The sequence below is a fragment of the Streptopelia decaocto genome (assembly GCF_964273445.1).
Source record: "Streptopelia decaocto genome assembly, chromosome: 5".
Classification (NCBI taxonomy): domain Eukaryota; kingdom Metazoa; phylum Chordata; class Aves; order Columbiformes; family Columbidae; genus Streptopelia; species Streptopelia decaocto.
This window is the reverse complement of record NC_138659.1, coordinates 8322700-8546770: the sequence shown is the minus strand read 5'-3', so window position 1 is coordinate 8546770 and position 224071 is coordinate 8322700. Positions and strand designations below refer to the sequence as shown.

The window sequence follows — 224071 nt, the reverse complement described above, 5'->3', positions numbered from 1 at the left end:
CAAGCATAAGAAGGTGAATAATATCTTATCTTGGAGATCGCACCAGATTCTTGTCTCCATTCCTCCGAGTAGCCATGTGTTGGTCATGAAAAGGTTTTATCTTGTCAGCTGTAGACCTCCTAGACACTAATGTGGAGGCTGATGTGCTTGCCTGGTTGACATGTATAAGTTCACAGACTGAAGATGAGTGTATCCAACTGCAAACCATGTCAAAACACTCCAAGTGATCAAACACCGACAGCACTTTCAGTGAAGACCAGATTCCCACTGCCTCAGGCCCTCTGAGCTGCTGTTTCAGAGAGGAGATCAGATTTCTTCTCTGACCCTGAGAACAGGGGGCTCATTCAGAGGGATGCTCGGTGGGTTGAATCATGGTCTCAGGGCAGAGTAAATCTGTAGCAGGAGGCAGGCAGAGCCTGTGGCACAGGGGTGGGAGCTGGTGGTGAACCTCAGCAGACAGTGCTCTAGGGTCCTTATCAATGTGGCTTCAAGTGGGGTGAAGAGTCAATGACCCTTTCCTGACCAGTCTCATTTAGGACTTTTGAAGAGCCCAGACACGGTTTGTGCTCCAGAGAACTGAGCTCGGGCATCTCACACCAGTGCTCTGAAACTGGCTGGAGCCCAACAGCTCTGGCTCTCCTCTTTCCTCTGTTCCTTTTGGCTGAGATGCAATATTTGCCTTGGGGAGAAGGGGCTGTGAAGGGAGGTATCCGCAGAACCTCAGGCTTCTCTGTGCTTTCCCGAGAGCATCTGTGAGGAAACAAGTTGGTGCTTAATACAAGCTCACAATAATATGTGAGCATGAAGAGCCCCGAGGCTGCACAGAAAGTGAGGAGGAGATAGGAAACATGGAACAACCACCCATTTGCTGGATGAGGCAGGGACTATATGGAAAATATAGCATGAGATCATGGAACTAGAGATGTAGTGTAATGCCTGTGCCTTGGGTGGCTGATTATGTTGCCCTGACAACCTTGTGCTGGTGTCCCAGAGTTGGAGGATTTGGCTCTGCAGCTGAGTGCATGTAGGTATTTGGGAAGTAACTGGAGAGCCCCTGAGGAGTTTGGGGAGAGGAGACTGGTGAAACTCTTCCAAAAGGATTAGCTGCAGCCTGCCAGAAGTTATAACCGAATGCTGGCTGCTTTTTTTCCTCCTGGAGTAGGCGGAGGGGTGAGGAAGGAGCGGTGACATCCCACCAGAAGACCTGGGGGCTGAGGCATGTGAAGCCTCGTCCCATGGGGCAAAGACTGCCTTTGCCAGGAGCTCTTCAACAAAGAGCTGGAGATGGGGTGAGAAGCTCAGGCAGGACACAGTGGTTCAAGGACAGTAGCAAATGTGGCAGAGCAGCTCATCTAAAAGAGGGGATGTTAGCTGCAAGTGGGACCAGGATGGTTGGGGAGGATGGAGCTGTCACTTCCCTGTTAGGACAAAAGGAGCAGCCCTGCCATGGATGACCAGGAGGCATAAAGAGACACTGTGAACTGTCTGAAAGCCTGTTTTGATCCTCAAAGTTAAGGTATGAGAAATGGGGCAAATTTTCAGCACCAGCTGGCTGCTGAAGCCTGTGGCAGGGAAGGGGAACAGCATGGCTGGTGTTTGACTGGTGGCTTTCCTACGTCATGCTGCATTACCTGGGAATGTAAGATGGGGAGGGGATGCTGAATTCAGGGAAAAGAATCAATGAGTCTTTGACAAGGGGGTAGACCCATGAAGAAGCCCAAAGGTAGATGCTACCCTCGAAGGCATTGAGATGTGTTGGGCAGCAGTGGTTGGACCCATAGCCCATGCTGTGCCTCAGAAATGGTTGTACAAACTGAGCTGCTTTGCCTCTTTCCTGGGCTTTACAGTTCCAATCAATTATAGGCTAATCACTTGTGTCAGAAAGCTTTTTAAGTGCAAGCAAGCTTATTCAAGATGATGAAATTGCCTCCTAATTGATTATTCCTGCAGTTTAACAGCTGTTTCCCTGACTTGCTTATTTTATTTCCTTTCCTCAGACTAAAAATCTGCTGTTGATATGACCAGCTCACCTCCAGCCAGGAGCTCACAAATGTTTGTGGCAGTGCTGGCTTCTGCAAAATGCCTGGTGCAGCATGTATTAACCAGGGCTGGGCTGGTGGGGAAGAGCTTTCCTGTGAAATATGACTAAGCAGAGAAGATGCTACATTTTCAGTCCTCCCCATGATGGCCTCAAAGCTTGTGGTGTGCTAGGGGAGGAGGAAGAGTCTTGTTTCACCCCACAGCCCTGGGCCACCCGAGCTAAGGTGCTGCCTGACCGCGTGCACCCGGCCGATAGCATCGGGGTGAATACAGTAGGTGCTTTGTGGCTGGAGGGGATCTGGTTACCTGGGAGCAACTCTGCTCCTGGGGAAGATGATGACAACGTGCTGGGGGAAAGCGGGGGCTGGAAAAAAGAATAAAAATTACGATGCCGGTTTTTTAATTCCTCTGGGATTGTTTAAAGGTGCTTCCTAAGGAAGAAGTCTGTGTGCTCCCTACATGCAAGGGCTTTATAGTGGTTTACCTGGTCTGCATCTACACACTTTCACTGACATCGTTAATGCTGTGTTGAGTTTGCTGTGCTATATGACAGCCCCTTCCCCTCTAGGACATGTACTCTCTTTTTAGCTGCTATTACAGGTCCCACTCTCCATTCCAAGCAAGGCTGGGTCTTCTTTCTTTCTTTCTTTGCGAATGTTTCTACCTTGCTTTTCTGCTCAGACATGGCTTATGAAATTGCCTGGCCAGTCACCTCCTTGCCCAAATAATTTTGTGGGCTGTTGTCTAATTTCTGACATTTTTTATGAATTAAATAATAGGTTTCTGTGGGTCTTGCATAAAAGGATGCTGAAGAGATCTATAAATCTGTCCACTACTTCTCTTGCCCTCCATGGGGAGATTTCGGTGTGAGTACGGCCTTGCTGGAGTTCAGGAATTGCACTGGTGAGCACTGCTAGCCCTGACACCCGCAGCTGAGGTGTGAGGCAGGGGTCATGGCTGCCCACCAAAGGGGTGCACAAAGCCATTGGAGAACAGGCTTCCAAATGGCTGGGCTGCTACTGAGTTCTTCTAGCCAACAGGTTTCTCTGCCTAGGAAACCCCATGCCTTTTGCTTGGCTGCAATGAGACCCGTGAGTACACTTGATGTACTGGAGTGTTGGAGGGGATGTGTCACTGCTACTGGTTCATTCTTTCCCTCTGTTGGGAGACCTGGCCAAAGTGGGTTAGGGATATGTTATTTATGGGCCTCTGATCCAGGTGGCTGGTGACTTGGCAAGGTCATAAGAGAAAGTGCTTTACTCTTTCTTTCTAGCTGAATGTTTTGCTCTCCACCCCTCTTTTGGCAGCAAGCTCTAGTGAATGTGAGGCTGAAAGTATTCTGGAGTCTCTCACTGAAAGTTTAATGGTGTGTGAGCTTCTTTCTGTGTAGATGTCTTGAGTCTCCCTAATGATTCCTGTGCTCCTGGTGGGGCTTTCTGCTGTGTGGGATGCTTCAGTGAGGGAGCAGGATCCTGAGCTAAAAGGCAAAAACCTTGGGAAGCCTGTGGGAAACAGAGCAGTGAAATACAGAGATGGTGATGAAACTTTGCCATCTGCTCCAAAGCAAACTGACTGTGGGGAATATTCAGAGCAGTGCCAATGAACACAAATTTGTTCCTGCAATGTGTTTGCAGTCCTGCTGGTGTGGGAACCCCCTGGAAGTGACATCTCAGCTGCTGGTCCCTAATGAAACCTACAGTGCACCTGGAAGCCTCACCTTTATGTTGGAGAGGGATGGGAAGCTGTCCTTCTGTGCTGGGCAGGTTGCAGTCCTCTTAGTCTGAGCTGTGCTTTTGGTGTAACTGGTGGGTAACTGGTGTGCCACGCTTGTGCTGCTGGCTGTCCCAAGACAGACCCTCTGAACTGCTTTTCCCAGGAGCGTGCACCTGGTTCTCCTGTCTGTTAACGTCCATGGGCTGGAGGACACAAAATGCTGTTCTTGACACACCACCTGCATGACGCAGCCCCGACTGAGGGCTCTGTGATAACCAGCTGATAAAACCCTCCTCGAAACTGCAGCGATGCACAGACTTGGGCAAACTTCCCTCACAGGGTGAAGGGGATCCAGTTTCAGTGCTAATGGGTTTCCCAGGATTTGCAGATGTGAATTATTAGCATTCTTGACTCCAAGGTGAGTGCAGGTGCATCAGATGGTCCCCACGAGCACCCCTGGGCAAGCACACAGAGCTGCTATTGTGCATCGCTGCCTCCGCACCAGCTGCCTGCGGGACAGCCCATCGGGTGCTTGTGGTGTTGCTCAGTGCTGTCAGGGTGATGGTGCTTTCTAAAGGTGTCTCTCCTTTTTCTCCTCCCGGAGAGAAGCTGCTTGCAGAATCAAACCCTGAGCTGGCCCTTGGGCTCTTTGGTCAGAGGTCCAAGGCAAAAACAGCCTTTGCTTTAAACCACCCTCCTTCCATTTTCTCTGCTTAAACTCCGGGACTATTTAACACGCTTCAGCTTCTTATAAAGTTTCTGTCAAGACGGATTAGCAGCAGGCTGACAGATTGCTATTACAGCCCCAGTGAACTTTTAATACCTGCCAGTAAGTTCTGCAGGTCCCCTAAATCCTCCTGTGGATGCTTGGGTTGAGGAGCAAAGGCTGCTGCTTATGGGGCTGGTATTCAGGGAAACTCTGCTTTCCTGAGCTGTCAGCATTAAGAAATGACCTTTAGGGATTTCTGACAATAATATGTTCCCCGAGGCCTCAAAATGTCTTCCTTGATGTGAATTGCATCCCCTCACCCCACGGGATGAGGTGATGCTGAGTGGGGGTTTGGGGCTGGAGGCAGAGGAGAGGCGGCAGCACGTCTCATCTCCTGTGTTGGAGTGTGAGCAGAAGCTGAGGTGATGTGGGGGGACCCTCAGGGGCTGCTGCCTGTGCAGTCTGATGGCTAGGATCAGAGCATCACTCAGGTGAGACAAGCTGTTTAGCTGCCCTTCAGGCAGGCTTGGTTTGATCCAGAGAAGCTGTGGCCTGCAGTCCATGCACCCTGAGTTAAGGGTCAGCAGGCTGGTGGGTCTAGAGTGCATATGATTTATTTTTTTTTCTTCCTTATAATGAATTTTACATCTTTTTTATTTGAATTTTGATGTACCTTTTCCTACTACTGTCACTAAAACCAAAACAACATCAATGTAGAGGTAAGCCAAGGAATAGCCACCAAATGTCAATGTGGTGAAGTGGCTGCTATTTGAAGGGATGGTGAATTAGCAGTGGGTGTGCTGATGTGGGGAACTATGGTGGTGCAATTCGAACAGCTTCTCTCCAGGATTCCTGGGCCCCTGCAGGGTCCCAGCACACCTCCCACTCCTCCTTTCTTCCCACAGTTTGCTTTTTCAACTTCTAAATCCCCAGCTTCTGGAAGCATGGTATGTGCAGGAAGATATCTGCTACACTGCATAGCTTGCAGTTGTGGAAAAAAGATTGAAACTGCCTTTGCCAAACTCTCTAAACTCAAAACCCAGAAGTTAACCAGTACTTAACGGAGGGTACATGAGTTTTTGCATGCTTAGGACAAAAACTGTAAATGGCTTTTGGCCAGAGTTTTTCTCCTAGGCTGTATCTGAATACATTCTGCTCTTTAGGTTTTGCTTACTGGGATGCACGTTCTCCCAGTAGGCAATTTGGATCCAGAGTCTTATTAGCCTTTTGAAATGCCATCTTTCTCTTGTGCAGTGTTGGACAAGTTTGTGTAGCTTGGCAGAGATACAGTTGTTCAACAAGAGGCTGCAGCTGAGCAAGATGTCTTGTCTTGGCATGGCCAACTCATCATGGCTGGTGTTTTGGCCTCCTGCCTGCAGGACATGCCTCAAGGCACCCAGCAAGTGCTGCGGAGGTGGATGCTGTGCACCCTGCTGCCATGGGGATACCAAGGTGGCGTTCAGTGTGGTTCAAGGAGGGCTTTACAGTTGCCCTAGGAACTCTAGCCAGAACTAGACCTCTGCTTGGGACTGCACGTGTGGTTGGCAGGAACCATGACACAGAATTTCCACGTAACAAGTGTATGGTGGAAGTAGAGACAAGGAGGACTCCTTTGTCAATGCAGGAGGATTTGGGGTGCTGGGGAGCCAGGGTAGGCACGGATTTGCTGCTGCTTGTAGAGAGCTTGAGCATGAAAGTGAGCGACATTTGTTTCCCATTGCTTGTCCCAGCCCTGTCCTGCTTGAACTGGATTACCTGGGGCAGCTGCTCTTTAAGCTTTTATTTTTTTTTATTGCACAGCAAAATGCTTTTTGGAAAGCTGGCCCATTATCCCTCCCATAGCAAAATCCAAACCCAGAAGAGAGAAAGGGGTGGTGGGAGGGAGTGGAGCCTGAGAAAGGGGGCCTTTGAAGTGAGCTGCCCAAATGAAACGTGTGACATCAGAGAGATGGCAGATACCTGGCAGAACAAGGCTGCCTTTGAGCCTGCCTCGGGCCTGGCCAACGCACACTTTACACCCCACCTCCCAAAGTCAGAGATGAAAGATGCCCCAGGCAGCCTGCCTGACCCCATTGCCTCTGCTATCTCCACTTGATTGCACAGTGTTTTGCTCCAAACAATTCTGCACTGTCTGGGCCGCACAGGTGAATCTCCCGGCTTGGCTCGCGAGCGGGGATGCCGAGCATAGCAGGGCTGCTTTGTTGTGATCGCTCACCTGCTTGTGGGGTGGTTTTCTTAGGACGAGCATTGTTTAACAACAGGGTATGAAGGAATGGTGGAGAGGAAAGGGTGGGGAAAGGACTGGGCAGAGTGGGGACAGGGAAAGTTCTGGGAGGGATATGGAGTCATGGAGCATCCTTAGGGATGGATGCACAGAGTGATACAGAGTCAAGGACCACCCTTGACCAGCAGACTGGTGATCCCACCAGCTTATGTTAAATGCTCCAAGAAGTGATCCAGGCTGGATTTGAAAATAATCTGCTTCTTCATTTGTTACTGGATTCAACCTGCTTTTGTGTCTAAAGCACTCTGGGGTCCTTGCTTTCAGAAAGGGCTGGTGGAGGGAGGACATCTGCATGCATGTCTTTGCTAAGAAGAAAATGCCTTTTCAAGAAGCTGTTCTGTCTCAAACATGATGGATTTGTGTAGAAAATGAGATGTGGGGAAATGGCTGCAACTAAGGCACACACTCAACAGGCTAAGAGGGCAATGAGGCTCTGAGAGACTAGATGGGAATTTGGGAAATCAGGTGGTGGGGGGGTTGTGTGTTTGGGTTGTCCTAACAAGTGTCCATGCTGGGCTCACAGAAAGGAAGGCTGGAGAAATACAGGTCATGAATACTGTGTTTATGGGGAAGGTGCATCAGATGTCCAGATTGCCATCGGAGGGGCTGAGGCTGTAAACTGTGTGGACCTTAGTTGCTTCTCTGTCCTTGCTTTCTTTGAAGCTGGGATATACTTATCTGACATGAACCATGAAATCAAGCTTCATAGGCTGCTCTGGCAGCATTTTACATTCTCCACCCTCTCATTGAACATAATGGGCCTGTGGAGATCTCTCCCTGGAGAAAAGTCAGACCAGATTCCAAACTGGATGCCCAAATCTTACAGCAGGAACAAAATGGAGCCAGCCACCCTGAGTCCCTGGTTAGATCAAGGTGGAAAAGCTTCGAGTGCTAGAGCCTTAGAAGATAATAGCCAGTGAAACTCAATGTCTACATGTGCTCTGTAGGCAGGCTCAGGTGAATTTGGAGTGTTCAAATAATACCACAGATGTGTCCACACAACCTTCTCAGTGGGTCCTCCCAAAGCAAATGCGGTCAGTGGCAGTTCCTGGGTTAATGTCAGTGGGGCAGACTTCAAAACCCTGAAGGGCATTTGAACAGTGCGAAGATCTGAGCACCCTTTTGACCTTTACTGAGACAATCAGAGCCAAGTTTTCCCTTGCGTTCAGTGACTTGTAAAGACTGAATGCCCTAAAATCAATGTTACTAGTGGGAACATGAAAATTAATTGTGTCAATCTATCACTCATCTTGCCCTATTACATTCAGTGATTAGAACTTGGCCTCAAATACATGAACAAAGTCTCTTCTGTGACAACTAACTGCTCCACAGGACATGGCAGTGCATGACTTAAAGTGGTCGAAAACAGAGAACAGAAGTTTGGGTCCAGCACTGTGTGGTTTGTGTGGGGTGTTTGTGTTTGTTTTAGTCTGCTACAATGCTTTCCTTGCTTGTGTCTATTCAAGCCATCTTGGGAACAAAAGATTAAGTACATTCTTGCAGAATTCCCAGTTGCAAAGGAAGCAAAGTCTTCCCTTATTCCCAAAGTATTCCCTTACTGTCTCTGCTGATGGACAATGAGTAACTTCCAGAAATTTGCTTAGTAAGGACTTGTGAAATGTTAAAGGTAGTAAAAAAAGCTATTATAGTATAGTCCATGGATAAGGTAAGCATTCTGTTTGTGGACTGTCTTGGAGAAGTGCTAAGGAATAACACACCAGGCTGACTGGTCATCTGGAAGTAGACCCTTGGGGCCAAGGGAGATGACTTGCAGGACTCTGTACAGGCATTATGCAGTGACCTCCCAAAAACTGTTTAGGTTCAGGCTGTTTGAAGGTGTGAACAACACCGGTGCTGTGGGCATTTTTGTATCTCCAGCTACTCTATCACCCTGCCCAAATCTGGCCTCAGGGAGCAAATGGTGTTGATGGTGACCTCTCTGCCACATCCTCATGCATAGACAGCTTGGAGGCTGGGTGAAATGGTCAGGTTGCAGTCATGCCTGTGAAACACAGCTGAGGTTCCTGATGGCTGGAGGGTAGATATGACTGAGCTGACTTCAAGAGAGACTAGCTGGGTAGCAATAAACAGGTATGGCAACACAGAGCCCAGAATTGGGCTGAAATTACTCCACCTGTTTTTAAGTTCAATTCATGTCAAGCTTAGCTTTAGAGTAAGTATAAGTACTAGGCAGAAATCGCAGTTTTGCTGTGCACACAACATGCCTGAACAGCTTTGATCTTGCTGGAGTTGTGGTGGTGGCTGGAGGGTCCAGGAAGATGTTTCCCCCTCTTCATTGGGATCTGGCTCTGGGCACAACCAGGGGTTTGCAGCACTGGTGAAGAGCCAGATGCTGAGCCCACAGTCCTGAAAAACCCACAGCCCTGGGTTTTTCCAGCCTCTCTGTGCACCTTTGCCATGAGGATGGGGCCACAACTGTCCCTCCCCATGGGACCTCCTCCTCAGAGGTGGATGTGGCAGCTTGGTACCCACGTGTCCCCTTCCTCCCTTGCCTTCATTAAGGCACTGATCTCTTCCCAATAGCAAGGGGGCTTCTGTTTGACAAAATCTGCCAATTAGTCATTCTGGCTGGGTATAAACGTGGCACTTGAACAGCTGAGGGGACGGCAGGCAGTCCTGCCCCTTCTCATGGCATTGCCAAGCTTGCCATTAACACAATGTGACAACTAATCTCTCTACAGCATCTGACTGAGCAATTTTAATTAATAGCTCTGTACGCTTGCACACACACCCCTACCCCCTCCGCTTTGCACAGGTACCACATGCCTTTAAAGCTCCTTACCTTTCATCGCAGCCTGCCTGGACAAAAGGAGGAAAAAAGCTCTCTCCTGCCGCAGTTAATGGGAAATGCTGCTTGTCTGGGCCTCTGGACCTTGGGCTGAGCCACGGCTTGCCGTCCCCATTACCCCTCCCTCTCTGGGGTTGAGGACCTCAGTAAATGTGGTGACTCTGACATGGAGGTGTTTCTCAGCTCTACTGGTGGTTGGGGCATCCCTGTGGTGGCCTGTGGGAGGTCAGGGGCTGGCATGGCTGTGCCCACTTTGTGGGCTGGATGTGGGGGAATTGGAGGGCACTGAGGGGGCATTTGTGCTGCTCCTTTGAAAAAAAAAAAAAAAAGTTCCCTGGTTTTATTCAAGTGCATGATAAAGTCAGAAAAAAATGTCCCGTTTCCAGATTCTCCCCTGATGTGAACAGCTACAGCTTTGTGCATGACTGCTGTGGTTTTGGTACAGAGGTGTCCCTGTTTTCTTTAAGACAGCTGGGAGGGCTCATCTGTGATTGGCTTGGATGCTACGTTAGGCAAATGTTAGCTTGAGGATGCCTGTTTTGGGCCACACTCTCCATGGAGACACCAATGCTGGTGCAGCTAGAGCAGAGCCAGCCCCTGGTGTGGCTGTGGGGGTTGCAGGAGCTGGGGAAGCTGTGCTGGGCTGCGTGGGTTGCTGCAGCAGGAGCAGCGTACAGATTCCTCATGGAGTGAGATAAATTGTCATTGCCACAAAGAGACTTGGACCTTTCTCTTAATGACTGGCAGAAAAAGCTGGATGCAGGAGAAGGTAGGAAGTGCAGCAGAGTGCAAGGATGTGGAGGGGTCCCCTTTAATTCAATATTTTGTTGCTTCTGAATCAGGCTGTGCTGGGTAGCTGAGAGCGAAGGTAGTATCAGGGTGGCTGAATATCCTGAATGTGATAAAATCGCTCAGGCTTTGGACTCTTGAATAAGAGGAATATATGAGAGCATCTCTTCCCATGGCGACGTGACTCCACCATCACCCTCCTGCAGCTCCCTCCTGCCCAGAGGCTGCTCAGCACTCTTCGGATCATCAGTGCAAGTCCCCACTGTCAGTGAAGAAGCACCATGGGGTGCTTAGGCTTGCCAGAATGTCCAGGTTTTCAGCATATTCTCATTCCCATGGCACATGAGTCTGTAGGTCTTACACTGTCACCTTGGCAGAACAGCTGCAGTGAGTGATGCTATGGCATAGGGAGCCCATAGCCTTGAACCATGTAAGAAGCAGGGAGCAGAAACTGCTGCTGGTGGTGCTCCTGCCTGATCTGTCCTGCTGGAGATGCTTAAAGAATTGAATACTTGGGTACTAAATAGGGGGACCCCTTGCTCTCAAGAGAGGGCTATATCATTGCACTACTGTTGGATAGCACATTACTAGCTGGGGATATCCATCCAGCCTGGAAACATTGCTCATTATGGACAAATGCAGGTGCTTGTGCTTTGTTTTGTTCTTATGGAAAGCACAGGCTTCTGTCCCCAGGAGATGTGTGTCTCACTCTGGAAGGATAGGAAGTGTGTGGGACACAGGTGGTGTGTAGGATCCCCTTACCTGGAGATGGGATCTAGGGGGAACTGACCAACTGGTCTCACATCCCTTTCCCTCTTCTTGTGCTCATCCTTTCTGGTTTGGTCCTTGCTGGTGACTCCTGGTTTGGGCTCATCCTTCTTTTGGTCCTCCTCCTGCCTTTGGGGCTGCCCAGGCTGTATCCTGGAGGTCCAGCTGCTGTTGCTGGAGGATGTCTCTGTCTTGCTCTGGCAGGGAATGCATCCTGCACATGGCAGGGCTTGGGACTACCCAAGAGCATCCTTGACCCCTAAGGTGATTTGTTGTGCTCAACACCTTTGGGTACTCAAAGCAAGGGGTGGGTGGTGCAGCACCGGCATGTCCCCTGGTCCTATGGCATGGCTGCCCCACACCGGGTGAAGCTGCCTGGGCCCCTTGAGCAACTTGGCCCTGCAAGGATCACTTAACTTTCCTGCTTCTGGATTGCACACTGGGATGCAGTGGAGTGAGCTTGACCAGGCAGCTGGTGAGCACAGCCACCCATCTGCAACCTGGGAAGTATGATGTGGACCAGCCATGTCCCCATTGGCCCCAGGAAGACCATCTCTGCCCTTCAGTGGGGACTGAGGAGACATGGTGGGGAACAGTACAGGAGCCAGTGCTCCTCAGCATCCCCCCAGCATGGCGGTGGCAGGCGGATGTGGGACCTGCCCCATCTGCCTGCTCGGCAGCACGGCGGGGAGCTAATGAGAAGCAAGGTGAGAGGCAGAAGACGGTCTGACAACTTACTGGCTCCGCAAGCTGCCGGTGGTGTGCGGGCGGCAGAAGGATGGCATCTGCCCCTCGCCCCCCCAGCTTCTCCAGCCTCATAATGAGGTTATTACTGGCCTGCTGCTTGACGGCCGGCACCAACATCTCTTGCCTCTTCACCCTCACAGGTCCCACTTGTGGCTATGAGACTGGTAAGGAAGGATTCACCCTGCTCTCACGTTTGGGTTTGGCCCAGGGCTTCACTGGGAGGGAGGTGTGGTTTTGACCTTGCTTGTGGGAGGAGATGGTGCTTCCATGCTCACGGCCTGTCTTTCCCCTTTATTATCTCTTGAAGGTTTCTGGCTCGTTGCAGCCTGGTTTGACAGGGGGAGAAGTCTCAGAGATAATTAAGTTCCTACAAGTTTTGTGAAAATAGACAGGCGAAGGAAAGGGATGTGATGAGGGCTTCTGTGGTGGGGAGGGCTCCTGATGGGGATGCTGAGCAGGTTGTGGAGCTCATGGGAAGCCCTTGCTGAAACCTGACTTGGGAAACTGGGGAATGATGCTTAACTGGGGTTTTTTTCCTATTTTAGGTCTGCTGGAGGAAGGATGAGATTTCATGAAGTATGGCCAGGAGTGTTGACATCCCAATGCATCCCACAAAGGAACTCACATGGGGATAATGAAGGACTTGTCCCATCAGCTCCTTAAAAATTTCTTAAGGATAAAAAGCCTGCATGTGTGCTCATTACCAGTACAGCACGGTGTGTGCCAGCTGTCTCTCTGCCTGCAGAGCACTGACTAAAAGGCTCCAAATGCTTTTCATTGTCCCACCCTGTCTAACAGCAGCTGTAAACGGCTTTGCTGGGCCACTCAACCCCAGCACGCTATTAACGTTTGTAATAATCACTAATGCAGCATGAGAAACCAGCGTGTTACCAAATCCTCTGACATACGAAGGTTTGCAAACTGGGCTTTGGAATGACTGATGCTCCCCTGGCTCTGCTCCCCCTCCTGCCTTGGCATAAGGGACCAGGTGGGAGGGACACGTAGGTGCCACTGCTTGTTGTCCCTGACCCGACAGCTGACCACGGGGACCCACTTCCAGGCACTCAGCACTGTGGCAGGAGCTGCCTGCGGTTGAGTTGCTGGGCAGGAACTGGCCGGTGTTTTTGCCTCTCAGAGCAGCTGGTGTGGATGTCGCAGCCGATTACGTCGAGGAAGGAGGTGAGTGGGAAAGCGGTGACACCTCGCTTATGGTGCCCTGCTGTTGAGGGGCAGATGTGGAGGCCGACACATGTTCACCACTACGCTGATAATAAATCACCTCTGCCACGGGGCTGTGATGGCACCCTGCCCCTTGCAAGGGGTGCAGTGGCCCCACTGGTGTGGCGCTGGGTGTTTGTCCCCCATGCTGTCCCTTTGAGCCACATTGTCCCATCCGGGGGGTGGCAGGATGGTGAGTCACTTGGCCAACAAGCTTCAATGCTGTTGGGTAAGAAAGAGTTTGGAAAGGCAGAATGCTTCATCATTTTTTGCAGAAATATGTTGATGAAAGTGGGAAAGTGGAGGTGTTTTCCTGTTTGCTCTGGCATGTGTGGCAGAAGCTGGGGCAGGAATAGAAAGCACCTGCCCAGACTTCTTTTTCCCAGTTTTCCCGCTAGCCAGCCCCAGAAAATCCCAAATGGAGAGTGTCACAATTTTCCTGAAACCTGATTTTTTTTTTCTGGGAATATCTCACTAAAAGTCCTGATAATTTTCTCCCAGCCAAAAGCATCTCGCAGGGGGTTGGCCACACCAGTTCTCTTTGGCTACCCAACCTGTCCCCAGGCTCTTGAGGGGGACAGCAGAGCTGGGGAGGGAGGGAGCCACCTCCTATCTGTTTATTCCAGCTTTCCCCCTAGTCAAACACCCAGATTTTGCAGAAAACACCTGTGGTGGCCTGGCTTTGGGGATAGAGGACGAGGAGTCAGCGGTCACCTTTAGGGGTGCTCTGGGGCTGGGTCCCAACCCATCTCCGAATCACCGCAGTGCCCAGGCAGCCCTGGCGTGTCCCCAGATGAGAGGGGACAGCAGCTGGAGACCCCACAACTGGCTGGGGACAACTCTGAAGCTCCTCTCTGCGGGCAGAAGCCTCCATCTCGTGGCCGAGCCCCGAATGACAGACAGACTGCAGGACAGGAGGGACGGAAGGGACGGGGTGCTGTGTCCTCACCTCGGGGACTGTGACAGGAGCCCCACGAACTCACAGCACTTTTCTTCATCGCTGATCATACAATTAGCTTTCCTTTGCTGCAAATTTGAGTTCCCCCTTTCTTTTGAGCTGGTTATTTTCATTTATTACTCTTGATCTCTTCTGTGCATGCATTATTTCAGCTGTCAAAAGTTTTCCGCAAGGTTACAAAGTCTTGTCTATTTTTATTATTATTATTTAGGTTTTTCTCTTCCCCTTCCCCCCGCCCCATTTTTACTTCTGAAGCTGGGCTCAAGGCAACCAACCCTGTCCCCCTGGGCTCTGCCGGCCCTTGCTGTGGGCTTTGGGAACCAGGATCTGCCCATCACATTTGACAGCTCGGTCTCCTGCAACTTTAGTGTTTCTGGTCTCTCACCCCTTCAATGTGAATGTGAGCAGGGTGTGGGATGTTAACCCTGGTTAGCCCAGGGTGAGACAGGCCTGTGTGCCTCAGTTTCCCTATTTCACATGACCTTGCTCTGCCTTTGCTTCTCTCCCAGTCTAGCTTCTATTCTAACCCCTTTAATTAATACAGGGGATAGCTCTGCCTTACACCATCCAGCAGGTTTTTCACCTAAAATCCTCAGCTCACTTAAGTAATGAGCTCTGTAGTTTTGGTGGGTTTTTTTGTTTTTTTCTTTTTAAGGAAGAAGTCTGACCACACTTGCAGGGGAGACTGTGATACTACCCACATTTTAGCCTAATTCTCCCCTGGGAGGGATTTTGCATGGATTTCCTCCAGATTTGGCAAACCTGGTTACATAGGGGACACCTCCATGGCCCCTGTGTTAACCTCAGCAGCTGCCTTCTGCTTTCCCTCTTCTTTTAAGCTAAATACAGAAAACTAGGAGGGGTGATCCAGGTTTTGTGGTGCTCTCATGAAGAAGCAGCACCTCCTGCTTCTCACTTTCCCCCATCTGTTATCACTGGCGCAGGTACGGCACGTCTGCCCAGGTGCTTCCAGGGTGTCACTTCATTTAAACAATTCCCAACTACAGCTCATCACTTTACTTGCTGTCATCTGGAGATGGCTGCCCGAGACAGCATTTGGCTGTGAAGTCTGTTTTGTACAGATCAAAGACAAAGTTTGACAAAAACCCAAAGAGACAAACAGCAGCAAAAAAGCAAAGCCTGGTGACCAGGGCTGGGCGGCTCTACCACCCATTAATTAAAACCGTGGGGTTTGGGGGGCTTGGGAATTAACCTTTCCGTAGCCGGCAAGGACCATGGGGTGACTTACAACAGGCCAGGTACCGCATTGCGATGGGAAACCTCTTGTATGTGTCCTCATGGTCCATACTCTGCCCCAGGGTGGAGGTCCCACCAGCCTTGTCCCCACCACCACTGCAGGGGCTCCATCCAGCAGTGCCTGTCCCACACCTGGAGATCCCCCTGGCTGCATCTCCCCAGAGAAGTATGCAAACCAAAGGCATTTCACCCTTTTTTTAAAAAAAAAAAAAAAAAAAAAATCTTGCTTTTCAAAAATTAAGACCTTATTTCAGCATCAGGGCAGGATTTTTTTCCCTTTCCAGAAATTCCACAGGGAATTTCAAGAAAAATGGAAACATTTGTAACATGCCCCAAGACAGAGAATTGGGTTGTGAGCAGCTTTCATCTGGTGCAGCCTTTACTTCCTGCCCTTTGGGACAAAAGTCACAGCAGAAGTGACAAAGACTCATAAATTCTGCAGAACAATTTCATTCTTTCTGGAAAAAATCTGGTTGTTCCTTGAAGTGGGACTGAGAGCTGGGTGTGATGTGGGGTAAAGAAAGTTTCTGCAAATGTCTGTCTCTTAATTAATATTAATATCTCTCCAGCTTTTTATCTCTGCTTTAAATAAAAGGAATCCAGCAATGGCAGAGTTCCCACCACATTAAGAAACTCATGAAAGCGGAGTGATGGATGCATTGGAAGATGGCTCTCATTAATGTCTAATCCTTTCCATCAGCCCCACTTGTCCCTGACACTTACAGCTTGTTAACCATTTTTGCAATTGTTTTCAGGGACTTCTGAAACCAGGGAGAAATTTCATTGCTTCCTTCCCTTGTCATTTGGGTTACGATGCAGAGAAGAAGAGCATCAAAAAGAAGTTTCTGGTTTGGGTGCAACCGGCTGCTGCTCTTTCCATCTGTCTGTCCCATGGTTTGTTGCAAGAGGTGTCTCCCAAAGCTGTGAGGCCAGAGCTTGCTGGAGGTACTGAAAAAATGTTTCTGTTTCTTTGAGGGTGATAGCTGTAATCAGAAAGGCTGTGTGTATGTACAGCAGTTGTTTCTGGGTGCAGGTGGTAGGGAGGCTCAGGAGCGGGGCCCCTGCTTGGGCTGTAGCTGCCACGTCCTGTCGCTGGTTTGCTGTTGTTAAGGGCAGTCAATTTGGGATCCCTTGGAAAGTGCCAACTCCTGGATTCATGTGAATAAGTAACTTTGCTTTCTTTCTAGAAATAAGATTGTTTTAGTCATTATGGCAGTAGAGGTGCATGTGGAAAACACAGTAGGTTTTGAAGCTAGAAGGGAGGAACAAGCTGGTTATCATAGAATGTCTTAAGTTGGAAAGGACCCACAAGGATCATCAAGTCCACCTACTGTCTCTGCACAGGACAACCCCATAATTCACACCATGTCTCTGAGGCTGCTGTCTAATAGTTTCTTGAACACTGTCAGGCTTGGGGCCATGACACCTCCCTGGGGAGCCTGTTCCAGAGCTCCAGCACCCTCTGGGTGAAGAACCTTTTCCTAAAGTCCAACCTAAACCTCTCCTGGCACATCTTCCTGCCATTCTATGAACAAGCTGGTTAGGTCTCCCATGGGGTTACACTGAGAAAAATCCAGTGAAGGGGCCTCTCCCATGGCTGCTGGGAGACATCCCAGACACGTTCCATCACCGGAGCACTTTGCTAGCAGAGGAAAGCTTGTTATGCTCATTGCACTTTTTTTTCTTTCGTCAGCTCTTTGCAGCTGTGCACCTCTGCAGCATGAGTGTGCTCACTGCAGTGGTGATGATAGTGAAGGTTCCTCCACACAACACCATTTTTCCTCCTTTATATCCATGTTGCAATGCAACAGTGGCTATCAGTGGCTGGTGATAGAACAACATGCTCAAGGAGAAAGGTACATGTCCGTTTTGCCCAGTCTCACTGAGTGTCTTTACTGGGAGGTCACAGAGGTCTGCCAGACCTCAAGGGATCGAGTCACCCATGTCCCATGCCAGGAAAATGGGCTTGTGATCCTGCTTGCGGCTTGCAAAAACCCTTGACTGCTCTGCTGAGGAGCTACTGGAGATGCTGAGGCTGTCAGGAGCAGCTCTTCTTTGGTCTTAAACAATATGGAGGTTCTGGACCCATCCTGACCACGTGGGAAAAAATGTGTCCTGATGTTTCTCTTCCACAGCAGTCACCCAAAATAAAAAAAAAAAATTGCTAGGCTTAGTCACATACATCTGTGTTTGACATGAGAGTGATGGGTTTCAGTGTTTCTCACAGCTAAATATTTGCAACCAGGTTTCTAAGGAGGTGGATACAAAGCCCCTTGAAGTAAATCAAGCTCTTGACGTGGAAGCCGTGCAGCCAAGGGCAGCCGCTTCTGTCTGCTTTCCACTAGAGGTAGCTGGAGCCACACACAACCCATCCAACAGCCTGGGATTTCCACATCCGCAGCCCTAAATCAGCATCGATATAAGTGATTAACCTGCCATTAAAGGCATATATCCCAACATAGGAGGTTGTTCTCCATCAGCTCTCCCCTGCATGGCTTCTCTCCCCACTGGGCATCCCCTGGACCACGAGAGCTGTGTCGGTGAAGGCTGTGTCAGCAGTTTCTTGGTGTAAACCCTGTAGTTTGGGGGCTTTTAAAGAGCAGAGGCAAAAATCGCTTCTGCTGCTGGAATTCATCATGCAGCTTCTCAGCCCTAGGGACAGATGTTTGCAGCACTGGAGAACAGAAGAGTAAACCGCTTTTAGCTGTTTATTCTGCAGAGGAGGAATAGGATAGAAGTTTGGTGGTTTAAGGCAATTTTTTCCTTTTTTTTCTCCCTCCTCCCTTCTATTGCCCTTCTAGCAGGTTTAAGATGTATATTGCCAGCTGACTCTATAGCTGCTGTTTATGGAGGGGCAAGGAATAACCACTCGGGCTGGCTGGGTGATGGGCTGCTGGGGGCAGTTGGCTCTGGCTGCAGGGACCCTCCTGGCTGAAGGGATCCTGGGGTGCAACTGTCTTTTTTTTTTGAGAGAGAGGTAGGAGTATATAATGTAGAGCAGCTGATCCTGGGGAATTGCAATAACCTTGCAAAGAGAGGAGGGAAAGAAGGTCAGGAGGAGCAGGGATTATCTTCCTTCCTCACTCCCAAAGGGATTTTAGCCCTGACTTTTAATAACAGGCAGGAAAGAAGCAGACTTTGTGCTTACCCAGAGGAAAAGGCCCTAATAGCATAAAAGATCAACTAGAAAAAACCCTTTTTATCTCGCTTTGCCATCTACATGGAGGCTGCCATGTCAGAGACTGCAGCCCCCACTCCGAGCCTGCCCTGGACTCTCTGTGGTGGGTTTGGGTCCTGGCTGGCACAGGGGATGCTCATGCCACTTGTCTGGGTGTGATTTGCTGATGGTGTGTCTCAGAACAAGCGAGGTCTCATGAAGCCGGAGGTATTGGGGAAGAATAAATTTGGGTTGCACGACTGGGCCCATCTGCAGCTCTTCAAAACTCTCTCAGACATGTAGCATGCCACATGAAGAAGGGGTTCCTTGTCTTTTCCTGATGCCACTTCATAGATGGCTGCAGGTACTTAGCTGCATTGCCACCTTTGATCTGGTCTTCTGATCATCAAGTATCAGCCTTGTTTGGTCTGGCCAACATCAGCAGCCACCTTGATCATTTCTTGGTCCATCAGGTGGGAGGAGGCTAATGAGTTGAAAGAAACGAGCCTTTCTGAACAGGGGGCTGGAACCTTCTTGTGTTTTGGTCTAATCCCTAAACTGGTTTCTTCTCCAGAGGGTTTCCTGAGGGCTGTCAGGTGGCATTTGGGGACGGCGAAGTGCATGCCCAGCTCCACAGGATGGGGATGGGCACACGCCATCAAGCTTTGACGGATGAAGACTGTTAATATTGAACATATAATTACGCTGGCCAAGACCGAGAGTCCTTCTGCGGTGATGCATATGGAGGGCATCAATATTAAGGCAAGTTTCTAAAAGTATCTGGAAGGTGAACTGAAAGACATTTTGGAGGTCCAAGGCTGAATTTTGGGACTGTGCTGTGCCACAGCTGGTGCCAAGAAGGTTCTTGCTGGCAGCACAGCAAAGAAGAGAGCTGCATTCCCTGAGCCTTTCAAGATGTCTTCATTCCTGATGGTTAAACAAGGAGACAGGCACAGCCACCCTGTGCTGCTGAACATAGCGTTTCCAAAATCAGCAGGCAGCCCTTCACGAAATCAGGGGGTTTCTAATGCAAGTTATTCTCACCTAAGCCCTCAGTTCCTACAGCTGGGACTTTAAAAGGTACTTTTGGTACCATGGGGTGAAGCTGGGGGACCTGGAAATTGTGCTGGGAACACCCAGATCACTAGCGGGAACTTTCTTTCATGGAGGAAAAGGAATAATTTCTCACTATCAAAAATTAATGAAAACTTGAAAAATCTCTACCAGATTTATTTATTGCCTCATCTATTAAAATAGCCACATATCTATTCAAGTGTGGGGGTTGTACTTTGTCTTACCTTTTCCATGAGTTACAAACTACATTTCTTTTTTCAGGGGAAAGATATTGCTGAGTTTCTCACAAGGGGAAAATGTGCTGGAGGAGGCTGAGGACACAAGTTGTTATTGCAGCAGCCGAGCAGCACAACCATCCTCTTGCCAGCACCGTCCTCTGGCCCTGCCAATGTCTTGATGGCAAATGCCAACTGACAACCCATTCCCGTCACTGCTGGTGAGCCAAACCTAGGGCTTTCCCCACCTCTAAACAAGGAGAACATCCACTGCTGGTGAGTGCTGGTTGGGTTAAAAATGGTCAGAGGTGCTCTGGGATCCCTGAGACACCAGCAGACCTGCCTGCACTGAACCTCTCAAGGGACCGATGGGCTGTTTCTAGCAGGTTTTTCCAGGATTTGTGCCCGTGTTTCTGTGCTGTGGCATAAAGGAGCCACACGTACACACATGCACATACAACCTCCTGTACCTTTCTTGCTTTGCATTCAGTGAAACTGCTCATATTAAACATAAGCTTCAAGTTTCTGCTAAGCTAGCCCAGTGCAGGAGCTTATCTGTTTGTGATGTGACATACTTTGCTATTTGAACACCAGATGCCCCAAAACATGTTAATTCAAACCCCAGAACAGAAACCACCTCTATTTTTCCTTTCACTTTGTCTCACACTAAGTTGCAAACTCAGAGCAGGACAAGAAATTAAACCTGCTTCCCACACCTGTAGCCCTGTGTGTGAGTGTACCTGGGACTTTGGCACACACCTTGGCTACAGCCTGGGGTTTCCCTCTGTTCCCGGGAGACATCAGACCGAACAAATGTCACAGGCTTGCAGGTGCTTGCTGAAAAAACCTGTCATGGGAGCTGCCATCAAACCAGAAACCTCATGACTGTGTTTAACCTGGTGGGGGCAAGGAGGGGCAGCCCCCAGGACTCTCACTGTGGGAGCCCCCTGGGATGCTCTACCCAGGCCTTGCCATTCCATGCCCCACTCCAAACAGGCAGGGATATCTTAGTGAGGGAGACCAGCAGATTTATTGTGAATAAGCTTCATTTAGAAGTTAACCATAACAGTGCAAATACTATTTGCTGAGCTTGATATTACTCACAGCCACTTCTGCATACAGTAAGTGCCAGTTTTGCTAGAGCTGCATGTGCCCTGTGAAACCACAGGGAGCTGGTACCTTTGTCCACAACACAGGGCTGGTTTTAACTTTCTGCAGTGTTTTTTTCTCTGCGTGAATCAAGCGGAGGATGGTTAGAGCCGTGGGCACAGCTTGGTACCATTGGGGCCAGCAAGCGAGTGGGGCTCTGCTGTGGCTGGAGGTAAACCAGTGTCCCACTGCTGGGGACTCTCTTCCTCAGGGAATGGCAGGAGGGGAGGTGTGGGGGGCAAAAGTCATCATTTTATTATTTTTTATTTGTAAACTCATCAGCCCACGGCCACTAAAGGGCCCAGTTCGGCAGGCGGGTACTTTCTCCTCTGCATCCCATGGGTGGTTATTTTCCTGTGGGAGCCCCAAGACCTCTACACCTCTCCTGCCCCCTCCCCACTACAGCTCAGAAAAAGCTTTATTTATACTCATTTAGCTGCTTCCCTTCTCCCTAATAGAAATCATTAACCTTCTTGCTTAATGAAGAAGAGAACTGGGGGGGAAGGTTGGGAGGTGCTGGGGCTGGCAGACCCCCTCCCGGGCTGCTCTGCTGACTCCCTCAACTGGCTGAAAATGTGATTTTGAATTTGGCCACCGGGAGTTTAAAAAAAAACAAAAAGAAAAAAAAACCCTGAACAACTGTGTCTTGGTTGGGGGGCTGGCGGGGTACGATTCCTCGTGCCCCCCGGGGCCATGGTGGGGCTGACGCCGGCATTTCATCTCGGCAGAGAAGTCATCGGCTCTGACCATGGGGAGGGCTTTGCCCGCCAGGTCCCACTTTGCTCCCCTATATTTAGCCCATTATGAATATGGAAGAGCATTGAAAATGATTCGCCCAGACATCCCTCTGTCCAGCCAAATAACGTCAAAGGCGGGAGCGGGGATGGGAGCTGCTCACCCTGACAGGGGCCCTGGCCTTGTGGGTTGCAGAGTGGGGTCCCTGCAACTATGTCGGGGGGTAAAAAAATCACACTCTTGGCTTTAGAGCCCCCCATCATGTGTGTTTAGGGGGTGCTTTTGATGGGTGTTGTGGGAAGCTGGCTGGGGAAGTGCTCCCCCTGCTGCAGTGTGCCAAGCAGGCGCCCGGGGTCTCAGCTGGCTCTGGAACGGGCTGCAGTGAGGATGCTGCGTGGTACCCAGCTGCACGCCGCGTTCTATCAACACAAGGGCACAGCGGCCACATCCCTCCCTCCCACCGGCTGACACCGCCCGCCTGGCTGGGCATGGCCCCAGTGAAGGGACACGCAGCCTGGGAACCGCTGGCCCTCGCTGCTGCGCACCCAGCTCCCTCCTCTCTCTGGCAGAGGGGAAGAGGGATGCCGTGGTCCTGGCTGGGTTTGCTGATGCTGAGCTCAGGCTCTGGCATCAAACGTGTGCTGAACATCTTGGGTGTGGGACCTGACAGCACCTGGCTGTTCCTCTGCCACGCTTTCCTGGGCCGCGCTGAGCATTGAGCACCTTTTCCCAAGGTGAGCTGCTCTCCCTCCCTTCTGGGAGGCCAAACTTGCCCCAAAAGCATTTGGGCATCCTCCTATCTCTCCCTCCATGGGTGTCTGCCCCTTTTCACCCACTATTTTCCTCCCCTTTGTAAGGAGTGTCGCTCCATCCCGACAGCCACACACTGGGGGGAGATAGGATGAGGGGGCAAGCCCCTCTCAGAAGAGCCCCCCCAGCTCAGTTGGGTTGGGGTTTGAAGAGTGCTTTGCGCAAAAGATTACTATTGCTTTTGGGCATAGCGGAAAAGAGGGAAAACAGCTTTATTCAAGCTGTTAATGAAATGTCATTTGCAATTCACTTCCACGGCCTTCACATGGCAGATCCACAGCACCCCCGGGTTGCACCGGCTCATGGGGTGGGGTGTGGGGGCAGTGTTGTTTTGGGGGAGACATTTTTGGAAGGGGAGAAAATGCACAAAAGCATTGAAACACAACTGCTGTGTCCCCAGGGCTTGGGGACTGTTTGCCATGGCTGCTGCTGCCAGGTGAGGTGGCTCGGTGTCCCCTCCCAGCTCAGGGGACACAGTGGGGGTCAGCAGAGACCTGGCAGAGCAACACACCTTTTCTGTGGGGTCTGACCCCAGAAACCCTCTTAGGTTTTATTTTTCCCTTCATTTTGTTGCACATCTACTTCCCTTGCTTTGCATGGGGGCAGCTGAAGGAGTCCCCCTGCCTTTCCTCTCCCCACAAGGCTTGATGACAGGGTTTGGAGCCCCCTTTTCCATCCTCCCCCCTGCCCGCTCATCCACCCTTTCCCAATTTCTGAGTGATCCGCTGCAGCCGTGAGCAGGTTTAACTAATCTTTCTGTCAGTGGGGTACTTTATGGAAATTGAAAACTAATTAACGTTCATCTCGGCAGCTAATCGCATAAAAAACCTACTGCGTTGGCCTCCCTGGTCTTAAAATAATGACGGCACGTGAGCAGGAGCGGGAAGATCTCAGTCAAGCCCACCAGAATGGGATGTTCGTGGAGACAGAGCTGAGATGCCCCTGAAATCACGTACCTGGGGATGGGCCACCTTCTGCTGGTGCTGGACCTGGCTCCTGACCCACGGAACCCATCTTGCCCATCTGACAGCTCTTCCCTCTGGCTACCTGAACCCAAGAGGTGAGGAAAAGGCATTTTAGGGTGGTTTGGGGTGGTGTGGGGCTGGGAGGGTGGTGGTGATATGTGGGCAAAGAGGCTCTTGCCTGCAGTGACTCATTCGGCTTTAATTGCTCCCTGATGTCCCCGGCTGCTGGCGGCACTGCATCAGAGATGTCACGTTACAGTCATGCGTGAAGAACTAATGGTCAAGGGTGACACCACCAACAAAACATCCTCGGGGAAGCGGTCAGTGGTGGGGGGGTATCAAAGGGCAGGAAGAGGGGCTGGGGGCTGTCCCCTATATCATAGGGAGGTAGCCCAGGTGTGACAAACTAGGGTCTGAAGGACACTCTTGGGTGCACAGCTCCCATGACAGCTGTGGGGGCACCAACCTGTCCCCTTGGGCATCTGTATCCTTCTGCACCCTGTCCGGGATGCTGCTGTGCCTGGGCTGGTTGGCATCTACCAAGAGTTGAAGGGAAGACCTGGATGTGCCCCCATGCCGGTGCAAGAGGTTAACTGGAACAGCGTGGGGAAGTTGCTTTTTTGGATGCTGCCAACAAGATTTACCCCAGCACATGCATTTGCAGGCTGTTCTGCACTGAGACTGGCATGGTGCAAGGTGCCCTTTCCAGATGTCCTTGTCCCCGGGTACCGCGGCAGTACACAAGCTCCTCTTCTGCTCTCCAGCAGCATCAGCATGATCCCAGTTTGCATTTGGCTCAGTGCTCCTGTTTCCAGTTGCTTCCCACCATGCTGCTGCTGGGTGCAGCATCTCTCCCCCACACCGCTGCTCTAGTGGGATGGGGCAGCAGCTCCCTACCCTCCATCAGTGGAAGAGGCCTGGGGACAGCCAAGCAAGGTGGCCACACTGCTGGGACATGGATCAGCCTACCGGAGAAGCAGCTCTGGCCACAGTCATCCTGCCGAGAGACACAGGGAGGGAGGAAGAGTTATTGCTGCAGTCACACACCAGCTATTACCTCCCAACAAAAGGCAGCGTCTGCAGAGCCGGGAGAGAGCCTGAGGACAGGGACAGCCCTGATGACCTTCAGAGGACGTGCAGCAGACAGGCCCAAGCCCTGATCGCCCCAGACAGGTATGCCCCTGGGCACCCCTCCACCTGGCCTGCGCAGCGGGGGCCTCCTGGGATGCTCCCCACAAGCCTTCAGCCGAGATCAGCTTCAAAACCTCTTCACTAGCCCCTGGCTCGGGTGTTGTGTGGTTGTTTTTTTCTCTTTTTTTTTCCCCTTCCAGCTCACATCAAGCTTTCAGGTTTCTGCAAGGAGGAAGAGGCGATTTTGTCGGCGCTTAGCTGCTGTGAGGTGCCAGTACCAAGTCTCACGTTGGAATTTGGATACATTCCTGCAAAGCATCATTTTCCAGCCCAACCCTGGCAGCCAGAGCAAGGAACCTGCTTATAATAAGTGGGGATCAAGGAAAGGTGACAGCACCAAAGACCTGGGCAGCAAGCTGGGGCTCTCACCTTGAGGCTGTGGGGTCAGGGTCTGGTGTCGCACACCAACATGATGCCAGCACAACTTTGGGACATTCAGACCCAAGGAGCAAACATTGTGATGTCTTCGTGCTGCCTCTCATCCCAGAAGCAAAGGTAGTCAAGGGTATCCCTGTGCCATGGTGAGAAACCACCTGTAGACAGAAATTACAGCCTAGCTGGGTCTCTGGCCCAAATTTACCCTGGCGAGGTGTTGGGGTGTGTCTGGAGAGCAGGGGAAGCACCATCATCCCCATGAAGAGCTGGAGAGGAGCAAGTGGACGGGCTAAATGAAGGTGGGAAGTGAGATGTCAGCAAATGCTAAAAAGTAAAAAACAAACTGGACTTCAGAGCCAATTAAGTTTGTATAATGTGAAAGAAGTGCTGGTTAAAGACATGGTAGCAGCTGAATTGTGTATCCATTTATTTAAATGCAGTTTTTCTTGGGAGCAGAGTACATGCATATCATTAGCGCCAAATACCTTTGATAAGCTGTCTCCACTAATATGCCAAAAAGAACTTAAGTAACTTTGCTTTGTAGTGAGCCAGGGAAGTTCTCAAAGCCTTTTCCTCCAACCGGCAGGAAAATAGGTCTTGAGACACAGGTACAAATATGGGTGGGTGTGCAGGCGGGGATAGCATGGCTGGATTGTCCCATGCAGGGAAGTGCCACCAAACGGTGTGTGACCTTGGAGGGATCCATCCAACCATGATGTCTGACACCACTTAGCTGGTGGGGAGGAACTTTCAAAGCACATTGTGTGCCCGAGCTCCATGTGAAGCACCACAGGAGCATCAGGGCTTTCCAGAGCTAGAGGGTGGCTGCCTCCCCAGGACACATGTGCCCATTGTCACAGCGGCTTCAAATCCCACGGGTTTTGTAGGTCCTGGGAGTAAGCACACTACCCTTCTGCCTATATACATACACAGGTATGTATGTAAAAACATTCTATAGATTATTATATTTATGTCTTCTGTTTCAAAGAGGGATCACAGCTGTGTAGCTGATGGCCCTTTTGCACAGCAGACTTTTCCATGCTGGAAACAGAAGTGATTTATCAAAGACCTCTGCTCAGCACTGGGCAGCTGGCAGCAGCCAAGCCTGGGACCCTCTGTCCCCATGCTATCCCCCAGCTTCCCTCACAAACCTCTTAGTCCCAGGTTAATTAATCATCACCAAATAACCTGCATGGCTGCAGCTGGGCTGGCAGCTTCACCTTCACTCCTGCCATGCTGGGCTCTGTCCTGGGAGGGCTGCTGCCCAAATGCAGCCCCTGGGGAGGGGGAGTGGCCAGGAGATGAGGGAAATTGATAAGAGACGGATCTCGATAGGAGAGGGGTCTTGACAGGAGCAGGGTCTCATTAGCACGGCCCTTTTTGTTTAACTGGGACAAGTGTTATGTGCAGTGGCTGCACATGGCCCAAAGGATGAGGTTTTTGGGGTATCCTGATGGGATCTACCCACTTAATGCCCCAGTCAGGCTCTGGAAATGCTGCAACACATTTCAGGAGCTGAAATTTCCTCGTGTTTTGCAGCATCTCCCTGGGGGCTTCGCATTGGCTATGCACTGGCAGGCACTGGTGGGGACCCTCCATAGGGTGTCCCCTATAGCAGCACGGGCTGCCTGCATCTACCTGCACTGGGCCAGCCTAAACAGGTGCTTCTGCGCCACAATAAAAGGTTAAATATTTTAATAACCATTAGCCACATGTTGAAGGTAAAATGAGCTGCTTGCTTTCACTTTTTTTTTTTTTGGTATGTAAATGAACTGGAAGCTTATTAACGAGATGAGAGGCTGGAGCCTAATTAGCAGCAGGACGAGGGAGCTGCACTGGAGCTGAGTCAGCGAGTGGGAGAATCGTTGGTGCGGCCCTCGGCAAACGCCGCAGCCGTCCCTGCCATCGCTGCTTGCCGCTTCCACTTTGCCCCAAAAAACAGGAGAATTGGGCAAAACCCAAATTCCGGGAGGACCAGGGGAAACAGCTTTGTTCAGGGTCTTGCTGAGGTTGTCCTGAGGGAGATGGAGGCTGTGTGGGTCACTCCAAAGTCACCAGCCTCAGTTTCCTCTCCATCCTGATTGCATTGCAGCTGGGATTTTATGGGTTGAGCTGGAGTATGTTTCCAGGTAGATACTGAATATTTAGGGTGAGCACCACCCAGCCCTGTAGAGATGGACAGGGCAGTATTTGTGGTCTGGGCTACTTTAATCCCTATATGATTTGTTTTAGTGAGTATTTGCCTCTGATTATGTTTCTTTTCTCCTTTTGTAGCATCCTTTCCCCACAAACAGCTGAGAAGAAAACATAGGGGAAAAAAGCGCAAAATCAGGGTAATGATATTATTATGTTTTTTAAAAATCATCTTTATTTTCTCCCATACTTTCTTGTATCACCTTTTCCACTCTCAAGAAGCTACTTGAAGCTGAGGAAAGGCCAAATGTGCCAGGGTGCAGGCAGGGGGACGGGGACTCGCCTCCAAATGCAGAGCTGCCAATAAACCCCTCCTGTAATTTGCACCTTCAGAAGGCGACAGCAGCCGTGCGGCCCCATCTTTCATTTGCATTTTTAATTAGCTGGGCTCTCAGCTGCCCTGCCCTGGGGCCAGCAATGGCTCTATGCAAATGGGGGTTGAATTTGGGGGTGGATGAAGGGTTTTAGTGTTTTAGTGGCCCACAGGACGGGAGACCTGGCAAGGAGGTGATGATATTCCTCCTTCTTTTTCTTTTTTTGCTATGCATTTCTTCTGCTTTGTCTTGCTCCAGCCCTGTCTCTGTGCCCACAGCACCCATGGCCGTGCAGAGCCAGCGCCCACCCATCTTCCCCTCCTCTGGGCTCCTTCCTCACCATCCTCCTCCTCCTCTCCTGACACTGAGCACCCCCAGGGTCCCCTTTCCTGCTCAGCCCCAGAGCAGTGCTGCCGCATCAGCACCTTGAACAGCCAACACGCACTAGGATGCTGCGAATTCTCATATAAAGCTATTAAAACTCTACTTCATTAGCAATAATTAAAAAGTGTAGTGCATATTCCCAATAGCTCATGCCTGCAGGCAGGGATTTTATTTCATTTTATTTTATTTATTTTAATATTTTATTTTATTTTAATATTTTATTTTATTTTTTATTTATTTTATTTTAATTTTATTATTTTATTTTAATTTTTTATTATTTTTATTTTTAAAAATTGAAATTTATTTTATTTTTGTTATTTTAATTTTTTATTGTATTTTATTTACTGTATTTTTTATCATTCCATTTTATTTTCCAGGCTCCTACACCCACCACGAGCAGCATCGCCCCTCCATACCGTCCCCACAGTGCCAGCAGAGAAGGGACCTGGGGACGGCCACCACCCCCCTGCCCACCCTGCCTGCATCCAAGGCACCATAAAATATTTTACTACAAAGCAGAATTACTCCAAAGACTGATGGGCTGACTTGCGAGACCCACTCACATTTATGGAGGTCGTAAGTTATAGACTCCCGGTGAACTGGAGGAAAACATAACCCTCGCCTTTTATTGGCGAAACTTCCTGCTGTATATTAAACTCTCCAGCAAACAGACGGGGGCTTTACTGCAAACTATAACTTTAATGCCTCCCAACCCTTCGGTTAGTTTGGAAGGTTTATTAATAACCGGGGTGCGCTGCGCCCTTCCCTGCCGGCGCTTTGCCACGGTGATGGTGATGATGATGGTGATGGTGGTGGCTCTTGGCTGGAGCTCCCAGTGTGGGGATGGGGAGAAAAAAATCTGCATTGTTCAGGCTGGGACTTGGGAGGAGCTTGGGAGGGACCTGGTGCATCCCAGGGCACCACCGAGCTGCAGGTTTCTCTGCTCACCAAAAGTCTTTAGAAGCTTCTGCCTTGGGCCCCTACAAGCCCTGGTGCATGATGTGTCTTCCCCCCCACTCCCTTTTTGGCTTAAAATATTATTAGGTTGGTGCAAAAAGAATTGCAGTTTTTGCATTGTTGAAATTTGCTGTTTGATATGGGAATACATCCTTAAATGTGGTTATGTTATACATTATTTTAATGTACTTTTTGCCTCTTATGTTTTTTTTTGCTACTGACTTATTACTTGCTGTTCAGTTTATATTTATTTTAGACCACGGAAATGATGTTAGACAAAAGCAAATTTGAGCAATTTTCTTATATGAGTTCAAAATGGGTCGTAAAGCAGCAGAGACAACTCACAACATCAACAACGTGGTTGGCCCAGGAACTGCTACTGAATGTGAAGTGCAGTGGTGGGTCAAGATGTTTCACAAAGGAGACAAGAGCCTTGAAGATGAGGAGCGCAGTGGTGGCCATCAGAAGGTGACAATGACCAATGAGAGCAATCATCAAAGCTGATCCTCTTACAACTACACAAGAAGTTGCCAAGGAACTAAATGTCAACCATTCTACAGTTGTTTGGCATTTGAGGCAAATTGAACAGGTGAAAAAGCTCAATAAGTGGGTGCCTCATGAGCTGACCAAAAATTAAAAGCGTCACTTTGAAGTGTCATCTTCACTTATTCTACCTTTCTTGATCAGATTGTGATGCATGAAGAAAAGTGGATTTTATACGACAACTGGTGACAACCCACTCAGCAGTTGGACCAAGAAGAACCCCCAAAGCCAAACTTGCACCAAAAAAGGTCCCAGTTTATTGATCTGCTGCCGGTCTGATCCACTCCAGCTTTCTGAATCCCAGTGAAACCGCTACACCTGAGAAGGGTGCTCAGCAAATTGATGAGATGCACCGAAACCTGCAACACCTGCACCCAGCATCAGTCAACAGAAAGGGCCCAATTCTTCTCCACGACGCCTGATGACACGACAGACAATCGATGCTTCAAAAGTTGAACGACTTGGGCTACAAAATTTTGCCTCATCCGCCGTATTCACCTGACCTCTCCCCAACTGACGGCCACTTCTTCAAGCATCTTGACAACTTTTTTGCAGGGAAAACGCTTCCACAATCAGAAGGACGCAGAAAATGCTTTGCAAGAATTTGTCGAATCCCAAAGCACGGATTTTTACACTACAGGAATAAACAAACTTATTTCTTATTGGCAAAAATTTGTTGAATTGTAATGGCTCCTGTTTTGATGAATAAAGGTGTGTTTGAGCCTGCTTATAATGATTTAAAATTCATGGTCCCAAACTGCAATTACTTTTTTGCCAACCTAATATAATGTGAAGTGGAAAAAGTGCAGGTGCCTGCCTTCAGGGTTTGCTTTGTTGCCTAAATGGGAAGAAATGGGGGGAAAAAAAAATCCCATTGATGACTGCGTGTCAGGGGGCAAAAGATGAGCAGCATTAGCAGAAAAAAATGGGGTGTGTGTGTGGGGGGGAATGAAAGCAAGGAAAATGCAAACAATCCAGTTTGGTTCATGCGAGTTTTGTTTTAGCCACAAGCAGCTAGCAAGCAAGGGATGATGCTGCACCCAGCACAGCTCCTCCACCCACCCCCAAACATTCTGAGAGGCTTCATGTGCCCTTTTCCCACCTTAAAAATAATCTCTTCTTTGCAGGAGGTGGGAAAGACCGGAGCTGGGAGAGGTGCGAGATGCTACACACCAGGATCCCCCAGCCAGGGATCACATCACCTCCTCCCACCTGCCTTCTTTTTGCTCATCGGGGCCCAGTGAGACTTAGCATTTCTCTGTTTGGAGCCAGGATGAACGTTTATTAGAATTAAACAGCTGGGAGCAAGATGATATTTAAACTGGTGTTAGGAGAGCAGCGTTGGAAGGAGATAATTCCTGGGGCGGGCTGGCAGCGCGGCGGCCGGGGGCTCGGCGGGGCTCCTGCCGGAGAGCGATACAGTTAATTCACAGCCGGAGCTGGAGGCTGGTCCGCGCTGATATTGCCGTGTTATTTAGCAGAGAAAGGTCAGGCTGGAGATTGAATAATCATTGACAAGAAATCCATGGAGGAGCGCAGGCGGCAGCTCCAGCATCCCCGGGGGGTTTGTTCCCTCCGCTTTGGTCCCTGAGGGGTGTCAGGGGGTTTGTAGCCCCGATCCTGCCTCTTTTCCACAGCTCGGGACTTGGGGAATCACAGCCCCTCTCTCCACACACGCCCTTTTTCATCTGTAGCTCCTTTTCATCTGTATCAGCTACGTCTCATGCCCCCATCTCTGGGGACTGGGCAGAGCTGTGCTGGTTTTTGTCCCATGTACAGACTCTTTTTTAAAACTGCATATTATTCTTAAAAAAACCCAAATAAATTGAAAACGTTTCTGAGCAAGAAACAATTTAGGGATTTTAGTTTAAAAAAAAAAAAAAAACCCAAACAAACAAACAATAAAAAACACATAAGAAACCAGCCACCCTTCCCCTGCTCCCCAGCCACCCTTCTCCTGCTCCCCAGCCCTGCTCCATCCCTGGGTGCGATAAAGGAAAATCCTCCCCATTCCAGGGTTTGTTTGGAAGTAAGTCCACTAAAAAGTCCAAAAAAGCAATGAATTAAAACTGTAAAATGAAAGATCATAAATGCTTTTTTTAATGGAGAAATCGGTGTGGCCAGGAGCACCCCCCCCCAGCACTGCACCCCAAGTCCCTCCTGCCCCTGCATCCCCACGGGGGAACCCCCAGAGCATCGCGGGTTCCTTCCAAAGAAACACAACAGGATTGGTTTCAATTTTTTTTGGTTTTTTTTTTTTTGTTTTTTTTTTGCAACAAAAGAAACTATTTATTTGGAATATGCATTACCAGTACAAATCAGAAACTGTAAAACCTACACCTTGTTAGTATCGTCATAGAACATAAAAGTCTCAATTGGGATCAGAAAGACAGAGGCCTCTTTTTCTTTACAGAAGCAGAAAAGCTTAAATTTTCAAACCCAGGTCGGAACAGAGAGTCTTTTTTTTTTTAAATTTTTTTAGGGTTTTCTCCTTTTTTTTTTGTCCTTTTTTTTTTTCTTTAATATTTGGAATCCAATAGGAAGAAGAAGAAGAAAAAAAAGAGATGGGGGGGGGAAACAGAAAAGAAAAAGCAACTCAGAACAGCTGGATCATTTTTACAAGAGATAGAAAGGGCTTTGCAAGAACAAAAATAAAACAAGGCAAACCGACAAAACCAACCCCCCAGGCAACGTCTGATTTACATCGTCTTAATAATAATAATAATAATAAAGGTGTACAAAAACAAAAGGACTCCACGAAACCTTGGGATTAAAAAAAATAACAGCCCAAACCCTAAAAAGTTCAGTGATGTGCAAAGTGGTTTTTATTTGGGAAGGGGGAGGAGGAAAACGGTTTTAAGACTGAAGCGATGCCAAGTGGCATCTGCCTCAGTGCTTCTCCTTGAACCCCACGGCATCTCCTCCCCCAAAACCCCACGGCAGTCAGCCAAGGATCTGGGGCTGGGTCTTCAAATGGGTGGGGGACGCCCCCTCCCCCCAAAAAACCCCAAATTAAAACAAAAACAACAAAAAAAAATCACTTTCCACATCACTTGGGTCACAGCTCAAAAGCGCAGGGGAAGCGGCAACGCCAAGGTCCAAATCAACTCAGCATCATCATCATCATCATCATCATCATCATCAAAGCCCCCCTCCCAAATAATGCAAAAAAAAAGTGAAATAAAAGGTAATTTCTGGGTCTCAACATTAAGAAAAGTAAGTGTTAGACTGTACCTATTAATGCTCGCTATTCCAACCATTTTTTTCCTTTTTAAAGTCTTACAAAATGAATTACTGTCACTTTTTTAAACATTGTGTAAGAAGAAATGAGTGTGCACAACTCTACACTTTTCTAGCATTCTTGAACTAATTCACAAATGCGAGAAAATGGAAAAAAAACCCCAACCAAACCATGGGAAAAACAAACAAAACAAAAAGAAGATGAATGTAGGTAGTTTGATGTTATAAACTATACAGGAATGAAGCGCATGTTGCCACAGAAAGAACAGGGATGGGACCATCCCCCTGTTCAATTTTGCGTCATTTTTTATTCTTTTATTATAAACACTATTAAATTCCAACTGCGTTTTTGGTTTTTTTTTTCTCCTTTATCTGAATATACAAGAACATTCATTATCAAATGTTCGTTATCATCAATACTACAAAGAACGAGACACAAATCGCAAGAAACAATGGAAAATGTTAATAAAGCTGAAAGAATCGTCGAGTTTTTTTGTTTTTGTTTTGTTGTGTTTCTTATTATTTTAGTTTCTGCAGGGTTTTTTTGTTTTTGTTTTTTTTTTTTTGATTTATTTTTTGTTTGTTTTGTTGTGTTTTTTTTTTTTCTTTTTTTTTTTTTGGTATCGAAGTCAGGATTTTCTGGGCAGAAAAACAAAAAAAATACAACAAAAAGAAGAAGGAAAAAAAAAATCCCACAACACTCAGGATTGGGGAGGGAGAAACAGGAGGAGAAACAAACCCCCCAAATTTAAAAGAAATAAACAAACCAAAGGAAAAGGCAAGTGAGCGGCTCCGGCAACGCGAACCGCAGGGACCAACCGGGAAACCCAAGAGGTGGTTTGCAAAGCACCGCGGAGGAGCGAGGGCCCTGCCCGGGCAGGGGCGCAGGGCAGGGGGACGCGCCCCCAGCACGGGCCGGCTCTGGTGAACGGGTGGTTTTGGGTCGTTCTGGTAAGGTGGCGTTCCCGCCGGAACGGCACTGCTGCCGCTTCCGCCACCCTGGCAACGGTTTCGTGTAAAAGGAGCTGGAAATGGTTCGAAGGCTGCACTGGGGGAGGAGGAGGAGAGCGGGAAGGCGCACGGCTCGGGAAGATGGGCAGCACTGTCCTTGCGGGGAACCAACCTTCTCATTGCTCTGGGAGCAGCTGGGAGGGTCCCTCGACTGCACGTGTCACATCATGTCTGCAGCATCGTCCCCATCCCCAGGAAGGGATGCACAAGGAGGAGTAGAAAGGGTCTCACCGCTGGAGAATTAAGGACTAAGCAAGGAGCAGCGTGTGTTGTTTCTCATCCACCTTTCGTGTCCTACTCTGATCCCACCAGCTCAGAAACAGAAAATACACCATATGAGGACTTTAGGTATTTAGGGTAAGGTCAGAAATTTCAGAGCAAGTGTTTTGGAGCCTTCTGGGCTTGTTTCCCAACAAAAGGCAGGCTTCACCTTCACTTTGGGTGAGTCATGCTGCAAGGTGACAGCAAAAAGGTGGAAATTTTTCTGGCAGAGCTTTAACTTTAAATTGTTCTGCTTAACGCTGCTCTGAGCTGGCAGTTCCCATCTCCAGATGGTTGGTACCTGCACAGGCAGAGTGGGCATGGACATACAAGAGTGTGAGATGTTGTCAAGAGGTATTAGGGTCCATCACAAGGTGCCAGACACGCTGCACTCACCCCGGTCCCCAGGACACCCAGGGTCTTGCCATGGGCCACCTCAGCCTCCTCGCACCTGCTGGAAGAACTGGTGGCCAAAAGTATTGCCCAGGCATGAAGCTCAGCCCGTTGCTTGGGGCAAACCAGTCCCTCTGCACCCTGCTCCTCAACCAAAGCCATGTCCTCCCAGTTGTCAGCTGCTTGAAAGGGTGTTTCAGCACCACCCATCACCATTTGTCCAAAAAGTGAACTAGAAAAGCCACGCAGAAAATCCCATGAGTGCTCCCGTGACTTGGGATACTGCTCCCAGGATAAAACCAGCACCTTCAGTTGAACAACATCCCTGAGTGGGGCATCAACCCATCTCATAGAGCCTTCACCCTCAAGCAAACCTGTTGCATTAACCAAAAGCACCCAATGTGCTCACCCCACCATATCCAGCCTCCGGGATCCCACTGCCCATCCCTCACTGCCTGGCAGGGCTTTGGGATGGCAGCGGGTGGCACCACCCTCTGTGGGTCCTGCCTGCACTGGGGATCACACCTCCTCCAGCTTCTGCAGCGCAGCGTACTCCCGAAAACACGAGTCAACACCCCGTGACGCTCTCCTCACCAGAAAAACACTCCACCGCCAGCCTCCCTAGCTGCTGTGAGGTCTGCTGGGCTCCCATCAATCCATGCCCAATCCCGTAGAACACCGCAGAGGTGCTCAGCGCCTTCATCGTCAGCGATGCCCAGTTCCCACCTGCCTCTGTCTCCCTTCTTTCCCTCCTGTCCTGCCCTCCAACGGCGGGCAGGGAGCACAGAGGGGTTTCACGGCTCATCCAGCTTTGGGATGCACGGTAGAGCAGGGCAGGGACCAGGAGGAGTCACCAGTGTCCCCGGAGTGGGAATGGGCCGGTACCTTTTTGAAGTGAAGGGCAGCATGCTGGCTCCCTCTCCTACATGCACAGGTGCCCGTGTCCACCCGCCCTGTCACCGGCAGAGCCTGAGGGACAGCTCACCGAGGCAGGGCTGGGCACGGAGAGGTGATGTGCTGCATGCGGCCAGCCCAGCGGTGATGACGTGGCAGCGAGGCTGCGGTGACAATTCCCTAGGGAGAGGTAGCGTGAGAGACGAGAGAGGCTGCCTGCGAGTAAAGGGGTGAGATGCGACTGAGGTATGTTTGTGGCTCCTCAGAAAGATGCCCAGTGCGAGGCCGCACACTGCTTTGGGGCTGTTTTGTGTCACGGTGGTTGATTTTTGCTTTTCCTCCTTAAAAATCCTTCTACGTGTTGGCATATCCTTCGGTGGGAAGGGGTTGAGGGGAAGGGAGCGGTGTTGTGGTGGTGGCAGGGATGGGGGGAGAGCGACTTCTACCCAGAAAAGAAAGGGAAGAGAGTATAAAGAAGTGTCCAGATTGGCTGAAAAAAAGCATCCCGACGAAGAGCAGAGAAGAGAAGGAGTCTTCTTGTGTGTGCTGATTGGGTTCACCTCCAGTCTGACTGCTGCAGTGTTAGGAGAGGCGCCCTCCCCTCCTGCCCCCGCCGGGGCTGGCTCAGCCAGGGATGCAATTTGCTGGGAGATCAGTTGGAGGTATCAGAGTGAACGCTGCCAGGGCCTTCTGTGGGGGAGGTCACCGACGATGGGGTAGTAGCGTCTTGCCAACCTCCATTAGCCTATGGGGAGGGAGACACAGAAATGTCAGTCACCCAAGAGCAGAGCTGGCCCTACCCAAGCCACCCATCCACCTTGGATCCCCTGCTTCTCCCTTGGCAGAGGCAAACATCATAGAATCATTTTGGTTGGAGGAGACCCTCAACATCATCGAGTCCAACCATTAACCCAACACTGGCATTAAACCATGTCCCTAAGGACCATGACCCTAAGACCCTTCCCCTTGGTGGGAGGTGAAAAATAGCAAACACCTCACTTGAGAAACCCCATCCTGGGACATTATGCAGCCCCAGGTGCTATGAAGACGCAGAACAACGAATGGGTCCCCAAGAACCACTGAGCTGTGCCATGTCCCCCCTTGCTGCCTTCCTGACCACTCTGTCCCCTGTGTGGTCATACTGCCCACACGCTTCTGCTGCTTTCGGGGATTTGGGCCACCTCTCTGCTCCCGCTACAAGAGCCTTCCCCTCTTCTCTTTGTAGTAAACCCACAAATTTCTGCCAACCCGGGGCTGCTCCTCCACACTCCCCATCAGCACAATCCACAGTGTAACAGAGATGCCACCACCATCCCAACCCTCCGAGGGCTTGTACGGCAAAGCAGGGTGGGCAACTTGTTTCTCCTCCTAAAAAGAGCTGCAGAAGTGAATTCTGCAGCCTCGAGAACAGAGCTACCGGAGGGTCCTGACTGATGCAGGCAGGATCCGGCAGCACACAGAAGCTGCTCCTCTGTGGCTGCCATCCCCTTTGTGGAGGAGCAGATGTTGCACCCACCCTCCTCTGCTCACTCTGACATTGATCCAGTGCTTGGCTAATTAATCCTTCCCAACCACTGCCCGAGCGAGTCGGTAGCAGTAGCTGTCCCACTTGAGACACACCCAGGCTGTTCTGCCCTCTCTGGCTGTCCCTCCTGGCACAGGGCATCCATCACTGGCCCTGACAGCTGGGACCCCAAAAACTCCCAAAGTGAAGTAAGGGCAGGAAAATCCTCAACGCCCCAAGCATCTGGGACTTGCGGGTGGGTTGTCCATGCTGCCAATCAGCTCCTGCCTGCCCATGAGGCAGCTGAGATGGGAGCAAAGAGCTGACCCCCATTCTGAGCGGTGAAACCACCTCGCAGAGGGACACACAGAAAAAAAAAGACAGAGGCATGCACAGACAGAATGGGAAACATTAAGAGACCTCCCCATGCCCACCATCCCCACCAGCCTCTGTCCGCAGCGGGTCCCCGCGCTCCCCGAGATGCAATATCCACCCTTATGTGTCTTGGGCCGCTGCAAGAGGCAGCAATTACTGTAGATTATCAGCCCAACAATGACAGGCCACGTAAAAAGAGACACAGAGCCAACTCCGCCGCCCCGAGACTGGCATATTCAAGTACACTTAGGACATTAATAGCAATTTACGTGCCATCAGTGAGAGAGAACCACAATAGCTGTGCTGGCAGCCTCTTATTACCAAGCCTGTTATTTGTTGGAGTTACAAGCTATAATCACAACAGAAACTTTCAAAACCCTTATCTTCCGTGACGCACCAAATCTATTTCAGAGCCGTAATTGCTATGTCACTGGAGAGTTTGCTGCTTAATGCACTCAGATGCCATTTAGTGTTTGCAGGGTCATTACGGCAAGCAGGAGTGGGGGAGCGGAGGGAGCCGCACCGAGCAGGGCTCCGTCCCCATTGTGCTCCACTATTTTTAGCGAGGCTTTTGCGTGCCAGCTGCGGCTGGAAGGAGCGAGAGAAAGAACATCTTGCAGACCTATTGCAGTGCCTTGGTGTTTAGCGCTCTGCCCCCCCCAAAATGCTGGGGAGCCCCACGGTACTGCAGACTGGGAATCAGCCTTCGTGTGTTGTAGGAGTTCGTGCTGCCCGTGACCACCTCGGTCACATCCATGGGAAGCCAAGAGGACGCTGAGGAGAGGCAGACAGGGATCCCACACCCTCCTGCCCCCCCAGCCTGGGGAGGCCCCAAGTTATGGGTCAAGAGATGGAAAGGAGTCCTCAAAGTTGGCCGTGACTTTATCATCTTGACACCATCCTTTGATATGGACAAGCCTTCCATGAGGAGGCCGGATCCTTCTCCAACCACACTCATCCCTCCTCTCCTGGAGTTCACCCTGTTGCTGCACAGACCACGCCATGTGCAGGACATATCTGATTCTACCCATTCTGCATCATATCCACTCAGGCCAGCCCTGCCTCCTTCCAAAGCCAGGATATGCCTTGAGATCTGACTGTAATAAATACCCTGGGGTCTCCCTCATAGACAGAGTCTTCAGAGGAGGTTGCTGCTCCTCGCAGGACCTCTTGAGGAGACCCTGCACACAGCTGTGACTTGTTCTGGAGGGGCAGAAGCTAAAGACAGAGCAATAATCTCCAGGACATCTCTTCAAATGTCATCTCCTGGTGCCAGAGCATCAGCAAGTCCTTGGTGGCTGTCCAAGTGGTGGAGCACCAGTGACGGACCACTGAAACAACTGGTTTTGGTGCCTGTTTCTCGGGTCTTAGAATTTTTGTAACCTCCAGTAAGTCTGGTTGGCTCTCTGCCTAGCCTCCTACGTGGGGCTGGGAGATGACATTCTGCCTATTTTTAACGGAGCCCCCTGCTTTGCATGGAGGCTGTCACGATGTCCCACCTTCTGTGACCAAATCATTGTCCCACCATTGACGAGGCAGGGTGTCAGGTCAGCTTCCCAACACACCAGAAAACAGCAAGTCTGACAGGCAGGGAGCAGCCTCAAAGAGGTTTCACACCTCTGAACTTTTAAGAGCTTTTATTGGGGTCTCCTCATAAGATGCACTGAAGCTCTTATTACACACCAGAGAATCCAGCCTTGTCTGGCCATTGTGTTCCAAGGGTCAGGGCAGCAGTCTTGAGGACACACCAAGGCATGTCTGACAGATGGAGCTCAGGCAATGAAGCCTGCCATATCCCAGCTCATGATCATGATGATGAACCATAGCTTGATCATGATGGTGAACCACAGCTTGCTGAGGAGCAGAGCAACTTCCAAGACCTGAATTCTTGGAGAAAGGGGTCTGAGCACAAGCAAGGAGGTCTCAACTCCTACATGTACGAGTGCTCAGTGGTCCTTGCTGATGGGAGTGGATGCAAAACTCAACAGCACAACCTGCCAGTGACTGCTGCCATCACGGTCACACAAACCACTCTGTAAATAGGCACAACTCTGCACAACAGAGCTTTAAATCAAAAACCTTGCACTCTGATGAACTTTACAGCCCCTCATTTTAGACTTTTTAAAGTTTCAAATTATCTATAAATTAAATTAAGACATTTCTGAAATGTTTTTCCTTTAAGATGACTATAGCTCATTCATTAATTAGCAGACAGGGGACCTAAAACACTTTGTGGATTTAGGGCACATGGCAGCAGCAGGAAGGGTGATGTTTTGAGTTGGGACCTTCCAAAGGATTATGGCAATAAGGACCCAACTTCTACTAGAACCCACCAGAACCAAATGCTTCAAAACCCCGAGCCTTGGGGACCTCCAGCTGGGGACACACATCCATGTACACAAACAAGCACTGTCCAGAGAGACCAGACACCTCTCACTTCACAGTGCAAAACCCCCAACCTCAAAGCCTGCAAAAAGGGCTGGCTCAGGCCCCAAACACCCCCTCCATTCAGGTGTGGGGGGGTGCCTCCTTCCTCTCAGTGCTACCCAAGGCTGGGTATCCTCAAAACAGCTTCTGCTTCTACCATCCCTCCATCACCAAGAGCATCCCTGATCCTCAACAGGACCAGCCCTGCCTAATGCCATCTCCACCTGCAGAGGAGAAGGCGGCTGTTCCCATTCTGCCTCAGCCATCAACGCCAGTCACGGAGACGGGACATCGCCCATTATCCTGCTAACGATGCAGAACTGACTCCAGCCCTTTCAGGCCCGCGGAGCGGCCTGTCAGACATCGAGCAGCAGGGCCACAGAGGGAACGAGGCTTTGGGAAGATTCCCGTCCTCAGCTGTCATGACTTACACGCGTTTAAAAATTCATCCTCCACCAAGGAAGGCAAACCTCGAGCGCTGTCTCCCCCGCCAAGGTTTGCAGCGGTGGAGCTGGGCAACCTGCTGCTGACTTCCCAGCCCTGACAGGCTCCGGGGATGACTTAACCTCAGCCCCGTGCAGACATCTTTGTGACAGGGCTCTTGACTAGGTTTCGGCTCATCTCCTTCCAGCAGCTCACGGGGATGCTGGGGTGACGCGGGGACGGCAGCTTTCCGTGTCACTAGCAGCTTTCCTCCGCATTGCGCTGCCCTTCCTTGGCATTAAAGGATTCAGGGGAGAGGCAGGGAAGCCCTGCCTGCTACGAGACAGCCACCCTGCCTGCGCTTGAGCAGCTCTCCAGGACCTTGCCCAGGACCAACACTTCCCAGAGGGCAGCCACGCTTCAGGGTGGACAAAGTGGAGTCCATCAAGGGACCTAGCTGGATGGGAAGACACTAAGTGACAATAAAAGATACAGGCAGGAGCATGCGGCCTGGGATATGGAGGAAACAAAACATTTGGGGACAGAAAGACAACCCAGAAGATGCTTCCCAAACTATCTGCTCAGCTATGGACTCCCTGCCTTGCTCCCTGTGCCTACCAGGAGCTTTATGAAGAAACAAGGAGTCACTCCCCAAGCCCAGGTGGTCACTCTGCCCACTTGCCACCCTGCCCCTCTCTGAACAACATCCAGTTTGGGCTCCTGTCCTCCCCAGAAACCAGCCTGAGGAGCCATTAGATGCCACCATGCTGGGTCCTCATTTGGGAGGTGCAGGGGGCAGCGCTCAGCCCCTGCCACTCTCAGCTCACCAATTCTCAGTGCTGCTCATGGTGACACTGGCTCTCCCAGTACCCCAGCCAGAAATGCCCAGCGCTCCTTGTCCTATTTGGCTTTCGAGTTTCCACTACTTCTTTCTTCTCCTCTCCCCCATTGCCCCTTCCCTGCCTCATAATCCCCAGTAGCAACCCTCCCCCCCAAATTTTGGCTTAACCCAGCTCACTGTTATTTTCCAAGCCAACTGCAACCATAATCAGCTCAGCCTCTTTCCTTGGGGGTATTTTAATTTATACAAAAGTATCATCTCTTATCATGATCAGCCTGCGACTCATTTACTCTCTAAGTATTAAAAAGCCAGAAAGGGAATAAATTCAAGCGCGCGGAGAAATTAATGCGGAACGATAGGCTCTTTCATGTGGCATTTCCAAGTGCCGTTTTTGCAACGGGCTTATGTAATGAGACATAATTATCTGCACATGTTCAATTACATTACTTCACAAATCCTCCCTGCCCCTGTCTCTGCCTCCTGACGTCAAGCGCGGTGCCCGCAGGAGAGGGGAGCGCAGCCCCCCGTCCTGCCGCACCCCTCTCCCCGTGCCAGCCCAAAGATTCTCACACACAACGTGACAACCGGCACAAGCCTTGGATGGGAGGGTGATGGGACCGGACAGTGCACCATGCCGGGGTGCTCCACCACGGGACCACCATCCCACCCAGAGAGCCACCCCACCTCAACCTTCAGCCTCCTCGATGGGGATCGCGGCAACCAGCCACGTCCAAGGCCACCCACCCCCTCCTCTGTGCCACCTCGGACACCACCGCCACCACCCACTCAGCGCTCACAGCCTCCTTTTCCAGGCTGCCCTCTTCTCCCAGCTTGCTGTCACTGCCGCTGAGATGGTGGACGATTGATCTGAGAAATGAAGTTGGATTGCTGTCCCGAATCTACACTGGGTTCTCCTTGTGTGTGTCTGATCGATTTCCCCCTGTGCGACACAGCTTGTCGCTACGAATTTTCATGCTAGTCAGAACCCGCCAGCGCACCCAAGAACAAGGAGAAGATGCTCCAGAGACCGCCCTCCCCCTCGCATCCTCCTCCAGCCTGGTTGGGCGAGGTTTTCTTGGGTTGACGTTGGTTGGCTTTGTTTATTTTTATTTTTTTCTCTTTTTATTTGCAAGCGTTATTGCCGCCAACCCCGTCGCTTTCGGATGCCGGCCAGGGATGGGTTATTTTTAGATGGTCGCTCCAGGATGGTGCCATTGGCCTCCATGTGGAGCCACCTCTGGACCGGGGTGTTTGTGGTGACATTCCCCACCGCGGTGACGCGAGGTGTCACCTGTTTAGCAGCTCCTCTCGGCCGAGCGCGTGTGGCCGCAGGTGCCGGGCAAACGCTGATCGGCTGTGACAGTCCTAGACGCCAGCTGCCTGCACAAAGCCTGCCCGGTCGCCACTTTTTTTGTGGGCAAAGCTCTGCCGTTGGCGTGACCGATACAGAAGCAATAAACTAGGTGACCGTAAAAGCAAAGACAAGTCCTACTAAGTGGCATTCTGAGCCCTATGGCTTTGAAATAATTGGTAGTGAGAGAACAAAAAGGAAAAAAATAAAAACAAGAACCCAAGCCTATTTTTTTTTCTTACACTGATGCCCTGCGGACTATACATCTGACTTGCTGCGAGTCCATCACTGTATCCTCCTGTCTGGCTGATAACATGGCGAAGGGTATCCACCTAAACAGACCAACGACAACAAAGACACAAATTAGCGTGAATGAAAGGTTAGTGGGCAAAAAACCCACTTTGGTTTATCTTTGGCAAGGTAAAAACAAACAGTAATAATAATAATAGAAATAATAATAATGGTATGCATTTAAAGAGGGGGAAAAGAGAACTGCAGTTGATCTCGTGGTGAGAGCCGAGCAGAGGAACACTCCTGCCTCCCTTGCCACCCCCCGCCTGCCCCATCACACTCTCCTTGGTCCCAAGTCTTGCAACGAAGAGCGGAGAAGGAGAAAGGGGATGGCAAGTGTGGGGTGGCACCTCCTGGAGAACATCACTGCCGCCAGCTCCACCACCGCGCTCCAGGACCCACCTTCCTATCCCCTTCCACCCTTCAGCCCCAAGCACCGGGATGCTCGCGGCAGTGGAAGGAGATCCTCCGAGCCAGCCAAGTGCCTTCATTTTGGAGGGCCCAGGAGGAGAACATACCTACCATGGCAAAGGCACCGGCAGCTCCCGTTCCTCTCCCTCCACTCCCCCAGCCCAGCCCTGGCAATGGGACGCACGGTCAGCACGTCCCGTTGCCCACAGATGGCATCCAGCACGGCCAGGGGAGCAGCCTCGGCTTTCGAGAGCTCTCCTTGCCCGATGCAGAAGTGTCAGAGTGGCTGTTGTCTCTCAACACAGTACAGAGCCTTAGATGCCAGAGATCGGACTCATGGCACATCTGGACGCCAGATGGGAGGTGGGAGATCTGAATGAATTCCTGGCTATTTTAACTTTTTTCTTTTTTGCCAAAAGCACAGGTTGACGTTTCAGTAATGCTACTCAAAGCTCCCTTGCTCTATCTTGCTGGTGTGTACATGGGTGCTGTGAGTGCCTGTGCTTTGGAGATGATGAGGGGTGGCTTTTAATTACCAAAAAAAAAGAAAAATCTAGCTGTGTATTTGAGCATTTCTCGCCTTTCAGCAGACACGTGGTTTGGCATCACAAGAGTAAGTGGAAGCCTTGTAAAACGAGACACCAGTCCAAACATCTGGCCCCTTCCCTTGGAATAAAGCAAGTAGAACCTAAACCTCAGCTGCTTTTGTTTGAGGTCACGCCTGTTCTCCTAAACCTCCTCTCCTCCTAGTACGACTATCAAGCCAGAGCCAAATGCATTCACAAAGTGTGGGCAACTCTCCTCAAGACCATGGTTGTTGGTTTGTTTGGGTGTTTGGTTTTCGTTTCTTTTGGATTGAATTTTTGGCGGTTGTTGCTGTTGCTTTTTTTTGGTTGGTTGGTTGGTTGGTTGGTTTTTCGGTTTGGTTTGCCTTTTTTAAGTGTTGGTTGGTTTGTTTGTGCTGGTTGAGATTTGCTCTTTTTCGGACGGGAAGGAGAAGTGCCAATACAATCAAAGGCTCCTCCAACACTAATGCATTCACTGGCAGTACATCGGATGGGTCCCTACCTGTGACTGCACGTTGGCTCCAACCTGGGCCCCTTGGTAAGAATCCCCATTGAGAGACTGCACGCTCATGAACAAATCTCCAGAGTTTGACATGTTAAAAGAACTGGAAGAACCTGGAAAGGAAAGAGTGAGGCACCTGAATCACAGAAAGGAAAAAGATCCACCCCATGACTCTCAGCCAAGAGGAAGGAACAACATGCAAAGCAACCACAAAAACAAAACACACAGTCATGTTAGTAGTATAAAGAACAGAGCAAGCAAAACAAAAAAAAATAAAAGGATGCACTCTTGAGGTTATTCAAAGCCACATGTTGTTACAGCTCAATGCCAAGAACATTCTTCAACAGCTCCTCAGCTGGAGGAAGGATTCTTCATGCTCTGGACTGAGACAAACAAAACCCAGCCTGGAGGACTTAGACAGCCCTTTCCCTTCATTTCAGGGCATCAAAATCCTTCAGGTAGCTTTGAAAATCTCGGTTGTTGGAGGTGTTCACCCATCAGACTGCACTGGAGAAGAGAATTACCCAAACAAGCCTCGCTGCCGAGAGCAGAAGCCTTTTTGGGTCCACACTACTGTTTCTGAGAAGCTCAGATCAGGGGGGTAAGTCTACACCAGGCTGCTCTCTGCAGGGTGAGTACGTCCAGACCCCCATCCAGTTCCACGGCCGGAGCCCCGGGGAGCTCAGCGAGGGAGCAGCGCATGGGCTTTGCCTTCAGGACATCAGGAACCCAGCACTGGAAGGACATGGAGAACATCGGGAGCGAAGGCTTGCAAAAAACGTGAAGGAACTTGGGCTAGACTCCCAGCACCTGTCACGTTGGCAAGTGACTTTCATCATGACGGGCCATGAGAGAACGCAAGGGTGTCACAGCCCTCCTGGGCCAGCTGCCCCAGAAGAACAAGCTCAATAAGCGAATTTCCCACCGCATGCATCAGTCGCCCATGTTACGCTAAAAGATTTTAAAGGTGAAGACAACTGGGTGGGATCAGGAGAAGAAAAAACACAAATGAAAAAAAAATTCCGCCTTCGCAGAAACAAGAGTTTCTGCTTTCAGCTTTGAGATAACTGAGCACCTCCTCAGCTACTGAATGAGAGACACAAACCCATTATGTAACTGGAAGGTGGTGAAGGAGGGAAGGGGGTTAAAAAAAAATAAAAAGGTTTTATGGGATTATTTCAGAACTTGTCGTGCAAGATCAGCGCGTTAAGTGTGAGACAGCTCAACGTGCAAGGTTTGGTTATACACATGACGTTAGCCTTGGAAAGGAGAGACTTCAGGGGCCCAGGTCAGCTACGCTTTCAGCTCCAACCCCAGAAACACTCTCATATCTCCACTGCCATTTCCAACTTGGAAGAACTGGCAACCACAGTCCTGGTGGAATTGCCCAACTATGGCTCATGCGTACGCTCTGAGAAACACCTGGCAATCCCTCTCCCTTCGCTGGAGAGAGAAGAAACAACTCTGGACAGACCCCAGCTCTGCCTTGGAGGTGGACCAGGAAGGCTCCTCTGAAGGAAGCCACCTCCAAGAAAGGTCACAGACCAGGTGGCAGGTCTATGCTGGAGACTTCACGTTCACTAAACTCTCTGCTGCTCTCTTTGCAACTGGCTCTTTTGTCAGGTGCTGGCAATTCTCAGATTTGAAGGCAAGCAGAAACGTCACTGCTAGATACAATGCCCACGACAGTCAAGAGAAAGACTCATCTGGAGCACAGCGAGTCCTGGATCAGGAATAGCTCATTGTCTGCGCTCACTGTCATCCCTGCCCAACCCGTTCCAGACGGCAATCCCACACCGCGGCGTAAAGTCACCCGGACTCGGCAGGAGGCAGCTGTAACCATCACCTCCTCTGCTCAGCTGGCAAAGGGCTCCTGTCACTTCCCGACCTCTCAGGTTACTCGCTGTTTTAAAGGCAAAAAAACTATGGAAAGGAGCTGACAGACTGAGGAGAGCCCACCCTGAAACTGCTCAACCTTAAGCATGAAGTCGGGCACTTTTCACAGACACAATGATGCTTCCAACTGGGTTTTCTGAACAATCGCTTTGGCCATCGGCATAAAAGCACAAAGCAATAACATGCTTTTGTACTCCAGAGTGGCTGAGAACCAAGGGACTTTGCAGTTACTGCTCACAAGAAGCAGAGAATATTCTCCTGTTCTTTTAAGGTGAGCAGAAATCTTTGAGATCACACAAATACTCAGTGGCAGAGGAGGGAAGAGACTCAGGAATCCCTGAGCACCTGACAGGACTCTGCTGCAGCTCTGCCCCCAGCAGAGCAAGATTTCATCCCACCTTCCCCTGCCAAAATAAAATTATAACAATAATAACAAATAAAAATGCCATTAACTTAACTGATATTTTATAGAAACTTAACAAACTTGACCATAAAATTGAGACTGGGAGGAAGGAAATGAAAATAAACAAACAGCCAAAAACTCTAGTTCTGAAGAGCACCGGTGTCTTGGAAATCACGAGGAGTGCTGGAGATGTCACTAACAAGATATATACTGTTATTGGCACAGGGTATTTTTACAATATATGTGCATATCTAAACGGTAAACATGTCTTGCTGCTGATGCGGATGCAAAGATTAAATATGCGCATACCAATGGCCCTGCATGTATGGATGAGTTTGTATTGGAGGCGTAATTGCAGAGAGCCCTTTGCGCTGCCGCTCTGCTGCTTCAGCACTCTGCTGTCTATGTACGGGCCATGTATGAAAATTACGATGGCCCAAAGTCTCAGAGACACGGCTACGAGGGGCTGATGCACTGGGGTGGGAGAAGGGCAGGAACGTGAAGAGCGCTGCAAATTAAGACTCTGGTATCCTCCACGGAGGCAAGATCTGAGAATGCAAGTCAAATCCTTCCACTAGAGGAGGCTCCATCATAAATCTAATCCGTCCCTCTGAAAGGCTCTGTTATGAACACACCAAAGTCTTCAGTGGTCACAATTTGATCTGAGGCTCCTCAAGAACTGAGAAGTAACAACCATATTTGACTTATGAGCCCAGGAGGAAAGGGCTATGACCTCAGCATGGCAGTCCCTTGATGCTATTGTGTATAGACCAAAAAAAAAACCAACCCACACCAGAAAAAACAACACTTTTCCTGACTTGTAGCAGCGTGGAACAGTGGTTCACCTTCAGTATCTAGACATGTCATCAAATCCAAGACCTATCACCACTATGCCTTAGTGCTGAGTTTCTATCAGTTCATCACCAGCTTTAGAAAGAGCACTGGAAATGTTTAAACAAGGTATGGCACTTCAATCTTGCCACTGGGTGAAAGCCTACATCAAAACAACACCCACACAGAGACCTCTGCCACTCCTAACATTTCTAATGAGCAAAACCCACTTCAAGTTTGCCTCCAATTCAGGCACCTTGCCAAGCTTGATTGCTGGTATTTCTTACACCACTTCTCCAGTTCTTCAGAGAGCTTCTTCTCCAGCTTCTCTAATGTATTCTTTAATATTTTCAGTCTCAACTTCCACGTCTAAAAAGTCCTTTTCTCTAAAGTATCCAACAATTCAAACAGCATCAAGAATAAACAAACATAGTAATGGTGTTCATTGGAGCTGAAATCAAGCTGTCCTCATCTGCTGCCTCCATCACCTACCACCAATGAGACAGAGATCCAGCACACTGAACCACTGAAGTCAACTTTGGTCATGTATACATATTGAAGTCAACGACACACACACATTGAGAGCACAGAATTTACCCTCCCTGTAACTTTTGCTTGTGTTCCTACCATGGCCAAAGATGAGGGAAGAACACGATGGACCATGCAGCTCCTCAGCTGGACAAAGCCACTGAGTTTGACAGGTCTAGAAGCCTGGGATGACCCAGCAGGACTCTTATTCTTTTGCACTTGCTAACCAACACTGAAGACAGTGAGACCATGACCAGAGCAGCAGGGTCCTCTCCAGCGCTGTGTTCTAGACAAGTGATTGCAACAAATGGAGAAAGGCAGAGAAGATACAGCAATCAGGCCTGTGCCTGATGTAGTACATCACCGGACAGCACTGTACCCTCCATCAGCAGCTTTGTAACAAGATTTTTACAAAACAAGAGAGTGAGCAGGAATAAAAAACATCAGTTCAGGACAATTTTGGCTGCTCTGCGTGGAAGACTTCACTGGATGTCATCACCTGTGTGTGGCCCTTGAGGACTCTGTTTGGCAAAAGGGTCTGCCCACATAAAATAGCTTTCATTTGCCATGTGTTTTTTGTGCTGAGACTGTCTGGGCAATCAAAGTGAGGATGGGGAGTTGTTAGCCCAAATACACCAGGCATCTCAGCTTATTTGAACATCTGGCTGATAAAGCCCAACTGTGCGTATTCAGGATGAAAAGGTGTTTGACATTCAGGCCTGGGTGACCGAGGATGGGGGACCCTGCTCTGAACGTGCCAGATGGCCAGACAGATGCAATCCTTGCCCTTGTCAACGTGTGGCCAATCTCTTTGACTGACTGTAGCCATTCACTGATCTCCGGTAACATGGGCATCAATGCAGAGAACAGATGGGCCTGCGTAGCCACAGCAGAAATGAATTTAGCTCCTGTCCCAGGTCCCAGTGCATCCAGTTCCATCTCCTCTTCCAACACCACGGCTCTCCAGGGACAGTGTTGCAGGTCACTTATTTCTCATGACCTGTCCTTTGCCTACCCTCTTTCTTTCCACATGCCCTACAATGTATTTAAACCAGAAGATCCCAAAAATTCCCTGCAAATCCAGCCTTTGCTCAGCCTCCTTCTTCATGAAAGTCTCAGCCAATGATCTAAAACCAAAAAAATGTCCATGGTGTAAAAGGATGGGCATCAGCCATCTTAGTCCTTCACCTCTTCATCCACTTTGATGTTCCTCCCAGGGCAATTCAGCACATCCAGATGGCTCATGGCCCTTGATACCATCCTCCAAACCTTTCACAGGCAGGTTATTTCAGACCCAGTGTGTACAGGTGTGCTTCTTGCTGCTAGCACCTCCAGGACAACCTGAAGCAGGAGAAGTCACACACCTTCAGATGTCCTCAGGATGGGCTTTGCCCCACAATGTGGCGATGCAAGGATGCTTGATTGAGCTGTTACATCCCCATGGTTCAGCTGGGGAGATCTTCCCTTGCTATTCTGGACCTTTGGATCTGACTCCAGTTGAAGAAAAGAGGAAAAGAAGGAGAAGCTGTGTCGCTTTGGTCCAGGCTGATGTGGACTGCAGTAGGCATCTCCCTCAACACCTCCCTCTGCTCTCTGCCTTCCAGCCTTTTCTACAAGGGGGTGTTAAAGTCAAGAGACCCCACATGACCAGGTATTTTGAGTGAACTGTCTGGAAAGGATGATGACATTTTTAAAACTATCTGAATCTTCAGCAGTTCAAACAATAGAAGGAAAAGGGGAAAAAAACCCTAAACAAACAAAAAAGTATCAAACAACGTTCCTGCAAACCATCAGTTCCTGCAAAACTCTGCCGTATCTACCTGAGCCCTCTGAGCACATCAACCGAGCCCAAGCAGGTGGCAGAGCTCGCTCATAGGCAGCCCTGGGCGAGGAGGAGGAGGGAGAGGTGCCCCCCAGCAGTATTTCTGACCTGCGACATCTCTGCTCTAGGTAGCTCTGTGGGCAGACCCCTAGCAAGCAACACCTCCTCTGGAAAGCAGGGGGTTATGTGTAGGGACTTCTCTCCACTGCCCAACTGAATAAGCCTTCTACCACTCGCTTCTGTGCCAGCACCCAGGTGAGTCCCTGCAAGGCGTGCACCAGCTCCCCAGCACAGAGCAGGGCTGCTTTGGGAGACCAGCCAGAGACACACGCCACTGGCTTCTCCTCTTGTTTGACCCCTGGCTCTCCACTTTCCACTCAAATCCTCCAGATCTGGGGCTGCTTCTGGGGTGTGACTCCTCCGATACCTGTCACAGGCAGGGCTGAAGCAGGTCCTCACTACAGAAGCGGGTCCTGATAGCAACCAGTGTTTGCATGGTGAACCACGGGTGGTCTGCTTAACATCCAGTTTCTCCTGCTGCCCACATAATTTCCTTCCTCTAAGCTGCCTACCTGACAACAGCGAGCATCACCCCCTGGTGAAAGGGCACCACGAGCAGACACCGAGCTCTAAGGCACAAAAGTGACACATTCCCACTCACCCTCCCGCCTCTAAAAAGAAAAGCAGCACACAGATATTTGTATGGGTAACGAAGTAAATGGCACGCATGAAGATCACTTTTTTCCCCCCCTCCTTTTAACCAAATCCTAATTTTCCATCGCTCTTGGGAGCGGAGCACGAGCAGTCAGCTGAGGCCTGGGAGCATTGTTGGGTTGGTCGTCCTCGTGGTAGGGACCACACATGAACTAAAGCATCGTTCTCTAGCAGAGGAGTTGAAATCTGGGCAAAGTGCTCTGTGCCTTTGACCCTCAAAACAAACAAATGGAAACCACAGCAAATGGGCAGGGACAGGGGAAAGGGAAGGACCCATGGACTTCCCTGGATTGCACTGACACAAAGGGAAAATAAAATTCACACAGAGCACACTCTTGCAGGTGATCCAGACATTGCCATGTAAGCATTTAATGGCAACCACAACAGAAGGAAAAATCAAAGGGTAAAAATCTACCCAAAACAACCCCCAAAATGTTGTGAGTTAGGACATCCCAGAAATATTCAGTTTTATCCATTAAGGTCACTCATGCTTTCATCATTACGCAATGACATTTTTATCATATTTTTTTCTCCCCACGAAGTGCGAGCAATCCCAGCAATTTTTTTTTCACATCATTTTTCTGATTTTGTGTTTACCATCTATGCATAAAACCCCCAACCCGGCAATGTCAGTCACAAGGTCTGATCACATCATTTTTCCAACAAAAACAGAACAGGGAAGGGGAAGAGATAAAAAAGAGAAAAGAGAAAAGAGGAAAAAAGAGAGAAAAGAGAGAAAAAAGGTGTGCGTGTATGTGTAAGCAAATAAACTACCCCCTCCCCCCCACCAAACAACCCCCAAAACCAAACTCATCTCTCTTTTATTATTTTTTGAGACCACAAAAGTAAGCCAACCAAAACCAGAAAATCAAAATTGAAATAACCAGAAGGAGAGAATAAAGAGTTTAGAGGAAGGGAGGAAACAAACAAAATACGAACACTAACAACCCAAAACAAAGAAAATAAACCAACAAAAACTAACCAGCTGAATTGGGAGTTGAGGGCGAGTTAGCCTGGCTTCCATGTGCTGACACGTTGGTAGCCGTGACAGCCGTTTTGGCAGCATAAATATTGGCTTCTTCTTGGAATTTACCTATGTTCTTCTTGTACCGGATTCTCTTATTTCCAAACCAGTTTGATACCTAGAGTGAGTTCAAGAGAAGACAAAGACATTAACGCTTCGGCTCTGGCAAGTGCAGCTGGTGTGGAAGGTGGATTAGCTCAGGTTAATAGTGCATATTCTTTTTTCCCTCTTTCCCCCCATTTTCTTAGCTGTGGAAGGAAGCACCTTCTAACTGTGCATGCCATACCAGGCCCAGGAAAGGTGGTGGGAACTGGGTTTGTGCAGATACATCTGGCTGGATGGGTCATACACTATGGGGATGCTCCACAGGAACCACTATACCCACCCCATGAAAACGTCAGATGGGTTTAAAAAAATCTGAGAAAGTCAAAGGACCCTGAAATTGCACAATTTGAAAACGGGTACGTGTCATTTTGGAAATTTTTATTTGCTCCATCTCGGTCTCCCTTTGATGGGGACAGATGCCTTGGTTCCCTGACGTCTTTTCTCCTGTCTTTGGAGACGCCAGTGTGGCTTTCAGGGAAAAGATCTAACAAATTTACTCAGGCCAGGCTGACACACAAAATTGCCTTGGTAGCACTGAAGCTCTGCTTCTGATCCATCTGTGTGAAATCAGTGCAAAAGGGCAGAAGTGGGTGCTTTTCATCCAGCTGAACTCGGCTTTGTAGGGTTTAGCATGAGCTGCTACATAAACCGGGAGCTTCGGGGGTAGTATCTGGCCAGAACTGCTTCTCATGGAAAACGTCACGGTACCTCCCGAAACACCATGAACTCAGCATTCCCGAAATTCCGCTCAGTACTTTGCTGATGATAACCCTGTTCACTTGTGGGCACTGTGAACAATTTCAGAGATGACATGGGAAATATTCAACCTGCAATTTGGGAAGTAGTTCTCAGCTTCTCCTTTGACAACACTGAACACAGAGAATCAGAGGAATGTTTTCCTATGTGCAGATATCTAAGCAGAAGACAACTTCCAGCCACTGCTGACCTTGTTTGAGAAAGCTCATCAGGATGAAGAGAATGGGCAAATGTCAGAGGATGCTGCAGAGCTCCAACACCCCAAGTATTGCTTGGAGCTGCAATCTTGAGCTAGCAGATCGACCCCTTTGGTGGGACTCCAAGGACATTCTCCCTTTGCTTGCTGGTGAGAGCAAGTACATCAGCGCTCCCCCTTCCGAAAGGCCTGTCTGAGCACCAAGACGCAGAAGACCATGCTAGATGTTCATCCTGGGAAGCTCATGATTTTTCCCTCATCTTAGGGAAATTGTTTTGGCTTGGGTGTTGACAACTGAAATCCATATGCTATTATTCCTACAATGCTTTCTATCTGCACTGCTATCAGCAGCTTCTACACAGAAGTGGCTTCATCCACCAATTTGCCTGCTACTGAACTGCAGGTTTGCAACCCTGCGCTGCTGCAGAGCAGGAAAAAAAGAAAATATAACCTGCAGAAATTCCTGGGAGGCAAAAGGTAGTAACTCAGATCAGCAGCCAACCCAGATCTGGGAGAGAACATTTTGATGGCACCAGAAGCAGGTGCTGTTTGTGAGAAGCTCCATTCCACTTCTTGGGTCAACTTTCTCACTGATGACAACGTGCTCCTTCCTGGTCTTCCTACTTGGTCCTCTCTCTACAACAGCTCTTGGGCTTCAAATGCTGGAGGCAGCGGATGAACTCTGAGCGTCACTGGGAAGGAAATGGGGATCAACAGCCACCAAAATCTATCTCCATCTTAAAACTTGTGAAGCAAAGAACCTGCCTACACCTGGTCAGCCTTTGAGTTCAAATTAACTCTGCTCATGGCTTGCAGAGATTCATGCTGTCCTGTGTTCCCACTCAGCCTCAGCAAAACCAGAGACCTGGATGTGTGTTTGTTTCTGCCTTCTCTGGACGAAGATGGGAGGGAGATCCTGGAGACAGGCACAAGCAGCCTTGATGCAGCACAGGCGAAAAACATCCTATGTGCAGCACTTCTCCTGGGCATTTTCTCTTTGTGAAGGTGAAGTTGCAAGTGTGAACAGATGAATTAAAAGTGAGAGGGGAAGCATCAGGACAGCTGTAATTTTACGTAAGTGAATATGTGCTCTCATAGGTAACTCTGGGAAGAATCAACGTGTGGGTCTTCTGACCCATGGGATGCAATCAGAGTCACTCAGCAGGCGTTCAACACGGTGTCGACACCTACCCTTGGATGCTGTTGCTCCTGCTGAAGGCAGACATGCTCTCACAAGGACACCAGACGCTATCACTGTCTTCAGTTTACTCAAGTGACAAAGAGGCATGTGCCTGGCGCTGGGATGTGGCCCAAGATGGGGAATGGAATGCAGTGGGAGCTTAGAGGGAGTGCTAAGCTCACAGGAGGACAAGACTACCAGAGGCCATATAGATTGGCTTTTGGTCAGGCAGTTTGCTCCAAAAAGAGAGGAAATAAAGAAGGGCAGGCCTGAGCAGGGTATGGCTGAACGCTCCAAGGACTGACTGTGCTCCTCACAAATCCCAGCAGCACCCAGGTCAAAGCTACAGACTCCAGGAACTACGTGGCCACCTTGAATGTATGGAAATAATTCAATTTGTCTTTATTGATCAACTTTCTTTGAGAGATAAGCAAGTCAGGGAGATGTCATGCCCCGCAGTACAAGAGTAATGACAAATGACCCCGAGAAAGCCCACCCTCCTCGGGCACAAACTGTAATCATTAGCCTGCCTGTCCCAAACCCTTCTATTCCCATCAGGACCTCATCCATTCTACCTTACCAAACAAACTCTTTGCAACTCTTCCTAATGCCTTTCAATCCCTGGGCTTTAAGAATGGACTTTCAGCTCAAATGAGCTCTTCTTGTAAGCCAGCCTGGCACTAATTCCTTGAGGAGAAGACTTTGCCTCCGTGAGTCACGCCACATCATTTCTGTGTTGTTAATACCTTCAGTGCACACACAGCTGTGGTTCCATGAAGTCTTCATCCCTTCTAAATCCTCTCCCAAACTGTCCTTTTCCATCCATAGCTTCAATCTGCAAGTCTGCCATCTGCTCTCCCATCCATTTAAGCTAACTTTCACTAAACTCATTTAGTAATTAGATGCTCAACACCAGGACACGACTGACTTGTCTGAGGTCTGCAGTGCTCTTCACCACACTAAGGTTTCCTGCTGGCAGTACCCGTCTTGCCGTATTTCTGAGCTCTCTCACCTGTGAGACTGTGATGCCGCATTTCTTGGCTAGCTCTTCTTTGGCTTCCTCACTGGGGTAAGGGTTGCTGAGATGGGAATAGAAATACTCATTCAGGATTTCCGTAGCCTGTTTGTTGAAGTTTCGTCTCTTCCGCCTTAGCATGAAGAAAGAGGGGGAAACAGAAGGAAAAGGAAAGGGAATCAGTGCCAGGGATCCAGGAATAGGAATGCATATTTAGATACCCTGACTTTCCCCACTTCTCTCCCTCCTTCTCCTGCTCCTGGGAGAATGAGGTGCAAGAGACTCATGGCCAGGAAGCTCCTCATCTGCACCTTGCTGGCAACTCCTCTCTCAGCACCTCCCAAAGCAAGTTAAGTCTCCTTCTCAAATGATCCCTGCACCCTCCAGCTCACCGAAGAGTCTTAAAACTGGCACCAAGCTCTTCCACATGGGAAGGTGACTCCTGACACCTGGCTGCCCTGGCTACTGCTGCTCACTGCAAAGCCCTGTGCTGAGAAAGCAGCCACAGATATATCCTTGGGGAGGTTTGTTCCATTTACAGCTGGGCACTCTCTGTCTGCTACCTCTTCCCTCGTACCCCAGTGCAGCTGTCTCTCCTCCCCATCCCAAGCCACAGCCTCCCTGTAACCAGCTGGGGAAGTGAAATATATCTACTACGCCCTGAAAATCTGGGACAATGGAAACAGAAGGAGAAGAATAGGAACCTAGAGGGGACAGGACGGGCTGGAGGGTTAACTTTCATTCCTAAGTGAAGCGCACATTTTCACCACAAAGGTTTGCTGGAAAAAGCCACAGAATTTCCTTCTGCCAGAGCAAAGCCAGCAATGTGCAGTTCTCAAGGTACAGCTGGGAGTCTCCCCAAGCCTGAGGCTGGATGTCTTGAATTGCTGTCCCCTCCCTTGCTGAGCCACAGACAACTGAACTGTAAGGAAGGTAAATAGCCTCTGCAGCTCAATACCAGGAGACGCTGCCCTTTAGAAGGACCTGGATTCACTCCAGAACCTCAAAACACCTCTCCCAGGCTTGAGCAATACTGCACGGTGGGTGGGGAGAAAAGTTTGTGGGGGATGAACTCACCGTGCGTCCAGAAATCGGGAGCGCAGGATCATGACGGCTTCACACGTGCTTTGCTTCAACTGCATCTGGATGGAGCTGAACTTGCGGTGGATGATGCTCACCATCCGCTCTATCTCCTTTGGCGAGATAGGTCGGGTCCGGCTCTGCTCACGCAGCAGGTTCATCACGTGGGTGGTGAATTCGTTGCATGCCTGGGATGGCAAGAAAAGCAAAAGAAGCCCCAGGATCGGAAGGTCATTCGATGGTGTCAAGGACAGTACAGGGACAACGCTGCTAAGGAAGGGGACGCAAGTGGAGGCCTCAATGGCTGGGGCTTTTTCAGGCAGACCCAGAGCAAGGGTATGCTGGCTCTCGAGGAAGAGAGAAATTTCTCCCATCTGCCAAGCACAGAGCATGAGAGACTCCCAAGAAACACGTTTGAGAAAAGCAGGAGCCAATTTCTTTGCTCTCAGGTATCATGGATGGAGCTGGGGCAGCCCTAGAACTCATGTTTTTCTGGATGGGACTGTAGAAGCTATAGATGTATCTGAGGAGGACCATGAACCTTTTGACCCTCTGTCCTTCCTCCAACTGTCCCAGCTGGACCCCAGCACCACGTGTCCTGCAGAACCCCGTGTGTTTCACAGGCACAGCTCCCAGATTGACACAGCCCTGCTCCGCACTGTTAGCACATCAGTTAAGAAGTAAATAACGATAATAATTAAAGCCTGAGTGAGGTAGGAGCCCTGACAAGTAAGGGCAAGCAGGTAATAATCCCAATTAGTTTGCTGCTGGCACAGCACTGTCTGGCTGCTCCTGCTGTCCCCATGCTGTGCTGTGAGGACAGGGCAGTGAGGGGAGCTGGGGGAGAAGGGAGGGATTTTGAGGCTGGATAAAGTTCACTTCATTGCTCTATCCCCCATCCCCATGAGCATCTTGCAGGCACGACAGGATCCTCTGATTTCCAGAATAAATCCCTGAAAACCAGGTTGAGAAGAGCACTGGGGCACTGATGGCTCAAGAAGCTTTGGTGCTCCTGGGACACGAGCAGATGCTCAGGGACAATGTCCTCAGGTCCCACCCCATAATGGGGAAAAAGGGGCTAGCATGGGAAAGAAACACAGATTTTGTGGACTGGCAACATGGGCATGATTTACTATCTCCCACCCCAGCGTTCCAAGCTGAATCCCCACCCATGAACCAACAAGAAGCCCCTCCGACTGCCCATCTCCAACTGACAGCTCCATCTCCCAGGGTGAGCAGTGGCTACGGGAGCTCTCAGCCGGGCGCCTCTTTGTTCCCAGATACCCAAGCAATTTCAAGTCGTCTTCTCTTGGCGTGAAATAAAGAGCATTAAAGGAAAAATTGCCAGTGAGCTGCCACAGCAGCGGCCAGATGCCATGAGAAGGCAACCACTGAATTCCCCCAGCCACCAAAGGCTAAACCTTAAACCAGAGACCTGAAACCCTGCCTGGTTCCTGGCCACAGAGCCCATCCTACACCCAAAAAGGAAGGGATGCTTTCTTGCTCGCACTCTACAAACCACAACCTTGGGGTAGAAACCACGTTCATCACACGGGCAGGCCGCATGGTGGCCAAGAGAGGTCTGCAAAATATCTGGGAGTGTTCGAAAGAAACTGGTTTTGAGTGTTGGTCTGTGAAGCTTTTAATGCAATTGTCAGTGTTGCCAATAGCTGAATTCATGACACAAATAGTTTTTCCTTTTATAAGAATAATTTACCACAAGAAAAAAAGACATTTGTTTCTTTATGTTTTCTGGTAAAAGAACTTTTCAAGCAGAAAAAATATTAAAGGAAGATTTTGATTCAAGCCTTGCTTAGAAAACTGCCTGCACTGAGGCCAGCACCTCAAAGAGGACTCCCTGTTCATAGCACAAATTTTTGGCACTATATGAGGGGAGGAGCAAAAAGCAAAAATCAAAAGGCAACCCACGCTGAGCCTATTCTCGCGGCACATTCCACCGCAAAGCCCCAACCCTCCCAACCCTCGAAAAAGCACGTTTCCATTCCAACACCAAGCAACAGTTTGCACTTGCCTGTACGCTCCTAACAATAGATGTCAGTAGCGACCCAGGCTGTGCACATCCCCGCGATGCTGGCACCGGACCGCGGCTCTCCCGGCTGCTCCGGCTCCCACCAAACCACCACCACTGTCACCCTCGGGCGAGCCATGCCCTCCGCCACGAAGGAGCCTGTTACCTGCTCGTACTTCTCCAGCTCCGTGTGGTAGATCTGCCGGATCTGGGAGAGTTTGGCTCTGTAGTCCGAGTGCTCCACCGAGTTGTCGGAGCCGGCTCCTCCCGATGCGGCGGCAGCGGCAGCAGCGGCGGCCGAGCCGCCTCCTTTTTCGGGGCCCGCTACCCCCTCGGCCAGGAGCATGTTGTCTAACCGCATCAGCTGGGGGTCCGTGGGCTCCTCCTCTTGTGCTCCCCGGATGCTCAGCACTGCAGGAGAGACAAAAGAGGAAAGGCTGAGTCGGACCCGGGGTTCAACTCAGGGAAGGGGATGCTCATCCCAAGGTTGGATTGTGGGGGCTCAGTCCCCATCATTGGGGTTTTTCCTCCTTTCCGAAGGGAACCCCAACAGGCAGGCAGCATCCTGGTGCTCCACGTGCTCGGCACCAAGCGCAACTCCTCTCCAGCTCCCCTCCTTCCCGTGGGGAAGAAGTAGGGCAGAACCAGCAGAGAGCTCGCCCCAGAGGTAACCCAGAATGCCACACTTTGCATGCAAATACACAGCAAAACTGCTAGAAACACCAACCGAAAAATCAATAAATGCACCCATTCTTGCTGCCAGAAGTGAAACAGACCAAATCCTGATTCGAGCACCGGATGGGAAGTCCAAAGTCTCTAGCCCAGACCTCAGCTTGCCCAGGGGTCCTCTCATGTCACCTAACATGTCATTTATGGCCTAATCTTGCACCATTGGCATCAGTCATAAAGTCCAGATGGCAAAGGCAGATGAAAAGAGTACAGGGCTGACTGTGCCTCAGTTTCCCCATATTTAAAGACAGACAGAGAGGGCTTGCAAGGCCACTCTTTCAGCCATGCAGTGGACAAACAAGCCAACAATAAAGTATGAAATAAAATTTATTCTTTAGAAAATGCCTTTTTTTTTTCTTTTTAAGAATCCAGTCATTCCAGTGAAGTCTAAACCATACCAAGAAAAGGCACGACAATAAATCAATCCTCCCGGAATGACTTGCCAAGGAGAGAATTTTCCTCCCCTCTTTGTACTCCCCGCCTCAATTATTGCATCGAGTAAAAGCTCTTCTCCTGCAAGGGCTCTCCTGGAAAAAACACATGGCAGGGAGCATCCTGACCACTCCGGGCTGGTTTGGCAAAGGGGCACATCCCAGGTGTGAAGGATGGAGGTGCCTTATGTGCCCCCCCAAGGTCTGTGTTTGAACACAGAAGCGTAACCCAAGATTTCTGCATGCACAAACACAGGTGTGCACAGCTGCAAAATAAACAAAACAAAACAAAATAAAATACCACCCCTGCCTCCAAGCACACACTCATGCATTCCTAGAGCTGGGTAATGTTGTGTGGACTTTAATAAAGCTGTAACCGCTTGCACCCAAGATGAATTTGACTCCCCAAATCCGCAGCGCAAACGAGAGTAAGTGATTTTCCCCATCATTAAAAAAAAAAAAAATCTAAAACGAGTTAGCATTAAGAAGTAAAACCAGAGCAGCTAAAAAACCACAGAGTATAGTCTTCTTCATCCTGAAATATGATAGAGAAGGATATAGCTGTCATCAGTATAGAACTGACGTTAAAGACCCTGTTGAGAGGTTTGGCTAACACTAAAAAGAGCCTTTTTTTCTTTTAAGCCTCAAACTCTACCGAAATCATTAGCTTCAGGACTCTGGCATTTATTGGCATTTTTGTGATTAAAACATTCACTGCCAACACAGGTGGGAAGGTCAGGGGGGCAGAAAACATAGAAAACAGAAAATTTGTCAGTAAGATGAGATAACAATAAATAATTCCACGCCAGGGAGGTTCGTTTCTGTACGGAGGGATGGGGGCACGGTGCCAAATTTGGAGCCGGGTGCCAGTCGCCGAGCCCTGAGGAGATGGGTCCGGCGTCCCCCCCACCGTGGGCGGCTCCCACGGCTCAGGCTTCACCCAGAGAACAGCTTGGGATCACAGACTGAAATAAGAGGGTAAAAGTAGCCACAATCCTTACAAGAGAAGAGGAAAGGGGGAGAAACAGGGGAGAAACTTGCTATATAAAAAAAAAAAAAAATAAAGATAATAAATTCTTGTTCTTCCAGGAAAAACAAACAAACAAAATCCCCCAACGCAACAAAACCAACAGAAACCAAACCAAAAAAACAAGACTACATTAAAGCACATCAAAAGCTCAAATACAAATGGAAAGCAACACAGGTAAGAAAAAAAAAAAACCACAACAAAAACACAAACAACAAACTCTAAAAAACACGTGCACTAAAACCCAAAAATGACAAAAACAACCCTAAATAAATAAATCAAAAGCAGAGTTGCCAAAACAGGTGCATCTGGATTTCAAAAGGGAAATATTTTTAGATTAAGAATCTCAGGAATCATTGACCTGACAGGTAGGCACAAGTGATTAATTAGTTGATGTTTAGAAAGCTGCTTCCCAATGAAGAGCACTGTATAGCCTGTGAGCTTTGCGATGGTGCGACACGCAGGGCCCAGCGCCCGCTGGGCGCATTCGCATCCCGAGCATCTGATGGACGGACACGTGTCCCCGCATGAGAGACCTGAAACCAGCCGGGGTCCATGTGGAGACGGCCCGGGCTCAGCATAACGCTAGGGAGTAAATAAATGGAAAGGCCAACGTGTCTAAGCAGAACTGATGCTGCCTGTTTATCCCTGGAAGGCTGCGCTCAGCCCAAGAGAAGATAAAATGGTTATTTTAAAGCTCCTTTTTTATCTTCCTAGTGCCGTCCCCAGCTCCATCCTGCCAGGACGCCTGGGGTGCCAGGCTCCTTGGTGGCTCCGACACCCCAAAACATCCCCTTTGATGGGATGTGGCCCCTGCTCCGATGGCCGGGGGGCGTGGGGTGAGCCGGTACAAGCCGCAGTGCTGGGGCAGCTGATGGTGAAAGGCCCCTGCTCTCCCCGGGCTGCCAGCTTTCCCACCAAATTAAAATAAAATAAATCCAGCAGAATGATCCTCAGTGGTCCAGCCATAAGCTGGAGCCAAGGGGCTGCGGGCACCCTCCCTCCCGTGTCCTGGCATCCCCAGGACCCGCCATTTGCTGCTCCTGATTAAAGAGAGAAAAAATAAAAAGCAAGAACAAAAAGCAAGATAGCGGCTGGCAGCTGGGGGGAGGAAAATTCATGCAAGACTTTCTGTCCTTGGCCGCTTTCCTGCTGGCTCGGCAGCTCCCGGAGCCGCAGCAAATGCCGCTAGAGGGTGCTCGGCCCTCACTGCCTCAAAATGCATTTTAATATATAAATATATATATGCACACATGCAAATATATAAATATGGATGTGTTTTAAAAGCAAGGCCAAGCCATGTGCCTCATCCCTGCTCCAAAATGCTGCCTGGCTGACCATGGAGGGGGACAGAGGAGCACGGCTGCCCCACAGCTTGTGGCTGTGGCAGGGTCACCATCACCAACGCCAGCAGCAGGAGCAGCTGGGGACCGCCGAGCCACCAGCCTGCGGTCTGGTCACAGATGCCACCAGGGTCATGGAGACCTGTTCTAGCAGCTGGGAAACGGCTCCCAGCTCACATGCTCGCTCCTTCTCCCTCCTGAGCGAGGTGTCACAGTCACAGTGTGCAGAGGACATCTCTAAGTCCTGCTCTGGCTGTGGTGCAGGACACGGGGAGGTGGTGGTGGGACTGGCCTCAGAGAACAAGGTGGGTAGACTAAGCTGAAAATATCTCCCTGGCTCCTTACATGCCCTTTCTATTCAGGGATGCAGGATGGAAAATGGTATCGAGTTGACAAAGCTCTCAGGTGCTCCAAGATGTCTCCCACCTAGCTGGGTGTCTCCGAGGAGCTCCTGCAGAGCAGCCACCCCATGCTCACGCGAGACAGCCAGCACCCCACACGTCTGTGTCCCCACACCATGGTAACTGTGCCTGATGTCCCCACGAGGTGGGGGAGCCACGCAGCCTGATGTACAGCCAGAGTGGGGGGCAGGGGCAGCAGAAACAGCCCTTGCTGGACACGGTGCTGCCATATGCCTTCAAAAGGTGGGTAACCAGTCTCCTCCTGGTCCTCTATGCCACCATCCCCTCCCCTATTTACTACATTTTCCTGGAAGCATTTTTCCAAAGGGACCTGTGGAGCCAGCTCAGCACAAGAGCTGAGCACACAGTCATCTCTCTTCTTCACCACGGCCATCCCAAAACACTTCAGCAACAATTTGCTCTCCACCCCTTCCAAACCCTACAGATCAGAGGTGTGCAGGCAACACAGGCAGAACAACATCATGAAGGCAATCAAACACAATGAGGGTGATGGCAGCAGCTTAGCAGGAGACTGTGGCTCAGCAGCGACAGCAGAAAAGGATGGTCAAACCTCCAAGCTTCTTCTAGAAAGGGCAATTTATCCTATTGCAGTCAGGGTCTGCAAGCTGGAGTTGTGGGAAGCAGGAGCCTGTCCCAGCCAGACTCCAGCATGGGATATATCCACTCACACGGGACATAGGCTGCCATGGTACAGCACTCCCCACCGATCCTTATCCTTTTATCTCCCCTCGGATGCTGCTGCATGTGTGTGTGCTCATCCCCAGTTAGGTGCCGCCAGGACTTCTGGGGTGGAAGTCACAGATCAAGCAGGAGACACTGGAGGAGGGTATGGCCAAGCAGAAGACACTGGAGAAGCTAAGGCAAGGTGGGAACTGCCCATCCAGGGATGCAATGGGGACATCTCGGAGGAAGAAGACGCAGTGAATGACATGAAGCCAATCCAGGTTGCAATGATGAAAAGAGAGGTCCCCAGAGGCAGCACAGCCGCTCATGAGGCTTTGCTGCACAGAACCGGCGTTCCTTGACTCTCTGCTGACTTCAGTGGCCAAAACCACAGTCCTGTGAAATTTGCTGTGACCGGCTGGTTAAGATCCTGTCCAACTACACAAGCTGACAGTTCCTCTCCAGCTCCATTTGCTGACACCACCAGCCAAGGGTCCGTCTGGATGTTCAAACAAACCCACCCTCCTAAAGAGAAAACTGCTGCGTGGTTTTGGTGAGTACAGGAGGAACGCTGCCCTCCCGCCCGAGCGGGGCTGCTTCAGGACGGGTTTCCTCCTGGTTGTTTCTGCCCATTCCCAACTTGCCGAATTGCCTTTCCAGGGGGACATTTTAAAGGAGAAGGAGATTTCAAGTAAATGATTGCAACTTATCGAAAATAATGTGCTACTTAGCATCGGAGACAAGCATCCTGGCAGGCAGAAATGGGAAGCAGTGCCGGAGCAGATGGGAGTAATTAGGTTGTGATTTTCAGAAGGGTTTTCTTTCCTGCCTCCACTGTGCCGAAGATATACTGGGGAGGGGGAGGAACAACCCACCCAACAGCAGTTTTAAGAGAGGTGGACGATTGCTCTGCCACGGCGGTCGGGCAGTGAGCTGCCTTTGGTGTGAGTTTCCCGCGGGGAAATCGGAGATGTCTGGCGTGGCAATGCAGCTGGTGGAGCTCTGCGGCTGCTCCGGCTGTCCCCTCCCACAGACACAAGCAGGACAAGATGCCTCTTTCCCCAGCAAGGCTCATCTGCCACCAAAGCACGGACACCTCACCCAAAGTCCCAGACAAATCCCTTCCTGGACCTGTCATGGACAACAAGGGGATGGCAGCTCCTCCTTGGGAACCCCGAGACTCCTGTACAGACCCACGCAAGGCACAGCCAGGCCCTGAAACACACGCTGAACATCAGTTTTCTTCTGATCTTTTGAAATTTAACCACCATCCGCAATGATCGCTTGAGCTCATGCAGTCCTGGCGCCAGGAGCTCACCAGTTTTCTTTAAACACAATTTTTTTACATCTCCAGGTCTAAAAATACAGCCAGGAGGCCAGCAAGTGTCCCTGCTAACAAAACCAGTAACTAATCACCTTATTTTAAGCCGATCTCCATATTCCGTCCGAGTCTACATTTGTGAATGCTGAAGATCAACAGCACTGAACCTGGTATAAAAATATTCCTATCTGCCTTATATCAAAGGACAGCTCTGCATTAAGTGGCTTGTGGCTGGCTGGCTGCATCCTCCTCGTGCTTACACGTGTAGTCACAACCAAATCATGAGAGTAAGGGTTTGCTTCCTTGGCTGATCCACGATGGCATGGATTCGAGCTGCTCTTCCCAGACTTTGGGCAGAAAAGCCTCGTGCTCCTACCTAAACTCCTGGGTGTTTTTTTCCATGCAAGTATATTTACAGCCTAGTTGCTCCTGCAACAGCAAACCCCAGACACAAAGGAAAAATCCAGTGTCTTGGATCTGCTCTTTAAACACAAAGTCACCTTCAAGACCCTGTGTGCTCAGAAGGAATAAATGAACTCACAGAGCTTTATGGAGGATCCTAAAGCACCTCCGGCTGGGTCTTCACACTGCCAGTCCAAGGGCCCACCTGACAGACGGCAACAGAAATGTCTTCTTGGCAAAGCATATGGTGTCCACCTTCAATGGGTATCAACAGCCTCAGCAGCCAAGGTGGAAGACTCCAGTATTAAGTAATCACAGGGGAGTTTTAAACCTCCCTTGGATATATTCACCATGTTTACATAAATCAACATCAAAACACAAACACCTATTTCCAACATAAACGGAAACTGGCATTTCCAAATACACCAACACACACCCTTCCAGGAAAAGGGAATTAAGAGAAGTTGTTGTTTTTTTTTTTCTTACAACTGACATAAAAGTTCCCCTCCTTGCTCCAACCTTTCCAAAACTTACAAATGGATGAACAGATTTTTGCTCAGATTTTCCAAAACAGGCTGCCATGAGATGAGGCATGGAAAATTTCAGCTGGCAAAACGGCTTTTTGTGCATCTAACTTATTTATTTCTCAGAAAAAGGAGGAACATCATGAAACCGATGGGCCACTTCTGTCACAAATCTTCACAGTCTAAAGCCATAGAACAAAACAAAAATCCCAGCAACAGATAAAGACAGAGGCTTGTACGCATAGGCAATGCAAGCCCATCTTGGACACTTGCAAACCCATCTCCTCTCCCAACACAGGAGTGTCCATCCAAGTTGCTTGGAAACGAAGCACTTAAACAATCTTGTGAGAGATGCTGTAGAAGGTGAAGAAGTGTTCCTTCAGTCCATAAAGCACACAAAATTGTGGTAAAATACATAATCTCACAGAGACGGGGAGCAAGTCACATCAGTTCAGAGTAATGGTCCATCTGGCCCCAGAGGCCAACTCCAGCCATGGTCAACAAGCCCTACTGGAGACCCAGCCAAGGCCATGATCAACAGCAGAAGTATCAGATGCTCAGGGCAGTGACACCTCCGCCAAGACCCTCCTACCTACCACCAGTGCTGGGAACATGCATTGCAATCCAGAATCAGATCAATTCAAAATGTTTCCCGAATCAAAAATGAAATTTTCTCCTCCCATTTCATGTTACTGTTTCCCCCTTCCTGCTTTTTTTTCTTTTTTACATCAAAATTTGGTTTCACTTCAAAACAACCCAACTGCTTTAGAAAACACTAACTTCCCAACATGCTAGAGCAGAAAAAGCTAAACTATTTGCTGAATCCACCCCCCAAAACAGTCTGAACTGCCTTCAAACTGTAATTTTGGGGTGTGAGGAACAGGAGAAGGGACTTTATCACATGCCAAGAAGTTTCTCAGTTCCCAGCAGCAGCTCTCCATCACTTGGGGGGGATGCAGCTCGCATGTGCCACGGAAGCTGCAGAAGAGAGACACATATTTCATAGAGCTGGCAAACACTTTGCACCAGTTTTCTCCTAACCCCATCCCAAATGCCAAACGGGTTGCCATAGCAAGTGAGGATCTGGCAGCAAAATGCTCAAAAGGTCTGGAAAATTATCACTAACACATTGTGGGGGAAAAAACAAAAATCCCACCCCTAAGCTGGAAAAGGATCTAAAATAGCCTTTTCCACAAAAATAAGGCATAGTGTTGCGGTGATTACTGAAAACCAGATTCCCCGAGAAATGTGACTCTCTGGGAAGCTGAATGAACACAGATGAGCTCATCTTTCCAGTCCTTCCCCATGTCTTCCTCCTGCTGATCAGTTTTAGCTCCTAGCTAATAGCCAAGCCAGGTATGGACACTTTTGACGCCACCCCTGCATGCTCAGTTATTGATGTGTTGCGGTCGAAGGAAGCACTGCGGATCAAATTTAAATATTTTCTATTTTTGTCTTTACAGTCCTGATGCCACAAGCCGTGTCTACTCGCGGATGCTTCACCGCAGGTTGGTGATCAACTCCCATCGGCTTCGGCAGCAAAACTCCCAGCTGTAATTTTCACACCTGAAATTTGGGGGCAGGTAGCGCTCAGAAGCCAGAGCCAATGCAACCTCTTGCACCATGAACCCTTGCAGATCACTAAACAGGGGCAGCTTAGCAGCAGAAAGCAGGCTGGAACTGCTTGGAAATTTTAAAAACAAGCCAACCACCCTGCCGGTGGACAAACCACCCCCTCCTCTTCCAGCTACAGCAGCTTCAAACACACCTTTGCCACGTCCCATGGAGCAGGAAACCCTCACAACTCCCCCTAATTAAGGAAATCAACTTTAATGCCCCCTAATAACACTCTGCAAACAACCTATCACCCCAGAGCCAAACTCTGGGCATGGAGGGTTCAACCCTGTCTTACTGCCACCCTTCCCTTGGAAGAACATGGATAAATTTTGTCCGCACACCGGTCCCCTCACCATCCCTCTGAGCACCCCACACAGCCCCAGGCCAGGCTCACAGTTTGGCCACGAAGCAGGCTGATGCTGGGGAGCGATGCTGGAGCAATCCCACCAATCCCACGCTTGGCTTATCTCACTAAGCAGTTTTCCCCTTCCTAAGCAGGGCAGGATTAGCAGGCTCCAGTTACTGCTGTGAGGAGTAATCAGTCCCTTATCTGCATAGGCAAACCCAGCACATCTCAAATTCTCCTGCTGCACTGATCACATGGTAAGGGAGAGACTGTTCGCAGCCACCCAGCCTTCTCCATCCCACCCCAGCCCCTGCCATGGGCAGGGGGACGGGGGCAAGGACTGACCTCCAGCTGCTCACAGCAGCAGAAGATAAAGGAAAGCAGGGCAAGATTCAGCGCTGCTCGGTTGCTGGCTCTGATTTAAGCAGAAGATGTAACCCAGCTAATTGACCACGAGCTGGCCTGGCTCAGGGGAGCAGCATCTGCCATGGAGAAAAGCCGGTGGCTGGGATGGTAAATTGGCATTACAGGCAGCAGAGGGGAGAAGGATCACACAAACACACACGTGTTCCTTCTCACACCTCCTGGAGTGCATTTGGGATTTTTTTTCCAACACTAGGTTACAACATAAAGCAAAGAAATCACATTTTGCTGTTGTGATGAGAACAACAGGAGGTTAAACACAGGGCTCAGCCTTGGTATCTCCAACAGCAGCACCTGCCATGCTGGGACCTCACCTTCTGCTTGCTGGAGTTTAATGGACCAGAGACCCTTCTGCAGCATCAAGAGAGCAAATTGTCACTGAGGGACAGAGTAAACCATTGAATCCATCCTGGGAGGTGGCTCGGACCTGGCGCTGGTCAGGCCAGGAGACAAGTCCCAGCTCAGAGCATGGAGTGGAGGTGGGGCTCCCTAAGCCTTGCAGGAACAAATCAGCAAACAAAAGATGGGATTGCTCCTAGGACAGGTCCAGCCATAAAAAAAAAACCTGAACGCCAGTTGGGCTGGGATCTGCCTCCTGCTCCTGCGAGGTGTTTTGCATATGAATTCTCCTTGCTGAAAAGAAATGGGTCCTTTGAATGAGCTGAATCTGCTAATGAGAAGCTGGGGGCCTCCAGAGCCCCTCTTGAGGACAAGGGTCCCATTTCAACTGCCCCAGGCCAAGCCCTGAAATCGCAGAACAAACAAAGAGAGGTTTTCCCCAGAAGGAAGCTGCTTTTCCAGCCGGCTCCCCTCTCCGAAAGGTCATCTCCCCTGGACACGAATGGCTGCTTGGTGCACAAAGCAGCCAGGGCAGGAAAGTCATAGGTGAAAAAAAACCTGGCAAGAGCCCAAGCTGAAAAGCTGCATTTCAGATTCCCTTCTCCTGCCATCCTTCAAAAAAGATGATCGTAAGACTCCATCCAACAAGAGCTGGCTTGGAGTGCATTGATGGCAATGTCCCATTCAAGTCCTGGGTTTGCTAAGTGATTTGAAGATACTCGCTGCCCATCGCATGACTGACAGCGTTGTCGCTCTCTCTCCAAGTTGATGGCCTTACCATGGGCTAGATTTGGGATTCTGTGCAATACAGGACAGAGATTCCAAGTCTTGCATCCAGGTCATTGCAGGAAATACCCTGATTTTTCCCTCCCTTTCTCTCTCACAAAGCACGCAGTGTAGAACCATAATAGACATCTACCAAAAGCCAGGGACAGACACCTAACAGCCTCCCACTGCAGAGCACCCTGGGGCCATATCCTCTCCCTCCACTGCCAAGGGACCTCCCCACCTCCTGCTTAGTGGTCTGTGCCCAGAACTAAGTTCTCATTTCCAGCAGTGACTTTCTGATGCAACCCAAGAGCCAAGCACGGCACTTCTCACTGCTGCTGACCTGAAGGCAGCCTCATCTCTCTATGCTTGGAGAAGGTGGCTGCAGGAATAGTATATCCTTTATTTTTGGTGCATGCAGATAAGGGAGAAGCAAAAAACAAGGAAGAAGCAAGTCTTAAGCAAGGACTCTCCACACAGGGTAAAACCTCAAGGATGGGCTTTAAAGCAGGAAACCTACTGCCCTGGCAAAGGGGAGAGCACAGCCACTGCCAAGCACAGGCAGATCAGAAGTGCCTACCATGTGTGATCGTATTCTCTGAGACCAGCCATGGCCCAGGGTCTCTGCCTAGTGGAGGATCGGCACTGCTCTTCCCTGAGAGACAGGGTCTCCAGTGCCTGATGGATCAGACACCATCTCTCTCTCCATATATGCTTCTCTCCCAGCCATGGTACCAGGCAACCCCAAGCCTCTTCCATGAAAAATCTGAAAGTAAGCTATATGCCTATGAGGATAGGTCAAGTCCAAAGTACTAGAAACAACCGTAACCAAAGATGCTGGAAATCCCACGCCAGCTCTTGCAGTGTAGCCACCATTTAGATGCTACGTATCAGTCCCTGGACCATCTCAGGCACCTGCTTTCGGTGGCGGCCCATACTGGGACAATATCAGGCCACTTCACATTGTTACAGACGTCACCTAGAACACAGGACCAGAACCAGCCACCCTGGAGCCTGTATCCACATTGCCCCTGTGCGTTTCTGAAGTACCACAGCTCTTGAGGACTCAATGTTCCTCCAGCTCCTTGCAGGCTTCCCTTACACACAAGGTCTCTCTATACTACACAAAGGTCACACCAAAGCCGACCTGAACGCTCCTCTTCCATTTGCTTGGTTTCCAAGCTGGTCCCACTCACACCACCACAGAGAGATCAAGTTTACCTGAGTCTAGACAGTCCATCAAGCTCCCACATCTAAGACATGCTATCTTGAACCCAGCTTTGCTGAGATTCAGTGATCTCGGGCAAATAAGCAAGCACATTTTTTACACGATGCTCAGTCCCTCGCACCTCCGTGAGGACCTGCTGAGCCCGGCGTCAAACCCGGTCCTTGAGTGCGCCAGACAAAGCCTGACTCTTTGAAAGGCAACAGCCGGTCGGCAGTGTTTTAAGGCCAAAAACCAGCTCTGAACGTTCAGTTCCTTCTTTAAATAGAGGCCCCTTCTGTAAACGATCTGTTTGGACAGGAGGGAGAGTGCTGCAAGAGTCCAAGTGCTTGTGAAATAGGATCAGCTGCCTTCGCTCCCGCTCCATTCAAAACATGTGGGGGGAAGAAAGAAACCCAAATCTGGCAAGGCAAGAGGGGAGGAAAGAGTCCCCCTACACCTCTGTGCTGCTGGAAAGGTGCGAGACACCAGTAAAACGAGGAAAAATAATTAAAAAGGATCAATTAGTGGCATTTCTGTTTCGAGGCGCCTGCGTGTGTTTAATTATATTCCATGCAAGAGGTTGTTGACGCTGATTTCTGTGCTGCGGGGCAGTGGGGTAGCAGGACCCGGGTCTGCCTTCTACCCGAGACAACCCCGTTTGGGGCTTTACCCCCAAGCCCACCCATCCGCATGGTTCAGCAGCACCCTTGGGCAGAGGGGGGCTGACACCCAGCCCCGTGGCATGCTGGCCAGACAGACAGACGCACAGCTCTCCCCTGCTCCTGCGAGAGGCCCCTGCCATAAACACAGAGGAGATTAAAAAAAAAACATCTTTGCCCAACTCCGGCTGCGTCCCAGATCAAAGATCATCTCCAGCGAGGCCATCTGGTCCTTGTAAATGTAAAACCAAATTGAAAGCCCTGCCCTCACCTCCTCTGACTCCCTCGGCAATATTGCTTTTACCGGCCGGGGACGGAGCTCGCGAAAGGCATCTGTATGTAATATAGAGCCCCCGTGCAGCTGGGCTATAGGTTTGCGACCCCCCTTTTTGTTAATCATGAAGCAGAGGTGAACGTTTTCTTTGGATCTTCAGGGGCCCTATTATTCCCAGGGGCTTTGGGAAGAGCCCACGGCGCCAACCCTGGGATGGAGGAGGGCTGCTCTGTATCCCCATCGCTTCTTTCCAGCCGAGGACTGGCTTGTTGTCCCCATCCCTGTTTAAAAAGGGCCATGCCAGGAGGAGCAAATGTCCCCACTATCCCAAAAGTGTCCCCACCATCACAAAAGCCATGCAGCACCCTCCTTCCAGCCCAAGCGGGTTTCTCCTACCATTGCTCCCCACCTGGAGGGATGCGGGGGACGGCAAATAAACAGAGAAAGAGAACGACTGAACTGAGCACTTCCAAAAAGGGGATAAAATGCATCTGAGCCAAAAACGACTTGTGAAAACCCTGGCCACTGCCAACCCAAATACTCCGGGCTCGACTTGAAAGGCAAGTGGGATCTGCTATCAAGAAGAGAGAGCTACACGGGAGATGTCGGAGGCAAAGAGGAGGCAGCTTGAGGAATTCCTACCCATCAAGCTTTATTGTGTTATTCCAACTAAGCAGAGACAAAAAGACAAATCTCAGCTCCCTACTTTCATTTATAATTGAACCCAGTCCAGAAGGATGGAGCAAGTACCATCTGTAATGCAGAGTGCATTAGCAGCCGGCAGAATGAAATATTCAAATTACTGTAGGCTACCTCGCATTTTAATGACAGGGTTACAAAAACCTGACTTGTAAGTGGAGATTGGACTGGAAGAACAGAAAGTTTGTTTTTTCAGTGCATGAATTAACCTAACAAAATATTACTTTCAGGGAAAAAAAAAAAAAAGCATTTGCATGGGTAATTCTGCAACATATCCCAACAGGCTCACAAGAAAAAGAAAATTATTCCATTTAGCTATCCTAATTGATATATTGTCCAGGGAGATTAAAAGACTCAGGGAAAAAAAGGGCAAGGCTTTTTCCTTTTGGCTGAAGATACTAAATAAATATACGTAGGTGTGCACAAACCTTACCAGCACATACAGGTCCCATACACAGGGCAGCCCATACGTGCATCCATGGGGTGTGTTGGTGCAATACCTGCACGAGACGCAGCTTTTCGATGCTGTGCACAATTTGAATATGCAAATCACCCCTTGATTTCTGTGCTTGTGCCTGCGACGGGGATCCATTCGTTTTGATATCGTTAATCAGGGCTGCCGAAAAGCCTGACACAGTAAGTGGCTGTAGCCCCTAGCAGTAGTCAAGATGGAGTGACAGGCTCCATTTAAGATGTCACAGCATATAATAAAGTGTAAAACTATACTTAAAATAAACGAGATAGAAACAATAAACTTGACTGTGGGTTTGAACTTTCTGGGAGAGCAGCAGGGAGACACGAGCGTGTGCAAGCGGGCACGGGGCTGGGGCAGCTGGAGAGGACGGTCCCCCCAGCACATGGGTGACAGCCAGGAGGGCTCCCTCCCATGTCCTCCCAAGGAGCTGAACTTCTCAGCAACTCTACAGTAGCAACCAGTCTGCATGTGGGACATCTCTGGAGCTTCTGGAGGTGGATGTGGAGGAGGAAGAGAAGGGGTCATAACCAGGATGTGCTGGGGGCTGAGGGGATGGCCAAGCCATGACAGGCATCAAAATTCAGGTGAGGAGCCCATCAAAGGGGCTGTGCCTTGCTTCCAGCAGCTCAGCAGAGCAGAAGGGATTTACCCACTGCAGGTGTCACCTCTGGGCACCTGGATAGAGGTGGGGACAACGCAGTCCAAACCACCCTTCCCTCCTGGGCACCCAGGGAGTGTCAATGGCTCCCAGTCACGTTTCTGGGGTATCCCTTCCCTTCCATCCCTGGGTAGCAGTGCTGGGATGGGATGGAGGCAGTGACGTCCTCTGCATCTCCAGCCTGGGCTTGGCCACGTGCCCTGGGACCAGGAGCCACAGCAGAAGCTGGAGCCCTTCTCTGGCAAGATAAGGATCAGGATCAGGCCCATGTGGGGGTGGAGCGGGGGCACAGTAACAAGTCCAAAAGCCCCATTTTGCTCCCCAAACCACCCCTCCACACCCCAAGAGCTCCAGAGCGCCCGATGGCAGCTCTATGCGCTGAGAAAAACCAGTCGCTCTCCCTCCTGCTAAGCAGTTAAATTAGAGAGTATTCAATTAATAACAGCTGAATATTCTGTCACATTTAGGAAGATGTATGGTAAGACAAGCGAGTTGTGATGTCTGTGACAGAAATGATAAAAGTTCTCCCGACACAGCCTGGCAGATACTTGGCTGGAGGAACCGCTTGCTCTCATGGACTCCAACGTCAGCACAGACACCAGGCCCAGTGCCGCCTTCAAAGGAGAGATGCTCCAAATTGCAGGGGAGAACCATTGCCAAAATCGTTTTCAGGCAGCTCCCGCCTGCTCTCCTTCTGGGATCCATCTGAGATGCAGGGATGAGACCCTGGAGAAGACCTTGGCCAAAAGAGGACTGAGACAGCGCCTGCCAGCCACCACATGGCAAGTGTCAGCCAGTACAAGCTCAAACCCTCCTATGTCACCTAAAGGTCATCCCATGACACTCTTCCCCCGCCCTGGTTGCCTCAGTTTACCCATCTGCAAAAAGGACAGTGAATGCATCCCAAGCAACCCACCCCAGAGGTGACCAGGGCAGGGCTGGCACAGCACTACAACCATGGGCAAGCGCCTGCCATCCGGTGAGACGTTCCCCACCTTGTTTATGGACATGGTGTGGCCAGGGGACACGTGGGAGCAGTGCTCTTGAGGCCACCGCCTCCTCTTCTTCCGGGGGGGTTGTTTTTCACCAGCGTTGTTTGCGAACACAGTTTTGTTGCTAAGAAACTACCTTCATATTGCTCGGAGAGCAAAGACAAAGCAACCGTCAAAATAACACTGTATTTTGACAGTAGCCAGATCATAACCACAAATGATCCATTTTCCTTTCTCTCCCATATGCTCATTAATGTGGTCTAAATACCATACTCCCATATATAACCCACACCATACACGTACACACGCACGGCACGTGCAGGCACTGGGGACCTGTGTGCGGGGGCTCCATTGCATCCGTTCATCCCCCAAGCAAAAGCTGAAGGAATCAGACCTGGGAAGAGCAGAGAGGTCCCCAAGGAGGCCCCAGGGCTCCCTTCTAGGCAGGAAGGTGGCACAAGGTCTTTTAGCAAGATATACATGAGAAATAAGAGGGAGAAGGTAAGACCTCTGCTCATGGCCACAGCAGCTGGCTCTGCACGTTGGCCCTGGTTTGGGGAGAAATGTAATTATCTGTTGGCTTATTGGGTGAGTTGGGGTTGTTTGTTATGGGTTTGGTTTTTTTTAAAGTGCTAGGGGAGAAAAAGTGTGAGAAAAACTAAAACCCATTCGCTGCTCAGTTTCTTAACTGGTCTGTGCCTCTTTCTGCTTTCAGGATGGGGAGATCCTTGCACACAGGGACGATCAGAGCACCCCCTCGCCATCACCTTGGCACAGATATGTTCCCAAGCCATGTCCTCATGATCCTGAAAACCCGTTTGCTAATTAACCCACCTCCTAGGGCAGGAGGACACCTCTACCTTTCCTGCTGGAGCATCTCTGGCCCCTCTTTGCTGATGCCACTGCAACTGGGAGGGCCTGGATGGATGCCAGAAAAGATGTGAAAAGCAATGCATCTGCTCCTCAAAAAAAACCACAGGAAACAGGTAAAAGAACCACGGACCCACTGCCGTCAATTTACGGGGAGGGGAAAGGCAGGTAAAAAGCAAGGCTGAAACTAAAACCTGTTGTGACAAGACAGCCCAAAGGACCATGCATTTCTGCCAGTCCCGAGTACAAAAAAGGCTGCCCAGAGTCTCAGCACAACCGCAGCAGTTCTCACCACCCTGGCCGGACAGCAAACACTGACCTGCTGTTCTTGACCACTACCCGCAGCGATCACCAGCTTGAAAGCCGACCAAGAGCACCGACTGGCTGCTGGTGAGGGATTGCGCCGATCCGCTTTGCACCCCGTGGCACGCACTGGTGCAGAAGCAGCGCCTACAGGCAGCGGCCGACAGCGCTTTGGAGAGCAGCACCCTGCTTTGGATGCTTTTTAGGGAGAAAGAGGCAGAGAACTGAAGCTGTGGGAAGCAATCCTGCAATATCTGGGTTGTCTGACTCTTCCCCGGGGCCAGCTGGAGCGTGGCTCTGGCTGATCCCTTGCTCAAGTGCAAGACGCTTCTGCACGTACCCGAAAGCCCAGCCCAGCCCCGAACGGCCCATCTCCTGCAGAGCAGCAGCTTGTGCTGCCAAAACCTCACAGTAGGAGAAAAAGGGAAGGGTGAGAAAAGCTCTGTCGAAACCCACCAAACCCCAAACAACATTTTTCCGCAGCAGAACAAAGCCCTTGGAAATCTCTTCTCTGCTTGGGTCCCCCGACCCACATGAAAGCGGCATTTTTCTGGGCTAATTACACAGGCTGCTCTGAGCCTCCTGGCAGAATACGAGCTGCAGAGGCAGACTTCAAAGGGCTCCCAAATTTAAAATAAATAGAGAGCAAAGACAGCGCGGTCCATGGGAGATCTCTCCCCATCGCCTGCACTGGCCGCCTGGGTTGAATGTTGGAGGTGACTCGGTTCACGAGACTCCTGGCAAGGAAAGCCACGGGAAGAGGGGGTCAGCTAGATTTTATTTGCATGGCACATTCTCAACAGGCACAGAGGGAGGGTTTGGTCCTTGCAGGACCAGCCATGGTTGCAGCAAAGCCTTCTGAGGCCTCCATCCAAGGGAAGGACCAACTATGGAGCCTGTCTGCTAGCTTGGGTGGGCCAAGGTCAGGTTGTGGCAGAGGATGGGACAGGAGTCATTACCACATACCAGGGAGTGGTGGCCGCCATCACAGCTGGTCTAAGCACTGTGTACCTCAGTTTCCCCAGAGCTGAATGCATCCATTGCACCCAGAGCTCCTGAGATGGGATTTTCCAAACTGGTCCATCACCCTAAAGAGCAGCCTTCCACAGAAAGCCTCGGCCCTTCTTCGGCCAAGTCACAGCCTGCACCCACAGCTCTTGATGGACAAGAAACCCAAGATCTGCTGCTTCCCATTCATCTGGGAGAGAGAGAAGTTGCCTCTGCTGTCCCCTCCAGGAACAAAGCACCAGCCCCAAACACCCAGCACCCCATGGCCATATGTCCACCCTCCTGGCCCAGAAAGCAGCAGACTCTCCTGGCTTTCAGAAGGACACTCTGATGTGCCGGGTACAATTTACACCGGAGATGACTGGGGAAGATGAAGCCATCCGGCCAGCTCCTCCGCCCCCCCCTTTTCACCCTCCCCTTTGGGCTTTATAGGGCCTTGCAGCATGGCCAGTACCCTCGCTCCTCACTGATGAGCATGGAGAGATGCCTCCAAAACTGCAAGGCATGACCAGAAATCCCACGGGTCTCCAGGCTCTGGTCCTTCCATGGGCAGCAATTACCCAGGAGTGCTGCCACAAAACATTTTTGCAGAGCCTTGGAAAAGGACATGGGAGAGGAAATCCACACAGGATGCTCTAACGTTTAGGAAGATCAGCACACACAAAACCATCCTGTGAGGGATACCAGCCGTGCTCCTGAACCCAGCCAGCTCCAGCCCTTGGTCTCGCTGCTTTTCCCCCAGCCTTGAGGCAAGGAGGAGGGCTGGACTGCACCCTGCGTCTTCCCAGGGAGAAGGAAGAGGAGAGGAAGGATGAGGCTGGGACGGCCGAGCGTGGGTGGGATGTGGGGGGAAGGTGTCAATTAAAGCAATGAGGCCCTCTGCATCCCCGTGCCTGACAGCCGGGCTGAGCCGAGCTGACAGCCGCAGCGCCGGCTGCCTTCCCCGTCTCGCTCACCGGAGCGCGCCCCCCCGCGCACCCCCGGCTCCAAACCAGCAAGGCCAGCGTAGGCGGACACCGGCAGCGGCGTGGTGTCCCTTCCCCTGCCCCCGGAGAAGCTCCTAATAATGGGAATTAACATGACTTGGGACTTCGGCAGGCCACGGCCAGCCTGCGGGTGGGTGGCAGTGGGGCCAGGTGGGAAGGCAGAGAGAGACACTGGATCGTACAGAAATAATCAATGAGTGCTGCAAGGCCTCAACTTCCATGCAGGACAGCATCAACCAGGTGCCGGGATGCAGGGAAGATGGCAATCCAGCAAGATATGGGCTGGCAAGTCACCCTCCAAACTGCCCCCGGGCAGTCAGCCTGCATCCCTGCTCCCCCTCGCATCCCCCCGGGAATCACATCCTGGGAGCCCCCGCTTCAACCCCCTGCGTGCCCTCCCCACAGGTTCAATCCGATTACTGCCGATACACATCTCCTCCAAGGGCTCAGAAACACACCCTTCCCAGCTGAAGGATTCGCAGGGACACGGAAAACTTGTCCTGATTGCGGCATTAATGGTCGTGTGGCCCATGTCATCACCGAAATGGCCTTAGGGGGAGAGTTGATGGGTCTCTGCAGTCATCAGGACTACCCCACCTCATCTTGCTCCCCTTATTAAAACCATTCATCCTGGGAGCTAAATGAATATGTTTCATCTTCAAATGCTGAGACACAACAGCAAGCAGGCAGAGATCTAATAGAACAATACCCGTCTAATCATGCCGATTTTTCTCTCCCCATCCTGCCTTCATATTACACGCGCGGCCACGAGACCAAGCCAGGGCCGCAGGCGATGGGTGAGGATGGGGCACAGTCCGCTCCTGGCTTTGCCTCCGCTGCTGCACCTCGTCCCCCCACACTAGGGTCTTCCTCCCTTTGCTAAGGTGGAAAAAAAAAAAGCCCCAGGACTTTTAAAACTAATAAGCCAAATAGATACTGAGCCTAACAAGTCTAAGGGAGCCAGTGAAGCAGGGCAGACCCCCCGCCACCGGCAGACCCCTGCTTCCCACAGGAATCCTGCACGTTGCACCATCCATGAATCATTTTGGCTCTCCTTCCTGCAACCCACTGCAGGTTTTCCCAGCTCCCGTTCCCTTAGATACAGGGTTGATATTTTTTTTCCCTTATTTGCTAAAGCACTTTTTTGCACGCATGACATCAGAGGAAGCAAAACAATTTTGTGTCTCTCACATATTAAGTGCCTCCAGTGAGGTCCCCAGCTGTGGACAGGGTGGCAGAAGATGCGGTGGATGGGAGCATCGGGAAGAGCTGGGAATGGGAAAGGTGGTTAATCCATCGCATCTTTGAAGAGCCTGCCGGAGATGCTGCCGGCCTCCCATTCCTAACCAGGGTTTGCACAGCAAATCCCTGCTCTATCTAATTATTAACAATAATAACGGCGCCTGGCTCGCTGGATGCCATCTGGAGCCCTGCCACGCGTGCCCGCTGGCCCCGGGAGGGCCGGGAAGGGGGTGACCCCGCGGGGCGAGGGCCGGGGCCGGGGCTGGCCGGGCAGCGGGTACCAGCTCGGGATGGCCCCCAGGACCCGGCGGGCCCACCCAGGCTGCCGTGCTTGTGTTCGCTGCTGTGGCAGGCTTCATAAGGCTCCGCTCTTTGACTGGCGTTGAGTTTATGTGAAAGTAATTAACAGTAATTAATCCTTAATTACAGTAATTAGCCAAGTCGCAGTAAATTAAACCACATCTGGAGCAGATGAGGGCTTCCGAACGGGAGGCTAGTGCAGGCGACAATCGGAGAGATGCTGAATTCATCTGACAGCATCTGATTAAGGCTACCTGTTGCAAGCGGCTCATTTACATCATGTTTTTGTTTGCGTTTGGCAGTAACCCTTTTCAGCCGGGCTCCCACCCCCAACCTCCACCTCCCCATTTCCCCAACAAGAGCTTCGGTGATCTGCAAGGAGCAGGGAACAGCTCCAACCCAAGAGCCAAGGGTCTCCCCACCATGCCCCCTGACCAGGCTACCCCAGGGTGGTGGGGATGAGCTGGCACGGGGCCGGGGAGCTGCCAGGCCCCTTCGCACCCTCCAGAGAGCCAGAGCTGCTCAGCGAATGGCATATAAACCCCCCACCCTGGGGTGACCGGGCAGGACAGAGGCAGAGCGATGGAGGCAGCCAGCTTCGCTCCTCAGCATCCCCACGTCCCGCCTCCTAACAGCTACAATAATCATCATCATAAAAGATGTGGACTCCAAAGGGGAGCATATTAGCAAAAGGGGGCAGGTTATTATTAACAGCACTGAGCATTTACCCAGCACTGTGCAACCTCGGAGACCATTGGTGATGTTTAGCTACGTTCACAGGGAGGGGGAAATCCTTCCCTTCCCTTTCTTCCTATAATGGAAAAACCACAAGACAGAGAGGTAAAACAGGATACGAGAGGCTCGGCTATGGCTTGTCATGTTTGAATACTGAAAGAAAGAGCTCGGGAAGCAAACTGCACCGTTCTGACTCGGTTTCATGCTTTCATCCCACGTGGCCAGGATGTGTGGCTGGCTCTCAGTTATTATAAAAATCTGGGAATAATTCACAAAAATATCTTGCACTCTTCTGGTCCTCAAACCACGCCACTCACCAGCACCCCAAAACCTGGGACAAGGATTTCCATCAAGGCAGGGAGATGCCAACGGGATTTCAAGAGCGGAACTGCAACCCTGATGGTCCAAACGCAATTGTCCGATTTCAGTAGTTATCACAAAAGCTTCAGGGCTTAACCACACAAAATTAATCAGCATGAGGGTCCTGTGTATTTTGCCTTTTCATCATACGGTACAGGGTGGATGGGTGGCTCCCAAAGCCTAGGCAGGGAGTGTTAAAAAACCCTTTGATACTGAAATATTGTCTCTCCTCTGGAACTAAAACCATGCAGGACTGCCAAAGCCAACAGCTGCAGCAGGCCCTGGAAACGATCAGAAGAACCTTGCCTTATGAAACACGGAAAAGAGCTACATTTGCCCTTGATTACAAAATAAAAAGCAATGTTTTGAATTTCCTGTGCACAAAAGAGCCCCGCAGAAAAAATGTGGTTTCCCAACCTCCACTTTGACCCCGTATCAGGCAGGACTCCCCCGAACCCTAAAATGCAACCAAGTGCTGAAACAGCCATGACCAGCTTATGTCCAACATCTGCCGCACCAGAAACACACTTTACAATCTACAGTTTGGTGGGAGACACGCAAATCCACATCTTGTCTCTCCTACCAAGGAGAAACATGGTGTCCCTCAGTCACCAAACACACCAGGAAAAATGAAGCAGACTGAAGTGATGCTCCACCAAATGTGACCTTCTGAGCTAGGCAGGTCTCTGAACATCAATGCTACCTCAACATGGCTCCACTGGTGCAAGAACAGCATGTGCCCGATGGGGGGGAAAAGGATTTTTCAGTCAAGTTAAAACAGCGGGGAGGGTTCCTGATCCACAGCCCCAAAATGAACTCACACTGTCCTTTCACTGCAATTTTACTTCAAATCAATAGTTTTCTAAATGGATATTCCATCAGCTTTGTACTTGAGATCCTTCACAGCTCTGGCATTTACAGCAAATCACATTATCTTGCTGCAGCCAGATTTTTGGCTTAAAAAAAAGTAACTAAAATTCATATGAATAAAAGATTCCCTTAAATATGTCTTCTAGAAACACACCCCCTAAATCCACAATGCCAGCATTTTGCTTCGCACAAAGGTAACATAAATGGGGAAGCTGTAACCAAATGGGCAAAGCCTGCTCCAGCCAGGCAGAAGGAGCGCAGGACACCACTCTGCTACAGAGGCAGCAATGACCTCAGATGGTTCAACGGTGGAGGCAGGAGAGCCTGGTTGGCTCTACTTCTCCGCTGCCAGTATTGGCCAACAGCTATCTGCACACACTGTAGATGCTAAAGCTTTGTCCTTCGAAGTTGCAAAATATGCAACATCTCAACTTGGGTAAATAAACAAGCTTTCGGTGCGTGGGCAACTCAACACTCTTGGGAAAATGGTTGTTCTGGATCCAAGCAGATGTTTCATTTTGGCTTGTGCTTGTCTTTGTATCTGAATTTCCTCCAACCCCACCTGGCTACAAAGCCTGATCTCTGCACACACAAGGAAGCCCCTTCCCTGTGCATTGAGAGGCTCAAGAGAAACAGCTCCCAAGACAGGTCCCAGCTGTCCCACCCTGGATTGGGATGTGATGAGACCCTTCTCCCCGAGAGACAGCACAGGTGAAGTGGTGCAACCTCCTCTACCCACCTGCCCACTGCTCCTCTCAATGCTGGCAAAGACTTGCAGGAATACGAGGACTGAGTCAGTGCCTCCTACAAGATGGATCAATGATGTTGCTGCTGGGTCCAACCAGACCCAAATCTAAAAGCTCTCTAAACCTCCAGTGTTGCTCAGCCCAGTTGCCTTTTCAAGCCCAAATAGGCCCTCAGGACTTCTCATTGCAAAAGTCCTACAAAGAGCAACCCAGTGGTTGCTCCATTTCCAGTAGTTTTGTACCAGGTCAAATGAGAAAACAAACACAACCACAAAAAAACTAATGATTCCATGACGAGGGGAGGCACATCTTGCTTCTCCTCTCCAGGGGAAGGGAGATGTGGCCGGACCCAGCGACTCGGCCAGGTGGCCCTTCCCCAGCCATCAAATATCACCATTTTTGGACCAAACACTAGTGTAACAATTTTAACCCAAAACCAGTATGTGTACATATGGAAGTTTCCAAATAAAACTAACTAAATCTAAGCCTCTAGGACTTACAGTCCAGGACAGGAACACGGCCTAAGGGCCTCGGGAGGCAAGAGGCAGCAGATCTGCCCAGCTCAGCCACGGACCCAGTGGGAATGTCCCCATCATCGCAGATGGACACGCGCACGCACAGACACGTGTGCGCTCCTTTCAGGCTGAAGACTCGGGTCCCTCCTCATCTGCATGGTTCGAATTAATTATACACTTTAATTTCATGAATTATTAATTTGATTCTGACTCGGCAGCTTACGATTATCCAGTGCTACAGACTATGCAATTCCAGCTTCATTAAAACATCACCAGCTGCCTGAGAGACAGACATTAAATAGCAGAGAGTAATAATAAAATTAAGCTCCCTGCACATAGCAACAGAGTCTTCCCCAGCCGCACGCGGCCAGGGCCCAACTGGTAAATAGGTCCCTTCCAGGAGCTTTATTCCCTTCCCGAGGCTGGTCCCTCCCTCACTGGGAAGATGCTGCTCCCAGGATGTAGGAGCAGGGGTCTGCAGGAGCATCCCTGGCATAGGGGGCATAGCCGGGTGACGAGGGTGAGCAGCACCCCCCTCCCAGTGCACTCAGCAAGGATGGGGAAGGCTCCGGGGCTAACGTCCACTCCAAATAAATAAAGCCAGAGCGCTGCCTCCCAGCGTCTCCCTGGCAAAACAATTTATAGAGGGAAAATGTCGGAATTTAGACATTCCATTTAGCTGCTTCAGAAATCTAAGGACCCCAAACCTTGTGGGATTTGAGAAATCGATGGAATTAATTAAGGGAGATGTCCAGCGGTCTCCGCTAAGTAATCAGCAGGTACAGTAGACCTGAAATTCTATAAAGAAAAATGGGAAGGGATGACATTGAAGGAGGCAGTGGGGATTAAAAAATGAGCATCCGAGTGGTAAAGGCGCATACCCATTGATCGCTGCATTACGGATTAAGGCTTCAACGAGCAGCCAGAAGATTCTGTAGCAGAAAATGGTTACAGAGGATGAGCATGAGCAGAGCAGATATATATAACCTCTGACAGCCGGGAACAACTGAGACAGAGGACAGCGCTGCGGCGAACCCCAGAGCAAGAAAGTTTTGGGGAGGGGGGAGGAGGGGGAGGTGAGGGGAGCCGGGAAGGAGCCATTTTGTGCAAGGGAGACCTGCCCAGGAGGACAGAGCCGTGTCCCCTGCCCACCCCAAGGAGGAAGGTGGAGGGGACACCCGGTGCCACATGGGGGGACACAGGGTTGGGCAGCGAGGTGGGGAGGGAGCACTTGCATCAGCAAATAGCTGATGCCTGGCTGTAAGGCGCAGCCCAAGCAGACACGTAGGCACAGATTAGACCTGCCTGTCACAGGGACATTTCACCTCTGTGCCCTGTCACGGGCTCTTAAGGTCACCGCTGTCTTTAATCCTGTGCCCCTTCACGGTCCTGTGCTTTGGTTTCCCAGCCGTCGCACCTCCCATGGGATGACTGCGTCCAAGCCCAGGAAAATCACCACTTGGACCATGTCTGCACGGCAACAGCTTCCCGAAGTCACTCTGCCCACAGCGTAGCCCCGGGATGTGAAGGTACCTGTCCCCAAAAGCCACGCTGGACACTACTCACAGAGGCAACGCTGTGTTCAGGGGCAGGCCGATGGTAAGCGCCATCCACCCTTGGGAATTAAGAAAGTAGCACAATCCTGTCTTCAGGCACTCTGAGTATGCACAGGAGGGGATTAAAACAAGATCACCCGGGAGGTGCCACCCTGAAGCCCCCCAGCCCGCAGCCACTCACCCACCCAGCGTTAGCACTGCGTTTGCACCACCATTTGGGACCAACCCCAGGCAGAGGTGCTTCTCCAAAGCTCCCAAGCATCGCCCAGACCACAGTACCCAACAGTGTCACATGGCAGCTGGTTCAGACAAGACTTCAGTGATGTGGTGAACTCAATTTTCTGTGCTTAAAACAGATCCTCCCGGGGAACGTTAGAGCTACATCCAACACCTCATGCAAACAGAGGAGGAAACCCTTGGGAAGCAGCATCCCACCCGGCCATCCCGTCTGCTGCAGAGGGAGGGGGAGAAGGCAGCAAAACTGAACTTGGATTGCTGGAACATTTCGATGAAAAACCTCAAAAAATACAACCGAACCCCTGGAGCCGCGTGTGGCGGCAGCTCCGTGTCTGCGGAGGTCACAGGGCCAGGCCAACCCCCGCTGCCCTCCCTCCTCATACATATGCATCATTGCACACGCTGAATGTCAGTGGTGCCAGCAGCCAGAGGGGACCCTCGCTTCCCAGGACAAAGACAGGTGCTCTGGGGTACAGGAGGCACAGACCGGCGGGGTGCAAGGGGGAAAAGGGCTCACTCCACGCACAACCGTGGCTGTGGGCACCCAGCTGCTTCAGGAGGCGGCTGCAAGGCAGTGAGGATGGTGAGGCCGAAGCACGCTTAGCAAAAGGCTGTCTGCAGTCCGCTGTGCCCTGTGGGTGCCTGGACAGGTCCAGCAGCCCCTGTGCCCACCACCACTCACACACACACACACACACACACACACACAGAGGATTATCTCCATCCTTCATCCCTTAAATATCTTTCAAAAATCTGGGACCAAAAAAGCATGCGTGAAGGTCATGGGTGTTTTCAGCCAAACACAGTGAGAGCATCCTGGCTGGGGAGAGGTCTCCAAAACATCTTCCCTCCCCAGTGTGAGCTGGGCCACCTTCCTATCCTGCAGAAAACACTGAGGGAACCTCCACGGGGCATCAGGATGTCCCCTCTTGGGTGGCGCTGAGAGACAGAGCAGGACACCAACTGGACCGTGTCCCCTCCATCATCCAGGAAGACAGCATCACCTTCCCCAGTGCTGCGGAGGGACGCAGAAACCCCGGTCTCTATGCCAGGCAAGCCACAGTGACGAGGGGACAGGATGGCAGAAGTGAGATGCTCCTACGTGCAGAAGGCTGAACACCGTGTCCCCAGACCCAGCACAACAAGACGCTAGTGTAACGAGGCCATGACATTATGAGAATGACGGGTCTAGCAGATGCAGTGGCACAAACACAGCTCAACCTTTCTCCCCAGAAAGGCTTCTCCTGTGTCCAGGCTGGACTACAAAGGCTCTCTGACCCCACCTCTCTGCACATACATCCTTGCATCCAGCCCCTCTGGCTCCAGCCCCAGGTGCCCTCAAGCCAAGCCCAACCTGTCCCCAGGCAGGAGCTGCTAATCCCACCACCCCAGCCAACAGCGACGCCTTCAAATCACACTTGGGAGGCCTTACGGGTGCCCAGCGACACGCCAGGCGGTGCGTGTTTTACAATCCATGTGTCGAAGAGCCCTGAGCAAAGGCTGTAGCAGATGCAGAGCGTTCAGCAGATTCCCTCCCCTGGCTGCATGACAGCGGGAGGAGGCAGCGAGCAGCCCAGCCCTCTGCCCCCCGCCTCCCCGGCCCCCAGCAGGCATCTGGCATCCAGCACCGCGAGCTCCCGGGGCAGGCGCGCTCCTCGCCACAAACATCCTCCCTCCGAGCAGGACGCCTTCTCCCATGGGGCAAACATTAGTGGGACAACTGGAAACGTTCAACTTGATTATAATGCTTTAAGAAAAGGTCACGGTGAAATTTCAGCGCTTTACCTTGAGCTCTGTTTGTTCTCCACGGGATGAGATGGGAAGAGTCAGCTTGCCCTGGCTCGTGGCAGCCGCGGAGCTCTGATTGCATTTCACGGGCCGGCAGCGGGCTGTCGAGCCGCAGCGAGCCCCCCAGCCCAGGGGACTGAGATAAGACACCATGGACATGCTTGTGGGGGCACACGCTGGACCACCACGCCACAGCTGGAACACCACACCATAGCTAGACCACGTTTATCCTCCGAAAGTTGCCCAACCCCTAGATGATCTTGCACTCTGCTTGCACCAAAAAGCATGGAAAAGCAGCCAGCAATTCCTAGATAGCATCTCCCTCAGAGTCAGGAAGGTTTTCCAGCACACCATTTGGCTTCATCTTTTCGGGCCTCGAAAAGAGCTGCGGCCAAAACTGCAGTAAGGCAGCGGCACTGAGGGACTGGAGCATGATTTAAGCATCACCCAGCCCACAGGTGACCCTCGGCCACCACACCAGGCCCACCGGCACTTTCCCCTGCTCCCAGGGCAGGAGGGCAAAGCAAGGACAGCCAGTACTGAAGGGCATGGCTTCTGCCAGCACTACAAGCAGGACCAGGTCTCAGCCCTCACTGAGTAGTATGAAGCTCAGGAGCACCCTATTTTCCCCAGCTCCTATCCCTGTACTCCAGCACGATTGCTTCTGGACTCATTAACAAGCCATTTTGCTATCCAAGCTGAGGTGTACAAGGATGACCCACTGAAAGGGCAACAACTGGTGCAGAAGGTGGCCAGAGCTCCCCAAACCGCATGAGTGCAGGACAGCAGCAGCCCAGCAGCGCTCCCCTTCTGCACATTGAAGTGAGAGAAGCTCTGACGCGCAGCAAAGGGTTCGCTACCAGTTGGGTGAGAGGAAAACCAGGGTCAGTTTTGTCTGTGGCCAAGTGAAGGATGCTCTGCCCCCAGCAACGTTCCTGCTGCAGTAATTAAATCTGTCGTCCACCAATTTGCTGCTAGGGGAGTTCTCAAAAGGTCTCCAAGCAGAGCCAGGAGATGAGTGCTTAGTGGAGATGGAGCCTTCTGCAGCCGCTGGGGTCTGGGCTGCCAGGCCCAGGTGACAGGAGGAGGAAAAGCCCGTGGGAGCTGCCTCCAGCTGGGACAACTCCCCAGGAAAGGGCAGGCAGCAGAAGGTTTGGGGGAAGATTTTAAAAATAGCCAGTTCCAGCAAACTGGACTGAAAACCCGAGGTGCCGAGTGCTCTTGCAGCACCTGGGTAGCTGGGAAGGGCTCAGCATCCTTCCCCTTCCTTTGCAGTCCAGCCTGCAAAGCCTTGCCCAAAGGGGAAAAAGTTCGAGATGCTACCACAGCACAAATGATTATTTCCTGACGCCTGCCGATGCAGCCAGAGCACAGGCGTGATACTCCTCGAAAAGCCAGGACGCAGCTGGCGGGTCCCCTCAGCAGCATCCTTCCACCAAAAGCCCACCTTGGAGAAGGCAATTCCTGTTCCAAAGACGGGATCAATACCTCGGCTTGTTGGCGGGGCTGCAGCAGACCCAGGAGGACGGAGACCCTGATCCCCACAGTGCTTGCTCTTGCTTTTCCGGAACATGCAGACACACCTGCCCGCGGAGCCAGGATGCTGTATTCCCACCACTCCGGCACTGCCGCTCGCAGCAACTCCCAGCTGCTGCCAAAAGGTATTTTTAGCTGCATTATTTATTTGAACACCTGCCTGAGATTTCAAGGCAGAGTACGGAGCCTGAGCAGCGGAGAGAGGGAGGGAGGAGCGGCACTGGGAGATCTGGACCATTTCCACTGGAAGATTCGAGAGTGGAGACACAGGCACAATGGACCAAGACTTGGGCTATGCTGAGGAAGAGGATGGTGCGGCCGCGATCACACACCTGCACCACAAACAGCACCAGGTTAACCCTGCTGTACCAGTGGGACGGAACAGCCGAGTACCAGTGCAGACTGGGAAGATGCTCAAGCCACCCTCATGGAGAGGCTGTTTTCAGGGAAATGAGGCTCGTTAAGTAGCCAGCCACACATGGTTTCAAAATGCTCAGGCCCGATGTGGTGCCTGCAGCAGGAATGCCTCAGGTCTCACTGCTGTATATCATAACCCCATTTTGGGAAGAAAAAACCATAAAACTGCTCTCTTTCCTTTACACAAAACCAATTCCACCTCAAAAGCAGCCTGTTGACCGTTTTGGAGAGACAGCCCCAGAGGAAAGATGATAAGGTCAGCAGAAAGTGAGGGAAGGACAGACACTGAGAGGGAGGACAGACATACTTCACACTTCTTCCCAAAGATGGAGATGCCCACACATACCTTGGGGTTTTGGGGAGCCATGGGTTAATTGAAGGACCAGGCAGTGGGGACACAGAATACAATACAATACACCTGCATTATTTTTGAAAGGTTTTCTTGCCACCCCATTTACTGATGTGAACAAAACCTGCTGCCTCCCTCTCGGTTGTGCTGAAATAATCCCCCCTCTCTTTGAAATCAGCCAGGAAAAGGAGAAAAAAAAAAGAAAGAATGTAAAAAAGAAAAGAGCATCTAAAAATAAAGGCCAGGCCAGAGTATGTGCCTCTTGGTTGGGCTCCTGTGCTCACAGATCTGCTTATTTTGGCCTATCTCTCCCCAGCGATAAGGCAGCTAACAGCCCGTTATCAGCCAGTCGGTGAAAATGTGCTCCAGCCTGATTAGGGCTCAGTCTTTGCCAAGGTTATAAACAGCCGTTATCGTTCTCCCAAACAGAATAATCCGGACAGTATCAGCTCAGAAACATATGGGCCACACAGCGAAGATAGCCGCTGACGGACACTTCATTTTAATTGTAACGAGTGGTTAGCAGCAGCCTCCAGACAACAGACACAACTGCCCAATTGGCAGCGGGTTCGCATCTCCTGCATCCCTCCTCCCTCCCGCTCGCTGTCGCTTTTCTCCTCTCCTCGGTTTTGCAGACCCTTGGGTGAACACCCCGTGACGCTGGGGGAGCCCAGCCTGGTCCCTGGGGGGCAGCGAGCACGTAGCCCCCTCCCCATCTCTGCAGGTGGGTAGCAGTGGCACAAGCATGGCCATGTCACACCTCATGTCATTACGGCCAGGCTGGTGTGAGCGGGGAGCAAGAGGCCGCTGGGATGGTGGGGAAGGACCTGTGCCCATCTCTCCACAGGGCAGAGTGATGGTCCCCACTGGACAGAGCATCGCCCTGGTCCCCGCAGCATCCCGCAGCCCCTCGCTGCCTGCCCGTGTGCCAGCTCGGCAGCAGGCAGGCTGCGGGAGGAGCGGCAGCAAACCCTCATTTTACATTCTCCCAGTGTCCCTTCTGTGTCATACTTCTTTTTTTCCCCTTCCACCCCTCCCTCTTCCCAAAAGGGGTGGTTTAGCTCATAGAGTCTTAAACACATTTGCATTCCCGAGACAAGCTCAGGCATAAATTCATCTCAGTGCAGGGGTCTTTTTTTATTTTTTTTTTCTTTCCTCCCCATCCTCCCTCTTTTCCTCCCTTACCCTTTTCTCTCCAAACCCGAAATGAATTCAGTGAGAACCCTTGCAATTCTAGCCCTGTCACACTGCACAACGCAGGATTACAAGGGATCGACAGCTTTCCTTTTCTTCAGACTCACGGCGTGCAGTATTGCTGCTTGGTTTTGTTATTAACAATACGCAGGGATAAGGCTCTTAGCCCTATTAGCTGCACTAACCTTCTTCCTACTTTCTTGTCCAGCCAGCTCCAGTCTCCCAGAAATTGCACCTGAGCTCCATCCGCCCCGCAGGGAAAAAGCATAATAAAAAGGGGAACGCCCCTCCAAAAAAACACCAAGACAGCAAAATGTTGATATGAGGAGTCAAGCTAAAAACCTTAAGAAGACCCAGGACTGAGCTTCAAGTCACGGATGCTTTCTCAGATCATCTGTATTCCTATCTCGGTGCCAGCGGAGCTGTGATCAGAATATCCAAGGTCTCATAAAAGATTCAGGGCTTATTGACTTCCTTGCCTACGCTGGCGGCTCGTGATGCTCCTGCTCTCGCTCAGCCTCCGAAGCACCCGCTGCCCTTTGCAATGTGCCACCGTGGATGCCAAACTTGAAGACATCAACTTCTGTGGCTGTGCTGGCTCGGCAGAGCAGGGCTCCTCCAGAGCTGGGGGATGTTTTCCCGTCCCCCAGCCACGGCAAGAGGTGATTCAAGAGACCTTCCACCCCAAAGACATCCCCACCCCAAAACAAACCCCTCTTAGATGTCCCCACTGCCACTCCGGCAGCACCAGCCACCACGACGGGTGGACAATGTTGCAGGCACAGTGGGCAGAAAAGTGGATTTATGAGTTATTCTAGTTCGAGTCACACATTTAGATGAAATCAGCCCCGAGCTGGAGAAAGAAAATTTACATAAGGGACCCCGTGAGAGCGGGTTTCCCCCCGGATCGTATGTGGGATGAGCTCTCTGAGGGCTGTCTCTAGCAGCACTGCAGCCCGGTTTTGCTGCATAAGCAGCTTTGAGCAAATGTGCCGACCAGAGAATCCAGTCCCTGCAAATTTATGATCGGTGTTACTCAGCTGCAGCCCTGAGGAGAAGATGGGATACGGGCAGACCCCCAGCCCTTGGAACACACCATCCCACCATCACTCATCTACTCACTGGTTTTAGCCACAAAATACCAGGTGCATGGTGAACGTGGTATAAATTGTGTAGTCTACACACTGGAGGGTTTCATACACGAGTTATACAGAGATATCCATGAACAACACATAAAACCAATCACGATATAACCATCAAATCCACCCAAGCATCCTATCAATTGTATTTCTGCATCACCTTTTAGCCTTACATGTGCACCAAGACTCCGTACTAGAAGACACCACACCATACAGGAAATAAATCCATATTAAAAGAAAATACTGCACAGGAGCACATAAATTTATATATACATACATGCTCAAACACACACGTGCATCTGTTTGTTTACACATCGTATGTGCACGCACCCTCACACAGCACGTGCATATACACCCCCGCACAGCATTACCAGACACACACGTATATACATATCCGCACAGTCTATAGACTATTTATACATACACAAACTATACAAATGCTCTATGCAGCCTGCTCGGTGACAGCTCAGATTTTCAGTAATATCATAATATTATTTTTTAGATCAGTTAAGGTATAAAATGTGCGCTCTCTCAGTCTTTAATATTAATAAGTCTTGTAACTAGCAGTTTCTCGTAGCTCCGAATTCTTGAGCACAACTAGAAAGGGCACTTATCCTGAAAAATCTAATAAATTTACAGTTTTATATACTTCCTTCAATTGTAAAAGTCTTGTTCAATAAACTTTAAAATGCCACTATAGAGCAATAACACAGACAGTATAAACCCAGCCCTGGGAAAGCTGTGCAACCAGAAATTGTTCCCCTTTCTGCTACAGCAATAAAGTTTTATATGTTTGAACTGACTGTAAAAAGGTTTGAATGTTGGCAACTGGGGAATAATCTGTCTTCTTTATAGTTATTATCATATTTCCCACAAGACCCTTTGGTCTGTGTCAATCCTTCTCGTATATGACACCTTTGTACTGTCAGCGAAAGCAAGAATACTTAACTTTTTGCGTGTGTGCGCGGCTGTGACTGGAGGTCCTTTGCTCTGCTTTTCTTCAGATTACAGCACCCGGGAATAAATTACCTGTGACGTGCTGCAATGGAAGCCTTTTACCAAATCAAGCTGATTTGGAGCGCAAAGCTCCATTAAAAAAACATTTAAAAAATAAACGGATTTGTGGACCAGTTCTCAAGAAGTAAGAGTGGTTGTCACCGAAAAGGAACGCTGCTGCCACCAGATGGGGATGCTACTGACCCCACAGGTCCCCAGGACACCGTGGCTGCACCCCCAGGGCAGGTGGCATCCCCCAATGGTGTCATCTCCCCATTATTCTTTTACAAGGAAGAGATTTTCGGTTGAGATCATCTCCTCTTGCATCTCTGACACCATCTGAAGGCACAGGCAGGTCCAGCGCCAGCATCCCCAGGTTTGGTGGGTGGAACCAGAGTACCCAGAAGCCTCCTAGACAGAAACATTTTGGGGATTCTCACTGAATCCCAAAGAAATCTGACCCAGATCCCAGAGAAGCAGCAGGTAAATACAAGGAAATTCCTCAAACTCATCCATTTCACAAATGGATGATGCTCTAAATTGGTTGCAATTTTTAACTAGCAGGGAGCTCATAAACCAAAATGGGGATGAATTTTGTCACAAGACCTACAGCAAGCCTGGGCCTTGGTATCATCTCTTGGCTGATCTCCGGAGGATCCGCTGTGGCTGTGGGGTGCGAGGATGCAGGAGAACCCAGTCCTCAGCCTTCAGCCACCCAACGCCACGCGATCCCCAACCACGGGCTGTCTTTCAGATGGAAAAGATGAGGCTCAATCAGAGATTGAGATGTCAGGAGAAGTGATGTTAAAGCACGCTTGAAAAATGAAAAATGAGGAGTCACCAAGACCAGATAATACCTGCCTAAGAGTTCTGCAGGGACTCAAATAAAATGATTGCATATTTTCATTAGCAGCTCAATCTCTCATTACACTAGAGGACACCAAGTGTCATACCCTATTTTTAAAAAATGGAGTGAGATGAGCCACAGATTCACCGACTTGTGAGTCTCCCTTCAGTACCGGCTAAGATGATAAATAGAGAGGATAAAGCCTTGAGATGGACACGATACCACCGAGATTAACTAGCAGTGCCCATAAAGAAGAAGAAAACGTACCTCGCTAATCTATTACAATTGCTGCACACCCAGCCACAGAAGACACGAAGCACAGTCGGTGTTGTTTGGACTCCCTCAAAGTTTCCTTAGTGGACAAATTTAACTCTTCTCCCAGCAAAAGCAAGGACTAAAGGGTTGGTTAAGAGGTGGAAGAGAGCAGAAATAAACAGCTTTTTCAACAAGGCCATAGGCGTAGGTGGTTTGCCCACTGCTGCTCAATATGACTATGGCCAGGAGAGGAGCATAAGCAGCAGTAGGTCTGAGAACATGAACAACGCAGGTTAGTAAGGACTCATCGAGGCTGAGGTACTCCTCCAAGGATGTGTGAACGAAGCTCCATGAGCTGGAGATAAGATGGTGGGTAAAAGTCAGCGAGGGTAAAATGCACAAGGAAGTAATTTAATTACTCACGCACACTGGCTACGACAAACTTTGCGCGGTCAGGCCGGAGGCCAAGCGAAGCGTGAAGGGAAGGGGCGGTGAGAGCTGCCAGGGCTGCAGGAGGCCCCGCATCCAGGCTGCCCCCCACCCCCTGCAAACCCATCATCTTTGTAAGAAACACGGAGGGAGACTTTTTACCAGGGCCTGTAGTGCTAGGACAAGGGATCATGGGTTTAAACTAAAAGAGGATAGAGTTAGATTAGACATAAGGATGAAAAGCTTTATGAAGAGAGTGGTGAGATGCTGGAAGAGGTGGATGCCTCATCATTGGAACTGTTCAAGGCCAGGCTGGAGGGGGGCACTAGGTCATCTTTGAAGCTCTCTTCTCTAAACCAAACCACTCTGTGGTCCTGTAGGCAGGGGATAGTGGCACCCACGGGGTTTCCTCATGGGCGAGCTATGGAGAGACTCTATAAAGAGGAGAGATGGAAACAAGCACCAAACCCTCATTAACCTTCAAAATACAATTTGACAGTCAAGTGGAAAACTGGAAAAGCCGTTGATGTGAACCAGAAGAAGAGGTCAGAGGCCCATGCAGCCTGCCCTCCCCAGGCGTAACCACAGAGATGGAGAGGCAACAACCACCACGTCTTCTCTCCACCCAACCCGTCCCTCCAGACGTGAGAAATGACATTTGAAACACAAACTGAGCACCAGAACCATGAGGTTTCAGTTCTGGACCCAAGCTTAGCACTTTGCACAATCAGCCATGAATGAAGGCAAAGCTCCTCAGCTTCCCAGCACCTCTGTCACTGATGAAAGAAAAAAGCCAAATTGAGGGGCACCTCTTCTCCTGCTCTGTGCTCCTCTCCTCACTGTCTGCGCCCCCAAGATCTCCACACCCACCCTCAGCAGGACCCCAAAACCAGAGCCATCCTGAGTGAGCCATCAGGCCGCTTGCCAACAGCTGCATCCCTTTGCACCTCCCAAGCAGCACAAGCCCCTTCGCTAATGAGCAAGGAATAAATCTCTTGGTGCTCACCATGAAGATGCTCCATCCCAGGCTTGTGGCAAGTGCTGCTGTGTGTGATAGGACCTCTGCAGCACTCCCCTCCACAGGGACAACCTGGCTCTTCCCCCCGCATCTCAGCATCCCAGCATCTTCCCCCCGCATCTCAGCATCCCAGCATCTTCCCACCGCATCTCAGCATCCCAGCGTCTTCCCACCGCATCTCAGCATCCCAGTGTCTTCCCACCGCATCTCAGCATCCCAGCATCTTCCCACCACACCTCAGCATCCCAGCATCTTCCCACTGCACCTCAGCATCCCAGCATCTTCCCACCACATCTCAGCATCCCAGCATCTTCCCACCACACCTCAGCATCCCAGCATCTTCCCACTGCACCTCAGCATCCCAGCAACTTCCCACCGCACCTCAGCATCCCAGCAACTTCCCACCGCACCTCAGCATCCCAGCCCTGAACCTGATGGATCTCAGTGCCTCGGGCGAGCAGGTCATGCGCCCTCCATCCCACCCACGGAGCAGCAAGGGTTAAGTCCAGCCAGCAAGGCGCATCTCTGTTGCAAGAGTCCATTACCTCCCGCCACATTACCTCATTCATTTCTTATATGCGGATGGTTTATTCTCCCATGAGCACCCTCGCTGGCAGACATGGCTAGTGTAAAGTCCCCTCCCTCCCCTGTATTTCTCTATCCATCACATTTAACACTCTGACAGTAACAGTCTATAATGTTTCTATTCTACAAAACCGCTCTGTCAACTCCGGGCTTCCAGAGCAGCAACTGAGGAAAATAAATAACATCAACGCCAAGCCCGACAGTATCACAGCTTGCTTTCTGCTGGGGGTTTATTTTTTTCTTTTTTCTTTTTTTTATTTTTTTTGAGAAAGGGAAAAAAAGAAAGGAGATAGGGGAAAAAGTGCAGGCATGTAACATGCGGGCGTTTCCACCGCAGCCAAACGAAGGCCTGGGAGACCCTTGGAGATGCATTTCCAATGCAGAAGAAAGGGGAAACCGCTGATTCTCTCACACTGTGCCCGTATTCCTTAGGGACACGGTACCCCGGCTCTCCGTCAACACTGGCTCTGCCTCCACCAGCCAAGGGCAGGAACAGGCTGGGCAGGGGCTACCTGGGGGAAAGGGGCTGCAGCTCCTGGAGATGGAGGATTCAACCTGCTCCACACCAGCCCCTGGTCAGAAATCACTAATCCACTCAAATAATCCACTCTGCCTCATGGCTTAGTGGCCTCACAGTGTTTCCCACCTCCTTTCGCTCCTGTGAAATTCCCCGGAGCTGAAATCCGGCATACAAGATTCACCTGCTCTGTTCTGCAGCTGCATGGGTGACCCCAGCACCCAGCCATAGGGAGGGCGAGGGGAACTGCAACCAAAAAAGTATCGCCAGCAAACAGTAATAACAATAATAATAATAGTAAACACCATAAGAAATTACCTGGCGCTTTAGAAAGTAAAAATCAAGCAGAAAAACTCCACTTCTGTCAATACTTTTGCTTTTCTTTGAGAGGACTATATTGGTGTTTAAGTCGCTGTCTGCAAACTCGTCTGCCTTCTGCATGAGCAGCGCAGGCTTGACAGAGACCTGCTCAGGTGGTGTTTTTCACGGGGGAAAAAAAAAATACATGCACAAGAACTTTTCCAATCAATTGGAGAGAGACACAGCCCTTGACAGCCCTGCGGATGTGGAAGCTGTGCTCACCAGGCAGCGACGCATCTGCCTGCAGCACAAAAACGAGGAGAAAACGCGTGTGAGGGCCAGAGGGATTGCTGAGAGGAGAGGTTTGGAGAACTCGGAAGGCACGGGGAGCGGGTAACTGTCCTCACAGCCCCCCGGTCATTGGCTTCCCCAGTCCCTTTGTGTCAAGTGGCTCTGAAATCCAGCTTGAAACCCTCCAGCTCATCAGCAGCAGGGCCTCTGCCAGCCCTGGATGGGGACGTGCATGGGGCTCGATGACTCCTTCAAGTGAAAAAAAACAACAAAAAAAGAAAAAATATAAAAGCAAAGAAAAAAGAGAGAGAGAACAAGCAGAAAACGGTTCCCTCCTTTGTTTACATACCTGCCAAGGGCTGAGGCTGGCTGCTGTCAGTCATTTGTATGAGCTGAGGGTTTTCTAGCCGAAAGCAACGCAAGCAATAGCAAGGCAAGCAATAAAGGGATGGATCCTGCTCTGAGAGCCCCACGCCATCCCCAGCTCACCCGGCAAAATCTGCTCTGGGAGGAAAACACACCGAGCAACCAGAAAGGCTTTGGGTTTGGAAAATGAACTGTGTGTTCTGACTCCTCACAAAGGACAGCACCACCATGGCAGGAGGGACCTCTGAGCAACACCAGCACCGAACTCTGCTGAGCATCCGAAATTTGGAGAACTCGGCCAGAGATGGACAACGTTTGGACCTCAGCATCCTCTCTGGGACTCTGAGAGGAGCAGCTCGTGTGGCACCCTCCACAGTTCAGGTTTCTGCCTGGACCCTGCCTGCCCTCCCACGAGCTGGGCTTTGCTGCAAAGCCCCTGCAGCCGCTCAGAAAACCCTGAGCCAAGAAAGATGCTCGTGGGATCTGAGCCACAGCTGCGCTAAAGGATCAGAGCTCCAGAAGCGACTTTCTTTGCCACAGACTCCCGGTTCTCTGCCTGGAATGGCCTTTATTCTGCTGCGAAAAGAAACTTCCCACTTGCAAAAGCAAGAATAAAGCTTCCCGCAGAGGTCTGACAGCATAATGTTCACACAGGCCCACGTGTACGCACACCCCCCTACACAGGCACACTCGCTCGGGGAACATGCAAGAGAAACACAAAGAATTAAGGAGCAATGAAAGGCGAAAACCAAACTCCGAGCTTTGACGTGAAAAAAAAATGCGCAAAGGCTCTTTTTTTTTGGTCGAGCTGTATTATTTTCCATTCATAAATATCGCCCTCAATAGCTATATACGTACCAAGATAAAATTTGTATTTAGCTAAGCCCTGTCACCAGGAAGCGTGTTATTTACTCTTTGATCGCTGTTGTTATTTGGTTTATAAAAAAACCCTCTCTCTGCCCAATGTGAGAGCAGAAAGCAGGCAGAGGGACCGCTCACAGCGCGACCGGAGAGCAGCCCTTGGAGAGAAATGTTTGCAAACAAGTCCACAGGCTGAGATTTGTTTCTGGAACCCAATCATGTTTATATAATGAATCCATTTCCTATTTACTTTTGCATCAGGATTTGCTGACAAACAGTTCACAAAGCTATAAAATAAAAACAGTGGGTTTGGGAGCAGTGGGGAGGACTCACAACTTGTTTTATTTACTCCTCGAACTCCAGGGAGATAGATACAGAAAGTTTAGCTGTGGAACAGCTGAACCTTCCAGGTTTGCTGCTGCCAAAATTCAAAGCTGGAGACTCACTTGTAGGACCAGCGCATCTTCTGCTTGTGCCTGCAGCTCTGATGGCCAGAAATGATGGAAGTGGTGGTGCAGGGTGGGCAGGGAAATCCATCCTTTCTAGCTCCAAGAAACCTGAGATTTGGGCAGGTTTTTTTGCAGGGCAGAAGGGAACTGAAGAAGCAGAAAATCGTCTGGTTTCAGCAGTTCCCCCAGCAGCCCATGCTCAGTGCTCCCCGGGCAGTGTGCGCACCAGAGGGCAGCAGTACCAAAGCCACCCACCGTCACCCTGCAACCCCAACCTCCCGGCAGAGACCAAAATGCCCAGTTCCTATCAAGACATCCCTCACCAGGCACTCACTTTGCTCTGAGAAAGAGGAGGCAGGAAAATAAAATCACTGGCCATTTGATCATTTTCCTTTACAGAAAGCTCGGTGCTGCTTACAAGAGTCAGGAGCAGCCATGTACCAAACCAAAATTAAGACCTTTTCGGCTGCTGCTTTGAAGACGACCTCAAACACTGTGAGCTTCACCCACGTGTGGACAGCAGCTTGCGAGGGGCTGCGATGCCGCAGCACTACCCATCAAAGCACACCCGGCTGGGGCTTGGTGGATGGTCCCCACGCTCGGATGTCTCTGAGCCTGGAAAAACCGAGGAGCTACTGCTGAGGAAAGGGTGAAGAGGGTCGTGATGGAAAGCCAGCAGAGAGGCCCAGTGTGCAAGCAATGCATCGCCATAGGCATCCCTGCGTTGTCGCGAGCATCCCTGCATTGCCGTAACCTTCCCTCCCACAGCCCACCCGCAAGAAGCCACAGGGCCAGCTCAGACCTGGGCAGTACGACGCAACCCACAGGTCATGGCCTCATCCTGCACACCCTCCTCTTGCCGTTTTCCAGCCCACAGCCCACCTCTGGAGACGATAACAGCTAATGAAACCCGCGGCCCGCTGATAACGGGAGATCAGGCAAAGCAGCGGCGGTGGCGGCAGCAGCCAGGCTGCCGAGCGGGCTGGGATGCATGTAATCAGAAGGGTTATCTAATGCTAGTTTCATTCTAATTGAGTCACTACCATATGTCACCCTGCAATAACAACGCAAGCAGCATGCAACTGAATACATATTTAATTCACATAATGGGTACAACAGTAGAAGTAATCAAGGCAGTTTGCCATAAGCCATAAAGAAGTGTAGCGTGTTCCTATCGAGGAGCAGCCTGCGCTCAGGGAGAAGGGGATGGCGGGGGCATCGTGCCGCTGTGGAAGCGGCAAAAGAAGGAGGGAATCCCCCCAAAATGTGCCCCACCGTGGACCAAAAGCAAGGCAGCCATTCTACGTGAATGGAAACCGATGGGGGAATATTGTCAACAGATCGTTAGCCCCTTCAATATAATTAACAGTAATGGATTTATTGGTGGAAACTTAATGATTTGAATGTTAAATACCGGCCTGGAATTGCAACGCACAATCCAGCCGAGGGGTGGGCACTTTGTTTCCGGTTTCAAAAAGGACCAAAAAACTGGAAAAAAAATCAACCCGAGCCAGGAAAAGTGCAAGCCCGGAGGCAGGACAAGGCGGTGGTGGCCGTCCCTGTTCCCAGCTCACCCTCCTCTCCCACTGGCACCCGATGGACCCATGCGCCACCTTAATTTCCTCCCGCAATGAGAAGATTAATACGATTGAGGACCACTCATCAATATCTTTGGACAGATCAACCGGAGTTTTCATTAAAGCCATATTAATGCTTATGGATACACAGCTGCAGATGGGTTAGCCTTCAAAAATAAAGCCCAGAGAGGAAAGAAAAGAGGAGAGGAGCAGCGTCCGCTCCCAGCCAGGAATTAATGGAGAACCAGCCCGTTACCTCATTAGTGGCCTCTCCCACCACCATGTTTTGATGTATATTTCATGAGGATAAACAAACATTCATTTCACTTTGGGAAGGTGCTTGCTGTAATGTATTGGCAACCTCACCAGCAATGAGGGGACATTAATTTCAATTCTGGTGTTTAAACACTTTGTTGAGTCCCAATCATTCATCCCTGGCTCAGCGCAGCCTGGGCGTGAGGACAAGCAGAGCCCCAGCCTTGTCCTCCTGCATGGCCTGACCGAGTTTATTTGCTATGCAAGTGACTTAAGAAGGACAAGATGTTAGGAACGAGGTGGCTCTACCTAGTTGCTGGCCTTGGGGTGCAGCCTTCAGCTGTATCATCAGAGAAAGGCTCCCAGCCTATGTGGGGAAATACCAGCCCTGAAGAACAGGCTCCAATGAGTATCTGCAGCTACACTGAAGCACAGAACATGCAGAGATGGAAGAGGTGGAAGCAGGACATCTGTCCTGGGTCTTCCAGGACTTCTGAGGCCTCTGCTTGTGCCCTCCACCTCTGTATCCTCATGAAGCGTGAACGGCAGCAGTGCTTTGCCCAAGGGACTGCTGCAGAGCTGTCTCTTAAAGACAGGGAATTCTCAGTCCTGTATGCAAAGCCAGACCTTGCTTCAGAAAACAGACTGCTCCATCCATAGAGCTTGCCTGGCAGGGACAGGAGACCAGATGTTCTGGTGAGGACCCATCTCACGTACATCAGCACAAACCAAACACTGTTCTGGGATAACACCTGCAGCCAGCTCCCGGCTTCAACTGTTCGGGCAATTTGCTCATCAACAGGATTTTGGAGACGCACAGGGAATGTCCACAGCATTCCCCAGGGAAATGCAGGTAAGGATGTGTCTTCCCTCCATTCGTGGCCCTTGGGTCCTCACATGCACCGCTAAATACATGGAGCTGGCAGAAACCAAGCAGTGGAGGGAGCAAGGGGAGCTGGGGCATGAGACTGGGAATTGAGGAACAAGGACGCCCTGGGAAAGGACAAAGGGAGCTGATGCACGGTGGTGGAGAGCAGGACAGGCTGAAGAAAGAGTGGCTGGAAAGACAGCACCTCTTTTATTACTCTCACGTGTCTGTAAGAGGTGACGCAGATTGCAGAAAGGCTTTTCACAAATAATCTGTGGGTTAAGATGCATGGACACAGCAAAATAGGAAAATGATGCCTTTTTGAAATAGTGACACATCGTTTATTTGAATGCCAAGGGTTTTGCTTATCCCCACCTGCCGTGAACGCTCTCACCACCACCCAAAAGAAAGAAGGGAGCTCCAGTACAGCTCCCACCTTCCAAAAGAGAGAGAGGACCCATCAAAAGACTGACAAATATTCACCTACAGAGCCAAGGCAGGTGAGGGCAGGGACAGAGACACCGCACACCTGGACAGTCAGAGCTGCCCTCTTGTTTTTCCTCTCATTTTTATTCTCCTGCTTCTTTTTCCGATCACCAAATGTGCAAGATACCCTCCCCATAAGGCTGACTTAAAAGAAGTTACAGTATCTGACAACGCATCAACAGCTCTCTGGGAACGCCGTGGAGACATTGCAGTTGCTTTATATTATAAAGCGCACACAAAGAGACACAGACACGCACACACGCTCCTATCGAGCTCACATAAATGCAGGCAATGCCATAAAAACATTCCTCCTTTCACTTCATTTTGTGTGATCTGCTTTGTGGGGATGTTGTAGAGGCAGCAGCACTGTCTCCCTTCTCATCTACGCATCTCCTTGTTTTTAAGGGTAAAAAGCCGCTTTAAGAAGAAAACACATTAATGCCTAGAAAGGAGCTTACAACAGGAGAGCTGCCACGATTAGGGTTGCAAGGCAACCAAGCACTGAGGGACACAAAGCATCTTGTCTCCAAACACCTTCTAGGGTATGACCCCAATAAAAGGGTCTTCATCAACATGGTTGCTTCAGGAAGCAGGACTGGTACTGAATGGTACTTGGTACTGAATGGCCAATCCAGCCCCACCAGAAGTCTCTTCCTCGCCATTCAAAGGCTGACGAGGGTCTATGTCCCCCCCAGGAATTCTACCCATGTCTCTGTCTTGACTTCTCCAAAGACAGATGTTTCCAGTAGTGTTGCAATGGACACAACTGACCTGCTGGCAGCCCCCCTGGAAACACAGCTGGACTTTGTGCTGTTGGCTGGATAAATTATCTATTTCTTTGTGCCTGGGTTAAAAAGTGCCAAATTTCCAGTTTCAGACGCCCATACCATCAGGCATGGTCTCTACCCAAAAGAGCTCCTCGTCTAACCAAGCTGGCCAGAGAAGGGCAATGGAGGGATGGACCAGGGGAGATGTCCATGACCCCAACTGTCCCCCTGCAGCTCAGCTGTTGACACCAAAGCAAAGCCACCCTGGCTCCTGAAGCTTCCCCACCCTGCTGGGGCCACTGGAAAAGCCAGGTCCATGGTCTGAAGTTGTATGGAAAATCCCAGAGCCTTCTCTCTCCCTGTCCCCCTCCCATGTTCAATAATCCTGTTAAACTGAACCCTGGCTGGATTAATCTCTTTCCCCAGACAAATGGGCGATTATTCAGGCATCACATTGGGATTTTTAGGGTTTGTGTGCATTTCTACTGATCTTCTCTTGGCTTCTTTTGTAAATGGCTTTTACTGCTCCCCCGACAGCACGCACGATTCAATTCAGTCTCTCTATTAACATTTCAGATACAAATACCTGCTCCCCAGGGCTCCCCGCAACAAATATCACCAAAGCTTTGGGGAGTCTTTCCCTACTTCCCCACCCGTTTGGTGGCCAGAAAAACCTATAGCTACTTGTATTTGTCCTGAACGTCCTCTCCTCTCTAAAGCTGGCTGAGACAACCTCTGTAAATACTCAACACACAGAGAGCCTAAGGCCAGAGCATCCGGAAACCAAAGAGTGGCAAATCCACCACATGCCTCGGGCAGCCTTGGATAAGGAAGATCCTGGTGAAGTCAACTGAATCTGGCACCCAAACGCCTGGTTGTAAACACATAACTTGGCCAGGAAACAGTTGGGCAGGAACATCAGGTGGCTCTTGTATCTCCTGCCCGAGAGAATAAACTGAGACCCACTAGGAAAAGCAAGAAGGAAAGCTGAAGTGACCTCGAAGACATTGCTTGAGTTTCATGCCTGGATAACGGGAGACAACCACCCGTGACACCAGGAAACTGGTCCTGGGTCTCACGTGGCCACAGGTCCAGCAAGGTCAGTCTGCTTTTTCAAAAACTGAAGAAAGGATTTGGGATTGGGACACGTGATCCCTACCTTGCACAGAGAGATTTAACTGTGGGGCTCTTCTACCCTGAAGCACCTCTACGACACAGCCTGTATCTACCAGGCCAGCAGCTCAGACTCCCATCATCCCGCGTTTGCATTTCTACACATGCGATTTTGTGTGTGCATATACAGATATATGCATACACGCACTTTTACATAAACGTGTATTTTTGTAAACAGCATGGAACTAGGCAGCGCTGGAAAACCTTTTTATTCTTAAAAAAAAAAAAAAAAGAAAAGAAAAAATCTGCTGTTAAGGTTTTTTACTCCCAGCCTCAAATATCACCATCAAGCCATCAAATATCACCATAAAAGCCAACAAGCCCTTTTGTGCTGCCCAGACGTTTTCCCTGCATGTCCTCAGCTATATTTTTATACTTCAGTGGCTACAGTAAGGTGAAACTAATTTATACTCTGGCTAGCCTTGCCAAGGTGAGCTGGCTATGAGGAGCCAGCTGGACCGGGGGGCGACGCGACTGTTTCCCAGCCCAAGCCCAGCAAAGACACGGGTATGCAAAGGAACTCATCAGCAGGACCCATCAGCTGCTAGCAAAGAGAAAGGGAAGAAACCAGAAGATATCTCAGCTCTGCAGCTGGGAAGGAAGAGCTCACTGGCACTGGTGGGATACTCACATTTTTTGGTTATTTTTTCCCCTCAAAGCTCCAGGAGACTTGGGAGAGATGAGACTCACAGCATTCGGTATCAGAAAATAAAGCGCCACACAAAGTAACACCGGTCCTCGGGAAAAAACAAGCCTTAACAGGGATGTTTCCCCCATCGCTTAAGACATCCTTAGAAAACATAAATCAGCATTTCCAACCACATGCTTCTTGACACTGCCAGGGACGGCGGATGCTCTGCCAATTCCTGCCCGCATCACGTCAGCCTCGATCGGGAGAACAGGGATCCTGGGGATGGACCTGGAGCTCCGGAGGAAAGCGATGCTCTGCGACTCCAAAGAAATCCTTCCCATTCCCTTTGGCAGCAAAGGACAACCTGGGGCACCAAAAGGACCAAAAAGCCACAAAATCCACACCCCCCCAGCCTTTCTTCCCTAATCAGGGCTGAAATAAGCCAGGCAAAATTCCCATTAACCAGCTAATGTGCATAGCAGTGTTTCCCAGCCAGGGCTCCTTGTGGCTAAATAACAGTCTTTATCCCCCAATTTCCCTTCATCATTTGTCATCTTCTTTCAAATCAACTCAGTATTTCCTGAATCCTCAAGTACCAACAGACTTGAAAAAAACACAAAAAAACACGAACCCACAACCCAAGGAGGAAAGTGCTTGTGACCTGCTAGAGAACTGGTTAATTTTCTCAAACTCCCCTTTTTCCACCCTGGGCCTCCAAACACTTCCCCAGCAGCCATGGATCAGCACCGACACGCTGGCCTGGGGGAGGAAAGGCAAATGGATCACAGTGCTGGGGAGAAAGAAGCATAAAGCACCGGGATGTCCAGCAGACACATTTCCAGGTTCCCCATCACAGCCCAAATCAGCTCAGCATCCTCGGGATAAACCCAACCCTGCACCCAGCGGTGCCAGGACCTTTCCCAAAGGACAAGGGCAAGGAATGCTCTAGGGATCACAATGCTGGAGCATCCTCTGAGCAGGACGGGTGGCACGTGTGTCCCCCTCTGCCAGCAGCCCCCTTAAAGCTGATGTGAACAGGCAGCGACCTGAGTTTCTGCAGCAAAAATGAGTCTAAGAGAGCACAGAGAAGATGGAGAGGGGGCCACATTGAGGGCTTAGCAGATGTACATGGAAATAGAGTCCAGAAAACAGAGCACAGCAAGTTCTTCATGCTCAGAGCATCTTTCCCCCTCTGCATGCACCCATGGGCACGGTGGCAGGGGGACAGTATGGGTGGCCAGGGCATGGCCAAGGGGCTGAAGGTGACCCCACCTGCAGTTCCATCAGAGATGGAGACCTCCAGCTCCAGCAGAAGGCACCCTGACCCCAGCCATTGCCGGACACAGCCACGCTTCTCGCCTCCCGAGCACAGCCCACCCTGCAGCCCCCAAAGCAAAACACTAAGAAATGGATAATTTTTCACCCCCCTTTTAATGCTTCCCATCCCCAAGCTCCCCTCCCTGCCTTTGCTTTTTAACGCACCACCACATCCCCAGATAAATCGGGTAAGGGCAATTCAGGGGCAACCCCAAAGCAAAGCAGAACGGCTGCAGAGGAGGGAAACAATGAAAAAACAAAAAACAACAACAAAAAAAACCAACACGAAAAAAACACCACACCAAGCACAAAAACAAAATAAAAAATGAGAAAGGGATTTTTAAAAAGAGACAGGACTCGGGGAAAAAGCAACGGCAGCACAAGGGAAGGGGAAGGGGGGAGGAATTCCTCTGGAAATCATTAATACTCCAGGAACCTTCAGGACTAAACCTGAATACAGACACTTAAGCTCTCAGCTCTGCCATTAACGCTAGGGCCTAAATTATTGATCTTTTGCCTTTATCAGCATAACAGTCACGTCCCGGTATCAAGATCTAACTACACTGCGGTCCCTGTGCTGCAGCCACTGAAATAATTAGGAGAAATTCTCATTAAAGGAGAGTGAAAGGTTCAGAGATGGAGACAGAGAAAAGGGTCTGGGAGGGTGTTTAATGTCTTCCACGGGGTCGAGAGAGCACTCTGATCAAATCCCCGTGCAGGGCCGGGGGATGACAGCTTATCAAAAGGAGAAGTCCAAAGCCTGGGCTGTGCCGTACCGGCGCCCACAGCCGCCATGTGAGCGGTGGAATAGAAGGTAGGGGGAAAATGCATGAAAAATAAATAAAAAGAGGAAAAAAAAATAAAAAAAAAAATAATGATGGAAGGTCTGCTGTGGGCTCGTTCGGAGTGTAAGACATTCAGTGTGGGGAAAGGGAAGGGGTGCAGGGCACGAGAGCCGGAGGAGCCCAGCCTGCTCCCCATGGCTCTTCGCTATCGATTTCACTGCGGACTGAGCTGCTTGGGACACCGAAAGGAAAATGCAAAGGAAAAAGGGAGAGCAGCAAAAACAAAGCGTGAGGCCGAGAGGATGGAGGGAAGAAGCCAGGAGGATGGGGGGGAGAAGCCCAGCCTGGCAGCAGCACCGGTCCCAGCCCAAAATGCCACGGGAAACAAAACATTAAAACAATAAATTTCTAAAAGAGGGGAAAAATGCACCCCCACTGGCATGGAAACCCCAGGAAACACTTCACAAAGCCCAGGGAGAAAAAAAAAAAAGGCAAAAAATCCTAGTCTGGTGGGCAGCAGAAAGAAGTCACTGGAGATTTTGGTGAGACTGGGGAGGGGGTGATAGAAAGATAAGGGGAGTGATAGACAGGGAGGGAGAAGGACAGGGATGAATGTAAAAAGCTTGTCCCCTCCCCCCCGCGCACACAAAGTTTGCCTATATTTAATGTCAACGCACTGTAATTTAAAAGAAAAATTCCATTTCACTCGGCTAATCAGAATGGTTAGAGAGACCATTACCACAAACACTGGGAACATCTGAAATTGATTATTTTTTACTTCGTGCAGTTAATGAAATCCTCCAGCCACCGCGGCGGAGGGGTCTGGGGATGGGGAGGGGAATTGCCACGCTGCTGCCACCATCACTGACCTTTGTGCCCGGGGCTGGGGGGGACGATGCAGGGCCCCCGGCGCCGGGCTGGGCTCTCTGCCCACCATTTTGTGAAGGCTGGAGATATTTAGCATGGGCGGCACATCCCGTAAGGAGCACCACATCATTAAATGTCTTGGGCTGGTGCGGCAGGGAAGAGAAATGCAGGATGTCACTGCCTGATAGGGAGAAGACTCGGAGGTTATTTATTAGCGGACACTTACCACAAACTGCATTTTCTCCATTTGCATTCGATATGCTGCAGCTGGCTTAGCGCTGCGAAAAGGCGGGTGGGATGGGGAGGTCAGCACCCTCACCCTTTCCCCGCTCTCCCCTCCTGCCCCCCACCCATTTCAACCCCTCGAGAGCCCCCTCGCTCTTGCCAGTCCCACCAGAGCCACTTGTCTATCTGCTTGACACAACTTGGTCACACCAACTTTCCCAAAGAAGCTGTGAGGCTCCACATTGATGCTCTCCATTGCTGCGGTTCAAGCAACCAAGCCCTGGGGTTCTGCCAAGGTCCTTCAGCCACCGATACAGGACATATCCCTTCTGCAAGACCATCCAAAGCAACACACCAAAGATCCCACAAGACGGTTGGACACTCAGCCCATCACAACCAGGTACCAAATCCCTACCAAGAGCATCGCAAGGGCATCCTGATGCATCCCTGCCTGAGACGCAGGCACAGGTGGGGGGCTGATCTCCCCTCCATCCCATGGCCACAGCGTCTCCCCCACCTCCGAAAAGTGGCCGAGTGTAATTACGCAGAAAGCTCCTCTGGAGCTATATCAATAAGACAGACGTCTGTTGTATCATTCTCTCTCAGTAAGGCATTTCTTCTCCCCAATTGCTCATATAGAATCATAGCCTAATAGCATGCTATTAACATAATTGCCAACACAACTAGTGTTCCGTGTCTCACAGCCATTTGCTTATTTTGCCATAAAGAATATCAAAAACCAGCCCGAAAACCCGCAGCCGGGCCGTGCGGCCAAGGGGACCGTCCGTTCGGCTCCACCAGCGGTTTCGGGACCTGTCTGGGAGCGGAGCGGCACCGGCGGCCGGCCCCAGCTGCAGACCGCGGCACCGGCAGCGCGCTCCGACCGGGCTCCGAGCAGACGTGTGTGAAGATCTAAACGGATTCTGCCAGGCGAAATGAAATTCCCATTATTTTTAATTAATCCTTAATTAAAATATATTACTCCGCAGATTCTGCAAATCTCTCTTAATATGCAAATGCGGCCCATTCAAGGATATTTACATATCATTAATTAAAACGGCACATTCTTTCAGTCTAACAAGCTGGGAGCTGTGGCTGTTGCCACACTGGCGAGAAAGCCCAGCCTGGCACTGCCAAATTCATCTGCGAGAAAGATGTTAAGTGTCATGACAGGGAGAGTGCGGGATGGGGCTGGGAAAAGGAGAGGGCTCTGGAGGTTCTCACCCATCACCAGATGAGAAGGTGAGTTGGGGAGATCCCGATCTGTGGTGGGCGAGCACCCGGAGCCTGGCTGGAGCGGTGATGGGGACGCACGACAGCATCCAGGGAGGAAGGAAATCCGCCGGCTTCAAAACTATGGGACACATCATCTGCAACAGTGGAGTGTCCAGCACCAAATTCACTCTGGACCACTTCACATCGAGCAAGACAAACCACCCCATCAGAAGGGTCAGACCCTACAAGACAAGCCAGTGCTACAGCCCTTCAACAGGGTGAAAGCACAGAGGTGACAAGCAGGAATGCAAGCTTGCTGCCCTCCAGTAATTTTCCCCTCTGTGGCTCTCCACACCAAGCCTGTGCCTCCTTCCCCAGGTTGTAAGGGACAGGCTCTTTGGGCAGCATCACAGGGACACATTTCCCAGCAGCAAGCTCCTCACATCCCAGCCTGACCGCAGCCACAGACCCCGAGATGAGTGTGAATCAAACCAGAGCACGAGGCAGCTGAGAGGTTAATCACAGCTCCAGCACGGGTTCAATACCTGCAGAGAAACTCGTGGTTTAGTACTGTGGAGAGACTTATCAGGTAACTGAGGCTGGGTGCTAGTCAGGCACAAACCCATCACCCCAAAGAGCCACCAGTTCTGCAGGAGCAATGCAACTCCCTGTTACTGTCAACTGACTCGCGTCTTTTAAGCCTCCCATGGGTTGGTGTCAAGAGGAATGCTGAGCACCCAAAACCCAGGTAGCAGCTCCTTCCCAAAAAAGGAAGGCCACCAACAACCAAACAGCGTCTACGTGTTTGTGGCTCCCCCCGTGTCCAAAAGCAAAGGCTGGCCAGGTCTCCACAGGGACACCCCTGGACAGAGCCGTATCTCCCATCACAACCTGCATATACTGCTCCTACAAAGCTGGAAGTTTTCAGCCCACAGGAATGATTTCCATGAGAATGACAGCCCCATTCCCCTTGTCTCAATTCTGTCACTATCTTCTAGACAGAGCAGACAGCAGAAATGCAGCCAGCAGCTCCTCACGTGGGATTGACAGATATTCTCAACAACAATTAATAAGCCTCTGTCCTTCTCCAGTGCTTTTCATCAGAGGACTTCAAAGTGCTTGAATGAACTTGTCTCCACCGCACTCCAGAGCAGGAGAAAATGCTCATCAACCTCTCTGTCCAGATAGGGAAACTGAGGCACGACGCAGGGAGACCTGTCCCCTGCCACACAAGTAGCTTTACACACAGAGCAAAAGAAAAGCCACCCAGCTGGGTGAGGAACCTTGTGCTGAAGTGTCGCCAGGTCTATCGCTGCCCGTTGCTGCGTTTGAGAGACATGCCAGAGAAGGGGCACTTCACTCTTTGTCCCTTTTTGCTCCTTCCCCTGGCAGTCGCCACCAATTGGCAAGGAAGGCAGCGTGGCCAGGTGCACCTTCAGCCTGGCCTGGCACAGCCGCCCTAAAACCCCCAAAGAAACCCACATCACACAGGTGCTCACCACACAACACCTCCATCCTTTCCCAATAAACGAGGCTGTTGGGGTCACACAAGCCTCCAGGGGAGGAAGACACAGTCACATCATTCCCAGCCAGCTGAGAGGACACGATACAAACTACTCAAATCAAGATCACTTGGCTGCATTTCAATGCCTCCCATGGTCAGGAAAAGCAGTGATATCTCCATGTACCAGGCTGATACTCGCGCTGAGCCTATTTTAGGCCACACTTACCTCTTTTTGCTGCACAGGGAGTCGTTCATTCTTGCAGCGGTCTCAGTCGTTAACCAGAGAGGCGTAGCAGAGGGGATACTTGCTTTTCTTTCTCTCTTGCCTTTTTTCAGGACAGCGCAAGGGAAATAACTTTTCTTTATTGCAGGCTGCCCCTTCAGCAAGCTTTCATGTCACTTAACTCCTCTTCAGATCTTCCCTGCCACACGGGTCCAGGGAGCTCACTGAGGCTGTGCAAAACACAGCAGCCAGCAAGTCATCCACCTCCTTCTCAAAAAGGAAGCAGGGCCAGGCAAGGGAGACGTTTGGACCGGGCTTGAAGCATCCATTCAACCCTTTGCCAGCCTGCTGAGGAAGCAGCTGATGCACCAAGAGGCGCAGACAAAACCCACCAGGTTTCCCTTCCTCACCTGCAGACAGGTGGTTTTGGAGATCCTTCCACTCACCCCCAGCACCGCACCGCAGCCTCAGGAGCTGCCCAGGCCAGCAGCTTTCACCCGCTCTCCAGAAAAGCCTCGAAGCTCCCCCAAATTCCCCTGGTCTGCAGCATCAGGACATTGCGCAGACAACACACTGTGAGGTGCCAAACAGTTGACGAATTATGCCAATTAATACTCCCCCGGCATCTCTTGCGACGGAGAGGTGTTTGAACCTTGGTGGTCTTGGCCCAGGGCCAGACGAGGTGATTAAATTGTGCCTCCCTCCGCTCTCCCTTTGCAGTTCCAATTGCACGTGAAATTGCTCCTCACCTCCTGGCGCACCCAGCTGCATCCCGGCCGCCCGCACAGGGTTAAAAGCCACCATCACAAGCCACAGCTCCAGGTCACCGATCCACAGTGTGACCCTGTCTGCTCAAGCAGCCCCACGAGCTGTGAGGAGGAGGGGACAGTCCCATCTGGCTTCTCCCTCCTCTACACCACCTTCCTTTTACCCAAAATTTGCTGGTGTGGGCAGTGGAGCAGGAGGCAGGAGCAGGTCTGGGGTCCTCACTCTGCTCCTCAGGCTGAGGGACCGAGACCCAGGTCCCCCAGACATGCAGTGACACAGGCCCACCCCACACAGAGGGACAAGCGCCTGTCCCCTGCTTCTCACTGTGTGTCCCCTGACAGCAAACAAGGCAAAACAAAACCAAAACAGATTCACACCCAGCACGAGCTACAGGACAGGTCACCAGAGGGACCCCAGGGCCACCTTGTCACCCAGGCTGGTGCTCTCCAAACCAAATCCTCCTGGCTGCACCTACTAACAGCCCCTAGATGCCAAACCTGGTATGCAAAAGGGTCCCAAGGTCCTAGAAAGGCTGATCCCTGTCCCCAGGGCAGCCCTTGGCTCCTGCTCTGCTCCTGTGTCCAGTCACCTCAGTTCAGGGGACGGCAGAATAGCCACCGGTGGGGGCAGCTGTCCCTCCCTCCCCGCCACGGACACACGCTCTGCCGTGGCACTAATCCCACATTAATATGCTCACCACAACTGAAACAGCCGACGTAATGAAAAAGCCCATCCACGAGGAGATAATTATATTACAAAACTATTTTAAATCAAGGAGAGCCAAGACGGATGGGGTGGCGGGGTGCTGGGGACAGGCTGCTGTCACTCCGGGTGTCCTGCCATTGTCCAGCCACCTCCAAGGGTTGGACAACCTGGCTCTGGAGGGAAGGGAACCTCCAAGCCTCATGCACCAGGGGCTGGGCAAAGCGTGCATGAGAATTACTAAAGAAAAGCAAAACGTGGCCCAGAAGAACATGGCCTCAGAGCCAGCAGGGGACCATCAGTGTGGCTTTTGCTGGCCCAGCTCTCAAGACGGGTGGCAGCTCACCCCAAATTCACCAGCTCACAGACACGAGGGATGGCAGCTTTCAGCTAAAACCACTCGCAAAACTCATCCCAGCTTGAGGTCACAACCCAGGAGGTGGACTAGGAGCTGAGAAACAGCCACAGGGTTTTTAAAAGGGCACTTTCCCACCCACCACTGTGTCTTCTGTGGCCACGCAGCATGGACAAGACCAAGCAAGGGCAGGGGATGCCAAAATGTGCTCTGCAGTGAGGACAAAAAAAAGAGGACATCCGTCCTCCCGCCTCAACAGAAGAGGACCAAGGGCCAGGGACAAGGTCACCATCTCCGGTGCAACAACATGTCCAGCCTCAGAGAGAAACCCCAGCTGCAAAGGAAACAGCTTAAAAGGAAAAAATAGCTGGAAAAGGGGAAACCCTAGAACCAAAGGAACCCCTGCAACACACCTCCTCCCCCTCCTCGCCTCCTTTTGCGCCTTGTTCTCTCTCTCCTTTCCCCGGCCGGGTTTAATTTGACACCTTGAGCTTTGGTAACGAGGTGGGGAGAGAAGAGCCACAGCGGAATTCATTAGGCTGAGCACTGCAGGGCCCGCTCTCGGCACGCTAATGACATCGGAGGATAGGGAAACGAGACAGCCGCCACGCCGGATGAAAGAAACATGAGCACTGTCAGCCCTGACAGCAAAAGGGACAAAATAAGGCAGGTAGAGACCTTTCCCCAGCCGCGCAATGCAAAGCGACAGCTTCCAAAGGCCCCTGCCCGCCGATCCCCTCTGCCTGGGAAAGGGGAGGGCAGCCGAGGAGATGGAGAAGAAAAGCAGGGATTAAACCACTCTTCTCAGGATTAAACCACCCTTCCCCAGGCACCCACACTCCTCCGGTCCCCTTCCAACAAACCTGGCGCTGTGGCCCTGGCACAACTTCTGCCAATGTTCACCATGCTGCTTGATTCTAGAAATAGCAAGGCACCCAGCAACGCTCTGCTCTCTTGGTAGGACTGATGTACCTGGGTACTCATGGACCTGGGGTGAAGGTTTGCAAATGAACAATGTTTAAATGGCAAGATGCAAGTTGCAAAGAGCAAGGAAAACTGCAGACCCTGGGAAAAAACATGTTTGTTCACATCATCTCACCAGTTTTGATGCTGAGCTGCAGAGACACCAGGCCAGGATGGTCCCAGCCTGCTTCCCTCGCATGATCTGGGCCTGCAGGGCCATCAGGAGATGCTGAGGTCTTCCACTGAGTCTAAAACATGAGAGGATGTTTGCAGGACTGCTGCCCAACAGCAAGGAGCAACTGGCATCGTAAGCAGACTCCTTTCCTCCAAAACATCCATTCCTCTATCCCTCCACTAAGGGAAGATCCTTCTTCCCACGTGCACCAACACAGGGCACAAGAGCTCATCTGCTCGATGACTGCTTGGGTCTCTTCTCATGCTCGCTTCTCATCAGGAATCCAAATTTTCTTGCTTGGGTTTGGGGGCAAGTTTTTCTGGCTGGGCAAAGTTTCCAGAAGGCTCTTTTACAGCATCTTCACTCCAGTGCTCTCAGTGCTCCCAGTTGTTGACTGTGCTCCCAAGACACAGCAACATGAAGGAGGGAAGGGTACACGAGGGATAAAAGGCAAACTTGTGGAGCACAAGAGCCCCAAGCACTACTCCTGTACCAGCCCCCGGCCTGTATCCGATCTGAACAAGTCACACATACACACCTACCTCAGTTTCCCCACTTATTCCAACAGCCGAGTCCTCAGCTGGCCCTTTTCTCCTCCTATTCTGAGCAAAGGGTGGCACTCACTGACAGACGTGCTGTTAGATTTGCTTCATCTTTACCACCCTGATTTTCACCCCAGCAAAGAACCCCACACGTTGATGGGAATATGGGACCCATCATATGGTTTAAATGACCCAGTGCTGTTTCCCAAAGTCCACTCAAAGGCCAGGAACACCTCCAGGCTCAGCCATTCACCCTCTGCTCCATCCTCAGCTTTTATTCCCTCCCCCACTCACCCAAGCATCCCTTGAAAGCAAATGGCAATTGAGTTTGCAAGTCCCTATTCATCAAGGAAATTAATTCCTTATGCATAATTCATCTCTTTTGTCAACTTTTTTTTTTTCCCCCAAATGCTCCCGAATGCATCAGGAGTGGAAGCAGCAATGGGAGAGTGGGAACACAAGAGGCTGAGGGGAGAAGAAACAGCCTCACTATAAGCTGACCAGTCCATGCCCCGAACCAGCCCATCACTCCAGCCCCTGGCTCACAAGGTGTCCCACAAAACGTTTGAGGAGGACGATGGCCACCACAAAGTCTGAGCTGCCAAGAAGCAGAGAGTTTGCTGGCGGGACAGAGAAGATCTCAGATTTTGTACTACATCTATGTTGTTGCCTATGCCTGACTGAGGACGGTCTCGCTACAGTTGAGCGTCATCTTAAATGACAACTGGGAGCCCTAAGAGTGGACCGGGGCTGGCACAGAACAGAAGCACCTGTTCAGGTCCAGAAGACCAAAGATGGAGGAAGCTCTGAAGGTGTGAAATCACAGTGCTCTTGTCCCTGAATCAAAGTGGGTGTCTGCCTCTGATCAGGCTTTCTGTCCTACTCATAGCAGGATGGATGGATATGTCCTTCAACAGCTACCCTCTCTGGGTCCAGAGCAAGCGTTCCAGCCTTCACCATATGTCTTGTCTGTAAGGAGGCATCCACCCGTCTGGGTTATTTATGGAGGAGAGCTCTGGGGTCGGGTCAGAGCCCTGTTGGCTGCAGCTTTGCAGAAAGGTTTACCTCGTTGCAAGCACAAATCTGGAAGGAAGCCTGGAGGTAACACTCACATCTTGTCATATCTTGGAAGGACGATCCAGGAAGATAAACCCAGTTGCAGGAGGAAGTGTTGTCTGGAGATGAGCCATGTCTGCACTAGGAGAGAACTCCAAAACTCCAGTTTGTCCCAGTGTCAGGATGGACCTGTGCCACCTGCAGCACCCACTCTTCTATTTTCCCACAGCTCTCATAGCATGGCAGGAATGGAGCAACTCTCCTTGCAGCTCCACTCACCCCCTCCTGAGGCAAGGAGATCCCAGTTTGCCTCAGCATCAGCCCAGCCAAGCTCAGACACAGGAACACCATCACTGAAACCCAGACTGGAAGCGCTGGGGCCACATGTAACACCGTCACCCCAGCAGAACGCTGCTGGTCCCAGCGGGGCCGGGTACAACGGTGGTTTGAGTTACAGGGCTCGGTTTACCGCTGACCTATTGACATTTACACTCGCATGCAGTCACTAAACAGCCTGCAGATACCTGACCAAAAAAGACTGCGGTGCTTGGCCCGTGCTGCTAATCCCCAAACTTGAGGAGAAGTTCACAGGCAGTGCTCACACCCACGTACCGTCACTTCCCACCCTGCAAGCTGGGAAAGCCCATATAAATAAAGCTTAATTGCTGCTCCTCCGACACAGCACACGCAGGCAAAATGTGCGGTAGCCAAGCAAACAGCAAAGCCCTGGGATTTCCTGAGTCCTCCTCTGCAGACCAGACCCTCCAGCTGACGTCCAACTAAAATCAAGAGGACCAGCACCTTACCTGCAACCCTGGCATCTTTCATGACCGAATTCTCCCTCTGCAAGGGAGAGGAAGGCATTCGTATAGCGAAGTTCAATTCATTTAGTGCTTTCTGCACTCATGAATCTCAGTGGCACTAAAGGGGGAAAAGGAAGCAACATGTTGAGATGCCACGACCACCTCCAACTCTCCACAGCCCTGGCTGCATCCCACCCCAGCCCACAGAGCAAGAAGCAGAGGTTTGTGCTTTCCCGGTACTAAATTTGGACAGTAAGTAACGCCACCTTGTCACGGGGGTACAGAGAGCGTTTGCAACGCCCCATTTAACTGCACTGTACTCCAATCCACAGGCTTCATCAGCATATTTCAACGGCGCCTTGATGGATGAAGATAGATGGGAGAACATCATCCTTGGTGAAATCACTGTTTTATCAAGGTTAAACTATCCTCACGCTGCACCACCTCCCTTTGTTGCTTTGTTTACAATCACAAAATTAGCAGCAGATGTAACACGCGTTTGCACGGACCCTGTTTCTCTCTCCACGTGGATTTCGTGAAGGTGTCTCTGTGGCGTGCAGGGCTGGTGAAAGCACCGCTCCATCATCCATTGGGGCTCTCCAACAGCTGCCGCTAAAGCCAAAGGACCATCAGCCCCTCTCCTTTCGCCTCAGCACACCGCATCTGCTGGCACATTTCTGGGGGCTGAGAGCTGAAGTCATGGTGAGCAGAGGACAAGGAAGGAAAGCAGGAGGTAGGTAGGCTTTTGGTGGAGCCAGATGGTCTCATGGTGAAGGTACCAAGGGGAAGGGGATGCAGAAAGGCAGCAGCACAATAAATGACCTTTCTGCATTGTGAACCTGGACGAACACGGGTAGGAAAGCCTGAGCAAGGAAAAGGGCACCAGAGCTGGGGAGGGAGGAGAAAGGCTTTTATCTCCAGGTCAGAAGTTCAACCCCAGCTCAGGTCAGCAGTGACAGAAAGCTGTCACCTTCTGACACCCCTCCAGCAGCCAGCTGGGCAGGTTGATGGATGTCCCCACTGCTCCCAGCCCTGGCACTCCCCATGTCCCCACCTGGTAGGCTGGACACATCTTCCAGCTCCTCCTGCTAGCTGTCTCCTCCAGACTCAGGGGGCATGGCCCACAGCAGCTGTGCTGGGTCACCGGGCAGAGACAGGTTCTTCAGCAAAGCCCAAGCTCTAACAAACCCTTCTCACAGAGCCCCTCTGCTGAGGAAGGCTTGTCCCTTGCCCTGTTTTTAAAGAAAGGAGAAATACATGGCCTTGAGCACCATCCCTGGTGGATCACCGTGAATCACCCCATTCTTCCAGGATTAGACATGGCATGCTTGCCATGCAAAAGATCTCATGCGGGGTGAACAAAGCCCCCATGTGTCTTAGGCAAAATCATTGCCAAGGAGCCCCTGTGACTCGGAGCACCCATCCTGTTGGAAACCGTAGACTGCAGGCTCCCAAGTCACTTTAACCCAAATTTCAGAGACCTTTGGGGGCTGAGTCAGCCCCTGCCCAGAGGCAAGGCCCCAGCAGGGGAGAGCACCTGTTACCCCACGGCCTCCAGCCAGGCACTCACTGGAGGAACATGATCCCTGTGGCTTGGGAATACACGAGGACAGATGACCAAGGTGGGTAGCACACAGCTTTTAAATGGTCTGCAGGACCCCTCTTGTGTAGCCCCGGGCTCCTAAATACCTTTTAAAATATCCGTACCCCCTTTATAGCACTGCTTGTCTCTGTAGGGTGCTATTAAGTTACAAGAATATCTCCTGGCCTGGGGCCAGCTGCCTTGTTGTGTGGTCCCCATTAAGTACAGATGGGTTGGACTGACTCCTGCGGGGAGACCTGTTCCAGTCGTGGCTTTGCATCCTTGTCATCAAAAAGCCGGCCTTGGCAGCTAGGCTTTCTGTCTAGCCCATCACTTGTTCCCTACCTGTTGCATAGACCCCCTTGGCACCTTTCAACCAAGGCTCAATGGCATTTTGCGCAAAAAAAAAAAAAAAAGAAGGGTAAGATGGTTTGTAACATCATTTGCTTTACAACTGGGGAAACCAAGGCACAGGCAACCCTGGGAGGCCAGCTCAGGCTTGTGAAATGCAGCACTGATCAGCCTGATTGCTGCATAGCCACCCCCTTCCCCGACTCCTCCTGCACCTCCTTCAGACCAGCTCCAGACACAGCCAGCCCAGCAGGTCAGGTCCTGCCAGCTCTCCCCTCCTCCTCCTGCAGCGGGATCTCTGCTTTGCTCTTTCACCACCAGGGAAAAGCATCCCCGATATGCAGCTAAGCAGCCAACTGACCCTGGCAGGCAGTGACTCAGGAGAAGGTCACTTAAAGTCCTGCTGCGCTATCTCCTGCCTCCCCAAACTCACCCCAGCTGCATCACAACAAGGATGGAGAAGGATCTCAGGATGAGATGCTCACAGAGAGGTTTCTTTGGAGCCCAGTAATCAGCTGTTGGCTTGCACTCCAAAGCATCGTGGTTTATAGCCCTTATAAAAACATTTATATAGAAACTGCCTGTTCCTATGCATATAAGGCCAATGCCTTCAGACTTGGGCAGGGCCCAACACCATATTCAGGCGTAAGGAATAACCCAGCTTCCCAGTGAGCTGAGCACATCCAAAGCTGGACAGAAACCAGCCAGCATCTCAGAAAACCTCTCCAAGAGCTATATATGGATTTTGGAGCCCCATCACGGTTTACCCTGGGAGAAGAGGCCAGGAGGGCTGTGCTGACCAGCACTCTTGAGACATGGGTACAGAAACGCATTACCAGAAAACTAAATCAAGGGTTTACAGCAGGAAAAAGTGAAGCAAAAGGTGGAAGTCTTCTTCAGTTCAACCTCATCCTCAACACAGCAAGGTAAATGAGAGCACAGATTAAATGCAGACAGCTTACACCAGGCCCTCAAAAGAAAAGTAAGATTTTCTGCAGTTTAAGTATGTCACTAAAATGCACAGCCTCAGCAACGGTACTGCAGCAGCAGACGTTCACAACAGCCCACATCTGGCTTAACGCGAGATATTCAGGTCAGAAAACACTCAGCTTCTGAACCTTTCGGTTCTGCAAGGATCCCAATCTACACCTGGTAGAGAGGACCAGTTCCCATTTCACACTGGCTGCCTCCAAAACTCCTTGGGTATCCCACCAGGGAGAGTGAAAACATCTCACAGCTGCTACTTCATACACGACCACCATGGAGATGCTGTCTTCCTCCGCTTCCCCAGGACCCAAACAAAGCGCTCACTCCCGTGGCCATTCCCAGCTGGCACAGAGCCATCTCCATGGCAAACTTGCCTTCTCCTCCCAGTAACAACCAGTTTGTTCCAGATCCGTGCGGCTTTCATTAAAAGCTCACGGATCATACTCGCCCCAAACTTGTCCTCCATCCCTGACCTGTGCCACAGAGGTGGCAGCACCTTAACCATAGGGCAGTTGGCCATCAGTCCAAAGCAAGGACACTGCAAAGCTTTGCTGTCTCACAGGCACATCCATGTCCAAGACTCAGGGACATTTGGACTTCAGTGCCTGGAGAGACAATTAAGAGAAATAAATCTGGTTGCTTTAGCACCGGCACTGGAGGGGGAACGATTTTCCCTAGCGCTAATGGAGGTGCTTTTCCTTACATATATATCAGCAGAGACGATGTCCAGCCAGAACATTAAATTAGCCAACCTCTATTAATTACAGCACTTCTATAGCTCTTCCCATCTTCCAAGTGCTTTACAAACAGCATTAATTCCTGCGCATGTTATCTGCTTTCCAAAAACCTCCCTGAAGAGCTGGCAAAGTCCCGCAGCCCGGAGCAGCCTTGGAGCGAGCAGTCCCCCCCCAGCCTCGTGGTCCCCCACACGTGTCCCGGCTCCCACCATGCCTTTGGCCTTTGCTCAAGACCATTGTTTGGAGCGAGAACCCAGCTAATTTACGAGTCACCAAAACGGCCAGGACTCCTGGTGAGGTCGGTCCCCAGCTGGTCTCCCACAGGCTGGGACTTACTGCTGTCCTTCCATCCCTGAGGGCTGCGAGCACTCCAACTTCAGCATCCCTCCCTGGCTGGAGAATTTCTCCCACCATTAAAATTAATGAGGTAGGTTTGCAGGTACAAGCTTGCTACAGAGCCCCTCCTTATTCCCTGAGTTTGGGGTTGTTTTCAAATTGAGTCGCAGCCCTGTGGAAGTGCAAAGTTATACCAAGCGTCTGTACTGTAGCGGTGAGCTGGGGGGATGGAAGCAGGGCGCTCCCCTCCCAGCACACGCAGACGCTGCCCACCGCTCCCCTCTGCTCCCTGTGCCAAGAGCTACAGCCTGGAAAATGGCACTTGTGCTAAAGTGCCCACATTAATCAAATCTTCATTCACACCAGCAGAGAGAGAGAGAGAGGGAGAGAGAGAGAGAGAAAGGCAGAGGGAGATTCCACCAGCTCCCCGAGCCCAACCTGCAGTCTACCCAGGCTGGGAAGAAGCACGCTCCAGTACAGAAGAGGACCACGGGGTTCCCAGCAAAATCACCAAACTGTGCTTGACTTAAGAGACTGACAGCATGCTAAGGAGACAAGTTTAGCAATCACAATGGGGACACCACGTGTTGGACCCCTCAAGGGCAGTGAACCCATGAGAGCGACCGCTAGACTTAGGGCTACCCAAATACAGGCCAACCTCAGCTTCTTAGCCATGATCGGCATGAGCACAGATGTTAACCACATCAGCACCGAGCTCACACTGTGAAACCCAACACCAGACTGGCCCCTCACACCTGAAATCAGCAGCAGAAGGGGTGGGTGGACATGTATGGACTGACCCTTCTCCAACACCGTAACAAGAACATCCTTGACAGGTATCCTTCCAGCCTGTTCTTGGACACTCATCAGAACGGTGAGTCTATCACCTCCCCAGATGGGTTTACAGTTGTACATGCAACCTGTAGAAGAGGTTGCTTGAACGTTGTGTTTGTTACTACTTCTAATGTGGCTTTTGGTCTATTCCTTCAGCCTGCGAAGCTGCTGTCCTCTATGGACTAAGGAGAGCAAGAACCACCTTGATTTTATTCTGCCCAAGAGCCTAACTCCTGTACACTCCCATTTAGGAGACCGTAAGACAAAGTCTTGTCCAAGCTTACGCAGTTATCTGTGGCACTGGAAAAAAGTCAAATATAGACCATCCAAACCCCAAGCGAGTGCTCTGCCAGGTAAATCAGGGGAAAAAAGCTTTGAACACAAAATGCAAAAATGGGAAGGTGGAGGAGGGATTCTCCTCCCTCCCATTTTAATAACCAAAGGTTGCAAGGACAGGAAGAGCTCTTCAAACTACACCGAGCTGAGCACAGCAGCATTATGACCTTCACCAGTTTTCCGCTCATCGGAGAGGAAACGAACACAACACGCTCCAGTTTCTTCCACTCTTCTGCCTTTTTCTGTTCCCCACAGACCCTCTGGACAACCAGACAAGGCAGACCTAATGCTCAAAGGGAAAGTCAGCCGGTGCGCAGCCCTGTCAAGATCTCGAGAAATCTTCCAGGCAGGCTTTAGATCAGACCTATCCCTTCCCTGCCGCGAAGGTACCCTGGCCACCAGAAATGAACTGTGGATCTCAGCAAAAACCAGCCACCCTACACATGTCTGACTCGCGGCTGCACCGTGCCTGCACGAGAAATGGGAAGATGGCACTACCGGTGCATTGGGACCTTGTCCTCCCAACATCAACCAGCCTTGATAAGTTAACGTAGAAATCTTCCCAAAGAGCCTGGCTACAGGAGACACTGGTCTCCACTGAATCAAGATCTGTTATGTTGTAATATAATAGATGTAAATTAAAACAGAAAATCTATCATGCCTCTAATGTAGCCTGATAGCTGAGCGTGTGGATCCGTACAAGCAGAAGCACAGAGAGGAAGGGTGATATATGGCGAAGCTGGATGGAGGGTGAAAAGCGTGGCGAGACGAGCCGGAGAATGGCACAGCCCGCTCTACGCTCCTCAGACCCAAGGGCAAGAGAGGAATAAATGTTGATTAGTGTTGATTTTGTCCGACGAACGCTTGTCGAGTGACAGTTGGACTAAGCTGCTCTGAAAGAGAAGCATTAATCTTGGTCTGGTTTAAGTAGAGTATATTAATTTGTGTCATTTTTACTAAGTCGTACTGAGAAAGGCTTCTTACTGCTTTGCATCTGACTGCTTTGCTGGTTTAGCCTACTTTATTTTTTTTTCCTCCCTTTTTCCCTCCTTCCCCCTTTTAAACAGATACGGCGGCAGCAGCAACATATTCAAATAGCTCAGCAGGAGAGCGGGGGACCAAACGCTTCGCTCCTGGATTAAGAAAATAAACTCCCAGGGTGTTGGCATAGCAACAGCATTTCAGATGAACTGCTATATATTCCGTGATTAATAAATTAACATTTTTTTCATATGGTTGTTCCTCCTTTTCTTTTTCTCCTTCCGACGGCAGGAAGAAGAGCGAGAGGCGGGGTGAGCAGCAGACAGGGGAGGTCGGCATTGATGTCCCCAGGGGCTGGGAATAGGGTGGCAGGTTCTCCTTCCCCCTGCGTGCACCCAGACGCAGCATGGAGCCTTCTGCACCCTACAGAAAATACAAGAGGGACACAACACTGAGCTGGGCCTCAGGTGGATGGGGATGGCGATGGGGCACAGCCGAGGAGGCAGAGCTGGAGGTGCTACGAGTGCTGGGATGAGGCTGGTTTTAACTCCCCTTTCAGGGCTGAATAACCCTGGTGGGCCAAGGAGTCTATGCCCCTTTTACAGCTGCTTTCTCCTCTTTGCTGCCTGCCTTCTTTTTTCCTTTTACTTACATTCATGGCAAAGGGACTAGAGGGAAAAGCTAGAGAAAATACCATGAATTAAGAGCAAAAGACTGCAAAGTTCCCTGGAGCAAACTGCATGCGCAGAGTTAATTTTCCATGGCTGGAGCAGGTAACGAGAGCTCCCGCACGTTTTGAAATCCTTTCTGAATGTAACCTGGTGATCCGCTTCTTCTAGAGAACTACGAACAAGAAACCAGAGCCTCCCCGAGGGGCAGCGGTGAGTGACTGACCCAAATTCAAACATTTTCTTCCTCCTGCCAGAGCTGGCAGAGTGACCGGTACTGAACCGTATCCGTATTCAGGCCCTCCTGTGCCTGAGCACAGGAGGGAGAAAACCAACAATTCAGGATTAATTTTTGCCCCCCAAAGTAAAAAGGTCCAGGGATATGCTGGGCCAGTAGAGCTCTGCCAGGATGGTAGGGTCCCCCCAGGGTAAAGGCTGGTGGGACAAGCCATGCCCCACTTTCAAACACTCATCCCAGCCAGTCTGCATGCCATCGGATCTCTATGCTGAGAAGGTTCAGGCTTGACACGTGCGCTGCTCCCGCTGAAATCAAGAGGTTTTGATTAAGAAAAAAAGAAAACCTTACTGTAATACCTCTTGCATCTGCAAACGTGCCATGAACGTTGTCATTATCCATGCTGCTTGTCGCCTCTTTGGAACTGTGATGATCCTCCTCCAGCACCCGAAGCTGCTTAGCTTCAGGCACCAACCAAAACTGAAACATTTCCTCTTCTTACCAAAATCTGAATTTCTCTAGGTTTCATTAAAGCATGAAATCATTTCCTCGAGGCTTGTGTTACACCCACCACAAGCCAAATGTGCATATACATGCACTGTAGGCACACGCTCAGCACACCTCTGTTGGAGAATTAAGATCCTGAAGAAGAACTAAAATTTTTAAAAGCATTTCAGCTGTTCCACATCCCAGCTCCATGTCTCAAACCTGGCTAGGAATGAGGCTTCTCAGCTTCTGAGAGCAAGTCTTAGGCAATCCAGGGACATGACCAAAGGGGTTTAAACACAAGCCAAACTCAGCAGTTCTGTGCTCACTGGCCTGCACGCAGCTGTAGGCATTCAGCAGAAAAACGAGTCCCAGCTGGTATAAATGGGTAAAGCTCCTCCATCACCAGCATGAATACCCTGATTTAAGCACTCTGCCGATCCCTCCCCATGTCTTTTAAGGTCTTGACCCCCACCTCCTTCACAGCATCACACCTCCAACCGTGCAAAGTGCTCTGCTCCACTGGTTATTGCCGCTGGTGGGGACGGCAGGTGAGCAGCTCCACGCCATGTCCTCCCCCTAACGTGATCTTAGACTCAGAAGCACAAAGGACTATTTAGAAAACCCTCGCTGGTGTAATGCTGTTTCTCAATGACTTTGCTTACGGATCCTGGAGGATAAGCCGTTATCAAAGCATTTCCACAGCTGCATATAGAGAGCTGAGGGGAACCTAAGCCTTTTATTTAAGCAACAGCCAGCCTCAAGTCCAGCACCGGTGGTTTTTAGAGTGATAAGGAAGTGAGCCAATGCCCATAGTGACATGGGATGCTTAGCATCAAACTCCAGAGGTGTATTTGGATATTGGCACGTTCTTTGTCTAGTCCTGCTTGAAAACACATCCTGACTAGTAACATGTTTATTAACGCACTAACAATGGGTCTACAAGTAAGGACTGAGTCCCAAATCCAAAATATGAATAGCCTGGGATTTATCTGCACACCTGAAGGTGGGGACATTCCTCATCCCTCCCAAACACCACCCATGAGAGCCCACTGCGGCATCAACACTATCCAGTCCTTCACAATCACCTTCCATCTAACCCAAGAGATTTTAGAATGAATCAATCCACCAAGGCACAGAGTCTCAGTGTCAGCCCCTTGGCCCACGAGGAGAGGGCGAGAGCCCAGCAGGCAAAGTGCTCACACACATCACAGCTCGTCTTCCCAGGGCTGAACTGAGGGAGCCTGGTCAGCATGGGAAGATGAGCAGCCCCCGCTTCCACAGTGTACAGCCCAGGAGAGAGAAAACAGGGCACTGCTTGGCCATAAAGGACCAGTGCCTTGACTTAGGTGTTTTTCCAGCAGCCTAAAATGGTACAGAAAAGATTCTGTTGGCCCTGCCTTGTTATCTGAATGCTGCCATGCGCAGAGGCTGTGTCCCTCTAGCAAAGAGCTTTTGCCCACTTCAGGCACCGTGTCACACTGGTCCTTTAAAGGATTAGTCCTTAAAAGGGTCTGCTGGACCAGATGGTTCTCAGCATCCTCATCAGGGGCAGCATCAAGTATGACATCCCCTCTTAAAAATATAAGTGGTCAACCAGCCAAGATGAAAAAAAAAAAGTGGAAGAAAAACCAACATGATGACCTGCACTGGGTTATTCTGCTTCTCCCAGTTTCCCCAATTTAAAATGGACCCTGCAAACAGCTCAAAACAGAAGAGAAGGTATATAAAATAATGCCAACCCCACAGCATGCTGCAAAATCCCTCCAGCCCCTTACAACTTCTGCTCCCTGTAGCACAATCCCCTGCAATGCTACTTAGGCCCTGTTTCTGGCCTCACTTTTCAATTCATCTCTTGCCCATCCTGAATTTCACCGCCCGGTTCCTAGTCTGGGAAGAGTTCTGTGTTACCCATTTGGTAGCTCCCCACCACTTGACACACACACCCCTCAGCAGCTTGTCCAGGCAGAAGCAATGCAGCAACACGTGCTCCCTGAACTTGACAAGAGCGAGCTGGTTTTTTGGAAAAAAAAAGCTCTTTAGCCATCCCCAAAATCATGGGAAAAGTCTGAATGCAAACTCAGATCAAGAATCCCAAATAGAAGACCAACCAATTAATCATTAATTCCATGCTGCTCCAAAGTCCTGACCCAGAAGTTTAGCCCTAGACCACGTCCACCCACAAACCTGGTTTAGGGATGCCTCTAATTTGCTGGGCTCTCCATCAAGCTATGGGTAGCTTTGTGCTTGCACAGCCTCATTAACGCGCGCTCAGAGACTTGTTCTCTGTAATTTTCAGCCAAGACCACAAGAGAGAAGCTCATAAAAGGTCTTCAGCTGCTATTACTCTTTTGCTTTTACAAAAGACGCTGTGAAATGCCAGTGCTGTGCAAAGAAATGGTACAAACAGGTAAAGTGGCATTTGTCTACTCAACATCCTGGAGTTGCTCATTTATTTGCTGGAGTATTCCGTAAGTCTCAGCCCAGGTGTTCCCTACCACGTGTTCGCACCTACATCCACTTGGAGAGTGGTGGCTGGTGGGTCTCCCGGTCTGCCAGGAAAATCAATGAGGCTCCGCCACAGAGCAACAATTTCTCTCCGTAACTCCCTAGATCCATTCCCATATATCTGGAGTTCCGGAAACCCCCTTTATTTCACCAGTATTGTTGCATTAATAAGACGTCTGGAGACACATGCCATATCCAGTTAGGAAAAGGAACTAAGATCTCTCCTGCTCTATCAAGTGTGGCCTCTGCAGCCCAGAAAGCCCACTGCTACCCTTTTTGCCAAACCACACTGCAAATAACACATCTAATTTGCTCTCTGCTGGGCTCCTTAGGTCTTTTGCAACATTACTGATTTCCAAGAGCTTTCCTCCCATTGAATCTTTCTGGTTTGGATCGTGACAGTAGTATTTTGCAATTCCTTCCTCGCACATTCATGAAGTGTTGCTGTTTGCCACTAAAAAGCCGCTTGCTGGGCTCTACCTCAAAGGCAGCTGCGTTTCAATGGTTGGGAAGCTAATAATATACATTACCATATCGGTAGGCAGGGAGAGACATGCACTGATGTTTTTATCTTCCCCAAACAACCAATGCACAAGGCAGACAGGTTTTTTTCGGAGGAGAATTTGGAGACGGAGGTGAGATGCTCACACCACGGGAGCGAGCGGCAGCGTGCCGCCAGCACCCCAGCTCCCGATCGATAGGCCATCTGTAATAGAAGATCAATCGCTTCCATTTTGCGAGGTGTTAAGTGTGACGGGAATTGAATTAAAGCCGAGAGACCATAAGAGCAGCTATAAGTTATGCCTTTTTCCTCCCCCCTGCCTTTTTTTTCCTTTTAAGAAACAAACCCATAAAATGGTACTTTTTTCTTTCCTCTTCCCTGCCCCCTCCCTTTCCCCTCTAGGATTTTCAATTAGGTGAGTGGAAGGACGAATGGTGCAAATACATTTTGCTCAAGTTCTAAGTGCTTTTGAAACCCCTTGTCAAAGCATTTAGTAACGCAAGATTTAAGATGCCCAATTAATTTTTCCCCAACAAGGAGCCAAAAGTAGATGCAAGAGGAGGTTAAAAGCTAAGTGTTTAATTAATATTAAATTTATATGATTCTTTATCACTGAAAGCATTGTAAAATTGAAAAAGCAGTTAATTTTATGGTCACTGTGTATTCCTCTGCTTTGATCTTTGATCCATGGAATGAAATCGTGGAGTGTAAAGATTCTCTTGCTTTATTATACCTGTCTCATTGCAGGGATGCTGGGTGACGTGAACTCATCTAAACCCCAGCACAAACCCAGCAGGGTGGTACCCAGGCACGAAGCCCACACGCTGCTCGGGGGTGCACAGTTTGAGATCACCCCCCAAGGAGAACTTTGTGCCATTTGGCCGAGGACGGCACGAAAGTCTTCTGTGCGCTGCCGCTGCCTCGCCGCCAATTCCTGGCCTCCCCCGTGCCTATCTGCCAGCCAGACAAAGAGCTATTATGCAGAACGGATTGCACTCGAAAGAAAAGAAAAAAAAACAACAAAAAAAAAAACGGGGGAATAATTTCTGCAGGGTTTTTTATGTGGGTTTTTTAAAATAGTTTTAAATCCCACTGGGAGCCTTATTATAATTTAGTTATTAGCAGGGGGAAAAAAAAATCAAATAAGTAAAAGAAATTTAACATCTTTAAAAATATATATATTTAAAGGGAGAAGAAAAATCAACAGGATCAAAGTTCTACAAGCCGTTGCAAATTCCTGATTCAAACATTTCGGGCAGCCCCAATGGCAGTGAGGTGCCTCGGGGTCAGCTCCACATCATGGACCCATCGCTGCTCCCGGCTGGAAGAGGCAGGGCCCCTGGATGGCCACACGGGACAGGAGCAGAACATCTGATCCCACTGCTCTCATCCAGCCCTCCCTCTGCATAGAAACCCTTTGAAAGGCCATGTACATCTTTCCCCGTCCCTCTGATTCAGTGCCTCCTTCCCAGAGAGAGGTACTGTGCACATATTCATATAATAAGAAAGTGAGAGTTTAAATGGGAATTTAATCTTATTAAAGTCTCGATTTTAGGGCAGGTACATAAGTCATACATCCAAAGAGGCACAAAGTAATGAAATAGTGCAGCTCTCAGGATACAGCTGGGAAAACTGGGAAGTCATTAAGGACATTCAAAAATTAGGCTTGATATCAAGAAATAAAATCTAATAATTGGCACTGCTTCACAAGCAATGGGAATTAATTCTGTTAACCCTTTGCCCTCACTCTTATTTTCGGTTGCTGTCAGAGAAGGACAGTCACCTTATCCCCACATGAGATGTTCCAGCACAGCAGCAACACAATTTGCCCCAGGTCATGCAGCAGAGCCTGGAAGAGAAACCAGGCTTCTCCTCTCCCATGGGACGCCAGAAGAAGGCTCTTCTACTAAGCAGAAGAGATGCCAGACACACAAAGCATCAGTCTATATCCTCTAGGAGTCTGAAATGGGATGGATAACAACCACCCTGCTGTTGTTAGCAGGTCATCTCTGCTCCCACCTATGACATAGTGGGATCAATAAGACACCTTTTTATGGTTTTTCACATCCCCACTGGACGGGCCATGGAGTCCAGTCATCAGAGATGCTGGCCAACAAATCACACCCTCCAGCTTGTGCTTCTTCAAGCCCATATCCAGACCGTTTTTTTAAGGCTCAAACTACCCTTGGCCCAGTCAAGACAGAAGGTCAGACTTCCAAACTCTCAGCTCTGGCCTTGAACCGGGCAACCAGCTTTCAAGCCTTGTATGAAGCACATAAACAAAAAAAAACCCTAGTATTTGTAGTTGTCCATGGGGAGGTATCTACAGCCAGGCTGCTCTCTCCACTGTTCAGGGAAGAGAAACAGGTCCCAAGGAGCCCACCTCCTTGCCAACACTCACATCTAAGGTGGTGCTTTCAGGATCTGCTTCACAGAAGTCCTGCATGACTTCTGGTCCTCTCCCACGGACCAAAAGTCATGAAAGCTCAAGTACAGCTATGTATCTACCTTGGGAAGAGCTGCCACTAAGTGAGATGTTTGTGGGACACATCCAGCACGCAAGAGACCTGGTGCGGCTCCGACAATTCCTCTGCCTCCTCCCAAGCGGTGGAGAACAGCAGGTCCACCACAGCTCCGGCCATACGCAGTGCAGCTTCCCCATGCGGAGAGACCGACTGTATTTTATATGTATGCGTGCAGATATCGACAGACAGAGACAGAAAATTACTGTGCCCATAAATTGAAGCTTTGGTCATGTCAGTTCAAGAAGCAGAATAGAAAAATTTAGAGCCAACAAACCAGCTTGTGCCAGTCAGCCTGATGAGCGCAGGCGCCAAAAACCACATCCCTTAGCGTGGGGAGGCGAGACGCAAGCAGAGGCACGCAGAGACCCCACGTCTCCATCTATTCTCAGCAACTGTTTGTCTGAGGCCACATGCAACTGGATTTGTCAAGCCCCCTTTTAACAACTTCTTGTCACAGTCCATTACCAAATTGCATATAGTTATATATTCCACTAATTAGGCTTCTAAAATATCATTAACATGTCTCTTGATCATTAGCATAACGTATGAGGCGTCCTCGTTAGGCACGACTCGAGTTTGTTAACGCGGTAATGAAAGGCACGGGGCTGGTACTGCAGGAGCCGTGCAGAGATAGGAGGCTGGGAACATCAAAAGCATCGGTGCCAGGCTTTAAAAAACAATAACAAGATCGGCAAGAGGCAGAAGCCAATTGCTGGGAAACCAGGGTGATGTGGAAGGTGGAACAAGCATCTGCAGGCAGGCACACACTCCACATACACTGTGCATCTTTCCCGGACTAAAAGAACATTTCCACAATCTGGGTTTGGTGATTACAACTCTGAACGTATCGTCTTTGCGCTCTGGATAAAATGGCAGTGATGGCCAGGGTCTGCCCAAGACATCAGCCCCATGGCACAGATCTGTATCCCCACCTGAACCCTTTTGTGTCTGGTTGACCCTGGGACACCCGTCACACCTACTTAAGCCCAGCTCTGCGCCACACAAGGACACCCTGCACGCAAAAACCAGTGCAAGACACGCACATTCCTCTCTCCTCTGGAACCAATGCTGAGCGCTCCCTCCCTCCAGCTCCAAGACAAACCTGGCCCGATGCAATGCCAAGCACCACCCTCAGACTGTGCAACATCGAGCAACCACCCCAGTTAAACCCATGATGAAAAACCACCACCCATCAGGCATCGCACTGCAGGCCTGGAAGGTCTCCGGTACCCAAATGCAACCTCCAAACAGCAATATTCGCTTATGTGCTTCAATGCATCCCAGGCTGAGGGGTGAAGGATGTGAATTAAGAGCCAAAAGGTTTGACCAGGACAGATGCTTCCACATCCAAGCCAGCTCATGTATCAGTGGTTACCACCGTTGCTATAAATAAGCAGGGACTGTATTTTTTTTTTTTTCCTTTGAGCGAATAACTCAATAAGTCACCGCATGAAAGATATTGTAAATAGCTCCAGCAGAGTGCAAGTCAGGGCTGCTTCCAATTAGCTTTCACTTACGCTCCCCCCGCCTGCGCCAAGTTCGTACAGAGTTTGTTCCCCACGCGCCACTCGCCGTTTCGGGAGAAGTGGGGAGCGAATCCCACTGCAATCCGGGGCCACCGCTCCTCCAGGTTAGAAATGATTGTTTCATTAAAGCTGTGAGGGCGTCAAAGCAAGCGAGAACAACCGACATACGCATTTATCTTTGTCCAGATGTTAATGCAAAGGTCGAGGGGAGAAACAACCAAGAGCTTTTCTTCAGCTGCTGAGAGCAAACACCACCACCGCTGCAGCAACAGCTTGGAAATATGAAGCAACACGCAACTTTTCTTTAGAACAAAGACATAAAACAAGCTTGGCAAAGGCATCCCAGGGGCTTTTTACACACACATCTGAAGAGACACCCCCAAGAAATGGGTAGGATACATGCTTGTGGGTGACACCACTGCAAAAACAGGGGGAAGATGGATGATTTTGCGACTCTTCATCAAAAAATTCCTCTTCCATGAGATAAAGGCGGTGTTAAGACTCTTTCCGAGTCCTTACTCATTCATACACACAACCTTCGTGTCCCACACATGCGCGAGCCTTCGCACAGCAGCTGGTCCTGATACCAGAGGAGCATCACAGCCAGGAAACTATCACCAGGAAGATAAAATACAAGGCAGGAGAGTGCAGGATCAGTTGGTAGCCTACGGGAACAGAAATCCTGGGGAAAGGGGCTTAATTCCCCACCACCCCTGTCTAGGGAAGGCTCTAGGGCGTCTGTGCCTCATCTCTGGCCATCAGGATGGTGATACCGGTACCTAAACTTAGCCAGGATATGGAGGAGGACCAGCCATGCAAGACCTGCTCATCACATCATCATTTCAGCCAAATCTCCCTTCTTCAGTCACTACACAACTAGGAACCACTGTCACCCAGCAGTTTTGCAGGGAGGTCAGTGACACCCCAGAGCAGGACCAAGGGGTCTCCCCAAGAAAGCAGATATCTTTGTTCACACTTGGGTAGCCTCCCTTCCCTGCCACCCCAACCGTAACACCGCATTGAAATATGGACACTGGAAAGCATGCGGTATTTTGGGGAGAGGGGTTATGGCACTAAGCACAGCACAGACTGTTTTTGTTCGCTTCCTGCCTTTCGAGCCAAAAGCAACAATCACAAAAAAGAAAAGTCACGAACACTTGATAAGGCTTTTTGATTTGAAAGAGGTCAGAAAAAAGTTCCAGAAAAGGGAAGAGAAACAACCTTTTTTTTTTTTTTTTAAAACCCTTTATTGAAGTGACAATCAGCACTCGCAGGCTACAGGTTTATATATTTCCCTACAGTTTTTCAACCACCTTTAACCCCTGCTCCATGTTTCATCTTCTTCCCACTCCCTCCTGTGCTCCCAAATGGTGGCAGCGCTCCATTAAAATGGCCAGAGAGAAACCTCTCCCCTCCCCGTGCAGGAGGGCGCAGGGTTGACCTCTTCACATCTGGACACGCCGCAACCTCCGGCTTTCCACAGCAAACGCCGGCAGCGCAGCGACCTTCCTGGAAACGTGGTCCTCTGACCTCCCCTCTCCAACCCACCCATCTCCTGTCCCCTCCAACCCAGCCAGGCTGGGGACATAGCACATGAAGGGTGCAACTCCTCCAGACAGGGCCTCGACCGCTCTCATGGGCCCAAATCCAGGGTGTATTTGCTTGGGAGACTGAAGGGGAGTCAGAGAGAAGAGGAAGAGAATCCAGACTGCAAACCAGCCAGATTTAACTGAAGCAAATAACCTCAACAGCAACAAATCTGTTCAAATTCTAGAGCCATTTCACAGGCTGCCACCACAGACTGCCTTTATCCAGCACATCTATCGTGCAACCAGCCTGGAGTGGTTACAGACCCATCAACATCTCTGTTGGTGCAGTGGAAAAGCCTTGGTGGGTGTTCTTTCTCATGGTGCATGAGTTGCCCAGATCTCACCAGGTTGTTGAGTAAAGCACTGGCTTCCACGGCCCTCCCAACATGCTTCAGCCTTCTCCAGCCAGTCCAGCACAAGGTGGTCCATGCTTCGGCTTTTCCAAGTCACGCATGGGCCAAACCAGAGTGTCACTGACACCACACCACGTCCTCTCCCCATGCAGGTCCAGCACTGCCCCCTCTACACACCCCAGCTGCCCCCAACTCACACAGCCATGTTTCTCCATTGGAGCTGCCCCTCCCAAAATACCAACAATTTTAACGCATTGTTGAAGGACCGCAGTGATGCTTCTGGGGCACAGGAGACGTCATCCCGACAGGCCCACATGTAACTACCCTGTCCACTTAGTATGCTTTTTCTAAATATCCCCCATCCAGACTGCAGCCAGCCAAGCCAACCTGGAGCGTCCCCCACCTTGGACCATGCTAGCTGGAAAGAGCATAGCAGCAAGTAGAGGAGATGCTAATGGCTAGGATACCAGAAACAGGCACAGCTTTTCTTTATAGGACACGAACAGCTTCTCCCATGCACACCACCACACCCCACTTTTGCAGCTTCCCCAGCAGCAAGCCTACTGATTTTTTGCCCTCCTTGCTGGGCAAGCTAGGAGACCCCCATCCTCACCCCCCAGCTGCCCTGGGTCAGAGAGATCATGCTGATAAAGCTCCATGCATGCCACAAGACCTGAGCCTCCCTGCTGCCCACAATCAACTTCATTTGTTTATTTTTATTTGAGCAAAACTTTAGCTGGGCTGGGGGGAGGCTGGACGGGGGACAAACCCCTGCAAGGGGTGTGCGCTGTGCGCTGGGTCTCCAAAGGGACTGAAACTGGGGATGGGAGGAGGGGCCAGCTCTCCTTTCCAAGGAGTTTTCAATAGGAAACAGATGTTGAGGGCCCGAGCACCAAAAGCAGGGTCTGCAGCGGGCTTCCCTGGCTCCACACTCCCAACAGAATCCGTTTTAATTAAAATATTTCAGTTCAAGCACGAGGCGAGGGGTAGGGGGAGCAGGGAAGGGTCCAGGGTGATATGTTTGTTACCTCTGCACAGGCAGAGGGGTTTGTGGCAGGACTGGAGGGGGTGCTGGGGTGCGTAGGGTTGGGTTGGAGACCCCATCCTGTACCCCCAGCCCAGGCTCCCTCCCTCCAGCAGGGCTCGACATAAATTCTGCTGACCTTGAGTGAAAAATTGCCTCATTTCAGTACCAAAAAAATAACATTACATCATGTAGGCTGTGTCAGGTTCTATCAATGCCCCCTTCCCGCCCACCCCGAAAGCGAGGGGGATGTAACCAAACACTATGAAAACACCAGCCCAGAGAAGAAAAGGGGCCTTTGTCGTGGACCATCAGCTCCCCATTCCTGCCCGAGGTGAAGAAAGATCTCAGAAAATGTTAGGCTGGGAGGTACAGACTCCAGACACACGCCGCCCCCATCCCGACCTTCGAAATCCCTACCTCTCCCTTACTTAAAAACCTCTGCCATTACCAGGAACTGATCCAGAGCTCCCTCCTCCCCCAGACCCCTCGGCAAAGGTCAACCCCGCAGTAAAAAAAACAGGGTGCCAGAAAAGCTGAAAGCCCAGCCATAGGATCATTAAAGCCTAACTTTAAGCCTGGATAAATCAATAGCATCCTCAGGGTGAGGATCCATCCTGGCTTCCCCGGGGCACACAGCTCCCTTGCAGGATGCGGTGCAGAGCAGAGGACGCACAGACTCCCACAACCAGCACAAAGAAGGAGAAGCAGGGGAAGGTCAGGACCCAAAGAGCAAGGAGAGAACCAGAGGGATGCTCTGCCAAGCCATGGCCACCCAAGCAAGCCCACGCACCCACTGGGGCAGAGGCAGAGCATCTGTCCATCCTGCAAACATGGGCAGGAGCTGATAAGGAGAAGGAAATCAGAGCCCACAGGATCTGATAACCAGCCACAGCAATGCACCACATTGGGGTCCCCGAGGCTACGGGTTCGCCAGGGTCAGTGCAAGCTGCAGGGCTCTCCTGCAGCTGCTCAGAGAGCATTGTACCAGGCGGAGGGGAAGGCAGGTTGTGCTGCTTGCCCCACGGCCATGGAACAAGCCCAAACCTGCTTTACGTACCGGGAGAGAGGAGCTGCATGAGTACGAGGCCCCGCAGGCTCCCAGGCTGAGCACACAAGTGGGAACAAAGAGGGTGCAAAATGAGCAAGAACCCCTCGTCAGGCATGGCTGTGGGGTGCTTTCTGCCTCCCTGCTGGGATCACGCTTTCCTCTGCCGTGAGATGGGGGAGCCGGGGCATGCACCCCAGCAAAGCACGTCTGGCTTAAAGTGCACTCACTGGCAGCACCCGGCTCACCAAGCAAACGCATGGGACCGGGCCGTGTGAGGGTCGAGAGGAGCAGGAGGAGAACACCCAGCTTGCCCCAGGCCCTCGGCTCTCAAATGTATTTTCTCATTAACGAGTAATACGGTTTTATTGTCTCGAACAACGTCTGTTTTCGATCAGTTCCTTTATCCCAGACACTGCCGCGCACAGAGACCGAGGAGGCCAGATGGTTCATGTTGCAGGAGTCTTCCCGCTCTTCCCCGTCCGCCCCCTAATTCCTTACAAATTCCTGGAATGCCTGCACCCCCGAAAACCAGCCCTGGGCAGGGCAGAGGCAGGCAGGGGTCTCTGGAGCAGGGGCTGGGGGCCTCCCCGCCTCCCCTCCTCACCGCCGGCAGCTCACGCGCAGCAAGTCCCTGGCAGCCAGTGGTGGCTGCCGGCTGTCGTCTCCTCTGCGGGGTCGCCGGCAAGCGGTTCGCACCTGAAACCAGAGATCCACAGGCCCCCTTCCTCCTTCACCCACAGCAGGAGGGATGTGCAGACCCCAAAACCCCCCATATCCCAGCCCTAAAGGCACATCCAGCACCGTGGCTGCAAGCAGCGGGGAGAACGTCTGCCTGTAATCCCCACCACGTGCCCAAGGCCACCAGGCCCCCGCCACACCGCTCACAGCTTCAGATTTTCACCCACGCCTCCCAGCGTTAATCCCCACACCGGCAGCTGGATGTGGAGGTTCAGAGAGTCCTTCCCAAAATCCAGGGGCTGATCCGAGCCTTGGCTGAATCAAAGGGAAAGCTCCCGCAGCTTCAAGCAGCCTGCCTCCCCGCCTGCGCCGGCAACCCAGCCACAGGCAGCGTGGCTGGTGGCTCCAGCCCACCCCGAAAGACGTCCTGGAGGTCCAGTAAAGGCTCATGCTCCTCCTGCCATCCTCCCAGCACCTTTGCTAGCACCTTCCTTGGAGGAGGATGGAGCCCACCAGCCCCGGGAAGGAGCCTTGCTGAGCACAACCCAGCAGCAGGAGGGAAAAATAAGGGATGCCGAAAGCGATCCTTCAGCCTGGAAGAAAGCCAGGAGACTAGTGTTCACACCCTTAAACTTGGGAAAAGCGCCACGAGAGCATAGATAATCCCATCTGGGGAGGAGAAAAAGAAAAAAAAAAAAGTCTGGTGGAAAATATGGCACCTTCTCCAATGTGCGCAAAGACCATACAGCTCTGCTGGGCTGTCCCAAGTCAGGTCTCACAGTCTCTCTGATCCCACAGACCTTGTGCTCCATACAGGCCACATTTTCCCCTGTTCCAGCTCCATGGTAGCCGCTGTCCAGGAAAACTCTCCAGCGAAGAAGGGCCGGAGGGGACACAGCCTGCAGCACCCCAGGGCCAGCAGCCGCTCTCCAGGACTTGGCTGCCAAAACAGTTCTCAGAGACCTGCTAAGCAGATCAGTCTCTGCTCCCAATTTGACTGAATTTTCATGAGGATGACACAAGACAGCCCCACTGCCAAGTTTCCAATGCTTTTCCAGAGTGCCAGAACCCGAGAGGCACCTCCAAAAAATCTCTCTTGCACATGCAGTGGAGGAGGACACTGGCTTTTTTTTTTTCCTGAGCCACTCTGCTCATTTTAGCAAGCCCTACGCCAAACCTGCCTCCACCCAGAGAAACTCCAGGGCACACAGTTAAAGTCCTGCCAAGTTCTGAGCAATGAGGAAAAAACATAAGGGGGTGGGAAGTTTACAGCAGGAAGATTTATACCTGTAGGATCATGCTGTCTCCTCCAACACCCTGCCCTGAGTACTGAGAGCTTGTGGTAGAAGAAGCTGCACTTGCCACATCATGGTCAGATACTCAAGAGGCAAAGCAGCAGAAGCTGGAGGCGTCTGAGATGTTTGGTTTCCACCCAAAAAGCTCACATTGCAGAAGAAAAGCTGCTACAGGTCAGAACCAATGGGTCTGGGGAGTCCTCAAACCCCAGACCTAAAATAGCCAGGAAGGGGACAAGCAGGGGACATGTCCTTAGTTCAGTGGAACAAGAGGGCTGGAAGTAAGTGATGGGGGAGCATGTAAGCATTTTGGTGATTTTTTTCACTCCGTAGCAGAGAAAATATCACCTGCCACCTTTTGGCGTTCCCAGCACTCAACTTTTGGCTCCATCCAGCAAGAAAAAAAACCCAGCAGGAAAGAGCAAGCGAGCTGAAATCTGATCCTCCGAAAGGCCGGACTCGGTGTCTGGCTTTTCTTACCGGCTGGGCTGACCTGTACGTGCCAGCCTGGGAAGGCGTAATGGTTCCACCGACAGAACTTCATTAACTTTTTATACACTCGGCCGCTAATTTATAATCATTAGTGGACAAACAGCCAACAATTACACAAGCAGCACGTTAAGAAGAGAGGGAGAGAGCGAGAAGGAGCAGCGATGGACATGCGCTCTGGGTCGGGAGGGAGCGGGGACGGCACATTCCCTGTCCCATTGCTGGTGTGTGACAGGGTGACCTCTCCCAAGATTTACTGGCACGCTGCTTCATCAGCTGTAATTAAGGCACTGGGCAGCAGAAAGGCAAAAGGCGCAGGTGAGTGCAGGGAGCGAGAAATCTCACAAATCCTCTTGCTTTCAACAAAAATAAAAAGAGACGGGAAGAGGAGGAGCATGTATAGTCCATGTTTCCAACTCCTGAGGAAGGCAAAGCCCCTGTTTGCAGGAGAATGGGAAACCACACACACAGACAGCAAAAAATTGATCCTGATTTAATGGTATCTTCAGACATAGGTCATGAAACCCCAGTGCCTTCCCAGGCAGCAGCTCTCCTGCCAGAGGTAGCTTCGTGCTGGAGGCAGGAGATGGTGTTGCAATGCACCCCGGGTGAGCAACGCCTGCAAATACGCAAATCCCGAGGATGCGTCTACCTTGAGGACGGAGATGCAAAAGCGGGGAAAGGATTCAAACACCTCTGAAATCCCTGGTTTCTGTTACCCAAAGAAAACTCAAAACTAACTCCACCAGGGCCCCGCTCCTGCCCCATATCCCACCCAGTCCCTACCAGTAAAGGTGTGGGACTGGAGTCACCCAGCCAGACCCTCGCTGCACAACGCAAGGCCACAGGCAGAGAACAACAGGCAGGCTCCCTTCTCCACAACAACCCGAGCTGCTTTAATCGATCGAAGAGCTGTGAGATCTGCAGATACAGACATCCCTGGCAGCCCAGCAAGGCAGCCGAGTGACCTGACCGGCATCACTCAACAACACGTCGTGCCCAGAAACCAAACCTACACCTCTGTTGGCTCCCGCACCAGGGCTGAGCCTGCTCTCCTGCCCCACGCCAGCCAGTCCTTTTCAGAGACGTAAGCTTCTTGCAAAACAGGTCTAATGAACACTGCACGCAGCTTGTAAAGCCTCTGCTCCAGCAGCCACCACAGCTCAGCAAAGCACACGCCGCCTCCGATGACAAGGGAGGAAAAACTCTTTTCCAAAATTTCATGCAGCGGTGGGGGAAAAGAGCAGCACCCAGCTTTGCAAAGCGGAGCCTTAAGAAAGGCAAACAAAGCAGGTGGCTTGCCGGGACCCAGCCCACTCCTCTCCGAAGCGGGAGGTGGGGGATGCGGCGGCACCGCACCGGGCCATGCCTGGCAAGCCGCGGCTTGCCGAGCACACCGAGGGCAGGGAGCAGAGCCCTGCGCTCCCAGAGCTCCATCCAGGCATGCTCACAGCTCTAACAAGCCACCATAGTCCTCCAGCTTCACCCACTCCCCGTGCCACAGGCCTGCAGAATGGATCACAAGGCAATTTTGCTCACAGCGGGGCTTTTCTCCTTCCACCCCTGCATCTGCAAACAGCAAAGTGCAGGTGCAATGTGCACAGGCTCTTTAGAACATCAAGTTCAGGCCAGAAAGATGAATTCTTCTGAGTTTACTGGGGATTAACCCCAAATTTCTCATGTGATAAGCTCCCTTCCCTCTACAGCCACTTAATAACCATCCAGCATCCACACAGAAAAAGCAACAACAAAAAAATCTCTGCACCTAGAAGCACAGCGCTCAAGGCACTTCAGGGGATCACACAGGAAAGGTAATTTAGATGTAAATTCAGACCACTCACCCTGCCTGAGATAGCCCTGCGACTCCACTCGCCTGCAAGATCATGGTGCCCACCTACACTGGGGCAAGCGTTTAAGAAAGCCTGTACCTGATCTGCTAAAAACACACCGTATGTTGTTCAGATTATTTTCCCTCGGCTTTTCAATATCCCTAGTGCCCTGAAACCCTCAGTCCACGCATCTAAGAAAAACAGAGGGTGGGAAAAAAGTACGTATGAAAAGCCATGTCACAGTCTAAATGGGGTAACTGTGTGATTATAGAACCACAAATGAAACAACGTCATACACAGAGAGAGGAAAAGCAGAGGTTGTTCCTGCAAACTTCACTTCGGCATTCCTGCCCTTGAGTAATTCCCAAACAGAATTGCCCCAATACCTGTTCTTTCAAGACTTCTTTTGGTATTTGTAATATAAAACTGAAGTCAAATTTCAGAGAAATACTTTCAATTAAAAAAGACAAAGGCTTAATTTAAAAAAGTGAATATGAGACATTTCCATCTTTTTCTTGCTTCCCAAAAGCAAAGCAAGAGAGCCTTCTTTACCAACACATGTTGGGAAATTGAGCTGCACAAATTTCTACAATGTTTCTGTCAGCCCAAATACACATTATTATTTCTTTTCCTCCTCAAGACCTTCTAATTTGGAAGAAGGCGGGGGGGGGGGAAGACCTCATCCTGACTGCAGACACGAAGAAGATGCCAATGCCTCTCAAACCATAAACAACTGGTCCATACCCCATCCCACAGGAAGACCTCACAACTGGGTGAACTGATAGGAACGGCCAGCATCCAGCAACCCTTGCCACAGAGGAATTAAAAGCAGCCAGGCTCCAAAGGGGAGGAGGGACAGGTTACTACAGCCACCCAGTAAGTTCAGGTAGGCTCGCAAGCAATGAACCCCAATGTTTTTTTGGGGAGAAATGCAGAGATATCTGGGCTCATCCAGCCCTTGGGATGCCTGCACAGGGACAGCTAGCGCTCCTGGAGTAGGACCACCACAAGCAAGGAGGGAACAGCCTTTTAAACTAAGGACATGGTGAGCTGGGCAAAGGGAGCCCTGCAGCATCCTTTGAATCTCTAAAGCCTCAGCTGCATCGCTTTGCGCCTGGGGGCCTCTCCTGGGGGGGCCTTTGCACAGAGCCAGGGCTGCTCCCCTCCCTGCACACATGGGAACACTCCTCTCCAGCTTTTGGCACTCCTTTATCCAAGAACTCCAGCGAACAAGGCAAGACCAGCAGCAGCACAACTTGACTTAACGCCTCCCCACGAAGAGGCCAGCCCCATACAGCCCTGGCTGGGATAGGAAAGGAGGAGCAGAATGGCAGAGAGCACCCCACTGCCACCCCCAGCCCCACACAGACCTCAGCCAATGCCTTCCCCAGGGAGGGGGGGCTGCACAGCCAGCACCCCTGTGTGCAAACCCCCTCCCCATGCCCCCTTCCCACCTTCCCTCCCCCTAAACTCACTCTCGGGCCCCGTCCTCCCAAACAATCTCGCCGCAGGCTGCTTTTGTAAGCCTCCAGCCCCAAAAGAAAAATGATGGGTTTGAACTCTTAACCCCGCCCCAGAAAAAGGCTGGAATTAAAAGGGGTTTATGACTAAGTATGCAGATGGGAATACTGTAATAACAACAAGCGAAATGTTTGCCCAGCAGTTCTGGGCTGGTTTCGGAGGGAGGGAGGGAGAGCAGGGACGGGGCGGCTTCTGGACGGAGGATGACGGCACGGAGAAAGAATTTGGCGGCTGGGAGGGAAGGGAGGTTGCTGATAAATGCTGGGGCAGAGGCGGGGAGGGGGGCCAGGACCTGAACACCACATCGCTGGCACTTCAGGGGGGCTGGCTGTGGCCCTGCGGGGTTCTGGGCGGCTGACAAAGGCACTGTGGCCGAGGAGGCAAGCAGGGGTAGATACAGGAGAGCTCGGCTCCAGGGCCAGCTTGGATCACACGTCTTGAGGGACATTTGTGCTTGATGAAGCTGGGATGTATGACAGAGAACACATCAAGGCAGACAGCAAAGTCTCCCACATCCCAAATCCTTTCTGATGGGGAGGCCCAAGCACATAGACTCCTGCCAAGGGGGGAGTCCACAACCACAAACAAGTGGCTAATTTTCAGCAGCCCTGGGACTCGAGCCCTGCTGAAAAGTTGGTAAAACCTCAGTGCCTAAGTCACCTGGGAGGGTATTTTCAGGACAACACCTTCCTCTTTTAGCAACAGGCTGCACTGAAGCCCCACAAGTGGGAGGCTCAGGCTAAGGGAGACCCAAACCTCAGCCACCATCCCAGAGGAGCACACCAGAGCCCAAAACCACCTCCCTGCCACCGTACCAAGCCAGGCTGTTCACAGGCATCCAGTCCCCAGGAGAGTTTTGCTCCATAGCTCAGCAGGGATGCCAGTCCCCAGTCATACCAAACCAGCACCTTCCTGTTCTTTTCAGCTCTCCAGAAGGCACCTGCAAACTTAAAACGCAAACCACTTGCACAACATCACATACAGCTTGGCAGCCACAGACTAGAAAGCCACCAAAATACTCAAATCTTACAAGTCACCAGGAGCCAGAGTAGACAAATTCACATGTGGCACACAGAAACAAGCCACAAAAGCACAGACCTCCCCGAGCCGCCAGAGGAGCCACAAAAACTATTTCTGAGCGATGGTCCTGCTGCAAGCACGGGGAACCTTCCCCCTGCACTCGCTGGGTACAGCCCGGCCTGATGCGACAGCAGCACCTTCCCAAAGCAAGCACCTCACAGGGGTATGAGGTTGGGATGGGAACGCACCCCAGCTGCTTCCCTGCAGGGGTGAGGAGGTAAAACCATGTGCAAAAAATTCACAGCACGACTGGCAAGCCAGGAACTCTGGGAGACATCCCAGCTTGCAACATGGGGGATTTCCAAGTGTGTCTCACACCCATCTTTGTTCAACAAGGGACTTTAGGGTTTGCAGTCAAGTTTTGGCTTGACTCCAGTCACCCACTGCTGACCCCACTGGATTTAGAAGAGACAGAGAGCACTGGAAGGAGTCTGTGGATAGTAAAAGGTCTTCCTCATCACCATAATCCTCCTCCAGGTCCAACCTGTTGCATTTACAGGCAGAGAGACAGCAGCCCTACAGCAATCAGGGGGAGCAAGTGCACACCCCAAACTACCTCCTCCCGCACAGAACACTGCTGCTACCAGCAACACGGCAGAGGGAAAAACAAAACCACCAAGCTTGCTCCTCTTAACAAGCAAGGAGATATTTATTTTGCCCCTCAGAACAAATGTCTCTGTAAAGACCTTTAGAGACCATCTGCAGGGTCAGGAAAGACAGTTGCTAGCAAAGGGTGTGTGCATTGCAAAGGTGAGAGGAGAGACCTGGGCTCCAGTCCCTTCCCACATGCTGCAGCAACACAAGCTGCACAAACCCACAGCTCCCTGCACGGCCACTGCTCCGCGATGGCACAGCAACGAGAGCCGACACGCCGGGAAACGCTGGGATCAGGTAATGGAGGGTGTAGGAGACTCGTGTGATGATTCCTGTGAGTCACAAGAGCTGGACAGGGCCCAGATCAGCAAACTCTGCAAAAATCAGCAAACAAAAGAAGGCAAAACCTGGACCTCCCCAGCCCCTTCCTGCTGCCTCCGAGAGGCAGCCGGAAGCCGGAGCCATGTGGGACACTGCAGCCAGGGCTGGAGACAAAGACTCATCCTGCCATGCATGGGGTGAGCTGGTCACCCCAGCACCTTGCTCAGTACTGCAACTCGCTGAGCAAGTTGGTTTATCCTCTGTGAACAGAGGACACAACATTGCTCTTGCTTGGTTAAGCTGTGAGCGGGCTCCCTCCATGTGCAGACCAAATCCAAGAGATCTTTCTCTCACCAACAGCTTCCAGAGCACTTCCCAGGATTTAAGGACCAAACCTAAATGCTCCTTTGCAAGTCCTTTTCTGACAGCAGTGTTTCCCCTCCCTGCCCAGTCACATACCCATGTTTCAAAAGCCAGGCACAGAGCTCATGTACACAAGGGATATTCGCATCTCCTGGCCAACAAGGTGGCCCTGAGGAGGTGAAGCCTTCAACCCTGCCTTGCACCACATCCCTGGAGGTCGCTCCAGAGGTTTTAAGAGATAACATGATATGGGAGGCTGCAATCACTGTCTGCAGCAAGAGGATCTCCTTAGGAGACCAAGGGGAAAGGCCTTGTTTTCCAGAGACAGACATAAGGCTTTCGGTCACGAGAAGATCCAGGACCGAAGCAGAGCCCTGGACCAGCATGTCTCTGCAGGATCACAGCACCTCTTGAGAAGCGACCCCAAGCAAATAAATGGCCACCACGCATTTCACGGAGATCTCTGCATGGAGGCTTGAGATCCTTACCCTCCCAAATCTGCCAAATTTGGTGCTACAGACAACTCAGATTCTACAAAAGCCCCTCACAAAATCTCTGCTGTGAGGTGCTGCCATCCTTTCTCCATCTGGGACTTCCAGACGTACTGGTTAACATTATTTTTCATTAAAAAAAAGGAAAGAAGGTAAATGGTGGGGAGAACATCTGGAAGAGAATAAATACCCATCCCAGTTCTGACAGATGAATGAGTTAGACAAGTGCTAACTAACTAACAGGCTAAATTGTTCCTTTCCCTTCCTGACAGGCTGAAGCAAATCTCCTGAGCACACTGCACCAGCAGCTTGGGAAACGGTCCCTTCCCAGCTTTTGGCAGCCCAAACCCGAGCATCTGCCCAGCTAAACCAGCCCGCGCACGCTGCCCTCTGACACAACCCCACTCCATCCCTCCGATCCCGCGCGACTGGAGCCCCTTCCTTCCCCTGCTCCCGACGGGAGGCACACCCAGAGCTAAACACTGAGAGTAACGCCATCCGGTCCTTCTTCCCTACGTCTATTGTCACTAAAAATTTTTCCGGTTTCTGCCAAAAAAAAAATATATATACCGCATCTCCCTTCTGGCCCTCAAAGCAAAAGCAGCTTTGCTCTTTACCCAGGGAGGGGGAGAAGAGTTTAAACATGAGTCCCCCATCTACACAGCAATGCTCCACTCCTCCTACTCCAAGGACTTTCACACAGCCCCGTCCCGTCAGCCTGTCTGTGGCATTTGATTCCTGTCTGTCACTAAGTGATGAGGACAAAGGGTGAGGAGTCAGGAAAAGGTCTGAGCTACTTTGTTCATCGTCTGGATACGAACTTTGGATGAACTCCATGGGGAAAGAGAAAAGCCGCATGGAGTGGGACGCACCGTGCATAGCACTCACTCTCCTTCGAGAAAAAAAAAAAAAGAGAAAAAAGAAAAAAAAAATAAAAGGGAGGCTTGAACAAGGGGGAAGGGGTGGGAGGGAGAGCATTCCCCATCCCCATGGCGGCAGGCAGTCCTGAGAGCTCCCTGCTCCGCAAAGACAGAAGGATATTCAAACCGCCTTCCCAGGAGGCATGTTCAATAAAGCAGGATGCCAACGCAGCCTTTTCTCAAACAAATCTGTTAGCAGTGGGCCAGGGGCCAGCCACAAGGGCTTGCTTTTTAAAGCAACCAAATGGGAATTTCCTAATAAAACAAAATTTATTTTTTTTTTTTTAAAAAAAGCCCCACCGTGGCACGGTTAAAGGGAGGTCTCCTGGCAGCAACAAGAAGCATCATACATACAAACATCTCTGGAAGCATGGGAAGGTGAAACATGGCAGAGTGGGGAGTTTTGGGGTGCGTCCATGGCACCAAAGCACCTATGTGCTCCCATGGCCCCCCAGACACCCACCTGCTTGAGCTGGAGGAGACAACGGCCCACAGCAAAGTTACACACCGGGGTGAAGGTTTACAGCCATGACTTCTGCCGTGCTAAACAAGGGAGGAGGCATCATCCCTCCTGCAGACCTCGGGGGCCTAGAAAAGCCACTGCAGAGCACACTCAGCTCCTCCTCTGCTTTTCAGAGCAAAGCCAAACCAGTTTGCAACTGGAAAGCCCTGTGGCAGTCTTACAAACATTCACTAAATCAGCCCCTCCTGGGCAGCAAAGCCACCACAAACTTTCTCCCAAACGGCTCTTGCCAAGCAGCTAAGATGCCTGTGCCGGCATCGGACACAGCCTCCATTGAGGATTTTCAGCAAAGCCTATGCACAAGATGTGCCGAGCCACAAGGGAAAATGATTGCAATTGTACACACAGTTCTGCAGCATTCACAAGAGACCTGCTGAGTGCTGGAGGTGAAGGGTGTCCCGCACAAACCAGCCCACCACCATCACCCACTGGACACGGGAGGGGACCCACAGCCCCATGGGCTGGATGGAAACACGGTTCTGGTTCTGCCACCCTGAAAGTCTCTGCCTGAGGGATGAGCAGTTGGAAACCCAAGGGTGATACTGGAGGCTGTTCACCACCAGCATTCCCAGTACATCCCAGCAGAGTGGGTGAACTTACTCTGCAGGATGGAGAATCCTATGTAAAACAGAGACTAAGTGGGTAACAACACAGAGGAGAGCACCTGAAATCCACTAGAAGATGCGAGATGTTAGCGCAGATCCGTTGTCTCTCTATTAGCCACCAGTACATCAAAAAACAAGTCTGTATGAGAAAGCTCTGCCTGGGACACACAACAGCCCTGCACACAGGAGCAGCCCAGCTGTAGAAGGCACCAGTGAGACCTCCCTGACCAGGCACACAACAGCAGACAGGACACACACTCTCCTTCGAGGCAGGAGAAACTTCATTCCTTGTACAGTGCTGAGTGCAGGTGATGGAGAGGTGCAGAGATGGTCATGGGAACCTCTAATCCCAGCTCCAGCCTGACCTCTCAGCTTGGGAAGAGAATCACTCATCGTGCTTGGAAGTGGAAGGGATCAAAGGCTTCATTGACCCACAGCTACGTATTGCTCCAGCTCTCCCAAGATCCGCCTGCTGCCCACCAAGACGATTACCAGGGAGAAGAGAGCAAAGAAGGGGAAGGAAGCACATTCCTGCAGGGAAACAACCCCTCCATGGAGACCAGGTCCACCCTTGCAGCCACCACTGTGTCCCAGAAAAACACATGAGCATCTCAGAGGCACTGCTCAAGACCTCCAAAGGAGAAACACGGCCAGTCCCTAGGGAACACCTCTAAATTACACAGCGGAGCATGCCAGGACAAATCGACTCCAGAGAGAGAACCTCAGCCCGTTTGGCTGAGTTCTCTCCACCACTTGTTCCAGAAAGTCCAAAAAACTCCTCTGGCCGCAGGAGGGACCTGTCCTCAGCACCCTAGCCAAGGCAACAAGCTCCCAAGAGGGAGAAGCAGAGAGAAGGAGAAAGGAAAAAAACAGACGAGATGTCAGCTGGTTGGCCAGTAATCCCACTTGCAGAAGGTGGGAGCTCAGGGAGGAGATGCTGGTGCTGCTGGATCCAGGGCTATTTTGAGAACAGCAAGTAAGAGGCACAGAGGGAAAGAGAGGGGGCTGAGGGAAGAGAATGTAAAAGAAAACAAATCTGCTTCATTATTGCCTGAAACCCAAGGAGACTGATTAAGGCAAACAAGCCCCCTGCCCCTTTCAAAGGGTTGTCTCGTCTGCTTCCTAAATCTGATTCCCATTTGTCTCTATATGGTTCTCATTTGTTCTTCATTTAGGTTTCCTCCACGCTCCTCACTGAGCCTAAGAGAGCTGTGGGGCCAGGCTTCCCCAGGAGCCTGCCAGGGCATCGCCGAGCAGGGTCAGACCCAGCACCGGTGCCGAGGGAGGAGATACAGCAAGAAGGCAGCAGGCTGCTGACTATGTGCGATGGGCAAGAAGTTGACAAGATCCTTGGGAAGAGCTGCCCGAGGGAGGAAAGCATCACTAGCCGAGAGTGCTGATGGGAGTCTGGCCACCTCTGGGCATCCCTGAAGGGTGAAGCAAAAAAAAAAAGTGCAAAAGGACTTGAAAGAGGATGCAGCATAAGCAGAGACCCGCTGCACAAACAGTTTCCCTTTTCATCAGCAGACGGCCTTCTGGTTAAACAGGAGCTTAAAAATTATCCTAATGGAGCTCCTTTCAAACACAAACCACAGGGACCTCTCCTAATTGCGCAGCTCCTTTCTCAATCGCAGCCTACACAGGACGAAGCAGCAGATCCATCCACCACACCTGCCCCCAGCACCGGGCTTGCAGCTCTGACCGGGCACAGTGCTGGCAGCACCGTGCCATGACTGCCCCCGGCACTCACCTTCTGCCCTGGCCCGCGGCCCCCCGAGCACGCTGCCTTTGCAAAACAAGCCTCCGAGGCCTAACAAACATGGCAGAAAAAGGGAAATAAAAATCTGTCCTTCCACTCACATGGACTTCGCCACCTGCCTCAGGAGCACAGAAAGACCAGAGACTTCCTCTAACCACTACCCTTTGCTGTGTCTTATCTCGTATTTCATATTGCTTGTGGGCTTTTCATGGTAAACAATCCCCATCTGCCCCTGGTGAAGTCTCCCTAAACCTCCAGCCATGCCACCATGCTACGGCACGTGTCATCCTACCCCCAAGAGCCCACGGGTCAGGACCCCACGGCTTTCTATACCTGGATGCAAAAGAGCCATTTCTAAGGAGAAATCCCACCCCAGGCTGCACACTGCAAACCTATCAGAATGGAAACACAGCACCCTTGGCCACAATAAAACCCACCCAAGCACCCACTGCCCAACAGACCCATCCACCACAAGAGGAAACTGAGCAGGGTCTGAGCTCTCCACAGCCAGGGCCAACCCCGCATCCACCAGAGCAGGATCCAGATGGTTGCCCAAGTACCATCATGCTATAATAACATCAATTTCCCCCTTTCACTGGCTGCCTAGGTGGGGGACACAGTACCCGCCAGCTGCTCTCCCCACTCCCTCCTGCCTGTAAGGCAAGCAGAGACCCATGACCTTCTCCACCGCATCCCCTCGGCCCCTCCGCAGCTTAAGCAGCCCAGGTGCGCAAATGTTACCCAATGCCCTCACCGGGCGGAAAGTAAATTCCACCCAACGGGGGAAATGGCAGCCACAGTCAGACCCCGGGATGTGCAAATAGCAGCCAGGGACCTTCGGGAGACGAGCAGCCCGGGCCCAGGCGCTCCAGCCGATAATCCTTCTCGGGATGCCTCCTCCAGAAGCTCCTGTAGCAGAGGAAGGATGCTAATTTGACTATTTGAGGGAGTGTAAAAAAAAAAAAATTAAATGCTTGTTATTGTGCTAAATGACCTTTTCAGCCACTTGGGGACAGAATTGCACCGGGGCTTTGGAGTGAGCCAGGGCGGGCACTGTTCACTCCCTGCTCCCATGCGTGATGCTTTGTGCCTCCAGATGCATTTAAGGGGCTCCATGCCCCCCCCCAGCAACAGAGCTGATAAACAGCCTCTTCGGAAAATTCTGCATGAAGTAGGGAGGAAGAAGCAGCCTGCTAAGAGCTTGCGGAGCAAAGCGCTCCAGACGGCTTCATTTCACATCCCCGAGAGCGTAAATCAGGGAATCGCTGCTCGGGTTTTCTCCATTAGTGAAGTATATTGCAACTGCCCTTCCCGCCACCGATACCGATCGACACTTCACATCTGCTGACCAGATCTAACAGCCAGGATTTTCCAGGGGAATAATACATTTGCCGAAAACACCATTCCTGCCACCTGCTCCCCCCAGAGCAGACAGGCACGGCGCGGGGAGCAGGGCCGCGCAGGCTCCTCGCTCTCAGCAGGAACACGCACAACGCGGCAGACAGAAGCTCGAAAAATTCAGATCAGAAATAAAGAGGTGACCCCTTGCAAAGCAAGGGTCACACACCCCTTCAAAACACCACCTCCACCAAGGTGGTGGGAGCAGGAACCGCTGCCTGCAAACCTTCCTACGCAAGATCAAACGCCCTTCTGAAAAGCACAAGCTTCACACAAAACGTACTGGGGAGGCTGTGTCCTGTGCTATAAAGTCAGGATTGACGGCTGTGACTCCTTCCAACTCATTTCTTTTAGCCTGTAAACTGTGCGTTTGTCTAGAGATTTGCAATAATCATATTACAGCAATATTTGCAATAATATTACTGCAATAATAATTTTGCTTATCAACATCCCCCTCCCAAACAAAAAACACCAAGTTAAAACACTTGCAACCTTTTAACCTTACAGACTTAGAGTTGAAAGCCCAACTCAAAGCTTAAAGACAGAGACCCATCCGCCCAGAGGCTCCAGGTATTGTATAATTCTTAATGTTTCACCAGAGAACACGGCACAGGGGGAAAAAAAAATAAATATATATCTATATATATATGATGTGTGTACACAAGCAAACCTACACGCACCAGCAGCTTGGGTTTTGAAACACTAATGTTGAAATTAGAAGGGCACAATTCAAAGTTATGGGCAGATTCGCTTTCATTTTGGCTCCAACCTTGTAAATATCAAATATCAAAGGAAACGGTCGCTCTGAATTAAGAGAAAAATCCCTGTGCTGTGGAGACACGTCCAGGATCGGGACCCGCTGGAGTTGGGAAAGGAGCAGCAACCAGCAACGAACACCTCACAACTGGAAGGGTGTTTTTGCCGGTTAACCTGCCACTGCTAATTCTGCTAATCGACATCACTCTGGAATTTGAAAATGTTATCCAACCAGGAGAGAAACTTGATTTTCCTCTTCTGATAACGAGGACAGGCAGGCCAGCCAGGCTGGGCCAAACGTGGCGTTACAAAACGCTGCCTGTGAAACTGAAAATGGGACGTGGAAATGATGAACTGAGTTTCTGAGCTTGCACTTGGGCGAGAAAACAAAAATCCAACCACCAGCATTTAGACAGGCTGATCCCACTTGCAAAGGCAGCTCCGCTCATTTTTCACCAGGGCTGAAGTAAAATGGCAAAGTTATCATTTTAGATTAGTGCAGCTCCTCACAGCTCTGGCTGTTCCAAGGGGTTTCAATTTATCAGTATATTTAAAAAAAAAAAAAAAAAAAAGAAAAAAAAACACAATAACAATGCATGGGGAAAGCAGCCTGTCAGCTTAGGCCAAGCAAAAAAGCTATTTTGGGTAAGGCTTCTCCTATAAATAAAAGGCTGGGCAGGGAGAGGACGGCGACAACGTGATGCTCACTCAAGGTGTCAGAGGGGATTTCTATTATCTCTGCTGGCGACCTCCCCAAAACGCCGAGAAGCAGCGGCGGCACACGGCTCCTCGGCAGCCGAACCCTCCACTGGGCTGCTGGCTCTGCCACCTCGAAATCGAGACAGTAAAGGTAGGCTTTCTGCTTAAAAAAAAACCAAAAAGAACAAAAACATACAGGGGCAGGGCTCACAAACACAAAGTCGAGAGATTTAATTCTTCAGTGCTTTTTTTTTTTTTCCTTTTTTCTGAATTACAAACCAATAATTCCAGCCCAATCAATCCCGCAGCATCACCGAGTTCCTCCCCAGCCCCGCTGCCGGGCTGACACCACCACGCTTTAATGTATTCAGCCCACAGCCTCCTCAGGCCACCGCTTTCTGTCATTTATCCCTATACCGCCCGCCACCTTGTATTATTTAAGTCGCTGGGGGACGCAACACCTCCGAGACAATTTTCAGCAGAAGCTGACAACCGCCCGGTCTGCAAAAACATCACTTTTGGTTTCAAACAGGGTTCCCAGCAGATGCTCCCTAAAGGCGACACGGTGAGAGGAGGAATTTCATGGAAAACTCCAGATTCCCATGCACGCCGGGGAGGTGGCGGTGTGCAAAAGCACCGTGTGGCACCTACAAACACCCAGAGAGCCCAAAAAGCGGGGATGCTCGCGTAGCCCAGGGCTAGTGGAGGATACAGGCAAAGCACCCGGTACCCTCCGGCAGCACTGGGGTGCCATGTGTGACTCGAGGCCGGGCACCGTTCACAAAGAGCTTCTCCCACACCACAGAGAACGCTCTTCAGTCTGACCAGAGCAAGATCATCCCTGGGTGGATGTTTGGGGAAAGCAAAGGACGCAGATTGAGCTTGGTTTATTAGATTATGGACAGCCCCATGCAAATAGGGCCATATTGATCCGGTCTGCAAACACCTGGCTGGGAATACGAGTAGCCCCTGAGTATACAGAAGCTGCTGGAGATTATTAACCAGATCCATTGCTGTAAATCACATTACCTCCTCCCAAACCCCAACCCAGCGCTGAGTCCCCCTGTGCTAGGCACTGTACAGTGCACATCCTTGCAGCACAAGGGAGCATCACTTCTCCCCACCCAGCACCCAAAAGCTCAAAGATGAAGCCCAGAAGTGCAGTGCCCAGCAAGGGCTTCTTGCTCCATCATCCGTGGAGCCAGGGCTGTGTAGCCCTCCTCTCCCACAGCAACCCCCAAAACAAAGCAAAGCACGTGTTACCAGGAGGGTGAAACTCACTTGTATAGGAAAAATGCAAGGCAGGAATAAAAATAAATAAATAGATAAAGGGGGTGGAGGGGAATAATCACATCTTCAGACACACACTCACCCCCTGCTTCCACTGAGTACCTGGTATTCTGCAACAGCTGCAAAGCACCCTCCAGCACACAGAGAAATAAGATGGGCTCTCCTGCCTCCCAAAGCACCCCAAGTGTAGGAAGGAAAAAAAAATAATAGTAAAATGCTTAACAGCAATAGCACATTTCCAAGAGATGGTTAAACCCTTTGCAGGGCTTCATCAGCAGAGAAGGCAACAGCTTCCAGACTGAAGGAAGAACTGGGGAATGAGGTGCTGAATCAAAGGCAGGGGAGGAAGCCCGTATTCCTCCCTTTTCCCGAGCAAAATCCCCGGCTCTGATTCAGCAGAAGCAGCAGCATAGCCTAATGTATCACACTGCAAACTAAACCATTTACCTTTAAACCACCACCCCGCTCCCCTAAAGAATTGCTGCATGCAGTAATTTCCTTGTGATGTGGGGGGGGGGCAGGAGAAAAAAGTCATGATGAAATTGTCTCAGAGTTTCTCGGTGTTTTGTTTACAGCCGCTGCCCTCAAACCCAGGGCCGGCACACCGCGCGCAAGCCTGCTAACAGGAATAAATCTAACATTTGAGATCGTTTAGAAAAGCTCTGCTCGCAGACAGTCAGCGCTCCGAGGGGGAAATCCCTCTGCAGGTCTCAAATAAGGGAACTTGAACTATTTTTCCCTGGAGAAATTTAGGCCTGAAAGACCTTCTGAGTTTCTCGTTTGGAGCTACAAGGCCTGATAACAAGATCTCTTTCCCTGGACTCACCCACAACACTTTGACTGCTGCCAAGACCATGCGAGGTGAGATGGACTGTAGACCCACTGCAGTGGGAAAGACACCTTACATTCACGTAAAAGGATGGGCTGGTTAGCTCTTATTTACGTATGCATCTGGTTAATATAGATAATTTTCCAGCATGCATGAATTGAACACGAAGATCCCTTCTCCGTGCTTTGTCCGCTGCTATCAGCGGGCAGCATCCAAAGAGTGGGCACCTTCCAGCCACCCTCCTGCCCCCAGACATACACACCCAACGGCCACCGCCACCCAAAACCTGGGGAGGCTGGTGCAAGCAAAGGTTGGGACACTCGGGAACGTGGGATCTGAGGCAGGAGGACAAGCTCATCCATCCCCCAGGAGCAAAAAGATAGAGCTGGGAGCGATGGGACCCACCAGACCTTTCAAGAGCATCCTCCCGGTCTGCTGCAATCACAGAAAAGTTTACTCAACATCAGGCACCCACCAAAAAACCTTGAAACAAAACCAAACACAATTTGGGCAGTCCCTCAGGAGCAGTAACGCTGTGCTAGAGCCAGGCCTGGTTTCTCCACTTTGCTGGCAGGGCCGAGGAGGTGGGAGGAAGAGCCCACTGGCAGCCCTGTGCTTCCCACCTCCTCCCCTGGAGGATTGCAAGAGGCCAATTTTGATTAAACTAATTAAGCCTGCTCCATTCAAAGAGCTCCAACCACATGCTACCAGGGGAGAGGAAGAAAAATATAAAAATTAGAAAAGAAAAAGAGAAATCTCCCTTCAAGTACACTCCTCTAAAGCTGTCCATCCCAATCAGATCCCCAATGGACAACACCATACTGGAAGAGGAATGTCCAGAGAAAGGACTCTCAGCAGTGACACACGTCCAACTCCGAAGACCTGACTCCTTTCAGCCACCAGGACCTTACAGGGACATGTCCCCCTTCCCATCAGGGGACTGGTTTCCATCACAGCCAGTCCCCAGAGCTGGATGCTCCTCCAGCAGTGACACAGCCCTCCACCAAGCCAAGGTCTCCCAGATGCTGCCCCTTCCTCCCAAACCATCCCTATCTTCCAGCTCCCTGCACGTTCCCTTCTCTCCTTTCCCTTAAAGACATCAGGTTTCTGGAAGCAATTTATTTGTGAGCTGCACAGAGGCTTCCTTGGGCAGTGCCGGGCAGATGGAGGCCGTGCTCTCCCAAAATGTTTTGCTTCCCCCCAGGGACCTGGCAGACCCTTCCTGGCTGGGAGAGAGAACCATCACTTCTGCCTTCAAAGCCTTCCCACTGGAGAAGAGAAAAAAAATATCAAAGCAAAGGTTTCCTCCCCTTTGAAGGGCAGGACCTGCTGAGAGCAGAGCGGGGACCCTGCTCCTTTGGGGCCGGAGCCCAAGCACTTTCGTTATGAGCTTCTGCAGAAGCAGAATGAAGCCTTAGGTGCAAGAATTACATTGAAATTCAAACCAGGGTGGTTCAACTCTCCTCTACGCCTTGGGAAACCTCGGTGGAAATGCAGCATAAGCAGGAGGGCAGGGTTTGAAACCCTAGCAAAGGGGCTGAGGGAGGAAGGAAAGTGAGCTGCCCCATCCTGCCCTGCAAAAATACTTCACTGGAGGGGCCTCAGGTTTGCCAGCCCTTCCCTGCACCCCAAAAACTCCAGCGATACTCACACATGGCTGCCCCTCTTCTCCCCGTGCCACTGTTGTGGCGCTTTAGTTGTGGGGCAAAGAGAAAGGAGGGAAGAAAAAAAAAAGAAAGAAACCCCATATTGTAATTGCTATATTAAAGAGAAATAGCAGGCAAGAATAATAAGAGAGGTGTCAGAAGTGAAATACAGTAACAGACATTAAAAAAAAAAACTACAGTTCTGTGATGGGGGTGTTAATTGAACACAGAGCTGGAAAGAACAAAGGGGTGTTAAGGAAGAAAAGAAGGGGAAAAAAATCCTACCTCCTCCAAAGATCTGATTTGAGTTAAGTTTGGTGAAGATAATGCACAGGGAAAGGTAGCTAAGAGGCACCTTATATAGCTATTATGTTCTAAAATTAAAAAAAACAAACCCATTATTCAACAACAATTGCACAGCTAATCAGTGCTGTCTAGAAATATTCCACTTTGCAAATTCCACCCCCCCCAGTTGGTGGTACGTCATTTTTCTTTTAAACCTGAATTCCTTCAACACGGAAGGGCGAGAGGGATAAGAAAATAAAAATCAGGGGATTTCAAATACAAAGTCAGGGTCTTTTTTTACAAAGTAGAATTTGCCCGATGCCCTCACCTCCCCCAAAAGAACAGAGAAAGTGAAACGATGGGAAAAGCTCTTAAGGAGGAGGAATCAGATTAAATGGTCATATATCCTGCGCTCAGCCTCTCCCCGCCGAACGAGATGGGAGTTGGGAAAGGCTCACAGCTGAAATAGATGCTGCTGCATTTTGACAGCAGATATTTTCCAGTTTGCCATCCAAGGACCCCACGTCTGCATACGCCTTGCCTGATTCTTCTGCTTAGCTATTCTGCTCATGCTGAGAACAGCTTAAAAAAAAATAACAAAAAAAAAAAAAAAGAGAGAAACAAAAAAAACGAACAAGGTGGGGGGGGGAAGGCATGAAGACAGAATCCTTACCTCTGCCTTCGAACTTTTAATAAATCAGCAACGCTATTTCCGATTTCAATCCCTATTGACGGAGGAATCAATTGTATTTAGGACAACAATGCCTCCCATTTCCATAATTATTATTCCAAAAAGCCAGCCAGCCATTTGAAGGCAGTCCTGCCCCTTCCCTCGCAACAAAGCGACCAACAGCAAGTGAAAACACACCAAATGAATGTCGACAACTTATACGTATATTTAAGCAGCAATTTTCCCCCCTCGTTATGTGCTCCCACTCAGATCAAACCTCTTAACTTTTGGTACTTTTAAACAGACATCACCCCAAAATCAATCATCTCCGGGTTGCAGACAAAAGACAAACCCCTGAGCTTTTATTATTAAGTGTTTATAAATGCTTTAAATTAACTGAAGAGCAAGTGCAAAAGGGAACTCATTGGCCAACACAGACAACCTCTTTTTCTAAGAACTTTATGGACACTTTGGGTTTGCTCAAGACAACGTTAACGCTATGAAATATTAGCCATAATGTTGCGAGAGACGGTGGTAAAGTCTCCGTAAGGCTCTGGAGTCACTTAAATCAGGCGGCGGGGTAACCGAACGCACATTTCTGCACATCATAACGCCGGGGGGAAGATGTACACACACACTTTCAAACACCCACCAGTGACCACAAACAATCACCAGGATTTCAAACGCGGCACGTGCTAAAATCTGGGAAGCAAAATGGAAAGCGGGAAGAGAGAAGTTGGTTCAACTTTCACGCCGCTGCCCGCAAGGAAGGAGAAAGCAAACAGAAGCAGGAGGAATCCTCAGCCCCAGAAAAAACACGGCTAGCTTCCTCCCAGCATTGGGGCCACAAAGTAACAAGCTAAAAAACATAAAAAAAATATAAAATAATTTAAAAAAAACATCTGGCCATTTGCTCCCTTAGAAAGTGTGACTTTTGAAGATGCAGATGGGGTAGAGGGGAGGAGGTCTTTGAATTCGCAAAGTAAAATAATTCACTGTAAACCTATCTGGGGGTAGATAAACAATGCTCCAAAACCCATCTCGATTCAGCCTCTTCAGAGGTATCTGTACAGCGGCCCCATAGCCAAGCAACCCAGGCTCAACAGCAACAAATTAAATTTTAAAAATGTAAGACAGCCTCCATTCACACCTGAATATTCTTTACTTCCAGCAGCAAGCTTTACCCTGTATCATGCCTCTTGATTTTACTTAGCAGAGAGGAATTATCACACCCAGGCACCATGGATGTGTAGAGCTTCCATCCCTCCCCAGGACCCCACAACATCCCCGAGGGCACCTCGATTTCCCACCAGGTCTGGTCCCAGCAGATTCCCCATCCCTTAACTTTGTGACTGCACCGATAAAAAAGCCAAACTGGCATTAACCAGTTCCCCTGCCGAAAAGTACCCCTGCACCGTATGCCGCATCAAATACCCGCAGAGAAAAGGCAGACAAACATTTTCTTCAACTCACACAAAATAAAAGGAGAAAAGAGGGAAATGGGAAAGGAACTTCATACCTCCTTCTTTCTTTTGAGGTGGCACCCAGGGAAAAACTATAAAACCACCCATAAAAATTTATCTCTAGACAGAATCCCTCACAAAACATGGTATGAACAGTGTGGAGGTTCCCATATGGAACCCACTGCTCGATGTTACGATTACTCAGTAAGGGAGGGCAGACCCGGCCAGGCGGCCGCAAGGGCTCCGAGAGCCGAATGCCACCGGTCCGTGCTTTGTCTGGGCTACGCGCTGCACAAACAACCTTTAACAAAGGGACCCCTTAGTCATTTTATATATATTGCAAGAGTCAAGTAATTGTATTTTCAATCAGCTGCTCACACTAGGAGGTTTATATATATATATTTATATATATATATAAAGAAAGGAAAAAGACCCAGATTCAGGTTTCAGAAAGCTGTTCCCTTTTTATGTGTAACTATCAATGTATATCAACGGGGTGTGCAATCATATTTATTGTCACTTTCATTCATGTCATGCCCTTGCTTATATGGTTTAGATATGAATTATTGACTGTTACAGTCCTTGTTGTAAAAGGGGAGGGGGGGGAGAAGTCAAGTACTTCTCAGCGTGCTAAAAACGAGGCAGCTAGATCGGCACGGAAAAGCCCACGGATCACCTCTGGACGGCTCAGAAAGCCAACAGCAGAGATGAACACCTCCCCCCCCGCCAAATTTCCATCATTCCCCCCATTTTTTTAATTTAAATAAAAAAAGAGAGATTCCAACAAATAAATAAATAAGTGGTGCATGTTGCTAAATGTCCTTCCCTGAGCATCTGTTGTTTAAGATCACCCTTGATTGATGACTGCTATTTTTTAATTGTTGCTTTTAAAATTTAAATGCCCCCCTGGGATGTGTTATAAGTGTGTTAGTACATGGTAGGAGGTCTGGAAAGTGGGAAACAGCAGAACCAACGCTCTCATGCCATTAGCTGCTTTAGAAGCCTGAGAACACCCCATGCCATAAAACACCAGTACCCTAAAGTAACTAACAATCTAATATATTGCTTTCACTAAAGGCAACTGACAAGTCGCTCTTACATGAGCTAGCCTGGATGATTGGCAGACAAGAGCATTTTAACCCTTTCTTTAAAAAACAAAAACACCCCACAAGTACAAAACCTTCATGTTTACCTGAACAGTAATAGCAGTAAAACTGCACAATTTCATTTTGTTGGGTTTTCCCTCCAACACTCCATACTCAGATTTACTTATTTTTTTTTTTTAAACAGTGCCATGTCTTAAAGAAAAAACTAAATCAAGACAGAAATTGCAAGGGTTTAGATTTTTTTCTTCTCCTCAGAAAAAGCAATAAATAAAAAGAGGCTATACAATAGAAATTAAACCATGGTATTTTCCCTTCCAAACACAAACCACATCACGCAACTACACTGCCAGAAGCATCAAATACCAGCCAGTTATTTCTCCCCACTTAAATACTGCTACATGTGAAAGCGGGGGGGGCACAAACTTGGTGGAATAAACCCTCAAAGAGCAGAATGAAAAGTAATACAGAATTGATTTCCTACCTGTTTTTTCTTTGATTTCACACAAGACATTAAAAAGGGCTGGCTTCATCCTGTGGCAGTTTAAAGCATGTTTCCTAGAGAGAAAAGAAAAGAGGGAATGGTGAGGTGAGGATGTCACCACAGGGAACAACTTCCCAAATTCACATCGCTGGCATGTGGGCGCCAGAGGTGAGGGGAACACGCCTGGGTCCCCTCGGCCCCGCTATCGTCCCCGTCGGGACTCCAGCTCCGGTGCTGTGAGCAGCCAACGCAGAGGGGATGAATTACACCAATTTAGGAACAGCTTGAAAAATCGCCTTTGCCATCGAGCGGCTCCCACCGCCGGTGCGAGCTGAAACCAGCAGCTTTCGGGAGCCAAGTTCGGTTCAACTGCCTGATTCAATACACAGAGAGCACTGGGCTCTCCCCATCCCCAAGCCCTGATATTAAACACAGCTGCATGCTTTATTAGGCTCATCCTGCAAGGCAGAGAGGGAATAAACCATCCCCTTGCCCCAGCACTGGAAACATCCTCTGCTTAGAGCTATCAATTTGGGGAATTTCGGCACCCAACTTGGAGCGCAGAGATGCGTGTACGGAGAGAGAAACCCATTCCTCAGCCTCCATGCTACTTGCACCCAGCTTATTTGCAGGTGTTAAAAATCAATTTTTTTTTTTTTATTATTATTTTTTTTTTTTTTTTTTTTTACAATCAGGACAGTAAATATATTTTAAAACACAGACACTGCTTCTGAAAAGGGAAGGGCATGCTATTCAATGCCTTTCTTTTCAGCTGCTGTTATTTCGGAGCTGACTGTTCTCTTGTGGGTTTTAAGGAAAGGAGAGAGTTAGGGGGGTGGTTTTAAAACCCACCATGAGCCTGCTGAGGCAACGAAACAGTATGATTTTATATTTTCTCCTAAGCCATATGATCATTTAGCCAAGGGTTTAGTTGTGTAAAAGGCTGTTGCTATCAGGCGCCAGTTACGGGATTTCTGTTTACCAACCGAAATTACATGCAAAGACGATGTGAACATCTGGCAAACATTCACACTACTTACCCCACCACCCACAACATGTTAAAAAGATTTATATATCTGATGAAGTCTCTCAAAGGTATATACCCTTGCAGAACCACAGCATCCCCTTATCAGCACACCCAGATGGGTGCAGACATTTGGGTATATACAAATCACATACATACGCTGTAGGGGCCTTCTTATAAATAATACTGGCACTTCACATCTTTCCAAAACTTCATTGAAAGAAAAAAAAAAAAGGCAGCAAAACAACCATGCAATAGTAGGATGGAAGGAGGAAATGCAAAGCCAAACATCACTGATAAATACGGCATGTTTGGCAACTCAGAATTAAAAATAATAACAATCAAAAGTACTGTGAGGAAGCAGCTGAAACTGACCAGCAAGGCAAAGCCATAAAACCTTCTCCTAGCTCTGTTCTGCTTTGGTTTTATTGATTTGATTAACTACACTAAATTACCCAGGCAGGAACACACAATTCCTGCAACTTTCCGAAGGCAGATCACCTCACTGCCCTGGGTCTTGCCGGGGATAAAGTGCATGATTTCTTGCTCCTAACAGCTACTCTGCTCCTGGAAGAACATAAGAAAATTAATAACATCAGGCCAGCAACAAGCCTGCTTGGTAAGCAGGAGCTTTATGCAAGCTGGGAAGGTGTGGAGGATGTAAGCTGAGGTTCAGGGGGTACTTCTATCCTTCTGGAAGTTCTTATTAAGGGAGTTTATGGGGCCGTGCAGTGCATTTTTCCAGGAACAATGTATTCTAACAATCTGCTCCAGCTTGGGGCATGAATGCCAGGGGGAAGGACACCACACCTAGCAGCTCTGCGGCCCAGAAGAAATTTCAAGTGTACCCCTGGCAATTTAGGGCAAGTTGTTTTGGGTTTGTTTTTTAATTATCCCTTCAGCTGTGCCTTCAATTTGGGGATTATTATTATTCCCCTCCCTTAACTTTTGCCAGCGCCTTTGAAGGTGTGTATTAGGTTTGCACTCCTCGCAGCTGGGGGCAATTTGGTTATTGGCTTTTACAGCCTTTTATTTTTCTTCTTCTTAAATACCTCTGCAATTAAGAAAAAAAAAATCTTCTATGTGTATCCTCCAAGCACAAAAACACGGCCTTAAATATAACATCACAACGGGGCCCTAAAAAATATTAACACCTTTAAGAAAGAAAAAAAAAAAGGGGCTGCAGTTTGTGCCTCTTTCGGAGGCGCCCAAAGCAGAGCGCAACCACCATCTCCCCCCGGAATGAACCCCCACCCCAAACAGGCTGGGAAGAGCCAGGCCGAGCCCCACTTTGGGACCCTCGGCGGGGATGGGGGGAAGCGGGATGGGGGTGCTGCGACCCACGGAAAGCGCCACGAAGTTAGGAGGTGGAAAAAAGAAAATAAAATGAAAGCGGGGGGAGGGGAAAAAAGGAAAAATTAGACAGTCCCGGGTTTTTTTTCCTCTTCTTGGCCCCCAAATTTCTCGTCAGCAGGACCCCGTGCTGGGCGCGCTGCCCCCGCCGGACAACAAAGGCCGGGCCGGGGCGCGGGGGAAACTTCGCCGGTACCTGCCCCCCCGCAACCCCCGCTGCTCTCACCTGGCCTGCGCTTCGTCCAAACTCTGGTCCGTGATGGTCATGATCTGCTGTAAGATGTCTCCGATGTCCTGCTTCCTGCCTGCCTCCCCCTCCGCCCCGCCTGGTCCATCCTGCATGTGCTGGGACAGGCCCGGGTGCCCCGGCATCCCCACCCCGCTGTGCGTGTGCATCAGCCGCGGCTGGTCATCCATCGCCGGCCCCGCTCCGCCGCCGCCTCCTCCTGCCCTGGCTGCCGGCAGCGGCGCGGCTGGGCTGGCCGCCTGGCTCCTCGCTTTCTTTTCTTGCTCGCTTTCTTCTTCTTCTTTCCTCCTCCTCCCCCCCCGTTCTCCTCCTCCTCCTCCCCAGCCTCTTCCTCTTCGCTTTTTATTTATCCTTCACGCTGGCGCCCGGCTCCGCGACGGGGAGGAAGAAGAGGAGGAGGAGGGAAAAAATGCAAAAAAAAAAAAAAAAAGAGAGAGAGAGAAAAGAAAGCGGGGGAAAAAAATCCCTTTGGCTGCTGGAGGAGGAGGGAAGGAGGGAGGAGGGAGAAGGGAGGGAGGGAAGGAGGAGGGAGGGAAGGGGGGGGGTTCCGGGGAAGGGAGGGGAAACGGCGGCGACTCCAAAAGCAGGGCAGCGCAGCCCCGCGCCGGGGAGGCAGCGGCCGGGCCGGCGGGGCAGGGGCCGGCGGGGCAGGGGCTGCGCCCGCGAAGGAGGAGGAGGCGGCGGCAGCAGCAACGGCCGCGGCGGGGCGGAGCGGGGCGGCCACCCGCGATGGCAGCGCCGGAGCGCGGCGGAGCCCCCCGCGCTCCGGGGGGAGGGCTCCAAACTTTCCCCCCACCCTCAGGCCGGGCTCGGGGCTGGCTGGCGGCCCGCACCGCTCCGCGGCCGGCAGCGGGGCCCCCCCTCCGCCGGGCCTGCGCGCACCGCTCCCGGCCCTCGCCGCCTGCTTTTGTTCGGCTCCGGACTCCTCAAACTGGCACGGAGGAGCCCGGGGGGCGGGGGGAGGAAGGGGCAGCGGCGCCTCCCCGCCCCCCCGGCCCCATTGGCGGCGGCAGCGGGAAGGCCGGCCCCCGCGGGCCGCTCCGCCTCCTCCGCGGCCGCCCGTCAATCTCCGGGTTCAGAGGTGGGCCGGGGGCCGCGCCCCGCCCGCGCCTTAAAGCGGCCGAGGCCGCCGGGCGGAGGGTGATGGGCCTTGGCGGAGCGGCGGCCCCGCCGGGCTCTGGCGTGCGGGGCCCCTCGCCGGCCGCCATGCGCCGCGCTGCGTGTCGCCTCAGCCCCCGCTCAGGCCCCGGCCCGCAGCAGCCTCCCCTCAGCCCTGCGCCTCAGCCCTGCGCCTCAGCCCTGCGCCTCAGCCCTGCGCCTCAGCCCTGCGCCTCAGCCCTGCGCCTCTCAGCCTCCCCATGGCCCCACATCCAACCTTCCTCCCTCCCCACAGCCCCCTAGTGCCTCTGTGCCTCTGCGGCTCTGACTGCCCACGCTGTCCCCACATCAGCCCCGCTCCCCGGGTGGCAGTGGGGTCCCCCTTCCGCTGGAGTCCCCAGGGAGATCCTTCCCTCTCACCTCAGCCACAATGTCTCCTCGCAGCGCCGTTTGTCTTCATCCTCTTCTCTGACCCACACATCTGGCAAGTGCAGCCTTCCCAAGCACATGGTGCAGGCTGGCAGCGCCGCATCGCACGCCTGAGCGTAGAATCATGGAATAGTTTGAGTTGGAAGGGACCTTTAAAGGCCCACCTGGTCCAGCCCCTGCCATGAGCAGGAACATCTTCATCCAGATCAGGTTGCTCAGAGCCCCATCCAGCCTGGCCTGGGATGTCTCCAGGGATGGGGTATCCACCACGTCTCTAGGCAACCTGAACCAGGCTCTCACCAGCCTCAGTGTAACAAATTTATTCCTCATTTCTAGCCTGAATCTCCAGAGGAAGCTTCAGACCTACAGGTCACCACACCCTGGAGTAGCACTTCCCCAGCCCACTTCTGCAGTCCCTGGGATCTGAGACTGTCCTGTGGCCAAAAAGACCTCTGTAGGCATCAGCTGGTCAGCACGGATGGCCTTGGGACCAGGCTTGCCTGCAAACTTGTATTTAAAACAGAATAAATAAAAGGTAGTTACCATGATAGAAGAATTTATTGCGAAGGAGATGCTTTCATCAGATTGTCCCCTCCTCGGATCTGAGGGCTGCCAGCTCCAGATGGGCCCAGCCTCAGCCCCTGGCCTCAGCACAGGTTGGAGAAAAAGCCTTCCCCGTTGGCTGCAAAGAGAAACAAAATTGTAAGGCAATTGTTTTGCTTCCACTCTTCCTTTTTAATGAAACACTTTGCAGTGTTTTAAGCAAAACATGACTTTTCAATTTTCTTTTGAACCATTAAAATGGTTTAAAGTGGTTGAAGGCAATATGAGATGTCTTGATTTTTGTTGCTATGAAATGTTTCACTGAACACACTTCTTTCTGTTTCTTGATTTGCCAAAATTTTTCAAAGGTTTCTACTTTCTTGCCCAAGACATATCTATATATTTTTTATTCTTTTGAAAAGTCAAAAAAAAGGGGGGGGGAGGGGCGTGAGAAAAATATCCTTTATCTCTACAGCTCCACAGCAAGCAGAACTTCATCCAAGAAGCAAGGAGCCAAGGGACTCCTCTCCAAAGGTCCTAACTTTCAGACACTTAGTCATCCCTTGCTCACACACCAAGTCTAGACACATGCCATTTCAAACTCTGGCAAGGACTCTCCCATCCCCAGAGGTCAGTCCAGGGGCTTTCAGGTTTGATTTTGAGCGGTTTCAAGGAGAGGCAGCACAGCAGAGCTGAATGTGCACAGCGGAAAAGGGAGCGGTGGCTGCAGGGGGACAGACAGGGACATTGGGGACCATGGGATGTGGTGGCCTGCTGGCCCTGCAGGCTCTTGTATTGCACATCCTTCCCCTCGTTCTCAAGCCACAGTGTGATGCCTCAGCACATCAGGAGAGAGCGAGAGCCAGAAAACCCTTGGGGGAGCTGGCGTGGGTAGGGTACGAGGCACACGTGGGGTCAGTGAGCCCCAGGCAGCCCCATGGCATCATGCATGCGAGCCGCTCCAAGGGATCCCACGGCAGAAATGGCCAGGACTCTGCTTCTACCGTCTGCTGGAGTCCGTAAAATCCTTCCTGTCAGAGATAACTAATCCTGGGGCCTTTACACCGCCTCTCCTGAAAAGCACATTTTATTCCTCCGCCTCCTCCTGCCTTCCAAGTGCATGAGATTGCAATAGGTATTACCGAAAATATTCCCCATGGGAGCCGACACTGGGCTCCCTTAAAACCCAAACACTATCACCCCTCCTTCCCCAAGACACAAGCAAGCACTATGCTCTATTATCTCTACACCCACTAAATCTTTCTGAAATAAAGAATAAACATTTCCACCACACATAGAGTAAGTGTATGTGCCAAGCTGCATTGCTTCCTCTCCTCTGTGGTTGTTATAAAGTGGTTTTGTTTCAATGGTGAAGCAGATGGACAGATTCCAAGTCTGGCGTCCCCACTCCCTCCAAGTATGTCTAACGCTGTCTTTGGTTTATCACAGATTCCTGAAGAAAATGTTTACTGGAGCCTCTTGTTTAAAATCTTGGCTCCATCTCAGCATAATTCCTATTATTTATTAAATGAAAATCAAGCTGTTGTTAATGCACCATTACTGTGGCAAAGTGAAGCCCCTGAAAACGAAAGCCAAACACTATTTCTCTGAGCACGAGGGAAGCATCTCCCCATCATCATCGCTCAGTGCTCACACCACAATGGGATCAAAAGCGATCTCCTGGCCTGCAACTCCTTAAACATTTTCTTTTTGGTGAGGAGAGCCATGAGCTCTTTTGCTTTGCTGTCCAAACCCTGACATCCCAGAGTCAGACTGCACAGATTATCCGCAACACCATCAGAGTGGCTTTACCTAAGCCACCTCTGTGGCAATGCCTTTCTCTGTTCACCACAACCAAAATAATTTTCCTCGAACACATTCCAGGGAAAAACCAAAGCCCTTACTATTTCTCAGCCCGCTGCAGCCCCCACAACACAGTGAGCTCCATACGGATGGTCTCTCTCGGGTTGGAGTCTGGCAGAGTTTACATTCCTAACTGGTTTTCAGATGAGATTCTTAAATTTTCCTGGAAATGTTGTGTTGCTGCTTTGAACTGATTGTTTATTTGTCAGTTTAGTCATTAACCTTCTTCTTTACTCCTTTAGCTTTTGAAAAGACCGAAAATGTCAAAGGGAAGGGAAATAGGCTCAGAATGATTTCCCCTGGTGAAGGATCCCGGTCCCCAGAAGCAAAGGGAGTTTTCTCATCACTTTTAGCAGAAATGCTCACTCACTCACGGTGCCAGCTTAAATCAGCATTTGGGCTTTTGCAGGGTTGTGTGTGTTAGATTTGAGCAAAGTACCTGGGTCTTCTGGAGTTATCTCAGTCTGTAGATCTCAAAGCCCTTTCAAAATGAGCTCAGTATTGCTGATCCCAGTTAAAGGAGGTGGAAAGAACTGGCCAGGCAGTGGGAGAGCCAGAAATGGACTCCCACTCACCCCATTCCCAGCCACACTCAATCCCCTGCATCACACTTCATCATGGTTATGGTGTATTCTATTAAGAAATACTCGTCTTAATCAATGCATAGCTAATTAAAAGTTTCTACTCACAAAATTATTAAACAACCTGCAGGCAGGTAAAATACTACAACCACAGGAGAGAGGGATCAACTGCTGTTCACACCAAAATTTGTTGCGTCTGAACTTGTTGTTTGTCGCTAATTCAAATGCAAGTAACAAAATTCTTACTATCAGAAGTTTTACCAAAAAGGAAAACAGCTTTTCCCAATAGCTGACATAAACATGTAAGTGCTACCAAACATATTTACATGTTTGAAATAGATGGTATAATTACAATGAGTTATAGTCAATATTCAGGCTTTCCCCGGTTTAAATGCTACCTTCTGATACAGCACAACACATCTTTTAATTGTAATCACGTGCTCTTTCTTAGAGACTGCTGCATTTTTTTACCCACAAAAATGTCTGTAATTGAAAAGAAAATGGCATTGTTTAAAATAAATTCTCTGCCCTCCTGGAAATAAAGAGGTGACTTCCCTTACAGAATGTCCTATTTCTGGGACTTCTACATCGCAGCAAGCCATCTGCAAAATCATTTTGGACATTTTTCCAGACCCCAAACCTGAATTTCAGTGGGGAAATGCAGTTTTTCAAGACTGAAAAGATTCAACAAGGATTTTGAAAACAAGTCAGGTAAAAGCTATCAGAGGAAATATCAACAAAAGCAGTCATAAGAGTCCTTCAATAAAAGCAGGTCCATTCCGGACTCAACAAAAAAGGTCTTTTTCCCCCTTTCAGCCAATACTGATGTTCCTCAAAGGATATGAAATAGCCGTTGAATTCACTTTTATCGAGTGTGTCTCACATCCTGCACAACGCTTTTAAAAAGAGAAAGCCACATGAGAGGGACAAACACATGACTATATTCCACAGCCTCTCCATGAGATCTCACAAGTCAGGCTTCCAAATGAGACCTCTCCACCCCCAGTGGTATGGGCTCACTTTAGTAAAAAGCCCATTTTCAGACTATTTACTAAGAAGGCACATCCCTCACCTTCTTTTACAGATGGGGAAATGGAGGGACAAGAAGTACCTTATCTCTGTGAACCACTAGTCGAGGTTATCACCCAAAGGTGATCACACAGTATCTACCTTGAGCTGCCTCACGTGAACTATAGGTATCTAGAATGACTTTCTTTGTGTCTCAGATGCAGACTCATGACTTTGGGATGTTTTCCAGCATGTCATCTACTTCAAGTGGATGTTCATCTGCAGGCAGAAGTTGGTTTTCCCTTCTTGAGCTTTCCACAGATTTCCAAGGCTGAGAAAGGCTGCGAAGGAAGACCGCAGTCAAAAGTCAAAAAGCCACAGGATTCCGATTTCATCTTCATAAAAGAGGGGTTTAGGGCTACCCACAAAGACGACTCTCACCAGCCAGGAGGGAGCCCTCTGAATCAAGGGACAGAGAAAAACCCCTCTGCCTCACCAAACAGCAGCAGTAAAGTTGTTGGACAGTGTCCCCATCTGCAAAGATCTGCCAAGGAGACCCTCGCTGCTCTCTGAGCTAGAGCTCTACCAGCTCTCAAGCTCGCCATCACCACAAAGCAGCGAGCAAAGAGGTCACAGTGAGAGGTTACTGTGGCGTTAAGCAGGCCTACAGCTCCAGTGTGCTGACTTGGTTTTCGATAAATGTTCCCCCTTGGCTCATTCACAGATTCCTCCAGTTCTTCTCAAAGGGGTTTTGACCCAGTGTTCCTGTTCCTGCAGGCTTTCCTATTATCAGCTGTCCCATGCTTTCTACGCAACTGCCAAAGTTGGACCTTAGCCTTTCATTTCATTTTCATTTGGCTTCTTACCCAGCTTCCCATATTTGAGCACTTTGCTTATTATCAGACTGGTCCCTCCCATTGCTCAGCTCCATTCTACTAATTGATTGAAGTATGGGACCAGCATTCCCTAAAACAGAGTCGCTTCCCCTCACACACAGTCCCTGCAACGCGTTCAACACCCTCCCCAGACTCCCAGAGCAGGAGCGACAATTCCTTTCCAAAAGGTGCTGGTGCCCTTGACTGAATGGGTCTGAGACAGTGATCGATATAATCACTGATATATGATTGTGTCCCATATTGGTTCTTCACAGCCCAGGAAACACGTCCCCTGGCAGGCCCTGAAGGTTGTAGGACAGATAGGTTTCACAGCCAGACATCCATTTTCACTATTGCTCTTATCAACAGCTTTCCCAGTAATACCACTATATTGCACACCACCTTGGGAAGCACCAAATTTCAAATAGCCAGCAACCTAAAACTAGGATTTTCACTTTAATTCCTATGAATTGAAAATATTTGTATTCTCGTACGGTCAGACAAACTAGAGATGCTTGCACCCCCCTTGTTGACGACCTTGTCTTTCTAGAACACAAGTCACCACCACTTCCCTGTGGCTCCCAGGTCATAAAGAGGTGTCAAAACCACTTCTCTCTCACTTGTGAGTAAGGAGGCAGTGCAGCAGAGAGAATAACCACAAATCACAGCAGCAGCTCTCCTGCCCTTGGACCCAGCCCAGGTTCACCAAGGACTTTACTTTCGCTGGTCGACTGGGCAGAAAACCTGCAAAGCTTAATTTCTTACCATGCTTTCCCAGGAGGAAAAAAATCTCACCTAGAATTGCTGTCAAGTCGCATATCATATCTCACCCCAAAAAGACTTAGGCAGGTTAAGACCAGGAGAAAAAGAAACTATCAAAGGCGTCTTGTTTGATAAGGGCATTTCTACACTCCAGCAGCACCTGTTTCCTGTGGGACATGTGGAGCTGGAAGCTGGGCTGGGGGAGCAGGTTGTTCTGTTCTCCAGAGGGGAAGCCAGAAAGGACAGGTTTTCACTAGCTCTGAACGAGAGCAAAGCCGGCAGAACAAAAACTGTTCACATCTTGCAATGAGCCCAAAGACACAGCACCTGCTAGGGAGGGAAAGCCACATCCCTGAGGATGAAAAGTCAGGTTCAATGGGGTTGTGGCTTTGGGAGAAGGTCTTGTTGAGCCAAAGGAGGTGGAGGTCTTAGACACTGCTCTGGAACGAGCCCCCAGCCTCCCACATCAGTCTATTTAGCAGCAGCTTCAACCTTCCCACCCCCCATTTAATGAGTGCAAAAGTCAAGGTGCCCAAGATGGGGCTCTTTGGGAGAGGGCCAGAAGATATTTGCCAGAGGGCTGGAAAAAGGATGAGAGTGCCATGGTCATGGCAATGGGGAAGATAAAAGGACATGTAAAACTCAAAAAGCTTTTGACAACTCTAACATGCTACTTTTCCCCCAGTTTTATACTGGGGAAGGTCCCCAAAGGATGAAAATCAATAAACCTCATTTGAAGCAGTACCAATTTACTCACAGTAAAAATCTGGCTTTCAAATGTTAGGGGCTCCTCGTGGGTGTTTCACAGGAGCCTGAATTTCAAGGCTGGGAAGACCCCACTCAACTCACCTTGCCCTGGCCTCAAATAAAAGAGCCAAAACTCCTCCTGTGTTCTAGGCTGTTCAGCCCCTTCCTCCAGCTAATTGTTCTTTCCCCAGCTGGATAGTCTATTTCTGAAGCAACACAAGAATTAGAGTAGAGAGACGGACACCGACAGAGCCCAAGGAGGAGCAGCGAGGAGAAAAGGCATCCCAGGTCCCCACGGAACAGGCAGTGTCAGGCTCCCAGCAGCTGGATGGGAATGAGCTGGAAGGAGAGAAATATGAGCAGTGTCCTGGGAGATGCAGACCACCATGAGCAGAGGGGAAAGAGAGGAAAGGCAAAGGAAGCCACAGCCTTTTGATTTTGCAGGGAAGGGAACACGGGTATTTCATAATCATCAACCCCTCCAGTTGAAACCCATGAGCTGTGACCAGCCCAAGGGTGAGAAGCAGATGCAAAGGCAGCAAAGGGACACGTTCTCCCCCAAAGATGGCCTGCATCTTCTCCTCAGAGAATTGTCCCAAGCATGCGGGGCAGTGTTTGTTAAGTTAAACCACCCCTAGGCCAGACCTCATACCGCATCTCCTGCAAAACCCTCAGCAGCCAACAGGTCTGCTGACTCCCAGTGAACCCCATCTCCCAGCCCTGCTTCATCTCCCTTCCCAGCCTGCTCAATGCTGGGAATGTAAACCATCCCACCAAGACACGCTCTCACCATCCAGCTCTTTCTATGTACACTTCTTCCTCTCAATTCAGCTGAGACAGAGCCAGGCTGAGAAGGGTCAGACTTAAAACATGAACCACAAGGACCAATGTAAATCAGGGAGAGCAGTTCCCAGGGCTTGTGGTGGAGAGTGGGGAAACAACAGGCATGTCTCCTAAACCTCAGCAACTTGTTGGTCTTGTGACCTGACATCAAGGCTCATTCAGGGACTGCTCAGAGCTAATAGCAGTGGTTATTTGCATTTGAGCTAAGGCACTGGCTCAGAAGCTTTAGGCAGTCACTGTTCCAGATAACAAGAAAGGGAACTCCTCGTGTGTGCACCCTGGACACATTTGGCCAGCTGCTGCTCCTGGGCACTGCCATGTGGTTGAAGTCAAAGACATAAATCTGGAGGAAAAGCAAAGGCAGAGCTCTGTGAGAAACACCAACATTCATTCCTTTCTTAACAGCACCTCTGACTCTGTCGGTACAGAAAGACAGAAGCTGTCCCAGGTCAGAAGCACAAGCCAGACTGCTGCAAGCAGCACCTGCTTTGCTCCTTGACCAGACAAGTGTTACTTACCAAAGCACATTCAGCCTGTTTGCATAGCCTATATAATGTAGCTTGGCCACAGTGCTGTCATTAGCCCTGGAGTAACATCCCAGAAGAAAAGAGCACCTGGGAGACTCCACCATCACAGCCTGCTCTAGAAGATCACAGCCTCACAGTGCACCGTTTGTCTGTGAGCGGATGGACCCAAGCTACGTCAGGAAAGACCCTCACCAGGATCAAAGCTTGGTTCACAGCGGTGAAGACAGTCCTGCATTTTGATGTCAAGTTATCCAAGTGAGTTATTTCAATGACAGAGCAAGCTAGAGCAGCCCTTCCCGTGTAGACATAGTTAGGCTGGATCTGCTCAGTTACAGATCCTTCTCTGCACCAGAAACTCAAGCAATACCAGTGACATGAGAATGGCATTGCGCTAGATCTACTCTGTGGAGCTGGGATGATACTCTAGCCCTAGATTCCACACAGCTTTTTAATTATCTCCCTTCACCACCACTTAACTCCAACCCCAAGTGCTAAAATAACCATAAATTGCCTCAGGGGAAACAAAATGTGCATTTTCACAGTCCAGAGCTGGAGCCCTGTTTTCATGCTTGATCATGAGAGGAGTTATTGAGGCTACACAAAACACTTGCCTTAATAGGCAAATATTATTATTTGCTGCTTTCTTCTTTGTAACCCAGAACAGATGAGAGAGAATTCATAATGTATAATCAGAGGTGCCCCTTAAAACAAGAAATCAATGTATCTAGTCCTCAGCTGATGTAAGACTAGGTGGATCCTTCATAAGGGTAGAAGAATGGTCTGTGCTTGGTGCTGGAATTGCAACAGGAAAAATCTGTGGTGGGACACAAGAAACACTTGATGAGGAAAGAGGAAAAAAAGAGGAGGAAAAGAGGAAAAAAAAAACCCAAATATCTGAATCTTCCCATTGGGCAAGTGTTTCTGGAATGAGCATCTCTCCCCACTTGCTCAAATGCCCTTCCCCTGGCTAAAGAGGAGCAACAGTGTTTGTTGCACACACAAATCCCAGGAGTTCTCTTTCCCTCCTGTTTGAGGCACAGCTTCCCAGGCTGTATCAAGTGCAAAGTGAAATCACCTGAAGAAGTGTCGCTTTAAAAGCCACGGAAGTGCAGAGAGCAGCACCAGCTCCAGTCAATAGCAATTTCCACCACCGGGTCGATACCATCTGATGGCTGTGTAGCTGTAAAGATTGTTTCACACACATATCAGGAGGCAGGCAGGGGCAGGAAAAGTGGAATTGGTTTTAATGATTGCAGGATTCAAAGCACTCCTGGCTCCTTCTCCCTCTTCTTCTTTCACAAGAAATACATGCGCAAAGAGTCAGAAATCAAATTTCCAGCCCTGTCAGTTCCTATCACACCAGCTCCTCAGCTTGGACTCCTTCCCAGTTTGCCAGGGAAGCTTCTCCTAATCCACTGAGAAGTGCATTACCGGGAGATGGGGTTGCAGCCTGTGTCCAAACTTCCCCGCAGTTTCAGGTCATTAGCTCCACCGGTTTGGACACGGAGCTACAGCAGAAGCACAGCGCTCAGGTTCAAACCCAAAGGGTTTCCAGATGAGCATAATTTGCAGTATTTTACCTCCCCAGACAAGCTCAGCATCTCATTTTGCCAGATGCTGGATGGCCAGGGAATAGTAGGCAAGCACAAACAGCTAAACGCAAAAAAGAGGGAAGAAAGCCATTTTGCAGAGAAAACATGTGAATGGTTACAGCCTAAAAAATAAGAACACATTGTGTTTCTTTTGCCTCACTAAGTGCTTTTCAGACAGTGACTCCAGGGGCAAGACGTGCCTTGGTCTGCGTCGAGAGCATTGCTGTGGGGTGAGAGAGGCCAGTCCCATGGTCCGCGGCTCCCAGGGCTGGCCCCACCGGCCCCACTCTGCTCTTCAGCTCCTGCACACATGCTGAAATACCAGTCACGGCTTCTGTTTCCCTTGCGCTGTCTGTCTGCCTGAGGCATGGACTCTTTCTCACAGGGTTTCGCTAGCTGGAACTCTCTTTTCTGCCACGAAAACTTCTCAATTACTTCCGCAGTAACTGAAAACCAAGACTGTGTCTGCTCTTCAGAAAATAAAGAACATTAGTTTTGTTGTCTTCTAATTCATTAATTTACCAACATATAAACACAAACTTCTCCCTCACCATCACATAAATAAAGCAAGATGATTTTCCAAGAAGCTGAGCCCCCACCAGTGTCTCTCCTGACCCTTGGTGCCTGGGTACCAGGGTGGGAGCAGAGCTGGGCATCTTCACGCATCTTTCTGTGAAAGCAAAGCAGCCTCTCTGTGGTTCATCAGGTTGTGCCAGATGGACACAACCTACCTCCTGGGCTCCTCAGATCATTTCATAAACCACAAGTCACTGCTATCTGACATGCCCATCATAGAATATTGTACTGACCCCTCATTTATGTTTCATATGATAACTGAGAAGTAAACACAATAACCATAGACATATGCTACGAGCGGGTCTTTCTTTCACCTTATAGGATGCCATATGAACCTCTGTGCATGTAACACAGGTACACACACGTCCTTCCTTCATTTCCTCCCAGACCCTAAAACATCAACCCCTATTTGCTGCAGCTTTTTTTTTTTTTTTTTAAATAAATACACAGGCATTTCAGGGCCTGACCACCAGTTTGTTTCTTTTATAGAAGTGCTAACACACATGCACAATATCCACAGTGGTTAGAAGCATGCTCCCAAACTCCCAGTCTCTGGAGTCCTTTTAGAAGCAGAAATGGCAGGTCAGTACTCAAATCTTGAAGCCTGGAAATGGTGAATGAGGTAGAGCTTCACTGCAAGGCCTGGAGAAACTTAAGAGAGGCGGGCTGCAATTAGTTGGGCTTGCTGAAGTTTTAAATCAATGGAAAACCAGCTGGGGTTCAGCCACCAAAGCTACTATTGCTCTGGATCCAATCTCACCAATATTTTTTTTCCTGGGAAGAAATATAAAGAGAGGATTGAAGAAGGGCGAAACACATAATTTCAATATTTTTAAACAAGACATCTTGCTATTTCCATCTGAAACGCTCCCGATTTATACTTTCTCCACCTGCATGGCACTGACGGTGAGGCCACTTGCACCCTTCAGCCTGGCCAACCATGCAGAAGAACCTGGTGAAGGTGCTGTCATGACCAGACGGGCCACCCTCATCAACTAAACCTACTCTGGTAGTGTGCAGGTGGAAGAGTTGTGGGAATTTCAATGTCTACCCTGCCAGCAGGAACCACACACACATGCAAGGAGAGACTCCCTGAGACCCATGGTGTCTCCTTGGTGAGGCTGCAGCTTTGCTAATTAGCAACCAAGCCAGCAACCACCACCTCTCCCACTCACAAGAAACCAAAACACTTGATACACTTAAAAAAAAAAAATAAAATCCCCAAATTATTATCATTTTTTCTTCATTTTTTGGGGGTCAAATTTTCAAGTGTCTGCAAAAAATAAAGTGGAATGTCCTTATAATGGTGCAAGTCCAGAGGCTGGGACTTTAAATAAAATCCCCTGCGCTGGGAGATGCTCAAGGCAGTGGCAGGCACAGCTTTTGCTTTGCCCGTGCTCAACCCTGCGAAAGACTGAAAGGGCTCTGTCTGCTCAGCAGTCAAAGAAAATCTTCGTCGTGACTTGATCCCAGATACCCACAGAGTGAAAATAGCTGAGATTGGCATGTTCGTTAGGCTCACAGGTAAAAGGCACAGTAAGCAGCAAAACCCAAAATAAATAGTGAAAGTTGACAACACTGAGTGAGGGAACCTTGAATGGGAAATAAAAGACAATTTTGAACAGTGAGGGCAGTTAATCACCAGGTCTGGTTACCAAGGGAAATGGCAAATTCATCATCAGTCAGAGGTCGTGCAGGGAGACTGGATGCCTTCCAAAAAGCAACACTCTGGTTCAGGATGGAGATCTGGGTTCAAGAGCATCTCTCGGAGAAGAATAATGCCCTCTGTCACAGCCCCTGTGGGTGACACTGGCCTGAGGTGCCAGGCGCGGCGGTGAGGGTCGCAGAGGTGCAGAGCCCCCTCCTCGCAGCCCAGCCTGGCTCCCCATCACACTCAGGCTGGCTCGGGGGGCCCGGCCAAGTGCCAAAACCCCGTGCTGGCCGTGGCCCTTCTCCAGACGCTCCGAGGCCCACTCTCCGTCATGTTCAGCCCCAGCATGGTGCTCCTGGCCACCGTGGTGCTCCTGGCCACCATGGCAGGCTGTGCCACCGAGCACTGACTGCCCAATGCAGCCAGGGAAACAGAATAATGATCTCTTTTTTTCCTTTACTCCTTCTCGTCTCTGCATCTGCTCCTTCCTTCCTTTAGCTGCCATGCAAAACCAAGCCCAAAATACATGTTCTGGCTTCTGTTTACCCTTTCAGGCAGTTTCCCTGATGCCCAAGATGCTGATTTGAACTGACCTCTCAATGCCACCTTACCGCCAACTCAGGTCCCCATCCTTCCTTGGAAGCAGTAACAAAAATTCAAGGGCAAAGTGGCCTTGGCATCCCTGATGCGCTCCCAACCATCATGTGGGAGAAAAGCAAACCGGATCAGAGTCTGAATTCCAGTTCTGGTTGTGGACACAGAGTGCAAAATGCACCACAGTCCCTGCATGGAAGTGACTCCCCAGATCCCAAAGGGCAGAGTTGTGCTCTCCCCCTTCTCTCTCCACCAGTCAATATGACCAATTGAAAGAGGTTTCAGAAGGAAGCAGGTGCCTGCAGCTCATGCTGCTTCCCTGACCCTTGTAAATCCAGTCTCTTGAGTGAATGGCTTGTTTGGAGAGAGCCCTCCGTTTGTTTGTCTGGGCTCTAGTGATAATAGCTCTAATTTATCTCTGAGCTGGGCAGGCATGTCTAATGTGTTTGAGTATTTAGAAGCATTACGGAGGTTTCATTTGGTCAATTGTTTCTTGAAATCCTTTCCCACACACAGAACAGCCATGCAAAGGTGTAACCACTCCACCACGAACACCCTGGGAGCCACAGCCTCCGCTGCCAGCCTGGCAAGGGGACAAATGCCAGGGCCACTGGATTCTCCAAAGATGAGGCACAGTGATCCCAAAGCCCTTAGTGCCCCATCTCAGAAATTAAACACCAAGCAGGCAGCCTTTGAAAAAGACAATGACAAGAGAGTCTGGAATGTGCCACCACACCTCCTCTGGCTTAGACCTTCCAACACTGTTTGCTTTATCATCTACCTCCTCCATATAGACACACTCCATCTCAGCTCAGACTTGATTAGGCAGGATTAGCTTGGCATCTGCACGGGGAAATACAGCACGGTTGGCCAACACATTGTTCTTAATCTTAAATTAACCCTTCCTGCATGTCAAGGTCCATTCCAGCTAGAACCAGCCACCAGCTGAAGACCCTTCAAGCCGGGTCCCAGCAGAAGGGGTTAACCCAAGTCAGTGCCAAGGAATGGTGGGACCAGGTCACAGGTAGAACATGCAATACAACCACTGAGTTACGTACAGCTCGAGACTACACAGCTTAACACCCTGCTGCCCATCACCTGCGCTGTGCTCGCAGGCTCACGTGTGCTTCGGCCCGTGACAAATGCAAGGTCACGTGCTTCAGCTTAAATCACTTTTGTGGAGGTTTCAGCAATTCTCTTCATGCCATTTCAGCTAATTTTAGCTGCGAGGCCATTACCGAGGTTCAGCTGACTGGTGGCAATTTATCAGGTCACTCCATTGGGGTAGGGAGCCGCATCCGAGTCAGCTCTGCCCTCTCCGTTCTCCCTTTTCTCAAAGCGGGAGCATCGAAAACTGAATCTGTTGTACAGTGCCCGTAGCCCCGAAGTAATTTAATGGAGCATTAACATAAGCAAGTCCACGTTGGTCCCTGTGTTCGTCCTCCACACCACACACCGAGATGCAACTGGTGCCAGGCTGGAGCGTGCTGGGCATCGGGCACCATGGTGCAGCTTGGAGGAACACAGGGCTAATTTACAGAGGCCGAATGTAATTACTTACCCTGGCACATGTCCAGGACACCAAGGTTAAGACCCTCACTCTCCGAGGAGTGCCAGGGGACTGTTAGAGGGATGCTGCCAAGTAATTTTATATGCTTTGACTTCAGGTGTTGCAAACAGCATAGCTTAGCAAGGACCAGTTGGGAGGAAAAGTCGTCATGGAATTTTTTAAAAAGCAAAATAAAAGCAGGGGATTGGTTTGGCTATTTGGGTTTATTAACTTAAACTTTACCGTGCGGCACCGGGGACCCAAGTACAACAGCCCTGCAGCAAAGAGAGGGCTCGCAGATGCATCCTTTGGTTTCTTTGGAAAGTTTCAAGCCTCTCTTGGCTTTGCTAGAGAAATCTTGCGAGGCCTTGAAAAAACATCGCTTCATCTCCGTCCCTGAGCTGCCCCGTCCCTACGATGGCCTTGGCCGTGACTGAGCCGTCATCTCCCGGAGCAGCGGCTGCTGCAGACACCGTGTCTGTGCCGCGGCGGCCAGAGCGAGCGCTGGGCTCCACAGGCTGCTACGGCGCTGGCAAAAGTTTCTCACGGCTTTAAATAATTTTACACAGGTTTAAAACAGATTGAAATAGCCCTCGTTAAAAATAAAAGCCAACAAATTTAGCCTTCCTTCCCTCTTCCCCTCCCGTTTCCTGGAGTATTTGCAACAGGCTTCTGGTTGAGAGGTTTTTCCCCAGGGGTTTTGTCTGTTATTTATAAAGCTCTGATGAAAAATGCAAAAAGAAAGGGAAAGAAAAAAAAATAAATCAACTTCCAGGTGACCTCTCTCCTTCTGCAGCAGCTCTGCTGCCTGCAGCGACGAGGCATCATGGTGACCACGGCTTCGGGGACCACATCCAGCCTCCTTTGGGGTCAACGCAAACCTGCTCTCTGCCTTCCCTGGAGATTATCTGCAACACCCTCTGGCCCTGAGGGATTCAGTTCCCTTCATTTCGAGTTTACTAGTTCAGTTAAAAACCTCACAAACACCCCCCTCTTAGCAGCTCCGTGTTACTGGCAGGTGTCCCTGGAGCTTATTGGTCTGGAGGACTTCCCAAAAACTGCTAGCGCAGGACCTTGGAGGACCTGGGCTGCTGTTTTTAGGGCAAAGCAAAGACAAAAGTGTCACCCTTCTGACTGCCCCACTGCCCAGAGCTGATGTGGGCATCTCTCCTGATGAACTGAAAAAACAAGTGAAAACCTCTCTGGTCTTCACCTTAGTCCACAAACCCACACAGGAGAGAGCAGGGCAGAACGTCACCAACTCCAGTCCCTTCTGCAGGTCACCATTCCAGCAGGACAAGCACAGCAAGAACAGCAGCCACGTGGCACAACCTCCTCGGCAGGGATGTGGTGGCTGCACCCTCTGCTCAGCCTGATGCGGGAGCATCACCCCATGCTCCCTACTCCTGTGGCTGATGCATGCATGTATTTATCTATATATACACATGCCTATGTACTATGCCATGCATACGGTGCATATTGAGATAAATAATATTTTGAGAACAAACATTTCATTTTAAAAGTCACTGTGTGACAACAAGTTAATTATCTATCATATCATCTCTCAAACCCAAACATTTTGAAAGATAGGAAATAACTAATTAAGATCATCATAAATCTTACTATGTCTTACAAGCCCATTTTCCTAGGAAATAGGAAGAAATACATACTCCATCACAATGCAACATCCGTAACTCTGACCTATAAGATATTAATGACTAGTTCACACGGTTTCTCTATCTAAACACTTTCTTGCAAAGGTTACCATAAGGTAATACAGGATAATTATTTAGTAACGCTCTCCTGGCAACCTGACTTCCAACAAATGTGTAGACAGAGATAGTTAGGATTAAAAAAAAATGACAACATCGGGATCCTCTCGCCTAACACAAACCACGTGACTTCCTCAGATCATTTTGCTTTGAACCAGGACAAGTCTCGCAGAGGAATATAATAACTGCTCCCCATTAAAGCTTTGCTCCCTCTTCCTCCTCCAGACAACTGCTCCCAACCTCTTACACCCAAACCTGGGTGTAAGCTCCTGGGGCTTTCCTCTGGTGCCTGTTCAGCCACAGCTCTGGCAAACAGCTGGCTATTTCTGGAAGACAACTTCAGATTGATCCTGGATACGTAAATCAAATCCACTGGAGAAGGTGCACAAAGCTAGGCCAGAACCACAACCCTATTAAGATGTTCAACAGGACTGAAGAGCTTAAGGACTTGAACATGCAGGAAATTTCAAATATTTTTTAATTACACTGCGAAACACAGGTGGGACAAGCATTCAGGCAAGGCTTTGAGCCTGGACCCGTGTTTAACAGGAAAAGGTTATTCATGCTTAGCATCAGGACTACAAAGGAAAAAGGATGAGCTGAGGGAGAGAGCAGCAAAGGAAAACACATCTGGAAATGAAGAAGTAGGGGAAAAAATGAAACTTGGCAGGACTCAGGCAGAGTTAGACCTTGAAGGGGAGATGGAAAGACAGCAAAAATGGTTTTTATCATAGAAGGAGAGCAAGTGACAATGTACAGCTGCTCCACACTCATGTTGGAGGTCTGTGTTAAGGTAGTTTGAACATGGCCCCAAGAATAAATCACAGAATTACAGAATGTGGGGGACTGGAAGGGACCTCAAAAGATCATCTAGTCCAATCCCCCTGCCAAAGCAGGAACACCCAGATGAGGTTACACAGGAAGGTGTCCAGGCGGGTTTGAATGTCTTTAGAGTAGGAGACTCCACAACCTCCCTGGGCAGCCTGTTCCAGTGTCTGTCACCCTCACTGAGAAGAAGTTCCTTCTCAAATTTAAGTGGAACCTCTTGTGTTCCAGTTTGAACCCATTACCCCTTGTCTTACCATTGGTTGTCACTGAGAAGAGCCTGGCTCCATCCTCCTGACACTCACCCTTTATATGTTTGTAAACATTAATGAGGTCACCCCTCAGTCTCCTCTTCTCCAAGCTAAAGAGCCCCAGCTCCCTCAGCCTTTCCTCACACGGGAGATGCTCCACTCCCTTCATCATCTTTGTTGCCCTGCGCTGGACTCTCTCCAGCAGTTCCCTGTCCTTCTGGAACTGAGGGGCGCAGAACTGGACACAATATTCCAGATGTGGTCTCACCAGGGCAGAGTAGAGAGGAAGGAGAACCTCTCCGACCTACTAACCACCCCCCTTCTAAAACACCCCAGGATGCCATTTGCCTTCTTGGCCACAAGGGTTTGGTTCCTTGGTTCCTGGCAAGGGCAAAGGCAAGGAAAGCACATGTGGAAATGGCAACAATCCTCACCAGTTTGATGGCCCAGAGCAGAGGCAGATACTCCTCATAGGCCATCACCTAGAGACCCAGCACACAGGAGCCACCCTCCACGACTGCAGGGTAGGAGATGTAACAACTCAGCTCTGCAGAGCTGGTGGGCTGATCTTAACAGCCTGCAAGACCTCAAAACAAGTTTTGAAGCTGGGATCATTTGGGACTCAGGGCTCACTACATGGAAAATGAGCCAAAATGCAACATGGCTCTTGCAAATTTCAGTCTTAATGGGCAAATCCTCAAACCAGCTTTCTAGATGAAACAGGAGGTTCAAGGTGGGGAAGATTTCACTGAATGGTGCCCCATGGGGAGGACAGGGATCATGGGCCAATGGGCTAGGAAGCAGAGAGGGGCAGAGCAGGGTTAAGCAGAAGCACTGCAGAAGCGTCCTGCAAGACCATGTGTTTCCTTCAGGCATGAAGAGCCACCTCCAGCGCAGCAGCTGCCAAACCCCAATCCACCTCCATGTCCACGAGCCAGGGCCACGGTGAGAGCAGAAACCCCTGGCCTCAGGGCAGAGAGAGCTTTGATGCAGTCTGAGGTAGGAAATCAAACAGATCTGAGCATAGTACCACATACAAGGAGGCTCTTATACTGATAAAGCAAGCCCTGATTTTGTGAAGGACATTTGCAAGTAAATTTAAGCTGAAGGAAAAAAAGGCCCTTTTTATGCTGGAATTAAAGTGTCTAGACAGAGCCTTCCTGGTGTAACTGGACCTGCATATACTGATCGTGATACACCTGATAAAACTTCTCATGTAGACAGGGACTAAGAAATACTCTGGCAGAAATTCCAGCAGGAGCCATTTTAAAAGTCTTTAATCTCGAGAATTACTAATGCCACGTAATGAAGTCTGCATTATGGCTGTTCGTTACATGGACCCTAAGTGCTAGAAAGCCAGAGGATTTTCTTTGGCATTAGGACAGGAATCCACAGCACAGACCAGGCTGGCCCTCAGCGTGGGGTCATATCTCCCTCTAGCTGCTGGTCCCGGGGACTCAGCAGCCTCTGACCACCCAACGCCTGCACAAGCTCCCCACTGACATCTCCTACGTGCTGGTGCTTCTAGTGTTGAATGTCTTGGGGTCATTTCTTGCTGGCTGCAGTGCTCCCCCAAGGAGTGCAAAATAGCTCAAGTTTTGGAGAGGATATACACCAAAAGGGAGGCAGAGAAGGCAAGAGTAAAAGCCACAGGGTCGATGGCTTCTTCAAAATGAGCTGGCATAGATTAGTCAATGTGGCATGCAGAGAGCCTAAGACCCTCTGCAGATGAGACGTCTCACAGCCAAGATACTGGTGGCTTAACCGCACTCCTAGCCCAGCTAAAATCCACAAAAACCACCTCCAAGTCAAGTTTCTCCCTTCAGCATATAGAAGGATCCAAGCAGTGCTCAGCATCAGACAGGCCTTCCCAGAGACATGTTCCCCAGACCAGTGGTCCCAGATCTCCAACCTGCCATTGCGATGTTGCCACACCACTTGCAACTTCAAGACAAGCACCAGAGCTTGCCATCAAAGTGCCACCATCATCACCAAAATGTCACATCAAGCACAATCCCAGAGGAGAAGCTCACCCCTGGGTCCTTGGAGGTGGGTTGCTTGGAGATCACTGGGTCTTCCTAGGAGGCAATAAGGTAGGAGGGTCAGAGGGAGAAGGGAACTGGCTCCTCCATAGTGTCCATCTGCACTTCCCAGGGGAATGGTTGGAGGAGAGGATCCCTTCCAGAGCCAGCCAGAAGGGAGGCAGAGTGCCTCAGCCATGCGGTAATGCCTCACAGGGTGGCAAAGGAAGCTGCTTTGTTGGGAGGATGCAAAACCTTTTTATTTTTTTTAAGAACCGTATTGGAGCCTTGATTTAGGGGGCTGGAGTCTGGTGAGTGAAGGGTGTCTTTTGCCATGTGGGTCAGACCTGGCCTGCCTGGTCCACTGGCATTTTCAAGTCAGCTTCTTCCTTATATGTTGGGATCTAAAGGAGAAAACACGTGCAAATCCTAGTCTGATGGTCCCTTCAGACAGCCACCACTTGGCAATGTTGGAGAGGGGAGGGTGTGTGTGTGAAGGAGAGATTTCTCCTCCTGACACAAAGCTGGTGGTAGTGACATCTCCTGGCAGGTGCCAAACTGGAATCCAACTGATCCTCAACAACAACAGAAAACAAACAAACAAACAAAAGCAAACCCACAAAAACACAATAACAACAAACATTTCCTTAACTGCATCTTATTTTCTTCAGATGCATCTGGACATGGAAGTACTCTAGAAGTGCAAACAGGCTTGGAGGAGCAAGAAACAACAGCAGGAAAAAGTCAACATTTCAATGACTAGAAAGGGTCCAGTTAAAACACTCACAACTCACAAACTTCTTAAAAAAATGCTCCTTGGCTACAGCAGGAATGTTATCAGCTCTCCACAGCACAAACACAATTTCCAGCCCTGATCACTTTTCTAAGACAAACCCACAAGAGAACTAAAATGAGGCTTTATCACGCAGCCAAATGCAACCCTGGGGCTCCTTCTCATCCCCCTGGTCAGGCGAGTTATATGTGCAGGAGCTGCCTTTGTGCTATTCCAGTGCTGGTTGTAGCAATGAGGCACCATGGGGCAAATATGACTTCAGACCACCTCCCGGCTTAGGGCTGGGGAAAGTCTCAGACCTCTGTTAAATTCACCTTGCTCCTCTCAGGGTCTGAAAGCAAAGAGTGTCTGTACGGCAAACCAATGGCTACAGCTCTGCTCTTTGCCCTAAGCAAATGCTGCCTCTCCAGAGCTCCTCGGCAAGATCTGTGGAAACCTAAGAGAGCCTTCTCCTGTCACCTGAAGGTCCCTTTGCATTGCCAGTGTAATACAGAGGGGCTACAACCTGAAGCCACCTGCAGAGCACGTCTCTGACAGACCCCGGCAGGACCAGTGTGTCTGAATAGCCACATGCAAACACACACACACAGTGTCCACCTTGCAAAGTTTCCCCTGGATTTTTGTTACCATGTCATCTATTAATTACCTAATTACATCTTCTAATTATGGGATTCCTCCAGTATTTATACTCATTACATAAATGGTGGCAATTACACTAATTAGGTTAATGATACAGGATAACAATCTACAAATTGCTTTAAAGGGACACTCTCGAGGCACACGGGCCAAGGATGCTCCCTGGCAGGTCAGCTGGCGGGTGGCAGGCAGGGATGCTCCCTCACCCCACGAAGCTGCTGCTGCCTCCTCCCCTTCCTTGTGCTGAGATCTGTGGTCCACTAAGTGTGACCTGCTCCAAGCTGGAGGAAGGGTTGCAAATATTTCTTCGCTGGCTGGCTGGAGACCTGGGAGGAGGAAGGCAGAGAACCCACATCCCTCCAGGCTCCCCAGCACCACTTCTGAATGCACCCCAAGTCCTTGAGTCCCACTCAGCTGGATGCGACCCAATCTCGTGTCTATAGGCATTTCCAAAATGGCAGGTTTGCAGTGAGGAAATCCAGCTCCTCTGCTCCAGCGAGATCCCCTGGAGCTCAGACAGCACTCTGCAAAGCCAAGCATGTCCTGGGGGTGAAAGGAGAGCTGCACAAGGCTGGAAAGAATCTATTTTGCCAAGCACCCTACTTACCCAGATTTGCTGGAGGCCGAGCAGCGCATGACAAGATGCTTGCCCCTATATCTCCTCCAAAAGGATCCTAAAGCGGCGCCAAGCTCCATTTACTCTCTGGAGCGGCCTCAAGCACAGGGAGAAAACTTTCTTGCTTGGGTTCGAATGCAGGCACTTCTCCGGTGGAACACGGGAGCCCTTTGCAGCACTTTGGAGCGTGATGAATAGCCCTTTGTCCTGCAGCCACTACTGAAAGAGAATGTAATTACCCAAACTGGAATTCGGCCAGGATGCAATTTTACGCTGAATGAATTTTTTTTCCCCCCCTTAAAGTGTTTGCAAATCCCCCTTTAAAGATAAAATCCTGGAATAAAACCCAGCGCTTGCTTCAAAATTGGCCCAATTCCATTATAAGTCAACTGAACAACTCCATTTTGCACCTTTAAGGCCATGGAGCTCCCTATGTTGCGCAAGAGATTTCATTATTGGCAAGGCTGAGGAATGCCTGATTTCTGCTACCGAACTGCTGTCTTAGCCCTAAACTATATCCCTGTGTCAGCTGCCCAAAGACATGTGTAACCAGGTCCGTTTTCTGAAAGATATACAGCTGTGGCCAGCTTTATAGCCTGTTCCAGCAGGACAAGGCTGGCACATCCAGCGGAGCGGGCTGACCAGTCTGCACTCTAACAGGCAGGGTCTATAGCTCCGGTGGGAGCCTTGCAGAAGCATATATCGATTGTAAATAATGTCTCAATATCCTATAGTAGGTCATAAATCAAAAAGGGGTTGAAATATCTTTTCTCCAAGGGACTTTTTTTTTAAAGGAGTCTATTTCTTGTTTAGCAGTTTTCTTTTTAGACTTACTGCATCAACCTTTACCCCAAGTGCCAGGTTTGAATCGTGGCCGGTGATCCCTGTTTGACCTTCCCCGGGGACACACAGCAGCTCGGTGATGGATCCAGAGCCTGAATGTCCCATAAGAGAATAGTCACATCTCCCACCCAGGGCCAAACCCCTCGCCCCAGGTGGTGCCCCCCACCCTGTATGTGCCTGGTCGCAGGCTATGGCTTGGGGAAGAGTCCCAGACATTAGGCATTCATCATGGACATGAACATCTTGTAGAGCGTGCAGGAAGCAGACATCCTCCCCACTGGCTATTGAACATCCTCATCTTCAACTTCTCTGCAGCTTCTTTGACTAATACCAACCCAGAAAACAAAACAAATAAAAAGCTTTGATCCAATGAATATAACAGCCTTTGTCCTCTTCCACAGGCCATGAGAGATCCCTCCAAAAGCCTAACCATCAACCCAAACCTCTCCATTCATCTCTTTGGAAAAAAAACTATGTTCTTCCAAGCAACATATGCTGGCACGGCAATGCAGCAAAAGGAATGGCCTCAGGGTTTTGCCCTGCTGGACATACCACTGACAGAGTCTTTGGCCCAGGGCTTGTACCCTCATGTTGTCAACACAGGACATGGAACAGATGTAGCCACTGACCCACTGTGTGCAACCCTGCACCAGTCATGACTTGCTTTCCCCATTTGACATGGTTCAGGGCAGAGATCCCCATTTTTGTCACATCCCTATAGGGTCCTATCACGGGGGCCTTTTGTCTTGCAAAGTACCAGTTTCTCAAATTGCTGCATTATTCTGGAAGAAAAAGGAAAAAAAAAAAAGCCTACTTTGGGGCATATTTAGGGGTATTGAGCAGATGAAACTGAATACCTGGCAGAATGACAATAGGCTGCTGTCTAGAAAGTCCCCTAAAATTATCATAGCTGAGCTTCCCTGTGGCACTTGGGGACACCTCCAGTCCCTCTCTCAGCATCCCTTGTGTGCCACCAGCATCCTGCACGGGAAGGGGGACATGCCACCCTGATGGCCACAGGCAGCAGGACACAGTCCTACTGCTCCCAATCCAGCACTGCCTTGGTAGGACCAGGGCAATATTGATTTCTCCAAGTCCAAGAAGTATTTAAGCTTCACTAGCAATAAAATCAAGCCCAGAGAAAGGTGTGACGGGATCTCTTGGGAGTGAAACAAGAGCTACAATCTTTAAAGAAGCCAAGAGGGAATAAAAGGGAAGGAAGGGTGGGAGGGGAATAGCATTTACCCGCACAAAAGCAAGAACATTGACAATAACCTAGCTCAGCTCCAGTTTGCATGGGAGACTTTGGAGAAAGGGGTGGGAAGCAAGGTGGGAAATTACCAGGAGCTTAAGAAAATATATATGTAAAAATTAAAAAAATAAAATAAAACTGTATCAGCATTGACTAATAATTTCCGGGCTCTGCGCAGATGTCATTAATGACCCTTTTTATTCATGCAGGAGTTCCCAAAGAGGAGCATAATGTTCCATTAGTAATAATTGAGAAAGTCTCCTGTCGGGATTATGTCAAAACCTAGAGATGCTGCTGCTGCCAAAACATTTTGGTGACAAACGTGTGAAGCGTTTGACAGAAGGTGCCACAGCAGGTTGAGGCGGCTCCAGGAGGGGAATCCTCAGAGGAGAGAAGAGGTGGGAGACAGCAGCAGGGGGAGAGCTGAACACCGATTTACTCAGGGAACATGGCTCAAGGGACAAGCCCACCTACCGCCACAGCTTCGGGGTCATGACGGCACCTCATGATGGGGACTGCTCAGGATTTTGGCTGACCCATCTCCTCCCCCATGCCTGAGATTTTGCAACACCTCTGTGCTATATCCTGTTCCACGGCTCAGCCTTTCACCAGAGACAACTGCGTCCTCAGCCACCGGGGATGCTGCAACAGCCTGAATGTTTCTTACTGCAGATTGTGGCCCATGGGCCAGCGAGGGCTGGGGACCAAGGCAGTCAGCGGAACAAAAGGGCAAACCTGGGACAAAGCCACTGCGAGCCATTAACCCAGCATTTCCCATTTGAAGAGGAAGGAGAAAATTTTAGGTGACACAAGGATGGTTTCCTCAACTAGGTTCCAACCTGCAGCAAGGCTGGGCAATGCCTTCCGAACTACAGAACACCGGTGAAATGTAGACAAATGGGAAAATAAATTCCTTCTACCAAATCTTTCCCCTTTACAATCGGGATATCTCTTTTCTTTTTACCGAGCAGACGCAGAGCTCTGCTTGCCCGCAGATGGTGTCTGAGTACCGACATTACACTGCTGCTGCGCAGACACCACTAGAAAACATGGGATGAGCAAGAGGTTTTCCAGGCTGGGTGCTTTTCTGAGAAAAGGTGAGTTGATGCCTTGCAAGAGCCAAAATAACACAGTCCCTCCTTTGTCCTTGTCCTCGCTCTCCAAGCCCCTCCTGGGGCTGGAGCCCCAGCATTACCGACCTTATGCATTGGTCTTCTGCCGCCTTGCCTCCCCATCCTGGTGCAAGGGAGACTTTGCTCTGCATTGAGCACAGCTCCTTCAACACAGCCTGGCACGGGGAACCACGGATTGAGAACCATGAGCCACATGCCCTGGGCATCACCACCATATTCAGAGAATTATAGAATGTCCCCATTTGGAAGGGGCCCACAAGGATCAGTGAGTCCAACTCCTGTCCCTGCATAGAACAAGCCCAAAATTCACACGATGTGTCTAATTATTCAGTCTTTTATATAATAATATATAATTAATATAATATTATACTTTATTATAACAATGTGTCGTATTATTCAGCCTTTTAGAGCAGGAAGGGATTTGAAGCCAAGACATCAGTTCAGGCAGCATGTAAAGCCATGAAATTTGGATTTGGATCCAGAGCTGGAATCTAAAAGCCATCCCAGTTTGCAGGGGTTGGTTCAGGCTCATTTCTAGTCCCCAGACCGCAGCAGAAGGGCCTCTCTACCCTGGGGCAGGAGCAGAGCAGCTGGTACTCTTCAGCCCAGTTAACAGCCGAGGTCTGGCCACCGCAGCCGAGGGCTGCTCCAGATTTGTTTGCTAGTGGTTTATTCATTGAGAGGCTGCCAATGTGTTAAGCAAAGAGAAATGCACACTGGCCGGATCCTCCCCACCCCAGCCCTGCCTTGCACCAGAGCAAATCTGGTGCTGTAACCACCGTATTAGAACCATAGAACAGTTTGGGTTGGAAGGCACCTTCAAAGCTCACCCAGTGCCACCCCTGCCATGAGCAGGGACATCTTCACCAGATCAGGTTGCTCAGAGCCCCGTCCAGCCTGGCCTGGGATGTCTCCAGGGCTGGGGCATCCACCACCTCTCTGGGCAACCTGGGCCAGTGTTTTGCCATCCTCATTGTAAACAATTTCTTCCTCGTGTCCAGCCTGAATCTCCCCTCCTTGAGTTTAAAACCATTACCCCTTTTCCTGTCGTAACAGGTGATAATGAGAGTGTGTATATATAGATATATATATAAAAAATAGGTGATAATGAGTAATAATGAAGTGGTTCCTCATCAGAGGATGGCTCCGATTAGGGCAACCCCCTTAGAGACAAGATCATGGGCCCCGTACACCGCTTTACCTGCCCACCCCACGGAGTCCTGCCCGCAGGTGTGGTGTAGCAGAATTAATAGCGTCATTTGCCCCAACACCTGCAGGAAAGCTGCTGTTTCTGTCCCCACCATGGTGGCCTTACGGAGTCAGCGGCAGAAGTGCCATTGAAAAGAGCGTGAAGGCTGATTGCTGTAATTGAGCCTGCCAGGGGAATTTCGGTCTGTGGGAAGGCACAGAACATCCCAGCCTGCAGGAACGGGGGTGGAGAATATCCGAGCTGTGCCTTTCGAGGACTAATGATGATGGGTTTTTGCTAGGACTCAAGCTGGCATGGATGAGAGCTCCCGCAGAGCGCGGAGTCAGCCAAATTAAGCGCTGGTCCTCCCTTGGAGAAATCCAGTCTGGAAGAGTTAGTCACAGGATGCTGCCAGGCTGGGTGCAGGCTATGTAGAGAAAGAGGCGGCAGGCGAGGAGCCCTCTGTCCTTGATGGATTTCTGCTGAGGATCCAGCTAAGTCTGGTCTTACAGCCCCTGCTATTTAGGTGGCAAGAGCCTGAGAAGTGATGGCAAGGTGATACAGGAGACACGGGCAAGGTGATGCTCAGATATTCCCCTCTTGTCATCAGGAGCCATGGAGCAAGTCTTCCATGGGAATAACAGCAGACGAGGAAAAATATGTAGCTCAGAATATGTAGCTTGGAATATCCCTTTTGGGGATCTGCTGGGCTTGCACAATTTACTTCCCCTGTGTATGCGTATAAGCTTACTCCAACCTATAGTCAAATACTTGCTAATCATTTACTAACTATTTTTTACTGTCTGAGAGTAAAGGATTTAAATCCTGACTAAATGCGAGATGCAGGTCTCATCTCAGAGGTCTGAAAGGTGAACATGGCAGCTGGATTGCTTTCTTGCCTAGCATGGAAAATTATTACTAAAAGATTTAATGTGACTGTAAATAAGTTTGTACCAGACTGATTCTTCATAGCTGAATCCAGAGAGAAGAAACACAAGGAACACATTGCTGCTACTTGTGGTTAATTGCTGCCTTTTCTTTTGGGTCTACTTGGTTTGAAATATGAAATGCAGAAGAAACCATATATTTTTCCTCCATAGCCTGTCAGTAGAGGAAGTGAAATATGTGTCCCCCCGCTTTTTTTTTTATAAACAAGGAGTATAAACTGTTTTATAGTAACTAGATAAAATTACACAGTATTTTACTCAGTGGGGAAAAATAGGGATCTCTGCATGGCGGTATTTCTCCCCTATTTCTCGCTGACTGTACATTAACGTGATGACTCCGCGTAACTCACCTTTGCAGAGTTGTCACAGACACCTTTGAGCTCAGACGCTGCCTGGTCTGTCCCATCATCCAGGGCCACATGATGGGGTCGGCAGGGCTGTCCCCAGAGTGGGCAATGCGCATTTTTAAAGAGTTCTGGGTTTTGATGTCCCTCCCCAACACCCCAATAATTTGTCGAAAATTTGGACTGGCAGTCACAGTTTCAAGTCTGTATTTCCCGTCCAACCTCTGTGTCCGTGGTCCAGCGAGCACAGATTCAGCCCACGCTATCACATTGTCACTTAGAGGAAACACCTCTTGGAGAAGGACAACAACAGATCAGGAAAATGCACCAACTTTTCTCTTCAGTACCAACAAACCTATAAACCGATACCTTCTCTGCTCTAAAGGACCAAACTTTCTGCCACCACCACCAGCTCTATTGCTTCAGCTTGCTGAACCTCAGCTCCGCACCACAAAGCGCCCGGGCAGACCCGCTGCCCTCTGCAAACCCCAAATCCTCCACAAAACCAGGGGATTCTGAATGTGAGATTTCACAGCCACAACATTTACCCCTTTGACCCTGAACTTGCTCTATGCACGTGCCAATATTTCAGAATCAAAATATCTCTATAGCATTTTATGCCCATTCAGATGGTGACTCCAAAATTCCAGCTTTTCAACACAACGCTAAGTAGAAGCATTTTCCAGACCTTCATATGGCATTAAAATTCCACATTTTCCATCACTGCCTAGCAAACAGCTGCCCTGACAGTGTTCACTCTAGCACCTGGGGTGGGAAATTCAGTGTATTCTGTACAAATCTGTTAAATTTTGACTGAACAGTCAAAAAATAGTGTGTCTGTAGGACAGCACACATGTTCATCCCTCTGCTCTGTGTTTGCACAGCCTCTTGCACCCCACGCTGATACCACCTCTAGTGCTACCAGAGCATCCTACTTCGGATAGAAATGAAAGGCTTTTGTGACTATTTTTTATCCCTATTTTTCCAGGGGAGGGGGGGAAAAAAAGTGTGTGTGTGGGATTTCATTTAAAAGTTTCATTGTCTGGAAGTCTCAGCTGCTCCTGCGGAGCTGACACCCGCTGTGTGGGGCTGACCCACGGGATTCTGGCATGGAACGCGGCCATGGCACGGAGCCGGAGCAACGGTACCGCAGCATCGCCCGTAGAGGGAGCTTCCTCGGGGAGCTGGGCACGGTTGACATCTTTTAATCAAAAGTGTTGAGCTTTCAAAAAAAAAAAAAAAAACACCCTTTTTTTTTTTTTTCTTTCCAGACAATATAAAGTATTGATTTTAAAGTTCTTGGCTTTGTTTTTTCCCCTGCCCCTCATAGCAAAACAGGCAGCTCCGGGTTAAACCTATTGGAAATGGATGCTTTGCGAGAGGGAGGGGGAAAGGAACACCAAGAGAAATACTTTGCCCAGCACTGGGTGTTCGCGCTTGGTTTTTGGTTGGATTGAATCAAGCAAATCACAAACGGTCACTTTTCCGTTTAATTTTCTTATAATGAAGGGGAACAAAACGCCAATATTTTAGCGAAAATAAGATTCTGCAGTCTGCCCGTGCTCAAGTGTTAAACAGCTTTTCAGACCTACTGGATACCACTCTGGGTTTGAAATGTGAAGCCCAGTGGCTGTTTTTCTACACATTTTTAGTTTAATTTCCTTACAAACAGGCTCCCAGGCTCTGGTTTCTTCTCTGTGAGATCCCCCAACCCTTTGGGCACGGCCACAGGATTCCCACAGCTCCCGAGCCCGGTGGAGGAAACGTTCTTTTAATTCACTCTGCGGACGGCCCAATTAGCATCCCAGTAAATTATTACCTCGGGGAAAACTCGGGTCTCGGGACTCGGCAGCCAGCTGCGAGGGCAGCCGGCGCGGGCCCCGCTTCTGAGAGGAGATGAGGAGAAGATGGAGGGCATTTGCTCCGCAAGGCGATGGCGTTCAGGTGGCCAAGCAACGCAATTAGTCAGGGAGAATTGTCGATTATCTCTGGTTTACAGTTCCCTGATAGAAGGGAGTCGGCGAAAAGCACTATAAAAACCTGATCAAATCATTTGTTCTGCTGTTCAAACTTCTGGACAAGGCAAGAGATAAGACGCAGCTCCACCTCCAAGCTGCATTTGATCTATCAGGCTTTTGAAATTAAATTTTCTCCCAGCAACAGGCATAATTGTGTCCTGGTGAAAACTGCTTCTCCAGGCTCTCCCATAGCACGGGGTTCGGGGCTCCCTCCACTCATTACCTTGAGAAGGAAACGCCCCAGAAGCAGCTGAGACCCCTCTTGTTCAGGTGCATGAGGGATGGTCTTCACACCAGGCCCTGTCCTACCTGCAAGGCAGAGGCAAGAGTCCTCATCTGCTTGGTCAAGGGGACCAAAAAACACCAGGGGACCAGGCCAAGGCTGTGCAGGAGAACTGTGTCCCAGCAGGGACACAGCCCAGGTGCTGGCATGGTTCAACATGAAGCTGTTCTTGCACCTCAGTAACCTGTTGCCATCTTCTTCTTCTGAAGATCTTTGTCTGTTCTCTTTCTCCAACATGCCTTTGCAACTCATGTCAACGAGGCACAGGCAAATAAAAGCATATTGAGTCCACACTGCAAACAGGAATTATAACCCTGTTGCATTCACCGTTAAAATCGGGAGGAGTGGGTGCAAGCAAACTGGCTATTTACCAGCTGAACCTGAAAAAAACCCTCCATTGCATGAACAGATTTGGCACAGGTATCCTCACTCACTTCAGGGTGCTTCAGTTTCAGAAGGGCCAGGCAGATTTTCTCTCCTAATTTCAGCATCCCAAAGTTACGCCTCCAAAGGTTTGCCAGCCTTGATATTGCAACAAACAGCTATTTTCATGAAATTATTTTCCAAGCTGCTTTCAGCTGAGCCAGTACCAGCACACAGACACCAGCACCTGGTCAGGGATGTTTTGGCTCCGTGAAATCTCTACAAGCTTCAGAGGATGCTGTAGCATTTATGAAGTGCATGTTTTTAATAACTGGGTAACTTGGGGCACATCTCCTAGACTCTCGATGTTTCTTGATGCTGGCTGTCAACGTTTTTGCAATGGGATATCCACTCCTTTTACCAGTTCTGGATTTATACTACAGTAACTCCATCAGTTTTGATTGACCCACTCTTAATAAGGTCACAATGGCAAAGGGGAGAACTCCATCCCTTAACCATGTCCCATATTTTCCTGCATAACCATCAGATCCCGCCTTGTCCCAAGCTTTTGCAGCCTTAAGGCACAACCTGCTGTACTTCTGCACAACCTTGCACTAAGTTTTCACAGCTTGAGTACAAAACGTTAAGAACATTACCTTGTACAAGCTGTAAATGTTTCACTTTTTCCCTCCCATCCTCCCTGAAAGAGGAGAGAGCAGGTGGGATACCTGAGCCACCTTCCTTGTCCTGTTTGCTGACTGACCGTGTCCATTCTCACCTGCTCTTCTCTCCATTTTTCATCCTCTCTCTCAGCCAGCCTCCCTCTATTTTAGTCTATTGGCTCATTCTGTTCATCTACATGGAAGCAACACCTATTCATCTGCACTTGCTGGACCAAACCACACACTAAGCTTATTTCTAAAAGCCCCAAACCACCCTTGCTCCATTCACTCCTTTTTTGACAGACCTCATCTCCAATTTATTTGTTTTGCATGGTATTCTTGCTCTCTAGAATACTGGACCTCTCGGCTAGGCTGGTGTAGTCTAGAAACAAGTGTAGCCCCACTCCACCATCCTGGGTCACTAATGAAAACACGGAGCGTTACCAGATGCCAGTCACTCTGTGCACGCTTTTCTTCCCCCCTTTTCCAGTACTTAACTAGGATCACAAACAACTTTCTTAGGGGAAAACAAGTGTGATGCCACTTCTTTGGCATCGTCTGCTGAGTGCTTTCCTTGTCCCCGAGTACCAAACCAACACCTCTGTGGTCCTCCTGTAACTGCTGATACACTGCTAGAGCGGTCTCTCGTTACACTTGATGTCCCCTGCTAATTGCATCTCACCATGTGCCCTGGCTTATCTGATCTTGTCTCTGCATGTGCACACTGCACTTCTGTACTTGATCTTCATGGCCTGACCTACTTTTCATTTCCCCCAGGTTTCTTTCTCAGATCCAAGCTCTTTCCCAATGCTTTCTTTCTCCTCCAAAACCACAATCTGAACTGTGCCCACAAGAAGTTGTGACTGGCTATCATTAACAACTTTTTCCCCCTCAAGATCAGCTTCCCAGGGGGCCTCACCTGGACACCATTGGTTGGTGCTGGAGTCCCCAGATCTGTGCACAGCTCCAGAGCTCTCCTTGCTCCCTCCTGCCCTTCAGCACCAGTTCAGTCATTTCCCAGCAGCTCCAACATGTCCCCTTTCACATCCCCAGACAGCTTGCCCTGCAGGAGGTACCATCAGAAACGGGATCTTCCCAGGCTGGTCTACCACCCTTGGTGATGGAGATGGTCACCCACACACACTCAAACCTCACTGGTTCCCCTGCATCTTCTTTCCCCGGGAATGTACATCCCAGATTAACTAAATGATGCTGCCAGCTGCTCACTAAAGCCTCCTCTGCCTGGGATGCTGGAGACCCACCCCTGTGTTAACTGTCCTGGTGTTTCCCGCTTTAACCATCAGCTAGAGACCTCCAGCAAGTTTAACCCCCCCATTTTCAGGCCAGACATGAGGAAGAAAATTTTTACAATGAGGGTGGTGAGAGCCTGGCCCACGTTGCCCAGAGAGGTGGTGGATGCCCCAGCCCTGGAGACATCCCAGGCCAGGCTGGACGGGGCTCTGAGCAACCTGAGCTGGGTGAAGATGTCCCTGCTCATGGCAGGGGTTGGACTGGATGAGCTTGGAAGGTCCCTTCCAACCCAAGCTATTGATTCTATGATTTTCTAGCCTCCACACAAATGCACCCTTGACACATACGTGAAACATATCTTCTCTGTGATGCCTCTGCCTTCCTTGCTCAGCTGCACCCATTTAACATTGCAATTCCAGAAAACGACTTCTCCCACTAACTGAATCTGGTTGCTTTTTTGCAAGCCAAAGCCCCCATCTCCCCCCACTCCTCTCCCATTCATCTTGCATTCAGCTATCAGCCGCAACAGCCCCCTCTGCTCTTTCTTGGCTTTCCTTTGATCTTGCTTTGAATGGAAGAGGTCAAGCTACAGGACCACAATTTCTTTCTTCCATCGTTAAAGCCCGTGACTCCAGTGGTGATGGAGTTTCCAGCGGCTAGTCAGGGCCTGTGCACCCCTGCTGGGGAGCACCCATACCTGGCTATCCCCATCCTTAATAGAGCCACGATACTCAGTGCTTTCCCTCTGCCTCGGCAGCCCAATGCAAAGCCCATTGAAAGCAGGGGAAAGGCTCCCATTGGCTTCCACAGGCATCAGATTGGGGTTGTGAACCGCAGCGGCCAGTGCTCTTTACACCGAGGCTGCCAGATCAAGTTAAAATTGTCCTCGGCAGTCAGGGCCTGCTGGATCCGCCAATAACGTGGCCCTGGGTTCTATGTCCTGGTGCAGAAAGCAACAGAACTCAGAGTTTTACTCTGCTTTGGATCTGCTCTGACAAGATAAATCCTTGATAACTCCACTGACACCTGCAAGGGCAATGTCTAAGCCAAAAGGGAAAGGAGAATTACCCTGGTTTAAATCCACTCAGCTGCTCATACCAAAAAGGTTTACCTTCCGAGAGAGGATCCTGATAGCACTCGGAGCTGAATCCCCAGCCTGAAGTGAATGAGGTTTAATTACTGCAGCTTTGTTAAATCAGCTTGGTTAAGCCCCTGTGTAATTGCTTTCTTCTGGGCCCAGCAGTGGTTTATTTGAGGACAGCTCAGGCTGATTCTCAGACAGCTCAAAGCTGCTCCTGTGCTGTTTACGTCAACTCATTTAAATCAGTTTAAACCCACACCTTTCGAGAAAGCACCTTCACAGAGGTGGGGCCTCAGCCTTTGCTCTGGTTTGTGCTGAAACAAAACAAAATGCTTATTCTTTCCTTTAAATAAATGAAGCCAAATCGCACCCAGTGCTATCAGTGCACCCTGGACAGCACGTGGTACCATCAGTCTTGGAGAGGATGCATAAGGCATCTCAAAAAAGATAAATGCCCGTTGGCAAAGAGGTCAGTGTACAGGACTGCCCAGAGGGAGCCGTGCACCACAGAGCCCACAGGAACTGCATCCCAAACCCCGTTGTGCTTCCCACTGCCCTCGCCCAGCTAGAGAGGATCCCAGGACACGCAGCACCCTGGCGATCCCTCCGCTCCATCCCTGCATCCGTGCCGGTTGCTACGGTTACGGGCAAATCAGCGCGTTTTGCAGGGTGGGAGGGGGTGAGCGGACAGGATTGGGGTGACGGGGGCTGTAAATGAAATGGCTTTTGCAGCAGGGAGGACCCTGGCCCGTTCCCCGGCAGCCCTGCACTGCAGAGCCGACCCACGCCGGCTGCGGGCGCCTGGCGAATTTGCATGGAGCTGACAAGATGACAAGGTGCAAATGCGCCAGGCTGCTCGGGAGTAATTTTTACGGCAGCTCTGCCTTGTGCACGTTTTTATTGCAAAGAGGGTAATCGGGCCTCTTCATTATTGAAAACATATTTACTACCCCTCGGCCGCTTTCTCCCATTTTTGCCAGCCCCTTCCTTCCCCCCTTAACTACCCTGTCCTCCACGAGATATGATCTCATAAATTTACAGTGTACTTGCTGTCTGCAAAGTGGATGTTCAGTTTCATTTTTATTGGACTTTATGATACAGGCGGATTGCATTTTATTTGTTGCACTGCTACTAGAAGGCCTGAAACCATCAGTAAGTGCTGGCTGCAATGGGGATTTGACCTGAGAAGGGGCTGCGGGATGGGGCTCTGCAGACCCCGGGAGAGCTCCCAATGTGGGAAACACTGGCTGCAAACATAGAATCATAGAATCACAGAATAGTCAGGGTTGGAAGGAACCTTCAAAGCTCATCCACTCTCACTCCTGCCACGGGCAGGGACATCTTCACCAGCTCAGGTTGCTCAGAGCCCTGTGCAGCCTGGCCTGGGATGTCTCCAGGGATGGTTCATCCACCACCTCTCTGGGCAACCTGTTCAAGCAGGATGGCCACAGGAGACGGCATTGCTCTGGAGGAAGGCTGCCTTCCTCCTCATCTGCTAGAGGAGAGGCTGCTCTGTCCACCCCATGGTCCTCCCAAGAGTGATTTGGATTGATGTAGGAGCCGATGTGATTGACAAAGGATGCACAGCTGGAACACGGTTTTCCATCGCTCACCACTCTTTTCATGGTGGGTACCCTTCCCAAAAATGCCTTTCCCAAGGCTTACTCTCAGGCTACACAGGCTTGTCCAAACCCGCCTGTCCAGCTCACTACAGCACTGCCCTCAGCGTGACACTAATCTACCTTCACAAAATTGCCAGAAACCGCAGGGAATGGCAGCAATGTGCCTGACGCCAAGGAGGCCAGCAACTACAAAAACATATATCGCAGTCAGTGCATTGTTCCAGATTTACCCGACTGTAACAGCAACCAGAGCACAACCTTGTCCCCGTAACTCCAAACCCCTCGGATGTCTCCTACATACACAGGCAAAATTCCCCCCGACACCGAGGGAGCGCTGCCTGGAGCCCTGCCCGACAGACAGCGGCTCCGGACTGACTGCCAAGCCAGCGACCGCTGTCACGGCTGTTGTAATCAATCGCTAGTTCATTATTAAAAAGCTGGTCTCGCTAGCGCACAAGGAATTTGTTAGCAGGCAGCGAGCGCCTGCCCTCTCGGCACCGGGCGGGTGGGTGGCACCACATCTCACATCAGAGCCGCTTTCTTCTCCTGGGAAAAGGGCTTTGCAGCCCTTTTGGCAACTGCCCAGGGGTTCAGTAGGAGCCCGACACACTGTGTCCACCTCATCTTGGGGCAGCACAGTGGAAATAATCAACTTGTGTCATTTCAATCCAAAAAAAGATTTTTTTTTCCTTTTCCAAGGTAACGGGGAGAGGCCAAGCAAAGCACCGCAAAGCAACATAAATGATTTAGCACCCAACGATTTTGCCAGGGAAACGCTAAAGACAGAGTCTAATCCTTTCATCTAACCCTGGTCCTTCTAAAAGCTTTAAGCTAGGAGTTGACTCAGCATGTCAATGCCAAAAAGATCCATTGACCTCGAGTTCAGTGCTGAGAAATTGAGAAATGTTCTTTTTAATGTCTATTCAATAAATACAGCATCACCCTCTCCGTGGGCTGAGCAATCCACTTCAAATCCATTACGGCACGTTCTCACAGACTGACAAGTTGTCCTGAGACAACAGTGGCTGCCAGATGAGGTTAACCCTTGCTGAGGGGGTGTAAATCTTTGTAGCCACAAGCCTTTTGCTCTCAGAAGTCCTTGAGAAGATGGGAGGGGGATATCTGAATTGATAACGAGCAGCTGCTGCGTGTGCTCCTTGCCTAGACCAAAGTGATATGCGTTGGTAAAAAATACACCAAGTCAACACAGATGGGCTTCTGACCATCTCGATGGGAAGGATGGGAGTGCTGGCTTCCCAGTGGTGATGCTCCCAGGTGCTCATGCTCCCAGCCAACAGTTGGATCAGCAGTGGGATGGATGCTGCTGAACTGAGGTTTTGTTAGGAAGTACCACATTCTGGCATTACCATCCCTTGGACAGCTCTAACGATGGCCAAAATTGACCTCATGGTATATGAGGAAATTCAGAGCTGGAGCCGGTTTGGAGAACTTTGGCACTGGCATGGGGAGTGCAAGATCCACGCTCAGCTCCCCCAAGCGCACCGGGATCACCTCCCAGGCTGCGTGGCCGTGCTCTGGGCTGGATTAAATACGTGGTCAAGGATGACAACAGTGCAACCTACAAAGCAGCTCAGCCCACCTAAGTCCCAGCACTCCTAGCAGCAGGCCATGATCTTTGCTCCCCCAAAAAACACATCTTAACAAAACAGCTTCACCAGGGGCAGCCTGGGGCAACTAGTGGCACAGGCCTCCTGCACAGGACATTGTACCTGCAGGCTGGGCTTTCCGACCAAGGGCATGTCCATGCAAGAACTTACAGCATTATGACACCACTCTATTGGCCACCACGTATCTAAAACTCTGTCCAAGGCTAGCAAACACAAGGACATACTTTTCACTAGCTCCTGGGTCCAAAGTATCCCAGCTGGTGGATTCCTTGTGACAGTCTATAGATATTTCTGCATCGGCTGCCCTAGTTGTCTCTGATTCATCCATGGTTGATGGAGTCTGATCCAACCAGAGGGCTGTCAGCCTGTCCCAAGGTCAGAGTCCCAGATCACTGGGCTAAGCAGACTTAAAGGTCTCCCTGGTATCACTCTGCAGAGGGCAGAAGGCACCTGCTTGGCCAGTTGAGTCCATGAGAGCTCAAACACGAAGAGAGGGGAGACCCTGCATGGCCCCAGGGCAACCCTGCAGCCATCTGGACCTTTTTTCTGATGGAAAGTCCTCAACTGCTGCAGCTTCCAGCACTAAGTCATTAATAAAAATTATCATCTTACTAATGCTAATACTACAATAATTCCAAAAGGTAAAGAGATGTGTGCACAGTCAATCTGCAAGAAATTGGAGCAGAGGCAGCAGGGGAGCCCTACGTCTTCAGCTTTATATTCAGTTACAGGTATTTTACAGTGCCCCCTTCCTCCTCCCTGGTTTCAAGCTGCTGAACTTTGGCTCAGCAATGCACAACCACGCTGGGGGCTGCAGCAGTTTTGGGGGGACAGTGGGGTGCTGCAGCAGCCACCCAGCCTTTGCAGGCTTCTCCGACACACCAGAGTGGAGGAGGTTGTGTGAGCCAGTGTTCGAGGCTCTCCGCCGACTCAAGGAAGCATCGTGTTTATCTGGGTCACATTTACAAATTCTCTTTTCACTTTTTGGAGGCTGGAAGTTTCTATTTTTTTCCTCTCTGCCCTTGTTTGCACATGCTGGGTGAATGCAGCCTTGCTAAGATCTGCAGGTACAGAGGGTTCGGCTGTAGGGCTGTACGGGTAATTACTGTTTGCCAGTTAACTAGATCATGAACACTAGCAAATGTTTATCTTCGATTAGATTGTAGCATCTTTAAGATAACATTTCTTAATCATGGAGCCTTTAAAAATACAGAATTCTGCTAGAAATCAGCAAAAAGGTTTTGTTTATGGAAATAAAGCTTGTGTGTTATATAACTTACATAGCTGCTGAGGAGAACATGTGGCCGAATGACTGCACCCAAAAGTTAAAGTCTGTGAAGGCACAAAACAACCCCTGGGTTTTACTCCAATGTCCTTGTGACTTGAATTGAGTTTAATTACAAATCTCAGGATTTCTAGGGAAGGAGGCAGCACACTGGAAGCTTTTGCACAGGTGGGGCTGGTAACACTGGGAACATCTTCCCAGTACAACAGTCCTCACTCAGGGACTTTATAGAGTCAGATGCTTAGACTACACTAGTAAACATTTCTGTAGTAGTAAATAAAAAGTGCTCAGCATGCTTCTCCAACACTGCTTAGTTTATTTCCATAGGCATAGCCCTAAATTCTTCCAAAGAGCCAGACCAAAGCCCCTCATGTAGGAGGACAGTGCTTGAATGCTGCCCCAGCGCTATCACTCCTGTCCATGTCACCACTGAAACTTGCTCCAGAAAGTACACCTATGTCCCACCATCAACACTATACGCTGGTTGTATGGTCTGGCCCCAAATTTTTTTGGTCCCCAAGGCACCCTGTGGGGACACCTACCTGAAACAAGCACAGCTGCTGTGCAGAGGAGATGCAGCTGCTTTGGCAGAGAGATTCCCAAATTTATCTGAAAGGTGCCTAAAGGTCCTCAGGGCAAGGACCACCATCATATTAGAGATACTGCTAGCTGAAAGACCAACACCAAGCGATGATATTTCAGTCCCTTCCCTTTCTTGCTGCTGTCACACCGGACAAATAGGTCACATGGGAGAGATGCCAACACAAGAATTTCCCTCCTAACTTTTTAAATTCTCTGTATACTTAACAATACACCATATATATAACCAACAATGAAAGGCTTCTAGACTTCACGAGCGCCTAGGTCTTGCCTTCAAACCTCATGCCAAAGCAGACCTACAGCAACCTGAAGCTATGTGCAAGGCCAGCACCAGTCCAGATCCAGGCCACACGTACAATAATCTTCCGCCCCCTCTCTCAACTCCTATTTTGAATCCTAGTCACCAACCTCCTCATCCTTACATGAGTGGGAAGTCAGCCCGTAGAACATCCATTCATTATTATCAGCCAACTAGCCTCCCTCACCTACTTCATCATCCTCCTAATTCTCTTCCCTGCTATCGGAGCCCTAGAAAACAAACTACTTAACTACTAACTCTAATAGTTTATAAAAACATCGCTCTTGTAAACCGAAGAATGAAGGCCATCCCCCTTCTTAGAGTTTACCCTATCAGAAAAGAGGGAATTAAACCCTCACCACCAGCTCCCAAAGCTGGCATTCTACATTAAACTATTTTCTGATTCCTTACCCTCCCCCCTACACCGCCCGAATCGCACCACGAGACAGTCCCCGAACAACCTCCAGCACCACAAACAACGTAAGCAATAACCCCCACCCCACCACTAAAAACATCCCAACCCCATACGAATAAAACATGGCCACACCACTAAAAGCCCCACACACCCACGTTCAGGGTGCTCAGGTGTGCAGGGTGTATACCGACCTAGAACATCTGCATAGGTTGGAGGACCTGCTTTGACCATACTCACAGCCTTGCACAAGGATGGAGGACGTGCTAATTAAGATGCTACACCCATAGCTTGTGTTTGAGCAGCCCCAGCAGAGAAGATGTCCTTGCAACATAGGAGGCCCTCAGCTCACTCTTGGCTCAATTTCACTGGGAGAAGCAGAACTGAAAAACCAGGTAAATATCGGCAATGATTTCCAAGTGTGAAGTCTGCACGCAGCTCTGGCACAGGAGTATTTCCAGAGGCTGGCCAAGGCAAAAGAAAAGGGGCAGGCAGGTTGCGAACATCACCACCAAAACAAAACCATACAGGAGGAGACCAGAGAAGGGTAGGGGAATGTTGCTGCTGTACAAGACACAGCTGATTTATTTGAAGACAGGCTACAATGCCACGTTGTCACCCTGCCATCAATACTCCCTGCTTGGGTCACCAGCACCAGCCATGATTTTGGTGCTCCATAAAGCTGTGGCCCAATGGGCCACCTTCTGCTGAGGAGAAACAGGACGTTTCTCTTCCACAGAGGGACAGGAGACAAGACCAAGACAGTGGAAGAGCTGGTGGTGGACCAGCTCCATGATGCTACCAAGATGCTGAAAAGGACCAGGACAGCAGCATCCAGTGCACTGATCTCTTCTGCCACCATGACCCACACATACCACAGCAGCTGCAGGGCCATGGGGCCCCTTTTTTGAGACCCAGACTTTCAGAGTCTCCTCCAAGACATCTGCTGACACCACTAATTACAGGCTGGGCTGACAGCGGCTTGGTGTACTGCAAGAATTTCCTGATTGCTTTTTTGGGGAGGGACAAGAGCTTTCCTACTCCCTTTGTCTCTCCGGTGAAGGATGTGCTCTTGGGCTGAAGTCCTGACAATCCAAGCTGCTGAAATGAATCCTCTTCAGTCTATTTACTTGATATTTACCAAAGTCTGCGATCAACAAGAAAACACATCTCAGCAGCTCACTTGGCAAGAGAACGAATTGAGGCAGCACTGCAGCTGTCATATTTATTTCAGTGGCAAAGCAGGTCAGGAAAATTGATAAAATTAATCATACAAACTAGCAAACACCGGGAGTGAAGGAGAGAGAGAACGAAGGGGAGAGAATGAGAGTGAAGGAGTGTTTGCAGCACCAGGCTGCACCTGCTTTTATTTCTTTTAATGGATTTTTTTTTTTTTTATGCAATGTAACAGATAAAATTGGTGCAAGGTACATTATCTTATAAGTAGGTTTGGGGAGAGGTGTAATAGGCATCTACAAGCAGATGCCTATTACACCAGGGCTGAGCCCTAGCCACGGGGTTTGCAAGGAAATAGGAATTCAAGGACAAAAGTGATTTTTCAGACAGCCCCCATAGACCAGGTGGGAAATCAGTATCCAGAGGTGCTCTGACCAGTCTGGGATTTGGGCCAGGGCTCCAGGTGTCTCCTCAAGGTGCTTCCAAGGTTGTCCTCAGGGTCATGTCCCTCTCACCTCTGCCAGCTGTGTGTAGATGTACCCAGGGCTCGTGGCAGCTGCATCCACCAAAGTGCAGAAATATCTCCCCAGCCAGAGCTTTCCTCACCCCTGCAAGTGAGCAGCTCTGGGGACATGTCACCAAATGCATCCCCCCTGGTTTCTGGACCTCAATCTCAGGAAGCACGGATGAGGCACACCTCCAACATGCTCCCTAGACAGCAAGGTCTCCATTTCTGTGGCCAGCCATGCTGGTGGCCATTATGCACCTGCATAATGAGGATTAACACCAGGTTTGCTCACAGAGCAGCTTAAGGGTCCATCTGGAGAAGGAAGCTTGAAGAAGCTCAGACCTTTTTGCTATGGGCTCCTCTTTGAGAGGGCACTTGCCTGATTTGAAGCTATGGTTAGGCAAGCCAAAAGTGCCAACAGATTCTAGGAAAACCTTTGGGAAGGTTTCAAGCATTGAAGTTCAACCATCAAGCCCTGCCCCTCCTCCTTTAAAAAAAAAAAAAAAAAAAAATCTTTTTAGACCAAGATTTAAATTTTTAAACTTGCCATTTCAGAATGAGAAGTGGAAGAGTGCATTTCAAGAATGCTACCAAATGGCATTTTGGCATTTCTGCTCTCTAGTTTTCTGTCATAAAAATAGCATTCACAAAACTCATTCCAAATTCAAAACTAACATTAGTCCCTCTGAAATGTTTCCTTCTCTTATCTCCTCTTTTCTCTTATTTTTCCTCCTTTCTTTTCTCATTGTCCTTCACAAAAACTAAAGATTCACCGAAAAATGTCTGTGCTCTAATTTTGAGTCCTGTTTCTCTGTCTTTCCACCCTGCTCTCCCACACCTCTCCCAGCCCTCACTGCACATCCCTGTTCCTACCAAGAATTACTGTTCTCATTGCTCCAAGCACATTAAAAGTGAAGCTAATTAACCAGCAGAACAATTTGTCTAACGATGTGGTAGATTCTCCATCACTTGCAGCCTTCAAGTCAAGCCTGAATGTCTCTCCCACAGAACTTTAGCAGGGTGAGAAAATTTGGGGGCGAGGGTCTCAGACCCATGTAGGGCTACAGGACATGAGGTCACCTTAGAGACTTCGGGACCCTAAAACAAGGGGTCCCACCCGCCTTCGGGGAGGAGAACATGCATCAGCTCCAACTTGCCCATCCGCAGCCTCACACCTCTGTTCTCGCCAGGGATGGGGCTGCTGAGGATGGTGATGGTGACGGTGCTCTTTCCCAAACCATGGCTGAGGAGGGATGGTGGAAGGGATCCCAAAAAGGTGAACCCAGAGGGGTGGTGACAAACCAGCAAGAGGCCACCAGAAACGCCAAGGCTGCCAAAGAAATCACAAGAGTTAACAAGTGTTTTTGGAAAGAAATCCCTCTATAAGATCTTGCTGACAAGCACTATTAAATATTCATTCTGTAGACTGCGGAGACATCATTAGACACATACATTCAGGTTTTCCATACTCCTGGCTCTGGCATTTGCTTTATGCTGCACAGGTGAGCTGAGGGGACCTCGGGGAGGCTGGTGCTGGCCCCTGTTTGCAGAGCCAGGCTCCACAGGGACAAGTATGGCTTGTGAGAATAAACCCGTCCTGGAAGCCCCGATGCCACCCATACAAGGAAAGCAGGAGTAGGTGGGTTTGGGAGATGCTGATGTTCAAAGCACATCATGTGCCCCATGGCAGCGCAGCTACAAACCTTCCCCAGAAACCTCTCCAGCCGGTCATCCCCCCAGGGACCAAGGAGGCATCCTATGGTCACCCCAGGACGTGCCACAGCCCTGCCATCGGCCACCTTGGCAGACCAATGCCACCTGCCACAGGTCTCAGTCCCAGCTCACAGCCACCTCTTCCATGCCACGGGAAAACCCACATGCTCGTCCTGGCCAAAGCCAGCTCTGCCCACGGGAGACACATACATATAAATAAATATATATGTATCTTTGCATACATTTGTGCTGATTATACCTTTTTTTTCAAAAAAAAAAAAAAAAAAAACCAACCACAATCCGATCATAAATGTCACCAAAAAAAATCCTGGTCTCCTTTTATTAAACCTGAAAAAAAATGCGTATAAATGTAAATAACAAATGACTGATACAGGGAGAGGAACCAGAGCGTCTGCTGGCGTCACCCTCCCTCCCTCTCTCCCTCCCTCGCGCTCTTTCCTCCTCGTGTAATTTGCATTAATAAAGAGGCTGTTCCTTGTCGGAATGTGTTTCATCCGGTTTAAAATCCCAGGGCGATCCACCAGGAACAGCTCTGGGAGAATCCGACTGTCAGAGCCGACAAGACAAATGAATCCCGGTGTCAGGAGCGTGTGGTTCAACGATGACAGATTGAGAAGAACTGTCCCCCTCTCGACAGGCGGGCTTCATTTTCAAATTAATAAATCTGAATAAAATATTTTCCCTTTCATTACGAGCCGAGCCCGGATGACAGTTCCCGTGACAGGAGGGAGTCGCAGTGTTGATGAGGAGACTTTGCATGAATTCCACCTGGGCTTCTTCAGCTTTATTTTTACCTGCAATTTCATCCCTGTTTACTTCTCTCCATTTCCCTCCTCCCCTTGCCCTCTCTCCCGCGCTTCCCCTCCCTTCCTTCTCCTCCTCCTTCGCCCGCTCTCAGCCCCTCTTCCAGTTCCTCCTCCACTCCTCCCTTCTCCACCGTCCCCCTGTGATTTGGAAGCCAAGCCCTGGATGTCACTCCTGCAACCGGCTGTCTCGCACCTCAAATGCGTACATCTACGAGATGCTCCAAGGTCTCATGTTCTCGCCGTTTTATTTCCATATGTGCACAGGTGCCTCGGTCCTGCTCAAAACCCACAGACCCGCACACCTAAAGAGAAGCCCCCCCACCCCGAGTTTTTTTATTCTCTTAACACAGAGGCGGCTCCTGCCTTGTCGCACTGACAGCCTCACCACCCTGCTCCCGAGGTGGAAGATGTGGGTTAATTTTCCTGTCCTGCTGCCTCAGGCACGTTTGTAAGGCTCCCGAGCATCTTTCTTTGAGACAGCAGCACACCAGCCCCGGCTGCACGGAGCGTTTGCACAGCAGCACGACCCAAATCAGTACCGAGCTTTGCCTCAGAGCAGAAGCGCATTTTGCCTCTGACGCCAGCGCCCATCCCCAGGGATGTGCAGCAGCACCGTGAGGTCCCTGTGATCTGCCACAATACCCAAACCTGCCCTTGCTCCAGAACACACCTTGGGATGCTGAGGGCAGGCAAATGGCAAACAGTCACGTCGCAACCCAGTGCTCATGATACTCAAGTCTCCTTTCCGCCTCCAGATCCCACTGTGACCCATAAACATGGCTGGAGAGCCCATAAACCTCTTTACTGCCTCGTAGCCTCCCAGGCAGTGATGTGGCCCACTTCCCAAGGACACCACAGAGATTATTCAGTGATGCTCTCCGTGCAACCTCAGCACAGCAAGCACCAGCCCAGGATGAAGGCTGAAGAGCATCTTTCCACCCGTGAAAGATGATTCGCATTAGGTAAACCTCCAGCTCCCCTGCACAGGAGTTGTTTTTTGGTTTGGACAGTCCTCTGGGTCACCCCAACCAAGATGTGGCACCTATGGAAGATCACACAGACCTAACCCAAAATTTGGACTAAGCTGGTGGTGGCACAGAGAGAGCAAGAACAAGACCACGATGGGAAATGGAGCATCTGAGCTGGCTTGGGGATTGCAGCAACTCCAGGGTGCATTACAGAGAAAACCAGCAGAAATGGAGGCACCGGCTGATTCTTTGCAAGCCCAATATTCCCCTCCGAAGAAATTAGAAACATTCCAACAGCTATAGCTGCGCCTGACAGTAAATTTGATTAACTTGCCCGTGGAGTTAATGATATAGAGGGCCGTGTGGATTTTGTTGTAAAGAACACAGAAAAGACAGATGAGAAAATGAGAAAACAAGAAAGTAAATTTAAGCAGCTGGAAGCTTTAACAACTGGCATGATAAATCCAATAAAGAACTGCTCGATAAAACCCAACCACTGGAAAGCCAAACATGGGTCGTGGAGGGAGTGGATGTGGGTGTGCTTCGGATTCACAACCGAAGCGAGACTGCAATTCATGGTAGGAAAATGCTCCTGGGTCACCAAGATTGTCTCAAGTGACAGCTCCCCAGCTGCTCACTCCTGGACCACATGGCAGTGATGCTCCTGCTACAACCATCCTACACCAGCAAGGCAAAGCCAGGGACCTGCTGCCCAGGCTCGTTCCCCCTTTTTCCACTCTTTTTCCAGTTTCTTTCACAGTTCTCTCAGGACCAGGACGAATCTGCTGAGGCTGGTGAGAGCCTGGGGGGATTCACACCTCCCAAGCCAAACCACACTGACTCTGGAAGGCAGCTCAGCATCACAGACATGCTTGCCAACCAAACACAGACCAGGTACTGCCAAGAAGCCTGAAGTAAAACCCAACATTTGGGCATCCATATTCTTAAATTCTGTCTTCTTTAAAATGTAATTCTGCCAAATCCTGCTGGAAGTCACAGCCCAAAGGAAAATCTCTAAGAAAATGACTGATGAGGACACATCTCTGCTTACCCCAGTAGCAAGAGTTGTGGAGCAGTGTCCCATAGCACCCTGTTATCCAATACATGGGCAGGCTTAGAGCATCGCTCTGTCACAGAAGACCCTGCAGGACCCTGGCTGTCTGCACACTGAAGCAATTCTGGTGTCCCCACACGGACCTCATTGGTGTTCCCCATCCAGCTGGCTGTGCCACATAACCCCAGAGGTGAGCCTCACCCAGCCACACCACTGCACTCATGCGGGGGGAAGGCAGAGACACCCTCCATGTGGATCCAAGCATCAGAAGCGCAGGGAAAAGGGGACCAGGGCCACCCGTGCGGTACCAGATGTAGCTGGCAACAGTCCAGCCACTGTGTTCGCTCTGGCACAGCTTCCCCAGGGCTCTGCGCTGCAGGAGGGGGTGGTAGCTGGGCACAGTCTGACTGCGTAGACCTAGCCTTGAGCCCAAATCAACCTGCCCTCCTGGGACTAAGCCTGGCAGCATTTAGGTTGGGTGTATGAAGGACCACTCAAGTATCTTGACCTGGCACTTCCCACCACCCACATCCTCTGCACCTTCATTTTTCCAGCCCTCTGTGGCCCTGAGCAGCAGAGAACCTCTATGTCCCCAGCTGGGACATTCAAGCTGGCCTATTGACCCAGATCTGAGTTTGGTACTTGGATTTTGCAGACCAATATCTACATTCAATTTTGATGGGTCACCTCCAGTCAGAAGAGATTTCCTACAAGCACCCATGCAGAACAACAGCTCCAGATTTTTCCATGCATTCTCTGTTGGGGCAAAGATACAGATGGAGGCCCGTTCTCCAGAGTCTAAGCTTGCTGCCATAACCCTAATTCCCAAGAATGTCCCAGGTCTCATTTCAAATTTGGAATTGGACTCCCAAGAGAAGAAAGTCAGCATCATGAAATGGAGATCTGCTGTAGCCGCAGGCTTTCAGGGCTCTCTCAAGCAAGCTTTGGTGACCAAGAGCAGCAAAACGGCCCTTCGGAGCCATCTCCCCCATCTCCTGCCACTTTCCTGTATCTCAGCCGCCTGCAAGACCAAGTGGCTGAAAATGTGCAGAGTGCTCTGAATTGAGCTGTAAAGAATGAAGGTGAAGTTTTAAACCGCTAGATTCATGGCCGGGATTTTTATACACACATAAAATATGAATCTCAGTTGTATACAAAGCTGAGCCCATCGTGCCAAAAGGATCCCAGTCAAGCAGGCCTGTAAAATGAAATCCTCTTGGACTAATTTAAGGAGACCTGAGCAATATAAATTCCGGCCTGCTCAAATGCAGGAAATAAAAAAAAAAATAAAAAATAAAATCTGACGTGAATACAGGCTTCTCTCTCAGTGCACTTGGCAGGCCCAGCGTGTGAACAACGGGAACAGAAAACAAAACAAAACCAAAGCAGACCAAGAAGTTAGTTCCGAGGTTGCGAAAAACAGTGTTCCAGCTCCTCATTTATACCAGTCTTGTGGGCATAATGAAACCCTCTTCAGAGAAAATTTAATGCAGAAATAAACTTTCCAATAAATAAGGGGCACTCGTATTTGCTGACTTCTGATGACTTTCCTGACCTGCACAGTCACTTCCACAGAGTTGTTATTCATGGAGAAAACGCTTATAAAGATGCTTCCTATGAAACAAAATATTAACTTATCTGCCAGCTAGCGATTCTTGACTTGCACGCCTTTATCTCCTCAGAGCTCCTCCGGTTTTTGTGGAGTAAGGGTCTCCTTTGACAAGCTGCTTCCCTGCAGGCTGGAGAAGACTTAGTTGCCCTGGTTCTGCTGATGAGTGAAGCTGGAGGAAGGTCACAGAGCTGGAGGAGCTTGCTCTGAGCCATGGCCACCACAGTTCAGGCGCATCAGACCGTTCATGGACAGCCCTGGGGAGCCCGTGGGTCAGTCAGGTGGGACAAGGAGTGGGTGAAATAAAGCATCCACATCCCTTTTTGTTTTTTCTCAGGCAGGGCACTGGCGCGAAAGGAGCTGAAGCGACCTTGCTCAAGGTCAGAGAAGAAGCCTGAGGTCTGGGAAATGCACCAAGATATCCTTTCAAGGACCAGCGATAACATCATCCTTCCCAGCAAGAGACAGAGAGGAGGAGCATTGCTCAGACTTGCCTTGAATTATCCACCAGCTCTCCAGGACCTCAGCACAGTTGTTTGGGCATAAGCCACTAGCACAGCAGCTCCCTCCCAAGCAAAATAGCCTGGGGACAGCTTGAGCGAGGTGGGTATGGCTGTGCAGTGGTTGGTGATGGTCCTGCAGCACCTCTGGAGTTCACATGTCCCATGGTCTCCTCGCCCCAGCACCATCACTACCTCTCCTGCTGCAGGAGCCCCGAGCTCCTGCTCATTCCTGGGGTGCTCCTCTCTGTGCCAACACACCTCCCCATGCCATGGAGGCCTGGGAACCTCAGGGAGCTTTTCTGTAGCTGATCAAAGGCATGAGACATCCATAAAAGCTATATAGTAATTCAAAGGATATCATCCTGCTGCTGGAGGACACGGTAGTGATTTTTCTGAGGCTATTTTTCCAAGCTTTCTCCACTAGAAAAAAAATTAAAAAAACAAAACAACAAACAAAAACAAAACAAAAAAACAACAAAAAAAAAACCACAACAAAGCAAAAAAACTAAACCCAAGCACTAGCCAGGAAAAACCTCCCTAATGAACGCATTCAGCTTCAGCTCCAAAGCTGAAGGCGACTTCCAGCCCAGCCCATCTTTACTCCTCAGGGCCCTAGAGAAAGATCTTCTCTTGGGCAGCCAAGTAGCAATTGGGTCACAGTGCAGGATTATCTGCTAGTAACAAGCCGCAAATGTGCTCTGGGACCAGTGATTCATTAATGCACTTCATGGTGACATATGAACCAGAACCCGAGGGAGCCTTTATTTCTGCCCTCTCTATCCATTCAGTTGAAAGACAGGGAAAAAGGTTCCAGCACCGCACTGATTTCTAACACTGATCAAATTAGCGCTACCCTACAACCAAGGCAACTAATCAAGGACATCGGGGAGAAGGTGTGGTTTGAAGTGCAGCAAAACCCCAGGTCTCTGAGTAATGTTACAAGACAAATCCTCACTGTTAATAGGGACTAGGAGGAGAGAGGACTGAAGAGGCAGGGAGGGAGGCTTTGCATGAAGACGGTGCTGCATAGAACCTATTTTGGACCCTCACGGTCATGGCTACAGGGTGCCAGCACCTCCCCTCCATCCCTGCGTCGGTCTCTTACATCCTCCCTCAAAACTCTCCCCATGGTCCCCAAGGTGGCAGTGGCCAGCAGTCCTGGGGACTGGGAGCATGGATGCTCTTCTGAAGAAGTGCAGTCCCTCCTGAGACACATCACCCACCTGCATCGTGTACCACCACCCTGCTGATTTCTTCTAAAAACTGAGATTGAGAAGCAAAAATTACCCTAACTGCAGGAAAACTAACACACACTGCCCGCGTTCAGTTGCGCAGGTTGAGCACGTTGAAGGTATGTGGATTGCACCAGGTTGTTTTTCTTTCAATGCCAGCTGCCAAAATATTTCCAAGGTGGCACACACATACCCTTTCAGACCGAGCCTTGGGGAACTTTCAGAAAAAGGCCCTTCCCAGAAGCCAGGAACTCTCTGAAATACTCTGGGACTGTGACATGCACCTGAGGTTCGTCAAGTAACCCAAAAGCCAGTGTCTCTGCAGTGAGGCTGGAGGGCAGCCCAGCTCTGCCAAGAAAATCCGGAGTTACTCCAGCCTTACACCAGCATGGGAGGCAGGGGGATTTACCCCAGATACTGCCCATCACACAGATGAAAAGAGCAGCACTGACATACAGGGAAAACAGGGTTGCTGCTACGCAAGTACAGCCTTCACCGATTTAACGTTCCTGTAGGAGCTTTAAATGTTTTATCTCCTGACTTTTATGCAATTTGATTCTTAACCATAATGCTTCATTGACTTTTTTTAATCTTTTTTTTTTCCTCCCCTTCAACGCTGCCAGGTTATATCTCTTGAGGCTACCAGACCACTGCACCAGGGCGGATTTGTCGCTGGCGAGACCCAGCACCAGCTCACCTGAATCCACGTGGGTTCCAACCTGGACCACAGTTCAGAGCCATCCCAGAGGTTTTGGCAGCGGTGGGGATCCCCCACAGCACCTGCCTTGTGTGCGTATTGCTCTGCCCTGTCCAACGTGGGACTCGCAGGGGTAAAAGCTGCCCAGCATCTCTCCACCCCCTCCTGGTCTGGCAGATGCTGCTCTCCCTTTGCACAGTGTCACCCCGAGTCAGACTGCAGCAGGAGATGGGGCAGCCACCCCATGGACATGATGCTGAGCCTTGCAGGTGACCATGAGCCTGAGGATGAGGATGGCAGCAGGTCCCCGTGGCTAAACCACGCTGCTCCAGCACCCCGACTGACCACAGTGGGACGCACACCACATCAATACAGTGAAAAGGTTAATGGGATCGCCTCCTTCCAACTCGATCACTGTAAATGTGGGATTTATAGCAACGCTAAAATACTGACCTCTATCTGTTTTATGCTGATCATTAACTAAGATTATCTCACACCAGAGGTTTGCTATACCAAAGAGCACTGACATCACTAACTGCTATTAAGTGTATTATACTTAAACTCCATAAAGGGGAGCAAAAAAACCATTGTCAGCAGCATAGGCAAAAGGCACGCTCAGATTATTAAAAAAAAAGAAAAAGAGCATCTGCCTGCAGCTTTCTCTGTGTGTCTGGCATTTTGCAATTGCAACATTGAGAAAAAAAACCTTGAAAATATTTTCAGCCTCAGAAACCCTCCATGCACAGACACCCAGACGAATGCCCTGTAGCTAACAGATGCTGGTCAGGATGGTTCACCTTGCGCGAGGTCCCCAGAGCCTCAGTGCTATAGGTGCCATACAGATGGGGCATAAGCACCAGTACCAACTGTGGGAGCGGTGGAGGAAGGCACCTCATGTCCCCAGATGGCTCAGGCTGTCCCCTCCACGGCCCATCACCCACACTGGCTCCGTTCACCGCCCTCCTCAGCTCCCCCAGCCGCCTGGCTGTTTCTGGGCAGTGGCATATTTGTTGACTTGCTCTTTTGGTGACATCTTCTTTTAATAAGGAAATCTGTCTCTTAGCAGCTTCTTGCCTAAGGCTGTGCTTAGTTAAAGTGTAAAATGTCAAACTTTAGCAAGGATGACAATAACCCTGCTGGGCAAAGAAGAGCCAACCACTATATTATTAGCTACTCGAAGGAAAGGGGAGGAATTTTGACCCATTCCATGGAGGAAAAACACTCAAATCCCCCAGTCTGCTCACCCACCCCCCTCCCACATGGAGACCAGCCTCAAATCCGCTTCCACATGATCTTTACAGCAGCTAAAGCTCATAACTAAAGCTGAACAGCAAACAGCACGCCCTTCCTATTTGATCAAATACACGTACATATGCAACTAGAATAGGTCAAAGCGTCCTAGCCGTGCACCTTTCACCTCCCAAAATTCCCCAAAGGCAGAGCAGGATGCTGGGATAACACACGATGGAGCAAATTTGTGCTGCCATTGAAAAGCCAAAGGCAGAGGGGGGAGTGAAGCCCATGGGGTCCGCAGACCAGCAGGGGCTGAGGCAGAGGCAGGAAAAGCTGGTGGGCACCATCACAGGCAATAACCCAGGGCAGCTGCACCAAGCTGCCAAGGGCTTGCAGAAGGAATGCTTAATCAGGGTTACGGGTCTTTCGGCAACACCTCTGTGCTGCTGAAGGACTCGTCTGTACTGCATATATCTTCACACGCAAACCATAACATATGTAGGTACAACCTTTTCATCCAGAGCACACGTGGTTGGTACCAATATAATCTTCTGGCTGATTCTTCCTTGAACTGCAGTAGAGCAGAGCCACAAATTCACATCACCGAACTTAGGAAGGGAGAAGTTTTCTATTTCTAACATCAGAGACCAGATGATTCTCACCATTAGACCCTATTCTCCCTCCAGTGGTCTGTGCCAAGACCCAGATACACAAGTTATAACAGGCTTGGAGAAACAGAGTCCACTTTTGGATTAAAACCTGGATCCCAGCTACACAACAGCAGATCTGCCACTGGCTTTGTGCAGAAAAGTGACTTTCGGATGTGCAGAGGTATAACACTGGAAGAAAACAGGTGAAGTTTTCACTACTCCAGTATGTCCCATTGGGCACCAGCTCCTGCACCCCTTCCTGCAAGCACAGGACCTCCTGCGATGTTCTGCTGTCAAGTGCCACCAGAACCAAGTCAGGTCAGAAACACCACCCTGACCAGTCACACATTATCCATGCTCCTTCAAGCCTCCAGTCCCTGCTCCACAACAGGACCACCATAGGAAGGTCCCACTGGTGCCCAGGCTGGCAGGAGGGCCCAGCACAACCCTAACCTGTACTTTTTACTTGTAATCTTTTGCAAAACGTTATTTTAGGGAAATAAAAAACATGCAGTGCAGCACAGTATCATAATCTACCCAGGCAAATGTGGTACCACAAGGTTGTGCTTCTGGCTTGGGCTGGAGAGTGACCACAAGCTAGCAGGAGCTTGAGATTCATATCCCAGGTATTGCAAGAAATTCAAGTACCCCCTGCTGTAACCTGCAGCAGAACCCTCTGGACACGATGGCACAGGCATTTCCAGCAAGCCACATTCTTTGGAGACATCTCATCAGTCTCCAGGAGAGGAAACAATCTATTCCCTCCTCCTCTCTGTCTCAGGACAGAGGCGACCCAGGGGACTTGCCTACGTGGTTCTTCAGCAGAGCCACTGCTTGCAGATTTCACCTCCCCTTCCTAAAAGCAACCAGCACAACTCACCTCCTTCTACACCACATAACAGTGCCAACAAGTAAAGAAATACATATGTACACACACACATATATATGTGTGTGTGTAGTGCACATGCGGGTGTGTTGTGTTTTCCCAGCTAACACATGTCAGGATCTGTTTAAGCCTCGCTTTATGCTCAAATGTCACCCTGCCAGAATTCATTATGTCCCATTTATTAATTAATTAAAATATATTTATACAGAACAGGCTTTATGAGACAGAGATAAAAATAACGTTTTGAGAGCTGTCCCCTGGACAGAGCGGGTGCTCTCTGATGGCAGCAGCAAGGACAGTAGCCACAGCCTTCCCTGTCAAGTGCTGACTCGCAGGGAATTGATGATATGGAAATTCAGTAATTAAGGTTGGGGAAAAAAAAAAAAAAATCAGAGGCAGGCTCCGTAGCTGGTGCTGGCCATGCAGCAGCTCCACAGCCCCATCGCCTCTTGATGCTGGGTGGTGGGATGATGGCAGCTCCTCCTCACGCAGAGGACCCTGGTGTCTAGAGCAAAGGGGGAGGCAGCAGTTTGCCCTAGTGCCTGTGCCACCCATCCCTGCACCCCAGGGCCTCGCAAAGGTGAGGGGACACGCAAGCTATAGCAGACCCCTCCTTCCGGTCCCCACATTGAAGCCCGCAGCTCCACTCTCTCTGGTCAGGACAGCGGGTCCCCGGGGCTGGAGAGGAGCATTTGCAGCCCAAGGAGGTGGCAGCCTGGCCAGCAAGACAGGCAGGGACACCGGCACGGTCCGTGTGGCAGCACAGGGTGATGGCTCACTTGGCCGTGCTTTGTACAGAGGAAAATCCAGTCTTTCCCAGCCAGGCGTGACCCAACTGGAATCGGCAAATTCAAGATTTCCCCTTTGCTGTGCCATTTCCCCAGGAGGTGCCACAATCTCCTCTGAACTCAGATCCGATGGCACCAGAGCGGACCATGCTGGCAAAGGGCACAGAGGAGCACTGGGAAAAGAGAGGAGGATGGAAGGAAGAGGCAGTGCAAGTTTGGGGAGGTGACAGCTGGAGGGGAGCGACCCCAACCAAGCCCCTTCCCCAGGGCTGGGCAAAGCGGGGGCGGGCGAGCCGCAGCTCAGTGAGCCTGCCCTCCACGCCACCACAGTAGCCACTTCACCGCATGCGCGTCGGCTCCGTTATCCTTTTGACAGAGCAACAGTGACATTTCTGCTTAAAACTCTCCATGACCTTTCCCTGTGAGCCTCTCGTGCTTCACTTGTTCTGGCGGCTCCTGCTCGCCGCTGCCCACGAGCACCTTGCTCACACCGCTGGGAGAAGGGGAGGTGAGGGCCAAGCTCTGGCTTTTTGGGGTTCACCTTTACCTCCTGGCAGCAGGTGAAGGAGAAGCTGATCTCCCCAATGCAACTCTGCATCACAGTACCTTCCTTCCCCTGGGGCTGGGGTGGGATGCAGGTACAGGGCCAAGCAGCAGCTCACCCCCCTGCCCTGTTTCCCCAGCTCAGCCCGAGCCCAGCTGCTGTCACCCAGCCATTCCTGGCCAACAACCAGGCCCCCCAGCACCCTGGTTTGCACGTTTGGATGGCCAAAGCCAGAAGCAAGACCACCTGCCTCCTTCCAGCACTGTTAGCTCTCTAATGATGCCCTGCAGCTCCCCTGGACAAGGGACCACTCAACCTGTCACTGCATATCAGTTGATGTGCTTACCTGGGGCCTGCAAACAGCTTCAGTAGGCACCCCAGGAGAGCAAACCTGCAGCAGATCCCTCACAACAGCCCCCCTCGCTGGGGCAGGGCAAGGCAGAGGTTTGAATCTCATAAGGTAAATCAGGTCCTCTGGCAGTGCGGCAGCTGCAGAGACAGCACAGGTTTCCCAGAGTTCTGGGGGAATATCAGCTTGAAGCACAGGGCAGGGACAGCGCTGGAGCTGGGGCAGCCCTCCAGTGCCATGGCTGGGCACTGGTGTGCAGGGGGGACACCAGAGCTTTGGAGGTGTTCTGCCCCGGGTATCTGCAGCCAGATCTGCCCATCCACCAGCCTCGGCCAGCACCTCCCTCATCTTGTTTGTTTAGCAAGGAATGAGAATAATCACCTCTCTCTCCAAAAGACTTGAGATGGTAACAGAAAGCATCATATCCTGCAGATCAAACAGGACTTCTGTGGCTGTGCTCAACCCTGCTCCTCCACTGGGCATCATCTTGATGAAAGTATGGAGGGGAAAGATGACCTATTGCCTCAGAGAGGAGGTGGCTGCTGCATCCAGGCATTGAAGGGAAGAAATGGGAACAGGTGAGAGCTTGTCCTTAGCACCAGCATCCTGTGCTTCCCAAAGATCACTTTGATTTAACCATAGAGCAAAACAGAGGATTAAAAGACCAAGTGGTGCTGCCAGCTGCTGACCCATCTCCCACACCACCCAGGACAGGCAGAAGAGCCCTCAGTAGGTGCCGGTCTCTCCCCCTGCTGGTCCTCCATCAGCAAGTACAGAACCCACCTGTGGCTGAGATAACTTGTCCCCTGGGACAGAGGCAGGACCTGCAATCCTGACCTCCCAAGCCCTCCATGAACAGGGCCGCCTTCCTTTCCATTCTCACCCTACACAGCTACAAGCACTGCTATTTCTTGGAAGGACCAGGTCCTCTCCTCTGGACGTCAGCCAGCATACAGCTCTGCTGACCTTGGGGGAACTCTGCCAGCTTACTCTGGCCGAGGACATAACCATCTATAATTTAGATAAGGAAATATACCTGCAGGTATAAATGGAAGTAAATCCACCCTACTTATTTCATATAGGCAAATATATCTCAGCAGATCCTTACTGGATACTGGCCAGAGATGGTAGTGGAAAGGAAGGAGAGTCCTCAGCCTGTAGCTCTTTTGTCCTCCCTTGCAGAAACAGGGAGGCGGAAGGAAAAAAGCAATGATGGGACAAGAAAAGGTGCAGCCCTGAGCCCAGCTGTGCAAACACCTCAGGGTGTGCAGGAACCAAGCTGTGCGGATCCCTCTTGCCTCTGAGCATCCTCCATCACTCAATGGAGTATCACACCCCAGGCAGGTGTGTGCTGCTCCCTTCACACAGCCCACATTCAACACAGCCCAATGGCATGCCGCTCTGCTCCCAGCCCGCACACAACCCTTGCTCATACCCAGCACAACCTGCCAAATCTCACCCAAACAGCCCTTTTTCGTTGCACAGGGATGGCTGTGAACCATTCGTCATCCCTTGGGCTGGCAAGGAAACCACACGCACAAGGGAAGAGCTTCCCTGACTCAAATGATTCTCATTTTTTGAAGGGCAAATTTCCTCAGTCTGCCCACTCAGTCTTGACAAGGACAGCAGGAGACCCACCACATGAATACTAATGGCACTGGCAGCGGGGACACGTGAGGACAGGAGCGCTGGGGCTGGGCACCTCTGGTGGAGCAGCAGGGAGACGAGGAGGGAGAGGAGGCTGAGATGCCAAGGTGTGGGATGCCGGGACACCCAGACCCCTGGAGCAACACACAAGATGCCCAGACAAGGGCAAGGGATAAAGGCAGCACACCACCAGCAGCCAGGAGGTCACTGAGATACGTTAGGCTTGCTGGATCAGGCCACCATGGGGGCATCAATGGAGCAAAGGGTGCAAAAGGGTTACACTCCCCACAACACCATCTTTGGCCTTGACCCCTTCCTACCCCACCCCCACCACCCCAAGCCGCTGAGATGTCCCTTGTGCTGAATTCTTATTCAACTTCAAACTGACAAACTGTTTTTAATCTTTTCCTTCCATCCAGCTTGGAGATTGGGAAGCAAAAATCAATACGGGCTGGCAGGTGATCAAGTTGCTTGACAGTGGCGCTGAGGAGAGAAACAGAGAAAGAGAGAGGGGGAAAGGTGGGAGGGGGGGGGCGAGGTTGGGGTAACCGAGCACCCTGTGTTACAGGCCCCAGCTGGGAGGGTCCCACTTGTCCCCATCACCAGTGGAACCGCTTGATAAAATAGCTGGTATGAGGGTCTTGGTGCCCACACACAGCTGGGGAGTGGAAGGAGAGGACATTGCAGTCACACCTTGCTCCCACTCCTCTGTGTTCCCCAGTGTCCCATGCACTGGTGGGGGCGGGGCGGGGCTTGGTGCTGTGCCTGGCCATCCCAGATGGCTCCTGGCCACAAAGCCCACCAGGACCCCCCCCCAACCTGATCTCCTGCAGCCTGGTGGCAGCAGCAGCAGCTTGAGGAGCCTCTTGGCACCTTTAAATGTGCAGCATGAAGCCCTGTGCTCTGAGACACATCATGAAAGGAGCACTCCTTTCCCAAGCCTACTTTTAGCAGGAGGTTGTTCAGGCTGGGAGGGGAGCGATCTCATGACAAAGAGCAAATTTCTCAAAAAAAAAATCTGGCCACTGTCACTCCTTGTAGTGTCTACTTCTGCCGTGTCCCAACCTGGTCCCCACCACCCTCCTCCCTCTGGTGCACAGGGGATGCCCAGAGCCAAGAAGGCTGAGGGAGACCAGAGTTCCCAAGCTGCTCAAAGGATGTGGAGGGATGCAGCACCCAAAGAAAGATGCAGCTCCCACGGAGGCACCCAGCAGCCCCCCAAGGAGGGGGGTGGCAGCCCCAGCACAGGGTCAAGAACAAAACCCCATGGAGCCACCCAGAAAGAGAAAAGGCTCTTCAAGCCCCAGGGGATGAGAAGGACCAAGGTGGCCTCTTTCATCTACACATCTCCACCTCAGCTGCCTCCCTGGCATTTTGGTAAGCCACGGGCTCACCCCCGGAGCCCCCGAGAGCAGAGCTGACATTTCAAAACGATCAGTTTAGGAACTTCCCCCTCCTGCTTTCCCCTTCCTATTGTTACTGTTCCTCTGAGCTTTCATCGTCTAACTCGGTAAATCTCCGGGAAATACGGCTGTGTTTCTGTTGTCACTTCTGATCAGAGGGATGCCAGCGGGGTGGGGGAAGTGGGGGGGAAGAGAAAGGGGGAGGGAGAGGAAAAAAAAAAAGAAAGAAAAAGATTGCCTGGGGCCCCACACAGAGCCGGCATGCAAATGAGTGCCAGCTCCATAAAAATAGCCCCAGCAGTCACATTTTATTACAACCAAATTATTGGACCTGGGTTACTGAGAACTGGCACTGGGGAAGGCGAGAGAAGGAAAAGAAGAGAGGGGGGAAAGGGTCAGGCATCATTTATTCTAAATATTTGAACTCCGAGAGTGCCAAGGGGTATGTCCCCCCCTCCAATACATGTGCCTGGCTGAAACTGCCGGGATGCTGGATGCTCCGCAGCCTCCTTCGGCTCTGAACTCTCTCCTCCCACCCTGCGCAGCACCAGCAAAATACATCCAGGGGCTTCCAGCTCTGCTGGATTTTCCACCCTCCCTCCCAGACTGGTACCAGTTTGCAGCAGGGACACCCACTGCCACCATCCCCAGATTTGTCCATGCTGTGGACCCCACTGCCCACCTCCCACCCAGGGCTGGGAAACGAGGCGGGTGTGAGGCTTTGACTCTGCCCCCCCAGTTTCTGCAGCATCTCAGCTGCTGCTGGTGTTCCTGGGGAGGTTGAGGGTATCGCACGAGAGAGATGGGGCAGGGGCTGGTGGCCACGTGAGTTTGGAGGTGGCTCCTGTCCTGGTGACAAGGGAATGGCCAGGGTACGCTGCAGAACTTGACACAGGTTCTAAGGGCAGCAGTGGTGGGAGAGCCCCATTACTGTCCTCCTCAGGGATCTGGTCACCTCCTGCCAGCCCCCCTGCCCTACAAGCACCTGCTTAGTCAGCAGTTCCCAAACAAGGACACAGCACAGGGGGATTCAATTTGTCACCATCACATCCACCCTCCCCAACACTGAAAGGCAGCACTGAGATGTGATGAGACAGGCCCAGTTTTCCCTCCCAGGAAGCTCACAGGAAGGCTGGGTGGAAAAAAAAGACTTCAGGAAGAAGCTATGGACATTAGAAGAGCCTCCTGCCCCTGCATGCACTTGAGTTCAAGACACTTTCAAACCAGAACAACCCAAAACACTCGTCATTGCTTCTCCACCTCCCCGTCAGACCCGCCTAAGGGTGGTATATTTGGTTGCATTTCTTGCAAAAGCAGTCTGGTCCTCCCAGAGCCAAGGCCAGGCTGGGAGAGGCGATGCCCTCCTGAGGACAGACAAATTCTTGCAGCAATTTCTCGAGCCAGGCGGCTGCCCAGACTGGCAGAACAGGATGGTGGGGCCTGGCAGGGACACAGCACCCATTAAACACATCGCCTCTGAGTGCTCAGGAGCTCGATGGTCACCTCCCTGTTGCAGCAAGCAGCACCCCAGCAGAGCAGGAGGTGAACAGGGACAGTGGGACTCTGCTCTCAGAGAAGCTGGTTGCAAAGGAGCATTGCCCAACAATTCCCACCAACATGCACATCTCTGAAAAAGCAGCCTGAGTCACTATTCGAGCATGACCTGGAAGATTTGCTCTGTTCCTCACTCCGTCCAAAGCATCTTACAGGACCCAGCAAAGTCCTGCATCATTGCGCACCATCCTGGGCAGAAGGACAACAGCATAAACGTGTGCTCAAGGCTCATCTCTGCCCTCCCGCTCCGGGTGGTGCCACCAGCACCATTCCTTCAGTATCACAGCAGTCGCATGTGATGGCACAGGGAAGGGACATGGACACAGAAAATGGACCTGCCATCCTGGGAACACTTCTGCAATTTCATTGTGTTCTCTCTTGTTTTGCTCCCGTCACAACCCCCTACCTCCTAGCTTTGCAGGTATCCCAAGACATCTTTAGATTTTCACAAAATACACTGATTTTCACAAGAAAGAAATTGCCACCAGCAAATCTCTGCCCAAGATGCCACAATTTTCATTCCTGAGTGCCTACATTTGGGGAAAAACAATTTTAGAAAAGTTCCTTTGTTGCAAAACTCAAAAACCTTCAGAGGAATTAAAGAGAGGAAAGCAGAGCCCCACCCTAGGCCTTACTGTTGAAAAGCTGGTTTTGGAGTTAATTTGGGAAAGGCCCGACTCGCTCTCCTGAAACGCCCAGGACTCATCTTCCTGCTGATGCTGCAGGAGCAGCAGAGATGCCAGCCAGCTCCTGTTATCACCTCTGTGGGACCGGCTTGCGATTAAAGGCATCTGAGTTGCAAAGCACGGAGGGAACAACATATGGACAGGAGCAAGGGACTGCTTTTCTAGCCTCCTTTTTTTTTTTTTTCAGACCGTAACTACATTTGCAAGAGGATCCCAGAGCCGCAGTGCAGTTCTTATCCAGTGCTATTAAACTTCATTAACTGATATATCGTTTCATGTTGACTCAACGACTCTTAAACCCTCTTCCAAGGGACTTCCTTGAACATGCTGTAAATTGCCCGTAACTGCTTTCCACCGGGAGCAAACTGCTCCAGCCCCACTGTGGTCCCTCTCTCCTGCCCCAGGATGCAGCAGCACCACAGGGAATGATGCTCCCCACACTCAGGAGTCCAAGAGCTCCTGTTTTTATCCGCCTGGAAACCAGGGAAGGCAGCCAGAGGGGCAGGGACTGAAAAAAGCCGCTCTCCTGACTTTGCTTCAAACACAGAGGAAACCTCTCCAGCAAGTTCTAGATCCTCAGTGGAGGGAAAAGCTTAAAAAAAAATTCCTCTCTCTATGATCAAAGCGCTGCTTTGCCACAGAATTGACAGCTTTGCTTCCAGCTGAATGCTTTCAAGGTTCGCATTGTCTTATGTAAACTATAATTCAAAATGATCTCAAATCAAAAATAAAAAAAAAATCCCTCAAAATTCAAGCTTTTGGACCTAAACCCAAATGGGTCACATTGGCAGCATATGATTCTGATTTTTAGTGTTTCTTTCACCACCCCCCACCCCAAATTCAAATATTAGCGAGACCGACCTCCTTTCAGAGAGCTCTTTGACTTTGATGCTGTGGCATACACAGATGGAATGTATTTCTGTATATTCCAAGACACTCTGGGATAGCTTCACTCATGTAATTATTCAGATAAGCTAACCTGAAAGCAAGAGCGTGAGCTGCTCGTTTGCCAAATTTGAACGACTTTGCTTTCAAAGCATCGATAGGTGCTTCCCCTGCTGCAGGCAACACCTGCCAGGCTGTGGTCCCCAAGCTGTCCCTGATGGGAACCCTGGGGGAGGTGAGGGGCAGCTCAAAACCCAGGGCTTGAGCCCCCCAGCCTTGGCTGTGCTTTCAATTTGGGAAGGAAGAGCAACCACATGGAAGGATGCTGGGGCCGAGACACAGCATCAGTGAGAGGGCTGGATGCCTTCATGGAGAAGCTTGCATTGAACATGGTGGCATGTCAGAGCTATGGGTTTGACACATGTGGGTGAGAAGATAATCATAGAATCATAGAACAGTTTGGGTTGGAAGGGAAATTCAAGGCTCCCCCAGTGCCACCCCTGCCATGAGCAGGGACATCTTCACCAGCTCAGGTTGCTCAGAGCCCCATCCAGCCTGGCCTGGGATGTCTCCAGGGATGGTTCATCCACCACCTCTCTGGGCAACCTGGGCCAGTGTTTCACTACTCTCGGTGTAAAAAATTTCTTCCTTACGTCTGGCCTGAATCTGCTTCCCTTCAGTATAAAACCATTTCCCCTTGTCCTATTGCAACAGGCCCTGCTAAAAAGTCTGCCCCCATATAATAGTAATAATAACAAACGGCTACGGGGTCTCCTCCGCGATTGCAAACACAGCAACTGCCCATGTACCTCTGCTGCAAACCAGAGCGCTCCTCCCCTCAGCAAGTCCTTTAAAACCAAGTGCACTTTAGAAGCAATTTCCAAACGCCTCTGAGGCTGCGAGGGGATGGCTTTACTTTTAATGGCGAGGCAGGACGGGAGCAGTGTCAGGCAGGATAATAGCAGGGCTGTGTGAGTGGCAGGTGGGCCACCACGCCGGCCATTTACCGCTCGCCTCAGCCAAGCGCCGGCTGCAATTATCTCAGGCCACCGTATCATCATCAAGCGCCTTTCTGCCGAAATTATAACGTGTCGCCTTTAATTACGTTAATTGTTAATAGGGTTTCTAATTTGGGGTTCATTTTTCACTGTTAAAAAAAAAATAATAGGCGAGGCAGCCCAGGCTTTTATTCCTTCCCTGGGATTTCTCCTGCCAGCACTAATTGAAACGTCCCCCCGATCCACACCGCTCCGCGCTGACAGTGGTTTTGCCCCTTGTCATAAAATCAATGGTCTTCCCCTGCCCACCCCATGTCGGCTCCTCTCCGGCTGCTGGAGCTCCTTTTCCCACTCGCCGGCTCCCTCGGATCATCAGGGTTAAATGATCTTTTCATACCGCCCGGCCGGACTGTCAGGAGGCATTGAGTGACTTTTGAAAATGAACCATGTTAAGTGGACTTGATGGGGGTTACAACCACCATTATTGCTATCACCACCGTGATAAAATGGAGCCGTAATGACGGGGGAAGGTACTTATCACTGTCTTTTGTAGATCACTTAAGATGGTTTGGGTCTGAAGCTTCTCGCCGGAGATAAATGGAACATACCGAAGACAAATGGCAGTGGGACAGAGCCTCCCACCGCACGAGGGACACAAGACGGGAGCGACCAGCTACATTGGCCACGTAAAAGGATTAAACACACAAAACACACGTTGCCTTTTCCCACAGGAGCCATCAGAGGAGGTGCCTGAAGCCACCTGGCTAGCAAGGTTTGCCCAGGTAGCTGCCAGCAGCTAAGTGTGGAGTATCAAGGTGGGAAAGAAATGGGAAATGGGCTCTTTGCCTTGCAGCCTGCCTCAAGGAATCAACAGCAATACTATCCAAGAGATGACCTAGCAAACCAGGAGGTGCCTCCTGGCTCTCTGCTTCCCTGGCTCCCAGCTGAGCTGTGGTGGGATACCAAGGAGTTCCTTCGCTTCCTTTCATCGGGTTGCTCCCCATTCACCCTGCCCTAGGCTGGACCAGTAGCAACATCACACCCAGGGCCAACATCCAGCCCCGGCAGCAGCGCTCTGTCCTTTCTCTTGCCCCCATCCCCTAGACAGGGGTGATTTTTGCTTTGGCAGAAGGAGCGCAGCAGAGCACATCCCATCTGCCTTAGCACTCGGCTGGATCTGCAGAACAGGAGTCCCAGAAAAGACATTTGTGCAATGCAAAGTGAGATGTGAGCTCATGTTAAAGGATTTCTCTCATGGTGCTGCTAGAGAGAGACGCAATGGCGTGTTTACTGCTGTTGGTCCTATTGCACATCGGACAAAGCCAAACCTGAGCTGCCACAAAAATTTCACACATGCTGCAGCCACAGCCTGCCTGGCACAGGCAGAGGAACCAGACACAGATGAAAGGCCATGCAGGAGCCCATGCAGGAGCTGAGCACGTCACAGGACATCCCAGAGCTCAAACAGGGACTCAAAGCGCCAGCAAAAGGGGTGCAAAGCAGCCCATCAGCCCAGCTGTGCCAGCAAGCAGGGCTCATACCCTGCTCACAGTCAGAGAAACCCAAACAATACCAAACTCTCTTCCGTATTCAAGTCCAACAGTTTTAAACAAGCAAGGAGAATAGCACAGGCTTGGAAAACACCAGGTGAATAATGGGCTGTACCACCACACACTGGAGAAATAAGGACCTGGGCCGTTTGCCCAACACGTCCCTCTTGCCCCCCTGCCAAGCAGCAGTCCTTGGTCCCCACAATGTCCCACTCACTGTTTGTGATCCACGAGCAGGAGAATCATCCCCACATGGCCCAAAGCTTCTGCTGCCTTCAGGTCTCCAATGCTGTGTGGAGGAGGATCCCAGGACACTGAAGAAGAGGGAGAACACAAAGAATTAGCCAGCTCCTGAAAACTCCTTATATCACCTCCTCCCACCCAGCCACACCAAGCTCAGCTGTTTTATATCACTTTATTACCACTTAATTGAGGTACAGGTGATGTCCTTCCCTTCCTGGCCACCTGGCAGCCCAGGTGGCTTTCTCCATGCTCTGAAAGCTTTAGAGAGGACACCACCAAGACCAGGCCACCCCAAAAGCACCACCCCCTGCAAAAGCCCTGACTGCTATTGCAAGGGAAAGAAGGTGGTGGCAGAAGCAGGGATGCAGAGCAACACAGCAGCTCCTACATGAGTGGGCAGAGCAGATCTGCCCCCCCAGGCCACCGTGCTCCCCAGTACCATCAGCATTTTGTGAATGTGGAGGTTTCCTCTGCAAAGAGGCAAGATGTAAAAAACAGCCCCTCTGCAAAGTGATGGAGCACCCAGGAGGAGCCTTCAGGTGAGGAGAGAAGAGAGAAGGGCTGAGAAAGGATAAATAAAAGGAAGAATCTGTCTGGGAAAGTTGGGAAGGGGAAAGTGCTGAAGCAAAAGACATTGTCTGGGAGCTACAAGAACACCGTCAATTCAAGTCTCATCACGCCGGACGTGTCAGCTCCGGTTGGGCGCGAGGCTGAGACGCCAGTCCTGGGATGCCTGGTTTCTCCAGCCCCCCACCGACCCCCCTTTTCCTTGTCATGGTGATGGTAGCACCGCTGGCAATATTGACAGCCAGAAGGATTGCTCATTTCCCACAGCCCCGCAAGGTAAATTAAAAAAAAAAGAAAAAGTCAAAGCTATCTCTGGCTGCTCGCACTTGGGGAGTCCCAACTCAATACATCTTGGTTACTCAGAAAAGATGCTTATTAATAAGCTAGAAAGGCAAAGTTAGTTCTGCAGACTGTGGGGTCGCTGGTTCGGAGATCATTTACTTTGCAAAGACTTTGTGGGGTTGGGTGCCTGCACAAAAACAGAGGCTCCAGCTAAGGCTGCTTCCACAAGCTTTTGCCCACATCAGTATTTTGTTTTAGCACATGTAAAGCAGTTGAGATAAACCCGTATTTGCTTCATCCAGCTATGTGATACCAATTACATGAACAGCACCTTCCAAGCCAGCGTAAATATGGCAAAAATTTAGCTTTAGCTGCAAAACCAGGCACGAGAAAAGCTGCAGTCAGAAACCATGGAAAATCCGTGAAATTTTATCCACCGCAAATCTCTGTTTCCAGTCTGACTTCAAGGCAGCAAAGCCTGCGCAAGTCATACTGGTGACCATGTGCCTTTTCTTCAAGCAAGGACTTCCTGCTGGTTTCTAACCTCAACGCAAAAGAGAAAACATCCAGCCTTTCACCAGCTTTGTTTCCACTCCAGATGAGAGCTGATCCTCCTCTTTTTTTTCTTTTTTCTGGTGTCTCAGCGTCACAAGATGGTCTCCAAAGCGCTGCCTTCCACAGGCGCTGGTGGGAAGCAGCTCAGCCGGGGACAGCCAGATGCCACCTCGCCAGGGCTCTGCAGGAAAAGCCCGTCTGGAAACGGTGGCTGCAAATACCAGATTGCTCCATTCATGGGCTGTGGAGTGGAGCTGCAGCACGCCAGCCCCAGCGAGTTCTGCTCCGGGGCATGGACCAAATAGTGGTTTGGCAAACAAAAAAAGCTATGAAGACAGAAGAGGGCTTTTGCCTTTGAGCGCACATTTGGGTGTTCTGTGCTGGTTGTCAAATTATCTTGGTGTGTTGAGCACAGTGAAAACTTTTGCTGCAAGGAAAGGATTGTTGTTTGTACTACAACTCACAGCAAACTAGGGTTCCCCAAATGTTCTCATGCGTACCCCATTCCACCAAACCCCAACAAGGCAGGGTGAAGACAACTATAGTGTTGTATGCAAGAAACAGTACGAATGCTAAAGCTGCAGGAGGGGAGCTTATTGGGTGCGATGGAAAGCTGAGACGTGTTACCGTGCTCCTGGATCCTTCCAGCCTCTTTGCACCCTATCCCTACGCTAATTGGTACCTCTTCTGTCTGTGGGCTCCTGTGGAGCAGATGCCACAGCCACCACCAGCTTTAAACAGGTCCCTGGAGAGCCAGCCAGGACCTACATAGACCTTTGCGGACCAGGTTGGGCAGGTATCATGACGCAGAAGCCGAACTGTAAGCACACAGCCCAGTGCATGGACCATTCTGTGCCTCCAGAGACTCTTTATGATAGAAATGTCTGTTCCAAAAGGTTTAAATCTCACACTAGTGAGCAGCAGTCCCTGAAGAGCTGGCAGAGCTGGTGAGTGTGATCCCATGGAGGCTGGACAACCGTGTTATGGTCTCACTGAACCTTCACTGGGTGGTCTTTCACTAAACCCATAACCTTTGTACATCATGGAATATCCAGCAGCAACAGCATCTCCACCTCTTTGGGACCACCGGCAGCTAACTTCTGCAAAGATCTCCCACAAGGGACTTTTACAGCTCTCACAGAAACATGTCCCTGTCCCACCAGACATCTTCCTCCCAGCATTTTGCTTATTTCCCCTCCACTACATAAAACTCTACTGCAGAGCAAAACACATCTAAACCACTGAGGCTTTGATTTTCACAAGACCACTGCCTGGCTCGTTTCTTTGCTGTCCTCTCAGTTTTGTGAAGGTTAAAGGCATCCTTCCTCGGCAACTGTCAGACTGTTATCTGGGCTGGAACCGGCTACCCAAGGAATATTTTATGCAGATTCTCCACTGTACCTCAGATGATTCATCAGTAACCAACCCGCTGCTGATACCATGTGGTTTTGTTTCCTCCAAGCCCACCTTTTGCGCATCCACTGCATCACTGCTTTCCTTTTACAGGTGTGAAAAAGTAGATTTCCACATGCATAATAGAATATAAGGGCTTTTTCTTGGGCTGATGCAAGCTCGTCCCCAGCATGGGTGAGCCCAGGCTGGAGGATGCTGATACCCACCAGCATCCCCACGAGCCAAACTGCCTCACCAAGTACCAGAGCACATCGCTGCTGCAGCTTTCCACTAAACACCGATTATAAATGTCATGGTTTCAGAGGGGGAAAGAAAACAGCTGCATTCATCAGACAGCAGCACTGCCAGCTAAAAAAAATACCATCTTTTAATGTGTGATCCAAGTACGGAGAGCGCAAGAATAAACAGGAGACCCTGTGGTAACGTTTTTACAAGTCCCCTGGCTGACTGTTAGAGCCCTTTTAACTAGAACATGACTGAGCGTTCCCGTTTCGGGATCTAGGCAGCACGCCCAGCTACTCTGGGGATCACCAGGCTGCAGTGAGAGATGGATCCAGGCAACAAAGCTCAGGTCAGGATGGAAATTCAGGAGGACATGCTTTTGAACCCATCCCCACGTCTAGTTTTAAACTGCACTGGCATGAGAGGCTGTGCTTCTTTGGCCATGCTTCCCTGTGACCGTAAATTTGATTTTAAGGCACCCAGTCCAAACCTGAAAATAACACAGAGCGCTGAACAGATATAAACTCTTTCTGCTGCTTCACAAGATCTCCAAAGGGGCCAGGAAGACTTTCTGCT

General features: G+C 50.3%; 1 protein-coding gene across 5 annotated transcripts; it reads right to left on the bottom strand.

Annotated features, from left to right (window-relative positions):
- Nucleotides 1-31572: 31572 nt before the first annotated feature.
- Nucleotides 31573-158649, bottom strand: PBX1 (PBX homeobox 1). 5 transcript variants are annotated; one of them, XM_082054042.1, is made up of 9 exons: nucleotides 157370-158648; nucleotides 154767-154840; nucleotides 57590-57834; nucleotides 55392-55582; nucleotides 54312-54447; nucleotides 51021-51180; nucleotides 43845-43957; nucleotides 42317-42406; nucleotides 31573-35898 (listed from the first exon to the last, which is right to left on the bottom strand). In XM_082054042.1, the coding sequence occupies exons 1-9, from the start codon at nucleotides 157558-157560 to the stop codon at nucleotides 35806-35808; spliced, it is 1293 nt and encodes a 430-aa protein (XP_081910168.1). In that variant the 5' UTR covers nucleotides 157561-158648; the 3' UTR covers nucleotides 31573-35805. The 5 variants fall into 5 exon arrangements, with proteins under 5 accessions (XP_081910168.1, XP_081910170.1, XP_081910172.1 ...); XM_082054044.1 differs by lacking the exon at nucleotides 43845-43957 and having other exon boundaries at nucleotides 157370-158646; XM_082054046.1 differs by lacking the exons at nucleotides 154767-154840; nucleotides 157370-158648 and adding an exon at nucleotides 104536-104561 and having other exon boundaries at nucleotides 31574-35898.
- Nucleotides 158650-224071: the final 65422 nt, after the last annotated feature.

Excerpts from the sequence above, each read along its gene's own strand:
- PBX1 (XM_082054042.1), bottom strand. The coding sequence starts at position 157,560 with ATGGATGACCAGCCGCGGCTGATGCACACGCACAGCGGGGTGGGGATG. Across the intron at positions 51,181-54,311 it reads GCGGCATCACAGTCTCACAG|GTATCAAACTGGTTTGGAAA; the intron begins GTGAGAGAGCTC and ends AACTCACTCTAG. Across the intron at positions 43,958-51,020 it reads CTCAACTCCCAATTCAGCTG|GTTCTTCCAGTTCTTTTAAC; the intron begins GTTAGTTTTTGT and ends TTTCCTTTCCAG.